General features: G+C 44.4%; 1 protein-coding gene across 1 annotated transcript; it reads left to right on the top strand.

Annotated features, from left to right (window-relative positions):
• Positions 1-21830: 21830 nt before the first annotated feature.
• Positions 21831-238089, top strand: SHISA9 (shisa family member 9). The gene is made up of 4 exons (XM_033167846.1): positions 21831-22832; positions 34904-35031; positions 213793-213948; positions 237690-238089. The coding sequence occupies exons 1-4, from the start codon at positions 22207-22209 to the stop codon at positions 238046-238048; spliced, it is 1269 nt and encodes a 422-aa protein (XP_033023737.1). The 5' UTR covers positions 21831-22206; the 3' UTR covers positions 238049-238089.
• The last annotated feature ends 5030 nt before the right edge of the window (positions 238090-243119 follow it).

Here is a 243119-nt window from a genome sequence, read left to right as displayed (position 1 = left end):
ACTCATTAGTAGGCAGCTTCCTAGGTTCCTATGAATCTTGAGGAAGACAAGCAGGCTCCTTCCCCTGTTGCTCAAACTCCTTTCTTCTTTCTGTCCTTTTCTTAGTTTGAGTACACAAGAGGAATTTAAGGTTTGAATAACAGGAAATATTGCTCGGCTTGCTGTGGTAATGTTCCTATCATTGCCGGGGGGATAATCGATTTAAACAAAAACAAAAACGGAGCCCTACTTGCACTGTAAGCCAGGAAATTAGTCTGAGTGCCACTTCTCCAGATGGGCTCATAGCATTCAGGGACGTTTTCATTGTCGTCAAATGGTGGCAGGCATATGGAGCATAGCAGTGCGCAGACAGAGGCAGTGTGCTCTGTTCAATGAAAGGCTGCAGAGAATGGCACGTTCTCCTAGCGTGATCCCGGGTTCCCTTCTTACATACCTGGATTGGAGGGCTGCAGCTTCTGCTTGCAGATATTTCTGCAGTAGATGCATGGCTTGGGCAGCCAGTAGCTCCCAGCCTTGCATTCCTTCCTTCATCAGAGTCTGTATTAGGGCGGAAGGGCAGACACGGTGTTCCACTAGCAACACACAGGGCTCTGTGAGGTATGCACTTAAAACAAAGCAAAGCAAAACAAAACAAAACAAAGCACAGAACAGTATGTCAAGGTCAGCCAAATTCTGAGACAAGAGCAGCTTGGGTTCTACGACTTGATTCAATGATGCAAATAACCCCCTGTAATAGCCAGCTTGGGTAGTGAGTGCCAACAGGAATGGAACCAAATTGTAGGGAGGTATGAGCATGCTCAGAGAAAACCGGAGGTTTGCAGACTTCCTTTATCTATCTGCAAATGCATCATACATTCAAAGCACATGATTTCCCCAGGGAACTCTGGGATCTGTGGGAATTGTAGCTCTTATCTCACCCCTCCGTGGGCTGCCTGTGATGCTGCTGAAATGTAGTATTGTGTGCAACTTTTGGATAAAGGTTTTTAACATTGTCTCAGGAGTTGCCGGCCACTGGATAAATCTTGAGCCCTCTTTGGCTTTGATCTTGTTAGAAGCGACATGAATCCAGCTTTGCCCTGCGAAGACCCGCAGCAGTCTTTACGCCAACTGCAGCAAAAGGGACAATTGTGCAGCAACGGAAGGCAGCTACTCCCTTTGAAGACTAGGGCTTGCAAGGTCGTGTCTCCCAAGTGTCGCTGTTTTCCAGGGACAGTCCCAGAATTACAAAAGCCATCCCGTTTTCTGATTTGATCCTGGAACGTTCCTATTTCCCCCGCCACCGAGATCGGGGAGGAAGAGGAGCTGGTGCGTGTGACAGTGGCGGGTGCAAGGGGACGTTCCATCAGTGGCAGAGCAGGCTGATCGTGCCCTGTGCCCAGGGGTGGGGCCAGCCGCCCGGGAGGGCAGGGCAAGGCAGGGCAGGATGCTCCACGGGGCCTCCAAGGAGTCTGCCTGCCCCCTTCCACTCAGCCACCCTACAGCCTAGGGGGAGGCGGCAGGCGGACCGTTTGGGGCAGTGTGGAGCCTGCGGCCGCCCAAGCCACCGCGTCACTCCTAGGAGAGACATGTGGCTCAGGCGTGTTGCAGACCCAGCATTTTGTCACCCCCTCAGTGGTGACACCCGGGGCGATCCGCCCCCACCGCACCCCCTTCCTCTGCCCTTGCATCTCATTGCCTCTCCGTGGCTTCTCCATAGCTGCCACTGCCGGCCTTCTTCCTTGGGCAGCTCATAGCAGCCGCTGGAGACCAGGCGAGGAGGAAGAGGAGGAGAGGTTGCCACCACCGAGACCCAGCTCTGTGTGCCATGCCGACTCCGAGGGGTAGGCTGAGGGCAGGGTCACACCCTGGGCGGAAAGAAAGGGCGAGTGGAGCGGAGCGCAAGGAGTCTTGATTAAAAATAAAATAAAAATGCTCCGAGCACCCGCGTCTAGTCTTGCCCCTTTCTAAAAATTTATTTGTGTGGGTTTTTCTTTTTGTAAATCTACCAAAGAACAAAATAAAATAAAATTGGGATTAAGGAGTTTTCTCCGGATGTGTGTTTTCTTGGTGTGGTGATGGCAGATCTGCTCTGCAGTGCGGGGGGGGGGGGACGACACAAAAATGGAGGGTCAAGGAGGGTCAGTGGCAGGGGAGTGAGAAATGTATCTAATTTCATCTGCGGAATGTTGGAAGGTATGCAATGTATGGCGTATAGTACTTTGGGAGTGCCTAACTCAACATAGGAGAGCAGTAAAGTGTGTAATTTGGAAAGGCAGGCTTGATGACACCTGGTTCCCCACCCCACCCCAGTGTATGTCAAATAAGGGGCAATTTCTATTTACTCTTCCCTCTTTTCAGACCACCATGTGGAAGGGCTATGTTGTCCCCAAGTAATACCCTGTACTGCAATCTTAAATAAATATGTGCAATGTCAAAATGCACTATTTATTTGTTTCGTAAAATGTATACACTGCTTGATGGTAGAAAACATCGAGGCGGTTTACAAAAAGAATAAAACAGTAAGATTAATAGTAAAAGCATGGGAAGCATTGAGAAAATCAAAACCAGCAATAAACTAAAACCACACCAGCCTTCTAGATATCTGGGTAAAGGTAAAGGTAAAGGGACCCCTGACCATCAGGTCCAGTCGTGTCCGACTCTGGGGTTGCGGCGCTCATCTCGCTCTATAGGCCGAGGGAGCCGGCGTTTGTCCGCAGACAGCTTCCGGGTCATGTGGCCAGCATGACAAAGCCGCTTCTGGTGAACCAGAGCAGCGCACGGAAACGCCGTTTACCTTCCCGCCGGAGCGGTCCCTATTTATCTACTTGCACTTTGACGTGCTTTCGAACTGCTAGGTGGGCAGGAGCTGGGACCGAGCAACGGGAGCTCACCCCGTGGCAGGGATTCGAACCGCCGACCTTCTGATCAGCTAGCCCTAGACTCTGTGGTTTAACCCACAGCGCCACCTGGGTCCCTCTGCAGATATCTGGGTAGGTTTGTATAAACAAAAAATGCTTTTAGAAGGCGCCAAGAAGAGTACAGCGAAGGCCCCTGCTTGGTGTCAAGAGGCAGGGAGTTCCAAGTGCTGCTGCGCAAAAAGATCTATTTCTTACAAATGCAGAACAGATATTGTGTGACACCTGTAGATTGAAGCTGTTGAGACGGCATATACAGCGTAAAGCAATCTTTGCAGGTAGACTGTTCCAAAGTTATTCAGGGCTGGCTTTGTATACTCATAGTAACGCCATGACCTGTTCAGATCTCTGAGCACAGGTGTTATATGCTGACAAGGTCTGACTCCTGTCAGCAATTGTGCTGCAGTGTTCTGCACTAACTGCAGCTTCCAGATCTGACACAGGGGAAGCCCCACATAGAGTGCATTGCAGTAGTCCAGTCTTCAACGTGGATTTCCGCCCCCCCCCCAGCTATTGCATGCTGTGACTGGACATTTGACTTGTTTGAATGGAACACTTAGGTTTTTGCAGCTTGTTAAACAAAAACTAATAAAAATTTTATTGATGGGGGAATCCAGTGTCCTTGAAACAAGTAAGCCCTTTTCTCCAACAGAAGTACGGTCTAGCTTTCTACGCTCTCTTCTTGCATAACTCACCCCACACTGGACAACCCACTGCCTCCATTCTGTGCCAACATTCCATCTCAAAAATGCATTTCTAAATTAAACAAGCTTTCTGCAATCCAATTTCCCATTTAATTTGGTTTCCCTTTCAGTTACATGAGAGTCCAATTTCTCTTCCCCCCCTCCCTCCCCCCACCTAGCCCCGCCGGCAAGCGCAGTTGTTCCTTCTCCATCCTCAGTTCCCAGCAGAGGATGTCAGGTGAGGCTCACCTTGGAAAGCGCTGAGGTGCAACCACACATGGCGCATTGCCGTCGGTGCCACTGAGGCGTCTGGCAGCACAGTCTCGACTCCCTGGCAGTTTAGCTACAAATCATCAAATAAAGCTTTCGCATTTCGTCAGGCTCCAGTGCGCAAGTGCTAGATCTGGGTGCTGGGGACGTGTCTATAGTGGTGGCGTTTAACAAATGCACAGATCCCTCAAGAAGGGACAGCCTGTGTGTCTTGTATGTTTGTGAGCGCATGTGGGAGTGTAGGGGTGATCTCACCCACCATAGGCATGCGGCCCCTGGAGGGTGGGCCAAGGCTGAAAGCGGCCTTCGGCCCCTCAAAAAGCTTAGCCACTCCTGCTTTAGTGGCTTTTTCCGCTAAGAAAATAGCCAACAAGGCAGTGGCGTAGCGTGGGGAGTTGCCCCAGGCGCAAAATTGTTAAGGGCTCAGAATTTCGACACCCGGTGCTGCCTCAATACAGCTGGGCATTTCCGTTGCTCTGTTGAAAATGGCTTCTTTATGCAAACCAGGATTCTTTATGCTCCTCCAGACAAAGGAACAACTCTTCTTTTCTTATCTCTGTAGCTGCAATCTCTTGGGTGATGTTGATGCTGTTAGGCAGTTGAATGTGCATGTGTCCGTTCCTCTCCTTCCCACCCCACCTATGATGTCCTGGGCACTGGCAACCCATGCTGTGCCACTTCAACAGGGTGGCTTCCTGATGTTCTTGGACTTCAACTCCCAGCAGCCCCAGGCAGCACAGCCAATGGCCACAGGTGATGGGAGCTGTAGGCCAACAACATCTGCAGAGCACCAGGTTGGCTATCCCTGCTGTAAGGTTGGACAAGGGCCAGGAAAAATCAGCTTCAAATCCTCATATAAACAGGTGCCCTCATGGGGGAAAAAACAAGTGTAGCAACAGGGACCAGATCTGGATTAGGGACACAGATTAGGGTCTTGTGTAGCTGCTTTCCCTTCAGAATAAAAGTGGCAGCCCTAAGCACATTTAAAACAAAAACAAAAACCAAGGTGCAATTAATATAACACAGTGTGGTCAAAGTAGACCTGTGGAAAGCAATAGACCCAAGATCATCATGCCCATTCATTCCATATGGGTCTCCTGTGAGTAAAACTTAGTTAAATACTACTCATATATTTTATGAGGGACAAGAAGCTACAGTTAGAACTGGATATGGAACAACTGATTGGTTCAAAATTGGGAAAGGAGTACGACAAGGCTGTATATTGTCTCCCTGCTTATTTAACTTATATGCAGAATTCATCATGCGAAAGGCTGGACTGGATGAATCCCAAACCGGAATTAAGATTGCCGGAAAAAATATCAACAACCTCAGATATGCTGATGATACTACCTTGATGGCAGAAAGTGAGGAGGAATTAAAGAACCTTTTAATGAGGGTGAAAGAGGAAAGCGCAAGATATGGTCTGAAGCTCAACATCAAAAAAAACTAAGATCATGGCCACTGGTCCCATCACCTCCTGGCAAATAGAAGGGGAAGAAATGGAGGCAGTGAGAGATTTCACTTTCTTGGGTTCCATGATCACTGCAGATGGTGACAGCAGTCACGAAATTAGAAGACGCCTGCTTCTTGGGAGAAAAGCAATGACAAACCTAGACAGCATCTTAAAAATCAAAGACATCACCTTGCCGACAAAGGTCCGTATAGTTAAAGCTATGGTCTTCCCAGTAGTAATGTACGGAAGTGAGAGCTGGACCATCAAGAAGGCTGATCGCCGAAGAATTGATGCTTTTGAATTATGGTGCTGGAGGAAACTCTTGAGAGTCCCATGGACTGCAAGAAGATCAAACCTATCCATTCTCAAGGAAATCGGCCCTGAGTGCTCACTAGAAGGACAGATCCTGAAGTTGAGGCTCCAGTACTTTGGCCACCTCATGAGAAGAGAAGACTCCCTAGAAAAGACCCTGATGTTGGGAAAGATGGAGGGCACAAGGAGAAGGGGACGACAGAGGATGAGATGGTTGGACAGTGTTCTCGAAGCTACTAACATGAGTTTGGCCAAACTGCGAGAGGCAGTGAAGGATAGGCGTGCCTGGCGTGCTCTGGTCCATGGGGTCACGAAGAGTCGGACACGACTGAACGACTGAACAACAACAACAACATATATTTTGGCCCTCCCTCTCAGCCTAACCTACCTCACAGGGTTGTTGTGATTTTAAGCTGGGGTTTGTAGGAAGAATAATTATGCCACCATTATAAGTGGTGAATATAACACATTAAAATCCTTTTCTTTCTGAATTTTAGGATTTTTGTTTCCTTTCTTGCTGTAAATTTCCCAATCATTAACCTCTTCCTTTTTATTCCATTATTATTATTATTATTATTATTATTATTATTATTATTATTACTACTACTATATTACTCTACACCTTTCCTCTATGTTTGGAATCACCGGCAGAACTGCAAGAGAGGCACAGTAAGTTAATTCCTTCATTTGAATAATTAAACGTTTTAAAATATTCCTCCCATACTTTACACGTCGAGCGGCGGATATATTATTCATACCTGGCCCTCACTGCGTACCAAAATAGAGAATGAGGCGCATAAATTTTAGCACTTGGGGAGGGAAATGTTTCAACACACAAACACACAATTCACTGCTCCTCATCTTGCTTTGATGGTGTTTCCTGCTTGGCAGGGGGTTGGACTGGATGGCCCTTCTGGTCTCTTCCAACTCTATGATTCTATGATTGTGTTGGACTGGCTTTCCCCAACCAGGCGCTCTCCTGACGTTTTGGACTACAACTCCCATCAGCCCCAGCTAGCACTTCTCCGAGTTGCAGAAGTGTCCTCACAGCTCTCAGCATTGTTAACAAGCAACGGCCCCCAGGATTCTTTGAGAGAAGCCATGACTGTTTAAAGAAGTATGATAGTACTTTCAGTGTGGAGTGCAGATGAGGCCATAGATAGACTGTTCACGCATGTAGTCCACAACTGCCTGCTCTGACCGGCAGTGGTTCTTCTAAGACAAATGTCTTTCCCATTACCTGCTTCTACACCCTTATTAGAAACAGAAGATGGCTCCTGTAGTATCTTTATTTGACCACCCTAGCAAGGTTCCTGAGGTACATGGGAGCATTCCACCCCATCAAGGATGCAAAGGGCATCGGGGTCGGGGTGAGGGTGGAGGAGGCCCAGCTGGTTGTAGATAAATATTAACCCCGCCGGATAGGTTTGCAAATCTGACACCAGCAAGATTTCCCTCCTGTTGGGGGGGGGGGGTAGCCTCAGTTTAAAAGGAACCTGAAGGTGCTACACTTGTGTGTCTCCCAGAGGCCTTTGTCACAGAAGGGGCTGCATGCAAACTCTTAAACCGACACAAATAAATAAGGTTACAAAAGACACCGGTGGATAAGCTTCTGCTGCCTGGGGGACTCGGCCAATTTGCAGTCATGGGCAATTTCGCCTCCTGCGCAGACACAAGTTCCTCTCCTCCCCAGGTTATTAAAATTAGATGATGTTTAACAGGTCAGGGAGAATATGCTGATTGAAGGTGATGTAGCAACAAAGTACCTCCAGGACCTGCTCTCAGCATCTTTTTGGACAGCTCCTCCCAACCTGCAGATGCTGCAATCAGATCTGGAGGGAAACACTTTCAGGACAGAGGAAAGTGCCTTATACCGAGTCATGCCACGGGTCTGTCTAGCTCAGTATTGCCTACACTGGCTGGCAGGGTTTCAGGGAAGGGTTTCTTCTAGTCCTACCTGGAGGTGCCAGGGATTGATCCTGAGACCTTCTGCATGCAAGGTAAATGCTCTGGCCCTGAGCTAAGGCTTTTCTGTTGGAATTGCCCATTAACAATTAACATCTGGGCAGCAGAAGAATGACCACTGCAGGCACACCAGTCCTCTCCACTATAGTATCTCTATTTAAGCTGTAGTGATTCTTTCTCGATGTTAATCTATACACATAATGTTGTGTGTGCAACTTTTATGAAGATTGTTGTGCTATACTGGCTTTTATTTTACTTTTTAATTTTTTGCTGGTGCATAAGACGTGGGTGGCGCTGTGGGTTAAACCACAGAGCCTAGGGCTTGCCGATCAGAAGGTCAGCAGTTCGAATCTCCACGACGGGGTGAGCTCCCGTTGCTTGGTCCCTGCTCCTGCCCACCTAGCAGTTCGAAAGCACGTCAAAGTGCAAGTAGATGAATAGGTTCTGCTCCAGAGGGAAGGTAAATGGCATTTCCATGCGCTGCTCTGGTTCACCAAAAGTGGCTTAGTCATGCTGGCCACATGACCTGGAAGCTGTACGCTGGCTCCCTCGGCCATTAACGCGAGATGAGCGCCGCAACCCCAGAGTCGGACATGACTGGACCTAATGGTCAGGGGTCCCTTTACCTTTTTAAGTGCATTTTGGGCAATTGTTTTTCATTTTCACATGGATTCCCCCCCCACTTCCCCCCAAACTAACCTTTGTGTTGTTAACTACCATTGAATTCAATGGCCTGGCCTTTGTGATGCTCCCATTCATTCCAACACTGCTGTTGCAGCAGGAAAACCTCTGAGTGGATTTGCTCAAGTTCTTCCCCTAAAAGAGTTCTGCAAGAGTTTGCTTTTCTTAAGGGGTAGGGAACCTCAGGCCCAGGGGCTAAATGCCCCCCACAGCCTCTCTGTGTGGCCCCTGGGACTCTTCCCAGGGAACATCCTCTCCCCACATCTCTTACTGGCCCTGTTTCTGCCTGGCTGGTATGTGTCCTTGGACTCGGACAATGCCTCTTGCTTCCCTGGATGGGGGATAGAGTGTGTTTATAAATGAGCCTCATGTATGTGGCAAAACTGGCATTCATTGCTCTCCCCACTTTTGCTTCTGGCCCCTGAGAGGTTGCCCGGAAGGGAACATGGCCCTCAGTCAGAAGCAGCTTTCCCAGCCCTGCTTCCCAGACTTTGGTGTCCTCTGCATCATCACCCCTGCCTCTCCAAGAATATGACTTGTAGCTAGTGATTTTCCTTTCCAAGGCCAGTTATCACCTGGGAGACCAGCTCAAAGAAATCTCTTTGAGTGTTAATTCAAATAATGTTGACAGGATTGACTGAATGCTAAGTAGCATAAAGGTGGGAATATGTCTCTGTAGAAGGGCACCTGTGTTTTTTTTTGCAGAATACTGTATCTGTGTGTGGCGGTGGGAGGGAAATCAAAACTAATATAGTTCAGGACTGTGTGTGCTTTAGGGTCTTCTCTCACACATAGTGTATATTCCAAGCTTTCCATTGAATGGTCAGCAAATCTATAAGGAAAGCACAAAGGCAGGGTTCTACCCAATGGCCTAGTAGAGGGGCTGCCAATGTAGTGTCCAACACTTGCCAGTCTACCTGCCAGCACCTCCTATCAATTGGAGGGATGCCAGTGGCATGATAACACCTTACTATAATCCTGTTTCCTTTTCTGCTCTTTTCATTGTGCCATTTTGTGTTGTCTTCCTCCCTCGATGATTCTTTCAGGGATGGAAAACTACGGACCTCCATCTATTGTGTTACATCAACTCCCATCATCCAATACCATTAGCTATCCTGCTTGGAGCCGATGAGGTCTGAAGTTGGCCCACCACTGATTTATTGGGTTAATTTGTCACGGGCATCTGTCTGTCTTGAGAGACAATGGAGTGCACATCTGGGGGTAAAACCAAACTGATGGAGTATCACAGCACCTGCTGTGGCTGCAGAGACTGGTAACGCATAACTGCTGCTTCCCACATTGTTTTTGCTGTGTTAGCAGCACCGAAGTGACCCATCTGGGGTGCAAACCTGGTGTATATGAAGGTCCTGGGATGCCCAGATGACAAGACTCTTGGCCTCTCTGATATGATCCAAAGGAAAGCAGAGCAATATATTTGTCACCCAGAATGGCTGGGGCAACCCAGTCAGATGGGCAGGGGCTTGTTGTTGTTGTTGTTGTTGTTGTTGTTGTTGTTGTTGTTGTTGTTGTTATAATAATTACTAATAATTTATTATTTGTACCCCGCCCATCTGGTTTCCCCAGCCACTCTGGGCAGCTTCCAACAGATATTAGGATACATTAAAATGTCACAGGTTAAAAACTTCCCTGAGCAGGGCTGCCTTCAGATGTCTTCTGAATGTAAGGTGGTTGTTTATCTCTTTAACCTCTGATGGGAGGGCGTTCCACAAGACGGGTGCCACTACCGAGAAGGCCTTCTGCCTCGTTCCCTGTAGCTTTGCTTCTTGCAGTGAGGGAATTGCCAGAAGGCCCTCAGCGTTGGATGTCAGTGTCCGGGCTGAACGGTGGGAGTGGAGATGCTCCTTCAGGTATACAGGACCGAGGCCATTTAGGGCTTTAAAGGTCAGCACCAACACTTGTGCTTGGAAACGTACTGGGAGCCAATGCAGATCTCTCAGGACCGGTGTTATGTGGTCCCGGCGGCCACTCCCAGTCACCAGTCTAGCTGCCGCATTCTGGATTAATTGCAGTTTCCGGGTCACCTTCAAAGGTAGCCCCATGTAGAGCGCATTGCAGTAGTCCAAGCGGGAGATAACTAGAGCATGCACCACTCTGGCAAGACAGTCTGCAGGCAAGTAGGGTCTCAGCCTGCATACCAGATGGAGCTGGTAGACAGCCGCCCTGGACACAGAATTAACCTGCACCACCACCACTTCCTCCTCCTCCCTCCTCCCTCCTCCTATTGTTGGATTTGACATCTTTCTGCAAGGCCTGCAAGATGGAGCTGTTCTGCCAGGCCTTTGGGCAGGATGTAGTTTGACTTACTTTCCTTTGTATGACACAAGCCCGAAGGAGGCCCCCAACCTGCTCACAGGACCTTCCACAGACAGTGGAAACAGTTGGTCCTGGCAAGTATTAACCACTCTCAATTCCAACCTAATAATTGCCACCTGGCCAGATTTTAACTTGTCTGAATTAATTTTAAGATGTATTTTAATTGATGTCTGTTTTATGCATATTGTGTTGTTTTTATGATGTTAGACGCTCTGAGCCCGGCTTCAGCCAGGGAGGGTGGGATACAAATAAAAAATTATTATTTATTATTATTGTTGTTGTTGTTTACCTGTTTACCTGCTTGACTGAAGGAGTTTCCAGAAGGAGATATGCAAGGTACCACCCAACTATCTTAGGGACTCCACTCTGGATTTGTGTTGGGTTTATTCCTTGGCCTTTTCTTCTCCTCAGTTGGGTTAATTACTGGATATTTAAAAATTGGGTATTCCCCTTAAAAAAAAAAACCCAACAACAATGGGAAGATAATGTCTTTTTGAAGGCTGCTGTCCTATACCCACTCACTTGGGAGTAAACCACATTGCACTCAGTGAGATTTACTTCTGAGTAAATGTAGCATGTGCTGTTTATCTGCTACATAGATCAGGGCTAAGGGGGTCTCAGCTCCGTGGCCCCAGAAATGTAGCACAGATCAGAATTCTCAGACTGAAAACGGTTCCCTCCACCCTGAAGTAGACCCATAGAGTCAAAAGCTGGAAGTAAAAAAAGAAATACATAAATAAATAATACACTCCGCGCACCTTGGTCGCTTTGAGGCTGTGGCTATTTTGGGGTAGGATTGAATCACCTACCGGCAGATTCAGGTTGTGTAATTATAGTCAGTGGGAAAATCTTGCACAACAAATTCACTTCTGTAAAAGTTCAGGGTTTTGCGTTTTTGTGGGTTTCTTTGCAGTAAGGAGAGTCGTGGGAAAATGCACTGGAAAGTGAGGGAGAACTCTTGGTTTGATGCAACATCATCTAAGCTCGCTGCAAAGTGATCAGAAGGAAGGCCGGTTAAGCAGTCAACCCAGTGGACGGCAGCTGTGAAAAAGTCCAATTCCACGCCAGGGATTATGAGGAAAGGAACTGAAACTAAAACTGCCGATATAATTCATTTATACAAATCTATGGTTCAACTCTCATTTGGAATGTTGCGTACAGTTCTGGTTGCCTCACCACAAAAATCTACAAATCTATGACGACCAAGGACACATTCCAGCCAGGCAAAAGCACTGTTAGAGGGTGCAAAGCAGCTTCGGTGAGGAGTGTGGTTTGGGAGGGTATGTGGCCTACAAAGAGTCCCAGTGGCTAGATAGAGAGTCCTTGGAGGGGCACATTTGACCCCTGGGTCTGAGGTTCCCCATCCCTGACCTAGACCCTGGACTTCATTATGTTAATACACAGACACAAGAAATTAAACAAACAAACAAACAAAGTCTATGACCTTTAGAACTGGGGTTGCTGTTGTTTGTTACTATGTTATGTATTTTTTATATTGGAAACTGCCGGGTGATCCTTGGATGAAGGATGTAAATACATACTTATATCCAGACAATGTCCCTTTAGGTGGCCTTTCAGATGGTCTTATTGGGAGACCCCTCTTTGGAACATATTTCTTGTTTCAAAAGGTAGCAGTCAACCTTGCTGTGCTTAAGTGCCTTCTTGCTGGTTCTGCTGATTAGTGCCCTGGACCTCTGGCCCCAAGTCCTACCCTGATGGAGCCACTTGGCTGCAGTGAAAAGGCAAAAGCAGTGATAGTGATTTACTAAGCAAAGGCACCAGAATGTAGGAACTATCCTTGGTAAACAGGAGCAGTTGTAATATATGGAAAAACCCAACAGTCTACTTAAAAAAACAAAAACCAACAGCCTCTGCCTGTTCTGGTTTAATTCCAATATCTCCCCCAATGTGTCCTTAAGTTGTCTCGCCACATCATTTCTGGCTATGAGCCTGCTTTAGTTTTTCAGTGCCATGGGAGGCTTAGAGGACACATCGCTCAGGAAACCAGACAAGGACTTTATTCTGTTTCTTAAATAACAACAGGACAGACACAATAAGTGTCTGACTTTACCCAGATTCCATTAGGTCCAGTGCCACCTAGTGACTGAACTATATAATGACATTGTCCACACACACACAGATTTAGGAATCTTAGCCTGAAAAACATACACGCATGTAATTCAGGCAGAGAAACTGCAGAAAGGTTTAGCAGCTGAGGAGGGCTCAGGAGAAGGTGCTTGCAAGGGCCCTGTCTTTGTGGGATCTTGACCACTAGTCTCTGGCTTCGTTGGCTGCTGATCATCAACCTCAGACTCAAGGACTGGTGTCTGATCTGGGCCCTTTGCCAGTCTTGCACTGAGCCAGCTTGACCCCTTCCTCTGACTCCCAGATCAAGGCCAATACCATTAAAGCTGGCATGGGGGAGTCTTTCTCAGCCAGAGGTCCACATTCCCTTCTGAACAGCTTTCCAGGGGCCGCATTTACCTTTGTACAGTAGGCTAGTTTCTCCACATGCTCACACACCCATCTCTCTCGAGGCAAGCAAGAGGCATAAGCAGAGTTCAAGGACACATTTCTGCCAGGCAAAGACGCTGGGGGATGTGCCCTGAATTGAGGTTGTGTAACTTGGAGGGGGGGGGTCATACGGCAAGGGGAGAGTCCTGTGGGCCAGGCAGAGAGGGGTAGAGTGCTGCATTTTGGCCTCTAGGCCTGAGTTTCCGCACCCCTGCCTCAAACCAGAACAACCAATGTGATGCAGGCATGCTTAGCTTTACCTGGGATGTGCTATTCATGCATGCGATCTATGTGAAAACATTATCTGGGGTCAGGCTTGTTGTAGTAGCAATGGCTGTGTCACTAGTATGCACATTTATTATTCAAGATTGAGATGTTCTCTGCTCTTTGGGGAAATAGCAGTTGCCCAGGAGGGAATTATGGGTTTTGGATTTCACCCTGGCACGGTCATTAATCTCCAGGGGAATGCCCTGAAGTCAGGAGCGCTATCATGAACTGAAGCAAATTGAAATATAGATATTTGAAATGGTGATTGCACTTGGCATGCGGGGCTTCCCTGGAGAACGAATGTCTTGTGTGGAGCCCATTACATTCCACACAGCATTCAGTTTGGCTCATAATTATTATTTCTTAATTGATTCCCCTCCACACACTCCTCTTGCTATAACCGTCGCTGCCGCCCATACTGAGAAGCAGTAGTAATTCATTCCAGTGCTTTAAGTCAGCTGTGGGGACCTGATATTGCCAAGCTGTTATTTATGTGAGTCTCATCCTTTATCCAAATTTACAGAGACCGATGTTAGGTGGGAGACCAAAATGGCTGGATCAGGTCAGTGGCCTGCCTAGTACAGCATCCTGTTCTCAGTGTGGCCAACCAGATGTCTGTGAGAAAACCCACAGGCAGGACCTGAGAACAAAAGAGTCCTCCTCCCTCCCATGGTTTCCAAAAACTGGTCAACCTACATCTCAGGGATAGGGGATTCGTTTCAGTCTGAGGGCCACATTCCTTTCCGGGCTACCTGCCACAGCGCCACATGCCAGTGGTAGGTGGGGCTGGGTGCAGAAGCAGGCATGGCAATAAATGTGAATCTTGTACTGTAGGCTACCGGTAGTTGTTTCTCTCACTTCCATCTTCCATCCAGCCAAGTGAGAAAGACACATACCAGCCAGGGGAAAGCACAAATCAGGTCTGGTCAGAGGTGCAGCCTGACAAGAGTCCTAAGAACCAGATAGAGAGGTCTGCATTCAGCCCCCAAGACTGAGGCTCCCCATCCCGGCTGTGTCAGCTTTCTGTTCATTTCTGTGGGATAGCTAGCCTCACATAACCAGCATGCATGAAGGGGTTAATGCTACGGAGTAAGCTGTCCCAGTTACTAACATGAGTTTGGCCAAACTGCGAGAGGCAGTGAAGGATAGGTGTGCCTGGCGTGCTCTGGTCCATGGGGTCACGAAGAGTCGGACACGACTGAACGACTGAACAACAACAACAAGCTGTCCCAGTATACCAGGCTTAGCTAGGTCACTCTCCCTCATCTTGGAAGGAAGGTAATCAGGCCTATTGATCCCCTTCAGTCTACCTGATAAGCTCAGGTATAAAGAGATCTGAGCTGGTTGCTCCAAGCTTAGATTGCATGACTCCAACAAGGCCTTCTTGGGTTCCCATACCAATATGTAGGAACTTTCACCATGGTAACTATGCCAGGTTTTACTCCCTGTGTTTTTTGACTAATGTATGTAGAAGCACATGAACCTGACCTTTTGTTTGTAAGTAAGCCAATTTTTAGCTTACCAGTTGTGCGGTCTTTTTCTACGCTAGGGGAAGAAGAGTTGGATGCAATGTAGAAGGGTATGTTCTAAAGGTCTAACAGCCTTTTTTCCCATGCTTTGCTGCATATTTTGTGATTTTAAAACTGTGCTGGGGTCCTCTCACTAAAGAGTAATTGCTTCAAACCTGGAACTTGGCATCCAGGGAATTCTCCCTTTATATACCTATTTTTCATTGCCATCAACAAATATCTGAGAGACCACCTCCTTCCTTATAGAGCTTCCTGGGTGTCAAGATTGACAGACGGGGCCCTCTTGGTTGTTCCTCTGCACTCAGAAACTTGGGCCCATTAAAGGGAATTCTCCACGACAGTCCTTAGATTGTGGGGTTCCCTTCACACAGAGGTGTGTCTGACACCTTCCTTATACAGCTGCTTTCATATGCTGAATATGCATGTCTTTACACTTGACACTTGAGGGATATCTTTCAGAGTCCACACTAGCCGTGATTGTAATTTGTTTTTTAACTAATGTTGTATTTTACACCGTTGTGACCTCACCTGAGACCTCATGGTGAAGCGCTGGTAATAAATCATCAGCAATGAACGTAAAAGCAATTAGCCCATGCAAGTAGCTTAGGTTTCACCTCCCTCTCTGCCTCCCACAACCTTCTTTCTTGGAGGAATATTAATTCCAAGTCAGAAAGTTCTGCAAAATTAATGCTGGTTGTGAAGGTAGGGTGGATCGTGATGTTGAACATAAGACCCTTTTTAAAACAACAACCTAGTAGGTTGTAGGCAATGCTAGTCCTGCTCATAACAGACCCATTGAAAGTAATAGGCACGGCAAACTTATATCCATTGATTGAAATGAGTAGGACTTAGTTGTTTACAATCCGGTGTGACTTGTTTATGTGGGGGAGAGATAAGAACACCATGTGCATTTCCATTCCAAGGAGAGGAAGCATCTCAGGCTTTGAAGTGAATCCTTGGCCAATTTTCAAGCTGTGTGACGAAGCTGACATTGCCTGTTGCATCTTTCCTTGCAGCAGAATGTTCTTTGCTAAGCAAAACACCCATTTCCTTGCTCACACCGTTAACTAAAGACTTTGAAGAAATGAAAAGCTGCAAAATGGTACAAATGGAAAAAAAGAGATTTATTTATGCTTAGAATCTTGTCTGGAGGCATTAATGGAAGAAAACACACAAATGCATGAATATACTACAATACTTACCATAGAAAGAATGTAAATGAGCAAATAAATAATAAATCCTGGTACAAGAACACCTGTAATAGGAAGACAAGGCCCTGTTGGTGGTGCCACCATTGGGTGCTGCCCAGTTGGCACTGACCTCTGGTGAGGTTTCTCAGTCGTGGTTCCCCTCTTGTGGAATGCCCTCACTGGTGAGATGGATCCATTTCTCTCATTACTGACTTTGAGGAGGAATTTAAAAACATTCCTGTTTACCAAGGCATTTGATGGCTGAAAGATACTGCTCTTGGCAACCTGGGAAGCTTGGCAACGCAGAAAACTGAAAGAATGCAATTTTAATTTGCTTTTTTTTAAAAAAAAACCTTTTCTACTTCTTCCTGCCTCAGAACTCATTCTCTTTTCCACCATGCTTCCGAGGCAGACAGATGTCTGTCTGGTCTCCAGTCCAGCGGAGACTCCATTTTTAACTCAACTATGTATTCTGTAATCTAGAAATAGAATTTCCCTGCCTTGTTTTTGTTACTGTTACTGCTGGAACCGAGTGCAGGACTTTATGTAAGTAAATGCTGTTTTTATGCTTACTCTACAGCCTGTTGTGTGATTCCTTTATTAAGAGAGGGAGAGGGGGAAACCCAGTCTGCTACCACAGCATGGATAAATACCAAGAAGGCTATATAGTCTAGTCCCAAAGTTTTCCATTTAATGCTGCAAAGCATAGTGTTTTAAACTCTACTAACGAGGCAAATTAACTCTAAGCGTTAAACTTTAAACATTCTGCTCACACACGTGAGTAAAAGGGAGGATAAATGGTAAAATAATATATTCTATCCTACTTACAAAATTCATCCAACACTTTTCAAGGAATGGAAAGAGAGCAGGGAGTATGTAAGGAAAGGGTTGGAGATTTCCCAAAGTCATAACCAGCAATCTCCATTTTAGGAATGCAGCACTGTGATACTATGCAAAAACTTTTCTGGGCTTCAGATCTAAGTGCTCTGCAAGTCTGGAGCTTCCACCTTTATGCTGTTACTTCATTCTTTTCAGTATATTTAGTGCTAACATTCTCCCAAAGAGCTTTACACGGTTAAATAATAAATAATGGCAGAGAAGCAAAGGTATTGGCAAGGGAGTAAAGACAGGTGTTCCAAGGAGAGCTGGAAAGAGGAAACAGTTTTAAGAATTAAATATTAAAGCCAAGGAGGGCTAGGACTGACACGGAATGGATTGTTTTTCTTTTGCTTTAGAGTCCCTGGGCTTTGCTTCTCACCCACTGGCCAATAATGTCAGACTGGCTGTCAGAATGTTTAGTGGAATCATCACTGTACTCTCCAGTCCTATTTTTAAGAGGAGACCAAGAATGGCAATTAGCTAACTACAGCCCTCTCCAATTTCAGACGTCTGCTTTGTCCTCTGAATCACCTTATTGTTTATTTACTGCACCTTCGTGATTTCGGGGAGGAAGTTGGCTGGAGTGATCCAGACACATCAGCAGTTTAAAATCTGAGATGCAAGAGAAAAGGGTGGCGAGAGCAACCAGCTTGTGCCAAGGTTTAGCTTGGTACCAACTGCCTTGGGCTAAATACACAGTCTGGGCTTCTGATCTTGTGGCTGGCTATGAGAGGCAGACATTAGAGAAGATGCTGGGGAACAGGTCTATTCCCAATGCAATGTTGTATGTTGTAGTGTTGGACCACGGTAGAATGTTGCATTACTTTGATGACATGAATAGGGAACCACAGGCCCTCAGAACTACCATGTCGCAACCCTCACTGGTTGTGCTTCATACCCAGAATGTTTTTGCCTGGCTGGGATGTACCCTGATAATGCCTCTCGCTTGTCTGGATGGATGATAGAGAAACTAGCCTACAGGACAAACATAAAATGTACATTCATCACTCTGCCCATTTCTGATGGTGTTCCCACCCACCATTGGCATGTGGCCCTTGGAAGGCTGCCTGGAAAGCAATGTGGCCCCCAGGCAGGTAACAGTCCTCAACTCCCAATTTTCAACATCCATACACCGCTTTTTTCCATTATGGAACTCACGGTCAAATACATGAGGTCTACCATCCAATCACTGACATCTCCTTAGTTTTAGTCCAGTTTTCTGCATAATGTGCTTCAGGTCACATCCTAGGACCCCCAAAAGCCAGGAAACTGTGCAATACCAAGTTAGACCACTGGTCTATCTGGTTTAATGCCATCTACAGTGTGTCATGAACTGGCAGGACAACAGGGAGGAGGAAGAGGATCCCGGTGTGGGATGTAACCGGGATGGGACAAACCAGGGCAAACAGGGGATGGGGAAGGGAGTACTAACAGGGTGACAGAGGATGGTGAGAGGATGGGGTGGGTCAGTGCTCAGGAATCAAAGCAACAGGACCCATCACTAGAGCCAGAGGAGCCCCTGTCCCCATGAACATAGCCGGTTTTGAGGCATAGGGAGCAGCAGGAGTGGTGCTCTAGGAGACTGAGGCAGGCAAGGGCCCAGAGCCCAGTTCCCTAGCTGGCCAGGTGGGGCTTGCTAGCTCTGGGAGGAGGGGTGTGATTCCTCAGTTGGAGTAGGCTTGGAACAGGTGAGGGTCACATGCCTCATCAAGCCCAGATGCTGCAGTCAGGATGCAAAGTATAAAAAGGGCAGCAGTGCTGAGATGCTGTGTCTGCTCAACTGCCCATGTTTGTGGATCCTGGTTTGGATGCTCCTGGATCTCTATAGAACTGTGCTTCGGGTTTGACTCTGGACTGTACCCTGACTGCTGGACTTCAGACCTGGCTACCTGAATTGCATTTCCTGGCTGTTGGACTTTGCTCCTTTGCTTGTGTGGCTTGACTCCTGGACTTGGGCTTTGGACTTGACTTGCTGCCAGGTAGGCCAGGGTTTCAGGACACAGTGACTGGCAGCAGCACTCCAGGGTTTCAGACAAGAAGTATCTCTTAGCCTGACCTAGAGAGGCCAGGGATTGGACCTTGAACCTCCTGCAGAGAAGGCAGATGCTTTGCCACTGAGCTGCAGACCTTCATACCAACAGCACAGTGACACCATGTCTTGCAGCAGTCAGATATAGGTGTAAAGAGGGAGTATGGCAGGGACAGAAGAGAGCAAAACATTCAGCTCAGTCCACTCCATGTCTGCCACCTCATCCACCTGATCAATACAGTATTGCCATCACAGAGCACAAATATTAACTTGAGCTTGGTGTATGTGAATTTATAGATCACCATAAATGTATGTGGCACGTTACAAAGTATGACAGATCCCTGCTCCAAGGAGCTTACAATCTAAAATGTGATATGGGGATGCTATGGAGGAAAAAGAGAGATAGAGGAAAAGCATTCAGTTATGCGCATCTTCCCCAAGAAGTCCTCATGCTGTGCTACAAATATAAGTGGAAGTCAATACTGTCTTCTGATTAGTGTCATGGCATCATGGAACCTGGTCTCCAGCTCATCTATGGATGTAGTGGATCATCTTAGATCATCATACCAGGCCATCATATTTCACTGCCCTTCTGTACTGTGAATATAACAGGGCTTATTCTGCAGGAAAGCATGATAAACAAGGTGGAACATTGGACACACTGGAAAAAGTGACACATGAATAATGCTCATACCATAACACATGTGTGGCAGTCTTGGATGCCTCCCACATGTGTGCAGAGTTTTGCAAAACATCTGCAGAAAAGGGCATCCAAAATGATCAAGGGGCTGGAACAACTCTCCTACAACGAAAGGTAATCAAATTTTACCTTTGGGGGAAAAGTGTGTGTGTGAAGGGGGTAATGATAAAGGCCTATTAAATTATGCATGGAAAGTGGATAGGGAGATGTTTTTCCTCCTTTCCCAATACTAGAAACCAGATTCATGTAATGAAACTCAATAGTGGGAGATTCAGGATATAGGATCTGAAAAAATTATTCACACGGTGCATAGTTATACTATGGAATTGGTCGCCCCAATATGTGGTGATGGCAGCCAGCTTGGACGGACTTAAAGAAGGATTAGACAAGTTCATGGAGAACAGGACCATAAGTCTTATACCAAGTTAGACCTTTGTTCCATTTATTGTCTCAGCAGTGACTCTCCAGGATTTCAGATGGAGGTCTTGGCTAGCACTACCCGTGGACACCAGGAATTGCAGCTGGGACCTTCTACATGGAAAGCAGATGCTCTGCTACTTGCCCTATGTCCCTTCCCGAAATGGTTATCCATGGTTACTTGTCATGATAGCTATATGTATTTGCCACCTCCTGGAACAAAGGCAACATGCCTCTGAAAATCAGTTGCTGGGAGAACAGGAGGAGAGTACTATTACATACTAACCCAATCTCTGATTCCAGGGGTTGCAGAGAGGAGTTGCATTCTCAGTTTCCAGAGAATGAAGGTCAGCAGAGACTGTGGTGTCCTTAGGATGTATGGTTTTCTTTCCACATATATACAAGCAAAGCATAGGATGGAACTGCTAACAGCATTAACATTCCCTTCCTTCCCTTTAGGTTTCTAGAGACCCCCCCCCCAAATACATCTTAGGTTTCTCCCCCCCCCTGCTTCCAGCCTGCTTCCAGATCTCTCTCTCTCTCTCTCTCTCTCTCTCTCTCACACACACACACACACACACACACAACCATAACCCCCCCCTCTGGTTCTTCTTCTCCTACATAGCAGCTAGGTGAAATGGAGGGGGCAGGCCTATCCATTTGTTCTATGGCACAGAGCAGCTTCTTTGGTTATGCTAAGTGTGGTGCCTAACTAGCTAGCCAAAGTCATTACTTTAATAAAGGTATGCTTTGGCATGCTTGCTCTTATGCATTCTACCCTCACAGATACAGGACCTCAAAAATGGGAAGGGACTGGCCATCATCCACACTGAACTCTCCCAAAACTCATAACAGTACTGTTGCACTCATGTCTTGACTGTGCTTTTCTAAGAGACATTTGGTTGACCATTGTGGAAAACACACTGGACTAAATAGTGGACTAGATAGACCTTGCTTTCTGGGGGCCACAGGCAGGGGCAGGGCCAGAGGCAAGGAGGACAGAACAATATTTTACCTTTGTGCAGTAAACTAGTTTCTGCGCACACACGCACTTACACACACCCCTTTCTGTTCAGATAAGCAAGAGGCATTATCAGTGCTCCAGTTTCTGGGTTTCTAGTAAAAAAAAAAAAAAAATACCCCAAAGTAGTCCCCCATCCCTCAAGTACGGAGTTTGCCCACTCCTGGAATAGACTGGTTCTGAAAGATGCTGGAGGAAGTGGGGGGCAAAAGCAAACTGGCCCCAAATCTGCTATAGATGTGCTCGCTCTGTATCTCCAAGTTGCTTGCCCCACCCGCTCAGAGCCTTTGGTTCCGACCTAATTCTCTGGCCCGATTGCTTTCCCACCGGTGAGGTGGGGGCACACGCAAACTGTTCCTGGCTCCCATGCAGTTCTATTAGAAGAAGCTGCAATCTCCTCCCCTCTCCTCCTTGCAGGAGAGGCCGGGGAGGGCGCGCGTCTTCTAGCAAGAGAGTTTCCCTGCTGGAGAACTTGGCGAGGTCTCCTCTGCCCGTTTGTGTGCGAGCTGGATGGCAGCTGGAGAGCGAAGCCAGTTGAGTCGCGTCCTCCCCTCCCTCTAAAGACACCATCACTTCTCCATCTCCCCGCCCCTCGCAACCACCTACCGCTGCAAAACCGCTCTGCAGCCGCTGCTGCTGCTGCCACCACCCCGCGCTCCGATTTCCCCAGAGGCCCCGGTGCCTCCTCTTGCCCCTTCCGCTCCCCTCGCCGGGCACCCTCCTCCGTGCTTTTGGACCCTCACTCATCCACGCTCGCTTTTCCTGCCTGTCTCCACGCTCCACAAGTGCCGCGCACAGTTCACTCCCCGCGCTCTGAGGCTTCGGAAGGTGGGGTGGGGGGAGAGAAAAAGAACGAGAGAGAGAGAGAGATTGAGAGAGAGAGGGAAGAGGTGGGACTGGCACCCCCGCCCCCCAGCTCCGCATGCTCGGCAGAGGCGGCCCTGCAAAGCTGCGCGGCCGCTAGGAGCTTCCCAGCGCGCTGAAAGCCACGGAGCTGTCCACGGTGCTGAAACCCCGCGCGGGCTGCCAGGCGAGCGGGCTCCCCGCGGTTGCCCGAGAGCCCCCTTTATGTGCAGTTCTTGGCGCATCGCAGCAGCGTTGAGCGGCTTGAGTTGCGGCGGCGGCGGCGGAGACAGCCTCAGCTCGCCCGGGCTGGCGCTGAGAAGGATGAAGGGCTTCCTCCGGCTGTTCTTGGGCTACTTGGTGGCAGACCTCCTCACCCTTTTGTGCCGGGCGCAGGAAAAAGCCGGGCAGCACTTGGGCAGCATCGTGATGCTCTCCGGGGGGAACCAGAGCCGAGAAGGGGAGCAGCACGTCGACGCCTCGGAGCCGCCCCCGACCCCGGAGGAATGCAGGGGCTACTACGACGTGATGGGCCAGTGGGACCCGTCGTTCAATTGCAGCGTCCGGGAATACCCTTTCTGTTGCGGCACTTGTGGCTTTCGCTTCTGCTGCAAGTACCGGAAGGGCCGCTTGGATCAGGATATCTGCACCAACTACATCAAGCCCCCCTGGCTGAACGGGCGCAAGACCCCCAACCGCCCCGTCGACCCTTCCCACGACCCCACCCGAGACAAAACCAACCTCATCGTCTACATCATCTGCGGGGTGGTGGCTGTCATGGTATTGGTGGGCATCTTCACCAAACTGGGGCTGGAGAAAGCGCATCGACCTCAGAGGGAACACATGTCCAGGTAAGGCGAGACTTAACCACCTTTTTTTTTTTTCGGATGTTGTGTGGTGGGGGCTGACGACCCTCGAACTCAACCCGAGCACAGAGGCGGCCACCTGCCCGAGTCTCTTTGCGCGTGTTGAGCCTAAGAAAGAACTCCCACTGGCGTTAAAAGCCATGACAACAAAACCACCGTCGCTGGAGTCCCCCCCCACCTCCCCACTTTCTTCAGGGCGCGCTGGTGCCCTCTCTCACCTTCGATGGGGCATGTAATAGTAGCCACCCCCTGGTGTGTTAGCCAGATGCTTGCACGGGGATTAACGCACATGTCTTGGCGCAGCGGCGGCAGAGCAGCTCCAGATAGTGAAAAGATTGGGTGAGGGGCGCGCGCGCACAGAAGCTCACTCATGACAGGGAAGCGCAGCAACAGCAAAAAATAAATGTGGCGTTTAACTCGGCTTGCGAGGTCTGCCAGTAAAACTCTCTCTCTCTCTCTCTCTCTCTCTCTCTCTCTCTCTCTCTCTCTCTCTCTCTCCCCACACACACCGCTTTCCAACTGTTGCGCTTACGGGGCAAACTTCTCTGCAGTGGCTTGTAAACACTGTCTTTCTCTCTCACACACGCCCCTTCATTTGAGCATCTCCTTGGTTTCCAGGTACAAAGCGGGCACAATCTCAGCTCGCAGGTGCTTGAGCCTCCACACCTAAGAAACAGAACCTGTTCCCTAACACTGAAAGGAAAGGATGAAGCACAGCAGGGAGATTGCAGAGAAGGACCCCAGACTGAGGGTCTTGATGAGACAGAGGTTCATATAATATCTCGCTTTACAATGAGGCCAATGAGGAGGTGGACTGGCATCTCTGTGTTGTGTTGCATTCTTTGCATCTATCAAGTAACTGGCTGTTTCAGATCAAATATAACACACACACACACACAATGGCAAATTAAGCTGATGGGTGCTGCTTTAACCACAAGCTGGCGATCAGTCAAGTGGGCACAATCCCACTTTTGGCTGCCTCTCCCTGACATTCTAAACACACACACACACGCACACACTCCCCCCAAATTGTGTCAACAGTAGAGAATCAAAGACCCAACCCGTTTGTCAAATCATTCGGTCTGTCTGATTCATTATGCTAATCTCCAACACATGAAAGCAAAACAGATGGGGAAAGACATTTGCAGATAAAATAAAAACAATTACAAAAAAAGAGAGAAGCAGCAGCAAATAGCTCTATTAAATTGATCCCAGCATAGCTAGGGGAACTTTCAAGATGAAGGCTGGAGTTGCCAGGATGCCTTCAGATGGACAGGGCTGTTGTACTCTGGAAAGGTATAACTCAAAGGTAGTCTGGTTCCCCATCTCTTCCCGGTCTCCTCCTTTCCCCTCCCAAGGACTCTGCACCTGGAGCATCTCCTTGTCCAAGATCCTGCTATTGCTTTGTGATTAACAGCCTCCCCCTGCAACGAGACACCCAAAATAGGATTCAGAATGCATCACCCGTTCTTTCACTAGCAATTATTTGCTATTTATAAACTGGCTGATGGGTGATCATTTTTACTACCAAGGAGGAGAGCAGCAGAGCACAGGAATTCGCAGGCAACCCAACACACTGTGAATCCAGGTTTACAAGTGGAGGGGTATCCAAAAACGCCCTCGTGGGCTTGAGATGGCTCAGCCACTAAATGAAGGCCAAGAGCAGGTGGAGAGTGAGATTCCATTCTGTCCTCTGCCCCTCGAATTTTGGCAGAGGTTTGGGTACCCTACTCCCCCCCGCCTTTGCTTCATTAGTGTCTACATGGACAGGTATGTTGAAAAGGTGACACGGTGACAATGAGCAGGACAACCTCTGAGCTAGGAAGGGGAAATGATTGTTTGCCCCTGGTTAATTTGTGGCAAGTGCAGGTGCTCATTGTTCAGATGTTCAGTTCCATGCAAAGATTGTCTGCAGAGAAGCAGGAGCCTCCCAGCAACTCCACCTATTTCCCCTTGTGGGTCTTTTATGCTTGGAACTCTCTCTCTCAGGCTCTTTAGATGGAGCTACCCAGGGAAGGACCGTAGCTCAGTGCCTTTGCATGCAGAAGGACACAGGTTCAATCCCCAGCATCTCCAGGTAAGGCTGGGGAAAATCCTCTTCCTGAAACCCCAGAGAGCTGCTGCCAGTCAGTGCAGATGGCACTGAGCTAGATGGACCAATGGTCTGACTCAGTATAAGGCACCTTCCTATGTTCCTCTTCGACCCCCTCCTTAAAATCCATCATTTATACAAATCCCATGCTTAACTTCTGCCCGCCTTCCCCCAACATCTTTTCCCAACCTCAAGGAAGTCTAAATACTGTATCCCAGAAAGGGGAAGATTAGGCATTATAAATAGCGGTCTTCAAATATCTGAGAGAGATGGGGCTAATTCATCCCCTGTTAATCTAGAGTATAGGACTCAAAGCAACAGATTCACATCCCAATAAAGCAAATGGCAACTAAACATTAGGAAATATGTCCTGGTGATAAAAAGCTGTTCAGCATTGGAATAGAGTATTTCAGGAGGTGAGGGTTTCTCCTTCATGAAAGGTGCTCTTTTTTTGCAGAATTTGGATGGCTGTTTATCGGTGATGCTGAACTCATGGATTTTCTACAGAGAAACTCCGAGGTCTCTTCTAACTCTAGAATTCCATGCATTTGCCTAATTTCCCCCTTTATTGCTTTTGCCACACTTCTCTATCCCTTCCAACCTATCTTCTTCCTATTAGCAAAGCTTCCTTGGGGACAGCTGCCTTTTTGTGTATGTGCTTATTCTATAAAGTTTATATATATATATATATATATATATATATATATATATATATATATATATATATATATATAATCAAACATTGCATACCCTAAACTGCTAGTTTATTCATGCAACAGAGCAGCTGGGATTGAGTACACTTCAGCAGTGAGATGGTTGCCGGAGTGATTCTCAAGGACGGAGATACATAGGAAAACATGTCCAATGAATGTACCATTTTTGGATGAGCCGATAGCTCATAGGAGAGCACATGGAATGCATGTAGAAGGTTCTGTGCTTGAACCTTAGTATATCTAGCTGAAAGGGACCCCAGGTTGTTTCTTTAAACAGGATCACAGGTCCTTTTCTGCCTGAGACCTGGAAAGCTGCTACTGGTCAGCAGACACAGTTATAGCCTATATGTACAAATTGTCTGACCTAGTATAAGGCAGCTTTTACTGTTCATTAAATTTTGCTCAGGAGCAATTCTCTGGGCTGAAACTTCTGCAAAGCAACTGGGGTCCTCTATTGACAAGTTTTCCTGGCACATCTCTACGCACTTGCAACTGCTGGAATTATTCCAGGAGTCATCGCTGGGCTGCAAAGGGGTCCACAGTAGCTCCCAATACTCCTCATTCCTTAGTGAAGGTGCTTATCATTACCTTTCTCATTGATCCTCATCCAAACTTAAACGTCTTACCTGTTTCAAATGCTGTTGAAGGAGGGAAGCTGTACGGTGTTCACTTACAGAAATCATAATCCCTCAACTCCCTGTTGCTCATCTAACAGTGGTAAGAAAGTTTCTGGTGAGATGTTGCTACTTAAGCTAGCGGATGAGATTCGTAAGGGGACATGTTTCAAACCCCTTCTGGACAGCATCTGTCAAGATTAAATGGCTAGTCATCAACAGGGTCCTCTATTGTTGCAGATTAGTTAGTTCATGGTATGTGAACTCCACAGTGCTCTTTTGTCACCTGGTCTCCAAACTTAGGACCAGAAGCAGTTGATGAAAAGAGAATGATATGATGGAAGGGAAGGATCAGAATCAGATGCCTGCTTGGTATATATTCATGAAAAATAACCAGGTGGGAAGACTTTAAAGATTTCTGGGGTGGGGGGAGAGTACATTCAGGGGACAATTATCCAACGAGCTTAGGAAGGCATAGGACACTTGCCACCAGGAATTCATTGTAATTAAGTAAAACAGGAATGTTACATGTTTTCAATACAGGAGAGGGACAAATACTGGTACTGGTGTTATCAAGGCAGCACTTTGGGGCAGATGTCCCAGGGCAATGCTCAGCAGAATGAGCAGTGCTGGTGTACCACAAGGAAAAAGAAATTAAGCAACACACATTATCTTCTAAAGAGGAGTTCCCATTTGACCATTAAGTCAAGATTGTAAAAGTACCTAACTCCACTGTCAGGGACCAAAATATTGTATCCATCACTATGTTAACATTCCCTTTGCTGTTCTATCTGGCTCTTCCATCTACTTCACCTCATTCATTTTGTGTGGCCCAAAGACTTTGGGGGAGAGAAGTTAAATACTCTGGCTTGTCCAACAGAGCTGGGTCACATTTAAAGTGCTCTGCTACTCCTTTAAACAGTCATGGCTCCACCCAAAGAATCTTGGGAACTGTAGTTTGTTAAGGGTTCTGAGAGTTCCTAAGAGACACCTATTCCCTTCACAAAGCTACAATTCTCAGAGTGGTTAATCCTTCTTCCCAGGGAACACAGGGACTTGTAGCTCTGGGAAGGGACTAGGGGTCTCCTAGTAAATGTTAGCACCCTTAACAAGCTACAGGTGAAATCATACCACAGGAGAATAGAGGGCTATCATTACTTCTCCCGATATGGACACCATTCTTACATTGATGCAGCCTAGAATTACGTTGGGTAAAATACCACCCAACAGAGAAAACACCTGAATCTATAGAGTTGATGCTATCACATGGCCTCAACCTGTAGGGTGATACATCACACAGCTGCAGCAAATACATCCCTAGTGTTCTGCCACCTTGACTGCAGAACCTTTTGACACACATCAGAGCATCTGATGAAGGCACGAGCCAAAATGTTTTGTTACAAGAATGTAGCATCTCTGTTTTGTTAGTCACTGAAATAAGTAAATGGTCCCAGGTTCAATCCCCAACATCTCCAGATGTGACTGGGGAAGACTTCAATCTGAAACCCTGGATGGAGAGCTGTTGCCAGTCAGTGTAGACAATACTGGGGCCAGTGGTCTGACTCGGTATAAAGCAACTTCCGAGATTCCTAAATTCATCCTACTAGGGTCCAGAGGAAATGTGTCTGAAGAGCTGCTTGGTGCTTTAAAAATCCCATCTCATGCGTAATCACTGATCTAGACAAGAACTTTAGGAGGTAGACTGGGCTGGAAGAAAGCAACCTGCCCAAGGCTCCATAGGGAGCTTCATCGCAAAGCAAGCATTTTGATCTGGAGTCTTGTAACGTTTTGCAGGCGATCAGTGCCTACTAGCCATGATGAATGTGTTCTGCCTTCACTGCCAGAGGCAATATGCCTCTGAAAAGCAGTTGCTGGGAATCACTAGTGGGAAGAGGGCTTCTGCACTCAAGTCCAGCTTCTGGGTTTCTCACAGGCATTGTCAGAGACTGATAGGGCTAGGAGATTGACCCAGCAGAGGGGACCAGCGATTTATGGGGTTTGGCGCCCGTCAAAAGGCAGGAGCAAGGGCAGGGGGAGGGGGAGGAGGAAGAGTCAGAGCATTCTGAGATGGAGGAAGGCACATGGAATGTGGTGGAAGACGCAGAGGCTGTTCCAGTGACAGACGGGTCAGTAGATTGCTCACCTTTCCCTGCCCTACTGTCTCCTAGAACCAGAAGGGGCTTGAAGTGGGACAACTTCCATGACAAAAAAGTCTCAGGTTGCAGGTGTGCAACCTGTCAGGGCAGGGTATATAAACTGGCAGAGAGGAGGGCAACCTTTTGGTGCAACTGCTCCCCAGGGTGCAGATCTGAGGGACAGCCATCTTGTCACTCGAAGTGTGTGTGTACGCACACACACATCTGGAGCACTGTGGGAGTTGCTGTAAGTGCTTGTTTTGTCAATGAAGACTGAACTATCAGACATATAGGTATGCCTTCCTTAGCTGGGTGGGCCAGGAGGAGAGGCATATAGCTGGGAGAATAAATTGCTGGACTAAATGGGGCTTTGACTCGATCAAACAGGCTCTTCTTATATTTCCTCCCAGTAAGCGGCAGGAATAAAATCAATCAATGTCCAAGATTGGCCTGTGGTTGATTTGAAATCAATGTTTACCCTTGCTCAGAAAAGTAGCATTAAAAAAAGAGAAACTTTAATAACAGGAATTTAATAATGGAACTTTAGCTGTGATCTGCAATAAGCGATCCTTTTAGCTCAATCATGTGCATGCTTACTCAGAAGTTGACTTCAGTGGCATTTTCTTCCTTGCAGCAGCTGAAAGATTGTCTTGGTAGCGATCTGCGATAAGAGAATGAGGAAGTCCATTTGGACATGACAGAAACAATGAAGTGTTTCAGGAGCTTGGAAGGGAAGTTGAAGCTCTTGCAGAATAAACACAAACAATGGGGAATTGGATGGCTGGTGCATGGATCAATCTGTACACCAGAATTGCAAATGTGTTTAAGAATCGTTCACTCTCTCCACCGTAACTCCACCCCAATCAATAGCCAGACAATACCTTTTTGGGACCAGTCAAACTGTCCCAAAATAGAGACCAAACTTTTGAATTCTCCAAAACGATTCATCAGGCGAGATGTTAAGCAAAACTCAGGCATAGGTACTGCACTTTCATGCATCAAACCAAGGCAATGGCCTCATTCGTAAGAACAGAATACGAACCTGCTGGATCAGGCCAATGGCCCAACTATTCCAGAATCCCGTTCCCACAGTGGCCAACCAGATGCCTGTGGGAAACCCACAAGCAGGGACATGAGCACAACAGCACCCTGACCACTTAGGATTCTCACCAGCTGGTATTGAGGGGGATACTGCCTCCAACAGTGAAGGCAGAACATAGCCATGGTGGCTACGAACCAGCAAGCCTTGTCCTCCATGAATTTGTCCAATCCTCTATTAATGCCATCCAGGTTGGTTGCCACCATTGTCTCCTGCGTCGATGTGTGTGTGATTAGCATCCCCTGGGCTCCTGCTCACTAACTCACTGGTCATTGCTGTTGCTGCTGCTCTTCTACTTAGGCATGGCTATTGAACAGGGCTCATGGGACCCCCTTCCTCAGAGCAGGCAGAGAGGCCGCCAGGGCTGCTGCCAGCAAAATGGTTCAAAAGTAAGCACAGTGGCGGTGGTGGGAGTGAGGAGGGGACGAGTGAAAGTGACAGCGGTGAGAGAATCTGCATGGCTACTCTGCTGGCTTTGGAAGAAGCACACATTTACACAAGCATTCCCTTGACCCCACTCTCCTGTTTTAATGGCTGGGCTACAGCGATACCTCGGTATTCATACGGCTTGGCTCCCGAACAAATCGGCTCCTGAACACTACAAACCTGGAAGTGAGTGTTCTAGTTTGCAAACGTTTTTCAGAAGCCGAACGTCCAACATGGCTTCTATTGCTTCCGATTGAGTGCAGGAAGCTCCTGCAGCCAATGGGAAGCCACGCCTTGGTTTTTTAACTGGTTCGGGAGTTGAATGGACTCCTGGAATGGATTAAATTCGAGAACCAAGGTAGCACTGTACCTCTTTTTACACTCTATCTTCATAGCTGACCATTATCCTTGATATCTAGTTTTTTATTTGCATATATTTTGGGTAGAATCCATTGCAGTGCTAAGGAGATCATTCTGGCAGTGTGAGCATTTCTGCTTGCTTGGTGAAATGAACTCCCCTCTCCTTCCCCTCCCCCCATGCACTGTTCTGGGGGCACTCCTGACCCCCCCCACAGAGCCAATGCGGGGGGGGGGATGCATGGGGCGCCATGTGGAGGTAGGAAAGCCCCATTGCACAAGCAAGAGTCCTTGTATTGACTTTGGCTAGTGAAGAACATGAGTTGACTTCAGCTCCTAGTTTGCATGTAGATATGTAGGGAGGAGTATTCATTCACAGGAGACCCTACTGGCAGCTTATGTAAATCAGGGATGGGGAGCATGTGGTCCCTTTGCTGTTGCCCAATTGCCAGTGATGATGAGAGTTGTAATCCAACAAAAACGGGAAGTTCCCCATTGCCACTATAGATTCTCTAACCTGATTGCAAGCCAGGGTAGTACAGAGACTATGAATATTAGCAGCAAACAACAAAGCTCCCGTGAATTAATTCTCCAGGAACAAGTCGAGATATTGTTGCAGGAAATGCCTCCGCAGACGGCATCTAAAATGTGGATGTCCTACACATGTCACACACTTGGCTGGGAGTCTCTGGCCACTCATATGCATGTGTTTGGGTTTCAAGAACCAGGCACACATTTTGATGATGCCCATGCTATTTGGGTTTCTTGCAGGAATTGCATTGTGTGGGGTAACTGCAAGAGGTCTTTTGCCAGGCTGCGATGGCCTCCTTGTCTCAGCTCCTCAGTTTGCAAGTTTGTTCTGTTTCCAGTGTTCAAGCTGGGAGTGCTGTTGCTAATGTAGCCAAAACATATTGCATATATTGGATTCCTATTGTATGTTAGCTCAATGAACAAGACATTCTTCCAAGTTTTCTTCAGCCATTCTCCCACTGTTGGAGGTTTTTTTTTGTTTCTCCTCTCCAAAACTGAGTAATGCAGTTATTGTTACTAAGGTTTATAAAGCTGAAGAGGTTTGAATTATTAAAATGGATTAAATCTCTCTGTTGTCCCAGTGCAATAAATCAACTCAAAAAACAACAACACCTGCCCATCTTCTGCTTAGAAACGTGATGGGGAAATGCACCAAAATGCATCGCAAACAGAGCAGGTGCAGAGTAGTGGCTCAAATCTCCATGTTGGCCATGAAGCTCACTGGGTGACCTTGGGCCAGTCACTGCCACTCAGCACAACCTACCTCGCAGGGTTGTTGTGGGGATTAAATGAGGAAGGGGAAAGAACCATGTACACTGCCTTGAGTTCATTGGAAAAAAGGGTTAGATGTAAATGTGATAAATAATAAAGTGTGGGGCGAATGGTTAATGGGAAGGTGTATAACCATCACTCAAACAAACCAAGAGGGATTCAGGAGGAAATGTTGCTTGTCATATGACAGCCTTGGAAGCAAAGAATCAAGATGAATGCTCAATAGCCAGACACAGTCTAACCTCCACTTAAGTGAATCAGGATGAGTGCTCAATAAACAGGTCATGTGGAGGAGCCTTAGATTTGCCACATTTCTGCTTCCTGCCTCCCTGTCCCAGCACACAGCCGTCTCCAGCATTTTTGTAAAATATATGCAGCTACCTTAAGCTTTGGCAATTTTTCCTGTCTCAAAAATCCTCTCTGAACTGACTGGATCTGTGGTGTGTGTGTGTGTGTGTGTTTTGTGGATTATTCAGGATCGGTCTATAACTTGAGGCTGTATTGGGATAATATTCCCCTCTTAGGAGCCTATTAATGTACACAGCTCTTTGGGATCTTTGCTAGCTGTGAGTTCTTCCTCTGCTATGTAGGCCAGCTCTGCAGTGGCGGGTCTTGAAGATTTGCTTCTTATTGAAGTGTCATTTCAAAATGCCCAAACTCATTCTGGCTACCTGCTCTTACGAATCTTTCTCCTTCTTCTTTTTTAACTGGATCAAGCAAGCACAACCCACACCTTTCTATTTATTTATTTTTAATAAAAAGAACCTGGTGATCAGAAATCCATCTGACATTTAAATGACATAATACTGCCCCACAGTCAAGAATCACTAAGTATCATGTGTAATTAGCTTGCCATGCACATTAAAAGAGACTTCCAACAGTCTGAGAGTAAAAATAAAAAGATGAAAATAAACAATCTGGATTAATATTCTCCTCCCCTTTTTGCTGCACGTTTCTGCCAGTAGCATCTAGACTTGGTAAGTGGTTATATAATCTATGCTACCTAGAAGGCTCCAGCCAGACCAGGGACCCTGGCATGGTTTAAATCAGTGGTTCCTAAAGCTTTTATTTGGGGGGGGGGTCATTGCCCCTGGGTTCTATAAATCCATCCCCGGTGCCCCCTACCCTATAAAAAGCATAACCAGAACAGCAGTCTGCACGACCCACTAAGGGAGATAATAACACAATAGAATTCAAAACAGTCGTAATCAATTCACATTTATTGAAGAAGAAGAAGAAGAAGAAGAAGAAGAAGAAGAAGAAGAAGAAGAAGAAGAAGAAGAAGAAGAAGAAGAAGAGTTTGGATTTGATATCCCGCTTTATCACTACCCGAAGGAGTCTCAAAGTGGCTAACATTCTCCTTTCCCTTCCTCCCCCACAACAAACACTCTGTGAGGTAAGTGGGGCTGAGAGACTTCAGAGAAGTGTGACTAGCCCAAGGTCACCCAGCAGCTGCATGTGGAGGAGCGGAGACGCGAACCCGGTTCCCCAGATTATGAGTCTACCGCTCTTAACCACTACACCACACTGGCTTCCAATTAAAACTATTTCATGCTATTAATTCAACAAACCTGATGAACTTGATCCAGTGATAACAGCTTTTCAAAGTCTGATAGTTATTTACATCTCCAGTGCCCTCTTGCTACACGCTTGCCGCTTAGCAGACCGGGTAATTTTTTTGGATCCACTGGTTTAAATCATAGGTCTCCCGTCAGTGGGTCAGGACCCACAGGTGCGTTGCGAGGCCACACCAGATGGGTCTCAGCAAAGCTGTTGCCAACATGTTGCATTCCATCTTAGGCTGATCAAACCAAAAGAGCACTACAGGACCAGGACACGTTCTGATGAGATGCTCATTTTATCAATTTCCATGAGTGCTGGAGTATGGCAGGAGAAAGACACGAGCCATTTTTAAAATAGATATATATTTCTGGGCAACCACATGCTCATTCCATTCTCCTGCCATATTGCAGGACTGGTTTTCATTTAGTAGTAATTTTTTTTTGGGGGGACACCTCATAAAAACTAGGCTGCCCAAAGTGATTTATTACCAACTACGAATGGGGGAGAAATTTTATTTTAAAGGCGAACCTAACCTAACTAGCACTTGCTTTCTGAAACAATACACGGACTCTTTGGAAATTCACACTTGTGCAGATGTTGCAAGCAATGTGTACAACTAGGTATACATCGGGGTAAAGTGTGCATACAATACTGAAAATACCATACTCAGATGGATCATGTCAGGGAAAGTTGCTTTGCAAAGATGTGTATATTAGGCAAAACAGCAAACAAAAATGTGTATATCAGGAGAAATTTGCACAAACATGTTGATGAATTTCCTTGGGGATTTTTTTTTTTTGAGGGGTGGGAGGGTGGGGAGCAAACCAATGCAGAATTGTGGAGAACTGAACTGAGGAAATGTGAAACCGAGAGAAACTGAAATGAACAGATTTGCCCATCCTTGTGCCTGTAGAGTTTGCCCAACTTTGCCAGCTGTGTAAAAGTTGCTGCAGGTGGCGAAGTTGGAGAACATCTCGCCCGTTTCTGTGAGCATAAAGTGGGGTGAAATTCTACTGGAGGCAATGCTTCTGGGTGCTTTATAAACAAACCCATGAGAATCCAGAATGAGGGAAAGATATAGCTTCAGATGACATCATCAAATCAAATCAGTTTGAAGGTGGTATATCCTACCTTCACTTGGGAGGTCTTGGGAGTTGGCCTCATCCAAAAGTGTGTTCACCTCCAGCAAAACCACAAAACAGACAGAAGTAGCATTTGAAGAGTGTGCCCGTTCATGGATTCTTCCCCTGAGTCCTCACTTCGGAAATGAACATTCCAAAAAGAAGCTTCCACTGCTCTGATAACAAGTTGTAGCCGCCACAAACTGTTGCAGTATATCTTCCCATTCAAATATGAATATTCCTGTCCAGGGTTCCAGCCAGCCATGTGTGAACACTTCAAGCATGACATTCTACTGTTTCTCTGGTTTTCTTTTCCACCATTCCATATCTCCTGGAATTGACTGAGCACCCCCAGTCTTCATTGTGTGCCATTTTTTAAAAGGAAATTAAAAAAAACCTTTAGCTTTTGTTTTGTATTTCTCGTATCTCAGGAGGCACCCAACTTGGTTGATACCTCCATTTTGTTTTTAGTGGTTTAGTTTGGGCTTCGGTCCCATTGGCATGGGCACACAAAGTTTGCTGTTAGTGGGAAGGGATCTACCAAAATTAAAATTTGAGAGTCAATTTCCAGGGCAGGAGAGAGCCAAAGGTTTTGTGGAAGGCTGCATCTAATTCTTTTCCCACCATTCTTTAGGGCTCTTGCTGATGTTATGAGACCAGAAGCTCCCTGCACAACAGATCACATGGAACGAGATCTCAACATTGTGGTCCACGTGCAGCACTATGAGAACATGGAAACGAGACCTCCTGCGAACAACTTGCGTGAGTTGCATTGTCTTGGTTTTTGCTTGGTCACGGTCAGAGATGTTTACAGCTGTGGGAGCCAGTAAATGGGTTCTTGCCAAGGAGAAAGGATCTTTTATTGCCTTGTCACTGAATTCGATAGCAGTAACGGCTATGCCTTGGCAGCCAACAAATGCTTTCAGAGTCTGGATTTCACTTTTTGTTTGTTCGGCTGTTGTCCCTCCGCCCCCAATATTTTCATCCCCTTCTGAAAGAGTTATCTTGAAACATTTATGCAATAGTTTGTTCTTGGTTTTATGCTTCACCTCAGAAGGACAAACATGCAGCATATTCATTTGGAAGTAGGTCTCGGTAGGTTGTGCCCACTGCTAGTCCTACTCTGAGTATGCCCACTGAAATCAGCGGACATGACTAATGGGCCCATTCATTTCAGTTGATCTACTCTGAGTAGGATAGTTCATGGGACTGACTCCCAAGGACTCAGCTGCTGCCAAAGGCAGAATTAACAGAGGACTCAACACTTTGCAAAGTTGTCAAAAGAAGGATTATGGATTTTGGCTGAAAGAAGGATATTTGCTGGGAGGCCAGAGCTGAAGTAATGTAGAGATATCCCTCAGGCAGTGGAAAGGTTTATGATGTGCTGCTGTGCATCTTCAGTGTATAAAACGTACTTTAAAATGAGGATATTATACATTTGGATCTTCATGTGGACAGATCTTGCTGCTGCTTTCTCTGCCAGATTGTTGGGGGATATTGCTAGGGGATATTCTCTGTCCCCCACTATAAGGATGAAAAAATGTGTCTGGCAGGGGAATCCTATGTATGCCTACTAAGAAGTAAGCCTGGCCAAATTCAGTAAGATTTACTCATAGGTAAGTACATATAGGATTGCATTCGTGTTTCAGCAGTGGGAGGAGAGGGAAGTGGGATTTGGGCATGGATTAAACCCTTTGAAGGATCAGGACCTTCCCTTTTATATGTTTGTATGCTTGTTGTTGCCATGTTTGGGCAAAACATCTGCTGGAGAAAAGTATTTACATGGTTACATAAAGCCAACACTTTGAAATGTCTTAGAAGACTGCATTTTTTTGACAGTTCAGCAATGAGGCTTGAATGTATTTATGCCTAAAGTAGGAGAAAGTTTCTAATAGCCAAGTTTCAGTTTCATCCAACAAAAGCTTCCATGCCATTCCCCCCCCCCATCAGCAAATGCAAGTACAAGAAAAGTGCATTTGGTAGGGGGGAAAACATTTTAAATAATTACATTTGGAGAGAAGATGGAGCAGTACAAAAGAATGGTGGCTGGCTGGCGATGACTGCTCCAGCCCACTTGGTGTTATTCAACTTCCAAGAATATCTCAGGCAAGAATGTAAATGGAAGGTCATGAGTTCAAACATTTGACATGAGTATTTAGACCCTCAGTGCACTGAGTTCTTTTTTTAAAATTGGAAATTGCTCTTTAATGTATTTATGGCAAGTGGCAAAACGCTTATTTGGGCAATTATTCATTAGCTTTTCGGGACCTCTTGAAATGTTTTATGCCGCAGGGAGGGGAGGGTTGTTTTGCTGATACCGTCAGAGTTGTTTCAAGCAGTTTCTTAACAAATACTCCCCTCCACCCCGGAATAAGAAATCTCAAATGGTGTCAGTATTTGAAATGCAATATGAACACTTTCCCATACAAGTCCTTGTGGTTGGAATTGGCGATTGTCGAAGTTTGTGGTGAAGGTGGGTTGTGATGTTGTGAGAGTGGGTTCTGCAAATGTGATGCAGCTCCCTGCTTGAAGTCATTGACCCTTAGGCTATATCTGCATCTGTCTTAAGTTGGTTGGCAATTGGTGCCTGTTGATTAAAACATATGTGGAATGTGCGATTGAGTCACAAGATGATGGACAGGCATTACTGGAGATGGAATTGCATAATGCAGTAGCTAAAGGCCATTTTGGAACATGGAGATACATGCTTGTTGAAGAGGCACATCTTATGAAATGAGAAATGACTGCAACCTCTGTTGTCCCCCCCCCCCCACTCAGAAAACTGCCTATTTTGCTCTGTTTGATGGGTTTTTCTTACATACCACATGTATGGTTCCACTGATGATGACAGGTAGAACAGGAGTAGCCAACACGGTGTCATCCAAGTGCTTTGGACTACATCTCACATCATTCCTGGCCATTGGCCACCCTGACAGGACCTGATGGGAACTGTAGTCCAACAAAATCTGCAGGACAACACATTGGCTACTATTGATGCATAATACCATGCTTTTGTTTTCATCTTACATGCAGTTGGGATGGATCACGTTCAGGCTTCACTTTATACCTTTTCCATCCATATTCCTTTTCCCCCTAACCTCTGCCCACTGTCCGATTCCTCTCTTTTCCTACCCACTCAATAAATTGGTCTTTTATCCCAGATCACAACAACTCTCTCATCACGCAACCCTTTCCCTTCCCTTCACCCCCCCCCACCCGCTGTCCTCAAAGAAATATTTCTTTGTATTTGAAAGCCTAGCTTGCTCTAAATCCCAGGACACTGGTAGGAGTATACTCCCTTCCATGCCAAACCGGTTTAGTCCGTTGGGATGGGAATTATGCGTGTTCAGTTTCCAGTGTGTGGTTGGGTGTGTATGTATGTCCTTGCATCTGCACAAGCATGCTTTTCTATGTGGACAGAGATGGAAGCAGCACAACTTTTTACATTTCCCTTGAATGAAAACCTGCCTTTTTTTTTTTTTACATTACTGCATTTCGTAATCCAGCAGATGGCAAAGTTCCAAAATCAGTAAAGCAGAGCTGGGAAGCCAGTGGTAGTTGGGGCCAATGCAGAAGTGTGCAGGTACAATGCAAACAGTAGTGAGGCTGCACCCACATTCTCTTTTGTGCACACCCATGCACATTAGGGGTAGCCAACATGGTGCCCTCAAATGATATTGTTTGGCTTTTATTCCCATCAACCCTGACCATTGGCTATTCTGGCTGGTCCTGATAGGAGTGGGAGTTTAATTATATTTTAAGGGCCTCTCTCTCTCTCTCTCTCTCTCTCTCTCTCTCTCTCTCTCTCTCATCCATTGTCACTTAAAACACACAGCAATTCATTCATTATCTATTTTTTTCTCACGCACACAACCCCAGACTCTCACTCCTCATGCCCCCAGCTATTAGGTGTGAATATTACTAGGAGGCTCTTTGCAGATCTAATTGCCACGGGCGGCATTTTGGGTGGAAACAGGATTCACAGCACACTGCAATGGGTTAACCCTTCCTATCCAGTGCTTCCCCCCCTGGGGGTATTCAAGGGTATGCAGTACTAGCACCCCTCCTTTTTTTTAAAAAAGGTTAAAAGTCTGGCACTCACTGTAGCAACTTCATGGTTAGTACTGGCACCCTTCCCCCCACCCTTTAAAACAAGCACCGCCTATGGCTTATCTGTTTTAAGTGCTATTGGCATTTTCAAAACTGTGGGGGGAATTATTGGATCATTTTTACAGAAAACTAAACCCATAACCATTGTTTATAAATGCTTTATGGATTTTGGTGGGAATTCCAGGAACTTGTACAACCGGGATGTGTGGAACAAGTAATTATACGGCCTAAACAATGGAAAATTGCTTTAGAATCGATATGGAATGTTTCTTAGTACCTGAAATTGAGATTGATCTAATTATTATTTGGAGTACACTGAATTCCACAGAATTTGTGTAGGAAGCCACTGTTGAAGACAGATAGATGATGGAGGTGTAATGCTAAGGATGCCTCTTTGAGGCATATGATGGGGTGTGTGTGTGTTTGTTCAGTGATGTATTCCTTTTGGTTTGAAGCTGCTACTCACATAAATTTTGTATTGCTGAAATCCTTGATATTTGCAGATGTTGTTCATGTGCTTTTAACTGCATCCCTTTTTCCTTATTAAATTGCAAATATTTTTAAAATCACCATCATGATACAATCTCCCTACCTAGTTGAAACCCTCACCCCCCCAAAAAAACAGCCACTACCTTCCGCAATAATTAGGTTTGAAACAGTCTCCCTTCAGAACCAAATAACAGGCTGTTTTCAAGCCTAATTAGGCCATGAATTGAGGAGAGGGATGCACAGGTAGATGAAGAGGCCGCAGGAACCCGTGGTTCCCTGAAATAGAGGAAATGCAGTGCATTGGGTGGTTTCGGCCCAGAATTTGCAGAAGCTGAATTTATAAAGCATCCTTATTTTATTTTATTGTCATACCGATACGTCAGGAAGCAGATCAAAGGTGTGGCTTTTGGACATGCATATAGTCTAGAAACAAAACAAAGCAAGGCAAAATGTTGACACTGCAATACTGTATATCTGCGGTCTTGCCAAGGAGTCAAAACGAACAGCAACCGAAAATGGAAAGGGGAGGAAAAAGAATGCATATTAAGTGATTGAAAGTTGAACAGAATCTTAACCATGATTTGAAAATGCATCAAAATAGAATAGTGAAAGTAATTAGAAAATAAGAAAATCCCACTTCTGGTTTTTCTAGTGACTTCCAGCCACCTGCCCTTTCAGCAGGAGGAATGGGGAGTTCCATGCATGTGGAGCAATACTAATTTCATTCTGTGGGCAAGGTCTGGCAGAGCTGTGCTGGGCAGTGGGATACTTCCACCCTATTCAGCACCCCACCCCCCCCCAGCATGATGGGTTAAAAGTTTGGAATGCATCCCGTAAATGTGCCTTTTTTAGTCCAACACCCTGCTTAATGCAGGAATAGGTACATAGCAAGCTGTCTTATCCTTAGGCTGACCACTGGGGTGACATTTGACTAAGTTTTACTCAAAGTAGGCCCACTGAAATTAAGGAACACGACAAAGTTAGGTCTTTTTATTTTGATGTGCCTATGTGCATAATGTAGTTGAATGTAGCTCCTTGGTGCATGTACTGTAGCTCAGTATTGTCTAGAGATTGTCAGAAGGCAGAGATTTCCATTCTGACCTATATTCATCACAATAAGCTTTGCACGTTTACATCCAGGACATGCAGTTTAGTCGGTTCATATTGGACTTTGCCAAGAACTCTAATTTACCTTGTCAGCAACCTTGAACGCCCTACAACTCCCGTCCTTTGGGACCAAAAAGGCAGGAAGCAAATATACAATCAATCAAATAGTCTCAATTTTAAGTGGACCAAGAAATGTAATTGTTTGACCACCTGGTTTTCATGCACCAGAGGTGGGGAACCTCAGGGCTGGGGGCCAAATGTGGCCCTCCAATCCTCTCTATCTGGCCCGTGAAACTCTCTGCCACACCTCTCACTGACCCCATTTCACACCTCCTGAGTTTTTTGCCTAGCTGGACTGGAATATGTGTGTGCAGAAACCAATCCACTGCACAAAGATAGAGTTTACATTTGTTACCCCGCACCCCACTTTTGCCTTTGGCCCTGCCCTCCACTGGCATGTGGCCCTTGGAATGTTGCACAGAAGGAATGTGGCCCTCAGTTCCCCACTCTGCCACACATAAATACAAACCATGGTTTGCCAAATTGGCTTGAGAGAATCAGCTCTGTATCAGGTTGCAATGGGTTTTTTTTTTGAAGGGGGGGGGACATTTGGTAGGTTGCCCTCTGTGGCTGCCCCTCCTCACCACTGTCACCATGGATACCTAGAAGGAAAGAGTGAGGTGATGGGAGGCTGCTGTGACTTCTTCATGATCCTGTCCCTCCTTGTTCACACAGCCTTGGCAAGGAAACTGGTGGTGACAGCAAGAAGGAACAAGAGGGCCAGGGGGTTCTGCTGATTGCCAGTGGGCCCCTTCCTGGGATGCCCAATGGTGATGACCCTTTATGCTATATGACACCTGTTGTACACCACAATATGAAGTCCCCAAATGCACAAGTGCAAAGGTTTTCCTGATATCCTGATAGCCAAAGGGGATCCTGGTTTGCTTTCTGTGTTGCCCTTTTCTTCTCTGAAATGTCCATGGTGGGTCTAGCAAAGGGCAGAGTGTCATTCTATGGACAACTTAATCCAAACAGACAATATATTTATTGCCTTGACCTTTCATTCTTTAGCTTTCAATATTTACCTTCTTTAGAGATGCTAGGGAAAGTCTCCTGAGCCAGGCCAGGGAGGAGGAGGAGGAGGAGGAGGAGGAGGAGGAGGAGGAGGAGAAGAAGAAGAAGAAGAAGAAGAAGAAGAAGAAGAAGAAGAAGAAGAAAACCTTTAGGGGCTTAATGAAGTCCATCTCAGTGGAGAAGTGAGGCCAATGCCAACCCTTCCTAATTCTTCTCTGGCTCAGATTGAATTTCAAAACGGAGAAGTTTTGCTGTTTTGACCCTAATAAGGCTTCCCTCTGTTCTCTAAGAGGCAATGGAGCATCTCAGGTCAGAGAAAAACCCCCACATAGGTGAAATCTCCTCTTCTGACTCTGCTTATTCACTAGTTTGTCCTGCCGTCCCCCAAATAATGGAGGAATTATTACTTGAGGGAGTATATGTTTGGGAAGCTCACCCATCTCTAGTCTATAGGGTCCCATTTCCAACCAGTAATATCCCCAATTTTCTTTTGCAAACTTATATTGGGTCTTTGGAATGCAACTATTTAGTTTGCAAATCTGAACACTCCCTCAAACAAGACTTACCAGTGAATAATTAAGAACAGTAGTCAACACGCACATTTTAAACTTCACACCTATTCTGTTTCCAGTAATCACTGTTAAAACAGTAAATTATAATAAAAGAAGGTATAAGGCTAATACGCAAGAGCCTCAAGTCACAAATAATGATGTATTGTAAATTAAAGAAAAAAGGCTCCTACTTATTGCAGTCGTATCTGTCATTAACCCATTCATTATTCTTATAATTTTTATTCCCCTTTCCACCCATCCTAAACCAATTGATTTTCTCCCATCGTTCCTTAATCCAGTTGTAATATTGTGATGTTACTCATGTTAAGAGTGCAGTTCATCCTAAGCATGCCTACTCAGAAGTAAGCCTCATTATGTCCAGTGGGACTTGCTCCCAGGTAAGTAGGCATAGAATTCAACCTTACAGCATGCTCTTACAATGCTTCCTTTAAAGTCAGTCATATTAAATCCAGTGGGGCTTACTCCCAGGAAAGTGTGCACAGGGACTGCAGCTTCGTCCCCACATTTATTTGTTTGTGTATTTCTGGCACTTCCTTAATTCTCCAGTTATTTGGTATACAACAAAATACACTATTAGCATGTGATTTTGACTTTGTTTAACGTGGCAGGCACAAAATTATTCCATCTGCACAGAGTTCTTTCTCAAAAGCTATCCCCAAACTGGGTGCATTGTCAGAAGAACGGTAAGTGAGGTTCAACATAAGGAAATAAGCGGTGGGAAAAGGTGGGGGGCCCTAACTTCATACATACACTGATGTGGGCTGAGCATGTGTTTGCTAACCAGGAAAGAAATTTGGCATCACAGTTAGACAGAACAACGAAAGTATCCTCTTTATTTGTGGAATGGAGGAAGGCAAATTCCAGGCTAGGGCTGATGAAGAAGGGGGTTGAAAGTAAAACGAGGGGTCTTCATACAGACAGTACATTCAGTGAGTGTACAGGCTGTGTCCCTTTGTACATGACAGATGAAGCTGTACACATAAAAAGGTGTAGACTCTTTCACACAAACACTTGTACGTACATTTGTAGGGAACACCTGTGTAACATGTGAACAAACCTACATACAGTATTGTGAAGTCTTCCTACCAATCTGTGCTATAGGCACATTTTGAATACCACGCACAATTCTGATAGTGCCCTCCCTTCTCAAAAAGGATACCAGAAAGCTGGAAAAAGCTTAAGAAAAGAGCAAGCCAAAAATTCTCAGGGATTTGGACCATCTTCCTCAAAGCACTCAGGGCTCTCTTTCTTTATCAATCGCAGCTCACAGGATCAGAAAACCAGATCAGGGTATACAGTTCAGGTTTTGACAGGATGTGACAGCTGGCATTGTTTGAGAGGTTAACACACTGTAGTAGACTAGATAGAGGATGCAGGGAAAGAAGATCATTTTATAGATATCTAGTTTCCTTTCAGATCATCCGTAAAGGAGGCCCCCTGTAATTTTCACCCACTGAAATCCCAGATTTTTTTGGGGGGGGGTGGAGGTCTGTATTGTAATACAGCAAAAAGGAGGAATTGTTGAAGGGAAAAGTCTGTTATGTAAGCTGAGTGCATAAAATTCTGATACATTTAAGACGCTTATGACTCAAACTCATTGTACACAAATCTATGCTTATTAAGTTTATTGTTATGTCAGGAAAGTGCAATAAAATATATTTGCAGAAAGAAATATGGTGAGTAAGGGAAGACATGGTTGAAATGGAAAATTATGGGTGTTGTGAAAGAAGTAGAAAGATAAGTTTTCCTCCCTCTCTCATCATATTCAGGGTCAGGCTATGAAAGTGACTGGTGGCAGATTCAGGACAGATCAAAGGAAGTCACAACACATAATCTCATAAACACATCACTGCATAATCACACAGTGCATAATCAGTTTATGGAATTCACTGCCACAAGATCTAACAATGACCACCAGTTTAGATGCCTTTAATGAAATTAAGAGAGGATGGGGCTTAGCTTGTGAAATTCTTTTGGGACAGACCAAAGAAAGTCACAACCCATAAATGCAACATTGCACCATCACATGGAATGCATAATCAAGGTAAGGAATGTGCTCCTGTAGCTCAGTTTTATAGATAATCTCCCTTGCAGGCAAAACCCAAGTTCAGTCCTTGGTATCTTCAGAGTGGGCTTAGACAGACCCCTGTCCAACAGAGCTGCTGCCAGTCAGAGTAGGCTACACTAAGCTAGATGTGCCAATGGTCTGACTTGGTAGAAGTCTACTTCCTATGTAGTGATGGTCACTTGCTTAGATGCCTTTAGTCAAAATTCATAGAAGAGAAATCTGTCAAGTGGTTAACAGTCGTGACTGTCATGCAGAGCCTCCAGGATTTGATAGTGTTTGTTTATTTTGAACATTCATGCACTACCTTTCATTCAAAGTGACTCTAAGGCAGCTTGCAAGCAACAAAGAAACCCAAACTTGCAGGCCTACATGAACACAACAGAGCACCATTTAGTCACGTGGCTAATGGATGAGGCTAGTGCCTGCATCCCTTTCTTTCTGCAGTTGCCTAGGGCAACCAGTGGAGTGTCTGATCCAACAGGGTTTTTCTCTCATGTGCTTGCATAATTGACATTTGAATGCAATCAGGATACACTGCAGAATTTGTTTTACTATGTGCCTGTAAATATCTCTTTAATGTTCAGAGCTGATAAGAATGTCATGTCACACCAGAGTAATGGTCTTTCCTTCCACAAGTGCACACTCCCATAACTTGTCAGCAATATAGCTTGTTTGTATCATGTGCTACCAAAAGATACTATCCACCAAAGTAATTGTCTATTATGGGTTGGGTTTTTGGAAATGATTGGACAGCGCTTGCAGAATCTCAGGGGAAGCATAGGAAAAGTGCAAAGTTTTTCTTGAGCTTCTCTTGGGTTGCAATCCTTGTGACATTTTTAGCTTTCCTTTGATTTGCTGCAATGCTGCACGTTACAGCTGCAAGGACTGCTATTTATTGTTAAGTTTTCCGCTTGTGGTTTGCAAGTGCTTTGACAAGAACTTTCACTGCTGCGTGCTTCAGGTTCAACTGCTCCCTGAACCCCATTGCAGGTTTTGATGATACAGAGTTATCAGACTTCTTTGGGGGGAGCCAATGATCTACCAGTGATCTACCGCAGACGTCCAGTGATCTACCGGTAGGACATGCCTGGCCTAGGAGATATTGCTGTGTCTCATATGCCAGAACTAGGTAGCAGAACTAGCATTTTCAGAATGAGTGAGATATACATGAGGGACTGTCTTGTACACAGCTAATGGTATAGGGGTGCCTTTCTGGAGTGCCTTGATTACTGCCACATTGTCCCCAAAGAGCAACTGCTGTAACATGGGACTTGTACCCCTTGTTCTGTAAACACACAAAACATATCAGCACCCCCTCTTCCTCCTTTTCCTTCCTTCTGCCTCCTTGTTCCTGATCTCCCTACTTATCTGTTTGAAAACACAAGGCTGCAAGAGCAAGACAATAAGATACAATCTAAACTTTAGAAACATCTTCCAGATAGATGTATAACACCAAAGGGATGAGATATCTGTTTTTCAAACATTATGCTTTGGTCTTCATTTTTGTTCTTCTCCTTCCCATCACCATCATGACCACTCTCGCTGTTATTAAATAACTATTATTAATTGACTGCCAGAGAATTGGCACACAGGTTTATGTTAATATACAAAGCCCTGAACCATTTGGGTCCATGATACCTGGAGGACTGGCTGAGCCCTTATTCCCCCAGCTCAATTACTGAGATCATCGGCTGGAGCAGTTGTACCCTGCATTACAGATTCCTAGCTGGCTTCAACCAGAAGTCAGGCATTCATGTTTTCTGCTTGGGGGCCGCATTCTCTTTTTGGCAAATATTTGAGGGCCCCATGCCAGTGGTAGTTGGAGCCTGAGGCAAAAATGGGCAGAGCAACACATGCTAATTTTACTTTTGTACAGTAAGCACCACCCCTCTATCTAGGCAACCAATAGACATAAGCAGAGTTCAAGAACACACCCAAGCAAGGCAAAAAATGGGGGGGGGGGAAGCGAAGAGGGCCAGTAAGGGGTGGGGTCTGGGGAAACCTTCAGGGCCAGACGGAAAAGATGGGGGGAGGGGACTTTCAGCTCCTGGGTCTGAGTTACCCCACCTCTGGTCTAAAGGTGTATATATGCCTCTGATTGTCAAGTAGGGTAAATGTTATTGCACTCAAGTCCTGATTGAAGGCATCCCATTGGCATCTGCTTGGACACTGTGAGACCGGTTGCTGAACCAGCAGGGCCTTTGCCCTGATCCAGGGGGGCTCTTATTTGCTTACAAATGCTATGCACGCCCTTCCATTCGACACACACTTTGTATGGCATCCATGGCATACAAAGAATTCCCAAATAAATATGGCTTTCCCATCCAACTGATGAAATGAATGAAAAGCTGTGCCCTGTATCTCTGATTGCATCTTTGCAAGCAAACCTCAACAAACATTCCCTTCCGCTTTTCTTTTGGGGCAGCCACCACAAATCTGTCTCTGGCTGAAATGGACAGCCTCAAAATAAATAAACAAAACAAGCTGAAATATGAGAGCAGCACTGCCTACCAGGAAACATTTCAACCTACCTGCCTGATTAGTGAAATATGCCTCCACACTCCCACGTCCCCCACTCTGTGACAGGAAGGCAGCATTAGGATTTGTGTTTTGCCTGCTGGCCTCATACTGCTGAGTTAATGACTGAGCACATCTAATTTCCCATGTCCTCAAGCCCTGACTCACCTTATGTGAAATGGCCACCTCTCTAATGCATTGCAGGAAACCCGCGATAAAGACAAAGGCTGGCTTTTCAATTTCCCCAGCGGGTTGCTTCAAAAGTTGCTTTTAAACCTATGAAAACGACACTTCGGTGTCTCATTCTTGCCACCACTGCTGCGGCTTGGATTTCTCAGATTCGGAGCAAGGATGAGGAGCTGTCCAGCAGGAAGAGTGCTGAAGCCTCGGTGGAGTTGTCCATCCAAGGAGTCAGAACTAGCACATACAATTAGGGGATGATCAGAATGTGGTGCCGAACTAGCGACAGCCAGGCTGCATGTGAAGAGCTCAATAGTTGGTTTTGTTATTTCATCCCTTCCTGGTTGCTTCAGCAGGGCTGCAGCCTGGGGAATACTATGCTGAATGGGTCAGCAGCTTAGAGATGTGTGGTCACATTCTGCCGTATGTACACAGCAACTTCTGATATGGGTTTAGATTCACTGTTGTTTCTGACCCTGGCATCACAGAGATGATTATAAAAATCTGGAGTTAGGATCAGGCCCCCTGAATCTACAGCAGTTGTGGAAAACTCCAGATGTTGCTGAACTACATCTCCCATCAGCTCCAGCAAGCACGACAATGGCCAGGGATGATGACAGTTGTAGTTCAGCAACATCTGGAGGGGCAAACATTTCCCCACACCTGGTCTACAGACTTCTTGGATAGGACATCTTCCAGGGTTGTGGAGGTGGGTAATTTGGCAGGGTGCTTTGTCTCTACTTTGCCCTTCTTCACACTGGGCTGGCAATAGGGTGGTCCTCCTTTGGAGACATCTCATCCAGGGCTGGTTCTGGCCATGGGTGGGTCTTGACTGGAAAGGTGGGCCCTTCTCTTATTCCTCTTGCTTTGCACTCAAGAGTTTTTGCCTGGCTGGAAAAAACTCCCTGGCCTCTTGCCTCTTTGGATGGAGTATAGGGAGGTGTGTCTAGAAATGAGCCTGCTGCACAGAGGTAAAATTTACATTACTTGCTCCACCACTTTTGCATCTGGCCCTGCCTACTATGGGCATGTGGCCCACTGAAGGCTTTCCAGAAGGGAATGTGGCCCATGGGCTGTAAAAGGCTCCCCACCCCAGCTCAGTACAGCACACAGGGACTTGCCTGTTTCCATGTGGAATGATTTTCTTGAGCTGAAAACTCATTACACCTGAAGCAGCCCTCAGAATGATGCCTTCAGTAATTTCCCCCTCAGTTCCTAATGATTGCTGCTCAATATCAGTGGAATCATCACCCGGTGGATGTCATGCTTCCTAAACAAGAGGAATAAGAAATGGCTGTTGGTACAGGACACTTTATTTTCCCATGCCATGATACTCCTCTGCATGTCAATAGTATTGTTTTGCTCTTAGCTAAGTAGCAGCTGCAAGGGGAAGTCAATTCCTTTGACCGCTCCCAGCTAGGGTGTGATATCAGTGATGCTCTTCATGGACCAAATGTGGGAGGAGTCCAGTGGATGATCTTCACATTGGACAATGTTCCTCAAAAGTTTCTGAAATGAGCGTCCATGTTTTTAAAACTGATTTAATCTTCCAATTTGGGAAGATAGGATAACCCAAGGGCTGTACACATTGCAACACAAGCAATAGTCTATGCAAGTGGTTCTAAAAGCAGACTAATTCTGTTTCTTGCACTGGATAATTGCTGTTCATCTACTTGATTTATTATTGCATTTGTTTCCCCACTGTCATCTAAAGGAGCTTAAGGGGACATACATGGTTTACCCTAAAATCCAGATTATTCTCACAATAGCCCTGTGAAGTAGGCTGAGTGTTGGTAACTAGTCCAAGGTCACTCAGTGAGTTTCATGGCTGTGTGGGGATTTGAACCCTGGTGTCCTAGGTCCAGGTTTGATCACTGCACAACACTGCCTCACCAGCTGGATTCATGGACTGGATTCATTGAGAAGTATCAAAGTCTTTCTCTGTTGTTCCAGAGGGCAGGCCTGGAACTTATGAGGAGAAATTGGAAGGAAGCGGGTTTGGGACTAAACATGAAGAGCGGTTTGACAATGGGATTCAGCTGGGTCCTCCTCAGGAGTGGCCAGTGTGATGTCGTGGAGCTGTTCTCCCAACACCGATGTCACTGTTGCCTACCTGTTGAAGTGGAACAGGATGGCAGAGGTCAGGGGCTGCATGGGCACACTAGCAGAGCCAATTTGGTAAGGTGCCAGTGTAATCTGGCCTCTGTCTGCACCGTCCCTCCCCATCCCCACATCGCAGTGCCAGTGTTGGAAGGGAGCTCTGTAGCACCACCCTGGCTACTCCTGGCCCTCCTTTGAAGGTAGAGATGAAGGAGAAATTCAGTTCCATTCATATTAAAAGGTGGATCTGCCCAGTTCTCTGAAATACTACGCAAATTGAAACACAGCCATCCTTCAAAATCCCCACTTCTCCAAATTTTGCAGAGCAGGTCTCCAGCCAAGTAATGTGTACAAAAATGCATAAAACTGGTGTAAAGTGTGCCTGTAAATGCATATATTAGTCAACATGCCATACAAAAATGCACAATGTAAGGGAATTTCCACTTTGCAAAAATGTGTCTTTTAGGTGAAACTGGACACGAAGATGTGTATATTAGAAGTTCACAATCAAATGCTTTATTATTACGAGGACTTTGTTATTGTTATTGCATACTGATGTGAAAATTTCAGGAGAACTGACCTGAAGGAAAGAGTGAAATGGAGAGAAACTGAAATTGACAGGTTCAACCACCCCTATTTGCAGGAGATAAGAAGAGCCTGGTAGACAGCCATCTGCTACAGTTGCAAGATTCCTGCAGTGGGCAGGGAGGATTGGACTAGCGTGCTTCTTTGATTCCTTTGAGCTCTAAATGTGGGTGGTGCAACAAATGTAAATTTCACCTTTGTGCAGCAGACCATTTTCTATGCTCAATCACACATCCCTCACTGCCCTCCACCCAGGGGAGCAAGAGGCATGGTCAGGATTGATGGACACATTCAAGCCATGCAACAATATTTAGGGTGCAGAAGCAGAGCCAGTGAGGGGCATGGCCTGGGCTTAGTTCCAAGGGCCAGGTAGGCCTGGAAGCCTGCATTTGGCTCCAACTACCTGTGCTAAAGAGGCCTCCTCAGCCTGTCCAGGCAGATCAGTTGATATGCAGAAGTCTGAACTCCCAGCAGGCACTGTAAGCCCCCTCAGACAGCAATTGTGCATCTCGTTGATTTCCTACATGAATTACTCAGCCTCTGTAATCTACCAGTGCTGATTAATTAGTCCTGAGTTTGTATTTAACCACTCTCCGCAAGCCGTTTAATGTAAAATATAATTAATTTACATTTCATAAAATACGGATCTGCGAGGCTAGCACGGAATACAATGTGAAGAGCCTGCCGTGGAAATGGGTAATTGTTAATTTGAAACACAGAGCGCTCTTCTTTGTTTGTTTGTGCGTATTACAGCTCAAGTCGAAAGATGTATCCGTGGCATGGAGCAAATGGGTAGGCTCATAATACGTTCGGTTAGATAACTGCGGGAAAATGTAGGGGACTGATTCTTTCCTATGCTGCATGGCACAGAAGGAAGGGGAAGAAGTAATGAGTTTAGAAAATTAAATATATGTAAGCTCCCCTCCCCCTGCAAGCCCAGGGCCTAATTCAGCATGAGTGTGGACCATAGGCATTTGTCCTTGGCTAAGTTCAGTGTAATGTACCACAGGCGGCTGAGGGCGGGGGGAGTCTTTTTTGTAAGTTCAGTAGATCTTGTCTGGATGCTAAAATGGCTCTTGTCAGACATGATTTATCAGTTCGACTCCCTGGGAAATCAGTGAAAGGGATCTTGCATGTGCTGCTGTTCAGCGGAGTTTGTCGCTTTCATTTAGTACTTGATCCACATTCCGTTAAAGACTCCGAGGACTGGCTTGAGCTTAAGCTCTAGAATGGTAATGGCATAAAAGTTGAGATGAATCCAGAACAGAGTTGGTCCCTGGTTTGAGTGAGCTCTTGACAGCACGCCTCTATTTGCAAGGGTTGCCAGAATGGTGCCCCTGGGCACCGCTGTGCTTGCTTGGTTCCTTCTATAGGACTGCAAAAGGTCTCTGTAAGCATTGCCTCCAAAATCTGCAATGGGCAAGAGACAGTTTGAATTTCCTGCTCAGAAACTTCGCCTCTCCTATATGCAACACCTCCCAGTAAACATGGACTCATTTCATTGGATGCTAGGACTAGACACACGCCCTCCCATCTGTTCTGAATACAGAAGAGGTGCAATGAGCTTCTCTCTGTGACTGAGCATGATGGTGGGTTACTTACCTTTCCCCCTTATGGGGTGTTTGATGTGGGAAGTGGCATGCTCACACCATTTTGTGGTTCTGTCTCTTTTTCTGCTCTTGAAGCCATCTTGCGCCATGCCATGCCCCCATGGTAGCTATTTTGTGACTGACACAAATGACTTAAAAGAAAAATCTCAATGGGACCACTGGCCCACAAAGGATGGCCATTCCTGCTTGGGTCTTCTTCTACACCAGTTGACTCCATTGGGCTGATTGGCTGGTGGTAGCAAGAGGCAGAGGCAACGCACCAATCAGCAATGGGTAGTTGTGAGCTGCCATCTGAATTTTCCACAGTTCCTTTTATGTAGCATTGTTGGGCACATTCCTAATGTGGCAAAGTTACACCATCTTGCAGTTCCTGGTTCAAGAGCACGTTCTCTTCTTGGGCATCACGCTTGGACTAGAACAACATGAAACCTTTTCAGTAATACACATTTTTCACTGTAAGTGGGACATTTCCAGCATCATAAGGGATCACTCTTTCACTTGTTATTAAAAGCGTTATTTCCTCTCTCAGGTACTTAGCGCCAGACAGATCTCACACATTTTGCCTTCCTGCTTTGGAAAAAGAAAGGAACACTGTAGAGGAGGAAGAGGAGACACCCTGCGGATTATTCTCCTCCACATGAAATGCATAGCGTTTAAATTGCCCTATAGTAGGGACACATGGCCTTAGACTGTGTCACAACACTGTTCAATCTAGCTCAGTACTGTCTACATTGACTGGCAGTGGCTCCCCAGCCTTACCTGGAAATGCTAGAGATTGAACCCAGGACATTCTGCATGCAAAGCAGATGCTCTCTTGCTGAGCTGCAGCCCTTCAGTGTGGACTCCAGTTTTAAAAACACAGCACACTATGGTTTATATTCCATGTTTAGAGTAGGCCTATTTAAATCAATGGACATGACTAATTTAGGTTCACTAATTTCAGTGGGTAAAACACAGTTGTTTACAACTCTAGCAATTCAGATACAGGCTTCTGCATCTCGAGTGAATTGTATATTGAGTGTTATGGCCCCACGAAATCATTCTTCAACTTGGAAAGTAAGATGACCTCCTGGGTATGCAGAACTCAACAAGGGACACTGGGATGTGTAGTTTCCCAGGGCACCTGAGTCCCAGGGTTCCTGGTAGCTGGGATGCTGCTATGTTAGGGTCCCTGACTCAATGGAGGAGATAGTCCTCACTGCTACTGCTACCAGAAAAGTTTGAGGGAAGGAGACAGCAGGGTATAACACAAGGGGCCCATGGGCCCATGGCTTAAGATAGGCATTTGTGGCTCATTGTACTTCCTAAGATTTAATCAAGAGCAAAACGGGCTTCCAAATTGCAGAACTGAGCTTGGATGAATGAGGAAATCAAGCTATTTCCCCAATATCCTGGAGCTCCAGTCGCCAAGTCAAATTCTTAACTGTACTCAAAGGAATTTTCCCATCACTACATCTGATAACCAAACCCCACTGTCCAAATGAATAAATTACTTGACCCATCATCTGTAGACCTTTTACCTCTATCATTAAAGATTTGTCACCAGGAAAGGAAATTTGTCTAGTCTTGGAATATGACACCACTATCAAAGGCCTTTGATTTTATCCCTCTTTAAGTAAACTTTTATTTTTGTTCTTTACTTGAGTTCCTAAAGGCCGGGGCAGTTATCAACATTGCCCAGTTATCAACAGCTAAAATAGTTCTTTCAGCAGTTCTTTAGAAGCATACTAAAACACTTGGTTGTACATCAAAAGCAATATTGTGAAAATCTGTGTGTGATTACAACACCATTCCCCCTTTTAGGAATATTTCGCCCAACATGGGGCTCAAACCCACGACCCTGAGATTAAGAATATCATGCACTACCTGCTGAGCTATCCCAGCACACACACACACTTGACTTGGTTACATTAGTTGAATTAGGTTGATTTGCAGATCCTCAAGTTGTTACATTTTAATGAATAAAACCTGTTTCCCCATATTTCTGTTGTCTTGAATGTTGACAGTTGTAACTTGGTGCCACATCTCTAGAGATTTGTCCTACCGCGTTTTGCTTTATCCGTTTCAACAAGGTAGCCATTGCATAAATAATAAACACACTCAGATCCCTTCTTGGCTTCGCTTGATAATAATGGGACTGGCATGGCGATGGTATTTCTAAGCGAATCGTGTTATAAAGCAGCAAAACACAGATTAAAGGGATCAAAGGAGCAGAAACACCACTTGAAGTTCAATCTGTGGAAGGAAAGATCCAGGAGGGAAAGCCGACATTAGTATTTAACAATTGCCTAGGAGCTACTAGGCTAGGCATTCATAAACTTCCTAATGTATGCAGTCAGGCTTCCTTGCTTTATCCAGCATCTGCTAAAATATGATGCAGGCTTGTAAATATGGCACAGGTGGATTAAAAGGACCCGACAAAGGGTGAGTGTTTAGCATGTTTAAAGAGGTTTGAAGCTCTCTCTCTCGGAAACGGGAGTTATGTTTGCCCTCGAAAACTATCCCATGAGATTGGGACCCATAGATCTGAGACTTGGGGTGGAGGAGTAATTTGATCCAGTTTGCATTTATAACTGAAGCTTCCTAATTTGCGCTCTCTGAAATAATACATGGATCAAAAGGTAGCTATCCTTTGAAATTTGCACTTCTTTGAATTTTGCAATGCAGTTCCCCCTCCCAGTAGCGTGTATAAACTGCATATACGACTGAAAAAAATCAGAAAGAAAAGCATTATATAAGGGGAGATCACTTTGCAAAAATGTGTATGTGAAGCAAAATTGCATATAACAAACGGCATATTAGAAGAAATTAACACAAAAATGCTGCTGTTTTTTAACCAGGATTTGTTCGTTTTTGGTTTTTGTTTTTTAAAAAAAGGGGAATGTGGCAAACAAAACTTGGAAAATGAGAAACTAAGAGAAATCAAAATTGACAGTTTGCCCATCCCACAATGCCTCCAACCTAGCATCATTCTGCAGCACTATGGAAAAGGGTGATGAGATCCTAAGGGCGTGCATTGGTCTGTGTGCACCCCAAACAGAGTGGGTTAGGGAGTTTCGGGGCAGACTCTCATGCTCCCGAGTTGCACCATTAACCAGGCATGATCATGGACTCTCTAAGCTTCTGACTAGCTCTGCCACCTCCATATTCTCAAAACGTTGAACACACAACCTCCCTCTTATTTCCTAAGGAATGAAATAAAGCTGATCAGAGAAACATCCACAGCTCAGCAGGAGTGAGGGCTGTAAGAGTTGTTCGACATTGGAACGGACTACCTTGGAAGGTGCTGAATGCTCCTTTATTGGAGCTTTTTAAACAGAGGTTGGATGGCCACCTGTCAGGGATTCTTTAGCTGTGATTCTTGCATTGCAGGGGGTTAGACAACATGGCCTTTGGTATAATAATAATAATAATAATAATAATAATAATAATAATAATAATTTATACCCCCGCCCATCTGGCTGGGTTTCCCCAGCCACTCTGGGCAGCTTCCAAGAGAATGTTAAAATACAATAATCTATTAAACATTAAAAGCTTGCCTAAACAGGGCTGCCTTTAGATGTCTTCTAAAAGTCTGGTAGTTGTTTTTCTCTTTGACATCTGGTGGGAGGGCGTTCCACAGGGCGGGTGCCACTACCGAGAAGGCTCTCTGCCTGGTTCCCTGTAACTTGGCTTCTCACAGCAAGGGAACGGCCAGAAGGCCCTCGGCACTGGACCTCAGTGTCCTGGCAGAACGATGGGGGTGGAGACGCTCCTTCTCTATTCCAACTCTACTATTCCACAATTCTATGTACAGGAGAGGGGAGGGGAGGGGATGGAGAAGTGCAGGAACTTTCCTGTTGACAGACAGGTTTAACTCTTAATCATGGTGAATTAATTTGTAAGTTACAGGTAGGTAGCCGTGTTGGTCTGCCATAGTCAAAACAAAATAAAAAATTCCTTCCAGTAGCACCTTAGAGACGAACTAAGTTTGTTCTTGGCATGAGCTTTTGTGTGCATATCTGAAGAAGTGTGTATGCACACAAAAGCTCATACCAAGAAGAATGCAGAGTGACTCTGTAACAGACTGGGCTGCTTCCAGACACCATTAACACAGGCACATCTCAGTTTATCGCAGTTGAACTGGTCAAGATCTCTCTGTTTATTTTGGTCCCACACGATCTTTTCCCACTTGCAAGATGATTAATGTTCCCTACCATCTACTGACCCAGAAACATTATCTTTTGTTGTTTGCTGCTTGCTCTCACCTGCCCATTCCCATTTCTAGAAATAGCACAGCCTTGTCTTTTCCTGGAATGACAAACTGCCCAGGATATAATCGCAAAATAGTTCTTCCTTGATAAGAAGTACACCTAGTGTACCAAGGGCAAAATATAAGCAAGCACATTGCTGGACTGCTGAATATGGCACTTGCATTGCAGATTCCCCACCCCAATTGAGTCCCAGAAAATGTACAAGGATTCAATGGCACCAAACCCAACCCCAACCCCACCCTCACCCTTGGAATGTCCTGCTTCAGGGTTTTCTGCAAGGCTTCATTGGCAGGAATACCATCAATGTTTGCTGGTGAGCAGGAGGCTGGCTGAGCTGGTAGAATCAAATGGAAGAATGTGTTCATTCAACTCCCCTAAAAAAACTCCAAACGAACTGGCTTAAAGGGGCTCAAATTGCAGCCTTTGTGTATTTCTAATATCCTTCTTAAAACTGATTTCTAAATGCAAGCAAGTTTTAATATTCAAGACACCTCTCAGAAAATATACCTCCTCTGCCATCAGTAACCTGACCAGCATTTCACTCAGAACGCCTCTTAACAATTCCAGCCACACTTTGCTAACTAAATTACTGTTAAAAGCCTTCCTTAATTAGAAGGAGCTCTTGGCATTTCCCACTGCCACCAGCAAGATCATTTGCATATACAACCAATTACTTTGCTCATGTCATTTTAACACTTGTATCATGTGTGTGTTTCGATTTGGGATCCTGTGTTTTATTTTTCCTGTTTGCTCTTCCAACGCATCCCACGGAAAAACTTTGACAAGCAGAGTCAAATCTACTGGAGTTGACCCAGTTGGCACGAGCAGATGAGCTCTCCCTACCCATGGAATGGAGAAAAATCAGAGCACATTTAATGGACTTAGTTACAGGTGGGTAGCCGTGTTGGTCTGCCATAGTCAAAACAAAATCGAAAATTCTTTCTAGTAGCACCTAGAGACCAACTGAGTTTGTTCCTGGTATGAGCTTTCGTGTGCATGCACACTTCTTCAGATACACTGAAACAGAAGTCACCAGATCCTTAAATATAGTGAGGGAGTGGGGAGGGGTATTGCTCAGGAGGTATTGCTCAGGACTTATTTATCCTCTGGAGAATCTCTGCACAAGTCTGTCCTTTAGTACTTTAGCACTCCTTTAAGTTAACTCTTGCAATAATCTGCATTCATTCTGAACGAAAAGGCCATTTACAGGTAGGTAGCTGTGTTGGTCTGCCATAGTCAAAACAAAAAATAAAAAAATTCCTTCCAGTAGCACCTTAGAGACCACCTTAGTTTGGTCTTGGTATGAGCTTTCGTGTGCATGCACACTTCTTCAAATACACTGAAACAGAAGTCACCAGACCCTTATATATAGTGAGAGAGTGGGGAGGGGTATTACTCAGAAGGGTGGTGGGAAAGGGTGATTGGCTGAAAGGTGTGGAAAACCTGTTGATGACTGTTAAAGACTGCAGTTGGTCTTACAGGAAAAAGCAAGGGGTGAGATGGCTAAAGATAGCTTTGTCATGTATAATGAGATAAGAATCCAATGTCTTTGTTTAGACCAGGTCTCTCTGTGGTTTTGAGTTTGGTAATGAGTTGCAATTCAGCAACTTCTCTTTCCAGTCTATTTCTGAAATCCCTTTGTAGTAAGACAATTACTTTGAGATCTTGTATAGAATGTCCTGGGAGACTGAAGTGTGTTCTCCTACTGGTTTCTCTGTCTTGTGATACCTGATATCAGATTTATGTCCATTTATCCTTTGGCGTAGGGTTTGACCTGTTTGTCCAATATAGACAGCTGAAGGGCACTGTTGGCATTTGATGGCATACACAATGTTAGAAGATGAGCAATTAAATAGTCCTGAGATGGTACGTTTGATGTTGTTGGGGCCAGTAATGGTGTTGTCCGGGTGTATGTGGCAGCAAAGTTGGCATCTGGGTTCATTGCAGGTTCTGGTACCAGTGTCCATGTTAAGTCCTGTTGTTGTATTATTGTGGGTGAGGAGTTGTTTAAGATTGGGTGGCTGTCTGTAGGCGATGAAAGGTCTTCCTCCCAGAGCTTGAGAAAGAGAACTGTCATTGTCTAGGAGAAGTTGTAGATCTCTGATGATGAGTTGTACTGTTTTAACTTGAGAGCTGTATGTGATTACTAGCGACCAATGTTAATCAGCATCAGGGCCAGATTTAGGTTTGATGAGGCCCTAAGCCACTGAAGGTAATGGGGCCCTTTATATGTGCAGCTGTCCTTTGCCAACAACAAATTACTGCTGTTTTTGGTCGAATATATGCTATATGGTAATTTATGGACCTAATAGGTATCTAAAGCCATTTGCACATAACAAATAGGAGCCTGCACAACACAAAACACTGTTGTTGTATGTAGGTTTTATTTTATTCGTTTTTTTATCTTACATTTTGGAAATGTACATCCAGGTTTTTCCCCCCTTTAATTTTTTTGGGGCCCTAAACTATAGCTTGTTTAGCTTATACGTAAATCTGGCACTGATCAGCATACATCCTGGGAATGGAGGAAACCGATGACCTAGGCAACTTGAGAACATAAGGAGAGCATGCTGGATCAGGCCAATGGCCCATCTAGTCCAGCATCGTGTTCTCACAGTAGCCAACCAGATGCCTGTGGGAAACCCCCAGGCAGGATTTGACCACAAGAACACTCCCCCCCCTCCTGTGGTTTCCAGCAGCTGGTATTCAGAAGCTGTGGAGGCAGAGCACAACCTTCATGGCTAGTAGCCATCAGTAGTCTTCTCCTCCATGAATTTGTCCAGTCCTCTTTTAAAGCCATCCAAGTTGGTGGCCATCACTGCCTCCTGTGGAAGTGAGTTCCAAAGTTTAACTATTTGCTTATGTTCTAATGTCACATAGGCACCAACTCCTAGGGGCTCCCACAAAGTTGATGGGCATTCCCATTCAAAGGGTGTGGACGCACTGCATCATGTGATCACGTGCCCTTATTTTCCAGGGATGTTCCTGATTTAGAGAATCCGTCCCGGTTTCTGATTTGATACTGAAATGTCCCACTTTTCCTTAGGGTGTCCCCATTTTCATTGGAGAAATGTTGGAGGGTATGGAGTTATCCAACCCCCCCCCCCAGCCATCTGCATAGGGAAGGTTTTTTTTTTTTTTTTTACTTTAATGCTTTATATATTTTGGAAGCTGCCCAGAGTGGTTGGGGCAACCCAGTAAGATGTGTGGGGTATATATAAATAGTAAAATTATCATTATGGAATGGGATGTCCCTATTTTCACTGGAGAAATGTTGGAGGGTGTGCAGTTATGTGGGGCGGGGCTTACCTGGGCCCCCACAATATTTTATTCAAGTTGGCACCCCTGTTATATCCTGCCCATTTATATTCCTCCTGGATTGTCCCTGTGGAATACTCTGCCAACAGACATTCAATAGGTGCCTTCTGCTTGTACTGGCTTGTTTCCATTCCATCAGGCTTATGTAGGCAATTAAGAGCACAACTTTCTGTAACAGGCATCTTCTGATTTTAAATGTTTAAATTTAATTTGTTACGCTTTTCTGTATGACTGTCATAAACTTGCTCTGACCCTTTCCCCTCTTTTCCTATATCAATATTTTAAATAAATATAGTGCTTTATTTTTATATTAAAAATGTCAGCTCCTCTCGTTACACACACTTTGTGCCCATGCTTTTCTTCAACAGGTGCATTCTTACATTTAATTATTGATTTTGGTTGTAGAACTGTATCACAAAATACAGACAATTGTATGAATTGTTTTTTGTTATCATGTTGGCCTAAAAAGTGCGGATTTGTAGGTTCGCGTTAAAATATGGACCAGACTAATTTACTCTCTATTAGTAGTGGGCCGGAGAGCGGGGCAATTCGGTCAGTTTTGGTTTATCTCACTTTCTCATTTTTTTATGCCTCAACATTTACACATCAGTTAACCAACACACACACACACCGCCTTTTAAAGGCCCTAATAAAAACCTCATCAGCCTTTTGACATGCATTTCTTCTGAGAGGCACATTTTTGTAGGCATGCACAGGGCAAAGCAATCCCAGGCTGTTACAGGTTTTATATACCAATAGTAAAAGATATAAACATCGAGAAGACCTTTGTGACAGTAAGAGCTGCTAGACAGTGGAATGGACTCCCTTGGGAGGTGGTGGGCTCTCCTTCCTTGGAGGTTTTTAAGCAGAGGTTGGATGGCCATCTGTCATGGATGCTTTAGCTGAGATTGGACTGGAGTTGGACTAGATTACCCCCTGGGATCCCTTCCAACTCTACGATTCTATGATTCTACGAACCAAACATTTTATGCATACTATGCACTAGTATACAGTGGCACCTCGGGTTAAGAACTTAATTCGTTCTGGAGGTCCGTTCTTAACCTGAAACTGTTCTTAACCTGAGGTACCACTTTAGCTAATGGGGCCTCCCGCGCCGCCGCCACGCGATTTCTATTCTCATCCTGAAGCAAAGTTCTTAACCGGAGGTACTATTTCTGGGTTAGCGGAGTCTATAACCTGAAGCGCCTGTAACCCAAGGTACCACTGTATATGCATTTTGGTACACTTTACTTGGCTGGAGAGCTGCACTGCAAAATTCAGAAAAGTGTGGATTCCAGGGGATGGGTGTGCTTGCTTCATTTCACAAATCGTTTGAGAAAGGGCAAATTAGCTAGGCTTGCCTTTAAATATGAACTGGATCAAATTTCTCCCCCATCCCTCCAACTAAGAAGTGTCCAACTAAGAACATTTTTCCGGGAGAGAGAGAGAGAGAAATCTAATGCATCCTAAAGGCGACATCAATGCCTCATATTTGAGAATAACAGATGGATTTATTTTCAGCCAACATTTATGCTTGCTTACCCTTCTTAACCCACTTCCCACCCTTAGGTAGTGTGCCTGCCCTTCCTTCCCGGGCATGTAAACGATGCTCATTTAATGCTCTCGGCACTGAGCTCGACATCAGGAAGAGGCTTGCCAAGTAGCATAAGTCATTTCCCCTTAGGACTCAGAGTGTCATTCATTGTCTGTTCTCCGAGCCTCTCCTGGGCTTTATAAGGGAGCTAGCTGCTGCTGGATAAATAAGATGCTGAGTTTAATTAATACTTCCAAGCTTGATGCCTTAATGGCCATATTCTCTCCACACTGTGGTTGTCTGGTCACCGGATGTTCTTAGGAATGATGCAATTAATTCATGGTGGTTTTCTTCTTCTTTGCAGTGGGGAGGGAAACAATAACAGCTCCACAGCAACCCTCACTTTAGCGCTTACATTTCAGTGAAGCAAGGATGTTTCTTCACCTTTTAAATGTCACAACTTGCCTTCCAAGCCTTCTGGTGCACATGCTGAACTGGCAGGGAAAGTTCTTCCATTCCTGAATCAGCGGAACGAGACCAATTATGAGGTCTCTCTTTGGCAGCAAGGAGTCGATTGGGCTCGATCCAAGCTCTTCAGCGATAGGCAGAGGCTGTGTGACCCCAGCCGTGTTTGGGGAATTTTGAGTTTGGAGAAAAGGCAAGTAAGAGGGGAAATGATAGAGGTGTGTGAAATTATGGTGCCGAGAAAGTGCATAGGGAGTAGGGCTGTCAGAGAATTCAAGCCAAAACAGAAGTGGGAGAGGAAATAAAAGAAACGGCTTATTCACAGAGGTAAAGGTAAAGGGACTCCTGACCATTAGGTCTAGTCGTGTCTGACTCTGGGGTTGCAGCGCTCATCTTGCGTTACTGGCCGATGGAGCTGGCGTATAGCTTCTGGGTCATGTGGCCAGCATGACTAAGCCGCTTCTGGTGAACCAGAGCAGTGCACGGAAATGCCGTTTACCTTCCTGCTTACCTTCCTGCTGGAGTGGTACCTATTTATCTACTTGCACTTTGACGTGCTTTCGAACTGCTAGGTGGGCAGGAGCTGGGACCGAGCAACGGGAGCTCACCCCGTCGCGGGGATTCGAACCGCCAACCTTCTGATCAGCAAGCCCTAGGCTCTGTGGTTTAACACAAGCGAAAACAGAAGTGGGAGAGGAAATAAAAGAAATGACTGATTCACATAGCACATAGTTAAACTATGGAACTCGCTCCCACAGGAGGCAGGGATGGCCACCAATTTGGATGACTTTAAAAGAGGATTATACAAATGCATGGAAAAGAGGGCTATTGATGGCTACTGGCCACGATGGAGGCAGCAATGCTTCTGAATACCAGCTGCTAGAACCCACAGGAGGGCAGAGTGTTCTCATACTCAAATCCTGCTTGTGGGTTTTCCACGGGCACCTATTAGGCCACAGGATGCTGGACTAGATAAGCTCTTGGCCTCATCCAGCAGGCTGTTCTTGTGCTCTTATATTCTTAAATTGCAGGTGTTCCCTTATTCACCCCATGTACCAGAATGGAAATCAACTCAGCTGTAAGGACGTTCAGTGGTTGCTCATGAGTAAAGCGCCAAACGCAGAACTTCTAAAAACTAAGTTCTTTATTGTGCACAGCTATATACAGTGGAGCAAAAGTTCAAACGTCCATCTCATCTCTCCGCAGAGTCCAGGAATGACCCCTTCCTGTTCTTTGTCCAGCAAAAGAGGCGCGGGATTCTGAACCCCCGCCTCCCCCTTCCGCGTCCTTCCTGCCTGCGCCTTTGGAGCTTGGGAACCTGACCCCGTTCCCCGCTTTCCCCTTGGCGCTGAGGCTCTGCGATCCTGTCAGAGCCCCTGCACCGCCTTCCTGCTTCCAACTCCCACTCCCCACTGGAGGAATGGTAGCTTCCGGCGGAGGAGGGGGAGGACGAGCTGGTGAAATGCACAGGAGGTTCCCTATACTGCAAACGCTCCCGCGATCCCGTCGATTGCGGGGAGGGGGGTTTCCTGACATCAGCAAATAACTATTGGCATTCACTGTTGTTGCTTTCAGCCTGCAAATGATAATGTGATTGTTTGCTCCCCGTTTGCATCGTGTTTCTTTTGAATTGAATTGAACGGGGTGGAATAACAAGGCGATTTATTGTAATTACTTTCACAAATAACACGAGTCACAGAATTGTGCCGCAGCAGACAGTGAGATGGATAACGTAGCTTTGGGTGGGAAACAAACTGCAGCAGAATGGAAACAGTTCTGCTGGTGGCAAATACGGAGTGGAACAGAAAACAGTGTCTTCTTACATGCCTAGTAGGGAGAGGTTTCTCCTTCCTCACATAATGCTAACAACTCAGAGCCATTCAATGTAGCTGAATGTTGGAAGGTTCGAGACGGATTAAGGAGGTACACACGGCATATCATTAAACGACAGAATTCACTCCTGCATGATGGAAGGGTGGCCCCCAACTTGGATGGCTTTGAAGGGGGATTAAGCAAATTCATGGAGGAGATGGCTTTCAGTGGCTGCTAGCAATGAGGACTATGTCAATCAGAGGAGGTTATCCCTCTGATAACCAGTTGAATCATTGCTGCACTCCAGTCATGCTTGAAAACAGGATGCTGGAATAGATGGACCTTTGACATGACCCAGGATGGACTTTTCTTGTGTTCTTAAAATCAGAACAACCAGAAACTTGAGCTGAACAAGGCCATGAGTTTATGACGTTCTGCCGAAACATGATATACTGAGTTTCTAATTCCCAGAAGGGTCGAGGCAACAGCGAAAGCTTTTTAGGATTGTAAATAAGTTTTTCTTTTTCATTCGGAACTGCTTTTTGTGGGAAAAGCAGAAAGCAAGTCGGGGATTTCTAACGACTCCAGTTGATTTGAACAAGAGTATTCAAATATTTACACATGTAAAATAAGCACCCGAGATAATTAAATTAATGCTGTATTCATGAAAGAAAACCGCCTAGGTTAGCAGGCCGTGTCATTTTGTAAAATCAGAATGCCAAGGACAATTGGAGCAGAAGGGGAGGAAATACCCTATTTTTATAATGTGTTTATAACCCCCCCTCCCCAATATCAGGTTCCCAAGAGAAGTCATAATTCTGAGGGCTGACAGTTTAAGTGATTGCGGGGCTTGTTTTCAATCCACGGTGTCAGCCTGAATTGAATAGGAGTGTTGTGAAATGGTTGTTTGCCTCCAGACCCTGATTTAGCACCTTTCCACAAGTCTTCCTTTCAAAGCTTTGTGACACTGGTGCTGGTGTGTGGCGGACCTCTCGGACAGCAGTCGCATCATGAATGGCACATGGTCTCAAATGAAAATGAGCAGGACTGCAATATTCAGCTGAGTCACTGATTGATTAACTTTCTTTTTAAATCTGATTTTAAAAGATGCCTCTGTGGTTAATTGTGTACCATCCAGGGCACCTCTAGAGGACCTTTTTATTGACCATTTGCTTGAACAAAGCTTATGCAGAGGTTAGGACACATCTGTTTTTCATTAAGCATTAAGCATTTGCTTTTATTTCTTACAAAACAATGAGCTTGCATTCTGGTTTCCTTGTACAGTGTTTGTGTGTCTTCCCACTAATTGCTTGTTCATCCCACACCTTTTGGTGCATTTTCCCTTTCCTTTTCTAACTGCAAACAGTCCATTTTTTCAATTAAGAAGAACCATGTGTTTGTGTGTGTTGCGACAGAGAGCTTTAATCCACTTTATTAATTTTATTTCTCTTTCCTCAATGCATATCCCACCATTCCTTCTGAAAGGGCCCAGGACAAACCCAACTGGGCAAACATAAATTTCTGGAATGCTCTTGAAACCCTCCCACAACATATTTATGCCTTCATTGGGTAACATACAAATGCCATAAATAAATAAATAAATGCATTTCAGTCCCTGCTCACTCGGCCACAGCCAGACAAACGAAGACCAGATTTGTTTTTAAGCTATCTAATTTAACGGAGTCTTTTTGTTTACTTTTGTAAATGTTTTTTCAATAGAAGGAATATTGTTTAAAAATGGGTGCTTAATTATTATTTAAAAAAAAACAGATTTGAAAAGAACATTTTATTTCCTCTATTGTATTATTATTTTTAAACACAATGAAATCTCATTTTCATACAAGCAGAACTTGTGCATGAAGCCTATACTTCTAAAGAGTCCCTTTCTGTCCTGGTGAGCAAAGGTGGCCCACTTGCTGGAAAAGCTAGCCTAGTTTATCTGCCCAACCCAATGAGATACTTCTGTGTGCAGATATGGTCCTGGGATAGTGCTTACAATTGGTCTTCCCTTTAGTGTTTTAGCCTGGCTGGTATGTGTAAAGCAGGATCGCTGAGGGGTGTGGCCAAGTGAGAAGGTCCTAAGGACACTGGGGGAGTCCTAAGGGCCAAATAGAAAGGCCTGGGACTTGGGAGGGTTGCATTCAGCCAGTGGTGTAGAAGGGGGTGCAGGGGGTGCGGTTCGTCCTGTGTGTCATCACCGAGGGGGATGACAAAATGGCAAAAATGTGTGTTTTTAAAATAAAATTTTAAAAATTGGGGCTCACGACCCTTTAAAAAACAAGAAAAAAAACAAGTCCTGCACCCACCGCGCCCCCTTCTTACGCCACTGGTAGCTAGGTGAGGCAGGGGGGGCACTGGGCACCACACCGCGTGCCTGAGCCATGTGTCTCTCTTGAGGGGGAGGCGGCGAGCGGACTGCCTGCAAGCTCCGCACAGAAGAAGAAGAAGAAGAAGAAGAAGAAGAAGAAGAAGAAGAAGAAGAAGAGGAAGAAAAGAGTTTGGATTTGATATCCCCCTTTATCACTACCTGAAGGAGTCTCAAAGTGGCTAACAATCTCCTCTCCCTTCCTCCCCCACAACAAACACTCTGTGAGGTGAGTGGGACTGAGAGACTTCAGAGAAGTGTGACTAGCCCAAGGTCACCCAGCAGCTGCATGTGGAGGAGTGGAGACACAAACCCGATTCACCTGATTACGAGTCTATCGCTCTTAACCACTACACCACACTGGCTCTCTGCTTTTTTGAGCAGCGCGGGGCTTGCGTCTGCCCACTGCCTCAGCCACCCTATACCTGAGGGGGAGGTTGTGGAGAGGCTCCATGCAGCGCGCCCTGCCTTGGCTTGCCCCGCCCCCATGGGCAGCGTGTGCCGCACTGGGCACCCGAGCGGCTAGCTACACTGCTGCATTCTGCCCCTGAGGTTCCCCACCCCTGATTTAAAGTAAGTGAAGTAATGAAAAGATCCTCCCCACAAGATCATCTGAATGCAATGGACTGCTCATTACCATCTTAAGCGTCCTCCCTGCCTGCAGTAAGACTGTGCAGTCCAGAGAACAGCATTACCTAAGTGCAGGATTGGGAAGTAATCTTTCTAGTTCATTGTGAAAGAACCACGGTCGAACCCTTGTTCTTACGTAGAAAGATCAGACCCAGAGGTAGACTGACTATGAACTGCTATCAGTTGTTGCACAGCATTGCGAGTGAGTCACAGATGCTTTGTGTAATTAAAAAGGAAAAGGAGAGGAGAGGAAACTGTTCGCTAGCATCCTATGGGCATATTGAGCATTTATCATAGGAGCAATTGAAATCTAATTAATCGGGCAAAGGAGAGAACTGGAGCAGAGCACTGTTCCATTTAGCTATTCGGCAGCAAGTATGAAATAGACTTGGTTCCGACAAATGCTGTCATATTATCAGATAATTATTGGAGGTTTACGGCAGTGCAGCCCCTCTTGAAATTTAGATGATGACAGGTTGTATTTTGTTTCAAAATGGCCAACCGCCGCCTTGGCTTCGTTGTTGAGATGGAAGGAGATATATGGGGTGGGGTGGGGAAATGGAATGGGAGGGAGAGAGTGGTGAAGATACTGGAGAATGTTATCCGAATAGAAGCCACCTCTGCACCATACAGTCAAACCACTATTATACCAGTTCAACAGCAAGTGTTACATAAACAATTTCTGCATTGTTTCTGGTGTTTCCCTCCCATTGAAATACATTGACATTAATTACATAATTAATTGTGGTCGTTTCAGCCATACTAGATAGTCAGAGGAATAATGTAGGTTATAGTAGAAGCCATTTCTGGCTTTCTTAGCATCTTCTTCCCTTTGGCCCTATTGTGGTCTTTATGGGGATTGATCAGAAACACCAGCTCTAACTTGATAGCCTCACCCGTAGACTGCAAAACTGACCTCTTGATTCTCCATGGTGGACCCTGAAGAATCCTACTGTATTGGGGGCAAGGAGAAGGATGTATATCCCCACATTGCCTAACAAACAAGAGGATGCTTTCTTCTGTTTTGGTTGGTGTGACTCAAGTGGTGGTCTCCGTTAATGGAGCTCCAGCAAGAGCTCTAGGCAAGGGTTCAGGTTTCAGTATATCAAGTAAAGGCAAGGTAGGCTCAGGGAACGGAAAGTTCCATCTCAGGCAAAGCAAAGTTGAGGCAAGGCAAAATCAATTTCTCAGGCAGGAGACTCATACCAGCATATTGAAATGTTGCTTTAGCAACAGACAATCCCAGACTTAGATCAAAATAGGACTTTGCACAAGTCTGGGTGATGGCTTTTGATTCCAATGGGAGCAGCCTCTTTCTGCTTCAGCATGTTGGGTCCAAGAGCCAGTGTGGTGTAGTGGTTAAGAGTGGTAGACTCGTAATCTGGTGAACCGGGTTCGCATCTCCGCTCCTCCAAATGCAGCTGCTGGGTGACCTTGGGCTAGTCACACTTCTTTGAAGTCTCTCAGCCCCACTCACGTAATAATGTTTGTTGTGGGGGAGGAAGGGAAAGGAGAATGTTAGCCGCTTTGAGACTCCTTCAGGTAGTGATAAAGCGGGATATCAAATCCAAACTCTTCTTCAACACTGTGAGGGAGACCAGTCTGGAATCCTCAGTGATTCCAACGGGAGCAGCCTCTTTCTGCTTCAGCATATGTTGGGTCCAACACTGTGAGGGAGACCAGTCTGGAATCCTCAAAGGATGACAACATACCTACTCAGTCCAGGCAGGTGGTAGGCAGCTTGGTTCTTGATGCAGAGGGGGATTCTGGGAAAGTGAGGTTCTGGGGCTGGTGGGGAGAGGATATTGCCTCTCTCACTCTCACTCCCCATGAACATTCTTCAGCATATTAGTGCAAAGTTCTCCTATTAAACTTCTTTTAATATGCAATTTTGACTAATGCACACATTTTTGCATGTTTGTATGTAATTGTCACAAACACACATAAATAATGCAAACATTCCCCTATTATAGACATCTTTGTAAACATTGGAGAACTGCAATGCAAAATTCAGTTAGGTGTGAATTTTGAATGATATCTATGTTTCGTTTCTAGTATTATTTTGTGTGAATTTGATCAATCTGGCTTCACATCCACACTGCATCAAATTTCTCCTCCGCCCCACCCTGAGCCCAAATGTGTGGTCCTTTCTATATCCCCAATTACGACAATTTGAGAGCACATCCCTAACCATCTCAAGGGCCAGATCAAACATGGCAGCTGTATTATGGTGGTTTGCTGAGAGTGAGTTGGCCTGAGCTTGACTCAGCAGACCCTGAGGCTAGATTGAGAGTTCAAAGCTAGAGCTCCTTCCTCTGTTTACAGATCCTGCCAGGTGGTGAAGGGTGGGGAAACTAACTAGTACCCTTGCAGGCCAAAGACTGGAATTGACAGCATAAGACACCTTGGCTTAAAGCCAGGGCGACAGCTGGGCAGTTATCCAGCAGAGCGCATCATCTTGAATGGTGTGAAGCTCCATTGATTATCTGTCTCCCACCAAACCACTGTTTGTTTCTCAAATCCCTTTGAGGACTTGATCCTTGCCTGGATCATTCTCTTTTAGGTGATGCTCTCATTGTCATTTCTCTGATTCTGAGTATGAATGGTACTTAGCCCTCTGCCCATTGAATACTTTAATAGTAATCTGATTCCGCACTGGGCTTGCATTGATTGGAGTGTAGAAGCAAGCGGAAGAAGTTTAAAGAGATCCCAGAAGGAGGCTACTCTTTGCAGCCTTTAGAACAGGGATAGGGAGTCATTTATCAGTCGGAGGGCCACGTTTCCTCGTGGGCAATCTTCTGGGTGCCACATGCCAGTGGTGGGCAGGGACAGAGGCAAAACTGGGTGCAGCAACAAGTCTTGTCTTCATACACTAAAAATCAGAGGTTCAAACAAAACATTCACATATCCCACAAACCTCTCCATCCTTCATCTGAACAAGCAAGAGGCAAGGACTCATTCCAACCAGGCAAAGGCCATCAACTGCTTGGAGCCAGTCCATTGGGGTGTATGTATGCCCTCCAGTGTGGTGTAGTGGTTAAGAGCGGTAGACTCGTAATCTGGGGAACCGGGTTCGTGTCTCTGCTCCTCCACATGCAGCTGCTGGGTGACCTTGGGCTAGTCACACTTCTTTGAAGTCTCTCAGCCCCACTCACCCCACAGAGTGTTTGTTGTGGGGGAGGAAGGGAAAGGAGAATGTTAGCCGCTTTGAGACTCCTTCGGGTAGTGAAAAGCGGGATATCAAATCCAAACTCTTCTCCAAGAGTTCCAAATTTCCAGGGACAGTCCCAGAATTACAGAAGCCACCCCAGTTTCTGCTTTGATCCTGGAATGTTCTGGTTTCCTTTTTTCCTCCCCTCCACGTCTTAGAGAACAATTAAAAGTGGTGTGTGTGTGTGTGTGTGTGTGTGTGTTGGTGCAAAGACGGAGTCCTGTTTATACCGACAATAAAATACCTGCACCATCCTATAATATTGAAGAAAAATGTCGCCAGCCCACTTTAAATTATTTAATTGCAGTGCTTCAGCAGCCAGCCATTTCTTAGGAAATGCAGGGAGTGTGGATTCCTCTGTTATAAATTGAGCTTTACACTGCAAGCTTTTACATCTCTATTCAGAAATAAGTCCCACTGTATTCAATGGAACTTACTCCCAGGTAACTGAGTAAAGACTGGGCAGCCTTACACTGCAATTCTAAGCATTTTTTACTCAGAAGTAAGTCCCACTGAGTTCAATAGAATTTACTTTCTGGTATGTTACTGATCATTCTCACAGTTTCGGTTGTTGTTGTTGTTGTTACATCCCACCTTTTCCCCTGATAAGGACTCAGGGCAGCTTCTTGCTAAAATTTTATTTCATTCCATTTATCTGTTGAAGGTCCTGCGCACAATCCCTTCCCTTGCACATTTTTCTTTACAACAATCCTTTGAGGTACGTTCAGCAGAGAGGTTGTAATTGGCTCAAGGTGACAAGTGTATATGATGTTTATGTGCACAGTGAGATGAAATGTGGGAGAAGCTTTCTGATGTAGGCTAAGGTAAAAGTAAAGGGACCCCTGACCGTTAGGTCCAGTCGCAGACGACTATGAGTTTGTGGCGCTCATCTCGCTTTACTGGCCAAGGGAGCCGGTGTACAGCTTCCGGGTCATGTGGCCAGCATGACTAAGCCGCTTCTGGCAAACCAGAGCAGCGCATGGAAACGCCGTTTACCTTCCCACCGGAGTGGTACCTATTTATCTACTTGCACTTTGACTGCTTTCAAACTGCATTTTCATCTGAGAAATGTTGGAGGGTATGGGGGCATGACTTGGGAAGAGGCGTGTCCTAGGCAGAGTCCCAAGGGTTATTCTGAAAGGTCACCTCCCCAAAAAACATTACTGATGCTTTCATATCAGGATCTTCTACGGATGCTGAGGGTCAAACTACACATTTATGCTTAACTCATAGTCTGCAGCTTGCATCTCTTGTTAATTGCTACTGTAAACTTAATTATAGCTGCAGGAGATCCGCTTGTTATTTATTTTATTTTCATTAGAAAGATATGTAAACTGTTTAATGAAAGAGCTCTCTGAGCAGTGCACATCATAAAATTGTAGCTCAAACGCAGTTAAAATCCACAAAACTATTGAAACCAAGGATGCATAAAATAATTATCATTAAGACCTGGATAGAGTCAGTAAAACTGTTCAGATATACAGGTAATTAAATTATATGTCTGGGTAGGCTTGTTGCAATAATTAAAAAAGAATTCAGCAGCTGTCGAAAACAATAGAACAATAGAACAGTACAATGCCAATAGGCAGGGAGTTCCAAAGGCAAACTGAAAGGCCGGCTCCCAGTATATTCAGGAAGCAGTAAAGTAGGCATGGACAGGACACAGCAATTCCCCAACTGAACTGATTTTATAAACACACACACACACACACACACACACACACACACACACAAACACTTGTAGAGAATTTTTATAATGCATAATTTATTGCTTTTTTCAGAGTTTTGTAAGAATACAGGTGACATGACAAACATGAATGCTAAAAGTTGTTGTTTTTTAACCCAGTATGTCAATACATGAAGGTAAAGGTAAAGGACCGCTGGACGGTTATGTCCAGTCAAAGGCGACTATGGGGTTGTGGCGCTCATCTCGCTTTCAGGCCGAGGGAACCAGCGTTTGTCCACAGACATCTTTCCGGGTCAGGTGGCCAGCATGACAAACGCTTCTGGCGCACGGAGGACCGTAACGAGTGCCAGAGCGCATGGAAATGCCCTTTACCTTCTGACTGCAGCAGTACCTATTTATCTACTCACACTGGTGTGCTTTCGAACTGCTAGGTTGGCAGGAGCTAGGACAGAGCAATGGCAGCTCACTCCGCCGCACGGATTCGAACCGCTGACCTTCTGATTGGCAAGCCCAAGAGGCTCAGTGGTTTAGACCACAGCGCCACCCGCGTTCCTGTCAATACATAATACCTTACCATGACCCAAGAAGTGATGGGGTCGTGGTTGGGAAGGGAAGGTATAAATTTCATTTGCTGACATGCTGTGATCCCAATACCGATCCCTATTACTGTGCTTAACTAAGAAAAACACACAAAGTAGCTGCACATAGTGCATTAAGCACAATTTTACCCTGATTCCTGGGTGGTTGGGGGGCTGAATGTTCATTTAACCCTCCTCTTTCTTCTTGTGTCAGTGCCCCCATTGACAACACCCCCACAGAAAAGAGGGGGACCAGTATCACCCGGTTTGTGTAAACTCAGTATCCCCCCCAGGCATTAAAGAACTTTTTTTAAAATACAAACGGCAACAGAGAACTGATTAACAAAAAAAATATGCACTAATAATGTTTATATCAATGTGTTTTAATGTTAAACTTGAAATAAATTTTTAAAAAAATAAGGAGAGGCTTTGCAATCAGTTTTACCTATATGCAAAGCACCTTTTTACAAAGGAAAACTAAATAGTAAATATATTTTGTATAGTAATTTCTTTGTTCTGATAAATTTATTATGCATTTCAATATTTCAGGGTTGGGGTTTTTTATTGCAACAAAGTCTTCCTATGTCAGAGTCTTGTTTATGTTCCCTTTGGCAAGAAAAATATTAAGGTCTGGCGCTCAGGTTTTTTAAAAATTGTATATGCTCTTTTGCTACTGATTTTTTCCTGTAAATGCTACTGTGTAAGCTCAGGATGCAACCTTAGCTTTTTGTTTACAATTGAGTTGCATATTTACATAATTTATGACAAACTGATAATTTGACCAGACTGGAACAATTTGTGCAGGTGTTTGTTTGTTTGTGTGTGTGTGTGTGTAGGGCTGGATTGAGAGGTCTGGAGGATCACATTTGACATTTGTTCTTACTGTATGCAGCCTAATTTCCCTGAAATTCTACTATGTACCTTTTTATAAAGCACTGGCCACAATGGGAAGCAGGATGTTGGATGGACTTTGCAGGGGTCTTCTGATATTCTTACTGTGAATGATTAAACTAAATGATTAAATGTAGCTGTGATTCCTACATTGCAGTGGATTTCACTAGATGACTCTTGGGGTCCATTCCAGCTTTACAGTTCTACGATATTAAATATGCTACATATCTGTATCAAGGCCCATCTACACTTTTTTGTGTTCCATGATTTCAAGTCACAGCTCTGAGAGGATTTCTTTTTTGTCCCCACCCCCACCCCCACTCCACTTTCCCTGGGGAAACCCTTTGTTTACTGCTGAATCAGAACAAACATCAGCTGGGCTTCCTGTGGTTTGACGTTTGTTACAACCCAGCAGTAAACGGCAGACTTTTTCGGAGGAAAGTGGTGGTGGGTCAGAAAACAAAAAAAAAACAGAATCATAAAACTGTAGAGCTGGAAGGGATGCTGAGGGTCATCTAGTCCAACCCCCTGTATGCAGGAATCTCAACTAAAGTATCCGTGACAGATGGCCATCCAACCTCCAAGGAGGGAGAGTCCACCACCTCCCAAGAGGTCCACTCCATTGTTGAATACACACCTCTCAGATGCATGACCTATAATCACAGAACAATGAAAGTGTGGATGGCGTCTGATTAGCCCTGGCACAACTCATAGTACAGGAGAAAGCGGGGAAATCCTTGCATTGGAATATATATTGTGTAAACCGTGGTAAGAAGAAGATGCAATCAAATTGACTCACGTTCACTTTGTTGGTGCGCAGCCTCAGACAAGGTCACTAGAGTTTAATCACTTTTGCAGAGCACGTTGGACTAATCAGTGCTGCTTATTTGACATCTCTTATCTCTCCAATTATCATATGTAATTATAAATCATTAATGAAGAGCTGTCTTCATAGCTACCCTGGTACTGATGTATATATTATTTCTCTCCCTTATTCAGAATAGGGGTGATGCTTGATGATTCTATATGGTCCGCATTTTAATGTGAACTCTCTGATCTATACTTCCTGGTCTAACGTCCCAATCAAAATGGAGTTATCATTTTCCAGATTTCTGGAAATGCATTGATACAGTTCTTGAAGAACGTACCCCACAAGCATATGAAAACACACATTTTAGTTGAAAATGCATACACAAAGGTGTGGGTTGTTGTTGTTTTTTTGGTGGGGGGGTATGTTAAAATGTGAAATTTCAGGTGGGTTCTTGATAATGATGTGGAAATGGGGTGCGAAAAGACTTGCAAATGAGCTAACAGGGACTTAAGAATGAAGCTATCCAAAACTAACATGGACCAGACGTAGGCTGGCTTGTCCACCCCTCATTCAGAACTTCCATGCTCATCTTCTGGTAGGAGTCAGAGTCCACCCTGAAATGTATTCTGTTCCACTGAAAAAAATCTGGCTGAGGTTTGCAATTGGCTGTGTCCTACAGGTTGAATGTAGCACCTGGATGCGCACATAGTACACCTGTGCTGAAGGAAATATACTGGATGCTACAGAGCTTGAATACCAACCACTAGGCCAGGGTCAAGGTCTTGTGACTAACATAGAAAGCCCTGAACAACTTGGGACCAGGTTATCTGAAAGACTGCTTGCCCCTGTCTAGACCTGTAACATCACTTTGATCATCTGGGGAAATGTTTTGCTCATGGCACCACACCCTACAGAAAATCACGGGGCAGTGACCTGAAAACGGGCATTTTCTGCTGTTGCTCCTGCACTGTGGAATGCCCTTCCCTTTTCTGAATGTGGAGCATCATCTATTAGTTGCTTCAGAGACCTTCAGAGCCAGTGTGGTGTAGTGGTTAAGAGCGGTGGACTCGTAATCTGGTGAACTGGGTTCGCATCCCTGCTCCTCCACACGCAGCTGCTGGGTGACCTTGGGCTAGTCACACTTCTCTGAAGTCTCTCAGCCCCACTCACCTCACAGAGTGTTTGTTGTCTGGGAGGAAGGGAAAGGAGAATGTTAGCCGCTTTGAGACTCCTTCGGGTAGTGATAAAGCGGGATATCAAATCCAAACTCTTCTTCTTCTTCTTCTTCTTCTTCTTCTTCTTCTTCTTCTTCTTCTTCTTCTTCTTCTTCTTCTTCTTCTTGTTGTTGTAAAGAGTTATCTTTTTGCCCAGGCTTTCTTTGACTCATAAGTTCAGACTCTGTTGTTACTTAGTTCCTGATTATTATTATTTTTACCCATTCCTGTTTAAATCTTTGTTAATATTGCAATTTTTTTTGTTTTTGTTTCAGGATGCTGAACTAGAGAAGCCTTTGGCCCAAAATCCTGTAGGGTTCTTATGTTCTTAGGCTCCCCGTCCCCCCCCCCAAAAAATAGCTCAGCACTTTCCTACATCGACTATGGATTCTGTTTCTTGAGCATCCTCCTGATGTTGTCTCTTTGCTGGGAACAAGCCTCTGCTATCTTGCTGGTGGACCGAGGTTATTCTTAGCCCTATTGAGTCCTTAATGTTGCCATTAATTGCAGAGTGTAATGGAAAGGAGCTCGTGCCTTGAATTGTGCATCCAGGCTGACATCCTAGAATTACAGTCCTGAAGGGTAATGCTAGAAGTTTAGCCGAGCTGGCAGCGATCTGAATTGGTATGACATCGCTGTCAAAGCTGGTTGTTGTTTCCCCCCATCTCTCTCTCTTTAAAGCTAAGGTTACAGCATACCTTTCCCTCTCCTGGAAATAACTTATCAGGACATTCAAAAAGTTGCAGAAATAGTTTTATGTTAAAGAAGAGAAAGCAGAGAAGGTGCAATAGTTATCTGGCCAAAATCATATTCAGGGAGAAAGGCAAAATCACATTTGTGGAGAATACCAATGGTATGTTGGACCTCCAGTGTTGGAAACAGCAAGACTGTGAATACTGGTTGGTGGGAATCTCAAGTGGGGAGGGTGCTGCTGCTTTCAGGCTTCCCATTGGGGAATCTGGTTGGCTATTGAGAGAGTTGGGTGCTTGACCAGATGAGCTTTTGGCCTAATTTTGGAGAGCCAATGTGGTGTAGTGGTTAAGAGTGGTAGACTCCTAATCTGGTGAACCGGGTTCACGTCTCCGCTCCTCCACATGAAGCTGCTGGGTGACCTTGGGCTAGTCACACTTCTTTGAAGTCTCTCAGCCCCACTCACCTCACAGAGTCTTTGTTGTGGGGGAGGAAGGGAAAGGAGAATGTTAGCTGCTTTGAGACTCCTTCGGGTAGTGAAAAGTGGGGTATCAATTCTTCTTCTTCTTCTTCTCCTCTAGCTGTCAAGGTTCAGGGAATCCTATCCCTCCCCGGTGGCAGCCAAAAAAAGCAGATAAACACAGAATGTCCTTACCACATAATTTATTCAGTATTCACAGAGAGAGACTAAGAAATGTAGTTTTTATTCAGTGATGGCATTGCTCCTTGTAAAGCCCACCCCCCTGTGTCCCTCTCATCCTATGTCATCCCTGCACCAGCTGATCTGGGCTTTCTGTCTCTGAGCTTTCTGTTCTACTATTCTCAATGCATGTCTAGTCCTGGGAGAGAGGGGCTCAGGAATGCTCTCCAAAGACACTGCATCCGTCAACTGCTTCTCCCCCAGTGTTTCTTCTTCCTGCTGTTCCTCTCCCAATATTTCCCAGCTTCCCCCCTCTGCAGTCTCTGAACTATATCCTTCTGTAAACTACTGTTCTAAATCTATACAGCCCTCCTGTTCTCGGGAAGGTTCAGGAGACAGGGGGTGGGGCGATCCCCACCAGCCCTCCTCAGTCCAGCCCCTGACACTAGCAGATTCTTATATTCTTAGTTGTCGTTTTAGAGAGAGGAAGAGAGACGGGCATTGTTTATCTGGACATACCTAAGTCAATAAAAACTGAGACAGATTAGATGTATTCCTCAAGGATAGGCCTGTCAATGCCTGTTACACCAGTCGTTTCGGGCCAAGCCTTGATGGCTATCCTTTCTAAGCTAAGAAGAAGAGAAACGCTCATGCTTTCATCAGGGCAGCATAGCCTTGATGCTCAGATGCAGGGACACACACACACACATGAAACTTCTTTGATGGTGCACAATGTTAAGCAGTGGAACTGGTTGGGCTTACCAGTCCCAATGGGCTCTCCTGATGGGTGTCTTCTATTTCCAACAATACAATGCAGAGGAGAGAAACCAAGATGATAAAGGGTCTGGAAACCAAGCCTTATGAGGAACAATTGAGTACGTTTAGCCTGGATAAGAGAAGACTGAGAGAAGTCATGATATTCCTCTTCAAATACATACCCTCCAACATTTCTCCGATGAAAATAGGGATGTCCGATTCCATAATGATAATTTTACTATTAACCCCCCCCCCCAAGATCTTACTGGGTTTCCCCAGCTACTCTGGGCAGCTTCCAACATATATAAAAACATAATAAAACATTTTTTAAAAAAACTTCCCTATACAGGATTGCCGTCAGACGGCTAGGGGGTTGGATAACTCCACACCCTCCAACATTTGTCCATTGAAAATAGGGACAGCCTAAGGAAAAGGGGGAACATTCTGGGATCAAATCAGAAACCGGGACGGATTCTCTAAATCAGGGATGTCCCTGGAAAATAGAGACACTTGGGAGGGTCTGCAAATGTCCGAAGGGCTGTCAGGTGGAAGAGGGAATAAGCTTGTTTTTTTGCTGCCCCAGAGGGTAGTGCCCAAACCAATGGATTGAAATTGTTGTTGTTGTTCAGTCGTTCAGTCGTGTCCGACTCTTTGTGACCCCATGGACCAGAGCACGCCAGGCACGCCTATCCTTCACCGCCTCCCGCAGTTTGGCCAAACTCATGCTAGTAGCTTCGAGAATACTGTCCAACCATCTCATCCTTTGTCGTCCCCTTCTCCTTGTGCCCTCCATCTTTCCCAACATCAGTGTCTTTTCCAGGGAGTCTTCTCTTCTCATGAGGTGGCCAAAGTACTGGAGCCTCAACTTCAGGATCTGTCCTTCTAGTGAGCACTCAGGGCTGATTTCCTTGAGAATGGATAGGTTTGATCTTCTTGCAGTCCATGGGACTCTCAAGAGTCTCCTCCAGCACCATAATTCAAAAGCATCAATTCTTCGGTGATCAGCCTTCTTGATGGTCCAGCTCTCACTTCCGTACATTGAAATTACAAGGAAGGAAATTCTGACTAAATGCCAGGAAGAACTTTCTGACTGTAAAAGCTGTTTGACAGTGGAGCAGACTCCCTTGGAAGGTGATGGAGTCTCCTTCGTTGGAGGTTTTTAAGCAGAGGGTAGATGGCCATCTGTCAGGGGTTCTTTAGCTGTGCAGGGGGTTGGAGTATATGATCCTTGGGATCCTTTCCAGTTCTATTACTCTAACTCCAAAGTCTGATGCCTTCTTGGTGATCAGCCTAAACTGCTTGGAAGCAGCTCCCATTGGTGGTCACAAATACATTTGAGGAATAAGGCCATATGGCGTTTCCTCCCCTTTCATCTTCTTGCTAAACCCTCTCTACCAGTTATTAAAACGAAGCTCCTTTTATTTCATTTTTTTTGCAATGGCCTCGAATCCCTCCTCAATCCGTGCATAGTAATTAGTTAAATTAATACCACTCCTCAGATGCGGCGTTCAACAAAGTAGCCCAGCATGGAAATGAATCAAAAGCTATATATAATCATATCTTTTCATTAGAATAAATTAAATTGCTAAAGAAACCCTGCCTGCGTTCGGTGGAGAGAAACACACACACCCTTTGACACAAAAGAAATTCACAGATGAAAATGCTTAAATGTTCGCAGTAGCCTGTCCGCACCCCCCTTCTATCACAGGCTAGTGGTTTTGAATGTATGGGTGGTAAGAGGGAGACTAGGGTGAGTGAGACATACAGCCAGATATGCTTTACTAAGAGCAGTGCATGCTGGTCCATATGGGGAAATGGGGCATTGCCCCACCCATCTCAATCTGCCCTCAGTTAGACCCCACCTGCCTGCCTTCTTACCCCATTTCAGAAGCTGGGAGCTTTGTGCAGCCTGAGGGCCACATTCCCTTCTAGGCAACATTTCAGGAGCCACTTGCCAATGGTGGGAGGGGCCAGAAACAAATGTGGGTGGAGTGACAAATATTAAATTACAGGGAACAACCATTTTAACGTGACCAAGGCACGTGCGGCTGCCAACACAGGCGATGCTTTCAACCCCGGAGGGTGGTAGAATGGGGGTGGGGTGGGGGTCGAAGAGGCAACTGCTGCTATACATGAAGGCCCAGAACACAATCCCCGCACAAATAGGGAGTTCCTGTATTCACACAAGAGCCCTCTCTGTCTTTCATCCAGGCAAGCAAGAAGCGTGATCAGAATTTAAGGGCATGTTCTAGTTAGCCAAAAATACTCAAGGAGGGTGCAAAGCAGGGGCAATGATGGGTGTGGTTTGGGAAGAGTCCTACGGGGCAGATAGAGAGTCCTGGAGGGCTACATTGGCCTCCAGACCTGCGGTTCCCTACCCTTGCCATGAGATTATATGAAGAAGATTGAAAATCAGGGCTGGCCCTACCATTAGATAGAGTGAGGCAGCTGCTTCAAGCAGAAGATGCTGGATGGTGTGGAGAGGGTGGCAGCAGCAGGAGCTACCAGCTCTTCCTCCTAATCCCTCTGATCCCCCTCCACTGCTGGAGGAAAGAGATGTGTCTTCCATGTGGCCTGCAGTGAACCCCCTAAGCTAGTCCACTACCCTGAAATACAGGGCAGCACACTTCACTATCATCCAACCACAGGCAACAAAAACTTTTGTCCTGATTGAGATGTGCAAATATAATGGCGGGGGATGAGAGAGAATTGACAGCACTCTTGGAAAGCCCGGATCCTGCAAAGAGCTGATTAAAGCCATTCTTTGTTTTATTGAGTGAAGTTTTAATTGGAAGAATGAAGCTTTCTTAATTGTCATTAAATATAAATTGAGTTGAAGCTAATTGTGTTTGCTTTGCATTACGCTTGCCGTTAATGGCTGCATGAATGCGTATACTGCTGTCCGAGTTGCATGGAGCATGGCTTTAGCAATTCCACACATAAAATCAGCTGCATCTCAAAGTAGAGCTGGGATAGACTCAGATTTTGAAACCCTGGGAGAGCTGTACCTCGTCAATCTAGGCCAGGTGTGGGGCACTTGTGGCCCTTCAGATGGTGTTGTACTACAACTCCCATCTTCCTTGCCCATGGGCAATGCTGGCTGGGGCTGATGGGAGTTGGAGTCTGGATGGCACCAGGTTCCTCAACCCAAAGGTTGACAAGATGGACAAATCATCTGACTTGGTATGTGGCAACTTTCTGTGCTCCAGGTTGAAGAGGTTTCCAAGACACTTAAGTCACTGTGCTGTGTACAAATTCCCCAAGTTCTGTCATCCAGCAACATCTGGAGGGACAAAGATTTCCCATCCCTGATCTAAATGGATTTCAAAAGTGATCTCCCTGTGTTATATAGCCAATATTTGGAGGAAGAGGTAGGACTGTGCCCACTAGCCACATCTATACACGTACATGCATTTAATTATTCAAGGTTTTTAAGCAGAGATTGGCTGGCCGTCTGTCAGGGATTTTTTTAGATATGATGCCTGCATTGCAGGGGCTTGAACAAGATGACCCTTGGCATTCCCTTCCAACTCAACAATTCTTTGAAATTCTGCATAGGTCATAATTTCAGAAAGGAGCAACTATCCACAGTCAGGGCTATCCAAAGAAGTGGGGCATTGAAACACTCAGGACAGGCAAAATGAATTCCTTCTTCACACAACACAAATGGTGGTGATTTCCACCAACATGGATGGCTTTAATAATAATTTTGAAAATAATAATAATTTATTATTTATATCCCTCCCATCTAGCTGGGTTTCCCCAGCCACTCTGGGCGGCTCCCAACAGAATATTAAAAACACGATAAAACATCAAACATTAAAAACTTCCCTAAACAGGGCTGCCTTCAGATGTCTTCTAGAAGTCAGATAGTTGTTTATTTCCTTGACATCTGATTGGAGGGTGTTCCACAGGGTGGGCGCCACTACCAAGAAGGCTCTCTGCCTGGTTCCCTGTAACCTCACCTCCCACAGTGAGGGAACCGCCAGAAGGCCCTCAGAGCTGGACCTCAGTGTCCGGGCAGAAAGATGGGGGGTGGAGACGCTCCTTCAGGTATACTCATAGCTGTCAACTTTTCCCTTTTCTTGCGAGGAATCCTATTTGGAATAAGGGAATTTCCCTTAAAAAGGGGGGAAAGTTGACAGCTATGGGTATACTGGGCCGAGACCACTTAGAGCTTTAAAGGTCAGCACCAACACTTTAAAAGAGGGTTAGACAAATTCTTGCAGGATAACGCTATCAATGGCTGCTAGCCATGATGGCTATAATCTGCCTTCATGGTTGGAGGCAGTATGTCTCTGAATATCAATTGCTGGGAATAAGAAATGGGGAGAGTGCTGTTGAACTCAGGTCCTGCTTGAGGACTCCCTATGGACACCCGGTTGGCCGCTGTGAGTATTGAATGCTGGGCTAGATGGATGCTTGTTCTTATGTCCTCAACCAGTGCAATTAATGCATGAAAATTGTTACGACTGCGTTTTGTTTGCTATGCGTAAGGAGCAGGGGAAAGGCAGTCCTGGGATTTTGACTCTGAAAGCACAAGAAAGGAAATGTTGGCTGCGATCACAATTCATGAAGCCTGATACAAACAATGAATCTCTTTGACAAGGCAATCCCTTCCAGTCTGAATTCTCTTGATAACGGAAAGAGCAATTAGTGTCTTCTCTGCGCTGGTTATGTGGGCCTCTGCTAACCAGCTGTGATGCCTCTTGTCAATACTTATAAAGGGCCAGGAGTTATGCTTTGTCTTTACACTAATGTGAAGAGAACAGCATGGAGAGATCTGCAGCAGTCCTGCATCATGAATGCTTGACACTCCGACTCCCCAGCCGGCAGCATGGTTTGAATAGTAAAACTTTTCCCAAGCTGAGTGAGTCAGCCTCTTAACCAGTGGGAGCTAGGACCTAATGCGGTGCATTGCTAGAAACCATCATGAACCTGCAACTGGTGGAGGGAGTCAAATTGTTTCCTGCAATCTTCTCAAAATGTATTCAAAACTTTGACTATAAATACTAGGGATAGGCAAATATGTCAGCTTTGCTGTCTCGGTTTGTCATGCAGTTCTCCACATTTCTAGATCAGTTTGCAATTTATTTATTTTGGGGGGGGAAAGTCCCCATGAAAACTCACCAGCATTTATGTGCAAATTTCTCTTACTATGCAGATTGTTATTTGCAACTGTACACACTGTTGCAAAGAAACCCCCCCCATATAATGCATTCTGCACATCATTCCCGCTAATATATACTTTACCCTGCTATATACATTTTCATACTTAGTACTTCAGAACTACACTGCAAAATTCAGAGAAGTGCAAATTTTGAAGGAATTTCAGAAAATGCAAATTTGGTAACTTCACCTTTCCATCATTGCAATGATGAAACACACTGGTTTGCACCCACAGCATGATGATGGCAACCTGTCAGATGTTGCTTCTGTAGTTGCATGAATGTGATAGGAATTCTGGGTGGAGTTCAGGGACTACTGTGAGATTTCAGAAATCCTTTACCTTAGAACATTTTAATCATGTGAGACATAAAGTAAAAAGAAGGGAGATTTCAGCATTAGTCACCAAAAACCTTGCTCTGGGTGTGACCTGTGCATGGGGTGATTTCCCCTGGTGGTGTGGGACCTGGAAAGTGGAGGGGGAGGCCGAGTAGCATTTCCCCTGTCAGCTTCTCACGAGAGGACAACATCTGTAAGATCTTGTGAGAAGTAGGAGGGGCTGACCCATAAGGACTTAAGGCCATTTTGCCCTAGTGGTTTTCCCACCCTCCCACCCTGGGTGCTAGAGCTACTGGGCTGCTTGGGCTGTTGGTTGACAGGGGTGGAAAGGATTTTTTTTTTAATTCCCAACCTGAAGTGGCCCCTTGGTTGGGTTATTTTCTGCCTTTCCCTCAGTGACTTAATGTTTACTTACATCAACATCATTTAGCTAAATTTGCATACTGCCCTTCATCTGAATATCACAGGATGGCTCACAACATAAAAATACACAATGAGAACACAAAATGCCCAACAAACCAAAAACAAACCAAAACCTCCCCTACAAACACTATTATTAAGTGTTGTTGGTACAATTGTATGACTGGCTGAAACAGCACTGGCCAAGATAAGCATAATAAAGGGGGGCATAAAAGACTAGGGGTGGGGAGAATTGGCTATGGCCCACCACAAGAGTAGGTTAAGGCCTTTGCCAGGTAGGAATCTCTCATGCCAGTCACCCAGTGGGGCCCTGGATGCTTGGCTTGTGCCAGGGTTCAGTGCTGGGTGATTCCCATGTGGAGGGTGTTTGGGTGCCCCCCAGCCCCGATGGAGTCCCATTCCATCACTAAGAGTTGGTGGAATAAGTAACAGCATCCTTCCCCTGTTTTCATGCCAATCCCACTTTCTTCTGCAGTCAATAAAGATTTGGCCCATCCTGTGTTATGTCTGAGTTAATTCAGCCCTGTTGCAGAGACAGAATGTTCCTGCATGGGCAATATTTTCCCACCCCCCAACAATGGATTTCAATAGCCCTAGATATTTTTCTCTCTGTGCCAAATATTTTCTACCTTCTCTTGGAATGACGTCTCCTCCAATCTTTCTCCCACAAGACATTGCTGTCGGGTAACATTTTGTTTAGAACTTAAACTATTGTATAAAGTTATTTTTCACCTCAGTCAATCTGTCGGACAAGAAGTACATTTCTGTCATCTTTAATCTCGCATGGGACATTGCACGGATATTTACATTTCCAATTTTGGGATGTAAAAACAAAACTCGGTATGTTTTTTATGGGTTGTGATGGATTCCTCAAAGCCTCTAACATAATTGCCATTTTCCCATTCCCCCACTCCCTGTCAGAAAAAGAAGGTTTTTTCCCCATATTATTTGGTTTCTGCTACTTCGAACAGCTGGAAGTTTGGCATCTTCTCTTGAGGAGACGATATTACAGACTTGTGGTGTCTCTCACACAATCCAGAGCAGAACTAGATGTTGTCCATTACAGGGGGTACCCTAGCCCTGCCGAAGCCCTCACATACAGGAATAGGATTTGGGGTGGGGGTGGGGAGAAGTGTGGGAAGAACTGGTCCTAACTTTGCAGTTCAAGGCAGGAGCCTCAACTCGGAGGAGCTGGGGCAAAGTGTTGGAGGACACAACAAAGTGGACCATGAGGCTGTCCGTCTTCCCCCTAAGCTAGGCCTCACCTGCACTTTTCATTTAAAGCAGTATTTTACCACTTTAAACAGTTGTTGCTAAAATTCCCAGAGCAGTTTAGCAATCCATCCCAGGGAATTTGGGGGAAATGGAACTCTGTGAGTGGAATAGGGTCTATAGCAACCCTCACCACCATTAACAAACTACAGTTCCCAGGATTCTTTGTTTGTGTGGGGCGGTGAGCCATGCCTGTTTAGAGTGGCATAATACTGATTTAAATGCATAGTGCAGATTGGACCCTAGCCTGCTGCCCTCAAATGCAGTGGAGGACCAGCACTGAAATTGTATTTCCTGTGGCCAGGGCCACCTCTGGGTGCTGCCCTATGACAGGGCCTTCTCAGTAGTGGTTCCTTGTTTGTGGAGCACCTTCCCTGGTGAGCTGTGCTATCTTCCTCATTGGTAACATTAAGGAGGGACTTCAAGACATTCCTGTTCACCCAGATATTTAATGGCTGAATGAAACTGTTCCTGACAACCTTGAAACTGTTAGCTTTAATGGTATGTGACTGTTTTTAAATGTTTTAGATGTTCTTTACAGTGGTACCTTGGTTTACGACCAGAATCAATACTGGAGGTCCAGTGGTAAATCAAAACAGGTTGTAACCCAAGGCGTGCTTTCGCCAATGCCCCCCCCCAATGGGTTGTAATCCAAAAAAATAAAATAAAAACGGGTTGTAATCCCCCCCCAAAAGGGACACGCACTTCTGGGTTTGACATGGTTGTAATCCAAAATGGTTGTAATCCAAAGTGGTTGCAAACCAAGGTACAACTGTATAAAGATATTTTGATTGTATTGTTTTGCTACTCTGTAGTTTGAAACCCTGAGCTCCTCCCGTTGTGTGGAAGGATTGTCCTTTGCGCACTTATAATATTTGGTGCTTTGTTGGAAAAGGGGAAAGCTCCATATTCCAACATTTTATCTCTTATTGTGGTGAGACCCACTGAGGAGTAGATGCTAGTCCATGAGGGACATGGGGCACTGCCCCACCAACATCTGTCAGCCCCCACATGCGTGCCTTCATTCTTACACCAGTCCAGGGTATGACCTGGCTGTCAGCTTCTTCTTCCTCCTTCTCCTCCTTAGTCATTGTGTTACATTTGTAGAACTCACCAGGGAAGTGGATGGGGGCAAAAATAGAATTAGTTGGCTTGCCTGTCATTGGCTCTGGCTCCAACCACTGCCCCTAAGACAAATTATGCAACTTTCCGAGGAGCTCTTTCTGTGTTTTTCAACCTGTGTGCACCACTAGGAGTCCACACTTCCAATAGGGAGTTTCGACAACTTGCTGCACACATTGGCCTTCACCTCTTTGACTTTGCCAGATGTTTAGAGGTAACCAGTGCACAAAAGAAACATTCAAATATTGTAGGTGGATTTATAAGCAATCTTCTTCATCTTATCGGGCTTAGGAATCTTCCCAGCAGAGGAATCCATGGAACACCTTGAACTTTGTAACAGTGCATTCCATTTTAAATCACAGCCACGCACGCACAAAAACCTTTCAATACACATATCCACGAAACAGGACCCAAGGTCACTCTTCCTCCTCTTCCACCCCAGCTAGTGACTTTGTGGCTGTAATTACCAACAGAGTCCTTGACTATGGCTTTTTGAAAAAGTTAGTTGCTGCTGTGTTTCTTTCTTTGCCTGATCAGCACTTCAGTTCTCAGTCATGGACTTGGAGACTTCGAGTATCCTGGGAAATTAGATAATCTTCTGGTCTTTTCTGTGGATACCCCCACCTCCAGAGGAAAGGGGCTGGGTGACACCCATAACTGGTTCCCAGGAGTTATATAGTTTAATGCTACTTCCCCAGAGTCTCTGCTCATCCTGTCCTATTTTTTGTCACATACAGCACTGTTTCTGTTTCACTGCAGTTTGCCTTCCACCAAAACTGATGAAAACTGATGCTCTTCATTTCATTGTCCATTGTGACAAAATTTGATAACTTAGGTAAATTGCATTGCCATTTAATTTCATTGCTGATTAAAATTATAAGGAGATTCCAACTAAACATTAGGAAGAACTTTATGGTGGTAAGAGATGTTTGACAGTGAAATGGACTATCTTGGAAGGTGGTGGACTCTGCTTCAAGAGATGTTTTTAAACAGAAGTTGAATGGCCATCTTTCAGGGATTCTTCAGCTGTGATTTCTGCATTGTGTAGGGTTGGACCATGAGGCTCTTAATCTTAGGGTCACGGGTTTGAGGTCCACAACTGGACAAAAGATTCCTGCATTGCAGCGAGTTGCAGTAGATGACCCTCATGGTCCCTTCACATTTCTATAATTTTGATTCTATTGTGTTCACATCGCCTGAGCTCTGCGAGTATGGCTTTCTCCCAATTGAAGTACAGAGTGTTTGAGGACCGGGACATTTGCAGGGAAACCAAAATGCTTGTTTACAAAGCTATTGTACTACCAACCTTACTATATGCTTGTGAAACATGGACCACTTACAAATGCCATCTCCAACTGCTCGAAAGATTCCACTAACGGTGTCTCCGAAAAATCTTACACATCACTTGGGAAGACAGGCGAACTAATATCAGTGTACTGGAAGAAGCAAAGATCACCAGTGTTTAAGCAATGATTCTTCACCATCACTTTGTTGGACTGGTCATGTTGTGCAGATGCCTGATGATCGTCTTCCAAAGCAACTACTCTATTCCAAACTTAAAAATGGAAAGCGTAGTGCTGGTGGTCAACAAAAGAGCTTTAAAGACTGTCTTAAGGCAAATCTTAAAAAATGTAGTATAAACAATGGCAACTGGAAAACACTGGCCTGCAAGCACTCCAGTTGGAGAACAGCCTTTACCAAAGGTGTCATGGGCTTTGAAGACACTCAAACTCAGGACGCAAGGGAGAAACATGCTAAGAGAAAGGCACGCTTGGCAAATCCACACCTTGATCAACTCCCACCCAGAAACCAATGTCCCCACTGTGGAAGGACGTGTGGATCCAGAATTGGCCTCCACAGTCACTTATGGACTCGCTGTTAAAACTGTGTTTATGGAAGACAATCTCACTCAGCTACGAGTGATAGAAGAAGAAGAAGAAGAAGAAGAAGAAGAAGAAGAAGAAGAAGAAGAAGAAGAAGAAGAATTGTTATTGTTGTTATTATTAATTAAATTTGTATACCGCCCTATACCCGCAGGTCTCAGGGCATTTCCCATAGAGTGTTGATTTTATTCACTGGATTGATTTTTGTTCTGGACATGGGGCAAATATGTCCACATTGGCCATTTCCACTCCTGTTATCATCAGAATTCCTCATTATTTCTATCCACATTCTGTTTCCATGGTCTCTGACAGAGCCATCAAACAACCATCCTCATCCTCTTGCATGCCATGTTTTACTGCCTTGTCTTCCTTCCCCACCTCTTGCAAAACATGCAGACCTTGTGTGTACAAGCAACATGTTCCCATTATCATAGCAACGAGGCTGCAGCTGCTCGGGTTGATGTCTCATCTGCTCCACTTGTCTGCTGAGCCGACCACCACTTCACTGTCTTGTTCCACAGTTGTGGCTCCAAGCTCAGAAGCTCTGGCTGGTCATTGGAAGAGGTTTGGCTCCTGAGACAATTGTACCATACTCTAGTGACCTGTACGCATATGTAAACTTCCCCTCAGTTTCCATGGCTGCTAGGAAGTCTATGGTTCAAATGAGCCACAACTTGAACCCCTTTTTTGCATTCCTAGCACTTAGCAGTTCTAATAGAACAAATTATGAGTTGGGCTGATCTGATTGTGGATGTTCTTAACCATGGAAGGGCAGCAGAAAAATAGGGCACTCCTCATCATTTTGAAATTTGTACTGATGATTTAAACAAAAGGATATTTGAAGGTTTTGTTCAAGAATCAAAGGCAAACAACCTTCCATTTCCCACACATAGATACTAGCTGTCAGATCTTATCCTAGGCAGTTCCCTTCTGGGAGATACAAGCTTCCTGGAGCTAAGTGTAAAGAGATTGATGTCAGAGGAGACTCCAAAGCCTGGATGAAGTGTAATGAATCTTATTCCCTCCTAAGGTGCAGTCTCAAGAGAAAACCGCTGTTTTCGTTCCTCCTCCTCTCAGATAATGGCAGATCTCAATGGTTCTGAATATGTGGGTAGGATTTAGGTCACAATGCTTAAAAGTAAAGGCATGTTGTACTCAAACGCATTTCAGAGAGGAGTACTTTTTTTAAAAAAAGGTTACAGATCTCTATACATATCTGCTGGATGAGGGACTTAACACTTTACAGGAATGAAAACTAATGGATGTATAAAATGAGGATTTCACAGATCTTTGCTTCTTCTTTGTCTCTCTGTCAGGAGAAGATTTATGATCTCTTTTATGAAGCCTGCAGTGCACAGACCACTTAACTGAGCAATTTTGCTGGGTCTTGTTTACATAATCACATCTCAATTGAATGGCCGCAGGGCTGAAATGGTACTCCTTGCAGTCTGCTTTGGGACATCTAGAGAATGCCTGGTTTGGGTAGAAGAGTGGGAAAAGGCAGTGGGGGGCTCCCTTTCTTTACTTGCTTCGTAGCCTATGATCAGTAATGATGGCAGTTGTAGTCCAACAAAATCTGGTGACCAAAAGCCCCAGAAAAGACCCTAGATAACAAGAGGCTTTCACTACAACAATAATAGAAAGAACAAGCTGAACGCTGGGAGATTTGGGACAGATAAAAGGAAGCACTTCTTGGCACATCACATAATTAAACTAGGGAACCCTCTCCTATAGGAGGCAGCCACCAACTTAGATGGTTTTAGACAAATGCACAGAGGACAGGGCTATCAGTGGCTAGTAGCCACGGCATCTATGTTCTACTTCCACTGTCAGAGACAGGGTGCCAACTTCAATAAAATATTGGGGGTGCCAGGTAAGCCCCACCCCCATAATTGATCACATGACACAATGCATGCACACCATTTCAATGGCAATGCCCATCAAGTCTGGGGTGGGGCACCCGCTCAAATATTTTATTGGGGGAGCGAAGACCCCTCAGCCCTTAGGAGTTGGCTCCTATGGTCAGAGACATTTATACTGAATACTGCCTGCTGAGAACTTCCCACGGACATCTGGTCAGCCACTGTGAGAAGAGGATGCTGAACTAGATGGGATATCAGCTTGACCCAGCAGGCTCGCCTTATATTTCTTAGGTTCTTAACAGAAATAGAAATGTTATTAACAGGTGGAGACCACGGACAGAGACTTTTCAGCAATGGCACCACGTTGTGGGGTTCAGCTAGGTTTGCCAAGCCCTCTTTTCCCCTCCTTGTAGATGGGCATTGAAACCCTTTCCTTTTCCTTTTAAATCCCAGAAGGCATTTTGTGGTTGATCTCTACTCTCCTTGGATTTGATGTGGCCATTTGATTTGTTTTTAAAATGCATTTTTAATATTGCATTTGCAGGATCCTCTTCTTGCAACTTAGGGAAACTGTGGGGCACATCTTGTTGCTGAGACGATGACACACAAAATGAAATTCAGATTAGGTCAAAGGTAGGGAAGCTGTGGCCCTCACAGATATTCCTGAACTTCAATCTCCATCATTCCTGGCTATCATACATGGTGGCTGGGGATGATGGGAGTTGGAGTCCAACAACATCTGGAGGGCCACAAGGTTCCCCTTCCCTGGTATAGGCAAAGTTAAACAAGAAGCTTTTCTGATTCATTGAGAATGACAGAGATCTTGGGAGCTTAGTAGCTCACTGCCTGCCACTTGCTATTGGTCCATCAATGGCTGTATTTACATATTGACATTGATTATACTGTTGTTCCCATTGTAGATATTGTTTCCTGGTGGTTTTTAATTGTTTGGTTTTGTGCTATGTTATGTTTGAGTAAAAAAAAAAAAATTATAACCCCCGGATATAGATTGTTAAAAGTTCATTAAGGCAGGGTAGAAATAATCAGAATAAATAATAAAACTCTGATCTTGGGGCACAACTTTTCCCTAGATCTGGAATGGGCTTACTAGTTAAACTTATGGACCACAACCCTATGCACATTTCCTAAAATGCAAGTCCCACTGTGCTCAATGGGGCATATTCCCAGATTAGTATTGCAGCCTGAGGGTCACCTAGGTTAATTAAATGACCGCTAATTATAGCAGAGGGGACTGGATTTTTTTTTTTTTTTTAAAAAAAAGCAGATATACCAACTGCACAAATTCCCTATAAGACACCACGGAGTAAAAGGAAAGGAAAGGAAAGCCCATTGCTTGCACCCTGTATCAGTGGCGAGTTCTTCATCAGAGTCAGTGGTTCTTATCTATTCTAGAGTGATGATTCCTTTATTCTCAAACCAAGAACAAACTTAGTTGGTCTCTAAGGTGCTACTGGAAGGATTTTTTTGTTTTGTTTTGATCCCTTTATCAATCTGCCTAGTGGTAGCTAACAGGGAGCAATTTTAGATTGAATGGTCATTGGCTTGGGATTCTTTAACTGCTATTCCTCCATTGCAGGGGTTTGGGATAGATGACTCTTTAAGTATTTTTCAACTCTACAGCTCTATGATTCTGTGACGCTGACATCGCCCATCATTTAAGACCTTAATAAACACATACGCTTAATGCGTCTAATTTTACCCCCCCCCACCACTTTCAAAACCGCAAATCATCAGCTTTCTAACTGCATGATCCCCCCCCCCCATTTCCATATTTTGTGTTCCAAAAAAAGGGGGGGGGGTATTTTGGTGGGATAGTCTTCCTTACAATCCATTTGATGCTATTACTGAAATGATCGGCTACTGCATGTGTTTCAGCTTACAGTGGCAGCGTGTGCGCATTGCCAGAAAAGAATCTAGGCAGCAACAGTCAATAATACATTTTATTGTTCTAGCAAAAGTTAATGACAAATGCATAGCGTATCTAGGCAGTAAGTTGTTTTGCTCTGAGAAGGTTCGGGGCTCATCCAGACTTCCATTTGTGCCGCGATTTGTAGGTGAAGGTTTGTGCTTTTCAGTCAGGGGTCTGAGTGGTGGCGCTGGGTTGTTGTTGTTTTTTGTCCCCCTGGGAAAACCCTCTATTTACCACTGAAATGGAATAAACAGCAATAAGAGTTTTCCTCAAAGTTGATGTTTGTTCCATTTCAGTGGTAAGCAGCAGATTTTCCTGGGGAAAGCGGAGGGACAAAAAATATATAAATAAAAACTCTCTCAAACGTGACCATGGAAATGATGGACCTTTCATAGAAAATGAAGCAGAAAAGGAAGTATGGATGAGCCCCCAGTCTTTGGAATTATGCTGCAGTTTTGGAAACTAGCCTTGCCTATGAGTTTCCTTGAACTCCACTGGAGACATCCCTGCCATCCATGTATAGCACATTTGACACCCATGCCTTCCAACTTCAAAGGATAGAATCATAGAATCATAGAATTGGGTGTTGGAAGGGACCCCCCAAGGGTCATCTAGTCTAACCCTCCTTCAATGCAGGAATCACGGCTAAAGAATCCCTGACAGATGACCATCCAACTTCTGTTTAGAAACCTCCAGTGAAGGAGATTCCGCCACCTTCAGAGGTCATCTGTTCAATTGCTGAACAGCTCTCTGTCAGAAAGTCCTTTCCAATGTTTAATCAGAATCTCCTTTCTTGTCATTTGAATGAAGCAGCGAAAAACAAGCTCGCCACATCTTCCTTGTGACAGCTCTTCAAATATTTGAAGGTGAAGAATTTTGGGAACTGTAGTTTGTTAAAGGTGCAGAGAATTGTAGGGGGGAGGCTAAACTACAGTTTTCAGGATTCTTTGAGGGAAAGTCATGTGCTTTAAATTTGACTAATCAGGTCCATTGATTTCGATGGATCCATGCTGAGCAGAACTTAGTTGGCTACAACCCATAAAAGGGAAAGGTAAAGGCAAAGGTAAAGGTAAAGGGATCCCTGACCATTAGGTCCAGTCCCGGACGACTCTGGGGTTGCGGCACTCATCTCGCTTTACTGGCTGAGGGAGCCGGCATACAGCTTCCGGGTCATGTGGCCAGCATGACTAAGCCGCTTCTGGCGAACCAGAGCAGTGCACGGAAACACCGTTTACCTTCCTGCTGGAGTGGTACCTATTTATCTACTTACACTTTGATGTGCTTTTGAACTGCTAGGTTGCCGGAAGCAGGGACCGAGCAACGAGAGCTCACCCCGTCGTGGGGATTCGAACCGCTTACCTTCTGATGAGCAAGCCCTAGGCCCTGTGGTTTAATCCACAGCGCCACCCGCATCCCTCATACAACCCATAAGGGTGTCTTAAAAAAAAAGCAGGGTAGCATTCAAAAAACATAACTGGTACAGTCCATCTAACCATCTCATGTCTCTACCACCAAATTCCTACCAATGGCTGAATTAGGCTAGGTTTGGATTTGTCCAAGCCCAATAGAAAGTGGAATGCAAAAGGAGGGGAAACCGACAGAGTTTGGATGAGGAAGTACAACTGTAATACCTCGGGTAAAGAACTTAATTCGTTCTGGAGGTCCATTCTTAACCTGAAACTGTTCTTAACCTGAGGTACCACTTTAGCTAATGGGGCCACCCCCTGCCGCCACGCGATTTCTGTTCTCATCCTGAAACAAAGTTCTTAACCCAAGGTTCTATTTCTGGGTTAGCGGAGTCTGTAACCTGAAGCGTCTGTAATCTGAAGCATCTGTAACCTGAGGTACCACTGTAATGGCATATCTTAGACAAAAGCAGGACCTGAGCTCATCTTGTAGGCTTTCAGCAAATCAGAAAATCTGAATGTTTAGGGTCAATTGGGGCTAGAGAAGTTCTTGAACATGGAACATCTCAAACAAGAGTGGGAGTTGGATACTTCATATGCTTCCAAGATGGGGTGGAAATGCATCTGTCTACCTTACCTATAAATAATTAACCTAATTTGCATAAAACTTGCATGAACGTGGTGGGAACTGTTCCACAGCTGGTGAATATATTGCAGCACTTACAGAGTGACATTTGTTAAGCTCCTGATGTTGAGATTGGAAGTGATAGTTCTTAGAATGTTTTGAAGGAGCTGCTGCCTCACTGATGAAGAATTAAGAAAAGAAGAAAAGAAAAAACACACCCATCCCAACACACACAATTGCACCAAGTCCCATGATATCAAGATAGCCAAGTATGAAATGAACATATGTGAGGTGGGAGGTGGGGAACCAAGGTGTTTATGCAGCTATAAGACTATAACATCCATGATGCCGTGTGTCCTGTGCTGATAGAAGTAATGTATGCCAAATATATTTTTTAAGCCTGTACTACATCATAACCTCAAGGGAAAATGCCTAGGAGGTAATATTCATTCATTCATTCATTCATTCATTCATTCATTCATTCATTCAATTTTATATCTTACCTTACCTCCCAAAGGAGCTCAAGATGGCAAGCACACGTGGGATTTTAAAAAAGAGGTGACATGATTCAAGTTTATAAAAGTAGGAATGGCTTGAGCAGAGTGGATAGAGAAAAGTTTTTATTGTGGATGTCCAATGAAGAAGGAAGGTTCCAGACAGATAAAAGAAAGTTACTTCTTCATGCAGCGCATTGTTAAACTATGGATCTGTCAAGGCTTCAGGGAATTACAATCCCTCCCCAGGTGGCAGTCAAAAGCAGATAACCAAAAAGAGTTCTTACCACATAATTTATTCAGTATTCACAGAGAGAGACAAAGCAATGCTGTCTCTATTAAATAATGGTGTTGCTCCAAGTAAACCCCAACCCCCTCCGTCTCCCTTATTCTATGTCATTCCTGCACCGGCTGAACTGAGCTTTCTGCCTCTTAGTTTTCTGTTCTACCACTCTCAATTCTGCCTAGTCCTGGGAGAGGAGGGGCTCAGGAATGCTTTCTAAAGACGTTGAATCTGCCAGCTTACTCTCCCCTGGTGCTTTGTCTTCCTGCTGCTCCCCCAATATTTCTCAGCTTTCCCCCCTGCAGCCTCTGAACTATGCCCTTCTGCAAACCGCTGTTCTAAATCTATACTGTCCTCCTCTTCTCAGGAAGGTGCAGAGATGGGGGTGGGGTGGCTCCCATCATCCCTCCTCAATCCAGTCCCTGACAGGAACTCGCTCCCACAGGAGGCAGTGATGGCTGTCAGTGTTGTTGTTCAGTCGTTCAGTCGTGTCAGACTCTTCGTGACCCCATGGACCAGAGCACGCCAGGCACCCCTATCCTCCACTGCCTCCCGCAGTTTGGCCAAACTCATGCCAGTCGCCCCGAGAACACTGTCCAACCATCTCATCCTCTGTCGTCCCCTTCTCCTTGTGCCCTCCATCTTTCCCAACATCAGGGTCTTTTCCAGGGAGTCTTCTCTTCTCATGAGATGGCCAAAGTATTGGAGCCTCAGCTTCAGGATCTGCCCTTCCAGTGAGAACTCAGGGCTGATTTCTTTAAGGATGGATAAGTTTGATCTTTTTGCAGTCCACGGGACTCTCAAGAGTCTCCTCCAGCACCATAATTCAAAAGCATCAATTCTTCGGCGATCAGTCTTCTTTATGGTCCAGCTCTCACTTCCATACATTACTACTGGGAATGTGGATGGCTTTAAAAGAGGATTAGACAGATTTGTTGAGCATAAGGCTAACAACTGGAAACTAGCCATCACGGGTATGTTTTGCTTCCATGGTCAGAGGCAGTATGCGTATTTATTTATTTTTAAGGGTTTTTTTTGGTCGGTGGAGAAGGATTAGCAGCCTGGTCACAGCTTGGCAACCTCCCAGTGGTGGCTGGTGTCTCTGGGGACTGGTGGGGTAGAATGCCAAGACGCTCACCACAGTTGTGTCCGGAGTCAATGACAGACAGAGCCAACTAATTCTAGTTTTGTCCCCATCTTCTTCTCTGCTAATTTCTACAAGGGCAACACTGAGACTCCAGAGAAGGAAGCTGACAGCCAGGGTAATCCTGTAGCTTGACTGTCTGCAAGACGGCAAGCAGGTGAGGGGCTGGCTGTGCACAGACTGAGTTTGGTGGGGCAGTGCCCCGTTTCTCCTAATGGACCAACCTCCAATGTATTCTCCACAATTTCCCACACCCAGCATTTTTCAAGGACGTTTTTTTTTGGCAGGAGTGGATGATACCTGCCGCAAAAGAAATGGTGGATAATATTTGGAGAACATTCTGCAAAGTGGTGTTTTGTTTTTTTCTAGAGGGAGTGAGGAAAAAGGCAGAATCTTGTCTGAGAAAGTTTGACTCTGGACAGATTTTGTGAATTCCTGTTCTCTTCTTGACTCACGTCTCTGGTTGCTGAGCTCTCCCAAAGAATGCAACTTCAGCACTAGAACCCAAAGCTAATTAAATAAAGGAAATTTCAGAAACAAGAGCTGGCTAATCATTCCCTCTGACCACTCATTTATGAAACCATTACTTGATTTCCTAAAAAATATTTTGTTGGCTGTGTGCTCACCCACCATAAAAAGGCAGCATTTAAAGCTACTGCTTCATTTGATTCTGTTTGCCCACAAAGAAGCTGTTGCATACATTGAGGGCTTTGTGGTTTGTTTTTTCCCCAAAGTTATTTTTTGCAGCAAAAGCTCCCCAGGAGGAAACTGCAAATACTCTCAAGAAAAACTCTTCTTCCCTCTTGTGCCATTTCACTGCCTGTTTACAGCCCCATATGCACTATCCATTTAAAGGACTCTTATACCGCTTTAAACAGCTGTGACTTCCCCCAAAGAATCCTGATACCTGTCTTTTAAAGGTGTTGAGAGTATTTAGGAGACCCTTATTTCCAGTTCCCCAAATGGTTTCACAATCAATCCCTCTTCCCAGGGAACACCATTGCTTATTTTCTTGTCCCATGTCTGGAAAGGAGATCAATCTGGTGAATGCATTCAGGATACACTGGATCAGGCCACTTCAAGTCCACCATCCTGCTCTCACAGTGGCAAAGCAGATGCCTCTGACAGTGGAGGGAGAACATAGCCACTTGCATTGTGCTTCCTTTGTATCAAAGTGAATGGGGTGGGGAAAAGCTAAACAACAACTTAATGTAAATTAATTACATAAATTACATAATTTGGCCTTGGTGGACAGCAAGGTGGATAATGGAGATTTTGGTGAGAGGCAAACTGCAGTAGAAAGGAAACAGGGCTGCATGCCTCAAATTCAGGGCGGACTAGTGTCTGGGATTGACTCAAGAGGGCGAGGCGGAGGAGGAATGGTGGAGACAACACATATCCCTTCTCCTGACGCTGCAGAAGGCAAGGAATGCAGTGTTGAATTCCTTTCAGCAGGGCTTTGAGGAGTTTGAGGGAAGTCACAGCTCAGAGATAGACAAACAGAAGAGTTGGGAAGTGTTAGAAGCAGGGGGGATGTGGAAGGGGAACCAGCTGATACGTTGTCACTGGAGAGTGTTTCTGAACCCCCTTCCCCAAGAACTCGGCATTTGTTAAGGGTGCAGGAACAATGGAATCAGAGACATTTGACCACGAGTGGCCACTGTCTGGGAAAGTGCTGTTGCTAGGAAGGACGGGGGTGGAGCCCAGTTTGGAGCAACGCCATTGTTGCGTTCTTTTGTCTCTTGCTATTAAGATTGGGGGGGGGGACTCATTAAAAGGGACTCTACCTTGTTTTCTCTGCTCTTGCTGCAACCGGGGGAGGCATAGCTTTCCCGAAGCCTGGACAACTGGGGATTCTCACATCCCTAGTCATGACAACATGCAGCATTTGTGCAGAAGGAGCTATCAATTTGTGAGGGGTCATGGATGGGTCCAACAGGGACCATCCCAATTCTCTTTCTAGGTATTGACTGTACCCTGTTGTAGAAAGCCTGATTAGGGTTTGTGTCACATTGCATCCTACAGCTCAAGCTGTAAAACATCTGGAATTCATGAACATCCACCCAAACGGTTTGTCGATTATGCCGTGGGGCCATTATTTGTCATCTTCTTCTTCTTCTTCTTCTTCTTCTTCTTCTTCTTCTTCTTCTTCTTCTTCTTCTTCTTCTTCAAGATACGTTAATTTGAAGCAATGCCAAACTTCAAAGGCTCTGCTAATCAGCCACTCAATAAACCTTTGATCTCGCAGAAGAGGCCCTTAGCACAATTTGCAGAACAATTGCAGGAAGTCTTCACTACAGCCACGGTAGCCACTATAGAAATGGATTTTGTTTATAGCAAAACTAGAGAAAAGAAGGGGCAAGGATGCAAACAGTTGGCAATTTAATGCTAAACCCTTAAATTAAAATGTGTGCAAAGGTTATGATTAAAGCTTACTCATCTTGTCACAACATTTCACTCAGAGGCTGGGGAGCTAACTAGTTCTTTGCCAGGAGGAGGGAAGGATATCACTGCCTAAGAGAAACAACAAATAAAAAAGGCTGCTAGTTACCATCTCTCTAGAACAGGGATGGGGAAACTGCGGCCCTCCAGATGATTCCAACTGAAGATTAGGAAAAACTTTCTGATGGTAAGAGCTGTTCCACAGTGGAACAGACTGGCTGGAGTAGAGTGGACTCGCCTTCATTTCAGGTTTTTAAGCATGATGATGGATGGCCATCTGTCATGGATTCTGTAGCTGTGATTCCTGCATTGCAGGGGGTTTGGACTAGATGATCATTGGGATCCCTTCCAATTCTACAATTCTATCATTCTATTGTCCACTTGGAAACTGATTCCTCAGACCTGGAGCCGTAATACTTAAGCCCCAGTTTCCACTTGATGTCAGGCACACCTCTGGGGCATATGCAACTCTTAACAACACCCCTTTCTGATGACTTGGAGATTACAGATCTGTTAATGAAGCTTAAAATTCCCACTGAAAGTGAAATATTGTGGGCTGGGTGTTGGGGAAACACAATATTCCCCACCAGAAGTGCTCTTTTGCTTCAAAACATATGGATCCCGTGCAAGAACTGAATAATCGCCACTGCAAATTTATTGCACTATAAACTGAGTGCCTGGAAAGGCCCATAATAGCCAAATGAACTGAATGAGGAAAAAAAAATATAATCCTTCCAGTAGCACATTAGAGACCAGCTAAGTTTGTTCTTGGTATGAGCTTTTGTGTGCATGCACACTTCTTCAGATACATGAAAGCTCATACCAAAAACAAACTTAGTTGGTCTCTAAGGTGCTACTGGAAGGAATTTTTTTGTTTTGTTTCATTTTGACTATGGCAGACCAACACGGCTACCTACCTGTAATTGAATGAGCAAATGTTTGTTTGGAGCAAAGGCTTATTCAGACTGGGGCAAAAATAAAATAAAATAAAAAAGCCCAGCAGTCTAAAAATATATGTGTGTTTTTCAGATGCTGCCTCTGGCTATGCCAACCTGGCACATATTTCTTATTTGACTACTTGACAACTCAAGCTCTGTTCTGTTTCCATTGGATTTCTTTCTAAAGTCAGGAACAAGGTAGAGAAGAATTTTTTTAAAAAAAAATCCGTCATGATGTCAGTGGAAAATGAAACACCATGTTATTGGAAATGTCATAAAGTCCCCTCATATCAGGCGATGGCTTCTTATTACAACTCTTTCATATCTGCTCTGAGGATGTTGGTGGTACTTCTGTGAGGTCCTTAAGCAGGGGTTGGGAACCCCTGCCTTGGGGGCCAAATGCAACCCTCTAGATCTCTGTATCTGGCCCTCAGAACTCTCTCCAAACCATATCTGAATCAGGGCAAAGGCCCATCAAGTTCAGTATCCTGTTCTCAGTGTCCAAGCTGATACCTGTAGGAAGCCTGCAAGCAGGACCTCAGGGCAACAACACTCTCCCCACCCCTTTAGGGCAGGTATGGGTAAGCACCTTGAAGTCTGATAGTGCCCAGAGGTGCCAGCTTGCAAGGGGCGATGGATTGGGCCAACATCACAAGTGTGACATCACACACACAGCGTCAATGGCCATCATCTCCTCCTCCTCTCCTCCTGGCTCTGTCAACAGTGGGAGGCTGTTTCGACCCTCCTCCCCCTCTGTGACAGGAGGAGGATGAGAAGGAGCCAGCCACTGCAGCCACACCACTCCCCGCTTATGGGATATTGGTGGGCCCTATGCCCCAAATATTGAGGGAGCTGAAAAGGGCTCAGCCCCCAGGAGCTGGCACGCCTGATAGTGCCTCTTGCTTGTCTAGATGAAAGGAAAGGAGGGGAGTTTGTGTGTAGAAAGTAGCCAGTTTGGTGTAGTGGTTAAGAGTGGTAGTCTTGTAATCTATGGGTTCGATTCCCCGCTCCCCCACAAGCAGCTGCCAGGTGACCTTGGGCTAGTCACACTTCTCTGAAGTCTCTCAGCCCCACTCACCTCACAGAGTGTTTGTTGTGGGGGAGGAAGGGAAAGGAGAATGTTAGCCGCTTTGAGACTCCGTAGGGTAGTGATGAAGCAGGATATCAAATCCAAACTCTTCTTCTTCTACTGTACAAAGGCAAAATTTACACTAATTGCTCTCTACTTTTGCTTCTGACCCCACCAACCCTTAGCACATGGCTCCTAGAAGGTTGCTCAGAAAGAAATGTGGCCCTTGGGCTGATAAATATTCTCCGCCTTGTCCTAAAGTGAACCCACTAACCCTCACCTGCCTTGAACTGCTTGTAGCTTTGTTGGTTTGAAGCAAGAACCACTGACTGCCGCAATTGTCTGAAGAAATTGCCTATTCTCAACCTAACCCTAACACAAAAGAAACACAGTTAGGGGAATATCTAGGACATAAAGGGAATCCACAGCAATGAGCTGCAGCGATCGTTTCATCTCTCGCAATCATCTCATTGTAGCACAAAATCATTTCATCTTTCCACCAGGTCACTGCAGTTGCTTTAACCAGAGGTGGCGAAAGCAACTAGGAGAAATCTTTAAACTGACTTCGCTTCACTGTTGCGGTGTGAAGAGATATGTGCAAGTCTTTTAAAGAGATGGAGAAAGAGCAAGGGATGGGGTATTAAATGGGTAGAGTCTGATGGGTAAGTCCTAAGTGGATTGGAAAGCAGAAAAGCCAATGGGAGGTAGAGCCAGAGCCAGGGAGAGTCAACAGCCAATGACAGGTGGAGTCAACTAATTCTAGTTTTGTCCCCATCCTCCTCCCTTCCAGGATCTACAAGGGGAACAATGAGGCAAAGGAGGAGGGCGCTGACAGGCAGTGCCACCCTCTGGACTGGTTGCACAAGAAGGCAGGCAGATAGGGGCTCACTAGGGGCAGACTAGTTAAACCACAGAGCCTAGGGCTTGCTGATCAGAAGGTCAGTGGTTCGAATCCCCGCAACGGGGTGAGCTCCCGTTGCTCGGTCCCAACGCCTGCCCACCTAGCAGTTTGAAAGCACGTCAAAGTGCAAGTAGATAAATAGGTACCGCTCTGGCAGGAAGGTAAACAGCGTTTCTGTGCGCTGCTCTGGTTCGCCAGAAGCGGCTTTGTCATGCTGGCCACATGACCCGGAAGCTGTACGCCGGCTCCCTCGGCCAGTAACTCAAGATGAGTGCTGCAATCCCAGAGTCGGACACGACTGGACCTAATGGTTAGGAGTCCCTTTACCTTTACTAGGGGCAGACTAAGGGTTGGTGCTGCTTCTGTGTCTGAGTAGGTGGAATGTAGGGACATTGTTCCACCATCCTCAGCAATGATCCTGGCCAGGATTTTCAAAATGCCCTGGGCTTCAACTAGACTCGCGGGTCAAGGGGAGTGCTGGAATGAAGAAAACTGGACTGCTTGTGGCTATGTGGAAGGAGGAAGATATAAAATAAAATTCTACTTGTACTGGAAAAAAGCAATGGAATCTGAGACTTGATTTAATTTAAGTCAAACCATAGGTGGTTTTTAAAAAATATTAGTGTTAATCTTTTCCAATGACAATGATATTTCAGTCAAAGCATGGAGCCACAACACAAAATAAGCATGAACATTATTTTAGAGCTTGTGTGTGTGTGTGTCCAACTGAATGTCTCAATTTACAGTGGATTTATGGGTGGTAACAGCAAGTCAATGGCAAGGTGGGAATCCGTTATTGAAATCCTCTTTGAGGAAATAAGGAGACATCGGGTTGAATCCAACATTAGTCCTACACAGAGAAGACCCATTGAAGCTAATGAACATGAGTTTATTCTGAGTAAAACCTAGTTGCTCAAAACCCAGAGTATACAAATATTATTCTGTATTTCATTCATTTTTACCTGGATGTAGAGGCTTTCCTGCCCTCTTTTTCTGTTCATTTTTAAGAAAAGGGGAAAGGGAAAAAAATAAAGTCTCTGCTGCAGCACAGAGAAAATAACTCATTCCTTTTCTGTAAGTAGATGTCTTTTCCCAGGGGCTGGTAGATTCATTAGATAATTTTACTCCAGGGTGAATCTCATAGTAGCATTCTGTTGGAATGTGAGGAACAAGCTTCAGTTTTCTGTTGGAGTCATCCCATTATCTTTGCACTTTTCCAACCGGTGAAGCCTATTCCTTGGGTAATTTTCCCCGGGTAGCAAGTATCTGTTGGCTTAGAGGAAGTTCCCCCGGCATCTTTCTCTTGAAAGAAACCTGCTAACTGCTTCGAGCACAGCGACCGGCCAGAGGTCAGTGGGAAGCCCACAAGCAGGACGTGAGCACAAGATTGCCCTCCCGTTCTGGGCTTTCAAGCAACTGGTGTTCAGAAACACATTGCTTCCAACTATGAAGGAAGAGCACAGCCATGAATTTGACATACAGTGGACCCTTTGGCATGGGCGTACCCAGGGGGGCAGGGGGGGGCAGCTGCTCTCCCCCAGAAGCAATAAATAAATAAATAAATAATCAAATGGTTATCGGCAGCCTAAAAGGAAAAAAAAAACAGCTCAAGACTGGTTTTTCTCCCCCTCCCAAAATCTCAGTAACAATTGAGCTCTTCCGCTCTTGCCGAGGCAGTTGGCCACTGTGTGTGTGTGTGTGTGTGTGTTGCACCGGCTGCTTCCCCCTCCCTCATGCCGACAAAGAGCTTGCGTGCCTATCAGAGACCGGATCCTAGCCTGCACCCTGCTTGGTCAAATGGGGATGCAGGCTGAGACTTGGGCAATGTCAGGGGGCGAATTCATCGTTGCCAGGATTCATCGTTGCAAGGGAGCTTGGCAAACTGAGTTCCCTTGCATGGTGAGCAGTTCCTTTGCGAGGACTGAGGAAACTGAGTTTTTCAGCCATTTGGGGCTTTCTGTTTTTTTTTGGGGGGGGGGGGGTTCTGTTTTTTGAAGCTGTTTTTGTTTTTGAACCTGAACGACCATGGCTTGCCCCACCCTAGTTTTGATCCTGGGTACGCCCCTGCCCTTTGGATACAGATTTAATTTGTTCATGTGCACCCCGAAAAATTCGTAACCAGAGGCGCTGCTTCTGCATGGGTGTGCAGTGCGATAGAGTGCTTCTGCACATGCACAAGCAGCGAAACCCAGAAAAATACTTCCGGGTTTGGCGCTTTCGCAACCCTAAGATTACATATCCAGAGGGGTACGTAACCCGAGGGTCCACTGTATCGTCTTTTAAAGCCACCAAAGTGGCCAGCCATCGCTGCCTCTTGTGGGAGTGAGTCCCACAGGGCGGAATGTATGCATGCAGGGTATAGCAAGCTACTTTGAATGGCTGGTTGGTGTATCTAGTGAGGCACTGGCTATTGGGAGGTGGTGATAATTAATCTTCAAGCAGCAAAATGGCTAAATTCAACCCCGTAGACAAGCTAGAGTCAAATAACTGTCAAACAGGGGCTTGAGAAATATAAAAGCACAGAAGTCTTTAGCGAGGAAGCTTTATGCATGGTGATTGATGGCTTGAAATCAATACCCTGACTTCTGCAGCTCCTAATTCTATTACATCTTCATTTATACCACTTTCTTTATTCCAGAATTAGATTTCCAGAGCTGTGTAGGATCAAACGGTGGCTTAATAATTGCTTTGCTTTTTGGATTTGACTAGCAATTCCTTTGAGGTTTCTCATTTCCTCTTTTTTTTTTTTTAGTCCAGGATGCTGTGTATTTCAGAGCGTTAGGCAATATTATCACTTTGCGTTCAATTTCAAACGCAAGCTGTTTTAAGCGCCACCCCCGCCCCATAAGATTTCACCCAGCCCAGAGCAATATATTAGGACTTTGGAAGACTTTGTGCAGCACAAGCACATTTGGAATTTTTGACAGCCAGATTCTTTGGGGGGTGGGTGGGAGTGGGGAGCAGGGGGGTGATTCCAAACAACAGAGTGACAATATCACATTTTAAATCCGGATTATTTAAGATCTACAGCAATTATTACTTTGGGCTCTCAACTAGAGATGGACGAATATGTAAATTTCAGTCTCCATTTCTTTCTCTCTCTTTTAAAAAAAACCTTAAGTTCATGTCTCCCCATTTCTGCATTTGTTTGCATTTTTTTTAAAAAAAAGTACTCTTGAAAACCCACCAGCATTTTATTGTGAATTTCTTCTAATATACTCTATACCTTTTTAAATGAAATTTTGCCTATCTACATTTTATTCTGCAAGACAATTTCCTCTAACACAACACATTTCTGTATGTTCTTTTCATTAGTCTATGCATACTTTACCCTGGGGATATGCATTTCTGTGTTTGGCTGGAGTGGTGCATTGCAAAATTTGGAGAAGTGTGAATTATGAAGGACGGCCGTCTTTTGGGTTGCAAATTGTCCCAGAAAGTTTGGATTTGTTCAGTTCTCCTTCAGATATGAAATTAAGTGAACTTCTCTTCCACCTCCAGCAACGTCATTTCTTTGGCAATTTTAACTCAAACGACATGTCCCTAGAAAATATGCTAGAAAATGTTCAACACGTAGCCTCTGCGCGGTTGTACCCTTTGTCCAATATTGATTGTTCCGGTGCATTTTGATCTGTCGCTTGTAATTCCTCTTCACCTTTGTGCTGTTCTTATCATGCTTGCAAGAACACATTCACAAAGATGAGGGACAACCAACATGAGATTTTAAATGTATATGAAAAGGCAGCCGGGTTACATCTACTCAAAGCTAACGATGGATGTGTCAGTCTATTTCTGCTCTGTCTCAGTCTTGCATGAGCTGAATATTGCCTGCTCTGACTGGCAGTTGCTCTCCAGGGTTTCAGACAGGAGCTGTCTCCCAGCCCTAGATGGAGGGGGCTGGGGATTTCAACCTGGGACCTTCCATTGGCAAAGCAGATGCTGTAACCACAGAGCTACTTTACTGTTGTTATTTAATGATAATAATAATAATTGATATTCTGCCTTTGATGGAGAACTGACAATGGAGTTCAAAGCAGATTACCTCATTGAGCAAAGAGGTTTTGCCACTGATGTGGAACAAGGCAGCAGTGAGGCAGCTGTCGAAGACAATTTTGATGGCAATCATTGATTGGTTCAGCTACCGCCTAGTCTCAAATACACCATTTTGTAGGAAAGACTTTGAACATGCGGAGGAGGCTTCACAGCTTTAGGGATTCCTGGATGAGGCTGATTATCTAGATACTTTCCCTTTTCAGGGCTTGGAACAGAAACTGCATGTTCCTGGTGGCTCAGCTATGCTGGGAATTATTAGACAAAGGGAGTGCATTCTTTATCTCACAACCTTGAGGGATCGGCATGCATGCTGCAGTGAATGTCAGTCCTGTGATGCCACGGTGCTCTTGTTGGGTCTGTAGACCCAAGGCACTCATAGCAAGGAGGAAGAACTCCTTCCAGTCCTTGCTATGGTGACAGGAAACATGCCTAGGAGTTGTAGGGGAGTTGATCCCTCCACATTAGGAAACTTTCCAGCTCAGACTACATCAATTTGGATAATCTGGTTTGATCTTGTTCAATTGCTTTTTCTGCAGTTCCTCTATATTGTTATATTTTAAAAAAATATATAAACCTTTTGCAACTTAGTTATTGTGTTGAGTCTTCTTTATGGGTGTGATGGCAACGAATATTTACACATGGTTTCCACCAATGTTTTTAGGAGCGCTTTCCCCTAATATATTTATTTTATTGTTATTTTATTATTTATTTCATTTTTTATTCCACTTCTCCTCCAAGGAGCTCAAGGTGGCATACACAGTTGTCCTCCTCCCTTGTGAGGTCGGTTAGGCTGTGAATGAGTGACCGGCCCAAGGTCACCTGGTGAGCTTCATGACCCAGTGGGGATTTGAACCCCTGTCTCCAAGGTTTGGATCCAACACTCTAACCACTACACCACACTGCATTTTTGTAAACGTTGTTTGATTAGAGAACTGCACTACGGAATTCAGAGAAGTGTGAATTCTGAAGAATAGCTTTCAGTTCACGTATCGGTTTGAGAAGTGCAAATGAGGTAATTTCTAAACAATCAGAATCTCTCTCCCCCCCCCATCCCTATACATAACACACAGAGCTTCGTTAGGTGCAATTACATATGTATGCCAAAAGGATAAATTAAAGTAATGTGATAAGGAAGGACAAAAGGACTTCCATTGTTTCCTGTCAAGAGGCCATGACCAACTAAATACATCAACCTACTTTCGGGACATTTAGCTGCAACATCTCCTGGTTGACTAAAGCTCCTTTAGTGATAAAGTGGATTTAAGCTACCATGCAAGACACAGTGACTGTCAGAGATGGTTCTTATTTCATTGAGATAAATGGGGGAATATGCCTAATTACTCCTGCTGGATGAAACTTTTCAATACACTATAAGGCTTGGAGAAAAAAATCACATTTTTCTCCTGGGAGGTCACAAATGAAAGACAGATGTGTGGCTTCAACATACTTGTAATTTTTTTTTTTTTAAAGAGAGGTATAATTCAGATATGATTCAATCACCCAGAGAATAAATATAGATCCTGGGAAAATAGCTTCAAAATCTTGAATCAGGCTAAAAAAAAAAAGTTACACTAGGGCTATCAGCCAGTGTTTTCTGATAGGGATTCAACCACATACTGGAAATCAATGTTCGTGCAATTAACAGTGGATTAAAAACACTCTGGTGCAAACAAAGCCACGTGAAAACAACACAACACTTTCTAAAGATAGGAAGCTGCCAGGAAAATTGTACTAAAAGTTGTGGGATTAAGGCATTGATGAAGATGGTGATGTATCACCACTGCACAATCAAATCAGGATGCATGTGCTTCTTGTTGTATAGCCACCCTGAATGTACCCAGAACGAATGCTCAGTAGAGATTAAACATTGTTTAACGTCTGCATAAGCTTTGTGCAAGCATATCAGAGTGGATTTTCAATAAATAGGACCCCTAGAGATGCACAACCACTGATGCCTGGGAACAGGTAACAGTTAAAGGAAGGTGATCTAGTTGACTCAGTCTTATCAGAGATCTACAACCTCTCCTAGACAATGACAGTTCTCTTTCTCAAGCTCTGGGAGGAAGACCTTTCATCATCTACAGACAGCCACCCAATCTTAAACAGCTCCTCACCCACAATAATACAACAACAGGACTTAACATGGACACTGGTACCAGAGCCTGCAATGAACCCAGATGCCAACTTTGCTGCTACATACACCCGGACAACACCATTACTGGCCCCAACAACATCAAACATACCATCTCATGACTATTTAATTGCTCATCTTCTAACATCATGTATGCCATCAAATGCCAACAGTGTCCTTCAGCTCTTTATATTGGACAGACAGGCCAAACCCTACGCCAAAGGATAAATGGACATAAATCTGATATCAGGAATCACAAGACAGAGAAACCAGTAGGAGAACACTTCAGTCTCTCAGGACATTCTATACAAGATCTCAAAGTAGTTGTCTTACTACAAAGGGATTTCAGAAATAGACTGGAAAGAGAAGTTGCTGAATTGCAACTAATTACCAAACTTAAAACCATGGAGAGAACTGGTCTGAACAAAGACATTGTATTCTTATCTCATTATACATGATGAAGCTATCTTTAGCCATCTCACCCCTTGCTTTTTCCTGTAAGACCAATTGCAGTCGTTAACAGTCGTCAACAGGTTTTCCACACCTATCAGCCAATCCCCCATTCCCACCACCCTTCTGAGTAATACCCCTCCCCACCCTCTCACTATATATAAGGGTCTGGTGACTTCTGTTTCAGTGTATTTGAAGAAGTGTGCATGCACACGAAAGCTCATACCAAGAACAAACTCAGTTGGTCTCTAAGGTGCTACTGGAAGGATTTTTTTATTTTTTTATTTTGTTTTGACTATGGCAGACCAACACAGCTACCTACCTGTAATTAGAAAGGGGTGTGACTGTGAGAGGGCATGGCTGTGACCATCATGAAAGTAACCAGCACTTCTGAATTTGTCCCTACCTTCCAGTTTGCAAATGAATACCAGGACCTTGAACATCCATCAAACCTTGCATCTCTGAGCCTCCAGATGCAAACTGAACATGCAAAGCAGAACTTTAATGCAGAGTTCAGAAAAGGACATGTTAAACAGAATTCACCCTATTTTTCTCCCCCTGTTCCCAAACTTCAGGGACATGTTAGAGCTCCATATATAAACCAGAGCAGAAGGTTCACATGTCTGCTTTCTTTTTTGTGCCTTTTGTCTTTTGAAACTCCAAGTTATCCTTCCAAGACCTACGAGAGTTTTCAAGGAGCTGCCTTGTGATGTATGTTGACCATCTGTTCAAAGTCTCCTGCCTGGCACTATATTTATGTGGCATCTCTTGCAAGACTTAAAAAGAAAAAGAAAAAAAGAATCTTTGCAAACTCCATTGTTCCATGACAACGTCTAGAAAATTCTAGGTTTGAGGAAACAAAAGAAAACCTTGAAGGTCTGAATGAATGTCACTTCTTTCAGAAGGAAATTGAGGGATTCTGTATCCACACAATATTCTAGATTCATGCACACAGACCAAAGTATTTCTAATGACATAACATTCCTTTTATTTAAGACGTGGACATCTCCCCAGGATCCGTACCAGGGCCCACACGGATTAAACAGATCACCGCAGGGAGGAGGATTGAACTTTCTTCTCACCTGTTGGTTAGTGGAGAGTTCAGTGCTGCTGGGTGCTGCTTCAGCCGTACATTTCTCAGGGAATGTACTGGCAAAGTAGACCCTGCAGAGGTTGTCTGCCTTGTTTCCCATTGTCCTGCCACCTCAACACCTTGTGGCAGTTTGGGATCATTCTAGGCAGGTTAACGCAACCCATGGCAATCCAGGGTTGTCTTAACCTGATGCAGCCAAAGCCTGAATTGGTCCAAATTGGGCCAATTCAATTCAGGATCCAGGCTTTGGCAGAGTCTGGCGCACAGGCCTGAATTTAGTCCCAGCATTCAGGATTTGCATACGATTGTTTATACATACTGTCGTCGTCGTCTTCTTCTTCTTCTTCTTCTTCTTCTTCTTCTTCTTCTTCTTCTTCTTCTTCTTCTCCTCTTCCTCCTCCTCCTCCTCCTCCTCCTCCTCCTCCTCCTCCTCCTTCTGGGATCACTCGTAGCTGAGTAAGATTCTCTTCCATGAACACGGTCTTAACAGTGAATGACTGAGGAGGCCAATTCTGGATCCACACATCTTTCCACAGTGGGGACATAGGTTTCTGGGTGGGAGTTGATCACGGTGAAGATTTGCCAAACGTGCAGCTACAATATCACCACCCACTCACAAAACAGAGGTGCCAGCAGGCTCGAGGAAACCCCAGGGTTTGCAGAAGTTTTTTTTTTTCAAAAAAAAAAACTGTAGGGGAAAAAAACAAGGATAACACCCCATCAAAACCATTCTAAGGAGGGTCTAGTGTGCTCAGTAGCCATAGAATGCTAACTCTATTGGGCAGAGGAGCTGACATGTGGTGGAACGGAATGGAGAGGGATGGAATTTTAAACAGCAGAATTCCACACGTTTTGTCACAGGCCCCATGTGTTATTTTACACACTGTGTGATGCACCTCAATTGAACCGAAAATGCTGTCTAGCTTAGCCTAGAGAGTGGAGGTGGGTAACTTCTCCTGATGTCTGATCTTCAGAAAGCCTGGCCTTTTGCCCCAAAGCTGTCCTTCCCGAAGGCAAGCCAAATGTCTGTTTCCAACCAAAGCTGCTTTTAGATGTTCCAGTCCTGGTTGCCCATGATTTTTCAGCACACGTCCCTACGGTTTGTGCCAACATCTTTGGGGGAGGGAAGGACCATCTGAAAAGCTTTTAGTGCATTGAATCAAAACCCTGAAGATTTTTTTATTTTTAATAAACCCATCATGCAACCCAACCTGACTCCCCAACATCTCTTGCAATGATCATACTAACACTAGCTATTGTTTAGAAACGGCAGAACATAACCAATCCCTACCCCACTCCTGCCACCTATAAATGTCTGTGAATAATACAATAAAACAGGATTATATGCAGAACCTCACTAACTAAGGTTCACTGGAAATGCCGCTCGTCCCCCTGGAAAAATAAGAGATATCCATGTTAATGGTGTTTTCATTTTTATAGACTGGTTATACTTTCTATTTTATCAAAAGTCTGGAATGTGTTGCTGATGTCTTTGGCCTACTTTATGTCTCTGCTTCAACATTTCATACCTGTTTTCTGTGATGATTTTGTTTTATGCCTCATTTTGCATTTTAATTAAAACATATTTTTTAAAAAGAGAAATAAATGGCCTCTTGCCATCAAGATATGATGAATTTCCCCCTTGACTGAGAACCTTGAGTATCCAGATAGGCTATAATTCATTCTCAATGAACCTTAATATAAACAAAATTGAATCCCTGGTAATCTAAATCCAAAGTCATAAAACTGTGGCTTATTTGTCAGAGGCAACCCATGAACAATGCATTGTATACAAGGGTGCGCAAGACCCCCCCCCCCAGATTTCAGGATTGCAATCATTTTTGTTCCTGCAAGACTCATTTGCCCCAAGTTTGGCTCATTAAAATTGCATTTATTTCACGTTTAGTTTATTAGTAATCTTTCATTCATTCTAATACTTGTCCTACAGGAGCAACAAAGCAGTTTGGGTTGTCTAACGGTCTATAGTTCAATGCTCCTAATTGACAAGTAGGTTTGTAGGAGGGATGGGGAGAATGTCCTTCAAATCCTTCAGGGCTTTAAAGGTATGGAAGGGTTTAGCTCTCTTCACTCATGCAGCCTTGTTGCTTTATAATTGGACCCTAATACCCCCTTGTTACATGGGTGAGGAAGACATGGATTTAAACCAGGGATAGAAAATTTGGTCAATGGTCAGGGATATTGGGAGTGGTAGTTGAACAACATCTGGAGAACCACAGGTTCATCAACCCTTCTTTAAACAAATAGGTACAGTGGTACCTCGAGTTACAAATCCCTCAAGTTACAAACGCTTCAGGTTACAAGCTCCGCTAACCTGGAAGAGTTACCTTGAGTTGAGAACTTTGCCCCAGGATGAGAACGGAAATCGTGTGCCGGCAGCACAGCGGCAGCAAGAGGCCCCATTAGTGAAAGCACACCTCTAGTTAAGAACAGTTTCAGGTTAAGAACGGACCTCCGGAACGAATTAAGTTCATAACTAGAGGTACCACTGCACAGCTGTTTAGGTAAGTCCATCTGAGTGCCTAATCCCTTGTAAAGGTAAAGGTTAAGGGACCCCTGACCATTAGGTCCAGTCGCGAACGATTCTGGGGTTGCGGCACTCATCTCGCGTTACTGGCCGCGGGAGCCGGCATATAGCTTCCAGGTCATGTGGCCAGCATGACTAAGCCACTTCTGGCAAAACCAGAGCAGCACACGGAAACGCCGTGAATCCCTTGTAGAACCGTTCTAAATGTTACCACTTTTCTCAGTGCCAACTAGAGTGGAGGCTGGCCCTCTAGGCAAATGGGGCACTGCCTCACCAACTTCCCCACCTGTCTGCCTTCTTACTTACAACTGGTCCAGGGGGTGTCACTGTGTGTCACTTTCCTCTTCATTAGTCTCAGTGTTGTCCTTTTAGAGTTCAGCAGGGAGCAGAAGGGGAAAAGAATGGATGCATTTGCCAATCATTGGCTGGGGCTTCTCCTGCCGTTGGTCTCCCTGCCTTCTCCCCTACTAGTTCCAATGGGCATCTGCCATCACTGCTAACTAGAGCATGGGCTTGGCGGATTAAAAAAAAATGTTCTTAAATAAGTCAGGCTAGACCTGATGCTCTTTTCACCCTTCTGTTTGGGAAGAAGTTACATACTTTGGAACTTGGGTTGGAAAATGTGGATCTTTGACTTGCAATGCTCATAGGTAGTTGATGTAAAGAAACAGCATGAGTTTGCTGAAGACATTTGCTGAAATTTGGTCCCTGGCAGTGATTGATGGTTCTCTCAAAGTAGCAACATATATTTAGAGAAAACTCCATCCATCAAACACTGCCTCTCTGAGCCTCCAGATGGCAAATTGAACATATGAAGCAGTATTTTACACACATTATTCAATGGTAAATTGCAGAGTTCAGGAAGGGACACCTTCAATAGAATTCATACCAGATTTCTTCCACTACACCAAACTGGAGAGGTTACCTAGTTACCACTGTCCTGTCAATCTTGGAACATTTCACTATTGCCTTTAATTGTACTTCAGCTGTGCTGTCATAAATAAAATCAATCCAAGGAGCAGGACCCAGACTGGATCTAGTACTCTTGTTCTCCACAGCAACTGAGAACATGTTTGCCCCCCCCTTCAGTATGATAGTCCTTTGGGTATGTGAAGTGTGTTAACATGTCCCCCACTGTCCATGGAGCCAATCAATTGACCACAACAGGAAGAGTGTGTGTCTTTCACATGAAAATGAACACAACTTCCTTGCCTATAGCAAAGCTGTATATGAGCTTGTCAGTGTGAAAGGCAATCCATCAAAGAGGGATCAGCATTCTTATTCAAAGGAACAGTCTTCTCCTCTCTGCTTGAAATCGCAGCCCATTCATTTCCCTCTTCCGTCACCTTGCCACATCTTCCCCTTCAAATGTTGTAGGGCTTTGGGTCACCATAAAGCTTTCAAAAGTTTGGAGTCTCTTGATATATTTGATTTTTTTCTATATTTTGGTAAGAATAAGGTATTATATATAAGTTGTTAGTTAAGATTTAAGATAATTTGTAAAGAGGATTTAAAGTAGTTACAAAGTTACTAAATTATATTCGAAATGAACGCAGAAGAGAGGGCGTGAGGAAGTCCCCCCAATTAAGATTCAAAATAAGATTAAGATAGTTAATTAGGTGTTTTATGTAATTTTTTGATGTTTTGTATTAGTTTTTTCCTTGTTTTAATTTTTGTAGTTTGTGTATCTTTTTTTTATTTGTAAGTTTGTATTGTTTTATTCGTTTGTAAATTTTTCTTTTGAAAAACCAATAAATTCTTATATAAAAAAAGTTTGGAGTCTCTTATTGACATAAATTATGCCACAAGCGCCACATATTTGCTTATCTCAGCATTTTTTTTAACTCGGCTACTCTCCTGCGACAGGACAGAATGCATAACTGCTGGCCACGATTCACACCTCACATGTCCAGAGCAGGGATGCCTGAGAATTCCAACAAAAAATGGGAAAGGAAATGGAAATTGGGTTGTTATTTTTATTTTGATTATGTATTTTGTGGTTTTATATTTTGATTTTATTCTGTGAACCACCCTGAGACCTTTGGGTATAGGGTGGTATAATAATAATAATAATAATAATAATAATAATAATAATAATAATAATTATTATTATTATTATTATTATTATTATTTTCCCTGGGAGCTGTTTAAGGCTTTCTAGTCAAAACCAGCACTTTGAATTGGGCCCAGAAACTAATTGGCAGCCAATGCAGTCAGGCCACAATTGATGTTATGTGCTCAGACTGTGTTGCCCTGCTGAGCAACCTGGCCGCTGAATTCTGCACCAGCTGAAGTTTGCCATCCAAAACAATCCTGAATGGAGAGGATTTAATAGATTATGCTAGTCCCCCCCCCAAAAAAAAACACACCTCTGGTTGTTTTCAGGAAGATCCCTCTGTTTCACTCCAGTCCCTAAGTAGAAACACTTGGGAGAGTAACTGCCTCATTCATATTAATTTCTCTTGGACTGTTCTGGTGGATTTTGTCACTTTGTAGCACCATTTCGCCCACTCAGTTCTCCAAAGGGATGCATAAACAAACTCTTTTAAGGCTGACAGGTCATGTTGCAAATTAAAGGAGCAAAACATGAGAGAGTGCGGGGAGGGGGCTAGAGGAAGAGAGCGAGATCTTCCTCCCAAGGTTGCAAACCCTCCAAATCATTCCACTCTCATCTTTCCTTCTAATGTCTGCTTCTTTGGGGATTGCTTCAGCTCTGGGAAATAATTGCTACAGAGAGCTCGCTTCTGTGTAAGAATTATTGTGCAGCTCGCACAAAACTGTTTTTACTGCATTGCATGCAATTAGAAACTGTGGCCAACAAAAAATGGATACTAGTGCATTGACTGCAATGCACACGTGCTCCTGCATGTACTTTGTTTATGTCGATTTGCATTCTATTTCAGACTAGGATCCCATGAGGGGCTGTCGGACTGGCTAGCTGCAAGACTTCAGGACCCTGGTCAGCTCCCAGGGAGAGTATTTCAGGGATGGACAACACAGTGCCCACGAGTGCTGGTGTGCCTGCTAGCACCTCCTACGGTGCCCAGACCAGAAAATCTGAAACTTTGGAAGTCTGCCTAGAAAAAAGCTCCCATGTGATCAGATTTCTCTGTTTGTTTCGCAAGGGCAAGATGTTATACAATCGTAATGATTTCTTCTCAGGAAGTCAGTGGGAATTTTCTGCGTTGTTACACTTTGCCATATTTCTTTGGGCTTCTCCATTCATTTAAAAGCTACCGCAGGTGAGACTGGCAACCTGATTTAGTTAAAAAAAAAATCAAGCAGCATTGCTGACATACTTTATCAACCTGTTTGAATAGCAGTCACAATAGTCCCCAGGGAGAGCGCAGAGTAAACCTAAGTACGAAAGCTCCACAACCCAAGCCTAGCATGAGGCTTTGTGACTCTGTTGCTGCGCCCCCCCCCCCCACCCCCAGCGGAGCTTTTAAACTAGGGCTGTACAAGGCACTCCAATTCAGTCGGGGTGCGATTTGACAATTCTAATCAGGCCCAGACATGATCTGGTTCCAACCTGAGGCCAATTTGGAGCTCAAACAGAATCAGGTGGCCTTGCACAATTCTATTGTTTAAATGCTGTTTTAAAGCCCATTTAAACATGTGGTTGGCAGCAAGTAGAAGGAATACATAGGCAGAGACAGTCCTTGATAGCTCCAGGTGGACCCAACTTGGACCAAGGCAATCTGGGACTGCCTTGATCCAGTCCAAACATATCTCAGATTTGGCTGGTTCAGGATCAAAGTTATGCTCTCTCAACATAAGCTCTTCACAGGGTTGTTGTGAGGATGAAATTGGGGAGTGGGGGAGAACCACATAACCTTCCTTGAGCTTCTTCAGTCACATCCATACCATACATTTAAAGCACTATGATACATTCCCCCCAAGGAATTCTGGAAGCTGTAGTTCATAAAAGGTGCCAGGAGCTGTTAGGAGCCCCCTGTTGCCTCCACAGAGCTACAGTTTTCAGACTTCCCTGTGAAGAGGGATTGACTGTTAAATCTAGTGCTCCCCCCCCAAAAAAAATGTTTAGGGGTACTCTCATTTTGACTCAAGAAAATCACAACTTTATAGTTGAAATCAGGAAAAATAAATACAGTAAATGGACAAATAGTACAAGGATTCACAAAATGTTTAGGCGTTTGCGTACCCCTGCATACCCCCAGGGGAAAAAAATATCACTGGTTAAACCACTCTAGATATCATAGCTCTGTGAGGGGAATAACAACTCCCAGCACCCTTGGCAAACTACAGCTCCCAGGATTCTTTGGGAGAAGCAATGGCTGTGGTGTCATAGTATTTTAAATGCATTATGTGAATGTGGCTTTAGATGATGGGTAGGATAAACATATAATAACTAATGAAAATAATTCCTGGTCTTTTGAGTAGTTGTGAGTAGAATTTCTGACACACACACACACCCCCGGATGTATTTAGATGTTTTCTGTGGGGCGTCTAAGTGAGAAGAACCGGCCTCTTTGCTTCTTTGCCTCCACCCCTTCAAGATGTTCCCCTGGTGCATTTAAAACCAAGATCATTGTTTATTTTCAGCGTTGAGGAAGGGAATGAAAGGGAAAATAGGAAGGGGTTTTTGAATTAAACCCATTCTTTCTTTCTTTTTAAAGGAAAGAACTCCAGCTATTTTTACCCTTTCATGAATCTTTCATTACTCCATCCCACCAGTCACCTCCTGTTGTTCTCCAACTGTTCCATAAAAGTTGCTCCCATGGTTGAGAGGGGAAGCAGGCACTGAAGTGAAGCAGCTGAAAGGCTCGTTTTTCAAATCGACAGGGCACGGGTCAGGTGGGGGACTTTTAACTTATTGCGAAACAAACAAGATACCAGCCCACAGTTGAAAACCAATAACCCATTCACCAGTTGGAGGACAGAGGGGTTGCAGTTCTCTGACATCAGCACATTCTCTCAGGGGCTACCTCCCCCCCAAAATTAAAATTTTTATTTCCTAGAATACCCCAGCATAGGGATGGGGAACCCAAAGGCTTGCAGGCCTCTCTTCAGCCTTCCAGGCTGCCATGGAACCTCCTGAAAACTGCATGGCTCCCATGACAACCATTGTGCTCTCTCAAACGGTCACCGGTCCAACACATCAGGCAGGGCACAACCTCAGTGCAGTCCTTGTTCCCAAGTAATCTCAGGGTGGTCCGCAACATAGAAAAACACAGTATTTAAAAACAACAACAACACAAATACATAATGAAATAAAAAACAACCCAATAACCCCTCCCCCTCCCTCAACAAATTTAAAAGAATATTGGATGTTAATTGGTCAAAGGCCTGGAGGAATATTTTTGCCTGGCACCTAAAGATGTATAATGAAGGCACCAGATGAACCTCCCTGGGGAGGTAAAGGTAAAGGTAAAGGTACCCCTGACTGTTAGGTCCAGTCGCAGACAACTCTGGGGTTGCGGCGCTCATCTCGCTCTCTAGGCCGAGGGAGCCGGCGTTTGTCCACAGACAGCTTCTGGGTCATGTGGCCAACATGACTAAGCCGCTTCTGGTGAAACCAGAGCAGTGCACGGAAACGCCGTTTACCTTCCCGCCGGAGCAGTACCTATTTATCTACTTGCACTTTGATGTGCTTTCAAAGTGCTAGGTGGGCAGGAGCTGGGACCGAGCAACGGGAGCTCACCCCATTGCGGGGATTCGAACCACCGACCTTCTGATCGGCAAGCCCTAGGCTCTGTGGTTTAGACCACAGCGCCACCCACGTCCCACTCCCTGGGGAGAGCATTCCACAAATGGGCAGCCACTGCAAAAAGGGCCCATTTTGTGTTGCCACCCTCCAGACCTCTTGTAGAGGAGGCACATGAAGAAGGGCCTAAGAGAATGATCTCTGGGTCCGGGTAGGTTCATATGGAGAGAGAAGGTCCTAATGCTGTCATACAAATCGACAGTGCGGCTGCATTTGGGATACCGCCTAGAGCTCACCTCAAATAAGGATATTGTAGAGCTGGAAAAGGTTCAGAAAGTGGCAACCAAAATTGTCAAGGGGGTGGAGTAACTCCTCTATGAGGCAAGGCTGCAGAGTGTGGGACTTTTTAGTTTAGAGAGAAGGTGAGTAAGAGGTGACATGATAGGAAGTTTATAAAATTACACATGGCATGGAGAAAGTGGTCAGACTCCACAGTCCCTTCCAACACTATGTTTCTAGGGATGCTGGCACCGTGATTATGGTTGGGTCAGGAGAGGTTTATTTTATTTTATTTTTATTTTGCTTATTTTCTTTCTCCTGCTATAAATAAGATCAGCTGAAAGATGTTGCCATGGTGAGACCTGGGTAATGTGCTTAAAGGCACTGGTTACAGTTAAGCACTAATGCACCATCTTCATCTGAATGTGAATTCCCGAGGTTGCTGGTGCTGATGGCAGGGAAAGGAGGGGAGGATGGAGGGGAAAGAAAGAAAGAAAGAAAGAAAGAAAGGAAAGAAAGAATTAAAAAGTCTAATTTTGTCAAGCCCATTGCTGGGCCTTTCTCTGATCCTCTGTCGTAGGCTAAATACCAAAGCCGTTTGAGTTCATTAGGCCCGATGTTACCTAACTGATGTTAGGAATCAGAATTAGAAGAATAAAATGTTCAACTCGATAGGCAGTGAGGGAACTTTTCCATCCCAAGGGCCGCAGTCCCTTCTGGACAGCCTTCTGAGGGCCACATGCCCAAGGTAGGTGTGGTCAGAGGCGGAGGCAACGAGTATAACGTTTACATTTGTGCAGTAACCTCATTTCTAAACACACTCACTCCTCCCTATCTTCCACTCCTCCCTAACTTCCACTCAAGCAGCCAAGAAGCATTGTCAGAGTTCAAGGACACAATCCAGCCAGACAAAAACCAAAGAAACCCCAAACTTTGAGATCTGGGGGGTGGGGCCTGCATGTGTCCTCCAGGTCTGAGGTTCTGCACCCCTAAACTGGATGCTATTTCACATCGTTCCAGGCAACCTGGCTATTTGCAGACCCTCCAAGTGACCCTATTTTCCAGGGACTGTCCCAAATTTGCAGAAGTCACCCCAGTTTCTGATTTGATCCCAGAATGTCCCACTTTTCCTTAGGACACCCCTATTTTCATCAGAGAAATTTTGGAGGTTATGTAGATCTCTGACCCACCAAACCATCTGAAGTATAGGGGAGGTGGGTTTTTTTCTTAAAGTGTTTAATGTTTCATTATGTTTTTGTATATGCTGGAAGCCTCCCAGAGTGCCTGGGGCAAGCCAGTCAGATGGGCAGGGTATAAATAGTAAAATTATTATTATGGAGCAGGACACCCCTATTTTCATCAGAGAAACGTTGGAGGGTATGTATTTGGAGTTCTTACAAAAGAGCTCATTTTTGACATGTGGTCTGCTTAGTGCCATCACACCCATAAAGAAGATGCAAGATGCAATGGTTATGGTAGGGGGGAACTGGGTTAGATATATTAAATAAAACAAAAGAGGGGATCTGCAAAACCAAGTAACCAGATCAGCCAAACCAAAGCAGCCCAATCAGTCGTGCATGATGTTGGAGCTCAGGAAAGCACTTGCCATTCTCCCAGTTGGTAACCGGGAGTGATGTGCAGCGTTGAAACTCAGGAGAGCAATGCAGACTTGCCCTCTGCTGCCGCCATGAACTCTGGCACCAGCCTGGTCCTAAACACCTTGAAAGCCGCACACAATTATCAAGCGTTCCTGATTAGGCCTGCCCTGAACTTGGCAAGGGCTCAACCTGCATTTCTGAAAGAGCCACAAAGCTCTCAGAGGCACTAGCCGGGGCTCGAACTGTGCCCCCTAACTTCCTTCTAATTAGGCTGTACATTCCTTTAGGACATGAGTGGATGGTCCTGCTGAACGCTCCCTCTTCTACTTATTCACAGCGAACCTTATATTTTATACGTCTAGACATTAAAGCACCGAGGTGTGTGTTTTTTCTGCCGGCCATAACTCCTTAATTATCCCCTGACCTATCGTTATGATTAAGAGCGTACATAGTATGAAATTGCCACAATACAAAAGGGCTAGGTTGGGTACCAAAGGGAAAGGTAATCAAAGCCAAACCACACAGAAAAAATGAATCAGCGGCAGAAGCTTGAGGTGGGGGAATGGACCATTTCAGCCAGCAGGTGGGGAGTGAGTTACCAGTATCAAATTTCTGGATACTGATGGGTGGAGAAAAGGAAAGAGGGAATGCAAAGGGATATTTTCTCTTCTGTGCATGCACACAAAGTTGGTTTTTTTTTCTGCTGCATTCCTGGTAGAGTGAGGGTGGGGACTCTCAGGACCAAATGTTCCGTTCCTGAAGGACCTACATTGGCTCTCAGTATGTTTCCAAGCACAATTCAAGTCCATGTGCTGTGACTACTCTTTGAAAGAAGTACAGGCATACCTTGGATCCTGAACGGCCTTGGTATTCGGACGTTTTGGCTCCCGAACGCCGCAAACCTGGAAGTGTATGTTCCGGTTTGCAAACATTCTTTGAAACCTGAACATCCAATGGGGCTTCCATAGCTCCGATTGGCTGCAGGAGCTTCCTGCAGCCAATCAGAAGCCATGCTTTGGTTTCTGAACATTTCCAAGGTAAGACTGTATGCTGGAAGCTTCAAGCAGAGATTGCATTGTCAGATTGCATGTGCTCATTCATAGGTAGAGATAGGAAAGAAATTCAGCTTGCATTCAAAGGTGAATCTCTCTAATATGCACTTCCTGAAACAATATGGGAACCAAAACCCAGCCATTGTTCGAAATGCATGTTTGTCTCAGGTTTTTGCAGTGAGTTCTCCACCCAAGTACTGTATAGAAAAATGCATATACTGCAGTAAAGTGTACATGAAAGTGTACATTCTCCTTTTCCCTTCCTCCCCACAACAAACACTCTGTGAGGTGAGTGGGGCTGAGAGACTTCTAAAGAAGTGTGTCTAGCCCAAGGTCACCCAGCAGCTGCATGTAGGAGAGCGGAGACGCGAACCGGTTCACCAGATTACAAGTCTACCACTCTAACCACTACACCACACCACACTACACCACATTGAAAATTATGCTGGACTTCCAATCTCCCACTGGCTAGTTTCTGGTCATGCGTTCTGTGAGTTCTCCGGTCACTGCACTCGTCGAAGGGGGGAAAGGGAGGCTTGCAAGGCTTCGCAACGCCCAGAAAATGTTTGGAGGGATTCCAAAACCTAAAATGGAAGAGCTGTAGGTGTCCGGAAGGGGTCCCAGAGAGCAGACTTGAGGTCTGGAGGATGGGACCACAGACGCTGATAGCAGCTCTCCCTCCGCCCAAACGAATAAGCTGCATCCGGAATGGCCGTGGGAGGATTCAACTGAAGGTACTACAAGCCAAAGACGGAAAAAAGGGGGGGGGAAGAAAAAAAGAAAATTATACTGGGGAAAATATGTGTTGCCAAGATGTATATATTAGGCAAATTGCAGACAAAAAAAGTGTATCTGTTAGGAGAAATTAGCACTAAAATGCTGATGAATTTTGATGAGGACTTTAAAAAAGAGTCACAAACAGATGTGGAATGTTGGAGAACTGAACTGTAGCTGGAAAAAAAATGCAAAACTGAAGGAAACAGAAATTGACAGATTCTTCCATCCCTGGTTATAGAACCATAGATTTGTAGATTTGGAAGGGACCACAGTGGTCATCTAGTTCAACTCACTGCGGTGCAAAAACATTTTGCCCTACGTGGGGTTTGAACCCACAGCCCTGAGATTAAGAGTCTCATGCTCTGTGGACTGAACTGTTGCATCCTATTTCTACATCAATCTGCATTTAAACTCCTGGTTGCCCCTCAAACTTCCTGGGCTTCAGGAGCCAAATTTAGGATGTGCAGATGAGGGGAAAGCACTGTAGTTTTTGCTATTTGACAGAAATCTACTGAAAACCACACAGATCTACCAGTAGGTCCAAATCGGCCTTCTGCCCACCTGTGCTCTGTAGGACGGAATGTGCGTTAGAGAATCCCAGTTCACCTGCAACTCTGCACACAACTGAGGAATTATTTTGGCTTTACTGTGAACAAAACGTGTAAGTGACATTGCTAAGGGACTGGAGGAAGAAATGTTGGCTGAAACAAGATATTTTTGCCAGTAGGGAATTCCTCCAGAACAAGCAGGTGTGCATAATGAGCCTCTGGATAACATAAGAGCAAAAGCCTAATTAGGTCCCAGGAACCTTTACCATTTCTGCCGCAAGTAGACACACTTACCAAGCTATTAATCTGTTCTAGGGAAAGTAACAATAAGACACCTTCCACCAAGCATTTTTCACTAGTAATTGGATTTAAACTAAACTTGCATTTCTCCAGAAATGTCTCCAACTTTTCTCACAAGGGTTCTGATTCATCAGAGACTCCTTGCGACCATCTTGCCACACATATCTGCTGACAACTCAATAACTGTTCTTTTGGGCTTTATATATTTTATGTTTTAGAAATCTATAGGGATGCCTCATTGTTTGAGTTCCATCAGAATCAATGATTGTTTAAGAAAGTCCTGGGTGGGACAATCCAGACCCTGGCTAGGCAGCAATGGAGACTCCATTACTCTGGCCCATCACATCTCACAACATTCACAGTCCCACCAGTTGGCGCAGAAGGTGGGAGACAAACAAATCGCTGCACCAGCCTGGAGTTGGCAGGGTGGCCGGGCCTTCATTGGGTCCATTGCTGTTAAGCAACTGTGGTGAGGCCACCTTTGGGGCCAGTAGATACCAGGATGGCTCAGCCATTTGGGGGCTTTCTGTGGGCTACTTCTAGTGGGGGTCACTGCTGGTAGAGGGACACCTCTGCCCTATCCACCAACCTGCAATCTAACCCCCGGCAAATGGAGGTTACAGCATTTCCTGCAAATCCTCAATATTTAGGAGTACGGTAAACTCCTTTTAAGGTGGTCTGGTTGCAAACTGTCATAGGCTACAAAAGTATTTGCATCAACTGGCTTCATAAGTGTGTGTGTGTGTGTGTGTGTGTGTGTGATTTCTGCATCAAAACTATTCATCGTGCTTAACTTTAGATTTAATTTTCTCATGTATACTTTTGCTATATTTTCCCAAGTTCTTTTAGTTTCACCTCTGGTTGTCTCCAAGTCATGAAAGTATCAAACATCTCTTGTAAATCAGAATATATTGAGGAAATTGATTGCTGGAGCCTAAAAACGTGTGGCTGTTCTAGTCAATCCTTTAAGAGATGGGTCAGCTTTTGGGCAAATTTGCACATATAGTTATATATGAAATTTGCCGGTTAAAACTACCCTCAAATTTAGGGGGTAAATTCTTTGGAGAAAATTGAGCCATACAACATAAAACCTGCAGGTGGAGAAGACCCCACTCTCCTCTTAAAGGTAAAGGTAAAAGGACCCCTGACTATTAGGTCCATTCTCGGACGACTCTGGGGTTGCGGCGCTCATCTTGCTATACTGGTCGAGGGAGCCGGTGTACAGCTTCCGGGTCATGTGGCCAGCATGACTAAGCAGCTTCTGGTGAACCAGAGCAGCACACGGAAATGCCGTTTACCTTCCCGCCGGAGCAGTACCTATTTATCTACTTGCACTTTGATGTGCTTTCAAACTGCTAGGTTGGCAGGAGCAGGGACCGAGCAACGGGAGCTCACCCCCTCATGGGGATTCGAACCGCCGACCTTCTGATTGGCAAGCCCTAGACTCTGTGGTTTAACCCACAGTGCCACCCGTGCCCCCACTCTCCTCTTACTAGGTGTGTATTCAGTAATGTACATGTTCTCTTTTTCAGGTAACTTAATATAGGTACCTAGAATAAGCAGGGTTTTTTAATTTAAATTTATTTTTTGTATGTGTGTGTGTAAAATGCACACACACATACAGTATATGGCAATTGCATGGCAAATGTTACTAGTCATTTAGTTGTTTATTTTGGGTTTTACAAAAGCAGAGGCTTTGCTTTTAAATTATACTTTTCCTTCACTGAAGAAAACCATTTGAAGTCAAAATGCGTTTGAGTCTTTGATATATTATCTTGATATGTCCCTCTCCCTCCTTCTGGTGGGCTTTCTGTTTTTAGAAGGATAGCTGCTGTGGTTTTCCTGCAAGGACCAACCTTGATAATTGTGGAGTAGTTACAAAATAAGTCACCTAATTTCTTCTACTGATTTATGGGTCACCTGTATGAAAATGGGATACAATGTAGAGGTACTTATAGGTAAGAAACCAGCCAAATTACAGGTTCAGGGTTCCTAGTGTCTTTAATGTTGATTTGGTGGAGATCTGAAATTAATTTGCTTCCTTCTCTGTGGCTTTCTGGGCAATGATTTTGTGATGAAAATGACATGTGCCATAGAGGCAACCCCCCCCCCCCGTAAAATAGCCTATACAATTTCAGAAGGATGGGTGTGGGGGCTAGAAGGCTATGGAAATTTGGGGGCAATTTGGCAACAAAAGTCACAGAAATGGCAAAAGGTGGCTTGACAAGAGCAAATGCATGAGCCTGAAAACACTGAAGCAGAAAGTGTTAAATGTTTAGTATTTCCCAAGCAAGCAGACCTAGTAAAGAGGACAGATCAGACAAAAACAGGGTGATATGTTACTTGAACATTCCTTCACTGAAGCATTGTGATTAGAGAGCACTGGTAAAATTATTCCCACTCAGCAGAAGTTAGACCTGTTGATCAAAAAAGATCATGCTTCATCTCTCCCCCTCTTTCTCTTTTCTCTCCAACCCCCCCCCCCGGTGTTTCCCTTATCTGACAAGCTTGGGGAGAAATGTTTCAGTTTTTGCAGGCACACTGCTTTGTATTTTTAAAACAACATAATCTCCAAAGTGCACGTTGGAGAGATCTCGCTTCAGTTCAGACAAGCTTCGAATCTGTCAGAAGAAGCCTGCTTCAGTTCTGAATTTATCCAAATCATGACATGTGTGTGTGTATGTGTATGTGTGTGTGCGTGTAGACACATAAGCACATCTGCTACCATATGCTACACTCTATAGTACAGTGATTTAAGGGAAGTGTTGCTACAGATCTCCCACCTAACTGTCCTCGCATGCCCCTAGGTTACATATATGCACATTTTAAAATCTCGTTCTGCTTTTGAATAAGCTTCAGTAGAAATACGTTAACCTTCTTAAGAAATCTCTCATTCCCCCCCCCATCTATATGCAGTGTTAACCCATGACATTTTGCTGTTCTGGAGGCCAAATCTTCCTTCCCTCATCCCCAAAATAGGACCAATAGTTTAAAGATTCTTTTCACACCATTCAGATGCCAATTTGTATTTTGGGGGGAGTGGTGGGGAGGGTGCAGAATAAGATTAAATTCACAGGGATGGCCCTCACTTTAGTGGCCCTGTATATTGACTGAAAAGCTCTGTTGAGAGGATCCCTCACCATAGTGGTGAATAAGCAGTGAGGAAACCAAGCCATATTTGTGTCAAAGATGGGCTGTGCACTACAGTCACAAACTCGGAGCCATGGAACAAACTCAGTTGTCAGGACCAAAAAGCAACTCAGAGCCACTGGGCAAATTAGAAGTCAAGGCTGACTAACAAGTCAAGACTGAAAGACAAGCCAGAATTCAGGGATGAAGAACAAGTCAAGACTGAAGAACAAGCCATGTGGCAGAATGAAGGAGCTGCTTAAGTCAAGACTGAAGAGCAAATCAGAATGCGTTGGACAGGCCAGAAGGCAGGACTGAGGAGCAAGCCAAGATACAGGAAGGTACCTCCGTATAGTTAAAGCTATGGTTTTCCCAGTAGTAATGTACGGAAGTGAGAGCTGGACCATAAAGAAGGCTGATCGCCGAAGAATTTATGCTTTTGAATTATGGTGCTGGAGGAGACTCTTGAGAGTCCCATGGACTGCAAGAAGATCAAACCTATCCATTCTTAAAGAAATCAGCCCTGAGTGCTCACTAGAAGGACAGATCCTGAAGTTGAGGCTCCAGTACTTTGGCCACCTCATGAGAAGAGAAGACTCCCTGGAAAAGACCCTGATGTTGGGAAAGATGGAGGGCACAAGGAGAAGGGGACGACAGAGGATGAGATGGCTGGACAGTGTTCTCGAAGCTACTAACATGAGTTTGGCCAAACTGCGAGAGGCAGTGAAGGATAGGCGTGCCTGGCGTGCTCTGGTCCATGGGGTCACGAAGAGTCAGACAAGACTAAACGACTGAACAACAACAACCTCTCAGGTTGAGTGGTTCATTTTTAAAGGACAAATGTGTAAACATTTTATTTTCCTGCCAGAATTGAATGCCATTTGCAGGCACAGCCACCCCATCTGACAGGATGAATCCTGCCCAATTTCAGAATAATAGCCACAGTGGTTCTCCCACAAGGGCAGACCTTACCATTATGGGGTGGCCACAATAGGAAACTGGTGATTCAATTTGGAGGAAGGATGCTTTACAACAACCCTGTTATAAAGCAGTGGTTTCCAGTTGGGTAGTATTGCCATTTCCTAGTGGGGAATTACCTGGGGGTGCAAAGAGGCAAGGGGGAGGCAGAGGGTGCTAGAAGTGAAAATGTCTACCAGATTTTGAAAAGCTGGCATCACTGGACCAAGTTCATCAATTTTGTTGAACTTAATTAAATTAAATAGATTTAATTGGATTTTGAATAAATGCACAATTAATTGTTACTGTTGTGAATTCTATCGTGTTACTATCTTCCGTAGTGGACTGTGCAAACCGCTATACTGAATAATTTTTTATAGGATAGAGGGCACTGGGGATGAGTGTATGGAACCAAGGGGGGCGGTGGCCCCCCACATTTGCAGACGGGGGAAGGGGCTGAGGCTGAGAGAAAGTATCTTGCCTAAAACCACTAGTCATTATGCCAGAGGTGAGAGATGCAGACCAGAAACTTGTATAACTCAGTTTCTTAAGTCATTAGACAACATCATGCCTTAGACTCTCACTTCCACAAAGGAAAAGATCGCCACTGGACAATAGAGTCACAAACTCAATTATCTGTGCCTAAAACTTTGGCCTTTTTTCCCAATCGCCATTCATCTTGACACGTTCCATGACTTTCAGGTTCCCCAAGTATTTGTGTGTGGTTTTCGGCAGAAAAAGAAGAACCTGCACCATGTTCTCCCGTGTTTTTTAAACTAATGTGTCGCAGTTAAGTTCTCATAGATACAGTATATGCCGGTTGCCTAGGAAACAGCCGTTAGAATGGGATATGATTGGCTGCATTGTCGGATGGAGTAGCAGGACTGGAAAGCTGACTTTGCCGGAGACAGATGCAGGCAGACAAGGAGCTAATTCTTGAGAGTCGCAATTTGTAATCTAACTTTCATTAGAAATTAGGTAGGGGCGTCTAACCTTTGGGTCCCATGGGCTTAATTTCCTGGCACTGGGAGAAAACGCTGTGCAAAGAACCAACGACAACCCAAGATTCGGGGAGGCAAGCCAAACAGAAGTGTGTGAGAGCTTTATTTCCCCCCCCCTACACACACAGAGAGAGAGAGAGAGAGAGAGGAGAGAGTCCTTTTGTGCCTCATTTTCTAGACTGGCTTGAAATTAGGACAACTGACAGGCAATCTCTCGTCCCCAGACACTGCAAATGCAGCAGCGGTAGGAGCAAAGAGATGGTCCTAAACGGGAAGCAGGATGCTTAAGGGTTGGGCAAATTGGTCGTTTCAGCTAGCTTTCTGTTTCCTAACAGAATGCATTTTTGTATGTTATTTTCACTGGTGCATACATATTTTTTTAAATGCACACTTCATCTCGTATACACATTTTTGTAAGCAAAGTCATAGCCAGAAAGGGCATTGAAAAAGCTGGAGAACAGGGTAGGCTGTGCTTCAGTTCGCTTGTTGTATCAGGCAGTGCAAATCAGGTAGGTTTACATGAAAAATGCAAACTGAACTTCATTTCTTTCCTGCCCCTGAAGGATGCTCAGTGATTTCAGTTTCCGTACAAATAGACCTGAACTGCACTTAGCCTGGACTAAATATGTGGAACAAAGTGCAGCTACCCCTTTGATTTATCACTTCCTCACATTTTGCAACTCAAAAGGAGAGGGAGGGTAAGCAAAGAAGCTGTGTGTGCACATCCACACACACACACACACACACACACACACACACACACACACACAAAACATACACAGCCATGACACTGATGCACAACACATACATACACACATACACCACACAACACACACAACATACACATATGAATCACATAAACAAAAGATGCACAACACACACAAACATTTATTTATTTCATAAAAATTGTACACAGTTTGATTGAAAAAACCCCTCATGTTGCGCAAGTGTGCCAGACATGACACAACGTTGTGCAAACATGCCACATAGATGCACAACACATGCAACATGCATGCACAACATGCACAATACAAGAAAACACACAGCACGCACACAATGCCACAAACATGACACACATGCACAACACACACAGCAGACACACAGAACACACACAATGCACACAAACATGATTGACACAAGCACACTGTATGCAGACTGCAAGCATGTCCAATACATGCCTTATGCCACAGCAACAGCTGGGCAGGATATACCTAGGAACACAACCACAGAATTCTGTTGTGTGCCTCTGCTTGTACTATTTTAATACCTACCTCAATACTAATCTTAATACTATCTAGAAACAATCACTTCAATGGTTCCGTCTTTTAACACACTTTGATACTTCTTTCAGCGTAGAGGGTATTGCAAAATTCCGAGAGTGAGAAATGTCCTTCCATCTTGTGACAGTCTGAAAGGTGAAAATAGACTGCTTCACTTAAACCTGCAAACCAGATGAAATTCTCCTTTGCACCTAATTGTCAGGACAGCGTAAAGTCAACTAGAAAGAACGTCTCCTGGTGCCGTGGTTCGCTGCATGATACCCCCCTTGACAAGTTAGCTTGATTGTACACTGCTGTCTGCTTGAAGTAAACAGATGCAGCATCTATTCTTCTTTGTCAGATGTTGGCGGATCTGAACTTAGTGACTTGAGGAAAGCTGAGTGCACCAATTTCCCTGCGTCTTTTCCTCCTCATCTATCAAAACCCGGCATCCCGCACCATCTGCTAAAAGTCTGTCAAACTGGCATCTGCATCTCAAGGTCGCATCAGGGCCAAGAATTAGGTCTGAGCATTGCCTTCCATTTCTCTCATCCCTAGAGACCTGATTCCAGAAGTATCTCAGTGGTAGAGCATCTGACTTGCATGCAAAAGGTCCCCGGTTCAATCCCTGGCATCCGCAGGTACAGTTGGGAGAGACCTTACCTGAAAATCCTGGAGGCATCACTACCAGTCAATATAGATAACACTGAGCTAGAACAAATCAATGATCGGACTCAGCACAAGGCAGCTTCCTATGTACTATGTTAACTTCCGAACAACTTCTCTTGATATTCTCACCTCTTCCTCGTGTGTCCTTCAGGGACTTGGCTCCTCCCCCCCCTCCTTTGGCAGTAGATAAACAGAACAAAGCGAAAAGGACTGTCTTACCATTTGAGGATTTTATGATCACTGTGAGAGAACAAAGAATCAATTCCTAGGAATGAAGGTGCTCCCAATTAAGGATTCCACCCACTCCCCCACCTAGTCATCCACATCACTTCCGTGTCTTGCAACCTGATCTCACACCACTGTGCTTTTCTCTGCTGCCACCTTATCTGCTCTCCTTGACCTTGGGCTGGGCGGATGGACGCTTTCAAGTGAGAGAGAGTCGGTAACTCTCTCTCCCCCAGTTCTTCTCCTAGCTGTTCACCACCCAGTTCTTCTCCAACTTCTGTCTTCTGAACTATGTCCCCCCTTCAAACCACTGTTCCAAATCTATACTGTCCCACTGCTCCTGGGAAGATTCAGGATCCTGATCAGGAGGCAGGGGGAGCGGGAGGCGTCCCACCATTCCTCATCAGAGCAGCCCTCCTCGGCACGGTCCCTGACACACACCTGTCCCACCAAAGAAAGGCAAAGCATGGTTGGAAAGGGAGACTCTACTTCCTTCCAAAGGACAACTATAGCATCCATCTTTATTTTAGCCAGCGCTAGATAATATCTATTGTGAACCCACTAGCATTTCTAACATGCTGTTATATGAATGGTCTGAACAGGAAATGGTACCCCTGCCCTACCAATCCTCAGCCCGACCTCAACCGCCCCTCACTTGCTGCCTTCTTATTTACATCCAATCCAGGTAGTATCACTGCCTGTGACAATGCCCTCACTGCTTAGTCTCTCAGTCCTGACCTTGTAGAACTCAGCAGCGAGAGGAGGATGGGGACAAAAGCAGAATGAGTTTGGCTCTGCCTGTCATTAGCTCTGGCGCCACCTACTGGTGGTCTCCCTGCTTTCCATCCAACCAGTCCCCATGTGTACCAACCATCACTGCTAAGTTCCTATGATTCAGACACAGCTGTAACTGTAACATTTAATCACTTAAATGCACACAGGGAGGCCTCTGATTCGGTCTGTCTGTCTGTCTTGTCTGTCTATAACCATGATACCACCTCCCATTATTGCGTTAAGCCAACACAAATAACAAAATATAATGCATCCATTATTTTATAGATCGTATTTACAGATGACTAGGCAAAACAAAAAACAAAAAACCCCACCAGCAGCTCCCCCTCCCTGTACTACATATTCACACGCTGTCTACATCCGCAAAAAATAGAAGTTGTAATCATCTTACTATGGTCTGTGAAGTATGGAAAAAACCTTAATTGAGCATAATCACAATATGTTAGCAGCACATGTTATTTTCCGATTCTTCTCATTTGATATCTTGAGATTTAGAAAAGGAAAGTGATTTCTGCTCCCCATTACCCTCCACCTTTATCCTGCTAAGCAGATGTTCGGTATCGACTTTCATAACCATTTATTTCAAAAGACGTCTCCTCTCTTCAAATACCCTTTCTAAGCCCAGGGTGCATTTTGACACTGGTGTTTGGGAATATAACCCTAAAAGTGCCCTTCCTTAAATTACACCAGCCTTCCCTATCCTGGTGCTCTCCAGATGCTGTTGGACTTCAACTCCTGTCAGATCCAGACAGCAGGGCCAGTGAATTTTTTTTTTTTTGCAACATGTTTTACAAATGCACAGAAGAGCATGCCTGCATCAATAAAATGGAGAACAGCTACCTGGTAGAACATGCAGTTCTGGCCTTGACGGAGAGAAGATTCTGTGCTGTTATAAGGCAGCTTATTATGCCGCACAGGGAGCAGGAAAAGCGGAGGGAAAGGCAGGCCAGTGGTCCTGGAGATAAAACTAAGGTCCAGGGAATACGCAGCACTGGGATGGGTTGCAACTCAGTGAAAGAGCATCTATTCAGGATAGCAGAAAGTCCCAGGGTTCAATCTTCAGCAACCCTAGGTAGGTGTTGGGAATGCCCCATGTCTGTTAAACCCTGGAGAGTTGCCTGCCTGTCAGTGCAGACAGTTCAGAGCTAGAGAGACCCTTGGTCTGGAAAAGAAGGAGGAAGACAATGTGTAGAAAGGAAATTCCATTAAAAAAAAACCTGTGATTAAAAAAAGACTGCTGCCTTCCCCAGCACTTCTAATATTGGATAGCTTTAGCATACTCAGAGATCAAAAGTTTTGTGTCACACTTGCGGAAATGTATACTTTTGAGGCAATTCTGCAAAGGCAGTTCTTGTGTTCCCATGTGTGGTGGCTATGTAAAGAATGGAGGTGGGGGAGAAGGAGGAAGCAGGGAGAGAGAGAGAGAGATGAGAGAGAGAGAGAGAGAGAGAGAGAGGAGAGAGAGAGAGAGAGAGAGAGAAGAGAGAGAAAGAAAGAAAAGAAAAGAAGAGAAAGAAAGAAGAAAGAAAGAAAAGAAGAAAGAAAGAAAAGAAGAAAGAAAGAAAGAAAGAAAGAAGCACAGACTCCAAAGAGAAGTCAAGATGAGTACTGAGTAGGAATTTTGCTGTCTTGATTAGTGCAAATGGGCCTATCACTATGACTTCGCCTGACAAGACTAATGGACAGTCCAGGGACTTGACAAAATAATGTTAATGTTCCTTAATGGCTGGGATGTGTTTAGCATGGAAATTGCTCCCACCTGCCTTTGAAATGTGACCAGAACTAATGGAAGGGTTCAATTTTGACACAGGAGAGAAAAGCCTTGAATTTAGTGGGAAACAGAAGGAAACAGGCTGGGTTGTCTAAAGGCTCCTTCATGATGACCTGTTTGTTAAGCATTGTCATCCCGTTGTATTGGCAGAGTTCTATCGGAGGTTAAACGTTGTCCAGGTTTTATGTCTGGGCATGGCTCAGTGGCATAGCACACAATTTACTTGCGGATGCTCCCAGGTTTCACTGCATTTCCCCATCACTTTCCTAACTGCAGAAAGTTTGTTTTTTATTTATTTTTAAGCATATTTATGGCACTAGGGCAACAGAGCACTTCAGTCGCGCAGACCTCAATTTCTGGTATGCCCTTGAATCCCTCCCCCCAAAACATGACAGTCTGGGAGCACGCTAAGAGTGCTGCTCTGGTTTGATTGGGGAGGCGTTGAAAAGAGGTTTCCAGTTGTGCTGCCTCCTGCAAGGATCTGTTTACAGCGGCTCTGCTCCACTTGTATATTTGTAAATAATATCATAAAGACACCATGAAGTCCCCACAGTGCTGGTCTCATTCAGAAGAAAGTGAATCCAGTTGCGTTGCCCTTGGATGCATCGATTGCTCGGGGAAGTGGAGAGCACTTTGCCATTATTATTTGTCCCACCAGAATAAAAGCGCAGAAGACAAAGAGGGTGAAAAGAGGAAGAGCCATGAATCAAAGCCAGAGAGAGGGAACAACACAGGGGGGCCAGGGACCGCTGATAACCTCTGTGTAAATGTTAAAAGGAGGGAAATAAGTAAATAGCAGTTGGGAATCAAGGGATGAACAGGAGCAGGCAAGAGGGCGTAAGAGGAGAAATGGAAAGCAACAGAGCGAGGAAAAGTGAACATCAACTCCACCGCAACAGCCAGAGGAACATAGGGGAAACAGAGAAAGGTTTCTGTTATGTACTGAGCTGAATCCTAGAACAATAGGATCCAGAATGCAGCAGTCTGATTGGTCCGCAGGAGCCACCCAATCCAGCTCCAGGTGGAAGTGAATCAGCGACCTGATTGGCCTGCAAGAGCAGCCAATCAGGCTCCTGGAGGAAGTGACTCCGCAACCTGGTTGGTCTACAGGAGTAGCCTGGAATTAGCCAATCACGTGGGGCTCATTGTGTAAATAATGTATATAGCAAACGTTTGGGGAAAAGACTCATTCCTTGCTACTATGAGCTGAATAAAGAGCATGAAATTCACACTTCACTCTGAGTATATTTCACTGGCGATGAAGGTGGGATGGGGCAACTGGATACCTGGCAGTCCGTGATCTCCATCGAGTTGCCTTGGGCCTTGGGTCGGTGGACCTGGGGCTCTTGGGTCGGGTCATCTGCTGCCTGGCGTCGGGTGGGCAACCCCGACATACCCGGGCATATGTCCTGGTTTTCTGCACTACCTGCACTCTGCATTGCGGAAAACGGCAGGTCCTCCTCTTGTGGCTCTCCCCACAGCTTGCGCAGTTCAGTGAAATATACTCGGAGTCAAGTGTGAATTTCATGCTCTATATTCAGCTCATAGTAGCAAGGAATGAGTCTTTCCCCAAAACGTCTGCTATAAATACATTATTTACACAATGGGCCCACGTGATTGGCTAATTCCGGGCTACTCCTGTAGGCCAACCTACAGGTTGCGGATTCACTTCCTCCAGGAGTCTGATTGGCTGCTCTGCAGGCCAATCAGGTCGCTCATTCACTTCCACCTGGAGCTGGATTGGGTGGCTCCTGCGGACCAATCAGACTGCTGCATTCTGGATCCTATTGTTCTAGGATTCAGCTCAGTACATAACAGTTTCCTAAAGACTGAACAGTGGAAAGGACAAAGAGGAGGGTGATGGAATCAGCCTTCATTTAAGAGCAAGGGTGGGCACTTGCAGACCCTCCAAGTGTCCCTATTTTCCAAGGGCAATTCCGTATTTACAGAAGCGGTCCTACTTTCTGATTTGATCCAGATGTCCCGCTTTTCCTTAAGACACCCCTATTTTCATCAGAGAAATGTTAGACAAAGGAAGAAAAGAATGGTGGAAGGAAAATAACAAACACGAGTACTTTAAAAGCTTATCCCTCCCTCGGGAATACACCTTGAACTAGTGCGAGGTTATTGCATTCCAAATATGAGCTGAGTTGCCTAGAGGTCCTTGTCAGGACAAATTAAATACATGCAAAGGCTTAAGCAGGGTGTTGCGAGGTGGGCTTTCTTGTTCTTGCTCTTTTTTTTGGTACATTACCTGCCGTTTGGCATAGCAAAAACTCAAGCAGAATAATCCGAAAGAGACAAGAGTTGGGGGAAATTCACACTGTGATCTTAAATCAACCTTGCAGTTTGGCACAAAGTGTACTCCAGATTCAAAATATATACATTTTAATAAATGCATGACATCTCCACTGAGGACAAGGAGAAGAGAGGCCCAGCGTTTTCTTCAGCTTAGCTTTAAATCTTTTGCAAGTACGGCTGCCCAGGTGGCACCGTAACGCCAACTCATCAACAGGGAAATGAGTGTGCAGACTGTATTAGATTGCCTACCTGGGTGGTTCTCCCATTAAAAGGTATTTCTGGTAGTCCAATTGCGGCCATATATCTGATTCCCAGAGTGTTTTGGGGGAGCTTTTAGTTCATCCAATTCCTCACTGTGACAGATCTACCTATATGTATCGGTGACTCTTTCGGTTCAGCTGCTGAAGAGCATTGCTTTGTGTTCCTTTCCCAGAGCTTGAGAGCATCTTAAGGTCACAGCACACCATTGCACAGTCTGTGGCTCAGTGGTAGAACATTTGCCTCGCATGCAGAAGGTCCCAGGCTCATTCCCTGGCACCTGCAGATCGGGCTGGGAGAGACTTCTGCCTGAAACACTGGAGATCTGATACCAGTCAGTGTAGACAATACTGAACTAGTCTGCTTTGACTAAGGGTCGAAACAAAATAGAAAATTCTTCCCAGTAGCACCTTAGAGACCAACTGAGTTTGTTCTTGGTATGAGCTTTCGTGTGCATGCGCACTTCTTCAGATACCTGTGCATGCACACGAAAGCTCATACCAAGAACAAACTCAGTTGGTCTCTAAGGTGCTACTGGAAAGAATTTTCTATTTTGTTTCGACTATGGCAGACCAACACGGCTACCCACCTGTAACTTGACTAAGGGTGTAAGGGAGCTCCTACATTCTTAACAAATGTCTAACACAGGATCACTCTGGGGCATTGCAGGCAATTAAAATGGCAGCTTCTTCCTGACCAGAAAGTGCTGCTTAGAGCACTCCTACTACCTAGTTGACACCAGTGTCAGGTAAGGCCCACCAGGACACGGCAGCAGAGACCCACTAAGGAACACTTTTACCAAAGCCCCCTCAAACTTGGAACTGGCCCGGGGCATCTGCGATATGAGTACTCCACTGATGGCATTCCTCATTCACCAGCATGTACTGTGTTAACTGGGGTTTGGTTTCAGGTAAGTGTGACGGTCTGACTCACAATAAGGCATCTTCCTTTGCTCCTTTTTGCATCTGCTAGCCATCTGCTAGAACTGCCATCCAGAAGATGAGGGTCTCTAAGAGATCATAAGGAAGACTATGGCTCAGTGGCAACACACCTACTCAATGTGAAAATGGCCCCCAATTCATTCTCCAGAACAGGGGTGAGAAACCTTTGGCCCACCAGGTGTTCCTAAACTACATCTCTCATCATCCCCAGATGTAGGCCATGCTGGCTGGGGTTGATGGAATCCAGCAACATCTGGAGACCACAGGTTCCTCATGCCAGCTCTGGAATTCCTAGTTAGAGTTGCATACAAATGGCAAGTTTTTATTCTTCACTTCTTTGTGGGCAGGGACATTGCAGGGACCATTTCACCAAATTTCTCCAAGAGGAGGAGGAATTCTACAACGCAGCTTTCCAAAAATAAAAAATAAAAATAGTGGGTTGGTTTTTTTTAAGCAGCTCCGGTTTGGGTAGCTGGTACCTGAATTAACACTTCTCCTGAGCCGAAGAGAAGCACAATTTCCATCTCTTCAGTAGGCTGAGCTGAGAAAGAGAGATTGCCCTAACCTTTAACAAGGACAGTGCCCTTGGTTAATAACAAAGGGGAGCCCTGGCCTCGTGTTATCACAGCCGCCATTTCCCTTGGTGCTGTAAGTGCTGTGCTCACAGCTTTGAAAGTTGCCGTTTGTTCTTTAATCTGGGGCATCCTTTCTGATGTGTTTAGCACATTCAAAAATGTTAAGAGCAACAGGAAGGGAAAGGGGAAGAAATCCTCAGGAAGACTTAAAAGTTGGATGTAAGAAAAAATGACTTCTCAAGGTAGACATAAAGAAATGGGAACCATTCCAGAATGTCTGAGTGGGGAGGACAAAAACTAAAGTTGGGCTGACTGATCTTCTACTCTCTGTGATTGTGTTTGCATTGACGAATAAGGACTTCCCACCATTTTAGGGGACAAAGGCTGCAATCCTAACCCCACTTACCTATTGAGTGGGTAAGTTGAATTCAATAGGACTTATTGGTAGCCATGACGGAGATGGTGCTGTGTAATCCAATGAATTGACAAAGCTGCATTTTGATCTGTGGCCACATTTGCACTGCAATCCTTAACATGGCTACTCAAAAGTAAGCTGCAGCTGGAGTCTCCAAAAGGACTTTCCTAAGTGCACTTGCTGTGGTCTTCCAGATATTCTGCATTACAGCTCCCATCATCCCTGACCATTGGACTGTGACTGATGGGAGTTGGAGTCCAAAAACATCTGGAGGACCCCATCCCTGTGCTAGAGAGTAAACCTCACAGTACAAAGTAGGACTTGCTTCTGAGTAGGGTTGCTTGAAGAGTTCAATCTTGGTAAATGCACATATCAATTAACTGGATCTACACCTCCCACTCTAGAGTAAGTTTTATTTACGGCCATTGGCCCAACACACACGCACACACACACACAAAAATACAATTGCAAAACAACCTATAATATTTAAAACCTCCCACTCTACAGGGACGCGGGTGGAGCTGTGGGTTAAACCACAGAGCCTAGGACTTGCCAATCAGAAGGTCAGTGGTTCAAATCCCCGCTATGGGGTGAGCTCCTGTTGCTCGGTCCCTGCCCCTGCCAACCTAGCAGTTTGAAAGCACGTCAAAATGCAAGTAGATAAATAGGTACCGCTCTGGCGGGAAGGTAAACGGCGTGTCCGTGCACTGCTCTGGTTTTGCCAGAAGTGGCTTAGTCATGCTGGCCACATGACCCAGAAGCTGTATACCGGCTCCCTCAGCCAGTAAAGCAAGATGAGCACCGCAACCCCAGAGTCGTCTGCGACTGGACCTAATGGTCAGGGGTCGCTTTACCTTTACCTTTTACACCTCCCACTCTAGCATGTGAGTTGGAATGCAGCTGTCCACTGGAATTCGCACTGCTCCAAATCTTGTGATACAGATTGATTTGATTTGGTATATTGTATTTCTATGCCACTTTTCATTCAAATGAATATCAAAGCGGCTTACAATCAAGAAATAACAGTAACATAACAAAACAGAACAGAACATCACAAATACAGCATGAATCATATAAAATAATTAACAAATCATCAAAAAATAAGCTGAGCGTCACAATTACAGCAAAAATCGTATTATATGATTTACAAATCAATGTTGCATTTATAATAGCAACATTAACAAAACAGTAACTTGGGGGGGGGGGAAGCTAAGCACAGTTAACTTCATGCAACAGCTTCCACACACCCAAGTCTATACTTGGTAGGAGTGGGGGGAGAGGTACCATTTTCTGCTCTGTACCAAGAAGCAAAATGTGTGGGGCCTGAGCTCTCAGGAGCGGCAGCAGGGGGGAGGGGAGGGATGCAGCAAAACAGGTCTAGAAACTTATCTTGAAACAGCAGGCATTGCACAATACATATTATGAGAGAAAATACATGCAAAATTCCTATTTAAATACACATTTAAATGCAAATCACCATGAAGATTTAAAAACTAAAACAGATTGATATAGAAATGGAACAGAATGGACCTATGGGTGAGCAGATGTGAATATGACACGGGTCGGAAAGAGATATATTTATCCATTCCTCCTTCTGAGTAAGCATCACTGCTGTGAGGCATGGGAGTGCAAACTGTGGCCCTCCAATCATATCTATTTGGCCCTCAAGATTCTCCCCACACTACCCCCAGACAGTCACACACCCATCTCCCCAGTCCTGCATCATACTTTCCTTGAGGGTTATATGTTTTGTTTTTCTTGTCTGATTGGGTTGAGTCCTTGCTTGCCTGGATGAGAATTGGTGGTGCTGGTGTGTGTGTGTGTGTGTGTGTGTGTGTGTAGTAACTACCCTACTGTTAAAAATAAACGTCACATTTCTTGCCCCACATTCTTCGCCTCTGGTTCTGCCCAACACTAGCATGTTACCCCCAGAAGGGAACGTAGCCCTAAGGCTGAGAAAGGTTTGGAACAATGAGTTATACAAACCATCATGATACTTGCAGGATAACTGTTTATTGCACGCATTATTTTCTTCCTCCCTCACTTTTCCTCTTTCTGAGTTCTTTCATTTCTGCAGTGTTTTTCAGAAACATCGCTCTTACACCCTCTCCCAGCCCGCACACCGGTTAAGCCATTTCAAGCTTTTAACACTGGATGATGTTCAATTTTCAGTAACAGGCTGCCATCTGTAAAACAGAAGGATAAAATGGCTGCAGTTCTCATTGGGACACCCGGGTGGAAAATAGATGTTTTTAAACTGTTTTAGATTTCACTTCCTATTGTTGCCAACCTTATACAATAGGCAGTGAACCATTCAACCATTCCTCATAATGCTTGGTTTCCAGACGCTTGATCATCTTGGTCACTCTCCTCTGCACATGTTCCAGCTTGTCAATATCCTTCTTAAATTGTGGTGCCCAGAACTCCAGGTGTGGTCTGAGCAAGGCAGAATAGAGTGGTGCTATTACTTCCCTTGATCTGGACATTATACGTCTGTTGATGCAGCCTAGAATAGAATTACCGTAGCTTCCCCCCCCCCCCCCCCGCTTCATCACACTGTTGACCCATATTAAGCTTGTGGTCTACTAAGACCCCTAGATCCTTTTCACAGCTACTAGTGACAAACCAAGTGTCCCCCATCTGATACTTGTGCAGCTGGTTATTCCTGCCTAAGTGTAGAACTTTATGTTTGTCCCTATTGAAATTCATTTTGTTAGTTTGGCCCCAGTTCACCAATCTGTTAAGGTCATCTTGAATCCTGATTGTGTCCTCTATGGCATTAACTACCCCTCCCAGTTTACCATCATCTGCAAATTTGATGAGCAACCCCTCAATTCCTTCATCAAAGTCATTTTGTAAAGACGTTGAACAACAGGCCCAGGACAGTACCTTGCAGCACCCCACTTGTCACTTTTCCCCAGGATGATGAGGAACCTTTAGTGAGCACTCTTTGGGTTCAGTCAGTCAACCAGCTACAAATCCACTTAACAGCTACATTGTCCAGCCCATATTTTACCAGCTTCTCTGCAAGAATGAGGGCTTTTTCAAATACCTTACTGAAATCAACATACACTCCATCCACTATTTGTATGGGCCTATGGCTGTAAATAAACATCTATCTATCTATCTATCTATCTATCTATCTATCTATCTATCTATCTATCTATCTATCCATCCACAGCATTCTTCTGATCCACCAAGCTGCTAACTCTATCAATAAAATAAATGAGATTCATCTAGCATGACTTCTTTTTGAGAAACCCACTCTGAGTCTTCGTAATCACAGCATCCTCTTCTAAGTGCTCAAAGACCAACTGTTTAATTATCTGTTCTAGGACTTTTCCTGATATCAGTGTCAAGCTGACCAGTTGATAGTTACCTGGGTCTTCTTCTTTTTCCTTTTTTGAAGATGGAGACAACATCTGCCCAACTCCAGTCTGCAGAGACCTCACTCATTCTCCAAGAATTCTCAAAGATTATAGACAGAGGCTCTGAGATTACATCTGCAAGCTCTTTTAGTACCCTCACCACCTTGTTCCCTATCTTGGGCTGCAGCTCCCTCCTTACATAATTTATTCTGTTATCACCATGTTGGGCATGGCTTTCCTTTTGGGTGAAGACAAAGGCAAAGTAGTGTCAGGATGCTGTCAGCAGCTCCTGGCTGGTTGCCCAGGACAAGGAAAAGTTTCTTACCATCCTTTTTTATTTTAGTCTTTAGAGAGAGAGGCTATAGAACCCAGCCTCTTGGATAATGGTGTTGTCCTGAGTGACTCTCCACTACCTGTCTCTCCCACTTCTTCATTCATCACTCTCATTGTCTCTTCTACAGGTGCTGCTACATGCCCTCTGTCTTTGAGCTCTTTGCTCTCCTACTTTTAAGGCTTGCCAGGTTCTGGGAGATGGAGGATCAGGAATGCTTTCTAGTGATAACGTGTCAGCTGGGTGTTATTCCTGCTGTCCCATGATTTCCCAGTTTCCTCCCACATCTGCCTCTGAGCTGCTACCTCCCTCAAACCCCTGTTGTAAATCTATATTGTCTTCCTCCTCCTCCTCCTCCTCCTCCTCCTCCTCCTCCCTGGAAGGGTCAGGATGGGGAGGCAGTATCCACCATTCCTCCTCTGCCCGGTCCCTGACAAGTAGATGTTGAGAAGTTCTGCCATCTCTCTGTCATCCAATAGCCAGAGGTGGTTTTAGGGTAGTGCGACTGGTTTGGCTGCACTGAATGCCATGCTGCAGGGTGCGCCACAATAATGTTATAGAATGGAGTGGGAGGGTTTGCAGAATTTAGCGTCACACTGGGCACTGCTGAAATTTGAGACCCCACTGAAATAGCATTTCTATGTCTTCTCCATGCACGGGACCTACTACTTGCTTGCTCTTCCTCTTCCTTCAAACATAGCTAAAGAAACATTTTATTTTTAACCTCTCTTGCAAGCCTGAGCTCATTCTGAGTTTTGGCCTGCCCGACCTTCTCCCTGCAACAGTTGGCTACTCATGTACACTTTTTCTTAGTGATTTCCTCTTTCTTCCAATACTTATACATGCCCTTCTTAAATCCCCTGTTATCTGCAATATTGTCTCCTTCCCCCTCAGGATTTAGTTTAAAGTCCTCATGATCAGATTTGTGAGACTCTTAGCAAACATGTTCTTGCCAACTGCTGTGAGGTGAGACACATCTCTTGCCTGGTGTCCTTCCTCAAGGAAACAGAGACCACAGTACAAAAAGCCAAACCTTTCTTGATGATACCACCTTCGCAGCCAGTGGTTTAATTCCCGTATTTCTCTTCTTGGGCCATGACCTTCAATAAGGAGTGATGAAAAAGCCACCTTTGCCCCTGTCAAATCAATAGAACATTTTGCTAAGTGTTTGGGGAACTTGAGGAGTGAAATGAGCACCAATTTGCTTAGCTAATATCCTTAAGTATCCATGAGCCTTTATTTTTTCCTCCAAAATGATTCACTGAACTTTATTAATCCTGAGAAATCTGAAGGTGGAGAGTAGCTGGGAGTGGGACCAGCCAACATCACATGCTACCACAACAGGCTCTTAAATGATTGACATCACTTTCAAAGTGATTGCAGAGAATGCCATGCTGCTCCGGTTGCACAAAACCTTAGAAAACTGTTCAGAGAAGTCCAGCTTGTGTATATGCTGATGCCTTTATGCTGTTTCTGTTATGGAGCTCACTGGCTTGAATCGTGAGTTTTATTTCCATGAGTAGCTGACATCCCCACTATCAGAACCCTCCAGAAAAAGCCTGCCTGTTGAGGTTGTGTATAATCTCTTTCCCTTTAGAAACATTACTGCATGTACTATGCCAACAGTTGGTTTTTTGGGGCATGTGAGGTACTGCCCCACTCACCACAGTCCACCTTTAGCTAGCCCCAACTGAACCACCTTCTTGCTGCCTGCCAGTCTAATGGGCTGTCAGCTTCCTCCTCCTTAGTCACAGTGTTGACCTTTAGTTGGGAGAAGGATGGGGACAAAAGTAGAATTAGTTGGCTCTGACTTTCATTGGCTGCTTTGCAAGTCATTGGCTCTGGCTCCGCCTACTGTTGGTCTTCCTGTCTTCCACCTCACCAGTCCCAATGGGAACCAGCCAGCACTGATCCTGATCTCCCATTCGGTTGATGAGCAAATTGCTGTTATTGAAGAGAGTGATGTGTCTTTCTGCCTCTCCTCTCTCAGCCTCCAAAACTGTCAATCTATAATCCAACTTCCACACAAAGACACTTCAGTGACCCAGCTTATTTTCAGCTGGAACTCACCAGAACTGAGTTTCAGCACCTCTTTTTCTAGAAAAATAGCACTGAGTATCTCCCATAGGGAGAAGCGAAACCAAGCCCTGATTACCAAACTTCTCTACTTCCAGGAGAGTCCATCCATTGAGAAACTCATCCATAAGAAAAGCAGGATAGTTGACCTACCAGAACCATTGTGAGAAGCTCCAGCATTCCTACTGGATCCATCAATCCCCTTCCGACCAAACACTTCAGGGAAGGGCCATAACTCAGTGGCAGGGAAACTGCTTGGCATACAGAAGGTCCTAAGTTCGATCCCCGGCATCTCCAGGTAGGACTGGGAAACACCTGTTTCCGAAACTCTGAAAAGTTGCTGCCAGCCAGTGTAGACAATACTGAAGTAGATGGACTGTTGGCCTGAGCCAGTATGAAGCAGCTTCAGATGTCCCCAAACCTCATTCTTCCAGTCAAGAATCACAGAGCTGTAAGAGGACTGACTTCACGGGTGACATCCAAACTAACCCCCCAAAATTACAGCACGTGCCTGTAAATAGGTACTTTGAGATGAATAAAAAATTATAATTGGCAGATTGACCCAGAAATGGTAGTGAATAGCTATGGGCAAAACACATTTAAGTGATGAACACTGAAGGGGGTTACAGAGAGATTTGTCCATCCTTATCCATGTGGCAAACCATCCTACATGATTTAGTTGGAGCATTGGGAAGCAGATCAATTTCAGGATATATATATTTTTAATCAACTCTATCACATGAAAGTGAGGGTGGCACTATATGACTCCTTATTTACATAACTCTTGGCTGTTTACATAAAATGCAGGGAAGAGGCACCATTTACATAAAGAGGCGTGATTGTGTAACAACCCCCTTTGAAGTGCGATGGAAATGATGACGCATTCTGTTGAATAAAAAGGAAGATTCACCTGGCCTCTTTGCTTTGAGTTTTGTAAGGTGGGGCTGAGTGGACACAGTAGCTTTTGTATAGTGACAGACATGCCAAGGCCGCAAGCCAGAGACCCATTTCAAGTGTGTTCTCAGACTTCTGTAGCGAGCAGCAAATGCAGTTCCTTCCAGCTCTTTTTGACTACTACTCACATCATTCCTGGCTGGGATGCTTGCTGGGGTGATAGGTATTGGAGTCCAACAACATTTGGTGAGTCTGCTCAGTAGATATTTCATTATTATTATTATTATTATTATTATTATTATTATTATTATTATTAATTACCCTGCCCATCTGGCTGGGTTTCCTTAAACCTTCATTTTCGTTGGACTGACTCAGCGGTTCCGCTGTTGTCCCCTTGTGGTGGCTGTGCGTTCTCTGCATATGGGGTCGCCCAATGGGACCATGTGTCACTCATCCTGAAAGTGTGGCACTGGACCCTGCAATTGGCAGGTGAGGCCTTGGTGGTGGTGCTGCCACAGGGCGCTGCCCAGTTGGTATTTACCTGTGACAGGGCTTTCTCAGGCCACATTCACACCACACATTTAAAGCACTGTGGTGCTACTATAAACCACCATGGCTCCCCCCCCCAAGAATTATGGGAGCTGTAGTTTATTAAAGATGCTGGGAGTTCCTAGGAGGCCTCCATTTCTCTCACAGAGCTACATTTCCCAGAGTTCCATGGGAAGAGGGATTGATTGTTAAACAACTCTGGGAACTGTTGCTGCATGAGGGAAATAGGAGCCACTTAAAATCTCTCAGCTCCCATAAGAAACTACAGCTCCCATAATTATTTGGGGAAAGCCATGACTGTTTAAAGTGGCACCATAGACTTTTAAATATATGATGTGAATGTGGCTTTAGGCAGCAGGCACACATCTTCTCCCTCTACGATGAGTTGCATTGCCTTTATAGTTTAATGATTATTTCTACATTTGCATCCATACCCATAGATTAACATATGCAAATTTTACAGGAATCTATGTGCTCATTTTGTCCTCTTTTTAATTTTATTTTTTATAGCCTTGTCTTCCAATAGAAAGGGGTACAGAACTCCATACAACTAATTACACTATTCAATTCAATAAATATACAATTGCATCCAGCTAATTTCCTGGTACACCCAATGAAATTAATTGGCCTGAGTTAGTTGTGTCCATTAATTTCAAATGGTCTATTCTGAGTAGGGCTAACATTGGATGCAACCCATACCACTTTATATAAGAATGGGAAGAAATGGAATCGTATGCTTTACAGTATTTAATTTCCTCTCTTTTTTTGGTCACCAGACTCCGGAGAGCTACCCCGAGACAGAATAGAGTAAATAATAGGGAACCTCTGGCACTCCAGAAGTTCTTGGACTCCAAATCCCATAAGCTCCACCCAGCATGGTCAATAGGCAGGATGATGGGAGTTGTAGTCCAATGACATCTGGAGGACTACAAGTTCTCCATCCCTCATTTACACCCAGTGCCAGACCTCCACTCCAAACTAGGAAACTGAGACTTGCCTCGGCTCTATTTTCCAGACTTTCTTACTCTCTGCCATGTGGTAGACACCACTTCCCATCTAACCAGCCAACTGCCCCCACAGCTGTAACAGTGAAGGGTGAGCATTTGGGTGGCTTTCCGAGACAGCTCCACAGCCTTATTGACAAAGTAAGGATGTTAAAACATCTCTGCAATTTAAAGATCTAGGATTATGGTGCCAGTGTGCAAATATACTTTTAGTAGTTCTCATTCTGTGGATCTTTACAACCACCCTCCCTGGTTAGGTCATCAATCTTCCTGTTTTGCGTACCAGAGGACTGTTGCACTCTGACCTACACAAATACAATTTAGAGCCCCATTGATTCTCCCAGGTTTTCTGCGCCATTGCTGTCGAGACAGCCTCCGGTTAAATCAACTTAAAACTCAGCGCAGCCCAGTGATAAACTCATAACACAGATGAGCCTTCAAAGATCTCGTTTCACTCCTTCGTTCTGATTCCATGCATGCTGACAATGTTTTCCAGCCTTTAATTACGGATGCATCCTGGTTGTTTATCATGGCTAAGTGCATTAATCTTTATTTTGCTTAAGGAAGGGTAGACTGAAATTCAATAATGGGACTGTTGTCTGGTAGGAACCAGGGTGATTTATGGCCCTTTGGTAGCAGTGATTTATGAGGCTGGTGCTTTGAGAAGAGAAAGTGACTCTGACTGTGGGGGTGAATTATGGCCCACGGTTTGACCACATAACATCTTAAGTATCTGTAAAAATACAGATGACAGCTTGGAGGGACTGATGGAAACAGAGACAAGGAGAGATAATGCCGCATAATAAACAGAGATAGCCCAATTAGTTCAGAATAAATCAGAACTAGATCGAAACATGGTCTGGATCATGAACTCAGATAAAACTTTTTTTAAAAAATTCTCAACCAAACACCCGCTGACATGAACTTTGGCAACATCCCCTGATAACATCAGTGAGACTGAATGTGGAGGGGTTTAGTTGTAGATTTTAAATCAGGCCCACACTTTGTGAAAATGCTTTGGCTCTAGTGGCATAGCTGAACATTGCAACCTGGTCATATGGAAACAGTTGCATTTGTTGTTCATTGTTTGGAAAGGTAACCTTCCTGGTGGGTTAGAAAGCAAGCGCGATTCTTGCTGGGGCTGATGGGAAGTGAGGGTCAGGAGCTGCTAGGATTTGTGGACGGCTGCCTCATGCGGTGAGACATTGAACTGCAGGAGGAACTTCTCGGTGAAGTACCCTCAGGCCCTGGCATTCTGTTCCAGATGAGCCTTTCTTGATCAACGAGTTTTGAACACTGGAAGCTGCCTTAGGCTGCGTCAGACCATTGGCCCATCTAGTTCTGTATGGTTGGCACAGATTGGTAGAAGTTCTCCAGTGTTTTAGGCAGACCTACTGGAGATGTTTGGAATTGAACCGGGGACCTTCTGCATGCTTACCACTGAGCTACAGCCCTTTTGAGCTCTGGTGTATTCCTGTATTGTTTAGTCTTGCCTTCTGGCTTGCTCAGTTCTATCTCTTTTGGTCTAGGGCACCCCTGATGGGAAGGTTCAGAATTTGGAGTGAGGGAGACTGTAGAACACCTCCAAAAGTTTCAATGGAGGACAAGCAGCATTTGGGTCATTGCATCAAGGGATTTGTTGAGGGGTCCTTTTAGTCACTCAATGATGTCTTCCAGGTGAGGGGAATCCACTGCTCTTAAAGACGATTGATAAAGGCCCCAGGAGGGGTTTGATTTAATATTGAGAGTTGTTTGTACAACTCAACGGATCTCACTTTTTCCACATTCTGATGAGAGGCAATCTGAAGAACAAACTTAGTTGGTCTCTAAGGTGCTACTGGAGGGAATTTATTATTATTATTATTATTATTTTGTTTTGACTGTGTGTGTGTGTGTGTGTGTGTGTGTGAAGATTAGAATAGTTTGATGTGGGGAAAGTGCTCAGCACAAAATGAATGCAGGTCTTGAAATGTATGTTCTGCCCGTACATCAGTAGGACAGATTGTGTTGTGAATAATGCATTTTTATAAAGCAAGAGTTCTAAATAACTCAGGAGGAAGGGAGGAAGGAACAGTGTCATGTGCGCAGGGCAATTAAAAGGCATTTTGCAGATGGCATCTGATCTACCTCTGAACAGCATCTATTATGTACACGGAGATCCAATCACATTAGTATTTATGGGACCACACACTTGAATCGGGAAGCAAGCGGGAACAGTGCCTGAACTGGGGGTGATGAAAAAGTAGGGAAGTTTCCAGGCTGCTGTCCTGCAATTACTTATGGAAGACTTTGTCAGGGACTGTCTCGGTTCCCTTCATTGTGACTTCTGTACAGGAGGGGGACATGCTTGACCTTTCAAAGGAAAGGGACAGATACCAAGTCAGTGTTTCCCACATGGTGGCAGTATGTGGTCTGGGGAGATGTACCAATAGGAGAAGAGTGCTGAATCCTCCCCACTGCAAAATATTAGTCATTTCTGCATGACCACTTTCAAAAAGGCTTCCAGTCTTCACCACCACCATAATCCAAAAATAGGAAAGAAAATCTGGTTGTGGAGGCAATGACCTCAGATTTGGAATACAGCTCGCATCACCCCCAACAATTATCTAAGTTGGCTGGCTGGAGCTGATGGGAAAGGTAGTTCAAAACTTATGGAGGACACCTTGTTGGCAGCATTCAAAATTCGCCAGGTGCCAGGCACATTTTGCACCTGCGCTTTCGGCCACCTGAGACCAAGTGAAGATGCCCGGGTGCCAGGATGGTGCCTGATGTCTCCACCACCTGGAGGTGCATGCCTGGGTATCCTTGGAACTTCACATTAGCAACACAACCTGTAGAATTCTATCCATTATATTTTATCTGCACAATCAGAATGAAATTCAGCAACCAAAAAGTCGTGTTGAAAAAAATACCACTTTAGAGCTGTCTGGCCCCAAAATGCAACTAGGCATTCTGTTTTGGTGACTGTAACCCTGGTTTAAGGAGTCGTTTGGCACCTTGCTTATATATCTGAATTTCTAACACTGCTTGTTGGCTGCCCCGGAATTAAGCCTTTTTGGTGCAGCTTTGAGGCTGCATTCCTATAGCACATTAAGCCAATTTGAAAGCTCGGTTTGATATAAGAAACCACTGGTGGGAAAGGAAGCAGATTTTGTGGGAGTGCCATTGATCAGTACTTCACACGCTGGAGATGCCTTGAATATACTGTTGGGATGCCCAGATTCCCATTTACCTTCCTGCAGCCTGTGACTGAGTTGCTCAGAACAGTTCACGGTTTGAATTGGGAATGAGTGGCTTTGACCGATTCTGCTCTCTTACTATTCCACTGTTCCCTTACTACACCTTTGGTTCTGCTCCAGTTGTCTTCTGACAAGGAGAGAGAGAGAGAGAGAAATAGAATGCAGATTATGGATGTTACACACACCTACAAAGAGGGAGGGGGGAATGTCAAACAAGGAGAAAAAAATTCCTTTGAAGCAGCAATCCTAAAGAGCAGGGGGATGAAGAAATTGAAGGGAGTTGAACTGTTGGTTCCTAGGTTGAGGAGAATGAGCAGGGATACATTTCTCCTCTCTCCCCCCCCCCCCAACAGAGGTCATCATACAGGGTGACCAAAGCTGTTTCTGTGCTGAAACCGGGACCCAGCTGCCATACTGACATGCCGTCCCTGTAAGGCTGCCCAGGAAGGAATGTGGCCCTCATGACCTAATAGGATTTTTGCAAGGATAACATTGGATATTGCTATTCACATGGAAAGATGCTATAACCATGGGGAAATAATGGTTGATTGTAGACCCGAGAGACAGAGGTGCTAAATGTTCAATGCAGAAGTTGGCTCTTTCCTTATTCTTCTCTGCTACATTTTATTTAAAATAGCAATAACTTCGGTTGCTAAGTTATTAAGAAAAGGAGAGGGGAGGGAAAGGGAAGGAAGTTCTGCTATACTGGGTTTTATAATTATAATCCATACAGGTTTAGCCATGTGAAATTTTGTAGTCATGTCACATTAAGGAGATGTGGATGTTGGGGAAGGGGAGTCATTAAAATACTAAAAGGGATGTATAGAGCTGGTGTGTGTGTGTGTGTGTGTGTGAGAGAGAGAGAGAGAGAGAGAGAGAGAGAGAGAGTATGTGTACATACCAAAATAGGTCTTGAGTCAGAACATAAATCCCTTTCAGATGGCTTGCACCTGAGGAGACTTCAAAAGTTACCCTTTGAAGTTTTGGAGAGTCCTTTTGAAGTTGTGAAATATGCAAAGATATTCAGTTTCATTAAGTGGTTTCCTAAATTGTGGAAGGGGTGTGGGGAGAGAGAGAGAAAGAATGAAAGAAGGATGGTGCTTGATTATATTTTGAAAAGGGATTTGACAGCTTTTAGGTTAATGAAGTCTTCTCTTTTTTTTAAGCACACCCTTCCCTCTCTCATAACATAAAAAATCATGGACATCCATTGAAGCTCAACATTGGAAGATTCAGGACAGATAAAATAAAGCCCTTCATGCAGTGTGTAGTGGAAGCTGCTCCCACAGGAGGCAGGGATGGCCGCCATCTTGGATGACTTCAAAAGAGGATTAGACAAATACTGTATATGGAGGAGAAGGCTATCAATGGCTGCAAGCCACAATGGCACAGATGGAGGCATCCATGCTCATGAATACCAATTGCTGGAAACTACAGAAGTAGGGAGTGTTTTTGTGCTCCAATCCTGCTTACCAGTTTTCCACAGGCATCTGGTTGGCCACTGGGAGAACAAGATGCTGGACTAGATGGGCCATTGGCCTGAAGCTCTTACATTCTTAAAAAAAAAAACCAACCCAAAAAACAATCTGGTTGCAGCTAGGTATTCCTTTCTGTTCTACCTCATATTCGTCATATGCAATGCCGTTCTGCTCTCACTGCCTCTTGTCTCTATCCACTGTGGTGAAATTTTACATAATGAACAGATGATGTTCTAATGAATGGATGGTTGCCATCACCACATTATCCCACCCCATTCATTTCACTGCAAAGGAAACACGATGCAAAAGGTGGCGAGGTGTCATCAGTAACATAACATTTGTAGTCTGAAAATAACAGCAAATACCAACCACATGATTCCAGGGGCAAAGAAACAAACAGGCAATTTCCGCTCCTGTTTCATTTTCGTCAGAATTCTCAAGTTGTAGCTGTTTTGTGTTTGTGTTTTGTTTTTGTTTTTCCTTTTAATACCCAAAGATTAAAATTCTGGGTTGGAGTTTCAGTTTGTGCTCATGGCACAAACATGAAGGAATGGACTTAGCAGAGATTCCTCCTAGTGTCCCTTCCAACTCTAAACATTCTATAGTTCTATGACTAGAGATTGCCTTCAAATGTTGTTAGACTACAACTCCCATCGTTAGAATTGCTCCATAGCTTTTCACATCTTCATTCTTATTGACAGGTAATTACATGGCTGCCTTAAACAGTGCTTAATGAACTGTTTTAGTGTTTTCTGGTGGATGTGAATCACCGAAGGCACGGCTGCTCCTTTTCCAGCATGGTGCTTGCACACACAATCATTGTCAATAACTTGAAACACACTACCTTTCACAGAGGGAAGCGAAATGTCCTAGCAAATTGCCGCCCTCAAAATTTTCACGTGTAGATTTTCCTGGATGTTTGTGGCTGCTCATTCGCTGGCCTGAATGAATCACTCAGTCGTTTTTTCTTATACATCGTGTCAAATCAGTGACAAACATAAACAGTACATACCACCTTATCCAATTCAATTTTCAAACACCATTTGTAAATAAGCTGCAGTCATATGGCCTCAGCAAAACTACTGCCTGTTGTTCCGCAAACGGTGCTCTTATGAGCTCTGTTCAGGTTCACACATTCACCTTTGTGTGAAGAGGGCAATGGGTTCATATGCACTAGTTCCAGCCCCTCAGGAGATCTTTGCTCACTGAGCATGAAGGTCTGAAGAGAGCTTAATGTTGTTGGGAGGCTCCCTGCTACCAGGGACCCTGTGCTATCAGTTTCCCTGATTGTTTGGAGCTGTTTATCTGAACATTCTTAGAAGTCCCTCTCAGACTTTCCTACTCAATACAGAAAGGTCAGAACCCCTGCATTCTTTCCCCATGTGTTGCTTGAATGCCTGAATTAGAGTCATAGGCTTCAATGGTGCCTTATAGGCCATCTAGTTCCAATTAGGGATGGGCAAATCTCTCCACTGTGACTTCTCTTAGTTTCTCATTTCTGAATCAGTTTGCATTTAAAAAAAAAAAACTTTGCTCAAAAATAAAAAGCATTTTCACGCATACGCTGTGCACACTTCTGCCCTAAACACATGTTTTTACAAACCATTTCCTAAACACGGTGTGCATCTGTGTGTTATTTTAACCAATATATGCACCTTGGTGTATATACACTAATAAACACCCTTTTTTGCATTTTTGGCTGGAGAACGTTCTTTGCAAGATTCAGAGAAGTGTGGATTTTAAAAGGTAGCTGTGTTTTTCTTTGTGTATTGGTCTGGAAAGTGTAAATTAGGTGGGTTCAACCCCCACCCCTAATTTCTGTCCCTTGCTCAGCTCAATAAATCCAGAGGTAAAAACATCCTCCACAGATCACTCAGCAAATATATCAAAGTGCATTTAACAATGTGCATTTTGAATGTGTGTGTGTATCTCTTTGTGTGTGTATACACACAGATCCATCATCATCATCATCATCCTTGCATTAGACTTTCAGGCTTCTCTTGAAGATATTTCTATGCTGACAGGGGCTTTTCAGCTGTTTAATTAGAATCAAAGAATCATAGAACTGTAGAGCTGGGAGATACCCCCCAAGGGTCATTGAGTCCAACCCCTACACCAAGTATGAAATACAGCTAAAGAATCCCCAACAGATACCAAGAAGAGCCAACTACCTCCTGATGTCATCCGTTCCAGAAGTCTGTCAGAAAGTTCTTCCTCATGTTTAGTCGGAATCTCCTTACTTCTCATTTGAATCCATTGGTTGGGTCCTACTCTTTGGAGCAGGGCAAAACAAGCTTCTCCATCTTCCGTGTTACAGACCTTCTAATATTTGAAGGTGGCTAACATATCACCCATCAGACTCCTCCAGACCAAATATGCCCAGCTCCCTCTGCTATTCTTCATAAGGCTTGGTTCCCAAATTGCAGATTCAGGTAGAAACAGGATGTACTTCTGACTGAAGACATGCAAAAATAGACTGGTTTGCCCATGTGTGCATGAAATCCAGTAATATCAAGACCAGTGACAGTTTCTTCCTGACGATTATGCTGCTACTTGCATTTCTCCCTGCCCTTAATATTTCATCCTCTTATTATTATTTTTTCCTAACCAGCTGACTTTGAAAGGGCCTATTTCCGAAGGAAGGGAAATGTGTTAAGTCTTGCACTTCTGCAAAGCATTTTCCAAGAATGGCATTTATTTACAGCAGCATGGTGGCTCCCAAAGCAGCAGCTGTGGCTTACGCCACCGGCCCGAGCCGGGCTGCATGACGTTGATGAATGGGAAGTGCTGCTCAGTCAGTGTGTGAATGAGCAAACAGGAAGATGGAAACAGAAAGATTTGCATGTGCAGATCTTGGGGGAGGAGGTGCAGATGCACAGACTGAGGTGCCCCTCCTGCAGAAATGAATCTAGGCAGCTGTCAGCGAAGCTGTGCATGCCAAAGGTCCCAGATTTGACCCCCAGAATCTCCAAATAGGACTGGAAGAGCTACTGCCAGGCAGTGTCAGTGACACTAAGCTACTAGCCAGTGGTCTGACTCAGTCTAAGGCAGCTTCCTAAGTGCAAAACTGGCTCTGTTACAGGTAGCATGTAATACACATTTGTAAGGAATCAATATTTTAATGTGGCAGTACCTACAAGCTGGAACTCCCTGCCTATTGGCACCAGGCAGGTGCTAGTTAAGGAATCAAGGAGTGTTCTGCTTTTCATTTTCAGAATCAGTGGAGATGTATACATGCACGGCTCAATTTTTTATTTATTTATTTATTTATTTGCTTGTTTCATAAAATTCATCTTCTACTTGATTGTAAAAAAAAAACAACTCAATCAGCTTGATTGTAAAAAACAACAACTCATCTTTGATAGTTTGATGAAATAATGAAGTTCTAACAAGTTGCCGTCTTAACCACAGACATAACAAAATTAAAATGAGAAAGAGCCCCAAGACTTGGCAACTACATTGGTAATAGTAATAAATATTCCATGAGTTTTCTGGAACAGGTAAAAAAAAAATAAGGTTAAGTTTCAAGGGTAGTAATTTGTCTGAATTATATATTTGTGTTCCTTTGTATCACAAGTATGTAAAAGGCTGGAGAAAGAAACTAGCCAGATTGTGGTATGTGCTGTTGGAGGAGATTGCTGATATTATGGGACACAGGAAACATTATAAAGCCAAGCCAAACTGGAGTAAATTTGTTCTGTTTTGTTTGTCCATGCAACATTCGTAGTTTATTTGCCAGTATTTCTAATAAGGCTCCTTCCCAGACTGTTTAAACCAGTTGCTTACCAGAAAGATCCTCCAAATGACCTGGTTATGATATGTCTTGCTGCCTATAAGAGCTAACTGTTAAGTTGCTTACTACATAAATATAAATACTATATAAATTAATCTAGTTCTGGAGAGCCATTCACACAGAATCATTGAATCATGTTTCACTAAAAATCCTTGACCCAAAGATTTGCCATGAGGGGGCTTTCCCACCATAAATGTAAATATGTTCCAATTGCAGCGCAGCCTCTCCAGCACCTTGGGGATGTATCAGGATAGATCATAGCCAATCTCCTGGGGGTTAAATACCATAAATTAAATTAATTTCAAAGTTTATTCTCTATTCCTCACCAAGATGGATTAGAAGGATGGCCTAGTCCAGGCATAGGCAACCTTCGGCTCTCCAGATGTTTTGGCCTACAACTCCCATGATCCCTAGCTAACAGGACCAGTGGTCAGGGATGATGGGAATTGTAGTCCGAAACATCTGGAGAGCCGAAGGTTGCCTATGCCTGGCCTAGTCTATATTTTATTCCACAGATCTGGGTCCAGTTTGATTTCTAGCTCATGTTCCCATTGTTTTTTAATGAAGCCTAACAAACCAGCAGAAGATCTAAGCAAGATTTTATAGCTAACCCCTTACTACTGTTATCAGCCAACATTAATAATTTTTCAATAGGTATTCCCCACTGCAACGCCAGGTTCTCTCTGAAGACTGCTTAATGGTCATCAGAAGGCTGTGTGATTCCATAAAGCTACTTGGGGGACTTCCAGAAAGCATCAAGGCAGTGACCTGTGAAATTTTCAGGAGGTAATGGCAGAATCTCCCACAAGCAGATCACCAAAGTCATAAAAAGCAAGGGAAGATTGGTAAGGTAAATCCTCAACAGAGAGGCAAACTGATTGCTAGAAGACATTCACATGGAAGATGTCATGTATGTTGCTTTCTTCTCCTCCAGTAGAAAAACATATTTAAGGATGAGTTTTTGACCTAGCATCCTATTCTCACTGTGGTCATCCAGAAGCCCATGAGAATCATGCAAGAGCAGGAAAGAAGCACACGAGCCCTCTCCCCTCCTGCAGTTTCTAGCATTTCTGCCTCTGACCATAGCGGCAGAGCATAGCCATCATGGCTAGTAAAAAGGTAAAGGTAAAAGGACCCCTGGACGGTTAAGTCCAGTCAAAGGCATCCATGGGGTTGTGGTGCTTCATCTCGCTTTCAGGCCAAGGGAACCGGCGTTTGTCCACACACTGCTTTCTGGGTCATGTGGCCAGCATGACTAAATCACTTCTGGTGCAACGGAACACTGCGACAGAAACCAGAGCACACAGAAATGCTCTTTACCTTCCCGCTACAGTGGTATCTATGTATCTACTTGCACTGGCATGCTTTTGAACTGCTAGGTTGGCAGGAGCTGGGACAGAGCAATGGGAGCTCACTCCGTCACAGGGATTCGAACCACCGACCTTCCGAACAGCAAGCCCAAGAGGCTCAGTGGTTTAGACCACAGTGCCATTGTAGCTATTGATAGCCTTATGTGCCATAAATTTGCCCGACCCACTTTTAAAGTCATCCAAGATTTAATTTATTTTATCTGCCCTGAGTATGCCAACATTTAGTTTCATTGGATTCCATGAGTTCTATTGTTATGTGAGAGGGAGAAAAACTTTTCTCTACCCATGTTCTCCATGCCGTGCATAATTATATTTCCTTCTACCTTGTTACATCTTTCTTGCCTTTTTCTCTAAACTAGTACAAGTCCTAAACACTGCAACTTTTACTCACAGGGGAGTGTCCCCCTAATCTCCCACAAACCATAAACTGGGGGGTGGGACAGGGAGGAGTCAGGGGACCTTCAAATGTTTCTGAACTTCAAATCCCATTATCCCTGACCATAGACCATGCTGGCTGGGGCTGAAGGGATCTGGAGGTTAAAAAGTCCCAAATCCTGCAGAAATGCTTTTGTGAGCTAGGATGTCCAGAAAGTGGGGTTCTGGTCTGATTTTAGCATCCCTGGCACAAGTCGTGGCATGAAAGGCACCCAGCTTCGGCCATCATTTCGGTGAACTTGCTGTAGAATCAAATGCTCCCTTTTCTCCGTCTTACAGAGATCATGTGGCACATTCTTTCCACGTCACAATTGTGACTTTTTAATTGGGATCAGAGAGGGGAAAGGGAGGCTGACAACACTTCTCACGCGCTGCTCAAAGGCTGGCATCATGATGAGCTAAAAATTCATTGACTGGAGGATAAAATGAGTAACCACTGAGGAATAAAAATAACGCCGATAAAGCCAGAATGGTGGCTTTATTTCACTGCCAAGAGCCGCAGGCTGTAACCTGCCAATTTCTGACCCAGTGAGCAACCTCAGACGTGGGGGCAAAATGCAGCTGTTCTGGACCTCTCTATCTGTCCCTTGCCAGACCGCCCTATCGTTGCCTCTGCTTCACATCCCAAGTGTTCAACTCTGGTAATGCTCTTACCTGCATGAATGGAAGACAGAGAGGGGTTGCTGAATGTACGTTGAAAATAGCTACTGTACAGAGGTAAAATTTACATCCATAGCTCCATCCACTTTGCCTCTGGCCTAACCTACCACTTGCATGTGGCCCTGAGAAGGTTACCCAGAAGGGAATGTGGCCCGCAGGCTGGAAAAAAAAGGTCCATCACCTCCATTGCCTAAGGCACAAATCTGGTGATATCTCAGTAGCGGTGAAGTAGTTGCTTGATCCTTTGGATATGTTTCCAAAGGTTTTGACAACCCTCAACTGGTGCACTATTTATCTCGAAGAAAGGTGCTAGATGAAGAATGTGGGTTATTAGGAGGTTTGCTGAACTTATTTACAGGAACACAGAACTGTAGAGAAGGAAGGAACCCCAGGGTCATCTAGTCTAACCCCCCCCCATGCAAAGTGGGAATCGCAGCAAAAGAATCCCTGACAGTTGGCCACCCAAGCTCTGTTTAAAAACAGTTGCCTCTTTTTAAAAGTAGCTCCCTCTGGCCCACTAGAAGGGCACCGAGTAATGAGCCAACAGCTGATCATCTGGAAATACAAATAGCATTTGTATCACAAGCTCCCAATGGCCAACCAAATCTCATAGTTTAGGAGGGAAGAGTGTATAAATAGCATGTGAAATTTAAATGCAAACTTTTTTCAGATAATCTGCAGGAAATGGGATAGAATGTACTTGGCATGTGAAGCTGGAATGGGAATAGGCTGATTCCCTCCCACCCCAATGATTTTATTTTTTAAAAAATCCTGTCGTAAAAAAAATAAATCAAAATCAAAACTCTTCTTCCCTTCTCTGAAAATTGCTCCAGTCTTTTGCTTGAGTGTTGTTGTTGTTATTGTTGTTGTTTAGTCATTTAGTCGTGTCCGACTCTTCATCACCCCATGGACCAGAGCACGCCAGGCACTCCTGTCTTCTTTTCTTGAGTAGGTACCTCCAAATTTGCCTCTGAATTTTGCTTTAGGCAACATTCAGTGGCAACTCCCAGGCGTCAGCATCAGCGAAGTGTGGCACTCCCATCATCCTAAAATATATCAAGGAACAAAGGCATCTGTGTCACTGAATTCTCAGCGATAGACTTGCTCCTCTCTTCCTTGCAAACAGGAACACACTGATCTTGCCTTATGGGCATGACAGGCAGAATCTCCTCGGGACTGAAGGATCAAATAGCTTTGCATATCCACCTATTTGCCTGCAGGCCAAATCAACTGTGGGGATGGATATATATATATATATATATATATATATATATATATATATATATATATATATATATATATGCTGTGGCTCAGTGACAGAGCATCTGCTTTGCATGCAGGAGGTCCCAAATTCAACCCCTGGCATCTACAGGTAGGGCTGGGAGAGACTTGCTACCTGAACACCTGGAGAGCCAGCTGCCAGTCATTGTAGGGCAGGCAATACTGAGCTAGATAGACTGTTGGTCTGACTAAGCATAAGGCAGTTTCCTATGTTTCTCTGATCTAAGTGCCTCCGGTGGGCAACTTCTATGCCAACTTTTAAACACCTGTTGAAATCTTTTCTATTCTGTCAGGCCTAAGCAAGTGCATCACTCACAACAGGCCATTAATGTTTGTTTTTCATTTCTTTTTGCTTTTAACTTTTTTGTTTTTTATAGCGTTGTAGACTGCTAAGATAGATAGATAGAGTGGTCTCTAACTATGGGAATGAGACTCTTCGCTGTGAAAATGCTTTCTTAAACGTTTTGAAAAATACATTGAATTTTGCATAGCTTACTTTCGCCACCTATTGTCACATTTGTATACTGCATTTTACAACCCATTTAAAACATTTTATTTGCAGCTGTGTGGCTGAGTCCTTAATCTCAGGGTCATGGGTTCAAACCCCACAATGGGCAAAAAGATTTCTGCATTGCAGGGGTTTGGACTAGATGAACATTGTGGTCCCCTCCCACTCTATGTTTCTATGAATAGGGATCGGAGACTCTGTCAATTTCTATTTCCTTCAGTTTTGCATTTTCTCCATCTAAAGTTCAGTTCTCCACATTTCCACATCAGTCTGTGATTCTTTTTTAAAAAAAAAAAAAATCCTCATGGAAACTCATCAGCATTTTAGTGCTGATTTCTCCTAACATACACCCTTTTTATGTCTGCAATTTTGCCTATACTATACATTTTGGCAGCATATATTTTCCCTAGTATGATGCATTTATCTACATTATTTTCACTAATATGTGCATTTTCATGCAAACTTTACGGCCGTATATGCGTTTCTGTACACATTACTTGGGTGGAGAACTGCACTGCAAAATTCAGAGAAGCGCGCATTTTGAACGATGACTGTGTTTTGGTTTGCTCCCCAGGGAAAGGGGTGGGGGGAGAGAATACAATAGTGCATATAAATCTTTTCAAGAAAGGAGCAAGGAATAATCTTTTATAGTCAACTAGCTTAATTTAAAGGCGGGTTATGTTTGCATGTGTGTTCAAGGGAGCAAGGGGGGAGCGAGAGGGGGAGAGGGAGAAAAAAGCAACCACAAAAGATTCTGTTAGAAAATCTTACTTCTTTAGAAATGCTGTACAGATAATTACTATTGTGATTAATGGGTATGCCATACCAGTTAACCTATTGGTATTGTTCCTCGAGGTTTACTAAGATATATTTAATGTACTTTTTAAAAAGTCTCTCTGTTAAAAAAAAAAATGGAACCTACAATGGCGGGGCATGGGGGAGTTAATGTTAACCAATGCTCCGCTACATGAAAAGTTTCAAATATGGAGGAGAATCATAGAATCTTAGAGCTGGAAGGGACCCAAGGGTCATCTAGTCCAACCCCCTGCAATGCAGGAATCTCAGCTAAAGCATCCATGACAGGTGGCCATCTAACCTCTGCTTATAAACCTTCAAGGGAGGAGAGGCCATTACTTTCCCAGGTACCCCGTTCCACTGTCAAATAACTCTTACCACATTAGGATAAGGGCCAGAGTAAATTCCACCACCACCACCCAGCCAGCCAACAGGGGCACTAGTTTGTCACGTGAAAGTCCAGAGCTGGGGTGACTTTTTGGCAGCCGGTAGCCTCTGAGGTCAGTTGTTTGAACTGGAAGTTCAGCAGACAGAAGACTGAGGCTAATCAGACGTAAAAACAGTAGCACAGTTAACCTATGGAACTCATTCCCACAGGAGGCAGTGACTGCCACCAACTTGGATGGCTTTAAAATGAAGATGGGGCAAATTCAGGGAGGATGAGGTTATAAATGGCTACCAGAGTTGATGACTATGCTCTGCTTCCACGGAGGCAGTAATGCTTCAGGATAGTAGTTGCTGCAAATCACAGGAGGAGAGAGCGCTCTCGTGTTCAAGTCTTCCTGGTGGGTTTTCCACAGTCACACCATAGATCTGTGTAACAACATAATTATATCAGCAGTTTTATTTTCAATTCCTTTCCTAATGATCTATAGCATGTAGTTTGCCTTTTTTTTCTTCCAGAGCTGCGGCACACTGGGTCAATATCTTCATCCAGCTATCTACTATGACCCCAAGATCTCATTCTTGGTCAGTCGCTGCCCGTTCAGACCCCCTACGAGTGTATATGTGAAATTAAGATGTCTTGCCCCTACATGCATCGCTTTACACTTATTTATACTGTATCACACTTGCCATTTTACTGACCCACAATGCTTTGGGGCAATGCTACAGCAAGGCATTTTGGGTAATTGAAGTGGAAGGCAGCTTGTAGCCAGCCACCGCAGATTGCAGCATCGCTGCTGCCGGCAAATAAACCCTCTGAGGGGCAGTTGGGGGGCCTTTTGTTGCCCCCCTCCCTCGCCCTCCTGAAACCTGGAGTCAGCCTTGTTTCAGTCACAGATTCTTGGTGCAATAGGGGGGAAAGCATACCAGAGAAAAGTTTTTTACGAGAGAGAAAGCGCTGAGGTGGTAACATAGACGTTTGAAAAAGCGGGAAATGAAGGGAAATGGTCTAGCAGTAATGACGGACCCAGTGACCTTTACTGTGCTGGTGATTACAGCTATTATGTTCTTAAATTATGCACATTTCACATGTGTGTGATCTCTTAATTCTATGAATGAAGCCCTCAGTGTCATTCTTGGAGTCAATCAAGGCTCTGCTATTCTGAGCGCTATGTTATCAAAACAATTACGCCAACCAAAGACCCACTGAAACGGACTCATCCGGATACGCCCAAGTGTAACAAAGATTAAAAAATAGAAATGGCCAGGTTTTTTTGTCCAAATGTGTCAGGAAGGGGCCCTAAGTCTTGGCGGAAAGGCTTTGCTTTGCACTGTCTCTTGAACACGCTGCACTAAACACAACACGCAGTCACATGCAATAAAAATCCAATACACCACACAGCCCATACTAGTCCTTCTCGGAGTAGACCCATGGACATTAATAAATTTAAGCCAGTCCTTTCCAATAATGTCAATGGGTCTGAGCAGGACTAGGCATTGGGTACGGCCCTTTGTTACAGAGGAGACATTGTGGTGGCTGGGGATTTTCAGCCGGGAACATCTCATTCTGACTGGCATTGACTCCAGAGGGTTACAGACAGGAGACCTTCCCACCCCTACCTTGAAATGTCAGCATCTAACCTGAGACCTTTGGCCAGCAGAGCTTATCCTCTACCACTGAGCAACAGCTCAAGGTCAGGTGGGCAACCACATCTCATTTGCCTTGAGGCCAACTCTTCCGCCTCTCTACTATATCAACACTCTTCTGTATATAAAGCATGTGTGCTGTGCACCAGATTCAGCCAAGGCCTGAACCAAATCAGGGTCATTGTGGGGTCATCCAGGCTTGTGCTGAGCTGAGTCACAAGAGCGCCAGATAAACCCAGGTTTGGCCACCCCAAGCGATCTGGGTCTGTCCGGGGTGGGATATCAGACAGGAAGGCTGCAGACTCCAGCAGGATCCTTCCCTGTGGAGTAGGGACTTGGAAAGCAGCTTCCTAAAGTATTGAATGCTTCTAGTCTCTGTGGTTTGTGTGCGGGAAGACACAACATATCCTTCTCTCACCTTATGCTTAATTAACGTTTATAAAACTCCAGTTAAATATGAGGCCAGGTCGCGTTGAGTGTTCCCTGGGTCAGCCCAGGTCAGGTTGGGAGTCGGGCCCCATATTGGATCAGGAGGGAGGCTTTGCATAACCCTTGTTCTAGAGCTATAAATTATTCCCATCACTTCATTCCTCACTGGCCAGTTTCTAAAACTAGCTGCTGGCCAAGGTTGTGTTTGTCCATTTGGAAGTAAGCAAGCAAGCAAAGAAGGAAGGAAGAAAATAAATATTAAAAAAAAACCACCCCCATGTTGACTCCACTTTCAGTGTAATGGACCTTGGCACATTTTCTTTCATCACAGCTGGTAATAATAAGCAGTAATGTTTTATTGCAATCACTGGGGTGTTTGGATCATTGATTTCAATGTAATATTAATATAATGCAATATTAATATACAATGCAAGTGGATGAGTGGAAGCCTGGGGAAAATGGTACGGAAACATTTCAGGCTGAGATATGAAAGAGTCCACCTGTTGTTCTGCTTGTGTGTGAAAACAATGCACACAGATGCTCAGAAGTGTGCGCCAGATTCCAGCATAGTGACCAGGTTGCCAGCATAGTGCCCTCCAGACATTATGGTCCACAACTACCAGTATCCCTAGCTGGGGCTGGTAGGAGTTGTGGCCCACAAATAATGGAAAACAGCCAGTAGTGTAGTGGTTTGGGTTTCTGGGGGGTTGTTATTGTTGCCGTCATCACTTTATATTTTAAATATTAAATATTAAAGCGGTTTACAACCTACATTAAAACAGCAAATAAAACTATTCAGAATAAAACACCACAATGGATGATGTTACTGTTTTGGCAGCATGGTCCTTGCAGGGTCCTCCTATCTCTTGCACCCAAGAGCCTCCCAACCAGCATGGAAGGGGAGCTTTGTAGTCACTGAGAGGAAGTCGTCTCACCCTTCATGCGAACTGGAGCCAGAAGGAAAGGAGATGAGACCATCATGGAGGATTGGCTCCAAGGGTCACTCTGGAGAAGGCACTCAGGAAGAACATTGAGGAGGATTTGTTCTGTATGCTCCAAAATTAAGCATTTAGGAGCACTGAAAACACCCTACCAGAGAGGAATGGCAAACTAAACTGTTAGATTATGCTGAAATGGCAAAACTGACCAGAAAGCTCAGGGACCAAGAAGACAAGAAATTCAAGAAAGAATGGGGAAAGTTTATGATTTATTTAGGAGATCACTGCAAACAGATGAAAACATTAGCAGGATTTTAATCTCACTTGTAATGTAACAAATACTATGGACAATATAGATTACGAAATAATATGCAGTAGATAACGTTGACAATAGGACCCATGGAGGGGATGGTGGGGGGGGGGGAGTATCGAGATTCAGAGTAATCTCTTCATATGGATGTGTATTTGGTATGGTTATAAATTTATATTTGTAAAATCAAATAAAAATGATTTTTTAAAAAACAGAACAAGAGGCATCCTAAGGTGCAGGAAACATACACACACAAAGGAACACTGAAAACACAAGATGCTTCCGTTTCGAGAGAATGGTGTGCAAGTTCAGTTACATACAATGGAATTGCAAGGAAAACGCAACTTATGACACTCCGAAATAAGTTGTTGGAGCACTTCAAATCATTTAGCCATGTACCAGCATAGAAAATAGTAGATCTAGCTGAAAAGCAACACATGGATATCTGCACTGATCATTGCAATGCATCCCTAATAATTATAATTAGTGCATAATTATGAGATTATTGTATAATGTTAGAAGGTTGCATAACCTTAGAAGGGGCCTGGCTGTGAGGGGGCATTGCTGTGACCATCATGAAGGGACCCAGCGCTTATGGATTTGCCACTATCCTACTGAGGACAACATGCTGAATCCGTCACTGACCTCCCTAGGATCAGACTGATGAAGAAAAAGAGTTGGAGAGCTGTGTGTGATCAGCATGTTAAAGACACTTCAGAGCAATTGTCCGGATGACCTCATCCAACTGTTCCACATAGATGATGAGCTGCACAGGAGATGAGATAGAGCCCTGTGACGCCTCATTCCTGGTAAATGAAAACAGCTGGGTATGGTGCATCACATTTTGTTTTAAGACCAAAAGGAGGAGGAAAAGTTAGAGCTCATCTTTTACTGCTTTGACGTGACTGCAGCTGGCGGAGGAGTGGGTTACAGCTCTTTTAAATCACCGGTGCTGTCACTTTGAAAATGCCACACAGTGTGAAACGGACGCTCTCTTCCAATGCTGCCAATAGCCCACATTTTCTAATAGTCTGTCAATTCTCAGTTTTGTGGTGAACTGGAATTTCAGAGGAGCGGGAAGATAGTCTGTTAACTAGGATTCATTTTGTCAGTGTGGTGTAGTGCAGGGGTAAGCAACCTGCGGCCCACGGGCCACAAGTGGCCCACGGGGGTTGTTTAAATGGCCCACAAGCCGCCCCCAAACCGAGCCACCTGCTCGGCGAGTCCCCGCACCCTGTGCTAAACTGGCACCGCCGTGCGGAGCAGGGACTTGCTTCCGCGGTGCAAGAAAGTGCAATTTTCAAAAGATTTCTATGCTTTGCTTTATAGATCACTTCAGAAAATGCAGCACGACCTCCGCGGGAGTGAACCGGCCCTGGCGAGGTAAACCTTGCCGACCCCTGGTGTAGTGGGTAGAGTGTTGGTCTAGGACCTGGGAGACCAGAGTTCAAATCCCCACTCAGGTATGGGGCTCACCAGGTGACCTTGGGCCAGTCACTGCATCTCAGCCTAACCCACCTTGTTAGGGTTGTGATGGGGATTAATTGAGAACCATGCATTTCTCAACCTTGAGTTCTTCTGAGAAAAAGGTGGGCTATAAATACACTAAATAAATAATAGATAAAGGCACATTTCCCCAAAATAATACGGGAACTAATTTTTCCAAACTTAAATTCAGTTCTCCGTGTCTGCCTGCACATCAGTTTGTAATGAAAATTCATTAGCATTCTCATGTGAATTTCTCCTAACATGCATGTTTATGAAGGCAGCTTTCCCTAATGTACACACCATTGCAAAGCAACTTTCCCTAGTATAATGCATTTTTCTATTTATTTCCACTAACAGATGGCATTTAATGCACACTTTTTGTACATGTTTCTTGGCTGGAGAAATGCACTGCAAAATTTGTAGAAGTGCAATTTTCAAAAGATGGCTGTGCTTTGCTTTGTAGATCACTTCAGAAAATGCATATTAGGTAAGTTTTCCTTTAAATGTGAATTGAATATAAATCCTCCGCCAACCATAGATATAGCTCCCTTCACCTGCAGCCAATGGTCAGGGAGAGGGTTGTAATTTGTGATGTCATCGTGCTTCATTCATTTTTGTGTGTGAATAATTGAGCCCATCCCACTTTGCAGCTCTTTCTCTTTTGTAATTCTGGTCCTCATCTATCCCTGCATAAGATTCCATAATTGTTTTCCAAAACTTAGATGTGTGTTCCATAACATGAATTTCCACCACATAACTGATAACATGTTTTGGTTTACATAATTTTATGTCATTTTACTACAGACATATGAGATATGTATATATGGAAAGGAGATTTCTTAGGTCAATGGAAGGTAATGTAGCAGAATTTTTTATTCTGAAATTTTTTTCTCAAAAAAACAAACCAACCCCAATATGGTACAGGGCGTTGTAATCCTGTGAATGCTTGTGGAATCTCTCTCAACGTGTGCCTGCTTTGATGAGGTCACGAAATAGTGAATTATGTGTTATATCTTATGAGATTTTGAAAAATGAGAACTTAATGCACATCCCTAGCCAGGGATGATGAGAGTTGGGGACTCAAGGCTTTACAACAGAGCCTTAGAAAGGATAGATTTACCACCATGTAAATTGTGCAATGAAAAGCACACTCAGAATTATTATTTTTTTACCCCACTTCATTTGGGAAGAAAACTAATATATGTAAGATAAATACAAGTTTAGCAGTGTGTTCTGAAAGAGGACAATGTGCCCAGAAGCTGGGATTAATCATAGCTCCCCACCCTTCCAACCTACATGCAGACCAGCACAGGCTCATTTGCTGCTGTGCAATGTTGATGATGGCCATTTCTGAGTAATGAGTTGTAGCCTGCAGTCTGAAAAAGACTGCAGTTGTCAGGCTTGTTTACTCTGAAATAGTCTCAATGGGCTTCTGTGGGGGTAAGTAGTTTGGGCACCTTGCTTTTAACAACTTCTCTGAATTACAATTCCGGGAGTGATGAACGGCTTCATTCTGGGAGATTACTCGCACCAACCCAAGTATTGAAATATATTCATAGCTTTTGGTGGTTGGAAACCATCCAGGATTTGGGTTGGGGGGGGGTGTGCAGAAAGCATCAGCCTCTGAAACCTGAACAGCAGGAAGTTTGGGTTTGCATTTTAAACGTTTCTTCAAGCTTTCGTTAAGATAAAAACAGTTTTTTAAAAACTGATCCTGGCTCCACAATCATCTTTGGTAACGAGATGATTGGTGTGCTCTTTCCTGGCTGGACTGTATCGTTGAACTGAGATAATGCCCTTCAGCATGGCTGGAAGGAGAACCGAGACATGTGTGCTGTCCATAGCAACCTTTGACTTTTACATGGCGGAAATGCAACTGACTGCCCCAAGCGAGAATTGGGCTAATATCACTCGTATGTGCCCCCTCCTGGTAAATGAACCACCATAGCCACTAGAGGACCGTGAAAAATTGTGTCCTGGGCTTTTTAGGCTTGTCTACCCATATACTTTCTGAATCCTAAGGGGTGCATTGATTGCCAGGTGTGATTCCCCCCCCCCCAGTTCTCCTACCCCGCTATAATCGTGTCTTCTCCAGATGAAACATGACCAAGTCCTTTGACCTATCCTCATAAGATTTGCTCTCCAGGTCCCTCACCACCGTTGTCACTCTCCTCTGGATACAGATGGATTTTCCATGAAGCTGATAAATTGTTGCCATCCTTCCTCGCACATCAGATTTTTAAAAGCCCAACCATGCTCTCTCTCCCCCCTCCCCCTGCCGCCCTTTTCTCATCCAGCCCTCATTCATAAGAAGATTGCATTGTTGCCAATTTTCTTAGTTCCAGGCTAAAAGGCTTTAAGTAAGCTGGATGCTAAGCATGCTTCATTAGTTTCAGCTCCTCTACATATCTAAGCTGTTTAAGTGCAGTCATTCATTCAAGTACCAATGAATACCGTCCTGATGTTTGCTTTTAAGTAAACTTACTTTAAGACATTCACACTTTCTAGGTCTGCCTGTTCTCACTTGCTTGACTTTCTCCAAAGCAAGGGTGTCACAGGTGTGGTTGCAGTAAGTTTGCCTATGTATGTGCATGCAGGGAAACAGCTCCCCAAGCAGACCGCAACGAGAGCAGGAGGTTAAAGCCAGGCGCTCTTGCTCTGGTCTCATGAGTGTGTGGCTCCCTCCCTTTGCATTATAGTGCATCTGAGATAAAGGAGGAGAAAGCCAGTAGGCATAACAATAAATCATGGTTCGGATGCAAAATCATTGTATCTGAACTGGCAACTCTCTTCCCAGCCCCTAGAATTAACAAGTTCAGTTGACTACAGTTAATTGCACTAGTTCAAAAATCTCTGAACAACACCTGAAAGCAGTTCCCATGATTACTGGGTTGATTAAAATGAATTAAGCTTATTTTGGGGTAGAACTTTGCACGATTTCTAGTTCATCTTTATGTTCATTCTGTCCCCATCCCCCCACCTCCCCAGCATGAGATCTGGACTCTTAACTTTCATTTTGTGAAAGTTTATATCTATAAAGAAAGTTAGAAAGCAAAATGTGGAGGCAACATTATAAGACTTATTAGGCACATATGGAGGTGCTGCTGTTACTAAGGTCACTTAGTCACTTAATTCTCTGCTGCCATGCAATCAGAAGGAAGGAATGTGAAGCATTTTTTGTATCTTCCCTGCTGAAGGAGTAGCTTGTAGCAATAAGTACAAGTCTGGGGCGGGGGAGCATTGATAGAATCTGTAGTTTCTTCAGGATACTGAAAGACATCCCAATTCCCTTCACACAGCTACAATTGCCAGAGTTCCCTTGGTAGAAGAGTTGATCATTTAATCACTCCAGGAACTGTAACACTGTGAGGGGAATAAGGGGTCTCCTAACAACTCTCAGCACCATTAATACCATAAACCACATTTCCAGGATTCTTAAGGATGATATAAGCAATCCCTCATATCTCCAAATGTGAAAGGGGTAGCTAGAGGTTGAGATTGCGTGTAAACCATAGAGCTGGTAAGCACCCCAAGGGTAATCTAGTCCAACCCCCTGAAGTGAATATAATTTAAAGAAAGCTGAAATTTCATGGAAGGAGCTGGAACGTCCCTTAGGAGACCAGTTTCCCCACAGGGCCCTGCTCAGTTTGCAGGTGTGATTTTATACACTAGTCAATATAATAGATAACAGACATCATGCAAGTGTAGTGCAAAATTGCTGTTCAAAACCCGTCCAGATGAAACTGTAAAGTCATTGGGTTTTCCCCTTCAAATGGAAGACCATGTATGAATTATCGAAGCATTAGCAGACTTTTGCAAGAACTTCAAATTCTCATGGCGGCTGCCCTTGAATGCTCCCACCGGACGGGATTAATTACCAAGAAGGTGATTTTTCAAGTAAGGCTGAAGTATCACCAAGTGAAATATACTTGAACAGAGATGCCTCTCCTGTGTTTTCCTCCCAGTCAGTTTCATAACTTGACTCAGCACATTATTATTAATTTTAATAATAAAAAACACACTTTAAAAACACCGTGGGGAGCCACCTTGCAAACTGTTTTTTTTTCTTTCTTTCTCCTTAACACCAAAAGTAAATTGGGAGCAAAGAGACTTGCAAAAGGCTTTCACTCCTCTTGTAAAGTTAATGACTTTATTAAAACCTCTTCCGTCCAAAGAGGAGGCGCTCTGAGGGTTTCCAATAATTACTGTGCTCCATTATATCAGAGATCACAAAATGAAGGTTTTAAAACTTCATTAGTCTCCTGGCCCCCAATATGCTGATAGGCTGGAAATATGCTAGCAGCATATTTCATGAGTGGGGGGTGGGAGATGGCAATGGGACCCCCCTCAACCAGAACCCACCCTGAATGTTGCACTTTCTGGGATGGTTTTCAGAACAGAAGTTCGTAACAAAGTGTTTCAGAATTTTTTCAAAGAGGAACCTGAACTGCTAAACTTTGAAAGAGCACTTAGTTTTATTCCCCAACACCACTCATTTATTTTATTTTATTTAAAAAACACTGAATTGTGCAATGGCGGAAGCCATTTCACCATTGCTCTTTGCTCCATGGGACAATTTTCTTTTTCTCCTTAAAATAAAATAAAATATAATACAAAACTAAAAGTTCTTTCAAGACTCTATTTATCTAGGATTTTTGACAAGCCAATGGACTCTCCGTCTCCTGTATCACCACCATTTTAAAAAATGGCAGAGAGGAAGATTTTTTAATTCTGTTAACATTATAAAATTGCAAAACAATTTTATTGGTTCTTTTTTTTAGGGTGGGAACATTTCCCCCCTTTTTAAAAAGTGAGTGGTGCACGTGCAGAATTTGGCCAGATACACTCCTTAATCTGATTTTTTTACCAGAATGAAACCAAAGTGGAATTAACCTGTGGTCAGAGTCGCAGGAAAAAATATATCAGAGAATGCAACAGCTCTGGTTCACTAAAAATGTACACCCCATGCTCCCATGTTTAAGAGTTCAGCTAACTTCCAACCCCAGTGCAGATGTTAGACTTGAGGATGATGGGGGTGGAAGCCATCTTCCACCTCTCCTCATCTCCATCATGGCTCAGCTTATTCATCAGTTGGCTGACCATTCCACTGGGGTCCCTGCCCATAGAAAACCAGCACCTTGGAGAAATGTTTTTGAGGCTAACATGCTAGCGTAAGTCCAATTCTGAATCCTATATTCCATCTTGGTCAGCAGCTGTTCCAAAACATGGTTTCTTTGACTCATCTTCCAATTGCCCTTAATCACCCCTGGGTGCATTTAAAATCATAAAATCATAGAGTTGGAAGGGACCCCGAGAGTCATATAGTTCAACCCCCTGCAGTGCAAGAATCTCATCTAGATCATACATGACACGGGCGTCTTAACTCAGAGCCCTCCTTAAGCATGCCCATAAGTTTGGTTAGCCTCAGGGCCTCAACAGAACAGTGAGAAGGGTGGAGCAGACAGACTCAGTATTTAAACCAGGAGTAGGGAGATGAATCTGTGTCTGGCACTCGGGACTCTCCCTAGGCCATGCTCCTGCCCTTTAGTCCACGTATCTGACCAGCGCAGTTCAGCACCCTTTTCTGTGGTGGCCCCATCTGCATGATACATTTAAAACAGAATCATACAGTCATGGCTTACCCCAATGAATCCTGGGGACTGTAGTTTGTTAGATGAAGAGGAGGAGGAGGAGGAGTTTGGATTTGATATCCCGCTTTATCACTACCTGAAGGAGTCTCAAAGCAGCTAACATTCTCCTTTCCCTTCCTCCCCCACAACAAATACTCTGTGAGTTGAGTGGGGCTGAGAGACTTCAAAGAAGTGTGACTAGCCCAAGGTCACCCAGCAGCTGCATGTGGTGACTAGCCCAAGGTCACCCAGCAGCTGCATGTGGAGGAGCGGGGACGCGAACCCGGTTCCCCAGATTACGAGTCTACCGCTCTTAACCACTACACCACACTGGCTCTCAGTTAGGGGTGCTGAGAGTTGTTAGGAGACGGCCATATCCCCTCATGGAGCTACAATTCCCAGAGTGGTTTAACAACCAATCCCTCTTCCTAGTGAACTCTGAGAATTGTAGCTCTGTGAGGGGAATAGAGGTCTCCTAATAAAAATCAACAACCTTAACAAACTACACTTTCTGGGATACTGCGAGGGAGCCATGGTTGTTTAAAATGGGATGGTGGTGCTTTAAATGCATAGTGTGGGTGGGGCCTGTGTGCTTACCTGTCTGGAAGGTGTCCTTGGGCTGTGGTCTTGCTTGTTTGGGTGGAATATAGGGAGGGGTATATGAATGTGTGGGTAGAAACTCATTTGCTGTACAGGGGTTAATTTACAATCATTGACTCACCCAATTTTGCTTTGGCCTCACCTGTCATTGGCATGTCTGGTCCTTGGGATGCTTGCCCAGAAGGTGAGTAGGTTATGTATAACATAAAGAAATTGGGTAGAGGAAAGTTTCTTTCCCTCTCCCGTAACATTAGAACTCAGGGACGTCCAATGAAGCTGAATGTTTGAAGATTCAGGACGGAGGATTCTTCATGCAGCACATCATTAAACTATGGAACTCATTCCTGCAGGAGGCACTGTCAGGGATTTGCCTTCTCCTCGCGAGGAGAGCCCGGGGGGAGGTCCTACTCGTGAGGAGAGCTCGGGTGGGAGTACTCCTCATGGGGAGAGTGGGGAAAGTGATCCTGCTAGTGGGGAGGATCAGGGTAGGGAACTTCCTCGAGAGGAGGTCTTGCTCAGGTACAGGGAGCCCCAGCCACTGCTGTCATCTGACTCCTCTCAAAGCCCATCACCAGAGCTCTCTCCCACAGAAGAGGAAGAGGAGTTGAGGGTCAGGGATGCTGGGCAGAGACCCAGCAACGCCAGCCAGAGGTGATCAGAGGGGGAGTTGCAGCTTCCGGCGCCAGCACAGCATCGGGGGGGGGGGAGTCAGGGGACACAGAAGAAGTCGTATCAGGGTGCCGAGGCTTTGGTGGCGGGAAACAGGAGATGGGCACTTCCGGATTCTGTAAGTGACTGAGCGGTCATGTTTTTAGCTAGCTCTGTAAATAGTTATGCACAATAAAGTAATCTTTAGTGTAAGAGGACTCTGTCGTTACTCATGAGCAACACCATGGTGTACCCTGACAGCCACCAATATGGATAGGTTTAAAAGAGAATTGGATGAGGATAAGACTTTAAATGGCTCCTGGCCATGATTGTTATTCTCTGCCTCCATGATCGGAGGCAGCAATGCTTCTGAATACTGGTTGCTGCAAACTAGAATTTTTTGGGATTTGATATTCCCGCTTTTCACTACCCGAAGGAGTCTCAAAGCGGCTAACATTCTCCTTTCCCTTCCTCCCCCACAACAAACACTCTGTGAGGTGAGTGGGGCTGAGAGACTTCAAAGAAGTGTGACTAGCCCAAGGTCACCTAGCAGCTGCATGTGGAGGAGCGGAGACGCAAACCCGGTTCCCCAGATTACGAGTCTACCGCTCTTAACCACTACATCACACTGGCTCTCAGGAGGGGAGAGGGCTCTTGTGCTCGAATCCTGCTTAGGGGTTTTGGAGGCATGTGGTTGGCCATTGGCCTGATCCAGCAGACTCATCTTATTATGGAATGCAGCCCCTGAGCTGAAAGAAGGTTTCTTCCCTAGCCCTGTTCTAGGTGGACACACGGAATACACTTATTTTTTAGAAAAGAATAGTTGAAATGGCGGGAAGCTGGTTAAGCAAATAAGGCTGCGAAGCCTATGCAGTCCCTGTCACCGCAGTCATGCTGGTGGAAAGACAAGGCGATTTGAGCCAGGGGAAGGGAAACAAATCAGGAGCTCAAGGGATGGTGTGAAATTGACAAAACACTACAAAAGCCTCCCCCTGGCAGCCTCATTGCATCACCGGAGGGGAGAACTGTCCTCTCTAAGAGATTTGAGATTTGGTGGCGTATTGATTCTTGAATTTGAGGTGGCGAAGAAAAGGGAGGAGTGGGAGGGAAACAGGGTAATAGCTCAAATATAACTGGAAACAGAGAGGGGAATCCCAAGGTGTCAAATAAAAATGCATTCATTTTTTTTAAAAAAAGAAAACAAAACAAAAAAACACCTTCCGGTAAATATTTTCAGTGCCCAGCACATTTCAAGCTGTTGCTCTTCCTCAGAGGCAACTGTAAAATCAGATAACAACTGAACCACAATTAAATCAGGATGAATAAATATCCTGCAAATCCTTAAGATTGTGTCTTAGACATGCAGCCGAGTAACCCAGTATGACCAGATCTTACACACAGCTTTGGAAATTTGTGTGTATCTTTGTATGCTTGTCTTCTAATGTATGCATTTTTGTGCACACTCCCTTTCCTCAATACGGTGGTACCTCTGGTTATGTACTTAATCCGTTCCGGAGGTCCGTTCTTAACCTGAAACTGTTCTTAACCTGAAGCACCACTTTAGCTAACGGGACCTCGCATTGCCGCTGCGCCGCCAGAGCACGATTTCTGTTCTTATCCTGAAGCAAAGTTCTTAACCTGAAGCGTTATTTCTGGGTTAGCGGAATCTGTAACCTGAAGCGTATGTAACCTGAGGTACCACTGTAATATACAATGAATCACAGAATTGCAGAATTGGAAGTGATCGAAAGGGTCATCTAATCCCAGTGGCGGAGCTTCATACCCCGGCACCGGGGGTGGAAAGCAGGCGGGGGTGTGGTTTGCACACGCCCCAGGGGGCGTGACACGCATCCCGGGGGCATGGTGCACCACCTGCAGGGGTGTGGCCTGCATCCTGTGGCCGTGGCGCACATCCTGGGGGCATGGCACCCAGCACAGGGGGGGGAGCTGCGATGGCACCCCACCGAAATTGTGGTTCCGGGGATGGTGTGCTTCCCCCTGCCCCCCCTCTTCTTCCGCCAGTGTCTAATCCAGCCCCCTACAATGAAGGAATCACAACTAAAGAATCCTTGGCAGATGGCCATCTAGCCTCTGTTTAAAAACCTGCCACGAAGGAGGGTCCATTAGCTTCCCAGGTAGTCCATTCCACTGTTGAACAGCTCTTACTGCCAGAAATGTCTTCCTACAGTTCAGTCAGGATCTCCTTCCTTGTAATTTGAATCCATTGGTTTGCATCCTACCCTCTGGAACAGCAGAAAACATGCTCACTCCATCTTCCATGTGGCAGCCCCTCAGATATTGCAAGATGGCTATCAAATCACCTCTCAGTCTTCTCCTGGCTAAATGTACCCAACTCCTTCAACTGTTCCTCATAAGGCTTGGTTTATAATCTTGAAACAAAATAAAATTAAAAAATTCCTTCCAGTAGCACCTTAGAGACCAACTAAGTTTGTTCTTGGTATGAGCTTTCGTGTGCATGCACACTTCTTCAGATACTGTATCTGAAGTATCTGAAGAAGTGTGCCTGCACACGAAAGCTCATACCAAGAACAAACTTAGTTGGTCTCTAAGGTGCTACTGGAAGGAATTTTTTATTTTATTTTATTTTGACTATGGCAGACCAACACGGCTACCTACCTTTATCCTCTTGGTCACTCTCCCCTGCACATATTCCAACTTGTCGTGACTAGGATAAAGAAGGTACTTCAACTACTTGGTAATGGGGGAGAGCTTTCTTGGACTATTCATGTTTATTTATGTCTTTATAAAATATACCACCTACACTTATGAAATGTCTTATGATATAATACAAAATAATCGCAAAATGACTGAGTAATCTAAAAAGAAATGAAAACTAAGCAACTAGATAGCCCTACCAGCATAAAAATGTCCTCAAGAGATATCTGAAGGTTAACAGCAAGGACGGCTGCTGAATCTCTGCTGGAAGAGTGTTCCACAGTATGGGACCAGCAATGCTAAATCCCCTCTAAATATTTGTTCATCTCTAAAGACTAAATCCTTGTTCAACTCTTGTATCAGCTGGCCTCACTCGAATAAATATGTAAAAAAAGAAAAGCTGTAAATAACCTAAGAAAAGCAATGGCTGCAGAATGAAAGGGAAACAGGAGGGGATGCAGTTGTCTAGCCTGGAGAAACCTGAGAGGGAGTTTGATAACAGATGCATGAAGCCATTGTCACAAGGAGGGCCAGAATTAGGGTTTCTTTCTTTCTTTTTCCACAGGCAATGAAAGAAATAAAGGTCTACTTAGGATAATCACATTAACAATGGATTTTATGGCCAGAAATGAGTTCCAGAGAGCCCTGGACTCACATACTTCCTCTGCCCTCTATTTCTCCTCCAAGTTTAAAGGTAAAAGAAAGTTTTCCCTTTCGTGGTATGAGCAAACCACAGTTCTGTGTTACAGGTGAACTTGTGGGAGCTGTGGTTTGCTCCAACCCATTTGTTTAAACCAAGGGGAGCCAACGTGGTGTCCTCCAGATGTTGTGGACTACAGCTCCCACCATTCCCAACCAGCATGACCAATAACTAGGGATGATGGGAGTTGTAGTCCAAAATATCAGGGGGCACTATGCTTAAAAGCAAACAAAAACCAGGATCAAGGAATGGCCTCAGATTCTTATGTGCTAAATTGACTGAGATGTAACAGGGAACTGTGGAGAGGGAAGAAGAAATTTATGTGCCAGAGATTGGCTGTGGCTCATTCCCAATCACGTAAGCCATGTTTTATGTGGTCATTTGAACCAAGCCAGCTAGTCATTTGATCAGGACAACTTTGGGAGGAATTGCCTATCTCTGCTTGTGGTTTCATCCATTCATGCACCCCATGAGAGTACACATTTATATGCACACACACACACACACACACACACACACACACCAATATGTGTGTGTGTATTTGTATATATACAAATACAGTGGATGGTGCTGTGGTCTAAACCACAGAGCCTAGGGCTTGCCGATCAGAAGGTCGGCAGTTTGAATCCCCGCGACGGAGTGAGCTCCCGTTGCTCGGTCCCAGCTTCTGCCAACCTAGCAGTTCGAAAGCACGTCAAAGTGCAAGTAGATAAATAGGTACTGCTCCGGAGGGAAGGTAAACATGCTGGCCACATGACCCAGAAAAACTGTCTGCAGACAAACGTCAGCTCCCTCAGCCAGTAAAGCGAGATGAGCACCGCAACCCCAGAGTCGTCTGCAACTGGACTTAACTATCAGGGGTCCTTTACCTTTTTATATACAAATACAGGTGCACGTCTGTTGACCTGCTACTGTAAACAAGCCTGATTCTTCAGGCAAGCACAACTTCTGATCACATCTTTCTTTTCCCCCACACGCACACCCTCTCCACTAAACCATTAGCTTGGGGGGGGGGGGGATGGCATGGCACCACACAAGGCAAGCTAATGCTCTGGAGTAACTATTCACTGTGGGACTGTTTTCTCAAGAGGCTCCTTCTCCAGATCTGCTGAGGTAACCCACATCCATACAGTAAAATCCCCGATGTCTTTCTGAGAGGCTTTTGTTCTTCTGCACATCAGTCTATCTGAAGAGTTTTGCAGCAACCATCACCATAGTAACAGAGAAAGTTCTCCTTGCCCTAGTTTATAAGGGGTGTTACTTGGGGTGTTTTATATATTCGCACACACTATTCTAAAGATGGTGCAAAAAAAAAAAAATCAAACGGAAAAGGTTTTCTGCATACCTTGCAGTGGTCGTTTCTCTGGGAATTTTGGGTAGACCTGAAACACACCTTCTGCCCATATTCTCAGTTCACATCAGTAGGGCTCAAGGGTAGGATCTGTGCCAAAATGTGAAACTCTACCTGAAGGTGAGCAGGAACAGAAAATGGAAAATATTGATCCTTGCTATAATTTCTACTTTCCTTGTGTCTTAGTTATCCATAGCCAATATAATATAGCACAAGCCCCTCACCCTTATGGGAAGACCCATAGCTCAGTGGTAGAGCATCTGCCTAGCATAATGTTTCAGGTCTGATCCCCAGCATCTCCAGGTAGGACTGGAAAAAGCTCCTTCCTGAAACCCTGAAGAACTGCTACCAGTCTCAGTAGACAATACTGAGCTAGACCTATTGCTGCATTAATACTCCATCCCTCTTCCAAGGTGCTCAAGGTGTGGCATGCATGGTTCTCCTACCTCTCTCCATTTTATCCTCACAACACCCCTGTGAGGTAGGTCAGGCTGAGAGACTGTGACTGGTCCAAGGTTATGCAGCAAGCTTCATGGCCGAGTGGGGATTTGAACCTGATATCAGCTTACTACACTTCTCAGTGATTGCTGATCCTTTGCTACTCGATGTACCTGTAGGGACAATTCATTTGCCGATGAAGAATTGCCATCGAAACAGTTCGTCATCCGGGAAAACTGTTCTATGCTACATTCGGAGCACCGATCACTGCACATTTGCAGCACTGTGACGGTTGAAAGGCATTTTGCCTTCATCTCCAGGTTCTTTGATACTGACTAAACACGCTCTCTGTTGTTGTTCACGAACATTTATTTGACTCCAGTTATTCGTTTCTCCGTTGCATATTTTCTGTTTATGAATTGTGAAGCATTATACTGTTATAAATATTTTGTTAGCACATTATTAACCTCGTGTTGTTCACAGGGGATTTCCTTTGCTGTTTATCCATGGCTGCTGGCGACAGTAGGTGGAGCCAGAGTTAGTGACAGGCTAAGCCGCAGCCAATGATAGGTGGAACCAACTAATTGTAGTTCAGTCCCATCCTCCTACCTTACAAGGGGGATGAGTTCTACAGGGAAAACACTGAGACTAAGGAGGAGGGAACCGAAAGCCAATGCAGGGCTGTCTTAAGCATATGCGGTGCTGGGGTGCAAAGATCTGCCCAGCACCCCCCCCCTCAGGTTGCCCAGTCCCAGGTGTGCAGGAGGGTGGAGCCGGCCAGCCGCCTCAGCGTCTGACTGGCTCGATCACCCCTGAACTCATGGCACAGAGCCGCCCGCAGCAGAAGAGCCCACTGTGGCGCTCCAACCAACAGACGGGCTCTTCCTGGGACTCTCAGCCTGGCACCCCTGAGAGCCCGGTGCACGGATGCCCCACACTCCTAGCGCCTATGGGTAAGATGGCCCTGAGCCAGTGCCACCCTCTGGACTGAATGGCAGACAGAGTTGGTGGGGCAGCCCCCATGCTCCCTAATGCTACAATCTCCACTGTGTAAAACAGTCCAAGAAACAAATAGCCTGCCCTGTGCTCAAGCCCTTAGGATAGAGCAAGCTATAAAACCAAGTCTTATAAGGCAGGGGGAGATGTAATAGGTTAGTCCGTAAGAGGGATGGCCACATACTCTTTTTGGGAAAGCGCTGAGCCTCTGGGGCTATTGCAAAGAGCAATCATGCCCTTTGCACTTTTCCCGGGTAGCAACCTTCAATTTGTCTTTAAGCCCTTATGCCTGGTACAGGCTTGTTCCGGTGGCCCTGTGGTGCTGAGCAGAGAAGGAGATGGATTCTGCTCTGCCACCTTCATCAGCAACGAAATTGTAAGCCAGGTTTCCACACATCCTGCATCTTTATTACCGCTGAGGTTGTAAGAAACAGCCATAAAATATAGTTGGATCCCCCCCCCCCGCCGCTGCCGCTCCAGAACATCAGCAGAGTCTTGCAGCACTGGCAGTTTGGAGGATGGGAAGGGAATTATTTTGTGGTGAGCCGCAATGTCAGGGCAGTACATTACTGGGACTCCGTGGGGCTGGGGAGATGAGATTCAGTTGCAGATAAGTTCTGCATAACCTTTTTTCAGGCTGAGGGCCTCATTCCCTTCTGAGCAAACTTCCAGGGGCCACATGCCAGTGGTGAGAGGGAGCAGAGACAAAGGTAGGCAGGTGTCACAGGAGTGTGCCAGTCAGTAATCAAATAGCTCAAGGTTGGAGTTACCGGTAACTCTTTATTAGCAAAAACACAGCCTCCACAGACTTGGCTGAGTGTCAGGTCTAATGAGCACAGCAACTTATTCCTGGTGGTTTTGCTCCATGAAAATCAGTTGCCAAGACTGAAAGTCATCACCACCATCATTTTTTAGTTGTATGCAGCCTTTCCACAGTTAAAAAAACATTGCTCAAGGTGGCTTACAGTCCCCTCCTCTCCAGGGTTTTTTCCAAGCAATTGGAGGCTGTGTCTGCACATCACCAATCTCTCCTCCGCCCTTTTCATGCCTCTTCTGGTTCTGGGAGACAAGGCACTAAGGGAGCTCGTTGCAGCAGGAGGGGGGGAGACATCCATGATTCTTCATTAGCCGCACTCATCTCTGCGTCTTGGTCTTCCTCCTTCCCCTTTCCTGCTTCTGTTTCTGCCTCTGATTCTGGAGTTAATTCCGCCACCGACTATCCCAGGTCACTAAGCTGTTACCCCTCAGCTTTCAACACCTCCTCTTCCCAGTCTTCTCCCTGTGAGCACTCGTTATTGTCCCACCACAACTCCCCAGGGCTCTGAGCCTTCTTCCCTTGCTGGTTCCTCCTACCATTCCTCTGCATCCAACCAGTCCATGACAGCAGAGCAATATATATAAATGGTAGGTGAGTTTCTACACACCCTCACATATCATACTCTGTGCTCCATCCGGACAGGCAACAACTATTACCAGACTTCAAGGACACCCCAGCCAGGAAGTACACACTCATGCAGGTTGTTAAAGAAGGCTGGGGATGGGTGCTGCCTGGGAAGATTCCCAAAGGTCACATAAAGAGCCCGAGTGGCTTCATTTGGCCGCCGGAGCTGAGGTGCCCCCCCCTTTTGCCATAGGATAATGTGTCCTGCTAAAAGCTTTGTAAAACTGGGCTTCAGGAACAGACCCAGAGCCTGGCATCTTTGGACAGTTGCCTGGGGCCCAATGCCCTGGCAGGGCCCACCACTGCCGCCTGTCATGGACACGATTTTAATTTGTTTCTGGTCTGGCGCTCTGACTGAGCAGTTGGGTCTGGCAGCATTCTGCATGCAAGTACCTGCTCTGCCACCTGAGCTCTCTCTTCTAAGCACGTTCATCACAGGTGAGGGGCAGTTGCCTATCAGAGAGCAGAGCCGTAGCTTGGTGATCTTGCGCTCCTGGCAGAACCGTCCAGATTGCGCCCCCTAGCCACAGACAAATTAGCTCTTCTTTCCGCCTCTCCTCCAACCCTGCCCCCTCCACCCATTCAATTCACCCTCTATTTAAAACCATTTCTTATGAGGCAATAATCAATATTTATATTTATGGACACATTTTTTAGCCAATTTCACCCCCCCCCAATCTTCTGCACCCCTGGCGGGGGGCCACCTCACCCCCCCCCAGCTACAGTCCTGTCAGAGAGGTTAACTCCCAACGCATGCTAGGTTCCCACTAATTTGTGGGCATTTGCCAAAAAGCCCAAGAACATCTTACCGTCTCCTGTGCATCATTTCATAATGCTGTTAATGTCCTATAGAAAGCAGAAGAGCGCCTTTAAAAAAGTAAAAGTTCATTTTCATCCCAATCCAAGTGTCTCATTTAATTTGCAAACACAGGAAATTCAAGTTCTATTCTTAGCCTCTATTGTGAAGACACCCTTGTGTGCACTTGTGAATTGACTGTAATGCGAACTTACTAGAGGCTCATTTTAATTTGACTGAAGGCTGGGCTGTGGAGTGCTTGTGATTTTTTTTTATTTGCAGTCAGTGCCCGACGCACTTTATCAGTCATCTGTGAATCCATGTTGCTTTTAAGAACAAAGTGCACTAGCACCCAGGTTGGGACATGAAGGGTCTTCTGGCGCAGATGCTTTTAAAGGAGAGCCAATGCAAAGGAAAGAGATGCGCCAGAAACACTGCAATGTGATGTTCCAGAGGGGTAAGTTCTCTTAGTCCACTGTAGCAACAAAGAGACCTGCAATGTTTTAAACACTAACTCAGGAGTAGGCAAACTAAGGCCCGTGGGTCGGATGCAGCCCAATCCCCTTCTCAATCCGGCCCACGGACTGCCTGGGAATCAGCATGTTTTTACATGAGTAGAATGTGTGCTTTTATTTAAAATGCATCTCTGGGTTATTTGTGGGGCATAGGAATTCGTTCATTTCCCCCCCCACACACACACACACATGGTCTGAGGGATGGTGGACCGACCCACAGCTGAAAAAGGTTGCTGACCCCTGCACTAACTGATCATGATCAATAAGAGCAGGCGTCCAAATCCAGAGGGAAATGGTTTTGGTTGACGCTGTGATTCTGTACACGTCCACCCATGTATTTGATGGTGCTTCTTCTAAAATAAGTGCTCATAGGGCAAGTTGTGAGTTGCGACTAGATTTATGCCCCATTAATTTGAATGGGACTTAGCATAACTCACTTTCTTTGGATGTAACATTGGGCAAATCCCTGAAAAGATTAAGCGTAAATTAAAATGAGTACAGTTAACTCGCATCTTATGCTTATTTTACTTATGCAATCGCAGCTTTGCACTGGTGGAGGGGGGGGGGAATAAATAAATTAAAAAATGGAAAGTGAAGGAAGCCCATTCTCCATTTATTTATTCCCCCACCAGTGGGTAGAGCAATGGATTATACGTCTGGTAACTTCTCTCTCACATCATGGATGGTGGCTCATATTATGAATGTATATGTATTTAGTATTTTATTAATACTATTGCTAAAAGTTTGTCACAGCCTTTGTCTAGCACAATAAACTTATGAACTTGAAAATTGGATTTAACCTCTGTATGGTAGGCTGGTTACTCTCTATTCTCCATCCAAGGAAGCAGGGTGCATTGTTGGAGTTCAAGGACACATTTCAGCCAGGTTAAAAACACTCAAAGGGGATGCAACTGGGCAGCTGGTATGATAGAGAGGGCTATCCTTTGCCCTTGCCTGAGGTTCCCCACCTAATTCCACCCTACCAGTTGAAGGCTAGTTGTTCTTCAAGAGGATGGAAATGCTTCCATGTATGGGAACTTGTTTGTGACTCTGACAGACATGCACATTGGTTTTCCTACCTTTTTTTCCAGTGGTATTATATGAGTGTCCTAGTAAGGAAGCAAGGAAGGTAACATTAGCCAAGGCTGGAGGAATGGATTGGGTGTGATTTTTCCAGGCTGCAGGAAACCTGTGTTCTCTTTCTGAGTGCCTAAGGATGGCCGTGCTGTCAGCATGTCGCCCGTAATCTTCTTTTGCCTTATCTGCTGTGCATTGTTGCTGCGATGTCACTCCAGAGTGGGCTGAAATTCAGCTTCTATTTTTCTGATCCCAGTTTCTCAAGGGTTTATGATAAACAGACGCATTATTCACAGCAGGTAAAAAAGTAGGGGAGTGAATGAAAAAATCTAAACTGTGTTCCCAAAGTGCATTTGAGCCCTTGATTTTGGGGGAAATAACAAACCACTGTGACTCATAGAGCATAGCTTTACATTTGAAAAAGAAAAAAGACTTGACCGCAAGGTGGGTTCTGGCAGAGTTCACATAGCAATCACACCTGCATTGGTCCCATATGGACCGTCAAATGTGGTCAATACAGCAAGTTGTAGCTATCATTGTCCTTCCTTGCTCGTGTTAGTGAGATCAGTGGAGTATCATCCTTAAACTTGGAAGCTAAGACAAGGTTGATTTAACCTTCTCTAAACATTAATCCAGAATGCTTTAAGGCAGATTGGATTTTCCCTGGTATTACCTCTTTTCCTCATCTTAAAAACAACAATCATACATACTCTGGTTTGTGAAGAAGTAAAAGTAGTGTTTACTTACATACTGTAGATCTTGAAGCAGCAGTTTCAGCAGCAAGATGAAAGCAGGTTTATAACTACTACTAAGTTACAAAACTTGTAACTTCAAAAAATGGTATTTGAGCTGTACAGCTCAGACACGCATGTGTGGTCAACTTGAAAGCATGATGAAAGAAGAGGAGGCTTGTGGGAATACGTTTTAAGGTGCTCCTGCACCTGTTTTCTTTAAGGAAACCTTCCGCGCATCGCACGGAAGGTAAAGGATCCGGCAGAAGGTTTGCTGCCTGGATCCCTCCGCGCTTGGGGCAAAGGGCGCCAATTTAGCTTTATTAACGGTCAGTTAAGAGTTTCCCGCCCAGAAACTCACCTAGAAACAATGTTGTGATTGGTTGTTGACAATGTTATGACGATGTTTAACTTCCTAATAAATAGCCCCTGCTCTCTGTAGCGGTGTGGAGAGTCCGCGAGACAAGCTAAGAAAGAACATCAGTGCGAGACAAGCCAGAGAGAAACCGAAAGAGAAACCAAGCCGCACAGAACAGTAGAGCGCTTCTTCACCATTGACTGCAGTCTCTTAGTATTTATTTCATTTTATTTCTAAAAGTTTATTTGGCCTTCTAAGTTTTGGCCGCTACTTTAGCTTTGCCTATCTTTCCTATCCGGAAACCTCCGGAACCTTCAGAAACCTTCAGAAACCTTCAGAACTCACAACAACTACCTTCAGATTCATAACCAGCGGACCCTTTCACGGCCAGTGGGAGCAGGAACTCTGGGATTACTGGTCGTCCCAGATGCTGGCTATCCCCACAGAGGCTGCCCAGACAGGAAGGAAGTATGTAGTGTCACAGCTTCCTGCCACGCTAGACAAAGGAAGAGATCTTACAGAGTTCTCTCTGACAAATTTTACAGGAGAGCTCTGTGAGCCTCAGCCCTTTAGTGTGCTTATCTAGTAAAACATGAACTGTTGATTTTGACTGCAGTGGTGTCCCACAGTGAGGAACCTCAGTCCTGGAGGGTGGGGGGTGCAGATTCTGCCTCACAGCTGTGTTTTTGCCTGGCTTGAATGTTACTAGTGCCTGATTGTGCCTCTTGCTCGTCTGGATGGAAGAAAGATTGTTTTGTGAGTGTGTGTAGAAACTGGCCTGTTTAAATGTCACAAAGGTAACATTTAGATTAATTCTTTGCCCACTTTTGCCTGTGGCCCCACACACCACTGTCATGTGGCCCCCAGAAGATTGCCCCAGAAGGAATGTGGCCCTTGGGCTGAAAAACACTCCCCGCCTGTGGCGTGTATAGATATATCAAAAAGGATTTCACTTTGCATGTTTTGTTTTGTTTACTTTCTTGAGATCATATGTCACGGTGGCCTGGAAGAGAAGGAAGTCTGAACCTGAAGCCATGCTTCAAATCAAAACATCTTATAAAAGCCAATCAGAGAAATGAGGAATAATTACACTCTTTGTGCCGAAATTCTGTTCATGTTATCTTCGCCGTGCATCTTTGGCTGAGAAAGGCATAAATGCGATGAACTGGTGTCAAGAACCTAGACTGATAGTCGCCATATAAATACTTAACAAGGCTATCTCATTATTCAAGTCATTTATTCCAATCAGGCCGTTTGTTATGATATAGCTATTTCTAACCAGCCTAAATCAAGCACGACGTGAGGTTTCGACTTCAGGCACCCGGACGAGTAAGAGCTGTAGGATCGTGGGCTAAGTTTTCCTTCGTAAACTGCTTTGCAATCTTCTCTGAGGAAAAGCGGCCTCTGGAACTCCTAGTAAGATTAGACTGGCTCCCTCCTTGTGGTCTTTCTGCCAGCAGGTGGAGGCTGTTTTGTTGTTGCAGGCTTTGGGAGCTAGCAGCTTTTAAGAAAATGGCCTTTTATAGTTCTCTGCTGTTTTTACTATCTGTATTTTAATAGATTTGGTTTTTCATTCCATTGTAGTTAAATAACAATTTGTTTGTTGTTGTTCAGTTGTTCAGTCGTGTCCGACTCCGACCCCATGGACCAGAGCATGCCAGGCACGCCTATCCTTCACTGCCTCTCGCAGTTTGGCCAGACTCATGTTAGTAGCTTCGAGAACACTGTCCAATCATCTCATCCTCTGTCGTCCCCTTCTCCTTGTGCCCTCCATCTTTCCCAACATCAGGGTCTTTTCTAGGGAGTCTTCTCTTCTCATGAGGTGGCCAACTTCAGGATCTGTCCTTCTAGTGAGCACTCAGGGCTGATTTCCTTGAGAATGGATAGGTTTGATCTTCTTGCAGTCCATGGGTTGATCTTCTTGCAGTCCATGGGTTAATAGTTAAATAACAATTTAACTATTACCTTTTATATGTTTTTAGCATTCTGTGTTTTATTTATGTTTGTTTTCATTTTTGGAAGCCACCTTGCGTCCCGGTTCTTAGGAGCTGGGGGAAGCAGGGTATAGTAGTAGTAGTAGTAGTAGTAGTAAGATATACAAGGTCCATTATGATTACATCATTTGATGATATTTTAGGTACAGTGAACTTACTGTCTGTAGGTGTATTCCTTATGTAGCTGGAATTGGAAGCTTGGGGAGAAACCTTCAAACAAACAAACAAACAAACACCCCTAGAATTATAGTGTGGGGCTGTATTTGACTAACTTTCACTCAGAAAGTTAGTCAAACTGAATAAGTACTAAATGGGCACAAGACTTTGTGTAAAGAAAAGAAGTAGGGGGACAAACTAGTATTAGTCGATATACCATATATACTTGAGTATAAGCCTAGTTTTTCAGCACATTTTTTGTGCTGAAAAAGCTGCCCTCGGCTTATACTCGAGTGAGGCTGGTGGTGGGGGTGGCGAGAAAGAAGCCCTTTCTCTCCGCTCGTGCCGCCACCCGCTCTCCCCAGTCAACCATTCCTTAAGAAGTGTACAAGAACGGCGGTTCTTTACTCTCTCCAGGCAGCTTGTTCCATTCCTGAACTGCTCGCATAAATGCAAAGTTGGCAAAGGAAGAAGAGGAAGGAGCAGCCCAAAGGTTTGCTTTCGGGCTGCTCGTTCCTCCTCCACAGCGGCAAAGGTGAACCGGCTTATACTCGAGTCAATAAGCTTTCCCAGGTTTTTGTAGGAAAATTAGGTGCCTCGGTTTATATTCGGGTCGGCTTATACTCGGGTATATACGGTATATATTTATTGTTAACCCTCAGTGGGAAGACTATGTTTTGTGCACTAGGAAAATTATTTGGTCTTATGACAAATTGTCTGTAAGTATGGATATGTATATATGTATATATATATATATATATATATATATATATATATATATATATATATATATCTTTTTTTCCTTTTGCTTGTTCAATGTCACTGTTGTTGTTGTTGTTGTTGTTGTTGTTGTTGTTGTTGTGTTTTGGTTTTTTTGTAAAATGGGAAAATGAAATTAAAAAAAAAGAAAGTTAGTCAAACTGAATTGAATAGACCTAAGTTAGTCATAGGGACCCAGGTGGCGCTGTGGGTTAAACCACAGAGTCTAGGGCTTGCTGATCAGAAGGTTGGCGGTTCGAATCCCTGCCACGGGGTGAGCTCCCGTTGCTCGGTCCCAGCTCCTGCCCACCTAGCAGTTTGAAAGCATGTCAAAGTGCATGTAGATAAATAGGGACCACTCCAGCAGGAAGGTAAACAGCGTTTCCGTGCGCTGCTCTGGTTCACCAGAAGCGGCTTTGTCATGCTGGCCACATGACCCGGAAGCTGTCTGCGGACAAACGCTGGCTCCCTCGGCCTATAGTGCGAGATGAGCGCCGCAACCCCAGAGTCAGACACGACTGGACCTGATGGTCAGGGGCCCCTTTACCTTTACCTTTAAGTTAGTCATTAATTTCCGTGAATCTGTCCTGACTGAAATTTAGTTGACTATAATCCACTAAGAAGAGAGGCAAAAGCAAACTCCAGAGCAGCCCAATGCAGGTTTGGAATGACTGGCAGTTGGAGAGGGGTGGGACAGAAAGCCACGGGTGGAAGAATGTAATGGAGTATCCTGGGAAAAGGCACACTTGATTCACTGACTGGAACTCTGAAGAGGAGCAATCTATGCTGCGACATTTTGTTGCAGTGTCCCACTTGTTAAACGGGCTATTTCACAGGTGGGGGAAGTGATTCATTTCCCCACCACCATCACCACTTCATTCTAATTCCATCGCTCACTGGGTAAGTTCTTCCTTTTGCTAATGCTGACAGCAAATTCCTCTTCCCTTCTTCCCAATGCAGAAAGGTATTGAAACACATTTCAAACAGACAGATTTTCACAAAAGGAATGCGACTCTAATGAGCCTTCTTATGAAAGAAGTACACAAAGCCCTGTGGGACGGCTGACTATTCATGGGTAAAATGAATTCATGGCCAATGCCTCACAAAATAGGCTTTAAAAAATATTTAGCAAATTTATCATTGGGAGCTGGCTGCTGTTGGGACTGGTAGGGTGGAAGGCAAGGAGGCCAATGGTAGGCAGGGGTGTAGCAAGGGGGGCATAGGGGGCGGACCGCCCCATTTTCCATAATGGAGGGGGTGACAAATTATCAAGGAACAATTATTGCCCTACTAGGGCGCTTCATTAAAAAAAACTTTAAAAAAAAAGCCTGCTCCAAAAGTCTTATCTTACTATACTAGTGATTATATAGCTATATATGAAATTTCATGCATATCGGTTAATATCTTGACCCTCCTCCACCAAAATAGCTGTTTACTTGGCTGTTTTCTTTTGTCATGAAGGTTGAAATTTCAGTTCAGTGGAGCACTTACTGTTCCCAACCCTAACCCTGTGGAGAGCCATCTAATCAGACTTTAATTTGATTTTGAGATGTTTTTAGGAGGTAATTTAATTATTGTTTGATTTTATACCAATGTTATATATCTGATGTTAGCCACCCTGAGCCCGACTTCGGCCAGGGAGGACGGGATATAAATAAAAGTTTATTATTATTATTATTATTATTATTATTATTATTAGTTATTATTCCTTTGTAAGAAAGTATGAAATAACGTAAAACCATTTTTGCAAGGGTAGGCGGTCAATGGATTGGGAGGTGACAAGAAATTTGCCGCACCGGGTACCACCTGACCTTCCTACGCCTCTGACAGTAGGTGGCGCCAGAGCCACTGACAGGCAGAGCCAACCAAAGCTAGTTTTGCCCCCAGTCTCATCCTATCTGCTTCTACAAGGGCAACAATGAGACTAAGGAAGAGGAAGTTGACACTGTCAGTGCCATCCTCTTGATTATTTACTGATGGTAAATAAAAAGGCAGGCATGTGGGGGCTGACTGAGGTTGGTATGGCTCTCATGGATTAGCCTCTCCAGGTATTTATACCCAGGGCCGGATTTAGGTTTGATGAGCCGCTAAGCTACTGAAGGTAATGGGGCCCTTTATATGTCCAGCTGTCCTTTGTCAGCTGTTTTTTTTGTGTTGACTACAGTGGTAACTCGCAAGACGAATGCCTCGCACAACGAAAAACTCGCTAGACGAAAGGGTTTTGCGATTTTTAAGGTGACTCGCCTTTAAGGTGAATTTTTCTATGGTCATGCTTCGCAAGACGAAAATTTCAATGCATTCCTATGGGAATTAAATTTCAATGCATTCCTATGGGAAACCGTGCTTCGCAAGACGAATTTTTCACAATACGAAACGACAAATTAATTTCGTCTTGCGAGGCACCACTGTATATGCTATATGAAATTTATGGACCTAATAGGTATCTAAAGTCATTTTATTTGTTTTTTTAATCTTATATTTTGGAAATGTACATCTAGTTTTTCCCCCCTTTAATTTTTTTTTGGGGGGCCCCAAGAGAGTGGGGCCCTATGCTATAGCTTGTTTAGCTTATACGTAAATCTGGCACTGTTTATACACCTTCTCTGACTTCCATGAGAGAGAAAGTGTGTGAACACTCCCCCTTTTCAGTTGAGTTTGGCTCCATATCAGCTTACAATAATAACAAGGCTTCGTGCAGGAACAATCTATTACAGCTACATGGCTACCAGCATGACAGCCTTTTGTCATGCAATTCCATTGGTCCATCTAGCTCAGTCTGATCGACAGCAGCTATCCAAGATCTCAGGTAGGAGCTGGTCTCTCAGCCCTACCTGTAGACACTGGGGATTGAGCTGCATTCATGGGAGACGCTCTGCTTTTGAGCTACAGCTCCTTCCTTTCCATATGTAGCTGGACTACAAGTTCCATCATCCTGGACTGTTGGGCATGCTGGCTTGGAGTGATGGAAGTCCAATAACATTTTGGGAGCCAGAGGTTCCTCCTTCCTGGTCCGATGCAACAGGTGAATCAGGATTAGCCTCGGTTTTGGGATGTTGTTACATTGGGAGTCAAATAAACTAATGGCAAATCACAAATAAAATTGGCTGCTTACCCTCACCTTGATTTCCGTTCTCCTCCCCTCCCCCGTTGTGATTCATGCTGGGAAATGGGTTGCGATTTGAAGGGAAACACAAAAGAAAGTTAAAGAAATATATCAATGGTTTTTAAAAAGTTATAGCCAGCTTCCTCCACCAGGCTCAAGGCAACTTTTGATTAGCAACAACAAACCAATCCGTTGTGATCCTCTTTTATTTGTTGGTTGTAGATAGGTCCTATTTTATATCTTTTTCATCTGCAAAATATACGATGCTGAGCTCAAAAGTGCTTGAGTTCTTTTCTATTAAGCTTTGCTTGCCAACAGCCTGCTTCTGTGCCAGTTTTCTCAGAAGTCCCGGCGAGTTCCCTGCCCAGAGGACTGCCAGTCAATCAATCATTTCAAATCTCCCACTCATTAGCATTTTAAAGCATTCTCCTTTCCAGCACAGGATTGAACCTTTAGATTTATTGCGGATACTCTAGGCGTAGGTAGCCATCGTCTTGGCTATTTGACAATTGCTGCTGGGAAGAAGAGGAAGAAGAAGAAAGAAGAAGAAGTAGTCTCTGTATTTCAGCATGATTATATGTCTGTTGCTGCTGCATTTTATAACTGTGTAATGTTTGGGGATGAATAATCTTCCCATTGCAGTGCGTGCTTGCTATCTGTATCAATGTTGTGACATTTTAGACTCCATCTGTTCTGCATCTGATATTGTAACTCCAGCCTCCTTCAAAACAGCATCTTCAGCATTTTTAATCCACTGTATCCCTTTTGCAGACAAAGCAGAGGATCAACTCTATAGGAACATGTAGAGCTTGTTTCACTATACAGAGGCAGGTTTCCTGGCTAAATCAGTATTTGGTTCAACAATTGCTTTGGAGTATGGTTTCTATTCCTCTGTATGGCAAACTCCCATCACGTTGGTAGCGCCCCAGATTAAAGTCCCACCTTGCAGGGTTTCATTTTATTCCCTTTCTTTAGTCAAATGTTTGTAACCTGACTAGGGATGGATGAATCAGTCAATTTCATTTTCTCTCCGTTTCTCATTTTTCCAGGCTTCAGTTCTCCATATTTCCTCATCAGTTTGCAAATAATAATAATAATACACTCGTGAAAATTCATCAGCATTTGAATACAAATTTATCCTCATCTATGCACTCTTGCAATGCATTTCCCCCTAGTATAATGCATCTTTCTATTTTATTTTCACTTAAAAATGCATAGTTTGTGCATAGTTTGCCCTAGTATATTATTTATATACGCGGTATGTGTTGGAGAACTTCATTGCAAAATTCAAAGAAGTGCAAATTTCCAAGGAAGTGTGTGGGTTTTTTAATTGTTCATCGTCTTGTGTCATATCTTCGGGAGAAGAAAAGGTTAAGGTGTAAACCCTACACAAATCTGGAGTGGAATCCCTAAGGCAATTGGATGGCATCTTATATGCCTCCTTCTGGCAACTCCTGCAGCCAAGCTAGTGACAAACGTATTGCTCTGCTGTCCTTTGGGCCACATCAGTGAGGCCGAGAGCAAGGACTTGTTATCTGGGCAGCCCAGGACCTCCATAAAGGAGTAAATGAAGACTTCAAAAGTTAAGCAATCTCCACATAATAAGGTCAAGCAATAAAGATACAAAAGCATTATATTTATATTTATTTCAATTGTATTCCACCTTTTCATCCAAAGAGTTCAAGGTGGCCTACATTGTTCTCTCCTCCTCATGTTCTTCTCACACCAACCCAGTGAGGTAGGTTCGGTGGTGAGAAAAAGACTGGCCCAAGGTCACCCAGTAAGCACCATAGCTGCATGAGGATTCAAACTGATATCTGAGAAAATAGTCCAACACTCTAACCAGTACACCACATAGATACATAAATAATTTTATTTGTATGCTGCCTTTCCACAGTTTTAACCATGCTCAAGGCGGTTACAACGTGAGGGGGGAAAGCTCACAAACATAACAGAAGTAGTCATAAACAATAAATCAAAAAGTACATAACCAAATCGAAATCATTCCCACATAAATCATAACACCTAAAATAATGATACATAAAATTAATATCAATAACAACAACCCCCAACAAAAAAAACCCTAAACAGTACCCCAGCCCAAGAGTCTGTTCAGCAGCCTCAGCTTCTGCAGCTGGAGTCAGTCAGGGCCCCTCCTTCCCAGGCCAGGTGGGAAAAGGACTGCAAGAGACAGGAAGCAGATCTTCCAAGACTCCCAGTCAAGATGATTTCTAGCCTCCTCAGCAGCCTCAGCTTTCTGGAGTCAGTCAGGAACCTGTCCTTCTAGGCCAGGTGGGAAAAGGCCTGCAAGGCAAGGTCTTCCAGGACTCACAGCCAAGATGGTCCACACTGGCTCTACCAACATTAATAACAGCAAAAATTCAGCATTTCCAAAATGGAAAATGGACCCCCCCAATAAAAACCCATCTTAATTGATAGTTCATCCAAATAGTTTCCAGGCATCCTGAACAGCAGGTCTTGCAGGCCTCATAAGTGAGATGGTCTCAGACCCCTTCAGTAGAAGGAGAAGCTTCCACACACCCCAAGCCAGGTGGAAGTAGGCCAGTGGAGCAGGTCTTGTAGGACTCATGGCTACATCTCCCAGCATCCCTCTCCATGGGCCATGCTGAGTGAGGTTGATGGCACTTGGAGTCCAACAGCATCTTGAGAGCCCTGAGTACCCCATCCATTGTATAGGCTCTGCTTACTCAATGACAAGCTTTGGGACAAGGTGTTTGGGACAATGGCCTCCTTTACATCTGAATGGGCTCATCCATGGGGATGGGGTGGGAGGAAGACATTACAAGTGTGTCTCTTTTAAAAAAAAAAGGAAAGGAATGGAAACACAAATGGAATGTGAGCAAGTAGCGCTTAAAGTTTATTCTGCTTGGTGCTATTCCTATAATTAGGTAACTAAATTTAGAGGATAATTGTGGCAGATTTCATGAGTGTCTCCTTGCACACCGCCCAGACCAGAGAGTGTAATCTGTGCCCTGGAATTAATGCAGCCTGATGTGCCTCCCGACAAGACCCCAGCACCTGACCTCTGCATCCTTCCTTAGCAACCAGCAATCTGTCACTGGAAGGATCAGCCAAGTTCACTAGTGCAATTTTTAACAGGTCTAAACACCAGCAGCCTCCACCCCCAGGGAGATGCTTATCCTATTAAGAGAATCATTTTCCTAATTTATTCTTGGTTACTAAATTCCTAATTGTATAATTAGGCACTAGATTTTTGTTGTTGTTGTTTCGCTATATGGGTAACTATAGCCTTCCTGCAGCTCTCTGCCTTTCCCCCTCCTTAGAAAAGTCTTGACATAAAAAGTGAGGATGTACCGAAGGAGGTGCTACTGCTATATTGGTCTCCTTGAAGGAAACAGAAGAAGAACTGGCTGGATCAGGCCAATGGCCCAATCTAGTCCAGCATCCTGTTCCCACAGTGGCCAAACAGATGCCTGTGGGACACCTGCAAGCAGGACCTAAGCATTTCAGAACAACCCACTCCTGCAGTTTCCAGCAACTCAGATGTGTGCTGCTTCCAACAGTGAAGGGAGTAGGAGAAAGATATGAGGCCTGATCCTATGATCCTCTGTATCTCATGAAACCTACTCAGATGTAAGTCATACTGAGTTCAATATAGCTCGCTCCCAAGGATATATTCATATGATTTCAGCTGGTCTCAAACGAGTATCTTTCCAGGAAAGTGTCATATGTACCTTTTTTGCCTATGGCTGGGATGGAGAACCAGTGGTCCTTCAGATGCCTTCCAGCTTCATTTTCTCAGGTATTGTTCCAAGTGCATCCTACTAGGGCTATCAAAAGTTCTCAAAGCATCCATTCTTCAGACACATCCTGTTAGGAGAGAAGTGCATTTGAAAACTAATTCAGTTTTCTTTAATTGAGCCAGTGTGGTGTACTGCCTTCAGCTATGGAGCTTGTAGACATTTATAGCCTTCTCCTCTGTGAAAGAGCAAGTGAATGATTACTGGAAGGAAGAGGATGTCCCCTTGAGGGCATCTTGCCCAAGCCCCTAATATTAGAGGTAGAGTTGTCATGACTAGTCATCACTCATAGCCTTATTCCTCATGGATTTGTCTAATTCCCTCATAAGAAGCATGCCCAGAGGAGGGTGATCGGGAGACTGTGTCTGAAACCCAAGTCAAGTCCTGCGAGGATGATTGGAAGAGCTGGTTATGTTTGGCCTAGTGATGATTAAAGGGAGATACAAGAGTCGTTTCAAAACACACAAAGGGCTGTGACACAGAAGAACAAGCACAGTTGTTTGTGATTGCTCCAGAGGGCAAGATGAGAACAAATGGGTAGAAATTGCAGCAGAGAATTTGGGAGATCTTCAAGTTCTAAGAACTGTTGAACAGAGGAGTAGCCGGCTTCTGGAGATGGCGGACTGTCCTTTGTTGCAAATATTTTAGCGTGGTCATCTGTCAAGGGTGCTGTAGTTTCAAGATTTCTGCACTGAAATCTTCTGCAGTGGTTAGTCTAGATCAGGGTTTCCCAAACTTTGGTCTCTAGCTGTTTTTGGACTACAATTCCCATCATCCCTGACCATTGGTCCTGCTAGCTAGGGATGATGAGTTGTAGTCCAACAACAGCTGGAGATCTAAGTTTGGGGAACCTTGGTATAGATAACCTCTGCAGTCCCTTCCAGCTACATAATTCTGTGATTGTGTGCTTTTTTTCCCACAAAAGGGGAAAAAACTCCTTGATGCCACTGAGTTTGTGTGTTCAAGTTTGTTGTTTTATCTTTGGAGTTATGTTGCTTTCACTGATGCACCTTCCGATCCAATCCTCAGATTTAGCTTGTTATAGAAATAGACTGTACACTCCCTCCTCTCCATGTAGCACAGTGCACCTCAGTTGAGGAAGATGCTAGAAAGGTGGCAGCAAGAGAACAGAACCATGCCTTTCTGAGAAGGACATGTTAAATTTGCATCCTGGCTGGCCTCGGGCATGAAGTGCAAGGTTTTTTCTTAAGTAATTTTCTTCCTCACCACCCACTCCAAATGCTTACACTCACTGTTAGCCTTCATCAACACAATGCCCTCCGGAAGGACTACAACCCCCACCAGCCTCAGCCAACATGGCAAATGGCTTTTTATTTATTTAGTTAGTTAGTTATTTATCTATCTATTTATAATTTAGTTATTACCACATTGATATCCCACCTTTCCTCTATGGAGCTACTCCTGCTTCCCAATTTATCTTCACAATGGCCCTGTTGGGTAGGTTAGTCACCCAAGGAGTTTCATTACCTAGAGGAGATTTGAACCCCAGTCTGCCGGGTCCCAGTCCAATGAAGAAGAAGAAAAAGAGTTTGGATTTGATATCCCGCTTTATCACTACCCGGAGGAGTCTCAAAGCGGCTAACATTCTCCTTTCCCTTCCTCCCCCACAACAAACACTCTGTGAGGTGAGTGGGGCTGAGAGACTTCAGAGAAGTGTGACTAGCCCAAGGTCACCCAGCTGCTGCATGTGGAGGAGCGGAGACACGAACCCGGTTCACCAGATTACAAGTCTACCGCTCTTAACCACTACACCAAACTGGCTGGGCTAACTACTATATCATACTGGCTTATTGGAGTTGTAGTCCAAAACATCTGGAGGGCACCAGGTTAGTGAAGACTGGATTAGTATTTATTGGGTTCTTACTTCTTTTTTCCATACTAAGAGAAAAGGTGCAGTCCTAATCTCCAGCCTTGGTGAAGTCAGTAATGTCGGAACGTTTATACCGGTATAATATGGTTGCAGAGTTAAATGTTGCTTATTTAAACCTGCACAGCGGCAAATGGATTGCTGACTCATTTGAGTCCTTCATCCTTTCTTGATTGTCAATCCCTTTATCCCTCTTAAAATAAAGATACACATGAATCTGATTAATAACCAAAATAAACTAATTTATTCATTCATGTACATATTTAGGTTACAAAACAAATGATATAAACTATATAAATTGAGAGATTCCATCAAAGCATCTACAACCACCAGCAGCAGCCTAACCTGACCAATGGACCTAACTGACAGATTCATAGATGGCATCTGTATCTGAAGAAGTGTGCATGCACACAAAAGCTCATACCAAGAACAAACTTAGTTGGTCTCTAAGGTGCTACTGGAAAGAATTTTTTATTTCATAGATGGCAGTTAGTCATCTCATGGGATGTTGAATTGACTGACATATCCCACAAGTAAGACTTAAATATCTCAGCAGAAATGTATAGGATGGCTCTGTCAACCGCACATCCTCATTTATTCCTGTTGGATTCTCTGATGGGAAAAGGTCAAGGATAAATCCTGTCTTAAGAGACAACGATAACCTATTGCACTTTTGGCTGACCTTCAGGGCACAGATAAGGAGCAGCAAGTCTGTATCATTCTAAAATGGAATTGCCCCCCAGTGGTACTTTAAAGGCATTTTAAAAGAATACTGACTAATCTTCCCTCCAAGTGTTTTGTTGTTTGATTCCACTGGTGGAAAAGAGCAAGAAGGCTATCATGAATCTTAGTTAGAGTAAACTTAATGCTTCAAATCCCTTTGCAGAAATGTCTTTTCTTTTTTATGATGTCTGGAACTGTCTTGGAGAGAAGCAAAAATGAGACAAGTTGTGTGTGTGTGTGCGTATTGGGGGGTGGGGGGTGGAATACGGCAATCTAGCTTTACTAGAGCAATACAGGCTCAGAAAGGAAGGGCTAGTCTGCATAATATTAGAATATCTACTCCCCAGCCAATTTACAATGAAGGCTGTCATCCTGTTAAATTAGATCTTGGTTGATTAATCATGTGATGGTGACAGTGAAGTCCTGTGCATGTTTACACTCAAGTCTTACTGTATTTCAGGACTGAGGAACCTCAGGCTTTTGGGTGGGGTGGGGTGGGGGCTCCAAACTGCTCTGTCTGACCCAGGGGTCAGCAACCTTTTTCAGCCGTGGGCCAGTCCATCGTCCCTCAGACCATGTGGTGGGCCGGACTATTTTTTTTGGGGGGGGGGAGAATGAATTCCTGTACCCCACAAATAACCCAGAGATGTTTTTACATTCTACTCATGTAAAAACACGCTGTTTCCCGGACTGTCCGTGGGCCATTTTGAGAAGGCGATTGGGCCGCATCCGGCCCATGGGCCTTAGGTTGCCTACTCCTGGTCTGACCCATGAGGATTTCCCTAGGCCACACCCCTTCTCAAGCCACACCCCCATTCCCCAGGCCACACCCCTCACTGACCCTGCTTTACACCCTCCTTGAGTATTCATGCCTGGCTGGAAAGGGTCATTGAACACTGATAATGGCTCTTACTTGTCTGGGGGGAGGATATTTATTGTATGCTGTTTCTTTGGGTTTCTTTCTCTAATGATCCCCCCCCACACACACACACATGTTGCAGGAGTTGGGTGTTATCATTCTTCCCATTCAGTGGATGGGATTGAAAGCAAAAGACTCATTAGTCAAAATGGAATTACAACCAGTGTGCCAGTCTTCTGATATATATCACACCCTGTTGTTTAATTGTAACATATATACTTATTTTCTTAAAGTTCAATACAGGATTTTCATAAAATTGTATATATACTTACGTTCTTCATGTTCAAAACAGGATCTTCATATCTTGGGTCTTGTTGTTTAAGTACTGTTATAGTGAGTCAGACCAATGGACCATTTAGTTCACTATTGTCTACACAGGCTGGTAGAGATGCTGCAGGATTTCAGGCAAAGGGCATTCCTAGCTCTACCTGAACATTAAACCTAGGACTTTTTGCATGCAAAACAGATGTCTACCATCTACGGGTGAGCATTTAAAAAAAAAACCAAGAAAAGTCATCAGGTGCAAACTTCTAATATACACACATTTTTGTATGCACTTTCACCCAGGGTACTTTTTTTTTGGTCAAAATATATTTTCTCTAGTATTTATATTTTCTGTAATATAATGCATTTTAAAATATTATTTTCACTAACATGCATTTTTATTACAGGTGGGTAGCCGTGTTGTCTGCCATAGTCGAAACAAAATAGGAAATTCTTTCCAGTAGCACCTTAGAGACCAACTGAGTTTGTTCTTGGCATGCACACGAAAGCTCATACCAAGAACAAACTCAGTTGGTCTCTAAGGTGCTACTGGAAAGAATTTCCTATGCATTTTTATGCATACTTTTCCCTAATGTATACATTTCCGTACACATTCCTTGGCTGGGGAAAATGCAGTGCAAAATTCAAAAGCGTGTGGATTCTGGAAAGTTCCAAATTAGATAGGTTTACCTTTAAATGCAAACTGAACAGAATTTCTCCTTCATCCGTACTTGAAGGCTTATAGCTCCAATATTGTGAATTGTGGGTATATTTGTTGTGCTAAGAGCATCTAAAGTCAGGGACACTTAGAGGACAGACCTAGAGGCTTTGGGAAGAGAATCGGTCTCATGTGATGCAAAGGTAGGGCAGAAATGCACCCTTTAAAAAAAAAAATACAGTCCTGTGGATAATTTGCCCTGCTTCAGGTGTCAGTCTTCGTTTCCATCTCCCCAAATGCGCATCAGTCTACTCACCCCTCTGGCACAGCTCATGCATGTCTCCCCCACCCGCAACGCAGTGTTGGAGCCAGGATCTGGGCGCCTCTGGGTCCCTGTTGCATTTCATCTTAGTAACTTTAATCTCATTCTCACCATCACTGGAATCACACTGCTTTTTATTCAAAGGAAAGGGAGCTTCCAAAACTTCTCATCAAATCCTGCTCGGAGGGACTGATGTCCTCCACAGGATAAATTTAAATATTTAAATACCTTCATGCCCAACTGCGGCCTTATTCACACAGAGAAACTTTACAGTTAACCACCACCACCCACAAATTCTAACGCTATTTAACAGTGGCACCATCTTGGCAGATGCCCAGGGCCGCCCCCACTTAGCAAAAGGACCAGTAAGCCCCCCAAGTGCAGCAGGGTGTGCTCCCCACACTGGGGCAAAAGTGAAATAAACACATTATTACTTGATTCTCTTGCGCTGCTCGCAAGCTTGATTTCTTGTCCTGAGTCTGCTGTTTTAATCACTGTGTTTTAATAGGATTCCTTTATTGCATATTTTAATTAAGGTCTTTTTTGAATGATTGTGGGAGCAAATTCCAAAGTTTAGCTATGCGCTGTATGAAGAAGCACTTTCACAATCTAAAGAGCTGGAGGCACAAGGCTATTAAGTCCAGAGTCTGAAATTACCTAACTGCCTGCCTTTCCTAAGAAGGGTTTTAATGGAGAAGGTTCCCCCAGCTCTTTAGACTTTCGTGTACCTTCCTTAACTTTTGTTCATTTCAATGTCTCCAGGACACAGGCAATTGTGCCTTAGAACTGTGATCTAAGACAAGCTGACCTGTGGCCAGGATTCATAGCAGGTAGATCCCGATCCAATGGGCCAGGGGGAGATGACCTGATGAAAGATGGGGAGGTGTCTCTCAGTCTGCAAACTGGGGTTAGTGCTACGGACCTACATTGAAGGGTTGTGGGGATAGCCGATGCCTTTTGGGCACCAGCTATGGGGCCAGCCTGCGGATGGGATGGCCAATAATTCTGGAGCCCTGCTCCCACCGTGCCGTGAAAAAAGGGTCCGCTGGCTGGAATCTGAAGGTTGAGCTTGTGAGTTCGGATGATGGATGCCTCGTGAGTCTTCTGCGAGCGTCTGTGAGTTCCAAAATGGTCCAGAAAATAAAAAGAACTAAACTAAAAGGTGGCCAAAAACTAACGGCCAAATAAAAGGTTTTAAAGTAAAAACGAAAATGAAATAAAGACAACGGAGACTGCAGTCTGGTGAAGAAGCCTATCGCTACCCTGCGTGGTTGGTTTCAGTTTCTCTTTCTATCTGGGCTTGCCACGCAACGATGTTCTCACTCGGCTTGCCTCGCTCTTTCTCCACGCTTCCTTCACACTTCTTCACACCACAAACAGGGAGCGGCTACTATTTATTAGAAGATCAACCAACGTCATAACAAGCGTAACAACCAATTACAGACCTGTTACCGGGCTAAGTTTAGGCGGGAAGAAGACTAACGACTGTTACCTTATTTAAAGTTGGAGCCTTTTTTACCCGCAGAGGGATCCAGGCAGCAAGTTGCCTGTCGGATCCCCTTTTTACCCTTCCTTCCAAAGTGGAAGGATATCGTCAGGTAAACATAAACAAACATAGATAACCATAAATAACCATAAATGCACCTGGTTAATTAAGGCACTTATAAAACATATTCCCACAAAGGGTTGCTGCAAGACTTATAACAATATATATTGCAAGTGAGACATCTTGAACATTTGAAGACCTCCTCCTATATACGCTTACCTGGGAGTAACCCCACTGAGATTACGTTTGAGCAGACATGTACAGGATTGCACTGTGGGAGTGCTGTAGACATGCTACGCGGAGGCGATCTTGGGGTACCCATTGTTGAAAGCGGATGCCTTAAATTATGCCGGTCTAATGAATGGATGTCAGTGTTCAGATGGTATTTAGCAACAGCAAGATTTAACAGGATGGTTTGGGTCAGCCAGTTATTAATGCTGGAAATCTTTAGGCATCTTAAATGTGTTGTTTAGATTGTAGGCCATGCCCTCAATTTAAATCCTTTGCTTATGTTATTCAATGTGACAGAGCACAGTTTACCCAAAAAATTATGAAGCTACAGGCTCTTAGTTCCTCACTTGCCGCACTCTGGGACAAATCATACAGAAATGATACTTCTTTGTATGAGAACCTTAGAAGAGCCCGGCTGGATCAGGCCAAAAATACATCTAATCCAGCATCTTTGTATGAGAACCTTAGAAGAGCCCGGCTGGATCAGGCCAAAAATACATCTAATCCAGCATCTTGTTCTCACAGTGGCCAATTAGATTCTTCCAGGAAGTCCACAAGCAGGGCATGAGCCCGATAGACCTCAGTCTTCTGCAGGAAAATGCACCTAGGCCTGGACTAGCAGCCATTACTCGCCAGGAATTTGGAGAATTCAAAAAGAAACCCAAGTCCAGCAGACTCCCTGTGGGGTCAGTCCTGAGCCAGGGGGGAGAAGAAGGCCTCTCGGGGGGGGGTGGAGGTTGTATTAGCTGTGGTCCTCCCCGACACAAAGACATACAGAGACAAGATTGTGTGTCTGCATGCAGGCTAAAGAGGAGGGAGCACACAGGTGAGAAGAGTGCCTTACTATACCCCCTTGGGCAGCTCTGGCAGGTGGATCACGGAGGTGGTGGCGTGTGGGGGTGGCTGTGGAGGCAGTGGGTGGTAACGGGGGGGGGGGCGAGGCCAGGCACCAAGTCCAGGTACCCACAGCCTGCTGGAGATGGCACCAGTACTTGGCAAATACTGCAGCTTGACAGTGGAACCACCTGTTACACATGGTGATTGGGCGATTGTAGTGGTGTGGTAGAAAGCAATCAGCAGGGATGGCAGCCATGCTGTCAGGGAGGAGAGAGGGCTGTGGTCCAGGTCAGCAGGAAGGAAGGTGGCCCAACCTAGGCCTGCAAAATGCCTGTTTGTGATACCTGCTGCTTATCCTTCAACAATGCTGGGCTTTTCACTCCCCCCCCCCCGACTATCTCGTAGACTGAACACGAGAGAGTAGAGAGCTACAAACTTGACGGGCCCCTTTGCCCGCCTTTTTCCTAGTGCACTGTACCCATTATACTCCCATTATACAAATGTTCTTTTAAAGATTGTGCCTCTCACTTCATGCCTTTCCTTAAGTAGCCAATATTCAATTTGCATAAGTGAAATGAGAGAGTGGGAAGAGAACTCCTCAATCGCAAGCACACATTTATTTAAATGCTCCTCTCATCTAGGAGCATGGATCATCCAGAAACATTGTCAAGAGTGCATCGTTTTGCATTTCCCCGCTTTTTTTGTTTTTGCATGGAAATTGTTCATGCGATGTGCATTAGCTCTGCATTTCATGGGGAGTCTTTAAAAAAACAAAACCACACACCCCCTTTTGAACGTCTGATTGCTAATGCCGCTAATATCATTATACCCCATTAAGCTGATTTAGCAAGTTCAAAACTGTAACTGAGAGCCACTTTCATGTTTGGAAAAAAAAGGCACTCCTTGCTAGGCCACTGATACTTTTAAGAAATATATGAGGAATAATATTGTGATTTTGAGCACTGGTTTGTTATCCCTTCAGGGACCAGGGAGCCTAATTTTAGGGCTGTGCACTGGAAATGGCTGAATCCAGATGGGTTGAGGCAGCCCTGGGTCAACTCGGGTTGTGTAAGGTCCACTGAGAGTGATCTGGGGCTTCCAAGGAGAGGAAGTCCAGTTTCAAAATGAAGGGCCCCCCCAGACAGCATGTTTAATTAGGACCATCATTGAACACTATGCAATGCTCCTATGTCAGTTGTCAGGTTGAGTCGGGTCAATCCCAGATTATGCTGAGTTGGATCTAGGCCCAACATATTATGCCCTAAATCAGATAAGGGGCCCAAGCGCACAGCCCTACCATAGCCTATTGTGGAAAGCCTTTCAAGAACCACATGCCAGTGTGGGAGGAGCCAGAAGCAAAAGTGGGTGGAGCAACATCGATAACTCTCCCCTTTCCAAATTCCCCTACATTCCAGTCACACCAGTCAATGTTTTCTGCAGACAAATACATCTCGAATATGCAACTCCAATATGTCTAAGTTGGCTTGTTGATTTCCCTTAAATTTCCATCCTTCATCTTTACTCCACCACCTTTTCACAATTAACAACTGCTTTTATTTAAGCTGGTGTTGGTTCTCTCCATGAGCAGATAAATTGCTTCTAGTCTGTGTATGTGTGATTTGTTTCTGTTTTGTTTTTAAGGAAGAGTGTAAACATATCAGGTGTTAATTACTGGGCTAAGCTTCTTTCTGTTCCTTATTGCTAATGTTAATTTTTGAGCTGGATCAGAGGGCTTACTGAGCATTTCAAAATGTCAGTGGGCGACACCTTCATAGCTCCCAGAAGTGGTTCAGCAATTGAGGAAGAGACAGGATGCTGTCTTCCTGGCCAGCAGGTTGCTGTTGCTTAACAGGAGGAGAAGGGGCAAAGTGGTTCAGAGCACACCAGCTGCAGTACCAGATTGGCTCTGCCAGTGAGTTCACAGATCACTGACCTTCCTGCTGCCTTCGCACTCCATTTACCCTCTTGGTCAAGCCCACCTGAGGCTCGTATTCCCTCTATCAGGTTCTGTCCAGCTTAGTTTACAGCAGCCTTGCTCCTGGAAGAGGGTAATTTACACCAGTTTACATTGATCTGGCATGACTCCCACTGACTTCCTGTATTTAGGATTGCTCTGCCCACTTGGGAAGAAGTTCTATGTTAGGAAGACCCCACACCTTCCATTTTTGTGCTTCTATGTAATGTGGATCTCAGTAACCTTGTCTCATGACCCATCACATTCAATGGGGCTTACTTCCTGGCAAGTGAGCATAGGAATGCAGCCTAATTTCCCCTGCTTATGATCATTTAGTGGTGGGGAATGCATTGTTGACCTGCTAAAAGAGCTGCTTCTTGCTTTTGAAAAGTCGCTATTGCTGAATCATTAAACTACATTTTTTTTGTTTTTGCTTCTGTGTTAATGTGCCACTTTTCATTTGTGGACCTGTGCTAATGATATACACGAATATTTGCTGCCAGTCTAACAATTGATGTCACAAGAGATCAGAAAAGTGCTATTGCGATTCGGAGAAGTAATTCTATCTCCACAAAAAAACGACTACTGTTGCCTAACGCCTCAGAGCAGCCTTCCCCAATCTCATGCCCTCCAAATGTACAGAGGAGGGAGACTAAGATGATAAAGGGTTTGGAAGCCAAGCCTTATGAAGAACAGTTGAGGGAGTTGTGTAGGTTTAGCCTGGAGAAGAGACGACTGAGAAGATTCTGACCAAACATTAGGAAAAACTGTCTGATAAAAAGAACTGTTCAACAGTGTAAGGGACTACCTTGGAAGGTGGGGCACTTTCCTTCATTGGAGGTTGGATGACCATCTATCTAGGATTCTTTAGCTGTGACTCCTGTGTTGCTGGGGGGTGGAGTAGATGATCCTTGCGACCCCTTCCAGCTCCACAATTCTATGATTCTATGTTTTGGACTATCAACCTCAGCCAGCATGGTGAATGGTCATTCATTCATTTATATCTTGCCTTTCCCCCAAGGAGCTTGATGTGGTGTACATGTCCCTTCGTCCCGTCCCCCTGTTTACCCTCACAACAACCCGGTGACGTAGTTAAGCTGAGAGGCTGTGTTTGGCTCAAGAACACCCAATGAATTTCATGGCTGAGTGGGGATTTGATCCCTGGTCTCCCTGCTCCTAGCCCAATACAGTAACTGCTACACCACACTGGCTACTGGGATCTGTCGTTCCAAGCATCTGGGGGGCAGGTTTGGGAAAGGTGGATCAGGCCATTTCCAACTTCCTGTTGAGATTAACGTTAGACCATCCTGATCCAATGATAAGCCTGAGGCTACGTGAGAGTTGCCTTATGTAGTCAGTGAGGCCAGCATGGCTCCCTCTAGCTCAGTTGGTTAGAGCATGATGCTGATAACACCAAGGTCACAGGTTCGATCCCCATATGAAAACAGCTGCATATTCCTGCATTGCATGGGGTTGAATTCTATGATTCAATGTGTAGTTGGACCAAAACTCTCATCAGCCTCAGCCATGTGGCCTCCAGAAGATTGTCTAGAAGGGAATGTGAAACTCTTCCACAACCCTGGGGTCGCTGGAGAAATAGTGGTATATTTGCATACATTTCTGTCTTTATCCTCCATTTTTTAAAGGTGGCTCTGTTAGCACTGGGCCATGTTGCTGATTTGCCCTTCAGCATTTTTCTCCCTTCCTTGCTTCTCCCTCCAGGCCCTTAAAGTTCCTGTTCTTTGCCATCAGAACTGCAAACATTTCAAATTATTTATGAAAATGACCCCCTTAGTCGGGAAAACATAAAGCGTTTATGAGCATAAAGCAACATTTCCCTAATTAATACCTCTGAGAAATGTTTTTTTAAAAAATTTAATGGCTTCCTAATGCTAAACTGCCTTTAATATTATGGTAAAATATGTTAACTACCAGGCTAGTCTGACTTGACGGATGAAAAGGACAGGGAAGTAATCTGTCACCTGCAGTTCTCATGCCACCTCAAATGATGCTGTTTTCGGTATTTACATAATATGAGGGCATTTGGCTTAGTTACTAATTGCATCGACATCTGAACGATATTCATCTTCACCGAGGTTATCAGCAGCAAGCTTTTCTGCACAAGGGACCACCGCAAGTAGAAAGGGTGATAAACTTTCAAAGGTTGCCTCCAGTCTGTTCTTTATTTTGCAGGAGAGATCTTAAATAAAACAAAAGTACATTCTATGACCTTTTAAATGTGTTTGTAGGAGGGAGATTATTGGTTTGTTTTGTGTTATTATATATATATTGTGTTCTTATTTTGTATTTTTATATTGTGAACTGCCCTGTGATCTTCAGATGAAGGATGATCTACAAATTTAATAAATAAAATAATAAATACCATAAATTCAGCCTTGCACAATTAAAGTGAATTAAAGTGCTCTGGCCTCCACTATATGACCGGCTTATTGAACATTCATCCTGAATTGCTTGCACAGAGCTTACGTTGTGCTTAGATCGCGCCCTTTCTTTACTGAGCATACATTCTGATTTGTTTATGGGATGGCTATAGCACAATGCTTGTGGGGTATTTACATGTTCCCCATTAATCATTTGTTCATCCCATGTACTTGTAAACTTTAAAGAAATTGTGGAAGAAGGCAATCATAGAATCATAGAGTTGGAAGAGACCACAAGGGCCATCCAGTCCAACCCCCTGCCAAGCAGGAAACACCATCAAAGCATTCCTGACAGATGGCTGTCAAGCCTCCGCTTAAAGACCTCCAAAGAAGGAGACTCCACCACACGCCTTGGCAGCAAATTCCACTGTCAAACAGCTCTTACTGTCAGGAAGTTCTTCCTAATGTTCAGGTGGAATCTTCTTTCTTGTAGTTTGAATCCATTGCCCTGTGTCCGCTTCTCTGGAGCAGCAGAAAACAACCTTTCTCCCTCCTGGGAGCAGATTTGCCTGACAGCCCCTGTGGTGCAATGGTTAGAACACTGGACTAGCACCCAGGAGACCAGGGTTCAAATCCCTACTTGAGCCACAAAGCTCACTTGCTGATCTAGGGAGAGTCACAGTCTACCTCAGAGGGTTGTTGTGAAGATAAAAAGTGGGAAGCAGAAGCACATATGTTGCCTTGATTTCCTGGAAGGAAAGGTGGGACAGAACTGAAATGATCATAAATAATAAACACATGTTTACCCTAAGAAACAAAGCCAATCTTTTCCTCCCACCGTTCCTGGTTAACATGCTCAAACTGAAGGAGAATAGTCTGCTGGCCTTGTGTTCAATAGGAGTACATTTCCTCCTTATATGAAGAGTAAAATCATAAAGGTCAGTGGAATGTTGAATTATTCACCACTTTTATATCCCGGCTACCCAAAAAAGCCGTGCCAGAAAGGCTGGAAATCTTTCTATGTTATGTAAGAATTTGTGAGGCAATTATTGATGAGCAAATTCTCCTCGGCTCAATTCGAAAGAAGCCTCAGCAAACTGCACTATCTCTATACAAACACACAAACACACACACACAATTCATTTCCCCCTGATCCCAGTTATGTATGCGGATCCGACCATACTCCTCATGATGTGTTTAGGAGTCAGACATAGGCAAACTCGGCCCTCCAGATGTTTCGAGACTACAATTCCCATCATCCCTGACCACTGGTCCTGTTAGGTAGGGGTGATAGGAGTTGTAGTCCCAAAACATCTGGCAGGCCAAGTTTGCCTATGCCTGGATTAGGTCATAAGAACAGGTGGCGTAGGCAGGTGGCGCTGTGACAAGAACAGTGAAGTGGAGGTCTCACTGAAGGCAGTAAGTCAGGTATGGGGAGCCTGTGGTCTTCCAGATGTTGCTGAACTGCAACTCCCATCAGCCCCAGCAAACATGGACAATGGTCAGAGATGGCAGGAGTTGCAACATCTGGAGAGCCAAAGGTTCCCCACACCTGGTGTAAGGCCTCCTTCGCTCCCTGACCCCTTGAATCCAGCAGAGGCAGCATTCAATGTGTGGAGAAGGAGGTTCAGCAGCTTTCATTATTGTCTGGAAAAGATAAGAACATCTGACAGAGCAGCCACTGACATATCGCCAAAGAAAGAAAGAGGATCAAGGAGGATGCTGGCTCACATAAAATGTCCATGTGCTAATTTAGTCATAGTCAATTTTATTTATATACTGCACTTTCCACAAATACATCTGTGCCCAAAGCCGTTCACATTAAAAAAAATAATAATCATGCAGCAGTCCAATCATGATACATTATAAAAAGTATAATACCACTGCAATAAACAAAAACAAAAAACAAAAAAACTTAGTAATCGGCAATTAACAGCTCACATCAAAATGTAAGAGAGCAGTAATGCTCACCAGCAGGTCAGTTTCTCGTATGGCAACACTGCACATTGGAACTCCTTGCCTAGTGACATCAGGCAGGAGTAGGGCTACCATCCGTGTGGAATTTCCCAGGCATAGCTGGGATTCGGCCGCTGGAAATAGCATGCGGGTGGAATTTCCGTATATCGGCAAAATGTCCGGGAAAACTCTGGCATATGGCAACACATGTTGGAAGTGTAGATTTTGAAAAGAGAGGGAAAAAAGCACCTCAATAACTTGGCCCCACCCCAAAAGGCTCAACAACTTTTGCACACGGATTTTCACCTGCTAAAACCGTTTTTGTTTAGGCAAGCCTACCCAGACATGCAGAATGTTGATGTGTGGTTTAATGTTGCTGAGGTTGGTGGACAGTGTCCCCATCTTCCCTAATGGACCAGTCTGCTATTTAGGGGCTGCTGAATGTTGACCAGCAACTTCAAGTCCCCAGCTCTCCCTTCTCAGGTTTTGTCCACACTTCCACTTGTCCTGTGCCTGGAAAGCATGGGTCCAAGAGGTTTTCTGTTTGCCCCACTGCTTTCTCTGGGGAGACCCATTCTTTACTGCTGAATCAGGGGGGGGGGGAATGTCAATCTGCAGAAAACCCGATTCGCGTTTGCTCTGATTCAGTGATAAAGAGTTGTTCTTCCAGGGGTGAGGGGGAAGTGGAGTGGAACAAGCAAAAGTGTGGACGAGCCCTTCATTTTGAAACTGGACTTTAACTGGACAACACTCCAAATTGAAAAAGGGTCTTCTGAGTTTGGCAGCCCTTCAGAGAAATCACCTCCATGTCCACACTAACATCTGAAGAAAACCATGTTTGCTTTGTAATGCTGCTGTGAACATGACAGGCAGGGAAAGTTCTTATTTGGGTCAGGCATTTATGGGTGTTGGCACCCATCACTAGACACAAGACAGTGAGGGACCTGAAATTTACTTCCATGGGTATCTTCAGGAAATTTCCATACTGGAAACATAGGAAGTTGCTTTATGCCAAGTCAGATCATCAGTCAGTATTGTCCACACTGACAGGAAGTGGCTCTCCAGAATTTCAAGCATGGGTCTCAATACTGCCTGTAGGAGGTACCAAACAATGAACCTGGGGCCTTCTCCATAAAAAGCAGATGCTGTACCACTGAGCTAGGACACTTCCATGTGGCATTTCTGACAGCTTCCGCTTAAAATATCAGACCTTGTTGACAGTTAGATGTAGCCTTAGGATCAGACAGCCTGCGTTCTCATCTGGAGAACTGGGATAAGGATTGTCAAATACTTTGTGCATTGAATATATTTGATTTATATTATATCTAGAATGTTTTCCATTCTGTAGTTCACATAGTGATGGATGGAGCAACTGGGACATTACTGGCAGATGGAAAGTCAATGACTTACCACTGTTTTGATGCTTGCTGGTTTGATTTGTTTGTTTTTGAAATTTGCAGTGCACAACATTTGCAATCCATATCTGCTTAGAAATAACCCCCATTAAATTCAGTGAGACTTATTCTCAGGAAAGAATTCCAGCTTTGTATGGTATTTCCCTAGCTTTGGGGCCACCACAGAGCAAGCACTCCTCCGAGGTGATGACAGTCTGCTTGAGAGGTCATTTATTGGGTATGGGGCATAACTCAGTGCCTTGCATGCAAAAGATCCCTGGTTCAATTCTCAGCATCTCCAGGTAGGGCTGGGAATGCCCTTTACTCAAAACTTGGAAAGCCACCTCCAGTCAGTGTAGACCAGGCTTCCTCAAACTCGGCCCTCCAGATGTTTTGAGACTACAATTCCCATCATTCCTGACCACTGGTCTGGCTAACTAGGGATCATGGAAGTTGTAGGCCAAAAAAAAACCTGGAGGGCCGAGTTTGAGGAAGCCTGGTGTAGACAGTACTGTATTTGATGGACCAATCAGTATATCTCAGTTTCTTACTTACCAATACGGACAGGAAGGTGAGAGATGAGAGTTTTGACCAGTGCTTCTAGTTCTTTAGTTGCATGAGTGACACTCATGATTCCACACTTTTATAGGGGATTGAGCAACACAGCTTGTAAACAACACTCAAACTTTGCAAACACAGGAGCAGGCAGTGCAAAATCCAGGACTTTTTACTGCCCCAATGTGAATAAGTATAATTCCTGGAGGAAATCCCATGCTTTGACAAGAACCAATAATACCATGCAAAAAAGAGGCTATGCTTTTTAAATGAATACATCCCCAACAACATTATTACTAATCTATGTGTCTGATTTTCTCCATTTATCATCCGAAAGGTCAGGTCATCTACTCAGCCTCTAGCCCACGGGACAGAAGCATAGCCTACGTTTAAAAATTGCAAAACTGCCCTTTTGTGCCTCTGTTTAGTTGTCAAAGGAGCAATTCCGCAAAGGGCATTCATACCTCCATGAAAATAATAAGGAATGTAAAACAGGCTGGCTGGGGGAAGGGGTGAATGGGTCTTTAAAGCCCTTATCACTGAGCGGTAGAATACATCCATTAGATGATTGGGTTTTGCCAGGCCTGGGTGATTTCCTAATTGGTAATTTGGTTCACATTTGGTTCACATTTATCTGCCTCCTAGGGAGATTTTCTCCTATTTGAAGAACGAAAGGTTCTGCAGGCTGTTTTGGTTCATGTAAAAACATTGTACACAGTAGTTTCCCCCCCCCCTTTAATTTGTGCTTGAAGGCAGTGTCTCAGGCAGCTCATATTGGCACAAGACTGCCCACTGCATGAGACTGAAAAATGGTGGCTATCTCCCCTTTCCCAGTTCAAGGAACATAGAAACCTAGGAAGCTGCCCATTACTGAGTCAGGCCATTGGTTCATCTAACTCAGTATTGTCTACAGCAGGTGCTTTCCACAGCCTTGTCCTATTCTTCCTTCCCTTCTGACCAGCCTTGCCAAGACATTTCCACGGGACTCATGAACTAGCCCTCATCATCCCTCACCATTGGCAGTGCTGGATGGGGATGGGAGAATTGGAATCCAACAGTATCTGGAGAAACAGCTTTCCCCTGATCCTGTTTTTATGCCCCTGCGTGGCCTTCTAGATGCAGTAATCACAATAATTATTAGCAGGGCATTTTTCAGCCGGAACTCATTTCCTACACCTCTCAGGTGGGCAGCATTGCCATTATAAGAGAGCAAGGGAGGTGTTCATGGTGAGTTCCAGCACCTCTTTTTCTAGAAAAACAGCACTGATTATTAGTATTGTTAATTATTAGTATTATTAAATTTATCAGTCACCTTTTTATTTGCCACAGCAACTTAACTTGCCAACTGAAAAGGAAAAGCCACTCTGGTGCTGCAAAATGCTTTGCTTCTGCTTAGATTTTAACGTAAAAATGATACGTGATTCTGTAGCTCATTCTAAATCTGTGTGCATATTGAACGAAGGTGAACTCTGCCTAGAAGTGAACATGTATTGTGTATGTGTTTGTGTTTACTTGGTGTGCTATGACCTGAGCACTGTAAAACAAGGCAAACAATTAGAAACTCTGGGGACAGGAGTGTTTCGTCTGCATTCTGCATTTCAATTTCCCTGGAAACCATATGTCACTGCTGCTGAATGAGGGGACCCATTCCTAGTCGAGATTTAACACAGCAATGCCCTATTACTGTGGGCACCTGAATTTGCTGGCATGTGTGGCACAGGTTTGTAATGCAAAAGTCTTCGATGGAAGAGGCTGTACATAATCCTTGTAAACTGCCCTGAGCTCATATGGGAGGAAGGGCTGTTTAGCGCAGACGACAACAATGAAGAAGATGCAGGGCTGTTGTTGTATGAATCTCCAGCTGTAGCTCAAAACATGCGACGTTTTCCCACTCCATCTCCCCTTTCTTGGGTTTGTTTCCTGCCCTCTGCTCTATGTTTTCCCATGTTCCTGTTGACTTTTGCATTACAAATCACCTCCGCACAGTGGAAAACACAAATGCGTTACCGAAAGCAGGCAAATCCCTGCCAGCAGCAAAGGAGTGTGTGACTAATGTTGGAGAGGATTTGTGAAATGAACTGCCTGATCGAAAATATTTGCAAATCCCAAAGCAACTTAAACAGGGGGGGGGGGACCCCACGTGCAGCCTTGATACATGAATGGCTTAGGTAGCTTCGTAGAGATGCTCATGGGCATTTGAAGGAAGTGCCAGGGAGAGAGATTGTCCAGGATGCTTCTGTCAGGTAATGCAGGTCATCCTGTAGACTGACCGAATAGTCTTTTTAGGGCTGGACTTTGGAAGGTAACAATGCAGGTCTTTTTGAAGACCCACCTGCACTTGTATGAACCAAACTGAGCTCTAGATGGGCTTCTGAGGGGTCCCTTGCTGAGGCTCCATCATTTAAGGACCATTAGATTGGCATGCGTATGAGGCAGGGCCTTCTTTGTTGTGGTGCCATGGCTAGTGGATCACTGGTCAGACCCTGAATTGTCTGAATGAATATTTGAGAGCCTTCATACCTTGTCCTTTGCCAAGGATGCCCTCAGTAGGGAATCTATCCTCCAGTGTCCTTCTGGCCCATTCTGGCTACTGTCAATGTCGTCCACTGCCCTACTAGTGACTACCACTAGTACAGATGAAGACAATATGTAGAACCTCTCTGTCTGGTTCTCAGGACTCTCCTTGGGTGACCACCATCTCTTCTCAGCTTCTCTTCCATGCGCTCCTTGAGTTATTATGAGTGGCTGAAATGTGTGTTTGAAGTGTGGTCATGGTGAATTGTGATCATTTAATTGTGAATGGGTGATGGAGTGGTGTGTTGTGGACACCTCTGGCTTAAGTGTGGCTCGAATGTAACCTATGGTACAAAGGTCAGAGTCTCATCCTTAACTCTGCCCTCTTTCATCTTTGATCATGCCCACTTCTGCATCCAGTGCTACTCACCACCATTAAGTGGGAACACGGCTTATTATCTATTTATTTCATTAAATTTTACAAGATTTGATTGTAAAAAGCTTTTTAATGTTTAATCTTTTATTATGTTTTTATATATGTTGGAAGTCACCCAGAGTGGCTGAGGCAACCCAGTCAGATGGGGTACAAATAAATTGTTGTTGTTGTTGTTGTTGTTGTTACTACTACTACTACTACTACTACTACTATAAAACCCAACAATCTCAAAGTGGTTTGCAAAAAGCTAAAACAGTAAAATCAATGAAAACAAATAACAATAATTTAAAGCATTGAAATATGCAAATCAACAGTAAACAAAAAACAGTAGATCAAAACACACACCAACATGCTAAATATCAGGATAGGCTTGTCTAAACACAAATGTTTTTAGCAGGTGCAGAACAGAGTACAGTGAAGGAACTGGCCTGATATCAACAGGCAGGGAGTTCCGAAGAGTAGGTGCTGCCACACTCAAAGATCAAGTTCTTACTGTTCTCGGACTGAAAACAAGTTCCCTGTCTCTGTTGCAGCATCAGCATCCCTACCCGGCACTGGGGACACTTACAAATAACAATGGAAAATGTTTCACACTCCATTAATTTTCCTGCCACTTTCGTTTCCATATGCTGAAAGGTATGGGTTTCCCCCCTGCCCTCGCGTCCTTTTGCTAGTGAAATAGTCTCGCTTCATCAGAAGGCCTCCCTCGCAACCCAAAATAGAAGTGGGTCATCATCACGACAAGACATCCCCGTCTAGATACAGTCTTTATCGATCACTGCGGAAGCTCCGGAGAAACAGGTTCTTAAAATAACATCAGGTTGAGACACCAGCAGCATCTTGACTGCCTTTGGGGCTGAAGGCTGATGGGTAAAAGGAAGGGCTGCTGCGGTCGAAATGGTAACAAAGCTCGCCTTTAAGCTTATCTCTTATCTGAGGTTTCAGAAGGTGGTGGTGGGGAGGTGGGGGAGAGAATATCTCCAGTGTGAAGAGCAAAGTGTCAGTGATCTTTTCTCCTTGTCCCCCAACCCTTCACTTTTCAATTATGTATGATTTCACCTGCCATATTAGAAGACTCTTCCAGTGCTTGCTGAGCATTAGTTCTGCTCTGTTTTACATTTCTTCTCTGCTCGTGGAAGTCCTTGCCGCAAGGTGCAGCTACCGCCAAGAGCTTTGAACATTTATTTCTTCATTATTTTTATCTGTATTTATATCCCACCTTCTTCTCCAAGGAGCTCAAGGTGGTATAGACGGTTCTCCTACCATCTCGCTTCATTTAATCCTAACAACAACCCTGTGAGGTAGATCAGGCTGAGGGGGAGAAGGTCACCCAGGTAAGAACATCAGAAGACAGCCCTACTGGATCAAGCCAATGGCCCTGTAATCCAGCATCCCTGCTCTCATATTGGCCAATCAAACGCCTACAGAAAGCTGGCAAGCAGGGACTGAGGGCAACATTATTCTCCCCTCTTGTGATTCCCATCAACTGGCATTCAGGGGAATATTGCCCCTGACAGCAGAGGTGGCTGGACAGAGATTGTGGCTGGTAGCCATTACCCTCCACGAATTTGTCTAATATTCTTTTAAGCCTATCCAAATTGGTGGCCCTCTTTGCCTCCTGTTGGAGCAAGTTCCATAGTTCAACTATGTGGTGCATGAAGACGAACTTTCTTTTGTCTGTCCTGTAATCTTCCAACATACAGCTTCATTGGATGTCTGAAGTTCTAGTTGTTGTTGTTGTTGTTGTGGTGGTGGTGGTGGTGTGTGTGAGAGAGGGGGGGACTTTTCTCTGCACACCCATGCTCCCTCCTTCCTGATAAGCTTTGCGGCAGATGCTGTGGGCCCACTGGAGGGGGGGAACACCTATCCCCAAATGTGGTTTCAGCCCTGGCTATGCTCTCTTCCCCTGGGTAGTGGTCTGGATTGTTCCCAGAGATCCAAGGCAAGCAAATCCCCTATAGCACTGAGGAGGTAGGGCCATCAAGGGAGTGGGCCCCCCAAATCTGCTGCCAACATTTGTCATTATAGGATTTCTTACCCTTCCCCATAAGGTTCCAGGGCAGGTTACGATAAATCTAACCCTGATATCACTGGATGAGATGATGTTTTTAACTGAAACTGGACATTGTGGGGTTTTTTTTTTTTTGAGGGGGGGATAACTGAAACTCTTTTTAGATGTTTTAACTGTTTTATCATTTGGAAGGGATATGAATTCAATATATTATTATTATTAATACCCCACCCATCTGGCTGGGTTTCCTGAGCCACTCTGGGCAGCTCCCAATCGAATATTAAAAACACAGTACAGCATTAAACATTAAAAACTTCCCTAAGCAGGACTGCCTTCAGATGTCTTTTAAAAGTAATATAGTTGCTTATTGCCTTGACATCTGATGGGAGGGCACTCCACAGGGTGGGCGCCACTACCAAGAAGGCCCTCTGCCTGGTTCCCTGTAACCTCACTTCTCGCAGTGAGGGAACCACAAGAAGGTCCTCTGAGCTGGACCTCAGTGTCCGGGCTGAACGATGGAGGTGGAGACACTCCTTCAGGTATACAGGAGTGAGGCTGATTAGGGCTTTAAAGGTCAGCACCAACACTTTGAATTGTGCTCGGAAACATACTGGGAATGGTAATAAAAAAGGAAAAAACACATTATTAAAATCAGTTTGAACAATGCCATGAGTCTCTGTGACGTAGAAGAGGCATACATTCCCCAACTGGAAATTTAACTTCTTGAAGCCCTAGGCTGCTAATCAGTCCCTGGATGTCAAGGTCAGTAACATGCCGTAAAAATTTAACAAGAACATAATGTTGCATGCCACCCCAATCTCCATAGTGTTGCAGCTGCGCTTATCAAGTTCTGTGTTCCCTTTTGGGACTATGAGGCACAGCAGAGACTGTGGTGTCTTTATGATGGATGGGTTTATTTACACATATATACAACCTGAGTCTATTGTGGAGGGAAGCTCCAAATTTACATTTCAATAGGGGCTCTTGCTTCTTCCATATGCTTAGCAGGCTTAGGTCTAAAGACAGAGAAATCCACCATCCTCTCTCTGTCTCTTTGTTGCAGCCTGTCTTCCTCAACTGACATGGTGTTCTGCCCACCCCCACCCCCCTCTCTGCTTGCCAAACCACTTGCAAAACCAATACTTTCCTCCTGATTCCTTGTCATTTAAATCCTCTGTGGTCTCTGCCCACTAGCTCACAGCTGGAAGAGGAGCCCCACCTCTCCTTGTCTGGCAGTCTTCACTCTCTCTTGATGGTTCCCTTGATGGGCCATTACTCTGTTTTGCTCCTTAATGACCTACACTCAGCTAGCCCTCTGGCTCGTTAGCATAAGCGGAACCCAGGAATTTCTGTGTTTGGCACAGTTTAATCAAACCTTGTACTAACTTATACTAATTCTAAGAATTATGTATGACTTGTACCTGCAAACCCCAGCACCCAAAACCTATAACAATAGCATAAGAACATAAAAATGTAACAAGAGTCTTGCTGGATCAGATCAGACCTGCAAATTCCATCCACTTCTGTGTAAATGGGAGGGAAGAACAACCATTTTCAGGTTCCCCATTATAGTGGGGGTGGGTGGCTAGAGCTTTGTCTGTTACAAGTCTAGTCCAGTTTTAAACAGTGGCGTGCAGCGAATTTTTTTTGTAGGGGAGCAGTTAGGACCAGAGGCAACAACTTGTGGTGGTGATGGGGGGGGGGGCTACATCATGACATCCCACAGGTGAGCATCATGGCTCCCTCCCTAAGCTGGGCAGAAGGAGCATCATGCCTTCCAGGCAGGCTTTGGGAATGTTGCAGGAGGGCTCTTGGACCCTGTTGGAGCATCACACCTCCCTCCCTAGCCCAGGCAGAAGCTTCCCAGGTTTTGGGAAGGAGGCACTAGGCTTTAATACTTTCATACTCTAATTTACCAGGAACATTTAGGGGACTAGCCTGGTCCCCCTAGTCCACTGACCGCATGCCACTGGTTCTAAATAACAAGTTGGATTGAAAAGGCATAGAGCAGCTACAAGAAAGATCAGGCTCCTTACCAAAGATACAGATGCAAGACGGATTTTGTGACACTCAGGTGACACCCAAGAGATGACACCCAGGGTTCTAAAATTTCACTCTCCTGAATTTCAGGTCCATCTTCAAGACATCTATTATAAGCCCCCACCCCCTGAAATTTCACCTAATTTCTCCACCCACTCTTCAGAATTGCTTTCCCTATTAATTGAGATTGGCATTCAGACTTTCAAGCGATTCCCTTTGATATTGGCAGAGTGGTTTCTTTTTATGTTTTCCCCTGGGTGCTCCTGCTGATCTACTCTGCTCCATTAGCCATTTGCAGAAAACCATGTGGCAAGAGTCACTCAAAACCCTGGCTTCCTTTGCAGAGCCATTGAAGCCACCGCCAGATTCCCGGGAAGGGAACAATTCACTCTGCATGAATAAGATTGCTCCCTCTTGGACTTGATCATTCTAATCCTGAATTTGATGTTGTGGGGAGTTAACTAGCCTGCCACACGAGTTCAGCTTTCTGGCTCCTCTGTAGGGAGTAAGCAGGAAACAGGCACTGCTGTGTGATTTGTGCTGTGATTTAGATTGGAACTAGCCATGCCATGGCTGTTACAAGTGATAGATGGTTCTCAGCCACTTTGTTGAGCAACAGCATTAAAAGGCAACAGGAGTGCCCTAATGTGGAAGAGGTAATAAGGCACATTAAAGGTATCGTGGCTGTTTCTCCATCCTCTTTTTGAGCTGAAAGAAACTCAATGATAGGGCAAGAGAGGAGCAAGCAACTGCTATACTGTGGATGTTGTGTGAGGCCAACTCAACTACTTAGGGTGCCGAAATTCCAGGGGTGTGTGGCAATTAGAGACAGCTTAGAGGTTCACCACCTGAATGATGCCCCTTGGGTCCAACAATATGCAATTAAGAGTCCACTGATACTTCAGCCATGGAGGAAGAATCTTCCTCTCCGTTGTCAGAGAAGAAATCTACTGTATTCTATGGCCCCTGGGATGACTTAGTAGTAGTAGTAGTAGTAGTAGTAGTTATTTATACCCCGCCCATCTGGCTGGGTTTCCCCAGCCACTCTGGGCAGCTTCCAACAAAAGATTAAAAATACATTAAAACATCAGTCATTAAAAACTTCCCTAAACAGGGCTGCCTTCAGATGGCTACCATCCAAAAACTATTTACCTGGGAGTCAGCCCCATTCAGTTGAATGGCACTTACTTCTGAGTAGAAATGAATAGATGTGCAGTGTTAGAGCAGCTATAAACCTTGGGCTGGAGTCTTGTCAATTCATGTTGGAGACTTGGTTTCAAATTGTTCTTGAAACATGAAGCATACTGGGCTTAAAAAAATATGAAGCCATGGGGGAAACAGTTTTTCTTTTAAAAGTGTATTAGAATAGTTTATCTAATGTATGCTGATGAGTTGTACTCTAATGAATTTGTGTGTGCGCGCACAGGCACATTCATAAAACATACTATGTTTCTGGTTAGAACCATCCTATTCTTCCAGGCCTCTAATGTCAAATAAGATGACCCATTTTACTAATTTTTAGCTGCTTTCTCTTGTTTTTGGTGGTATGGGTGAAAGGGCACTAAGTTGTGTTGAAGTTAGTTTTAGTGGGTTATTTTTATACCATTTTTAGAAAGGAATAGCAAGCTGCCTTGTTGGCCAGTTTAGATAGATAGATAGATAGATAGATAGATAGATAGATAGATAGATAGATAACAAAATAGAAAATTCTTTCCAGTAGCACCTTAGAGACCAACTGAGTTTGTTCTTGGTGTGAGCTTTCGTGTGCATGCACAAAAGAAGTATCTGAAGAAGTGTGCATGCACACGAAAGCTCATACCAAGAACAAATTCAGTTGGTCTCTAAGGTGCTACTGGAAAGAATTTTCTATTTTGTTTCGACTATGGCAGACCAACACGGCTACCCACCGATAGATAGATAGATAGATAGATAGATAGATAGACGGACAGACAGACAGTAACATCCACACAGCATTTTCATCTTATTTGTAAAATAGCAATGCTTTTTCTGGGGCATTACTTCTTTACCTATGAAGTTGCCCCCAGATAGCAGACAGCATCAAAGGTTTCGCTTTCTACAATTCATATTCAAAACCTGTGCGGGGCCCACAGCCTTCCTAACAGCAGGGGGGCAGGGTTCTGACCCAATGAGAATGCATTATGCATATAGATGGGAAGGGGGGAAATCTACTTTGGTTTTCATTTAAATACAAACTTTCTTAATTCACACTGTGTGAAACAATATGCAAACCGGAACACAGGAATCTTTTAAAATTCACATTTCTCCCATTTGTAACGCGTACACCCAAGTAACGTGTACAAAAATACATTCACAAGGGTTAAAATGCATATACAGGTGAAAATAGCACACAAAAACGCATTGTATCTGGGAGAACTGCTTTGCAAGGTATGCACATGAGGAAAATTTGCTTGCAAAAAAAGGGTATATTAGGAGAAATTCACAATAAGATGCTGATGAATTTTCATGAAGAATATAGAATCGTAGATTGTCGAATTGGAAGGGACCATGAGGGTCATCTAGTCCAAACCCCTGAATGCAAATATCACAAACTGATGTGGAAAAATGAGAAAGTGATATTGACAGGCTCACTCAACCCTGGACCACCGCTCCCATCATCGCTGGCCATCGGCCATGCCTGCTTGGGGTTCATGGGAGTTTTATTCCACCACACCTGGAGGACACTGTGTTGCCTACCCCTGAAATTGCCTTACAGGCAGGACATTTCCCTGATGTTGAACCTTAGAGGTCTGATTTGTTTTCAGTGATGTGATCTTCCTCTTACTTCTCTTATACAGATGCCACACAGATGAACAACGTGGTACCAACATCGCCTCTTCTCCCACAGCTGACACATCCACACTCCTTTCCAAGCATGGGACAGATCACAAATCCCTACGAACAGCAGCCGCCAGGGAAGGAGCTTAACAAGTATGCATCCTTAAAAGCAGTAGGTAAGCAAAGAAAATTGAATTCCCCTCCTTCATTAATTTTGCCACATCAGCAGGCTGAATGCCCCAATGTCCATTTAATATTTCACACAGCTAAATGGGGGGAAAAGGTTTCTTGGCTTTTGTAAAAGCTGCAAGCCTGTTTTTTAAATATAAAATAATGTACAAAAGTTTTCATATATTCAAAATTATTATGGTAAATCACCTCATTCTTTCTATCACTCACACAAAATTATTATAAATCCACCGTGTCATATTTCACATACATAGAATACCATTTCTCACATTTTCCTATTTCGGTTTCATTAACCTCTCCCTCGTGTATTTTTTCAAAAAGAAATCTATCAAAGCTATTTGCACAAGTCCAACTATTTCATCAATATTACGAGGGGGGAATCTTTGTTTTCCAAAGTCTCACTTTTATAATCTCCTGTCTCTTTAAATTTTAAATATACAAGCTTTAAGCTGTGTACAACGAAGCCCAGCATTTAACCTCTTGGTTTCATAGCTCAGAAACAGTGGGTATTCAATGCATTGGGTAAACAATGTATTCAACTAATGTTTGCTCAGAGTAGAACTATTGAAACGAACCACCATGACTAGCTTAGGTGTACGTTAAGTAAAAGTTAGTCTACTGTGAAGATTTTGGATGGATTTCAGTGTTGCACTAGTATGATTGTTCAATCAGTGCCAACATTTATGTTTACCAAATGGAATGCTCTTCCCTTTATGTACTGTTCTGAGGGTTCTCATTACCCCCCCAAGCTGATTTGGGGGGCATGGAGGGTGCAAGAAGAGGAGCAGCAGGGGTCAAAATCTTGTTGCTCTAGTGCAGTCATAGGCAAACTGGGCCCTCCAGACGTTTTTGGGACTACAACTCCCATCATCCCTGACCACTGGCCCTGTTAGCTAGGGATGATGGGAGTTGTAGTCCCAAAACATCTGGAGGGCCCAGTTTGCCTGTGCCTCCTCCAGTGGGACTCGTGCTGCCTTCTACTAGCACAACTAATTAGTTGTGGTCCTATAATTAAAGGAGAAATTGGAAAATCTGAGCAAGTCACTTTATACTATGAAACTAATGGCACAGCCCTATTCATTCTACTTGGAAAGAAGCACTATTGGGTTCAATAGGACTTTCCCCCAAGTAAATACATACAGGATAGCAACATGATGCTGTAATCCTAACCACCTCAACTTGGAAGTAAGTTTTATTGAATTCAATGGGGCTTACTCCCAGGTAAAGATGGAGGGGAAATTTGATCCACTTTGCATTAAAAGGCAAACTTACCTACTTCATAGGTACCTACTTCATCCTTTGAAATCCGCTCTTCTCTGAATTTTGCAGTGCAGTTCTTCAGTGAAGTAATGTATTTTTAAAAAATGCATATCCTCAGGAAAGGTGTGCATAAAAATGCATGTATTAGTGAAAATGACTTCCCAAAATGCATCATATCAGGAAAAACAGGCTTTGCAAAAATGTGTATATTAGGCAAAATTGCAGACAAAAAGGAGAAATTTGCAGTAATATGATTATGAATTTTCATGAAGATCTTTTTTTAAAAAAAAACACAACACAATCCTGTAAATTGCTGTAGAAATGTGGAGATCTCAATTTAAGATTGGAAAAGTGAGAATATGGGAAAGCCAACAATGACAGATTTGTCCATCCCAACTCCCAGGTAAGTGGAGTGGGGGAAATGTGAACACCCCAACAACAAAGGGCATTGGTGGGGTTTCCACCCCAGACAGAGATTTTTCAGGGCACTATGGAGGTTCCATAGTCTCACAAAGAGGAAGTCATAGATCCATGTGAAAAACGAACCTTATAATCCACCCTGAATCACAGTGGTTAGAGTGTCTGGAGGGGAAAAATTCACTGTGATTAAAAGTTTGGACGATAGTGCGTCAAAACGAAAGATTCTCTACCACCCCTTCTCCACCACCTTCCCTCTCAAGTTCTGGGCACTTACCCAGACAAATGGGTTTTGTTTCTTAAAACAGAAACAAAACACAGTCGTGGGTTTATTTAGGGTTTGTTTTTGCTTTTTGCTTTTTGTCATCTGAGGCTACAGAGTTGTTTGGAAGCTTAGGTAACCCCTCACACAACTCAAGATCCCTTGTTAATGACTTGGTCTGACTCACAAACATGAGATCACCTGACTCACAAACCCCAGATCACCTACTTTTTATTTGGTTATTTTATGTATTGCCTTTAATATGCCACCTTTACTCCATTGAGCTCAAGGCGGCGTCCATGGCTCTCTCCCTCCACATTCAATCCCCACAACAACTCTGTGAGGTAGGTTAGGCTGAGAGGCAGTGACTGGCCCAAGGTCACCCACTGAGCTTCATGGCCAAGTGAGGATTTGATCCCTGGTCTCCCAGGTCCTGGCCCAACAACTGTAACCACTACACCATCCTGATTCCCTCTCCACCACCCTGGCTCACAATTTGTGGTACACACAGAGCCAACGCGCACAGCCCTAGTGCATATTTCACCTAGAAAGTCTGCTTCAGCCAATAGAGTTAAGGGAAAGTTTCCAGACACATGCACCCAAACTCTGCTTTCAGATTTTTTTTCCTTATTACTGACACGGTTGTGGTCTCTTGGGGGATTTCTCCAGCACTTTATTATTCATGTAGAAAAGTGCTGAAAGTGGTTTTTCTGCATAAATTATTCTCTCTCTTTTTCGATTCATCAAGCATGTTTTTTTTTTTTTACTCCCATGCTTAAATGGTCACTGCTCACTCATGCGCCACTGACAAGAGTAACGTACCTGGACTTGTTCATCACAGCTGGCTAGAAAGAGGACTATCTCAGGGACTCTGTGGAATTAGTTCAACATTTGGATTGCATAAACAGGTCAACCTTTACTTGCAGCCATTGGAATAACCCTGACCTTAAATAAGGTGGGGGAGAAGATGATCTCAGGAAAAAAGTTTTTCCTGTGTGTCCCTCTAGTTTGGACAATAGTTTGAGGGGCTGCAAATTGGAGTAAAAAATCTTCTGCCATTCAGAGGAAGAGCAGTACAGTGGTACCTCGGGTTAAGTACTTAATTTGTTCCGGAGGTCCGTTCTTAACCTGAAGCGTACTTAACCTGAAGCACCACTTTAGCTAATGGGACCTCCTGCTGCCGCTGCGCCGCCAGAGCACGATTTCTGTTCTTAAGCGGAGTTCTTAACCTGAAGCGTACTTAACCCGAGGTACCACTGTAATCCTTTTGACTCTGCTGATACGGTTTTGTGATGTCACCATCAAAGGAAATCTGATGGTTTATTTGGTACTATAGCCTTGGTCTTAATAAATGCCTTGGTTTTAATAAATGTTATGAAATTTTCAAAAATTTGACCTATATACTTCAATACATAATAAATTAGTCTTTTTCTGACTTCCCACCCCATTTTCCATGGTGTTTTAATTTCTCCCCCTCTGCTGCACAATACCTCCTATCTCTTATACCAACACATCCTTACTGTATTCTCTAATTCCTTCTCTTGCTCATATTTCAAGTCCTGCTCGCGAGTTCATCATACTATAATACTTACTTAAATCAAAAAGGACTTCTATTCTTCCACAAATCAATCATCGTTAGATTCTCTTATTTTGGCTGTTATCTTTGCCAATTCTGCATAGTCCACAACCTCCCTTATCAATTCTTCTTTGGTGGGAACTACTTCTTCCTTCCATTTGTGTGCGTAGAGAATCCTGGCTGCTGTTAAATGACTTAATCGTCTTTTTTGGATTTTCTGTCCCTATAATCCCTAAGAGAAAGGCTTCTGGTTGTTTTGGTATAATCACTTTAAACATCTTTTTTTATCTTGTCATTTATCATGTCCCCCAAAACCCTCACTTTCTTACAAGTCAGGGTTGCTATACGTCCAGAATTTCCCGGGCATACCCGGAATACTGTGGTCGAAAGTAGTGTCCAGGCAAAAATTGGCAAGGTGTCTGGGAAAATCCAGATGTATGGCAAGCCATGTCAGCAGTGCTGTTTTCCCATAAATAATTGTTCAAAATAGATCAGAAATGGCAAACGAACAACATTTGTGTCCAGATTTTCACCCCGGACACAACCCTATAGCAACCCTATTACAAGTCCACCACATATGAAAGAAAGTTCCATCTACCTGCTACATGGTACTATAATATGCTGGCTATAGGACCCACGATTGGCCAGATCACAAAACAGCACACAGAAATACCTTCTTTTTAGAGAATGAACCAAAAGAGCTTTCAAGAAGGTCAATGAAGACCAGAAACTAATGCAGTACACTGGGAGCCAGTGTGGTGTAGTGGTTAGAAGCGGTAGACTCGTAATCTGGTGGACCGGGTTCGCGTCTCCGCTCCTCCACATGCAGCTGCTGGGTGACCTTGGGCTAGTCACACGTCTCTGAAGTCTCTCAGCCCCACTCACCTCACAGAGTGTTTGTTGTGGGGGAGGAAGGGAAAGGAGAATGTTAGCTGCTTTGAGACTCCTTCGGGTAGTGATAAAGCGGGATATCAAATCCAAATCCAAACTCTTCTTCAATGGGCATTAGAAGATGCAGATTTAATATAAATTTGCCTTGTGAATTTGGGGGGGGGAGGCAGATGCATATCTGTAAGAAGTACTGAAACGCTGCTGCAGTTCTTTTCCCTCTCGATATTTCTCCTGGAATGTGGTCCTGGATTCCAGGCAAGCTACTTGCTTCTTGCCTGTGGAAGTTTGGCTAAGATGTGTGTATACACAGAGCGAGCAGTGGAAATAATGGAACGGAAGACAAGACACCCCCCAAGAAATGGTGCTCTTTTCTTGTAAATATAAAGGAAATATCCAAGCATGGCTCCAGGACAGATAATGCTGTCTGATGTTGTTTTGAAAAATGGGGAAGTCGAAGCAGTGCAGGGCTAATATATTCTGACCGTGTTTCCATCAACGCTGCTAGACTTGTAAAAAGAGACTTACGTTTCCTTGAAAATACTCAGCCAGGGTCTGCAAACCTAATAGCAGAGTGGTACTTTCCCCCTTCCCTCCTCCAAATCTCTGTGTCAGACGGCAGTAAAATATTGAACTTTCAGCTTCCAGAAATGCCTGTAGGAGGAGGAAAAATAGATCAAGGGAGTCTTAGCCTTGGGGATATCTTGCCAGGTTTAATGCCGAAAAAGCAGGCTGCAAAGTACAGATTAATGCACCGTTTGTCACATCCAGAGGATGATACATTTAATGATTTCATGTATCTTCAGGTATCTTCAGGTTTACATGTAATGCCCGGCTAGGTGTTTTCCCTTTGCTTCACCACTCTGGGCAGAAGGGAAACACCCACCACTATAACAGCATAACAAGAGCTCTGCTGGATCAGGCCAAAGACCCAGCTAGTCCAGCCACCTCACCTTGCTGATTCCAATTATAAGAAAGGTGATTCCGTCTAAACATTGGGGAGAACTTTCTGACGGTGAGAGCTGTCCAATAGTGGAACCGACTCCCACAGAAGGTGGCAGACTCTCCTTCCTTGAGGGTCTTAAACAGAGGTTGGATGGACCTCTGTCCAGGATTCTTTAGCTGAGATCCCTGCATTGCAAGGAGTTGGACCAGATGGCCCTTAGGATCCCTTCCAACTTGACAATATATGATTCTACAAGGAACTAGGTTGGTCTTAGCTGTTATATTGCAAAGGTCACTTGTAGTCCTCTCCATAGGAACACAGAAAGCTTCCTTGTACCGAGTTAGACTGTTGGCCTGCCTATATCAATATTGCCTCCACAAACTTTGAGCAGCTCTCCAGGGTTTCAGACAGGAGACATTCTGATGCTGGGGGTTGAACCCAGGAGCTTCTGAAGGCAAGGTAGATGCTGTACCACTGAGCTACAGCCCACTTGGAGGAACTTCCCTCATCAAAACAGATTCCATGCCAAGTTATGGCACACTTAGAATTACTGCACTTCATCCATCTCACTTTTTTTCTTTTCAAGCAGTCTTAAAGAATTTGGCAAGCACAGCCAGACTTACTGTCTCCACCCCCCCCCCAAGATTTACTATCAATTGTCAGTGGTCATGAAAGGAGCAGAAAGTCAAGTTTGCAAATACTGTAGAGCAGGCATGTCCAACAGGTAGATCGTGATCTACTGGTGGATCACTGGGCGTCTGCGATAGATCACTGGTAGACCATTGGCTCCCCCCAAAGAAGCTGAACAACTGTGGCTCCCCTAAAAAAACCTCAGCATCGTACCTCCTCCCTGAAAAAACTCAACCACTTTGACCCAACCCCCCCCATGGGTCTTTCTCCTTCCTAATAAAAGCTCAACAACTTTGACCAGAACCTCAATATTGGGGTTAGATCACTGCCAGTTTTTAACTCTGTGAGTAGATCGCAGTCTCTTGGGAGTTGGTCACCCCTGCTGTAGAGTAAAGCTTTGCAAACAGTTATTAAACATTGGTGTTAAGGAGAGGGGCTCTGAGTATGTCTTGATTAACCAATAGTTACTGGAAGCTTCAGGATAGACCAAAAAAAAAAAAGGTACGTCTTCATCCAGTGCCTAAAGTTTGGAATTTGCTCCTACAAGTATATGAAAACAGACTTTCTCTTGTCTGCACTGAAGCGTCCAACATTCAGCTTCATTTGATATCCCCAAGTTCAAGTGTTATGAGAGACTGTGTTAAATGACATCAACATAATTTCCAATGTGGGCAACTTAATTAAAGATTTCTTCTGGGTGGACTGAAAACCCCCTCCAGTATGGAATGATTTTTTTCCTGTCATGGAAATGAAACAGATCCCCCAAGAAATCCCAGAATCCCGTTGGGACTTTGGCACTCTTAAGTCTACATGGCAGTAATGTTCCACATAGGGTCACTTCTGGGAGAGGCAGTCTTAGTTCCTGGTGGGGGAAGATGTTCCATCAAGGACTGGGGTCATCCAGAGTCCTTGTGAAGAGGAAATGACTGTTAAAGCACTCTGAGAAGTATAGCTCTGGCAAAAGAACAGGGGTCTCCTAACTGCTCTCAGCTAACTACTAACTACTGCTCCTTAACTAACTACAACTCCCAGAATTCTTTGAGGAAAGCAACGGCTCTTTAAAGTGGTATCAAAGTGCTTTAAATGTATGGCATAAGCGTAACTTAAGGCTCAACACATTTCAGAGCAAGCAGGGAATTACTTCTACACCCCCTACTCAGACTCAAAGACAACGTTTACTTGACACAACTGATAATAAAGAATCTTACACATCAGAGGAAAGGAAAATGGAATTAGAAATGGATTTGAAGGATCTTCAAAGTTTTAATGGCTCATCCTGAGCAAAGATTTCTTAGGAATGCATCTTAAAGACATGAATATGGATAACCCAAAAGGTTGAGTGACAGGTTTAAACTTAAAGAAGATTTAAAGGTTAAAGATAATCTGTTTGTCAGACTTGTGGCTAGCCGATCTGACAACCTCCTTTACTTACACGACAGAAAGATGTTAGCAGAACAGATACAATGGCAGAGACATTCTCAAGAGGGGTGATTAACCCATCTCTGGTTGAGCTTGAGTTCTGTTGGCTAAAGCCACAAATGTCCTTCATTGTGCACAGGTCTAGGTGTGTGAGACATTGGTCAATTTATGCAAAGGTTGCCAAAATGGTGCCCACCAGGATTTCTAAGCACTGGAGGCTGGTTCATTAGGACAAAAAGGGCTCGGCTCTATCAAGTGAAATGCCTAGTCATTATATATATATTGTGTGTGTGTGTGTGTGTGTGTGTGTGTGTGTGTGTGTATTAGTGGTATACTCTCTTCTGTCCCACACATCCTTCCAAAATCCGTTTTAATGCAGAGAGAGTCCTGGATACAACAATCTCCTATTCTCTGGCCAATCATCCCTCTGGCCAATCATCACTCAGCCAATCTCAATCCAAAAAGTATTTCTTTGGCCAGGAGGTCCCACTCATCTGCCTCCAGGCAGAAGAAAACATTTTGATTTTGTTTTAACAGAGCACTATTTGTCCTGGTTGTGTAGTTTCCCTTTCCCTCCTGTTATCATTATCTCAATCCAGCTAAGGCATCTAGTGTTAACTGATCTATCATTTGGGCAGAGCCAGGAGCTGTTCTGAGCATGCTCAGAGCTGTTTTCTTCAAAGCCACACCTCCAAATAAACCTGAGTATGGTTTTTTTTGTGGGCAGGAGAAATGAGTGGTTGTTATTTTGAGAAGCTTGGGGCTTTTTAAATTAGTATTTGTTAACGGAGACATTACCAGAACATGGAATAAAGTGGTCATTTCTGCCCAAAAGGGGCCATAACTCGCTAGCCGTCTAGAGCTGGAAAAATGGACTCCTAGTCACTGGGTGTCAGCCACATTGTTGTTATTGTTGTTGTTGTTGTTGTTGTTTGTTGTTGCTATTGCTATTTTATTTATACCTTGCTCATCTGACTGGGTTGCCCCAGCCACTCTGGGTGGCTTCCAACACATATAAAACATAGTCAAACATCAAACATTAAAAACTTCCTTATACAGGGCTGCCTTCATATGTCTTCTAAAAGTTGTGTAGTTCTTTACTTCCTTGACACTTGCTGGGAGGGCATTCCACAGGGTGGACGCCACTGCCAAGAAGACCCTCTACCTGGTTCCCTGTAACTTCACTTTTTGTGGTGAGTGAACCACCAGAAAAGCCTTGGACTGAATGATGTGGGTGGAAACACTCCTTCAGGTACAGGCCCGAGGCCGTTTAGGGCTTTCATACTCCAGGGACAGTGTTGAGTCCAGGAGCACCACCAAGTCGTGGGCCTGCTCAAGACAGACCATCTCTCCACCTCCTGGGCTTCAGAAAGTTGGGACACATAACACCTCTGTCTTTTCAGGATTTAGTTTCAGTTTTCATACTGATTTTGAAAATAAAACAGCAGAATAACGTGGAAGGAACAAACATATGAATGAACACATGCAAAGCTGACCTAAGATGGGAACAGATTGAGTCATCCATCCCTAGGTGTAAATGTATCTTGCATGGTTTTGGGTTGTTGTTTTTTAAGGCAAAGTACGGTATTCTATCAGTTCTTCTTTGTTAGTCAAATCAGCAAATTACTTTTCCTTCCTCTTAGGGAGGAAGGAAAAGCTACAGTGAGTATTAAAAGTAATATATTCAGTACAGAGAGTACTCTGTGTCAAGGAAAAAAAGCTCTTAGTTTGACAGCAAAGGAAACTTTTGCTTTATGTTCAGAATAAAGTGTACAACTTATCTGTATTGCTCTCTTACATTCTAGAAAAAAACATATTCCGTAGCTGATTTTTATCGCACAGCTAATATTGGGGAGGGTTTTTGTGTGGAGGACATCACCTACCTTTTTTGCTTCAGAGCAGCGTTGACTGAAATGTCGTGTGAAATGAGCTCTGAGACCCAACAGATCCAAGGAACATAGTATGAGAACCCTCATTTGCAGAGATTTGGAAATTTATTTCAGCCCTCAAGAACATTCAGTCCAAGAACATCCCAGCATCTTTCCCTTGGAGGCTTCCAGTGATATTGAGGGGCAAAATGATTTTCCAAAGTATCCAGAGTTATGCAAGGAGGGAGAAACAAGAGGAGTCGGGTCCAGACTTGCCCTGGGGCACAAACTTTCATGGCCCTCTAGCGGCTATGGTGGCTCATTTACCAGAGGTAATTTATTTAACATTAACTCTGGAAGCGTATACTAGATTCTGACCAAGCTAAGCCTCCTAGGAGGCTTTTGCTATTGCCATCTGACCCAAACCTATGTTTACTGTGAACTGGAACGCCTGCAACCTTGTTCCCATTCCCACAGGAAGACAAACCCCACTATTTTTCACCATTTAGGCTTTTCAGCTGCCTCCACTCTTAAGGAGAAGAAAAGCTCACACACAATGGGCATGATGATTTCAATGGACCTTTTTTGTTGCCTGCAGAATAGAAACCTGAAACCACATATTTAGCACTTAGTGAAATTTCCACACTGATGTGACAAAACTGCACATTAAGGAACTGTCCGTGTGCTGCCGACAAGATCCATTAAGACGACGTCTGCTGTCACTGAGACAACAGGCTTTTCAATCGGAGAGAGAGTTCCGCTTCTGCAGAAACAAAAAAAAAGAACATTTAGAAAGGGAAACAAGTCCTGTGGTATTATATGGAGAACTGAATGCTGACAGAAATATAAAATAGTATTTATTAAAGGCCCATCTGCACTGTACATTTAAAGCAGCAGCATATCACTTTAAACTGTCAGGGCTTCTCCCAAGGAATCCTAGGAAACATAGTTTGTTATGAGTTCTAAGAGTTATGAGGAGACCCTTATTCCCCTCACAGAGCTACAGTGCCTAGAGTGGTTTAACAGTGAATCTCTCTTTCCAAGAAACTCTGGGAAGTCTGATCACCTTTTCTGGTGGGTGGCATTGTGGCCAGGCATCGGGGCCCCTGCAGTGGTTCGGTGGGGAATGGAGATTGATGCCCCCCTCGTTGCTGTCCAGGCCACATCACTGGTGTTGTGTGGGGCCCCGCTGTCCAATCAGCGCTGGTGGGAGGCATGGCTGCAGGAAATTTAATCTGTGGCATGGCTGGGGAGCCCTCCTCTCGCGACCGGTGTACAGGTGTGTGTGTGTGCGTGCGTGTGCTTTTCCCAGACCAGGCTTCAAGGTGGCTTCCACAAATTAAAACAACACAGATAAAATAGAAAAAGCTAAAAACATATAAAAGATAATAGGTTTTTTTATATAAAAAAGTAAATTACTTTATTTAAATAGTAATTAAACTCTAATACAATATAAAAAACAAGTCTATTAACTTGCAGATAATAAAAACAGCACAGCGCTAGTAAAGCCCTTTCCTTTAAAAAAAGGGGGGAGTCAGTTCCTCGGGGTTCCTAATGACTAAATGATTGACAAGGCATATCAGTCCATACTAGAGGAGAGAGGGAGACATGGTGATGTGATACCTCTCAAGGAATTCAGATAACTGCAGCAAACAAGGAGATAATAGCCAGGATCAATGTAGGATCAAGCTAATTTGGTTACACTAATACACTGAAGCATCAAACGCCTTTGAAAGATTTTAGGATCTCCCTGGATTCATTATCCTTAAGCCTTTCCTTAAGCCACCAATCTAGACACTTCCCATCTTCACCATTTTAATGGTGAGAGGGAAAGTGCATACCTCGTTTCTGAAATGCTGAGAAATCATTGCATACTGGTCCCAAGGATGCTAAAGGCATCATATGAGAGGTATCAGTTGGCTTGTGATGTCATGGGTTTATTGTTGGGTTCCACAAAATATGTTCTGTTTTGCTTCCTTTTCTTTTATTGCTAAAATAGTGAATTAGGAGGGAGAATGATATAAATATTTCATGGAAGAAAAACAATTTTTCCGCTCTCTCATTGAGTGCCACCATCCCCATTAAAGTTTCTTTCGCCTTTCTGGATTGCAATTCCAACCAATCAGGAATCATGTAATACCTAGGATGCTGTCACAACACTGTGCAACCAATCAGAATTGGCAACGGGATGACACCACTGTTGACAAACAAAGTCGATGAAAAAATGAAGATACCACTTCTGGATTAGTTATGTGAGTCATCCCAGTCAATCAAGGATTAAATTGTGAAAGGGACAGTATATCACAACTTTGTGTGCCATTCAGGTTTCACAGTTACCGATGGTAAATTATTACTACTATCGTTTATTAAATTTGTATACTGCCCTTCACCCGTAGACCTCAGAGTGGTTTACAACAATGAGAGAGATGGTCTTAATCCAAATTACAATGAGAGATCATGTGGTGAACAGAACACCACCACTATGGGATAAGATCACTTGAGGGCAAATAAACTCATTTGAGAAAGAATGAATTAGAGTGGACAATGTAAACTGGGAAACATCTTCACAAGAAGTGTCAGAATTTGGGGGGGGTCTTTACATTTTGACACTATAGAAAATGCTCTGAGAAAATGGTGTGTCATTTTAACTCAACCATAGTTTACTGCACCCAAGCTCAGCTACCTGGTGTGGACTGCTTTGATAATTCATCACATCACTAATGAGAGCAAAGTCTAGGTGCATCTTCACAATGCTTATTTTCATGGCAATGTTTTTTTTGGTGGGGGAGGTGGAAAGGAAAAGCCTTTTGACTCTTTCACAATTATTCACCCCCCCCCCAAAAAAAACCCATTGGTGCTGGGGCAGGGAGCTTTTCACACTGATCAATCAATCCAGAGCCAGGTTGAAGTCTGTATCATGATATTGGTTTCATAATTTTTGACATGGCAACATATCACAAATCATGATGTGTATGTGTGTGTGTGTGTGTCTGTATGTGTGTACTATGCAAAAATCACAATGTACACAGGATCCATTGGTATCTCACAGTGTTTAGCCCAGCCCTACTGACATCCATTTACTCTTACTTCAGCATCAGCAATAGGAGAGCATCTTCAAGCGCAACAGAATAGCCTGGAGTAAGGGTGATGGTCAGGCCACATGGCATACATTGCTTGGCCACCCAAACCCACAACCTCACTGATTTGGGGGGGGGGGGCATGGAGGGTGCAAGAAGAGGAGCAGCAGGGGTCAAAGTTTTGTTGCTCTAGTGCAGGCATAGACAAACTGGGCACTCCAGATGTTTTGGGACTACAACTCCCATCATCTCTGACCACTGACCCTGTTAGCTAGGGATGATGGGAGTTGTAGTCCCAAAACATCTGCAGGGCCGAGTTTGCCTGTGCCTGCTCTAGTGGGACTCGTGCTGCCTTCTACTAGCACAACCAAATAGTTGTGGTCCTATAATTAAAGGAGAAATTGGAAAATCTGAGCAAGTCACTTGGAAAAGAAGCACTATTGGGTTCAATGGGACTTTCCCCCAAGTAAATACATACAGGATAGCAACATGATGCTGTAATCCTAACCACCTCTACTTGTAAGTAAGTCTTATTGAATTCAATGGGGCTTACTCCCAGATAAAGATGGAGGGGGAAATTGATCCACTTTGCATTTAAAGGCAAACTTACCTACTTCATATTTCCCATAACGATACATGAACTAAAATAGAGCCATCCTTTGAAAACCGCTCTTCTCTGAATTTTGCAGTGCAGTTCTTCAGTGAAGTAATGTATTTTTTAAAAAATGCATATCCTCAGGAAAGGTGTGCATAAAAATGCACGTATTAGTGAAAATGACTTCCCAAAATGCATCATATCAGGAAAAACAGGCTTTCCAAAAATGTGTATATTAGGCAAAATTGCAGACTAAAAGGAGAAATTTGCAGTAATATGATTATTCAATGCCAGGGGTTTCCCCCTTACTCTGTCAAATGACAGGCCCTCCACCTCCATTCTAATGTTGCCCAAAAGAGGGGTGTGGGAGTTTATTTCAAAAAAGGGGAGACTTACAAGTCCAATCGAACCACTATAGTCTGTCTTGGTCGCTGTTTCCACCAGCTCCAATGTTGCTCCCAAGTACATTGTAGAAGCACACTGCCCTGGTGCCTGGGGGTGTACACATAGTATTATTGTAAGTGTGCCAGCATAAGCCTTGACAATTCTATTACAATCAGTGAATGTTCAGCCATTGTCAGTTTAGTTCTCTTCCCCCCACCCCCAACCTGGTGACAAGAACAATTTGGAAAGCATAAAATATGTGGCATGTAGGGATATTGGCAGCTTTGATGGGTTTTGATAGTGTGCTTTTTCACTGTTTGTGTTTGAGATAGATGCCTTAAAAAAAAAACACCCAAAACCTTTTTTTTAAGAAAAGAGGTGGAAAATTGGATTGGCAAGCCTAGCTTTGAACATCATTGTCTTTCGAGGTTGACACGTCACAGCTGCACAGGGCATTAACAGTTGAAAATGGGGTTTGGAGGCATGCAGTGACGGTTCCCTTTCAACTGGTACATTCATCCCCAGGTAAACTCAGGCATCCACTGTATTGAGGCAGCTTTGAAATCAATTCATGTGCAGCAAAGAAAAAATGAAATTGGGAAAAGAGGAGCTCAAGCTGTGATGTTTATAATGCCTGGAGTAGTGGGGAGAGAGAGAGAATGAGAATGAGAGAGAGAGAGAGAGAGAGAGAGAGAGAGAGAGAGTCACTTAAAGATCTGACCCAGCCATCATGGGATGAGGTAGGAACCACCTTATATTACACCAGATGATTTGGTTGAGGCCAGTGCTCTGTTATCATAGGAATTGGCTCTTCAGGTCTGTCAAACCAAGTTTTTTTTTTCACGGCCTGAACCTGGGACCATAAGCATGGAAAGCATGTGCTCTCCAACTCAGCTAGTGACCCTCCCCAGATCCACCAGCTGCAGGGATTCAGTTACATCCATGTGGGCAATGCTATAGGTACAGTTTCTCATAACGCTCTAGAGGTCTGGGGTGGGAGAGGCAAATTTCTCGTTTTCCCATCCTTAAACCCATGCCTTGCTAAGGGGGCAAGGTGTTCTTTGGGAATCTGGCTGGCGAACAAGCAGGCACTTTAACAGGCTTTATGTGTTTGATAAGTATGTAGTAGAAAACATTGCAACTAATCACCAAACTTAAAACCATGGAGAAACCTGGTCTGAACAAAGACATTGGATTCTTATCTTATTATACATAACAAAGCTATCTTTAGCCATCTCACCCCTTGCCTTTCCCTGCAAGACTAATTGCAGCCGTTAAGAGTCGTCAACAGGTTTTCCACACCTATCAGCTGATCACCCATTCCCACCACCCTTCTGAGTAATACCCCTCCCCACTCCCTCACTATATTTAAGGATCTGGTGACTTCTGTTTCAGTGTATCTGAAGAAGTGTGCATGCACACGAAAGCTCATACCAAGAACAAACTCAGTTGGTCTCTAAGGTGCTACTGGAAAGAATTTTCTATTTTGTAGAAAACATAGGAAAGCAGATCTTTTACAGCCTTTGGAGTTGCTGGGAAATCTTCTCCTTAGCAACATTACCAAAGCCCTGATAGTCAAGTTACCTCCTCTCACTCTTCCTGTCTCTTAAGGTCTGTGTTGGGACCTCCGCTAAGCAAGGGCTCTACAGTACTTGGCTTTATATATTGTTTCTAATGTCTTAGAATGAAATCACCACACTTTCCACTGTCCTGACTGCAAAGCCAATGGGTGACTTCAAAGGGCTGGCTAATAGCCGAGGGAGATAGGTCACCAGCCCTGTGCTAATCTCTTGCACCCAAGAAACCTAACTGCTGTCCAGTGTCATATTTGATTGCCTTAAGGGAAGCTCACTGCCCCTATTAGTGTACTCGTGCTGTGGTCTTTACAAAAGTGCACAGCTCTTACTCATGACATAATACGTTTCTATAGCCAGTTAACTCGATGGTCTACAAGGAGTCTAATTAAATAGTTTCAGGCCTCTAGATAAACACTACAAAAGGCACCAAAAAGATGACCTGTTGCATGTCATCTATCTCCTCATGATATCAATATCCTTCCATGTGTTTCCAATACTGTTCAGTGTTCCACATTTCCACATTAGTTTATGGTTTCCCCCCCTTTTAGAAGTCCTCATGAAAATTCGCCCACGTTTTAGTGTGAATTTCTCCAAATAGGCAATGTTTGGTATGTCATTTCCCCTGATGTATACACATTTTTGCGAAGCAATTTCTCCTGTCTCATTGGAAAACTATAAAATATATATGGACAAATGTAATGTTTTGTATGTTAGTTTCACTAATATCTGCACATTTATGCGCACAGTACCCTAGTATATGCGTTTCTGCACACTTTCCTTGGTAGTGCATGGCAAAAGGCAGAGAAGACTGGCTATGTTTCAGTTTGCGTATTCTCTGGCAGGCTCATCTTTAAATTCAAACTGAGTTGAATTTCTCTCCCGTCCTGAAGTCCAGCTCAGATGGTTTCAGAGAGGGGAAATCCTGTAGCAGGCAAGGATGTAGTCCTCCACTTCATTCATAATGTAATGCATTACTTTAGGCAGATACCCAAATTATGCAATCCCTCCTTTTGGAGGAGGAATAAAAACATGTTTTGAAGTCATCCACCTGCATGCATCGAACACTGCAAAAGTCTCGATTCAATCATGCATATATAATCATATCAAGGTTTCCGTCTGGAAAAAAATGTATTTTATCAATGTGTACTTGCTCATTGGCATCACAGAGTGAAGATGCAAATAAACCAAAAAGTGCAGGTCCATATTTCAGAATAAATTCTATACATTCTCTCCAGTATACCCAGAGAACTGTGAAGGAGTGAGATGAGTGGGGAGGGAATCTATTCATTCCTAGTAGAAGAGAAGAAGGAGAAGCATGTCTCAGCATGCTTGGCTTGGACATGCTGAGAGACTACACCTTCAGATAGAGCATTTTCTTTCCTGGAAACTGGCTCTGAAGTCTCATGTTAGAAAGTTGGATGAAGGCTGGAGAGACCCAGGTTTAAATTCCCACTCAGGCATGAAGCTCATTGGGTGATGTTGGGCCAATTGGCCAAACTTACTTCACATGTGGGTGGTGCTGTGGGTTAAACCACAGAGCCTAGGGCTTGCTGATCAGAAGGTTGGCAGTTCGAATCCCCGTGACGAGATGAGCTCCGGTTGCTCAGTCCCAGCTCCTGTCCACCTAGCAGTTCGAAAGCACGTCAAAGTGCAAGTAGATAAATAGGTACCGCTTCGGCGGGAAGGTAAACGGCGTTTCCGTGAGCTGCGGCTTAGTCATGCTGACCACATGACCCGGAAGCTGTACACCAGCTCCCTCGGTCAGTAACGCGAGATGAGCTCCGCAACCCCAGAGTCGGACACGACTGGACCTAATGGTCAGGGGTCCCTTTACCTTTACCTTTGACTTCACATGAGTTTTGTGAATTGTGGGGAAAGAACCAGGTATGTTGTATTCAGCTACTTGGAAGAAAGGTGGGCGATTGAGTAAGGAAACAAGATAATTCGATCCTCAGTGGAGCTAATTGCAGACAGGGTGAGGGGCCACTGAAGTTGGGGGAATGGTGGGGGGGTGAAACACACCTTCCCTCTTCACTATTGTTTTCATCAAACTCAGAGCACTCCCACATGCATACACACAGCTTCTTTAAAGAATAAAATGAAATACCAGGAGGCCCCAACACATATCTAAGTATTTGCGAAAAATATGAAAATTGCAAAGAAGCCAAGATGAAGCCTTTGAAAAATTGTAGCAGAGCAATCATAGCACAAAACATCAGTGGGAACATCTTGAGCACAATGGTACCACTCCCAGTGTAATTTCAGTAGATTGTCAAAAATCCACTCTTCCCATTTCAACCCCCCACAAAAGGTCAAAAGTATGCTGCAGGAGATCAGTAATTAGCATTGTGTCTAGCTTAGCACCAAGTACTGACCCAGATAAACCAGCACAATAGCAAAAACCAGCACAGGGGTTCCCACCAAATCCAATCTGGAGAGTTGAGAGAACCCCTAGAACAGCATATGGGGTAGGGGGGGGCGGATTGTTCCATCTGGGAAGCAGAAATGCTGACAGAACAATCAGAAAAGTGTGAGATTGAATTCCTCCCTGCATCTTTATGGAGCATTTTCCATCCCCAGCCCCTGTTTTTCCACCCAAGCTAAGTGATTCTGTTCTCCCAATTCACCAGTTCCCTGCTACTGGTTCTGTGCAACTCCAGGAAAACCTCTTTTGATTTAATTAGCTGCAATGTTAATGGGGGTAGAAAACAAAGTACTCTAATGACGCTTGCAGTGCTAAATCATTTATGGGAGATATGGTAATAAAACTCTTTTAAAACGTGGCACAAAAGACAGAATACCCTTCCCCCGCTTTTAATCAGAAAAGAAATCCCTATGTTCCTCCTATCATCAGGCAATTTCCACCCCCTGAGGAGCTGCCTGACCAAGGTCCTGATTTTGTCTCTTGCAAAAAACAAAAAACAACAACTGCTTTTTCAGTTAATGTGCTGAACATTTTTTGCCATTTTTTTGCCCTATGTACTTCTGGAACTGAGCCCAAACAGGCTCTTGAAGGTACTACAGAATCTAAAAACATAAATGTAACCATGACATTAAAATGATTAATTGAAATGCAAAAATCCATAAAATACTAGTAATGCAAATCCATAAAATACTAGTAATGCAGTTTCACTGTCCCAGTGGTGAACAGGAAGGCTAATGGGGGAGGATTGTAGTTCAGTGACAGAGCATATAATCTGCATACAGAAAGTCACAGGTTCAGTGCCCCTCGCAGCCATAGCAGCGGCTTCGCAAACAGGCTCCACCCACTTCGGTTTCCCGCTCACCACTTCTTTATGGGAGACCAATCATCTGAGTAGTGGGGAAACAGTGGGGAACTTTCTTATAGGCATTCAAGTGACCTGGATCTTGTTTTCATAGAGTGGGAGGGGAAAGGGAGCAGGGGGCATACACTGAAGAAAGGTATTAGGGGGATGCATGGGTCTGAACTTCCAGTAACATGTTGAAATGGTGTACTGAAGGGAAGGCCCCCTGGGAATTTGGGGCTCTGTATGAAAAAGTGAGAAGCTGCGATGGCTTAAGGGTTTTCGTGACAACCCCAGTGTTTTCATGGCAGTTGTCAGGTATGAGCTAACCTTTGAAATTTGCACTTCTCCAAATTATGCTGTGCAGTTTTCCAGCCAAGAAATGTGTGCTCTAATGGGAAAGTGTGCTTTAAAATTCAGAAACTCATGAAAATGACATAGTGAGATTTATTTACTCAGAGCCTAGGGCTTGCTGGTCAGAAGGTCGGCGGTTCGAATCCCTGCGATGGAGTGAGCTCCCGTTGTTCGGTCCCAGCTCCTGCCCACCTAGCAGTTCGAAAGCACGTAAAAAGTGCAAGTAGATAAATAGGTACTGCTCTGGCGGGAAGGTAAACGGCGTTTCCGTGCGCTGCTCTGGTTCGCCAGAAGCGGCTTAGTCATGCTGGTCACATGACCCGGAAGCTGTACGCCGGCTCCCTCGGCCAGTAAAGCGAGATGAGCGCCACAAGCCCAGAGTTTGACATGACTGGACCTAACAGGGGTCCCTTTACCTTTACCTTTACCTTTACCAATATATATTCTTTGCTATCATTTTTTTAAAAATCAGAATGGCTACAAATAGTGTGTTATGTTAGGGGAAATTGCTTGCATAAATGTGTGTATGGGGTTACAGCCCTTGAATGCAGAAATGCTCTTCAGCCTTCCCTTGAAAGGAGCTCATTTCCTTTTCATTGGCTAAAGTTATACATTATTGGGGGTCAGTTCCACCCCCCCATGTCTCTGTTGCTTCGCCAAACTTAAAAGCTTTAGCAGATGGAAAATGTTCTGGATCTCCTAAAGGAGGCAGCAATGAAGGCTGATAAGAGCCCTATAAGATGTGATCTCAGATCCTGTTTGGAAATTGGAACAGGCCATTATCTACATTCCATGTTTTAATTAAAAAAGGAAGGCATCCCTTTAACTACACCTGCATGTTATATAAAGCACTCAGGCGCCAATTAAGAAGGAGACAGATGGAGACAGGTAAGGCGTGTAGAGCGTAATTTTACAACATGGGCTCCTTCAAAAGCAATTTAAATTCACCTGGAGGAGGAAAAGCATCTCTTTAAGGAAGGGAACATATTACAGCACCAAAAAGAAACTCTGAGCACGCAGCTGTTAAACACCTAATGTCCTTGATGCAAGCCTAGCAACTCACATGGCAATAATTGCCCATGAAATTCACCATGGGCAAAGTCCCAACTGGAGAATTTTGGAGCACTTAAGTACTCGTGGAGTCTTACTTATCTGCAGATGGACAGTATTTTAAGAGCTGATTCCTCATGCTACATTTTAAACTCATGTCTGGAAGCCCACAAGTCATTATATGACTGGAATTACAAGCCCTTTCCAGAAACGATACCTCAGTGTAGCAGGAAGTGCCATTGTTACACATTCATTCTCAGAATCTGAACCATATCCTATCCATCACAAATACTGTGAAAACAGAATGCTGGAATAGATGAGAGCTGCAGTCCAAGAACATCTGGCAGGTCACAGGTTCCCTGTCCGTAATATACTGGGTCCAATGCTGGAAGTTCTGTATAACCAGCATGACAATTAGTCAGAAGTGCAGGAGGAATTAAATTCATTTTTGCGCTTTAATAAAAACCAACTCAATCTGCACTTCCAGAAACAATATGCAAGCCAAGCTCATCTATCCTTTGAATTAGCACAACTCCAAATTTGCAATGCAATAAATGATGTGCATAAAAATTCATGGGAGTGAAAATCACAAATGAAAGTGCAGTATATTGGGGGAAGCTGCTTGCAAAAAAAAAAAAAGTCTCTACGTATAGGGAAAATGACACACAAAAATGTGTGTATTAGGGAAAAGGCTGCACTTCAAAATGCTGATACATTTTAAATTTTATTTTAAAAACCACAAACTGAAGTGGGAACAGAGTGAACTGGACAAAGTGAAATTGACAGATTTGTGCATCCCTAGTAGTCAAAGATTCCATTCTTCTTTCAGTAGAATGGCTCTCTTTCAAAAGTGGGAAATGAAACACAATAGGCAGATCTTTGAAAAGGGCCCATTCATAAGAGCCAAGGACTTTGGCTTTCCAAATTGCAAACTAGGTGAAAGAGCCCAGTCTGTTGTAGCTGCTGTTTTTGAATGGGGAACAATGTGTGATCTGGCATGTGTTTGCAACAAGAATGTAGAACAATTTGGAAACTGCAAACATCTTTTCATTGCAATCATTGTATAATCTGTCTTTGCAGCTAAATATCCCAAACATGAGACACCAGAAACTGGAACCAGAGTGGGTTTATTTGATTAATCAACTGAACATGCATATTTTTTCAAATGAAGATACATTAATTTTCCGGGGGAAGGGGGGGGGCTTCGGTTGGGGTTGGGGATGCTGTGGTCCTCCAGTTGTTGTTGTGATCCAAGTTCCATTAGTCCCAAGCAGTCTGCTCCATCTTCAGAGGTGATGAGAATAAGAACCCAACTAAATCTGAAGGGTCACAGATTTCCCACCCCACCCATATTTTAGATTATCCCCACACATATTGCAGCAGGGGACTTGTTAGAGTAATGCCGTATTTCTTGAGTCCAACTCAGATTCCAAATGCTGCTGATTCTCAGGAGGCAAGATTTCACCCCCAGTCTTGCTGTTGTGCTCATGTCCAGCTTTCCACAACCATCTGGCCAGTCACTGTAAGAACTGGAGGCTAGACCAGAAAGGCCACTGTTTTGATCCAGCAGCCTCGCCTTATGGTCTTATGTACCGGTACATAGAACCCATCTCTCTATGACGGGGGGGGGGGCTCTTCGAAGATGATACCTACAATCCAGCGTTTGTGTAAATACTTGCTTATTTATTTATTTGCTGTTATTATCTATTTACTGACTTCACGAAACATGATCTCTAGGTGCCATACAAAACAAAACCTTCACAATGATGCAATTTTTAAACTCCAAAATGAATTTTTAAAAATTCTTTTTTTTAAAGAAAATAATTTTTATTGAGCTTTACAGTTTTTTACCATATTAATGTCACATAAAAAAGAAAAATAGAATATTTCCCCAGATTCCCCCTCCTTTGCATTTCCCTCAACATCCTCTTCTGACTTTTTAAGATGTTTGCTTCCCCAGCTTGCTATATTACATCTTCATATTGAATTCTTTATATCGCATATTGTTCTCTTATCGTTTTAACATTTACTCAAACCCTGCTAGTGAGTCCATTTCTTTACATTGTTTTTTGTAAGTACTTCATAAATGGTTCCCAGTCTTTTAAAAAGTCTCTATTGTCTTTGTCTCCAAGTCTTTCCGCCATTCGTTCTGCCATTTCAGCATATTCCATCAATTTTTGTAGCCATTGTTCTTTGGCTGGTGTTCCTTCACTTTTCCATTTTGGGGGCTAGCAATATCCTAGCCGCAGTTGTAGCATACATGAAGAGTTTCTTCTTCTCTTTTGGCATGTCTTGACCTGAAATACCCAATAAAAAAAGCTTCTGGTCTCTTAACAAAGGTTATCTTAAACCTTAAAAAAAAATCAACCAGGAATGAAACCCAAGTGCAGAAAGAATAACATAATGAAATACAAGGTAAATCACAGGTACGAACAACAATCAGTCAGCAGAGGAGCTAAAACAAGCACCAGCCAAACCACAGGGGCTAAAAGACCAATATGAAACAGACAGACAGACAGACAGACCGACAGACAGAGGGAACAGAAAAGCATACTATAGCAAGGGAACCACCACCCAAAAGGCCATGTCATCTGGGCGAACCTCAGGACATTTGACAACATGCACACATGGAGAAAAGCTTACCTTAATATTGTAGTTATAATCTGCCTCTCCAGTTGATCCTTCCCAAGAGGTGAATTGTAAAATATAAAAAAACAATAAAAGCCACATTATTATACTGTGTTTTTTATTATTAATTGAGAAGCAAGATTAAAAATAACCTTTTTGGAAGATTCTAATTTTATCAACAAAAAACTCATATTTACTTCTCTTTCCTATTTTGGCAGCTGAACTGAAAAATCTGTAATTGGATTTGTGATGCACAAATATCTGTAGGTGATAGCCAAAATACTAATGCATGAAGTGGGTTTGTGAAGAGATCCAGGGAGACCAAGCAACATCTATGAAGCATGGCATATATATTTTTATTTCTTATAGAAACAATATTGAAATTTAATACCTACCATCAAATGCTGTAATAAACATCAGAACCTGTAGAAAATTGAAGTTAAGTGTGGTCTTCATCTAAGTTCCACTCAGATTCATTTAATTTAATGAACTTCAGTTAATCATGTCCATTAGCTTCAAAGAGTCTACTCTGAGTAGGGCTAGCATTGGATACATCCCACTGTTTTTTTTATTGTAGATCATGTGGTTGTAGCAGCTATGATATATAATCTTTCACTTTTGTGTCTACTCCTTGTTTACAAATAACCATCCAAATCACCCATGAAATATGTGAAATCATAAATAATCATAATTATGCTATGTAATTGTTCATTATACTGAAAATCGTTATGTTTTACAACCTAATAAAAAAATTTTTAAAAAAATGTCAGGACAAAATCCAGAAAACTAGCACCCATTAAATGGATTAGAGCCCCAGGAAGACTTGTAGGACTGTATGAATTGTTGGAGCACCACGAAAAGAAAGCAATGTCTGCTGTGCTAAGATTTCACAGATCTCTTTAAGGCAAGGATAGGGAACCTGTGGCCTTCTAGATCTTGTGGAACTACAACTCCCAGCATCCCTGAGTATTGGCCATGCCCATTGGGGTTGATGGGCAATGGAGTCCACCACCATCCAGAAGACCACAGTTTCCTCATCTGTTCTGTAAAAAGATCACTGTATTTTTATTTTGATAAGCGCTATTTATGAAGGCAGTGTTATTCCCATCTGGAAGCGTATCTTATTTTTAACCAACGTCATAGTCTTTTTATACAGTGTCGTCTGTCGATTGCATGTTTTACCGTATTGGCCCAAATATAAGCTGCACTCCCTCCCCCCCCCCCAAAAAAAATTATGACCGTGAAAAGCACAGCTTAAATTTGTGACCTTGCAAAAATTGGCTTTTACGATATCGCTGTAGGGTTTTCTTCTACATTTGCCATTTACACTTTGAGTGCCTGCAGAATTATAAGGGAGCGGCTTATATTCGGGGATTGTCTTTTTTTCCCTCCCCCCCCCTTGAATTTTAAAGTTGCGGCTTATTTGTGGGTACGGTTTATATTCTGGCCAATATGGTATTTCAAAGGTTGTTGGGTTTCCCCCCCCTGACTCTTAGCTGACGTTGCTTTCCTTTCTTTTTTCTTTAACCAGCTGACAAGGGCAATGACGACTTCTACTCCAAACGGCGCCATCTCTCGGAGCTCGCCGCAAAGGGGAACCTGCCCCTCCACCCGGTGCATATGGAGGACGACCGCCCATACATCCTCGAGGGCGGCACAATGAAACACAATGGGCAGAAGTCGAAAGCCTCCAAGCCACACATGCACCCTTTAGCGTACAAAACCTGGGACCCTAGCGACCAGGCCCTCCGAAGGCATGCCTATGCAACCAAAGGGAGGAACCTCGCAGGCGACCCAGCGGGAAGTGATCCACTCACAACGCGGAGTCAACATTATTTACCCACACAGCCATACTTCATTACCAACAGCAAGACAGAAGTGACTGTTTGAGACCAACTTTCTTCTTACTCTTTTTTTTTTTAAATTAAAAACAACAACAAGGGGGGAAAACACAAACACAACTGGAGATAAGAGATAAGATCAAAAGCCCGGAACAAGGAGAGGTGGACATTCCTAGTGGAGGGGAGGCGGCGGTTCCTGGTTAAGGTAGCCAGCTATGAGCCGAAGATTGGGTTAGCGCTATATAGCAATATACACCGAAGGTTGTTTGAACTCCATTTGTATTTTACACTGGAAACCAACCCCTTGGGACTTAACCTTTCTTTCTTTCTTTCTACTCCAAATTCAAATCCATGATGAGAAGTAGCACAATCTAGAGACACCATCCATCAGCTTAAGAACTTTTTCTGCAACGTCCCTGCCTTGGGCTAGGTGGGCATCAACGCAAAACGATAACATCGGGGTGGGAGGGACATTGTGAAGGGGCTTTCTTTTGTACAAATTTTAAGATCTGTGGAGAAGAAGGGGAAGCTGAAACAAAGAGCAAACGGCCGGGTAGAAATCCTTATGTTTTAGTGTTTCCTTTCTTTCCCTTTTTGTACCGTCACTAAAGAAGCAAGCAAGCAAGCAAAAAATATCTATATACATACGAAACATAAGAAAAGACTCGCGCGAAACCTGTGAAGACTGTTACAGTGACAAGCATATGGAGACTTTCTAGGAAGTGGAAAGCTCACACGAGAGATGATTTTAGCCCCCACTTTTATGTCTTACATTTTTCAGGACTTTTTCGGGGGGTGGGGGTAGGGCCAGAAGAAGCAGGATGTTGGTGGGGGATTCCTCACCCCAGTCTAAGCTGCCCTATCTATGGGCAATGAATAAAGCCAGTTGCTCTTCAGCCAGTTCCGAATTTTTCTTACCCTGATTCCCTCTCCTCCGTTTCCAGTTACTTTGGACTGAAGATAAATAAGCGTGGGTGGTGCCTTTACTGTATTGCTAACGTTTAATGATCGTCTTGTTTTTAAAGTGAAACCTGTACCAACTTACGACTCTTTCCTCATGTGTGGGACTCAACCAATCAGGTGTCCTTCCGTCCATTTTGCTGCCAAGAGAGAACATGTTTTACTGATGTGTCGTGTTTTCGCCAGGCCAGAAGTTGCTCTCCTGGCCTGCCTCTTCTCCTATTGAAACAATCTCTCCCTGCCTCAAATCTCCCCAGTATGAAGATTACCAATGTGGTATCCTCTCGAAGTTGCTGAACTTCAGTTCTTATCAGCCTCAGCCCAGCATGGTGGATATTCGGGGATGATGGGAGCTGTAGCCCAACATCATCTGGAGAACATCACATTGGCTATCCTTGGCCTTCAGCCTTTCATTCCATCTTTGTATTTATGCCAATGTTCCTTCGTAACTTCTTTTCAGCCTTTATCTCTCTCTTCCCTCCCATATGGTTAATCCCTTTAAAAAGGTCCATATGTTTTAAAGGGAGCGTCACATGCTACCATTTCCCATAAAGGAAGCCTGCATGTAAAAAAAGGGGGGGATATTTTTATTAGTTTCTCATTATTGATATGCATTTGTTCATGCTAATATACCCATCTAAATGTTGAGGCATGTTACTCCTGGGATGATAAAGGACATTTGGATCAAGGCTGAGGTTGAACAAGCATGCAAGAGTTGTGTCTGCATGCTTGGGAGCCAATGAACTGAAAGCATAAGCTTTTTACAATCACTGTGCACTAAACTCCGCCGCTTTCCGGAGAAAGCAAAACTCAATCTCATCAGGGATGGCGACAGCACCTGGCTTGTTCACGTAGCTGTTGGGGCCCAAATGCCTTGGCAGGGCCCACTGATGCTAATGGTTTGCCTCCCTTCTAACGGTTTGTGTTCCCTTTCCTTCTTTCATACATGTCCCATACATGCTCACTGCATCCTTGCACACCTGTGGCCCATGAGCGATAGGGAAGGAGAGGGAGGTGTTTTCATGGTGCTGGGAGACTGCTACAAGCATTGTTAGGGGCGGCCCTGTGGGGTGGCCTGAGCCCTGGGCATCCTTCTGCCGTATATATTTCCTTGTAAGGTGGCAGGGCACACTGCAAAGTGCTGAGATCCCTGACACCGAACAACTTAATTTGTTTATTGCGTTCATCATCACATTTATGTTCTAACTTTTCTCCAAGGAGCTCAAGGTAGAACAACAAGCTCCAAGGTGGAGCTCAAGGGTCTCCTAACAGCTCTCAGCATCCTCAACAAACCATCATTCCCAGGATTTTTGAGGGGAAACCATGACTGTGTAAAGTGGTATATTGCTTTAAAAGTATAGTACAGAAGGAGCCCCACAGCCCAATGCTGGTCTCGTTTAATTCAATGGAGCTTACTCCCCATTAAAAGAAGATATAGGATTGCACTCCTAGACACTCCATTCCACACATGTGGAGGGTTTTGTCCTCCATTGTGCTTAAGTTCAATTTATGAGCCGGCAGAAGTACAACCATACTTTGATTTATGAATATTTATTTAGAAGAATTGATATACCACTTAATTAAAAAAAAAACAGTCTATAAGCAATGTACATAAAACAAGTGATGAAAACAAGTATTTCTTATTTTATTTATTTATAACAATATCAAATAATTATCATTGCTACACAGATAAAGCCAGCAGAAGTTAAAAGCAAATACTAAATTATATATCTGGATAGGCTTGTCGAAATAAAAAAAGGAGCATTTAGCAAGGCATCTAAAACAGTATAGCACGGATGCCTGCCCTTTGTTTTCCTGCCTGAATGATATCGATAACCTCTATCGTGTTTTGAATGTATTCCCCCACCCCACCCCAATTATGCATGGTAGTGCACCACAAATGATAACTCAGAGCACACCCCAGCTCATGTGTGTTTATAATTGATTTCCCTAGGCTTAAAATTGATTTTTCCTGGACAAGGTCTGCATTGTGCCACTCCATTTTCTATAAATCCTGGGTGTAGGTTTGTGCAGTGGTGGCGGCTGCCCATTGGGACTGGTAGAGCGGAATGCAGGAAGACCAACAGTAGATGGCGCCAGAGCCAGTCAGAGCCAATCAATTCTCACTTTGTTCCCTGTTGAGTCATAGAAGGACAACGTTAAGGCTAAGGAGGAGGAAGCTGATAGGCTGTGCTCCTGGATTGGCTGTAACGTAAGAGAGGCAAGGAGTTGGTTGGTTGGTTGGTTGGTTGGCTGGTTGGCTGGCTGAAGGCAGACTGAAGTTGGTGGGGAAGCCCCCCTTCCACCCTAATGGACCAGCCTCCACAGCGTTTGCAGAAGGTTATGATAATTCTCACAGGTATTCACAATGGAGAAGATACTGCTTGAGTTGGAAATTAAGCTCTGAAAAGGGCAACCAAAATAATCAAGGAGATGGAGAAAGGTTGCAACATTTGAGATGCTGTAGTTAAGAGGAAGGCTGAGTAATGGGTGACAAGGCAGAAGTTTATAAAAGTACGTATGGCATGGAGAAAGTGGTTAGAGAAAACTATTTTCCCTCTCTCATAAGACTAGAACTTGTGGACCTCCAATAAAGCTGAATGCTGGAAGATTCAGGACTGATGAAAGAAAGTACCGTACTTTTCCATGTATAAGACTAGGGTTTTTGTTTTGTTTTGTTATGTTTTTTTAAAGTATGCTAACAAAGTGGGTGTCGTCTTATACATGGATAGTGCATAGGGTGGATGTTTGATTGGTTGCTGCCGCGGCTGTCAGTGGTTATTGGGCATGTTATTGGTGGCTGTGTGAAGGGCTAGTGTTGATTGGCTGTCACTGTGGCAATTGTGCGAGCGATTGGCAGCTTCTGATGGTGTGTGGGTTAGCGATTTTCGGCAATTCCCCCTAAAAAAGCTCAACTACCTTGGGCAACCCCCCCAAAAAAACTCAACAACTTTTTTGCCATCTCCCCCCCCCCCCATTTTCTTAAATTTTAGTCCCCCAAAATAGGGGGCGTCTTATACATGGTGACATCTAATACATGAAAAAATACGGTATTTCTTCATGCAGCACATAGTTAAACTGAGGAAATTGCTCCTACAGGAGGCAGTGATGCTCAGCAACTTGGCTGACTTTAAAAGATAATGAGACAAATTCATGGAGGAGGGGGGTTATAGAAGACTCCTAGACATGGTGGTTTTACTCTGCTTCTGCAGTTGGAGAAAAACAATGCTTCTGGATATCTATTCCTGGAAACCCCAGTAGAGGAGAGGGCTCTTGTGCTCAAGTCCTGGGTATGAGTTTCCCATAGGCATCTGGTTGGCCACCGTGACAACAGGCTGCTAGGCTAGATGGGCCCTTAGAGAGCCAGTGTGGTGTAGTGGTTAAGAGCGGTGGACTTGTAATCTGGTGAACCGGGTTCGCGTCTCCGCTCCTCCACATGCAGCTGCTGGGTGACCTTGGGCTAGTCACACTTCTTTGAAATCTCTCAGCCCCACTCACCTCACAGAGTGTTTGTTGTGGGGGAGGAAGGGAAAGGAGAATGTTAGCCGCTTTGAGACTCCTTCGGGTAGTGATAAAGCGGGATATCAAATCCAAACTCTTCCTCTTCTTGTTGTTCTTGGCCTGATCCAGCTGACTTTTCTTTTCTATTTTTATTGCTTTTACAAGATTTAGGTAAATGGTGAGGAATGTGTAATTACCTTATCTGTAGTATACATTTAAAGCAGTCTCAAACCACTTTAAAAAGCCATGCTTCCCCCCCCCCTAAGTATCCTGGGAACTGGAGTTTGTTAGGCGTGCTGGGAACTGTTAAGGCACCCCTTTTCCCCTCACAGAGCCACATGTTTTGAGGTGATTTAACCATCAATCCCTCTTCCCAGGGAACTCTGGGAATTGTAGACCTCTGAGGGAAACACGGGTCTCGAAACAACATTCAGTGCCTCTAGTCCACTGGATTCTTCAGGGGAGGGAAGCCATGATTGTTTGAAATTGTATGATACGGCTTTAAACATATAGTGCAGCGAGGGCCTAAGAACTACCCAACAGTTTTCAGAAATTAGTAATAAGATAGGGCTGGAAACTTTGTCAGAATTTCACTCTTTCCGAAAAACGGAAAAGAAATCAGTCCCCAGTTTTAGGGAATCTTTTCTCCCACTACCACC

The sequence above is a fragment of the Lacerta agilis genome, chromosome 13, assembly GCF_009819535.1.
Source record: "Lacerta agilis isolate rLacAgi1 chromosome 13, rLacAgi1.pri, whole genome shotgun sequence".
NCBI classification, from domain to species: Eukaryota; Metazoa; Chordata; class Lepidosauria; order Squamata; family Lacertidae; genus Lacerta; species Lacerta agilis.
The sequence above is the reverse complement of the archived record's forward strand: the minus strand, read 5'-3'. Positions and strand labels throughout refer to the sequence as shown.

What these genes read in the sequence shown, in the direction of transcription:
- SHISA9 (XM_033167846.1), top strand. Translation starts at nt 22,207, where the DNA reads ATGTGCAGTTCTTGGCGCATCGCAGCAGCGTTGAGCGGCTTGAGTTGC. An exon ending in ACCTCCTGCGAACAACTTGC is followed by an intron (nt 35,032 to 213,792) that starts GTGAGTTGCATT and finishes TCTCTTATACAG; the next exon opens with ATGCCACACAGATGAACAAC. An exon ending in TGCATCCTTAAAAGCAGTAG is followed by an intron (nt 213,949 to 237,689) that starts GTAAGCAAAGAA and finishes TTCTTTAACCAG; the next exon opens with CTGACAAGGGCAATGACGAC.